This window comes from Balaenoptera acutorostrata, chromosome 15, assembly GCF_949987535.1.
Source record: "Balaenoptera acutorostrata chromosome 15, mBalAcu1.1, whole genome shotgun sequence".
Taxonomy (NCBI): domain Eukaryota; kingdom Metazoa; phylum Chordata; class Mammalia; order Artiodactyla; family Balaenopteridae; genus Balaenoptera; species Balaenoptera acutorostrata.
Genome location: NC_080078.1, coordinates 79,560,700 through 79,797,268, shown reverse-complemented (window position 1 = coordinate 79,797,268; position 236,569 = coordinate 79,560,700). Strand labels below are relative to the sequence as shown.

The 236,569-nt window shown below is 48.2% G+C and overlaps 1 protein-coding gene and 2 long non-coding RNA genes across 8 annotated transcripts; 1 reads left to right on the top strand and 2 right to left on the bottom strand.

Moving 5' to 3' along the window:
* Positions 1 to 4,523: 4,523 nt before the first annotated feature.
* Positions 4,524 to 163,577, top strand: NFATC2 (nuclear factor of activated T cells 2). Of its 5 annotated transcripts, XM_057528867.1 has the most exons (11): positions 20,207 to 20,351; positions 37,531 to 38,542; positions 42,871 to 43,042; positions 83,572 to 83,774; positions 84,725 to 84,897; positions 98,522 to 98,662; positions 115,438 to 115,493; positions 116,172 to 116,298; positions 118,517 to 119,206; positions 151,407 to 151,494; positions 159,074 to 163,577. In XM_057528867.1, exons 1-10 carry the CDS (start codon positions 20,222 to 20,224, stop codon positions 151,448 to 151,450), a joined length of 2,748 nt encoding a protein of 915 aa, XP_057384850.1. In that variant the 5' UTR covers positions 20,207 to 20,221; the 3' UTR covers positions 151,451 to 151,494; positions 159,074 to 163,577. The 5 variants fall into 5 exon arrangements, with proteins under 5 accessions (XP_057384851.1, XP_028023100.2, XP_057384852.1 ...); XM_057528868.1 differs by lacking the exons at positions 20,207 to 20,351; positions 151,407 to 151,494 and adding an exon at positions 4,524 to 5,058; XM_028167299.2 differs by lacking the exons at positions 20,207 to 20,351; positions 151,407 to 151,494 and adding an exon at positions 4,526 to 5,058 and having other exon boundaries at positions 38,045 to 38,542.
* Positions 139,809 to 185,559, bottom strand: LOC130704854 (uncharacterized). Of its 2 annotated transcripts, XR_009005351.1 has the most exons (6): positions 176,621 to 180,353; positions 175,311 to 176,154; positions 154,532 to 154,638; positions 152,355 to 152,582; positions 151,688 to 151,923; positions 139,809 to 141,683 (listed from the first exon to the last, which is right to left on the bottom strand). It is a non-coding gene; the product is annotated as an uncharacterized LOC130704854 (long non-coding RNA). The 2 variants fall into 2 exon arrangements; XR_009005352.1 differs by lacking the exons at positions 175,311 to 176,154; positions 176,621 to 180,353 and adding an exon at positions 185,348 to 185,559.
* A 322-nt stretch (positions 185,560 to 185,881) lies between these two features.
* Positions 185,882 to 231,712, bottom strand: LOC130704855 (uncharacterized). Its single transcript, XR_009005353.1, has 4 exons — positions 231,456 to 231,712; positions 201,126 to 201,248; positions 187,327 to 187,638; positions 185,882 to 186,335 (listed from the first exon to the last, which is right to left on the bottom strand). It is a non-coding gene; the product is annotated as an uncharacterized LOC130704855 (long non-coding RNA).
* Between the last annotated feature and the right edge of the window lie 4,857 nt (positions 231,713 to 236,569).

Below are 236,569 nucleotides of genomic sequence, written 5' to 3'. Positions count from 1 at the left end.
GTTCCTCACCATGTGATCTCTCCAAAGTGCTGCTTGAGTGTCCTCACAACCTGGCAGCTGGCTGCCCCCAGAGTGAGTGATCCAAGACAGAAAGGCAGAAGCCACACTTCTTTTATAACCTAGCCTCAGTAGTCACAGGCTGCCATTTTGTCAATGTCCTACTGTCACACAGGGTGGGAGGGCCTGGACAAGAACAAGAATACCCAGGTGGGCACCACTGGGACCTTCTTAGAGGCTGGCTATGACAGCCATGGTGAGGTATCTGGATTGTATTCTAAGAGGGATGGGAAATCTCTGAAATGGTATCTTTGATTGATCTGGGTACTTGTAAAACTGCTGTAAGTAGTGGCAAGATGATAGTAATTTTAGTACAATTATTGAGTGCTTCCTTTATACCAGGCACTGCGCTTAGTGTTTCATTAGACACAATGTCATCACATCCTCATGTCTCCCTAAGACGTTGGTATAGCTCCATTTTACAGATGAGGAAGCTTGCAACCTCCCCAAAGAAGTGCTATCCAAGGCAAGCCCTCCTCCCACTGGAGGCCAGTAGAATTACCCAAGTAAAGAGAGAAGAGCGGGGATAGGAGGAGAGACGAAGCAGCCTGCTGGAAGGCCCTGTAGCGAGGAAGGACACAGATGATTGGGGGCTCTGAGTACTTCTGGAGTTCAAAGGTGTCAGAGGTGAGCGATGAGGCTGGAAGGGGTAGGGTAAATTTGATAGGTCTTAGTAGGCCACATATGGGATTCTGGACTTTATGCTGAAGGTAATTATAATCCAGTGGAGCAACTGAGTTGACACTTGAGAGCCAGCGTTGCCTGGTGGGTCGGAACCCGGGCTCTAGAGTCAGGTGGTTGGGGTTCTAATCCCATCTCTGCCACCTACTGGCTGTGCAACCTAGAGCAAGTTGCATAACCTCTCTGTGCTGCAGTTTCTTCCTCTGTAAAATGATAATCCTAGGATTGTTCAGAGGAGTCAATGAGTTCATACCTGCCCCACAGCAAGTACTCAGTAACTGGTCGTGTGATAAGAGATCAGTAACCCTCACCATTCTGGTTCTCATACATCTGGGTCTGTCCCACTTTCTGTGTTTGAGACACGTGGGAGTCCAGACCAATTCTAACTGCTGTCTACCTTCCAGCCATAAAGGGGTTGGCGGTCACGGTGACCGACAGGTGAGGATGGCACTTGGGCTATAAACGCAGTGAGAGGACCAGTGGGTGCTCTCCTTGAAGCTGCCCAAGTCCTCTTAAATATTCCTGGTGTTGAATCAGTTGTCTGGGTAGCACCAGTAAGTGATGTCTCAGCAGAAATACCTGCGTTTCTTATTTGGGAGGCTGTTGGAGGGAAGAGATTCTAATAAAAGGCTTCCCCGGTGATTCAAGGTCTCCTTCAGCCCAGATGTCTTGCAGTCTCCCTGGACCTTTCTCCCCATGGCCACCTGGACGCCTTCTATTTGCTTTGATTCAGCTTCTCTTTTGCTTTTTCCTCATACGCTGGCACGTTCCCACCCCAGCTGAGAGCTTCTATTTTGGGGAGTTTTCGTGGATAATTTTGTGGGCGGAAGCTCTCCCCCCCCACGGAGCATCCCTTAAAAAAAGGGAGAGTGCTCGAGAGAAGTGAAAAACAGTGGGTGGTTCAGTTCAAAAGGACAAAATATTTCTTGCCCTGGCACTGGGAGAGGAAAGAAATTGTCTGAGGAACCGAAGAGCAGCTAAACTAAGAAGCTGAAAGCTGCAGCCCATAAGGGCAAATTAGGTGACTCAGCTGCCACTCCCCCGGCTTCACTCCTTGTAGTATTAATGTGCTTTAAAAGGGAAAAATGCTTAACTGTGACAAAGAGTGGGCTCTATAAAAATGGAGCTAATGCTTATTCTACCCAGTTCCAAAAGGCGTCCCCCTCTCGGCACCTGTGGAGATCGGGACTCGCCTCCGAGGCCTGAGCCTGGGTGGGACTGAGTCTAAAATTATCCCCGATAATGAGTCTGGCAGAGGAGGGCCCAGCGTGCTCGTTTCCTGCCTCGCTTCTGGCCTCCAAGACCTCGGCTCCCGGGGAGGCCTCTGGGAGGCAGGGGCTGTGGTGCCAAGAACATGGGCTTTGTGGCCAAACAGAGTTGGGTTCCGATCTGGACTGACTGTGTGGACATCAACTCACGGAGTCTCGGTTTGCTCATCTGTAAACAGGGCTCCCAGCATCAAGCTCAGTGGGATGGTGAAATGGACTAGATGTTGCAAAAAGGCTGCTTCATGCCCTGGATGCAGCCGAGTTTAATAAAGGGCAGCCTGGAGTTGAAGGGCATGGATTGCAAGGTCGAGCAGTCTTAATCCTGGCTTAATGGCCACTCAATCCTTGAGTGTAGGAAGGCTTAAAGTATTGGGGCGGCCAAAAATTTCGTTCGGGGTTTTCCGGAAGATCTTATGGAAAAACCTGAATGAACTTTTTGGCCAACCCTATACACACACACATATATACATTTTAAGCGTTTACCATATACCTTCATGTCCTTAGCACCACGTCCCGACATCAACCCTTAGGAAGGCACTAATAGTGTCCCCATTTTACAGAGTGGGTAAGTGACCCCATGGCAGAGCCAGGCATCTGAGTCTAGAGCCTGCACTTTGTCCTGCCTCTCAGGTTGCCTAAGCCCCCGTTGCCCTACAGAACTTTCTACAGTGATGGAAATGTTCTCTTCTGTGCTGTCCAACTTGGTAGCCACTAGCCACATGTGGCTTTTGAGCACTTGAAATGTGGCTCATGCATCAAAGAACGGGCTTTTAGCTTTTACTTAATTGTTAATTAAATTTCAAGAGCCACACGTGGCTAGTGGCTACTCTAGCACACAGTGCTGGGCTAAGCCCTCCCAGTGTCAATGTATTACTTGGCAGGGGGTCAAGGGACAGGAATTGATCGAGGACCCTACCTCAGGGCCTGGCACATAGTAGGTGCTGAGTTAGGAGTTGCTGTTCAGAGCACTGCTATGTATGTTGGCTGTCTTCAGAGACGAAGGTTTGTAGGTTTGCCTGCCGCGTGGATCACTGCGAAAGGAAGTTGAGTGCTGAGTTTCATTTGTGCCCAAGACTTTCCTGGTTTTAAAACTGGAAGTCCTGCATCCTGGGAACCACCTCAATCCCGGGCACACCAGGACGGTTGGTCACCCTGTTCTTGCCTCAGATGATGGGATGCAGAGTCTTCAGGGGCTGGGGCTTCCTCAGTAGGGTTCCTTGAAAAGAATCTCTTCCATGGCCTTCCAGGCTGCACGTGAGTATCTGCCACGGAAACCAGCAGGCAAGCCTTCTGCCTTCTCTGTGCCTTGGTTTCTCTTTTGCAAAGTGGGGGAGAACGCTCCCCAGCTTCTAGGGTGGCTGCAAGGTGTTTGAGGTAAGGTAGCATGGTAGGTGGGCAGATATGGCTGCTCTTTGGGGGAACAGTGTTACTCAAGTTGGAGGCCGCCCTGGCTGAAGCGGGCTTTGAAGTGAGGTGGGTGGGCTGGGGGGCTTTGTGGGACCGCGTCTCCAGCAGGAGTGGTCATGCCTGAGAGCCCAGCGAGGCTCTTATGGGTCAAGGTGTGGAATACAGAGTGGTCCCCCGGATGAAGCCAGCTCCTCTCAATGCTTCTTCAAGTTCAAGTCTGTCTGTGAGAAAGTGGGGAGGGGCTAATGAGTCACCAGCCTTGGTGCGACCCACAGTTTTATCAGAGCCCACAACAGCATCTGAAAGGGCCATTTTCAAAGCTGGCTTTATCTGGGGGCCCCCGATTCCCCACCCTGCACGGGGGGTGAAGAGGCAAATCCAGGCTACGTTCAGAAAAAGCGTTTTGACAGCAGGACCTCCCCACCGACCTTCCGGGGTCTGTGGCCTGTTGACGGGAGACACGCGTGGCATCCCCTGGACCTTCTTCTGGAGGCTGTGCAAAGTTCATGACATCCCTTCCCTTTATTTTCCTGTTTATTCAGAGCATGAGTAAACACATGGGTTGCCTGGTTTCCGCGTCTCTGTGGCCATTTCATTATTGCTGGAGCCTCTGAGCATCACTGGAAACCTTGGGTTTTCTAAATGAATCTAAAAATAGACCTCTTTGAAAAAAAAAATCTTGGAGAGTTGACATAAGGCACCGTTATTTATTTCTTTTCCCTCCTCCCCCTCCCCCCGCCTTCTCCCCCGTCCCTCCTCCTCCCCATCAGCCCTGAGCACAAAAAAATCTGGGCAGCCAGAGGCCCCGAGGGACTGGGAAGGGCCCCTGGGTCAGTGTCCGGGGGTCTCGACCACCTGGGGTGTTGATTTGAGCCCTGGGCGGCTTTCTCGGAGAGATGCCCGCTTGGAAAACGGGGTGGGGGTCGGGGGGGTCGGGGGGGTGCTTGGGAGTCTTGGGCATGATTTATGCGAAGCTGCAGCGTGCTAGGGAGGCGGCGGCTGGAGCAATCCTTGCAAACAGCCTCCTGGAGCTCCTGCAAGGCCGACTTGGACACTCCCACGCCCCCACCCCCTTCTCCTCGCCGTCGCCCGCATCGCTCCCTCTCCCTGACTTTTCTCCCGAACAATCAGGGACTTGTGCTGGCGGCCGAGGGAGCCACGGAGCTGGCTGGCCGCGGAGGAGGCGACGTCATGGATTCCTGAGTGTGAAGTTTGCAGGAAAGCCCTTAGTTTTGGAGATGGACGGGATCCAGTGGTTTCCATGGCGCTGGATAAACAGGAGGAAACAGTGAGGGAATCCCGTTATTTTACTGCATTGAAAGCCTATAAACACGGAGCGCGGGGAAGGAAGTCGCGTTCCCTCTCGAGTAAGCCGGAGCGCCGAGCCGCGCCGACTCCGCCGCGCCGGGAGCCGGGAGCCTGGAGGCGGGAGGCGCGCAGCTCCCGGGCCGCTCGCAGGCTCCTCGGCCAGGGCAGCCCCGCGAGCATGCTTTAGAGAGGACGGCGCCCCCTTGGCTCCTGGTCTACCCAAACAGACCCCTCTCACCCCGCGCGCCGAAACCCCATCCCCTCCAGATGCAGAGAGAGGCTGCGTTCAGACTGGGGCACTGCCATCCCCTCCGCATCATGGGGTCTGTGGACCAAGGTAACTGACTCCCCCTCTATTCCGGACGCTTCCTCCTCCCACCTCTCAGTCCTTTCCCTTCTGCTCTCTTCCCCGGGCAGCGCTTTCAGCTCCTGGCTGAGGTCGCGGGGAGGCCCGGGGACTCCGGTTTCCCAGGGCGCACAGGTAGCGTGGCCGGGAGGAGAGGCTCCCTCTCCCTGGCCAAGGAGGGGAGACCGGGCAGCCGACTTCAGACCACTTCCCGCGGGGGCAGCGAAGTGTCCCAAGGCGGGATTCCCCAGGCCAGTCTGTCAAAAGGATTGTCCCCTCCATGGGACACCGGGAGGGATTCTCGCTCCTAACCGCGGGCTGCTTAACTATTTCCGCGCTGGGCTTTTGACAGCGGATGCCGTTCAGCTGTGTTATTATTATCACCATCATTTTATCATCATCATTATTTAGCTTTCTTTTTCTTTTAGGAGAACAGGCTTGGCATTTTACTATTTCGTAAATCTAGTAATGAAGACTTTGCTTTTTAACAGAGCAGCAGATGCTCTGGGACATTTAAACAATTTTCTTTCCCGTTTTTTGATGTGTCTCATGGATACAGTCCTCCAGCTCCCCCTTTAAAGTGCAATGTACCATCAGTTTGTTTTGCGATCCGATTACACTCTATTTTCCGTGTTTCTGTCTCTTTTTCCCTCCTCCTGGAGTTCGTCCTGGAATCATACTACTTGGATATTACGGGAGGGGCTTAACGTATACAAATATGATATGAAAATATCCCATCTGGCTGGGATTGTGGAGGCGTTTAGGCTGTACACTAATGAATCTGACTTTAAAAGTGGAAACCAGGCGATGTGATGTGTTTTTCAGAGGCCAGCCCTGCAAATAGTGGGGGGCACTGCCCGGAGGGCAGGGCTGCAAGAGTTAAATGAAATAAATATGCGTAGGAGGAGTTAGCTTCGTGTCATAAAATCAGAGTTGAATGTAGGTTTTGTGCTCTGCGTGGCTGATTAAAGTTCTGGGGTGGGGGGGAGAAATGACAATTTCAGTAAATAAACCTAAGGGGCTTTTTTTGAAAACCGGAGTGGGACCAAATGCCTCGGGTTAGGTAGATGGTGCGCTTTGCCACAGCGGACCTCAGTGACATATATTTTTAGTTGAGTTGCACTTTTGAAAGCAAGACCCTGCCAGCGCTTTGAACGTTTTAACTGGTACCAGTTTATCCTGTTCTCTGCTAGTGGTTAAGCCTATGACATAATGGCCAAAAAATGTTACTAATATTGCATCACCTGTAAAAGGGATGCTCTGAGACAGGCGACAGACATATTAAGGACGCGAATTGCTTTTTATTGCCGTATATACTGAAACACAGTATTTGATGTTATGATGGTGGGGGTGGGAGGACAGACTAACGCCAAATTTAGGTCAGTTCGGAAGGAGAGAGTGAGAGCCGGGAAGAGGAATTGGACGTCTGTTTTACTGTGTGATCTCACACAAGCTTCACATTTTGTTGACGCTGCTACACCTCTGCTCCAGGTTTGTGAACTTGGTCCTCTCTCAAGGTGGAGTGTGTGTATTCTGTGTGTGCATGTGCATCGCCTAACCTCCCCAGCCCACGCTCATGTGTGGAGGGATTGTGAGAACGTGCGTGCCAGTTTGTGTGTCCACATGTGGGAGACAGGGCACCGCATTGTTCCCGGCAAACGACGCTTGGCATGCCAGAGCAACTGGGCACACAGAATGCAACTCCAGGCATCAAAGGCAGCTGGAGTGAGAGGCACTTCGACCGTGCCCTGCATTGGGGCCTCCTGAGGGAAACCCAAACGGCCCTTCAAACTCAAACACCACCACGAGTGTAGGGGCAGATCTGAGGGTGCATGCAGTTGGGTGGGGTCATTAAATAGCAAATAGAAATATTTGCATGGTAAGAAAATACTGACCTTGCTGTGCAGTTTTGGGTCAAGGCCCTGGGAAAAACTGAAGATCTGAAAGAGGTGTGTTCAGTTTTATCTGAAGTGGGATGATGGAAAATATTTCAGGAATAAACAAACCCAGGGTGAGCTCTGCTCACTCCCAGACCCGAACTCCCTGCCTTCTGCCTGGGTTAGAATTTCTGCTTAGCTGCATTGCAGCTGTGTGATCTTAGGTGAGTGACTTAACCTCTCTGGGCCTCAGTTTCCACATCTGTAAAATGGAGCCAATAATAATGTCTCCCTTAACAGAGATAGTGAGAGTCAGTGAGGTAGCGCACGTAAAGCATCTAAAATGCTGCCGTGCTTATAGTCAAGGCTGGATAAACATTAGCTGCAATTCCTGTTGAAAATGCAAAACAGTAACTTGTATTGATATAGAAACTGGATTTCACGGCGAAAATTCTTTGAAGAGATGCAGTACTTTAAACCTCTCATCAAGGGACTTTATAACTTATTGGAGCTTCACAGTGACACAGATTGGGCTAAGATTATGGCTTGTGAAGCCTCCATTTCCTCACCTGCAAAAGGGAATAGTGATGACCTCACAGGGGTGTCATGAGCATCGTATGAAATCATGCACATAAAACACTTACCTCTGGGCTTAACGTGCAGTTAATACACACTGGATGTTATTATTTTCTGACAGTTGAGGACAATGAGAGCCAGCGTCGCCCATGGTCACACAGTAAGTTCGTAGCACAATGCCTGGCACACGGTAAGGGCTCTATTGCCTTCCACAGGGGTGAGAGCAGCCATATTATGAGTATTGACTGGAAGCGGCAGGGCAAAGTGTTTTGCAAGTATCAAGTCTTTTAATTGTCAGGGCCACTGTACACCACAAGTGCTGTGATCAGTGTCTCCTTTGCAGAGGAGTGGAGTGAGGCACAGAGAGGGGCAGTAACTGGCTGAGTGCTACCTAGCAGGGAAGTGGTGGAGACTGTAATTCGAACCCAGGCCCTTGGCCACATGCTGTGCTGTCTCTGGAACTTACTAATGTTGTCATAATTTTTTATCACATCATTTGACAGATGAGGAAACTGAGGCAGACCAGAGCCTTGTCCTGGGCTTTTTTGCCAACACCGTGTTGTTCCTTGACATATCCTGGGAGAGAAGGAAGTGGGGGAGGATGTGGAGGGTATGAGCATCATTTAGAGACGGGGAAACTGAGGCAGCCACTGATTTGTCCCAAGCAGAGGGTGAGTCAGGGAGAACTCCTTGCCTTGCCTCAGGGAAATGAAAGCACAGTGTTTCCATTTCCACTAGAGGAAGAAAATTCCCCATATGGCCAGGAGGCTGTAAAGCCAGCTCTACTTTCTGTCCACGCAGAACTGAGACCCCGTCCAAGGGCCCCTCCTCCTGGCTGAGCCCCTCCCTGGCTACCCAGATGGCCCCTCCACCAGCAAGGCCTTCCGGGTCTCTCCTTCTCTTCCCAGAACTTCAGGGAGAATCACTTACTTTCCCAGATGCTCCTCCGACTGCCTTTATTAAGACTTTCCTTAGCTGGATTGTAAGCCTCCTGAGGACAGGGCCAGGTCTCCGGTTTCTGTGAATCTCCAGTGGATCCCAGGTAATGTTTCTACACCCAAGACGTCAACAGCTTGAGATCTGAGTGAGAGGTTCAAATCTTGGCTCTGCCACTTGTTGGCTGCATGACCTCATGCAAGTAACTTCACTCTCCTGTGCCTCAGTTTCCCCACATATAAAAAAAGTGATAGTAATATTGTCTGGAATATTGGTTAATATATTGAACAACTGAGTATCAACCAATCAGCACAGCAGGAGCAGGGTCCCAAGAGACTCCCCTGCTGGGCCAGGCTTTAACCCTTTATTTGCTGAATTGTAGAGAGGGTCTCAAGGCAGCAGGGACCCTTGAGGCGGGGGATGACAGCCATCATTTACCAATCTATGGAGAGTTTCAATCTTTTAGTAAACAATATGAACCTCAAAGTACCCACTTAATTACTAAGTGCTGTTATTATTACTGGACGATTCATTAATTCAATATTTATCCCCCCCCCCCACACAAAAAAATCCAACCTAAAAAAACCAATTACCAAGTGCCTCCCACACGTATTCTCATTGGCTGGCTCTCACTTACTACACCCATGAGTGATTATTTCACTTCTTAACCTGGAAGAAGCCAGGCAGGTTCCTATTTTTGTTCCTTTGCTAGAACAGGAATTTGAGACTCCGACTGCCCAGACTAGAGAGGAGGCCTCCTCTGGGCTCCCCGGGCCTCCGCCCTGGCACTGCCCCGCCCTGTACTCATCACACTGGTGGTCGTTGTTCATGCCCTGTCTCTGTCTTCCTCCAGACTTGAACTCTGGGAACCAGAAACCACAACTGTCTTATTCACCCTTGTGGCCCCAGTGCCTGGAACAGTGCCTGATACCTAGTAGGTGCTCAGTACTTTTTTTGTTCAATGGATGGAGGAATGAATGAATGAGGCACAGTAGGGGTGATCTGACCTGTTAAGGCCACAGAATTAAGACTTAAACTCTGGGGACTTCCCTGGCGGTCCAGTGGTTAAGGCTTTGCCTTCCAACGCAGGGGCTGTGGGCTTGATCCCTGGTCGGGGAGTTAAGATCCCACGTGCCAAAAAACCAAAAAACATAAAACAGAAGCAATATTGTAACAAATTCAATATAGACTTTAAAAATGGTCCACATGAAAAAAAATTATAAAAAACAAGACAAACTCCGAAGCACTGTGCCGTCTTTCTGGCTCACTGGCTTCTGCTTCCTTTTGACAATGACAGTGGTTTTGACTTCCATGTTTTCCCACCAAGGGCTGGTGACCTAGGCGGGCTTCGTGCTGGGTCACCTACCAGGCACACGCTCTCATGTTGTTCTCTGGAATGAGTCAGCCCCGAACAACAAAAACAGCAGCCAACACTTACTGAGTGCCACCTGTGTGTCAGGCCCCATCCCCAGAGCTTCCCACGGGCCGCCTCGCTGGTTCTCAGCCAGCCAGTGAGCACCCCATCTTGCACAGGGATGGGTAGCCACTGCCCCAGGGTCACATCGCTAATTGCAAAGCTTGGAACCAATCGCACTGCACCACGTTGATCCCTGTTAGGCTGAATAATCATAGCCAGAAGGGGGTCTGTTTTCCCTACCAGACACGTACTGTAGGGCCAAGCACTTTACAGAAATGATCTCAGTGAATTCTCACAAAATAACCTGAGAGGTTGGTACAGAATATGATCCTCCCATTTCAAGAGGAGGAGACCAAGACAGGGCGTGGTCAAGGCATTTAGAGGACAGAGCTGATGCCGAAAGCTCAGCATTTAAGGGCCGCACGGGCCTATCTCTCCTGCTTCCTGCAGCAGGATCACCCGGCCAGACGGTGAGCTGGAGAGAGGGGCTGTAGCCCCTCCAGGAGCCCGCCCTCCACAGAGTTTGCAGTGGGAGTTCCTCCTGCCTTCCACCTTGCCTTTCTGGGCCACTCAGGAGCTCCTGGCGGCCCCCATCCCTTCCCTTTCCGGTTGGGACATGCCAACAGAGACTCATTTCCTCAAAGCCTCTCTCAGTGGCCAAAGCCCCGCCGGGTGCTTCTTTGGCCCGAAGCTCCAGCGCTCCCATTTCCGGTGCTGTCAGAGCCAGTCCGCGCCAGTCCGCTTACTCCTTGGCACGGTCCACTTCTTCCCTCTGCCTCAGCCCTGCCAGTCTTTCCGCCCGGGGTCCCCGCTCCCTTTTCTCACATCTTTCTTCAAGGCCCACCTCATTCCCATCTCCTCTTAGACGCCCCCTTGACCATTCAATTCATTTTCATCGTTTTGAGCATCTACTATGCGCCAGTAAGCCTCCAAGATGCTGGGGATAAAGTGAACAAGACTGCTGGTGTCTACCCTCACCAGGCAAACATCAAGGGAATAAACCAGGAATATCCAAGATAGTGTGGAGTGGTGTTAAGTGCCAGAGACCAAAACAGGGGAACAGGGCTGCGAATGACTCAGTATATACGGGTGTGTAGTGCGTGGGTGTATGAGTTTCCTGTGGCTGCCATCACAAATTACCACAAACTGGGTGGCTTAAAACAACAGAGATCTACTCTCTCATAGTTTCAGAGACAAAATGTGTGAAATCAAGGTGTCAGTGGGCCATGTTCTCTCTGAAGGCTCTAGGGCAGGATCCTTCTGTGTCTCTTTTAGCTCCTCGTGGCCCTTGGTGGTCCTCGGCGTTCCTTGGCTTCTATCTGCATCCCGCTACTCTCCGCCCTTGTCTTCACATGGCCTTCTTCCTGTGTGTACATGTGTTCTGTCCTCTTCTTGTAAGGACAACAGTCATTGGATTAGAGCCGTTAGCCCTAAGGACTTCATCTGAACTTGATCATATCTGCAAAGACCCTCTTGCCAAATAAGATCACAGTCACAAGTACCTGAGGTTAGGGCTTGAACATATTTTGGGAGAGGGAAATCGTTCAACACACAATAGTAGGGATTGCTAGTTCACACTGGATGGTCCCCTCCTCTCTAAAGAGATGTCTTATTCATTGACCTCTGAATGGTGAGGGATCTGCCTGTACGGGATCTGGGGAACAAGCATCCCAGGCGGAAGGAACAGAGAGCCCGGAGGCCTTGAGGAGAGACATGTGCTTGGGGTAGTCAATGAACAGCAAGACCAGTATGGCAGGAACAGAAAGGGGGGAGAGGGGAAGTGTGATAGGAGACAGATCAAGGAAGCAAGCCAGAGCAGGACCCAGCAGGATCTTGTGAGCTGTTTGAAGTTCATTCTCATGGTAATGGGGATGGGGAGGCTTTGGGGAAATTTGAAGCAGCAGAGGGTGTGAGCTCATTAACCTTTTCGTAGGATCATACTGACAGACCTTTACGTGGAGAATGTCCTTTAGCCAGGTAAGAGTGGATGCTTAGGATACAGGTGGGAGGCTATGGTGGCTACAGGTGGTGGCCTGGGCAGGAGATGACAGGGGCTGGGACCAGTGTGGGGAGGAGGAAGTGGGGAGCAGTTGGTACTTCCCTGTCTGTAGAGTGTTCTCCTTTTTGGTTCTCAAACTGTGTTCCCTTGAGCCCTGGGGTTCTGCAGGGATGGTCCCTGTCTTTGGCACCTGAGGGTAGATGCTATTAATTTTGTGAATGATATGAACTGCTTCCAATGGGTCTTCCTCTTGGCCCAGCCTGGATTCCCCACGCCAGCTCCTCTTTCCCTCTCTGCTATCACTGGGAGTTATAAGACTTTTCGCAGCGTTTCATCTTGGTCCAAAAATGTCCCTTAGTGCATCCACCCTTAGCTAATAACCCAGAAACAGTGTGACTCAGTAATGAGTATCAGACTGGTGTGGGACAAAACCACTTCCGTGGTGGCATGTGTGACTTCAAAAGTAACATCACAACCTACTCCGTGCCTTAGTTTCTTTAACTGAACAGCGGGGGTGATAGTAGTCTTTACACATGGCGGGTGCTTCGAGGTTTGGAGATCATGGCTGTGATGCTCTCAGTGTATATAAAGTGGTCAGTTCCTGTTAGCTGCCATTTACACTATTATTTTATTGTTTTAAATTCAAGTTGTTACTTTCCTTCAGCCTACTAACCTTCAAGTGTCCTTCCTGATTGGGATAAATCCATTTCCTACCAAATCTTTGGGGTCTTTTCTGGATGACCTAGTTCAATCACTCAACCAATGAGTTCAGAGGGGTTTGTGGAGGACCTGCTATTGCAAGACACTGGCTAGGTGGTGTGGAGAATATCCAAGATATATAAGAAGCTCTCATTTGCATTTGAAAGTCAGATAAAGATGGTTTTTTTTCAAAGTCGGATAAAGAGACAATTGTGTGTGAAGCCATTTACATGCAAAGGAACTAAAAGTTTCCATGAAGTCTAGTGACTGTGCTGATAGAGGAATTTAAGAGAGAGAGGGCAAGAGCCGATGCCATGTGCTTTCTGGGGGGCGTGGGAGGGTGGGAGATGCTCTGGGGCGTGATTGTGCTGGAGGGAGGCTGGTGGAGGGTGGCCTGGAGATCCCCGAAGTCAGCTTGCTTGTCTGCGCCACTCCCTGACTTCAAAGATTATGAAATCGACACAGATGTTCGAGTCTGCAAGACCAGGGCAGGAGAGAGGATGGAGATGAGCGTCACGATACTGGGGGTGCGGTCATCTAGGAAGACAGCCTGGGTGACAGAAGGGTGATGGCGGAGAGAGGGAAAGGGTGGATGGTTGAGAAATAGTTGTGGGGCTGGGCAAAGACTAACCAATGCTCCATCCCCTAACTAATCCACCCTCTGCTGCCTGCCATTAAGGCTCTGATGCAGTAGAAGACGAAGCTCCCCCGGCAGAGGGATGGCAGCACCTCCTGTTTAATAAAAGGCAAGGACGGTAGTTTAAGGGCTAGGTGAGTGTTCTGATCGTGCTCTCCTGTTAAATATCAGTTCTATGAGGCAGAGGGGAACGTGCTACGAGGCAAGGAATGAAGAGGACAAACAAAGCCAGGACAAAGTAGGTGAGCAGGGCCTAGGGAGAAGGAGTCAAGAGCCTGGAGACCAAGGTCTCGAGCTCACATGCTCACGGGGACGGACAGGGGCAGCTGGGTGGGGCAGTGGTGACCTGAGAGCTGTAGGATTGTCTGAAGGAGGCAGCCTCTACTCAACCCCAGATGACGGATCCACCTGGGAATCCAGACCCTGCGTATTGTGGCCTGATCTTCCCATTTTTGGGGAGACACTGGACACTTGGATTTTTAAATGAAACCTCTCAAAAAACTGTTAGTTCAGATTAAAAAAAAAAAAAAACTACGGGCAAGGCCAAACATACTACGCCTGCAGGATGGGTTTGGCCGAGCTACTGCAGACCTGTGACCACCGACTGCTGCCTGATGTGGCATCTTTTTACAGTCCACACCTTGATTTGGGTTCTGGCTTTTAGGAGATCCCTGCTTTCCTAGAGCTTTTACCCTCAGTGCCTGCCCCGGGGGGGCCGCCAATTTCAACAAACTGCCTTCAGCTACAGTTGCCTCCTGGAAATTAGTTATCTCACAGCAGAGAAGTCCTGTTCAGGTTTTAAAAGATGATGTCGATCATGGATTGGAGTGAAAGTCAAGTTTGAAACTGTCTTGTTGTTCCCCCAATTCGTAAGGAGCTCATTCCCGGAAAATGGCTTTGTGGGGAGACAACGTGGAAGGGGGTGCTGAAAAACTCAAGTGATCAAAATGAATAATATTTTCATGTAATATTTTAGAAATCAGAATTGATGCAAAACATCCAAGATGAACCAAAAATAGAACTAAAAATTTTAAATAAAGACGGGATCAGTATTACTCGTCTTCCCTTGCTTCAGGGTCCAGTACGACTCTGCACAGCACTATTACTGATTCTGTCTTTATTCGAAATGTAACGATTTGCTCACCATGGATTTTTTTTTGCTTTAATTTTGATTTTTAAAAAACATTTCATGAAAACATAATATGTTCAATTATTGAGGTTTTTGGTGCCCTCTTAAATTTTGCCTCACTCACCTCACTCTGGTTCCAGCCCTGGTGGAGTCAAATGCATCCATCTATAAATTAAAATATTAGCGACTAGGGTGGTAATCCCAGGATGTGTTTAAATTGAGGGGAGATCGCGTTTTGGAATCTGGTAAAGAAAATTCCTACTTTTCGGATTAAACACGTTTCAGTGCCTACTTATAGTCAGGCTTTTACTGCGATGGGGGTTGTCAGGATGTGGGGTTTGGAATGAGTAAAAGATGAACATGTGAATAAAACATGCTGCAGAGATAAGGGCTATGAGGAACATAAAGCAGGATCAAGGGACAGAGGAGGCCAGGGGATGCTGTTTTTATGGGGATGGTCATGGAAGCTGACATTTGAGCTGAGGAATGAACAAAGCAAGGAAGTGACAAATATCAGTGGGAATAGTAGGTGCAAAGGCCCTGGGGTGGGGTCGTGCTTGGCATTTTCAAGGACGATCAGGGTGGCAGAAGGGAGTCAGAAAAGGGAAAATGGCAAGAGATGATACCCAAAGGGAGCCGGGGCGGGGGTGGTTTATCTAGGCCCTTGTAGGCCAAGGTGCTTGTGTTTAATTCTCAACTTAACGGGAAGCCATGGGAGGTTTATTGGATGTATATTTTGAAAGGATCCCTTTTGCTGCTCCATGTAAGGGCCAATGTGGAAGGGAGGAGGGAGAAGGGAGACCAGGGAGGAGGCTATCATACTCGTCCGAGTGAGAGATGGTGGGGGGCTAGGATTGCTGGGGTGGGAGGAAGAACAGTGAAGTCGATGAAAAACGGTGGGATTTGGGTTACGTTTTGAGGGTTTTTGACTTGCCGAGGGTTTGCATGTGGGTGTGAGCAGACGCGAGGAATAAAGGACTTACTCCTTGGTTTTCGGTGGGGGAATGGGATGAATGGGAGGGTGATATTTGAGCTGGGAACAGTGGGAGAGGAGCGGTTTCGGAGGATAATAGGGTTGGTTTGGACACGTGTATTTTGAGGGGCCTGTTGGATGCCCAGATGGAGATGCTGGGTGGACAGTGGGATATGTGAGCCCAGATTTCAGGGGAGGGGTCCAGGCTGAGGCTAAAAATGAGCTTTATACCAGAAGGGGGAAAGGAGGGCAGAGCTCTGCATGGGGGCGGGGTCCTTCCAGGGCCAACTTGAAGGGGCATCAGGACTCAGAGCCACCTGGGGTGGGGTGGGAGGGCCCCAGAGGGTGGTACACCTCAGGTATTTGTATTCACGTGCAATCAGATTATGCTGCCTTCTAAGAGGTAGCCTAGAAGAGGAAAAGAGATAACTCAAGGATGAGAGTATGCATATCTTTCATGTGGTTCCACTGTTTTCTATCTCAACTGCCCTCACCATAGTTCATGCCCCATTTTCTCTTGCCTGGATGACTGTATGAACCTCCTAATTGGGCTTCCTGCTTCAATACTCGCCCCCTGCAGTTTCTTCTCCACGCAGAACCCAGAGCAACCGCTTAAAACCCCAAATATGATCTTGTCATGTATGTGCCTAATACACTTGAGTCATTCCTTGTTGGTCTGAGGTCCAAAATTCTCCACACGGGCCCTCGGGCCCCACTCACCCCCCAGCCTTACCTCACACCATCTTCTTGTCTGTTCCTGAGCACCTGTCACTCCAGTCTTTTTTCAGTTCTTCCAATACGTCCTACTTCCTCCTGCCTCAGGGCCTTTGCACATACTTTCCCATCTGGCTGTTCTTCCCCTCACTGTTCTCTGGCTAACTTCTACTCAACCTTCTGTTCTCAGCTTCAATATCACCTCCCCAGGGAAGCCTTCCCTGAATTCCCTGTCAACATCAGGTTTCCTTGATATAAGCTCTGTGGCATCTTTCCTTTCACGGCACTTACCTCAGTTTGTAATTGTACACTAGAGTAAATGCTTTTGAATGGAGCTGAATTCCTGGGCCAGGGTCAGATGTGTGCTAGGAGTTTCAAACTCTCAGTGGCCTCACGAGCTTCACATTGCACTTTTATTGGGGAACCCAGAGAAAAACTAAAAGGCTAGGGCCTCCGCGAGGAGGCCAGTGGCAGGGCAGAGGGAAGGTTGACAGAGCTGCACTGTCAAGGCCTCCATCCCACCCCCCACCTTCCTGCTGTGGCCTCTGAATGCATAAAGGTCATGTATTCTGCCCCTAGCCCTTGCTTCGAACAGCACAAATTATTTATTTTGGAAATGAAAATATGCCTTCCCCCACACCCAAGCCGCACCCTTCAAAGTGGCCTTTAGAGAAGAAAACGCTCTCACTTCCCACTGCTCTAGCAGAAACTTTGTTATGGGTCAGGGCCTAGTTTGAACCCCTTCCCTTAAAGAACTCTGATTTGGTGCAGATCCTAGAAACTTTAAAAATATATCCACTGTTCAGAGGAACAACTTAGACAATTAGAGTATTATTTAGAATGTCCTGAACCATTCTCATAAGGCTGAAGTTTTTGTAGCAGTTTATCAGTTGTAAAGTGATTTTTACCTTTATTATCTCATCCTATTATTGGGTATCTCAAGAGGATATCAGTTGGGGGTAAGAATTTAGATTCTTGCCCAAACAGTTGGGTGGCCAGAGGAAGCCTCAGGGAGGAGGGCCCTTAAAGAGAAATATAAGGATCTTATATACACAAGGACAGTCAAACTCTTTTATCCATCCATCCATCCATCTACTCTCCATCCATCCATCCACTTATCCATCCATCCATCCATCCACTTATCCATCCATCCATCCATCTACTTATCCATCCATCCATTCATCCATTTATCCATCCATCCATCCATCCACTTATCCATCCATCCATTCATCCATTCATCCATCCATCCATCCATTCATCCATCTATCCATCCATTCATCCATTCATCCATTTATCCATCCATCCATCCATTCATCCATTTATCCATCCATCCATCATCCATCCATCCACTCATCTATCCATTCATTTATCCATCTGCATATCCACACATCCATTGTACATAAAGCTGTGAGTGAGCCACTCATGGCCCCTGCCCTAATGGGTCTCGTAGGCTAGTTGAGATAAAATTCTCCAGTTGGCCAAGCCTGGATCATTTGTTCACTTCTTTGCCAGGGGAGTATGGGACAGCTGGGTTGATAATTTTACCAAGATTGTATCAAGAGTAGTTTCCCAAAGGAACACACTGGGGTGTTGTTATCAGAAGAAGTGGGGAATGATGCCAGGGAGGCGAAATCAATAGATGTCCACTAGATTAGAGGCATTTAATCATCATGGATGGAGGGATGAACAGGGACACTTGAGGATGACACCAGCCTTTCTCCTTTTCTGTATCACAAGGACTGGTTGGTTCCTTTGTTTATCCCTGACCAAGTTTCAGGGTTTGGATTCTGAGTCCTGTCATAGGGACCCAAGAGCATCCCTCTCCTTCTAGATACTTGGCTATAAGTGTCACAGCCTGGGTCACCTCCTCTCCTCGACCTAAATTTATCAGCCACCCCTAAGATGCTTGTTGGATACACCCAGTATACGTATGCTTATGCTTAGGAAACAAAGAAGAGGATTTGTTTATGTTCTGACAACCAGAAAGTGCTTCCCAAGACTCTGAAAGTTCATAAATCTTGAGCCAGGCCCAGGACCCTGGAATGGAGTTTGTGTCTAAACTAGTGATTCTCACCTCGGGCCACACATTGGAAGCATCTGGGGAGCTTTTACACAGTACTGATGCCTGGGCCTCAAACATTCTGATTATAACTGGCCCCTCCTGGGGCCCAGCCATCTGAAGTGTTTTAACAGCTCTCCAGGTGAGTCAAATGTGTAGCTTGGGTTAAGAGCCACTGGTCTAAGTGCAATTTGGAAAGCCCTATTCATTGCTGTGTCTCTTTGCTAACAGGATAGAAACATGATGAGGGTAGAGACCATGTCCTGCTGATGGCTGCATCCCCAAGATCTGTAGTGGTGCCAGGTACCTAGCAGGTGCCCAGTAAAGATTTGTGGAATGAATGATGATTGACAGCTTCACACAAACCCCTTAACGGAGCAGAGATGGCTCCGCCTGAAGAGTGCATCTTCTCTATACTTCTGGCACGTGGGGAAGGCTTAGAGTCAGTCCCCTTCTGAGATCAAGCTGTGGTTCTCAGGGACTCCTTGAACCTCTCCCACCTACTTTTCTGATCCAGCGATTCTCAACACTCGCTGCCCTTTAGATTCATCTGAGGTCATTAAAAAAAAAAAAAAAACAACAACAACAGCTTTGGGTGTTCCAGTTCAGTGGGTTTGGATTGAAACGTGGAAACAGGCTTTTTTTTTTTAAAGTGTCTCAGGTGATGCTAACGTGTCGCTAACGTGCCATAAGGGTTGAGGCCACTGCTGTCATCTCACCGTTTTTCCCTCCGTGAGTCTGTTTTCTGACTTTAGCTAACTTGGTCCGAGACCCCTGAAAGTGTTTCATGGGGGGTGGTAGTAGGTTCTTATGTACTGTTCCCCGAATGTACCTGTTCATAACATTCACCTTGGGTGCATGCTTAAAAATACACAACCCTGAGCCTTTACTCCAGACTTAGGGTTTCAGAAGCTCCAGTGAGGGGCCTGGGAATCTGTGTTTTTAACAAGCATCCAGGCGTACTTGTCACCTGCCAACCTCTCCACCTGCACTGCCCTCCTTCCTGGTCTCCCACACGAGAACACCTTCTGGCTCTTACTTTCTTTTGGTTCCCACCGCCGGAACACTCTTCCCCCAGATCTTCCCATCAGTCTGGTTCAACCAAATGCTACCTTCCCAGAGAGGCCCTACCTGACCACCGAAGTGACCAAAGCCTCCTCAACCCCCAGCCTTTACCCTATATCTCTGGTGAGTTCTCTCCTGACACCCTACGGGGATGATCTTTGCTCCCCTGTTTATCTCCTTCATGACTCTTCCCCCACCAGAAACTGAGCCCCAGCAGTGTCTGGTTCATGCTGGGTCCCCGGCACCTGGCCCATGTCAGGTGGCCAACAGGTATAGATGTAAAGGTGGGACTTGCGCTCTGAGAGTATCTCTGATTCTTTCCCAGGTCCTGGGAATTGAGTTCAGGGGCACGCAGGTGACTGATGTAGGTGAAAATCATGCCACAGCTGTGGGCAGAGAGGCACCTGGAGACACGAGTCTGCACGAGAAGGGCGTGGGTGCACTCCCTCCCCCCATCCCCCCCCCCCCCGCCCCCTTAGATTAGAAAAGAGGAAAAAGGTTGGGATCAGCCGGTCCTAGAGGGCAAACGACAAGAGGCTTTCTCATCCGGATCCTGGGTCCGGCAGGGGCGCAGAGCTCACCGCGGGGAGGGTAGAAGCAGCGGCCGCACCAGAGTGCCTGGCGGTGGCCCCGGCCGGTTGCTACGCGCGGTGCCCGGGTAGTGCGGCCAGGGCCAGGGGGCGGCCTCCTTCCTCCTGGGCCCGCCCGCCACTCCTCCCCTCCCTTCCCCCCTCCCTCCCCAGGTCCCTGGGTGGCGGCCCCGCCCCCGCCGACCCGGCCGCGCTGTCCCCGCCTCCCCTCTCCCCTCCCCGGGCTGCAACAGGTGCCTCCCGGAGCAGGAAGCCCGCGCCGCTGCCGCCGCCGCTCAGCTCCCGCGGGAGCGTCCAGGACCCACTGCGCCAGGCGCGCCGTCCCCGGACCCGGCGTGCGTTCCCACGAGGGCAGTGACCCCGCCGCTCCACCCGCCTCTCCGCCCCGCTTCCTGCCTCCTTCGCCACCCCCGACGAGGGCCCAGGAGACAGCCGAGCCTGCCCTCGCCCCCCGCCCGCCGCCCTCCCGCCGCTCTGCGCGCCATGGACGCCCAGGAGCCGCAGCCCGACCCCGACGGCGGGGACGCCCCGGGCCACGAGCCTGGAGGCAGCCCCCAAGACGAGTTCGACTTCTCCATCCTCTTCGATTATGACTATTTGAATCCTATCGAAGGTCGGTGGAGGCTCGCCCCGGCCTGGCCTCCGAGCCCGGGCTGGGGCTTGGGCCTGGGCAGTGGACACAGGGCCCCTTTTTGCCCCACGTGTCACACTTACTGGGGGCCCTGGAGCGGGGGGGGGGTGCCTCTCCCCCCGGCTGAGAGGGAGGGCGCGAGGCGTCAGGGACTGCAGCCGCCTTTAGGGGGCGCTAGGCTCACTGCCGGGTAGGGCGTCGGTTTCCAGTTACTTCTCCCTGATTGTCACTGATAGCAAAGCAAAAGGTGGCAGGGGTCGCAGCTGGCCTCTTGCCTGCTGCTGGTCGTCAGAGGGCAGCGGAAGCTACTGGTTTGCCTTTGGAGGGCGGAGATGAGGAAGCCAAAGCATGGAGTTCGTGGGAAGGGGCTGGTGCAAACAGAGGGCAGGTGAAGCAGATCCTCCCACCTCCGCGCACCAGCGCGTGCGAGCCCGTCGTTGGGGACTTTGTGTTGACACTAAGGAAGAGGTTGTCTGTATCTAATGCTGGAGGGTGGTTTGACTTCATCTTAGGCGGCTGGCCCATTTCCTCCCTCGGGTCTGCCGCTGTGTTTGCACATCACCCCGCATGGCTCAGTGTGAGCTTTATTAAGGGATCCCCCACCCCGCGGTCATCATGGCTGTGGGCAGTTGCGGGGAGCCGACCTGTGGATTCAGGAAGATGCAGGCTGTTCCTGCCTCAGCGACCTGTCGGTCGGTGCCTTCAAGTGCCCTCTACGCTGGGGACCGGGGATTTCCCCAGGCTGGGCCGTCATTTCACGTGTTTAACAGGAGCCTTGCTCAGAAGGAGAAGGTCGCACACCCAACCTCACTGTATTTTTCTGGTTAGCAGGTTGTCTTGGAAAAAAAAAAACAACCCAACCAGGCTTCCTGATTTTGACAGCCTAGCCCAGCCAATGCTTATTGAAGCCTCTGGGGCAGGCCTGGTGGTAACTTCCAGATGCACTTGGGCTTGGCTGCATTAGGGAAAGCAGGAAGGGGTTGTGCTGGCTGCTGTGTGTAGGAGGCCTTTTCCGGACTCTCCAAGGCTTGCTGTTTCCCAGAGATGCTGGGTTAGGCAGAGAAGTTTTAACTTTCCTTCCACAGCGTCTTCAGGTGAAACTCCTTAGGGGAGGGGCTTGCTTTGACTTCGGAGATGACCTTCACTCGGATACCAAGTGAAGATGGTAATTCGTAATTATTCTCTATTTCGGCTGGAGGTGGAAATAATTATCCAGCCAAAGAGACCAGTCTTCTTGAGTTGCAATCCGGAGGCCATCCTTTGCTTTGAAAAGATACGGTTAAGAATCTGCAAACGATCCCTCTAGCATCAGTGGTCTTGCTGTTTGTTAAGATTAAACTCATGTTTTGCAGGGAACTAATACTTACACCCCTCCCAGATTCACAATCAACGAATTTTTTTTTTTCCTGCAGTGGGGGGAGATTTCCGGGGAAATAGTTTCCAAGCCAAATCCGATGGGAGGTGCTTTTTATAGTTTTTCTTGGCAAGGGGTGCTTGGTGGCTGCCAGATGGGTGTCTAAGTGACCACAGTGAAGGCCCCACAATCTACTTCTTAAAAATAAACTTTATTTTTTGGAACAGTTTTAGATTTACAGAAAAGTTGTAAAGATAGTACAGCGAGTTCTCATATACACAGCACCGCACCAAGCTCCCTATATGATGAACATCTTACATTAGTAGATACATTTGTTATAATTAATGAGCCAATATTACGATACAGTATTATGAACCTAAGTCCATACTTTATTCACATTCAGACTGTCATTTTTTTTTTTTTTTATGAGCTTGACAGTTTTGAGGAGTACGGATCAAGTACATTGTAGAATGTCCCTTCAATGGGGCTCTTATGTTTTTCTTATGGTTAGACAGGGCTATGGGTTTTGGGGGAGGGAGACCACAGAGGTAAAGTGACCATTTCCATCACATCATATCAAGGGTACCTATTATCAGCATGATTTATCACTATTGATGATGGCCTTGATCACCTGGCTGAGGTAGCCTTTGGCAGGTTCCTCCACTGTAAGGTTACTCCTTTCCGAACTGTGCTCTTTGGAAAGAGGTCACTGTGTGCAGCCCCACTTAAGGAGTGAGGCATTATGCTCTGAAATCTGTAAAATAATGACCCCTTGCTGGGAAGCTGGCAGCACAGAAACATCATGGCTCAGGAAGAGAAGGGATGTCGTGAGCCTTGAGAGGCTAAAGCGAGCTGTACCAGATGTGGGTCTGGCTCACCCAAATGTTAATAGCAGTCCCCTCTCTCTTCTTCCACATGATGGACCTCCCCAAGGGCCAACACTAGCCCTTATCTTGCTATTGGGCTTTGTCCCAGGTGACAATATGTTGGTGATGCACATGAGGTGTTCTCCTTAACTCTGGGCATGGGCTTGGCAAAAAACCAAGGAGGGAAGAGGACTGCCTATGGGACAGATGTTGTCAGAAATTGGTGTCGGCACTTAGGGAATTTGGGGGAAGTCGGGTGCTCATTTTATGGAGCTTGAACATGTGGCAGATGTTTATTAGCTCATGTAGTACCCCTCCAACCCTAGCAGGTAGGCACTGTTGTCACCCTCGTTTTACAGAGGAGGATGCAAAGGCACAGAGAGGTGAAGGAATTTTCCCAAGAAAGCAGGGCTGGTAAATGGCAGAGCTGAAATAGGAACCTGGTGGTCCTGCTCCAGAGCCTGTTTTCTGTTCTGCATTCCCTCTCTTGATGAGAGACACATGTAAAGCAGTTTGTTAGGGGCCTGGTACCATGCAAGACTGGAATTTAAAACATTTACCAGCAGAGTGATCTTGGAAAAGTCATTTAACCTCTCTGGACCTCTGTCTGCTCAGCTGTCACATGACTGAAATGATAGTACTCACCTCATAGTGTTGTTTGCCTTGAATGGCTTAACCCATTTAAATCAGTTAACACAGAATGTGATTTCTTACTAGCTTTTTATTAAAGCCTTGATTTTGTTAACAGAGGTGTTCAGTAATGTGAGTCATTATTCATTTACTCATCCGTCTAACTATTGAGCACCTATGGTGTTAGATCCTGGGGATATAATAGGAAATGAGACTCAGTCCCTGCCCTCAATGAGTTCGAGCCTCTAATTGTTTTCTCTCGTCTAATTGCATTGACTAGTACCTCCAGTAGCATCTACATGGTAGTGGAAAGTAGGCATCTGTGCTTTGTTCCTGACCCCAGCAGGAGTGCCTTCAGTGTTGGCTTTGGAATCGAGGCATATGTATTTAATTACGTTAAGGAAGTATTCATCCATTTCTATTTTCATGAGAGTTTTGATTAAGAATGGGAGTTGAGTTACGCCGTAGATGTTTTAGCATCTATGGAAAAATATGATTTTATTCTTCTAAGATCACGTGTATTAATAGATTTCCTAATATTGAAATATTCCTGGTATCAACCCCACTTGCTCACTGTGTAGTATTTTCTTATGGTGATGGGGCCGGCATCTACTGGATAATGTTCAAGATTTCTTTTAGCAGTATGTATGAGTGATATTTGTCTGTAATGTCCTTTTTGGTATGCTGTTAGGTTAGGTTTAAATTTCTTTCCTTCTCTATGTTCAGGAACAGCATGTGTATTATTGGGACTATCCAGTTTCTACAGTTGTGATAGAATTCCTCTGTGAAGCCATCTAGATCTGGTACCTTTTCATGGGGGTGGTTCTGCGATAGCTTTCTTGATTGTGTCTATGAGAATCGGTCTGTTTACGTTTTCTATTTCTACTGGAGTCAATTTTGGTAAACTTTATCTTTCTAAGACATTTATTTCACCTATCTGGATTTTCAGATTTATTTGCCTAGAGGCATTCAAAGTAAACGCTTATTTTTTTCTACTGAGGGAGAGAGCTAAGTACGTAGTAATATTGATAGAAAGAATGGGGACAGGGCTATGGGAGTCCTGACCAGTGCTAAGTGCTACTGAGCCCACCTTGGAGGGGAGAGGTGTGCTGGCTGTTAGCAGACAGATCAGAAGTTTAATTTCTGTGTGTGTGCTTGTGAATTCAATGCATTCTTACTTCTCCCAACTTGTAATACACTGGGAGAGACGGGTTGGTCCCGGGAATACCCGGTCACCTCCAGAGGTGCCAGATCTCCTCTGGGCTGTGTTGGGACCGACATGTTGGGAGTGCTCACTTCTAGTCTACCTCAGTGGGTCTGGTGTGTCCCTCCTCCGATTCCTGGTAAGCCGATGCACGTGGCGTTAACTTTGACCTTTCAGAAAGGAAAATGGACTCCTGGTCATTGCTTGTAAAGTTTATTCTGGTGATCCTTAAACTTTTCGGGTCACAGCCCTTTGAAAGGCTGATAAAAGCCCCAGATCCCATACGCTGTAGGAGCACACTGCACATGTGCACACTCTCATGCACTGCTCCCCCCCCCCCGACAAATCCCCACCCCAACCAGCATCCCCTCTGCCCCCAGCGCACCTTTTATACCATTTCCAAGTAGAGTCACAGGCCCTGCTGGAGCCCTAACGTCCCCTGCACTTCGACTCAGGGCCACCTGCTCTCAACCCATTCACAGGGCACAATTTAAACCTCATTCTTTCAGCAAACACTCACTGAATGCTGGTTTTGTGCCAGGCCCTGTAGGGGTACAGAGACGAATGAGATGTGGTCCTGCCCTTGCCTGGCCCCCAGGCCAATGTGGGACACAGCCTGGTAAACAAATTGGGACAAATGAGGTGCTGGGATATAGTATCATGGGTTTTTTTTGGTGCTTACTAAAAATAGAGCTCTACCCTAAGCAAGCAGTTCGCTGAACACATGTGACATTCAGAGACGTTGCCGTCTGTGTCGAGTTAAGGACAGGCCTTAATAAGCCTGCTTTGTACAAATAGTGTCTCCAGGTGCAGCTGGAAAGGTGAAATGAGGGCTGAATTGAGCGGCGGCCTTGTCAAGGGAGTCAGAAGAACTAGGGAGAAAGTTGCCTTAATCACGCTTTACTATCGCACACATGCCATCCCAGCTTCCAAATTAAAGGCCTTCTGTTCTTAAGGTGGCCTTAGCTTTTGATCGGGAGTAGAGGTTCTTAAAATCTTAAAGCTGTGTTATTTGAGTTGGTTCCCAAGGCTTTTTAGTCCTGTACGGTGATGGGGTTGAATAAATTGGAAAAATGCAGCATTGGTGGCCAGTGGTCCTCAATCCTGGCTACACGCTGGACTGTTCCAGCCGTACCCAGGACTGGTGAAGTCAGACTCCTTGGGGGTCAGTTAACTTTTGCTGAGAGTCATTGAGCGGTACATAGCAGGGCAGGCCTCGAACCCAGGCAGTTAGGATCCCAGGTCTCTGCCCTCAGCACTACAGCTCAGCCAGTATCTCACTGACTCCAGCTTTCCTGGGTCCCCTGTACGCCAGCATGGGGTGCATTCACCTCATATATTTTGATATTTATATACTTATCAATTGTATGTTCACTGCTGTCCTAATGGGATTATACTCATAAAACATGCAACAAAAATCAAAGTGGGAAAGGACAGAATATAAACGGGAGTTCTGCTGTTCCTGTATTTCTTTCTACATCCCAGTGGATTGTCGTGCATGCCTCCTGGGGTACATGTTCCCCCCAACTCCAGGGGCCATTGGCTCAGCAAGTCAGAGCACCAGATCTGAAATCAGGAAATCCTGGCTTGAAATTCTGACTTAGCTGTCTCCTACCTGCGTGACCTTGGCCAAGCAAAAGTACCTGGCATTAGCAAGCATGCAATAAATCGTTGCCAAATAAATGGATGAAAAGTTGCATAATTCCTTATTAGTGGTATGCCTCAGGGCAGGTGATTTCGATCCTCTGCGCTTGTGTTTTCTCATCTGTGAAATGGGGGTGGTGATGGCAGGTTCCCACGAGGCAGTGTGATTAAGCGCGGGCAGCAGGGCTGTGTGAGTGTCAGGTGGCAGTGGTGGTGGGCTCTGAGATGTCTTCTGGCTCGCCTGACTTCTTGACAGCATTGGTTCTTTGGAGGAGAGAGTCTTTGCCTTGGCCTTTGATGAATCCTGAGTCTTAAGAGAAGATGCTCTTTGGAGAGGAGCCACTGGCCGTTGGGCTTCAGTCGGCATCACAGCAAGTTATCTAACTTACGTACGATCAGTTCTGACTCATCGGGCCCCTGCCTCAGCCCCAGAACTTGGCCAGCTGCAAAAGCTTTCTCAGTTGACCTGACTCGCAGGTTGCAAGGTTCCCTGCGGCTGCCTCTGTGAGAGGCAGGGCCTCCCCAGGTGTCCTGCCCTGGCCCCCCCAGGACCCCCTGAGCCAGGGCCAGGAAGAGGCAGCCTTGGAAAGTGCAGCGTGATGGATGCCTTGTGGCTTCCCCCCACGAAGGGACTTCCTCTTTCCTCTCTGCCCAGCACAGGAAATAGCCACGGGGCTCCGCAGAGCTCCAGCCAAACTCGGCTTCCCTGCGCTGGTGCGAGGTTCGGTTTTTGCCGATGGTTCCCAAACTGAGCTCAGGGAAGAAGGCAAGACTCGGCCCTGAGGCTCTTCCTGGGATGCGTCAGGGGCTGTCAGCTTTCCTACCTGGAGCAGAGCCCCACATGGGTTCCCCCAAAGCAAGAGGAACTGCCTTTGACTTTTTCCTGAACTTTTATTACGAACTTTTCCAAAAATATGGAAAAGTAGAGACAGTGGTATAGTTAACTCCCGTGTTCCCATGCGCCCAGCTTCAACAATCATCAACATAAGGCCGATCTTATTTCATCTCTGCCTCAATGTATTCTCTGCATCTCCACTCCTGCTTACTTTATGTCACATTCCAGGTGGCATAATATTTTATTAATAAATAGTATGTAGCTCAAGAATAAGGGCTCTTGAAAAAAAAATCAAATACCATTATCAAACCTGAAAAGGAATAATACTTAATTTCAAATGTCCAGTGTTTAAATTTCCTGCTTGTCTCACAAGGGTCTTTTTATGGTTAATTTGTTTGAACCAAGATCCTCACATTGTAATTGGTTGACATGGCCATTTATGTCTCTTTTATTTTATAAAAATCCCCATCAGTCTGTTTTCTTGCCGTTTATTTGTTGAAGAAGCAGGGTCATTTTTCCTGTGCTGGTCTCCACGTGATGGATTTTGCCAGTGGCATCCCTGTGGTGGTTTGTAAACGTGTTCCTTTGTCCCTTGCATCTCCTACGGACTGGCATTTAGATCTAAAGTCCTGTGCCTTGGACTTTTAGTGCTTTTTTTCCTCTGCAAGAGAAATATATCAAAGGTAGACGGGAAGCTACAGGAAGAGCAGAGAGATTGCTTTTCCCGAGTTGGCATTTGGGGACCCTCCATGCGTCCTAATCTGAGGTTTTGGGAAAGAGCATTTTCTCACCTGGACCTGTTTTAGTTAATACGACGTATTTCTAAAAGCCAGTCCTTCTGTGTGAATTTTAATTGAGCCACGCCTGAGTGAGCTGTCTGAAGTAAGAAAGTTGCCTGCAAAGCTCAGGATTTATAAAGGTCCTTATCAAAACAAAACCTGCTTGGGTGTGCTGAAAAAGGGTGACCGTTAGACGAGGAGGTGGGGAACGCTTTAAGTCTGCAGTGCCTGCGAAAGTCATTGTAAAGACTTCAGAAAGGGGCTGTTTACCTGTGTGATCCTAAGAAGGTGGGATGAGGGTCTGAAATCCGCAACGGCTTACATCGCCTCCGTTGCCAAGGAGAAAGGAGGAATGTCATTAATGACCGGGCTTGGCAGGGGCCACGATGGATGAAGGGTGCCCGCCCTCGGGGAACACGGCACCAAAGTGAAAGCTCCTGGGGACGAGTGTAAATAAAGCACCCATCTGTCAATCAGGTATTAATTTTAAGTCTCTGCCCCTGGCCAAGGGTTATGGGGCCCCACTGTCTTCAAGGGGAAGTTTCCACTTGGATTTCAAGTTGCCTGAAGGAAAGGTGGAAATCAGCTTCGCAGGCCGTGACAGGGGTTGTAGGACTCCATAAAGGGTACAGCTCTTTGAGGGGCTGGCGTAAAGGTGAGGGGGCCTTTGCTGAGTGAGTTAGAGGAAGGAAAGCAAGGAAGGTGGCCGTGCCCCCTCCCATGTCCCCTTGTGCAGGGCTTTGACGGAGAGGCGGGGGTAGCCACGCAAGCCCTGTTTCTGAGGGAGGATTATCTGAGGTCTACTTCTGGCTAATTCTTCTGACCAGATCTTTCCTTTTCCTTTTGGCGAGGAAGTCGCTCTCTGTTGAGCCCTGCGTGACAAATGCGGAGAGACTGTCTTTTCTTAGAGACGGATCTCCCTGAAGCACAAGTTCAATCTCAAATGGCTGTCTTCTTGAAAAAACGGAGGCAGTATGGCAGGGTGACCAGACAAGTAAAGTCTGATGTCATCATTTGATGGACTATTACACAGAGATGCAAAAGACACTGCAGCTGCATACGACATGGTTAAATCTCAGACATAAGGTTGAGGAAAACGGTGACATGCACATCTCGTACGGTTTTATTTATACGATGGTCAAAGCAGGCAAACCCAGGCTATAGTGAGAGAAGGCAGGCGAGCGGGTCCCCTGAATGAGGGTTATTGGCTGGGGGGGGCCACCAGAGAACCCTCTGGCGGGATGGAAACATTCTATATCTTGATTGGTGGGTACACGGTGCATACATTTGTAAAAAGGCACGAGGTGTGCTTCTAATATCTGTGCATTTGACTGCATTTAAATGATGTCTCAGTTTGAACCCCAGCTCTGCCCCTGATTGTTTTTGTGACTTTGAGTGAATCCTCGCGGCCCTGAGTCTCAGGGCCCCCCTCTGTAACACAGAGGAGTTGATGGTTCCTGCTTCCCAGGGTGCTTGTAAACCCCAGAGAGAGAGGTAATACACGGGAAAGCTCGAGGCGCAGTGAACGAATAAAAATAAGAAGGTCTTTGAACTTCTTAAAAGCACGAGGGCCCCATGGAATGACTTGCAACCGGTTCTTTCTATCCCAATTTGAGGACAGAGGTGAGGTCTCATGTCTGCCAGATGCCTGGGCCCTGCTGCCCCCATCCAAAAGCTGACCTTGAGGCACATGGGTTGCAGATTCCATACATGTCTCTGCTTCTCTCCAAAAGGAATACGTGTCAGCCTGCGGGTGCGTGTGTTTTTGCAGACAGCCACGCCAGTAGCCAGTCTGTAAGGCTCGGTGCTTGCAAATTGTCCCGGGTCCTGGATCCTGTGTCCCAGGCGCCTGGCCTCATGGCAGGCTGCCTGGGAGGCAGGACCGAGCCCTCCTTGCTGCCCTGTCTGGTGAAGGCAGACAGCTGCCTTAGCTGGGCAAGGTCAGCAAAGAGCATAGCGTTCAAGGTGGCTTTTTCTAGTGGTTCCACATTGACGAGACAGGATGGTAAACTGCCTCTCTTCCCTTTCTGGCATTTCTGGACCTGACTTATCTGGATGGAATTTCTCACCTCTCATGCCCTGCTTCTGTGTATGTCATCTCTGAGTGATGGGTGTGACAACCTGATTCTCCGTCATTATTAATACACACGATCCATTGATTGGGAATCCAGTTACTGTTTGGCGTTTGTGCGTGGTGGGGGCAGTAGGGGCATGGGGGGCCCTTTGGAAAGTTTGCTAAGTGCTGAATTTATTACTTGAAGCGCAACCTGTAACTTTTCAAAGAAGGTCTTTCCTATAGGTGGTGCAAGCTGCCAGATGAAAAATCCATCCACCTTTTGCTCCTCTTGGCATTTCCTGCAGCCCCTGACACAGAGGAGGTTATGAGAGGAGTGGGATGGAGGGAGGCGGGATTCCTTCCCTCCACCTTCCCCCCTGTCCTCTGGCTGCACATGTACGGTGCCAGGTTGTGGCATCCTAATGCTGCCGTGGCAACAGACTGTGACGTCTCAAACCCAGCGCCCGGAACTCACACCACCTTGGGGTGTGAGCTCATTGAGCGGTGGGTCTATCACCTCAGACAGGGATGGACCGCAGCTCTGGGGCCCTGCTGCCAGCCTGAGGGGCGTCTGGCCTCCGGACCGTGCCCTGGCTTCTCTCCTCCAAGTCGTTCAAGCCTGAGAGCACCGGTTCGTGCAGTCCCTTTCCCCTTCCCCCTTCCCCAAAGGACAGATGCCTCATGTAGGTTCCTTAGCTGGGTTTCTATTTTGGTCATTCTATTCTGCTTCCTGAAAATTCCACCCGCCTGTAGTTCTAGGCAGAGAAGATGTTCTCTTGCTGTTCCTTTTTTCAAAAGCGATCTGTTGGCTGGTGAGTTGGCGCTGGCGGCTGTCTCAGACTTGGCCGTGTGTCCTTAAGGGTGAGCAACATGCCCGCCAGAGGCTCCAAGAGGGCAGGCACTGGCAGAGAGCTCCTTGTGGCCTGAGTGGGATTTTTAAATAATCGTTGACTCAATCCTGGGGCAAATGGAGGGATTGTGAGTATTCCAGAAGAAAGGAATCCGTGTCTTTAGTTGTCTAGGGCAGCCTACCTCATGATGGGACTCCAGAGCAGTTCCTATTCTGGGGACACCTCATTTCTGTGTGTTGGAGTTAAGGTATCACCATCCAGGAAATATCCCCTTTCATGTGTTATGGGGGTGGAGGAGCTGGGTGGGCTGCCTGAGACTGAATCTGGCTCTGCCACTTAGAAGCTGTGTGACCTTGGGCAAATTAATCACCCTCTCTGAGCCTCACGTTCCCCATTTATAAAATGAGGAAACTCTATCACCTGCTTCGTAGGTCTTTCGTAAGACAAACATTAGTATATGCTAAATGCATACATAGTGGTTCTTGGTATAAAGTATATGGTAGAGATGTGTTAGCGAGAATCATTTTTGTTACTGCAACTAGCTCACTGTGTCACTAACATTTTAGTAAGATTTAGTTGATCAGCTCCCAGGTACCCGAGAAGAGGGAGTACAAATCATGGAGCGGAGGGGGTGTTCAGGCATTCTTTACTTACTCCACATATTTTCTGAAGGCTAGCAGAAAAAGAGAATTCCCAAAGTGCTGACCAGTCCATTTTATTTTTATAAAAATTTTTTCCGTTTTTCTTCTTTAATGCTTTTGAAGGCACTTGGGGGCCAGTGTGTGTCACACTTTATCAAGTTGTAAAATAAGGCAATGAAAGCAGAGCAAGGGGAGAATTTTCACTTAGAAGATCGTTCTTTCCATAATGATAATACGAGTATACTGGAAGGCCCTATTTACTGAGTGTTTATTTTGTGTGTTTTGGGCTTCATGTGGATAAGGTGAAACATCAGGTGGGTATTGTCACCAACCTCAGCAACTGTTATACACGAGGACTCAGAGGTCCCCCAGGTCACACAGCCGGGCAGGGGAGGGGGAGGGGTGAGCCGTGGAGCTGGGGGCCCCTAGCACTGTGTATGGACCGAGACCCGGCCCTCAGTGCAGACGCCTTGCTAGGGCGGGGCTGGAGTGGCCTCCGCAGCAATCTTGTCTTGTGGTTTTTGGAGAGTGGCCAGAGATCTCCCCAAATATTCATGGGGCCTATATGTTGGGGTGAGCACCTGGGAACTTGAGGAACGAAGGGCGATGATATTTCGACTTTCAGATGTCTGCTGCAGAAACGATTTACCTGCTAGGGCTGACGGGGAGCAGATGTCTCATTTCGGAATCAGTTCAGGTTTGACTCGTGGATGGATACTCCCAACATTCTTTGGGGCCTCGGCTGCGTGCAGGGCCCGGAACCGTGGGGCCTAGAGCAGTGGTTCCCGGCTGCGGGTGATTCTGCCTCGCAGGAGAAATTCGGCAATGTCTGGAGGTGCTTCTGGTTGTTACAACTGAGAGAGGGGAGGGGGTGCTCCTGGCCTCTAGTGGGTAGAGGCCAGGGGTGCTGCTGAACGTCCTGCAGCCTCACAGCAAAGAAGTCTGTAGCCCCCAGTGTCAGTAGTTCTGAGGCTGAGAACCCCTGGCCTCAGGTCTGCTGGGTTCAAGCTGTGAGACCTCGGGCAAGTTAATTCACCTCTTTGTGCCTCAGTTAACCCATCTATAAAAGGAGAGTAAACAGTGCCCGTCTCATAGGTTGTGAGAATTAAATAATTTACTACAGGTAATGTGTTTACAGCAGAGCCTGGCATATAAATTCTCAGCACATGTTAGCTGCTGTTGCTGCTGCTGCCGCTGTTGTTATTATGATCAGCCTTTATCGGCCTTCAGAAAGCTCACTGTCTAGTAGGGAGACAGACAAGTGAATCTATACTTGATAGGCTTCACTACACGACTCTTTAGGTTCTGGCAACACTACAGAGTCTGTAGTGTCTGATCCAGCCTAGGGAGGGCTTTTAGGAAGAGGTGGCCCAAGTGAAATCTTGATGGACAAATAGTGGCTTGCTAGGAAAAGTGAGGACAGGAGGTATGGAAGGGTGTTCTGGGCATGGGGAACAGCATGTGCAAAAGCATGGAGGCACAGAGGACTGAGCGCAGCAACCTCTGAATCCCTCATCTCTGCCTCCACCTTCTGCCTCTTTCGGAATCCTAATGCCTCGAGTGTGGGCTGGGTACCTCACACGGCAAGTGGGATGGTCTCATGGGCCGCCCCAATGAGTACATTGCATATGCGGGTCATCCCCTTGGCAGGGCGCCTTCTCTTGAGTCAGGAGTGAGGCCTCCATCAGTTGCTACTGTGTCTTTAACGCCTTTCTTTCTGACACTTGCCGTTTCCTCCCCCCCCCACCCCACTTCCAGATTTAAAAAAGGCAGACTTTCTGGGGTCGTGGAAATGTCCTACGTCATGATTGTGGTAGTGACAAGGGTGTAGAACATCTGGCAAAACTCACTGAACTCTGCACTCAAAATCTGTATGTATAAATGATACCTTATTTAAATAAAGAGCGTCAAGGAGGAAAAAAAGTGGGCCTCAGGCTCAGAGCCTTTGGCTAGCAACAGTGTCTTGCTTGAATTTAGTAACTTTTATTTTGATTGTAGTTTTACCCTACCTTCTATTTATGGAGGTGACACTGATTTTCCATTTGTGGCATGGGTGTAAAGTTTCCGTAAAAAAAAAAAAAAGAAAGTAATATGCGAACGAATTTAAATAGAAATATTAAGTGAATAATATTCACTGGTGGTACATGAATATAGCAAAGATCATGCAACTGGTAAGAAAAGCAAGCTTTTTGGAAACCCTTCTGAGAGAATCTGGTACTTCTGAGATGAAATGAACTTGGCCCAGTGCTGTGTGGGCACAGTGAGGGAGCTATCTGCAAGGGTGGCAGTTGTTTACGGAGAAATAGTGAAGAATCCTAGCTACTTAAAGAAATATTTTAATCATGAGCCTTTTGTCTGTGAGAATTACTGTCAAATACCCAGGGAAATGAGAATTAAATGATTATAAATTACCTCCATTACTTGCTTGTGGGTAAGCTTTCAAACTCTTGGGGAGAGAAAAGAAAAAGAAACTCTGCTGCTTGGATTAATTAAAACCAATGTAAATGCTTTAAATGCTTTTGCTCAGCAAACTGGCCTTTCTCTTTTTCATTGCTGCCCCGGAGTGTTAGTGATGTGTGTTTTTATGGCAAAAAGTTTCTGTGACTTTCACAGCAGCCCCGAGGGGGTGTTTCTGATAAGATGTAATGCAGTTTTTCTGATAAGGCTGGAATTTTTGCTAAGAGGCTTTCTGTGTTTTGTTTTGCTGGTTCGCAGGGCAATGGATTATCTGAATGTTGTCGGACATGGATTTGACCTGGATCTCTTCCTAGATTAAAAATCTATGCTCTGTTACCTGCCAGGAAGGCAGTGTGTGTGTGTGTGTGTGTGTGTGTGTGTGTGTGTGTGTGTGTGTGTGTGTGTGTGTGTGTGTGTGTGTGCGTGCGCGCGCGCGCAGGCACAAGTTTATATTGAACTGCAGCTTTACAAGAACCCTAGACCCTACAGACTCTAGTTAGAAAAATGAAAGGATGTCAGAGCCAGAAGCAGCCAAGGAGACTGATCTGGTTTAACGCCGTCTGGTTACAAATGAGGAGGTTGAGACCTAGAGTGGGTGGGGGACTTTTCCAAGGTCACACAACTAGTTAGTGGCAGAGTAGGACTAGAACGCAATTTCCTGCTTCCTAAACCAGGTGTCATTGCTATGTATCATGTTATGTCACTGCCCCCCGCCCCCTTAAAATAAATAAAATAAAAACATGTGCCTTTTGGAAATTATCTTTCTATTCCTCAATGTAGTACAGAAATCAGAGTCTCCTTTCTGCCTCTGCCCCTAATTACTTAGTTCTTCTCCCTGGAGGAAATCACTGTTACCTGTAACTTCCAGGGAAAGCCTGTGTACCCATAAGCATTGTGTGTGTGTACGTGTGTGTGTGTGTACACACTCACCCTCTGTTTCTATCCTATGCATACTGTGTGCATCTTTAACAATATCTTGTGGTCATTCTATATCAATGTAAAAAGAACGTTTTCAACCCTTTTTGTAACTGTATTGTATCTCACTATGTGAATGACAGAATTTAACCCATCTCCAGCTGATGGACAGTAGGTTGCTTCCAGTCTTTGGGGATTATAAACAGGGCTGGACTGACTAAACTTATGCATACCTGGTTTTGCGCATGTGCTGGATAAATTTCTAAAAGTGACATTGCTTGGTTCCAAGTATACGTGCGTTTGGAATTTAGATAGATATTACCAAATCACCCTCTCTTAAGGTGATGTCTTTCTACCTTTTGGTTTGGATGTTAGCATCTTTGAGGAGTAGTTTAAATATTTCATGCTTTATTCAGCAGACCGACAGATATTTTTGGAGGGCCTGCTTTGTGGCAGGTCCTGTCCAGTCGTTAGGAATACAGTGGGGGGTGGGGTGGGGTGGTGAGAGAGTCCTCATGGAATTGACTGATTGGTGGAGGTGGGGCTGGGAGTTGGGGGAGAGGCAGATGATAAACAAGTAACCAGAGAATTACTGAATTAGAATTGTGAGAAGTGCAGTGGAGCAGAGCAGGGAAGTGTGAGTGGGGTCTGATCTCATCAAGAAGGTCAGAAGGACTTCTGAGAGCACATGACACTTTAGCCAAGCTTCAGCGAAGGAGCGGTTTTAGTTACGAAGAGGGCTGGGTGGGGGAGGAGTTGTTGAGCAGAGGGAACAGCAAGTGCAAAGGTCCTGAGGCAGAAAGGAGCTTGGCATTTTCTGAGAATGACAGCCAGTTTGGCTGCAGTCCGGAGAGAGAGGAGAGGGGGAGAGGGTAGAGAGAGGCAAGGCTAGAGGGGCAGGCAGAGGCTCAACCGGGCTGACCTAGTTGAGGTTGTTTATCTTGATCCTAGGAGCTGTGGAAAGCCATTTCTGGGCTCTCACCTGGGGTGGGGCACCACCTGAACCCTATGAGATCAGCTCAGCTAAACCAGATAGCACTTACCCCAGGATGGCCCAGAAAGGGCACCGAGGAAGTGGAGGATCACCTGTGTGCACCAACCAGCTCTGCTGTTATAGTGCAAAAGCCGGCCACAGGCTATGTGTAAACAAATAGGAGCGGCTTTGTTCCAATAAAACTTTACTTACACACGCAATCTGTGGGCCAGCTTTGGTCCAGGGGCTGTAGTTTGCCTGCCCCTGATCTAGCAGCATGCGATTCTCTAAACAGATAATATCTGATGTGATGTGAGCTGCTAACAGGTGTCAGTGGAGAAAAGACGGCAGGGAAATGGGGTGGAGAATGACACAGGGGTGGGGATGGAGATGATCCTTTTGATGGGCCTGTGTAAGGAGCTGCTGACCGAGCAGGCATGTGAAGGAATTAAGGGAAGCAGCCAGGTGAAGATCTTGGGGGGAGAGTTTCTAGGGAGAGGGAGCTCCACACCAGGAGCTGCTTGAAGAATCGTGAGGATGTCAGCAGGGCTGGTGCTGAGTCAGCTTGGGGAAAAGTGGGGAGGGTGGGAGTAGTGAGACAGGCCAGGGCCAGGGGACGAGTGTGTTAAGGACTGTCCTGGGGACATCTAGGGAAGCCTTTAAAGTGGGTTTCACTTTACAATGGACATTTCAATAGACGGCTGCGTGGAGAACAGACCATAGAGGGTGAGTGTAGAAATGGGGAGACCAGGGAGGAGGTGACGGCAACAGTCCAAGTGGAAGAGGGTGGCGGGAGGTGGTGACACATGAATTTGGTTCACGTTTTAATAGATCGGTCAGGCTTTGCTGATGGATTGGATGTAAGGGCATGAGAGAAGAGTCGAGGCTGACCCAAGTAACGACAGAGAGGGTGGAGGGGCCTCTGTTGAGCTGGGGAGCTTGCAGGAGGAGCGGGGTGTGGGATGGTGGGAACAAATAGCTAGTTCCCTCACTAATCTCACTCTCCAGCCACGGGTTCTTTCAATGTGGCAGCAGAAGCCTGAGCTAGGTGGCCACGATTAAAGAAAAAAATTAGATCATTCTGTATCCACTGATTTTACTAGTTTGGGAGGCTCTATAGCTATGGCTCTGTCTTTTGGGGGCCAAGTAGCTTTTCTGGGGGATTTCTAATCCTGTTCATTCTGTATTTGGGTGAATCTCTTCCCCTCCCTGGACCTCAGTTTCCTCATCTGTAAAATGGCACAAGATGAGATAGGGCTCAGGAGTCCTGGTTGTAAATTAAGTCACTTTTTTACATGTGGGCATAAACATTTGGGATTTGAACCCAGAGCTTCATGGTCTCCGGAGCTGCTGCGGCCTCCCCCTGCATCTTGTAGCTGTATCACACAGGTAGAAAGAGCAGATGGGCCTAGGTCAGTGTTTTTCAAACTGTGGGTCATGACCCACTGGTGGGACAGGAAATCTGTTTAATGAGTTATGACCAGAATTTAAACAAAATAACCCCAGACAGGAGGATAGATAAGAGTGCATCATACGTAGCAGGGTAAGTATTGTTTTGGGAAGCTTTTGTTTCAGTTGCCAGTGAATATGATGGTGTGAACTGAATTGTGAAATAAAATCACATTTCTTTTAAGGGTTGCACTGAAACAAAAGTTTGGAAGCCGTTAGCCCAGCCAGCCATCCAGGTCTCTGGCTGCTGCTGCACGGCTTGGACCAGCTGTGCTTGTGCACCTGCACTAAAATCCTTCCGCTTTGATCTCTCCGTTCAAGGAATCTGGGATGAAGTGGCCTCACTTTCCTTCTGTGAGGGAAGGAGTTTCTAGCTCTGGGGTTTGGTGTGGTGGGGATTAAAAATAAAAAATAACAGGAGACAAAACCCAATCTGTGATTGCTCTGCATCCGGAGTTGTGTTTTAGAGGCTTAAAAAGACCCCTCCCTCCCCCCTTCTCTTTCCAGAAGAACCGAATGCACATAAGGTCGCCAGCCCACCCTCCGGACTCGCATACCCCGATGATGTCCTGGACTATGGCCTCAAGCCATACAGCCCCCTAGCCAGTCTCTCTGGCGAGCCCCCCCGCCGGTTGGGAGAGCCGGATAGGGTAGGGCCCCAGAACTTTCTGTGCCCTGCCAAGCCAGCGGGGGCCTCGGGCCTGAGCCCTCGGATCGAGATCACTCCATCCCACGAACTGATGCAGGCAGGGGGGCCCTTCCGCGTGAGAGACACTGGCCTCCTGGTGGAGCAGCCGCCCCTGCCGGGGGTGGGCGCCAGCCCGAGGTTCACGCTGCCCGTGCCCGGCTTCGAGGGCTACCGCGAGCCGCTTTGCTTGAGCCCCGCTAGCAGCGGCTCCTCTGCCAGCTTCATTTCCGACACCTTCTCCCCCTACACCTCGCCCTGCGTCTCGCCCAATAACGGCGGGCCCGACGACCTGTGTCCCCAGTTTCAAAACATCCCTGCTCATTATTCCCCCAGAACCTCGCCAATAATGTCACCTCGAACCGGCCTCGCTGAGGACAGCTGCCTGGGCCGCCACTCGCCCGTGCCCCGTCCGGCCTCCCGCTCCTCGTCGCCTGGTACCAAGCGGAGGCATTCGTGCGCTGGGGCCTTGGTTGCCCCGCTGCCCGGAGCCTCACCCCAGCGCTCGCGGAGCCCCTCGCCGCAGCCCCGGGACGACGGCGCCCCTGCCGGGTACCCCCCCGCGGCTGGCTCTGCCGTCCTCATGGATGCCCTGAACAGCCTCGCTGCCGACTCGCCCTGTGGGATCCCCACCAAGATGTGGAAGACCAGCCCCGACCCGTCGCCGGTGTCCACCGCCCCGTCCAAGGCTGGCCTGCCCCGCCACATCTACCCGGCCGTGGAGTTCCTGGGGCCCTGCGAGCAGGAGGAGAGGAGGAACTCAGCCCCCGAGTCCATTTTGCTGGTGCCACCAACTTGGCCCAAGCAGCTGGTGCCCGCCATTCCCATCTGCAGGTGAGTCAGGCTTTGAAAACGATTTATTCCAGGGTCCAGTTTTAAGAGAAGGTTTTCTGGTTATGAGCATGGGATTCAGAGTTGGCTAGACTGGTCTTAAATCCTGGCTCTCCATTTACTGGCTGCCAGACCTTGAAAAGGAAGTTAAATTCTCTGGGAAAACAAAACAAAACAAAACTCTGAGCTGCAGTTTTCCCATCTGTAAAATGGGTGTGTTCCTGACGTACTGGGTGGTTGTTAGGAGGATGCAGTCATCGGATGCATGTGATTGCTCATATGACACTGAGCTCATTCATGCATTCGCTAATTTAACAAGTATTTATCAAACACCTACTATGTGCCAGGCACTGTTACAGGTGTTGGGGAGACAGTGTGAACAAAATGGGAAAAAAAATTCTGCCTTCGTGGAGCTGACGTTCTAGTAAGCTCAAAGCAAACCTGAACACGTGGAATTTGCTATCTTATTATAAGAGGAATTGATGTTTGTTGGCATCTGCTATGTGCCTCAGTATTGCAATCAGTGATATGGAGGCCTTCAAAAAATGTGGGAGCCATAATCCTCAAGGAGCTTAAAATCTTGGCAAGCTGAAGAGATGCGTGAATAGCAGTATGTAGGCTTGGAGTCTCCAGGGATGGATCTGAGTCCTGGCTCTGCCACTCACTGGCTGTGTGATCATGGGCATGTCTGCTGCTGCCATCCTGCTGTGCCCATGACAGACATCACTAATCATGCAGGGCCCTCTTTCTCATTGAGCACCTTTTGGATGCCGTGCCCAGGGCAGACATTGCTAATCAATCAGGACCTTCATTCTCATTGAGCACCTTTCTGGGCCTTGGTTCATTTCCTGTGAGATGAGGATAATAATAGTACCTACCGCATGGTTTTTTTGTTTGTTTGTTTTTTTAAGGATTAGGTGAGATAATATATATCAAACTCTTAGCATAGGACCTACATAGGTAAGAGCTCATGAAAGAGACAGCTGTTACTGTTATCGGGGAATCTTATCCTTATAGAGGAAGCACTTTGTTGCTTCCTCACTGATGAGCCGTGTGCTAGGAGATTGAGTCCCCAATAGCTGTTAGAGTGATGATAGTGACAATAATAATCACCAACATTTCAGGATGCTAGCTGTGTGCCAGGCACACTTCTGAGTACTCTCTCTGGATTATTTCATGTTATTCTCACATAAACCTGGTTTGGTTATATATTTATCTTCATTTTGATAATAAGGAAAATGAGGTACACAGATTAGGAGCAGAGATTATTTTATCTGCTTTATTAGGTGAAGAATCTAAGCTTTATGCTATTCCCATTATCCCAATGGTTTTCAAAGTGTTATTTGCTTTTAGCAAATGGAAGCCTCTTCTTTTCAAATAAAATGTTGAATGCCAAAATAGGTAATGTAGAGCTGTTTTGATTGATGGGGGGTTGAGAGTAGCCTAGGGCCGTGTCCACTGGGCCTGGCTTCCCCACGCCCACCTGCCCCCAACCCCGACCGAAATGGACTGAATGGAGCTTCTGGTCTGATGTTTCCTCCAAAGCAGGTTCTGAGAACACTAGTGCCATCATAGGTCAGTCAGTCCCTTAAGGAAAGGAGTTTCTGGGTTTAATAGAGTTTAATAGACACCTTTGTGTAGGGACCGCTCCCTGCTGTGGACAGAATGTGTGGTGATTTCAAAGGCCATCTGACCACGGAGTTCTGAGACTAAAGTTTCCTGGAACCACCTTAGGAATGCTGATCAAGATCAACGCCTGGTGCAGGTTGAGAAACTGGGGCTCAGAGAGGTGAAGTGATACACCCATCAGCACCCAGCTAGTTCATGACCAAGTTGGAAATCAGAATTCGAGATTCCTGACACCTTGTTATTTCTGGTCAACTCCTTGATCAGTCTCCAAAACATGACTTATTTGGGAGTGAGGAGGAACATTAATATAAAATACGATTGTGAGGCATTTATCTGAGACTTTACTGTATATAAAATCCTTCCCTCTCCATTACGTGGCTTGATCTGAGAGGTTCTGATGAGTTAGAATCCTTTAGTCCCTAGCAAGTGCCAATCTGTGCCAGCCAGTGAGATATTTGCAAGAATTTTCTATTCGATTGAGAAGATAGAGTATTCAAAGAAGTCTCACGATGATATTTATCTCAGGGAGTGTGGATAACTCAGCAGAGGGCTGGAATTCAAATGCAGGATGTCAGACTGGCTCCAGTGGTCTGAGTCTTAAGATTATATTTTGGTTGTCAAACACCTATTCCAGAACCAAACAAAATTAGAAGTTGATACTTAGGGATATTCCATTGAATCTTCTACTCACTAAATGTTTTGATTCATACAGGGGTGGAGTGATTTTTTAATGAACCTTATTTTGCTAACTTTAGACAATTTTAACTTGCATACATGAGAATAAGAGTATTTAACACATATGGCACCTTGGATGTAGACAGAAGCTTGAAGGCATCTTGGAACTGTAACTAAGGTAGAAATAAAGGCACTTTAGACACCTGAGACTTCAGAGTTAAAGGGGCTTCAGGAGGCAATGTGGTTATAAAGAAGGGCTGGAGATATGCTTGCATAGTGAGGATGGAATTGTAAGTTGGATTGTATGTTCAAGTTCGGCTCTGGCACTGATGGTGTTTGTGGGGCTTCTGCCCCCCTCCACTCTCCCCTTGGAATTGCTGTAAGAGAGAAGGGATAGAATTGGCCTCCCTGCAAATGTTTAATTAAGTCCAGTTGATAATGTTAGCTTCTAGCAGTTTTGGGCTTAGCAGGAAAGACTGTCCTGATTAGATTAATGTTTTCTCCTGCATGTGAAAAATCAGGACATAGTGACACAAATCCATGCATTTGCAACTTCAAAGCTACTTTGAACATACGGGTGTTCTTTGAAGTAAAACTGCTTGTTCATTCATCCATTTATCCTTCCATTCATTCGTCCGCCCACCCACTGAATATTCACTGACGACCTAGCAAACCTCAGGCATTGCTCTAGACTCATTCCATCAATGAGGTATTTTCTTGGGCCTATTTTAAATAAATTAATAAGATAAGAGACAGTGTAGAGATGTGGAAGGAGCACTGGACCGGGAGTGAAGAGACTTAAGTTGGAGCCTTGGCTGTGTCTTGCTCTGTGATCTTGGGAAAATGTCTTTAGGTTCTCTTGGGCTCTGAGTGAATGGTCTAGATAGATTGTCAAGACTTCATTCACCTCTTCAATGACCTAATTCTAACCTCATATCAAGTACCTGATGTGTGTGCTGGGTAGGGTTGAGACTGTATAATAAAATGAAACTTAACGTAATGCCCTCAAAGAGTTTACAAATTCAGATGCCAAAGCATACATATCCGATACCATTAATACTGTAGTCAGATCGTCTGCAGGAAGTAACTATTTATTTGAAATATACATTATATTACATGAAAAAATAATTATAGCTAATAGTTATTGAGCAGTTATTGTGCTTAAGCTCTTTATATGATCTCAGTATCCCCATTTCACAGTTGAAGGAGACTAAGGCCTAGGGAGATAGAGGCATTTGCTCTAAGTCACACAGGTAGGTAGAGGTGGAGCTGGGACTTGTACTTGGGTGTGTAACTCCAGTCATGCTCTTGACCTTTACTCCTCATTTAATTGTAGGAAGTCTGAGTGGTTTGGCTCATCCATACCAAAACCAGACACCTCTCTGTGGTTAGATGTTCTACACTTGACCCAAGAAGTAATGATTGTGACTGGGAATGGCCTCTCCCTAAATTTACTTTTATTTGAGACATCAGACGTAGAAATAAGAGCTAGAAAAACTCTCAGATGTCATCTAGTCCATTTGTGGTTACAGGATACTGAGGATAAGAAAGATGAAGTTGCATACCTAACGTCACATGGCAAGTTAGTGACACAGTGGGGCCCCTGATTTCTATTTCAGTGTTCCTTCTCCCACACTTACTCCTTTGGAAAGGGAAAACATCCTGGCTAAGGGATGTTCTTTAGAGGTGAGAGGTGATATTCTTCAAAATTTCCAGAGGAAAATAAGCTACAGTGGTTCAGAACATGCTAGAACAATCATATTATGAACTTAGCTTCATAAACTGAGATGTCAGTCATTCTGTCTTCATCAAGATGGAAGAGAAAACAAAGAAAGAGAATGAAAAAGATCTCTACCTTGTGAAGAGCCCTACCTATCATGTCTGAGAAATGTGTGCCTCCCAACAGCCAACATTTTATCATATGCCCATTGGACATGATTTTCAGAAAAGGGACCATTTATGTTTATTGTACAGATTGACGGGATATGATTTATTGTACACATGACTGATTCTGTTTCCTCCTTCAGCATCCCAGTGACTGCATCCCTCCCTCCACTTGAGTGGCCACTCTCCCACCAGTCAGGCTCCTATGAGCTGAGGATCGAGGTGCAGCCCAAGCCACATCACCGAGCTCACTACGAGACAGAAGGCAGCCGAGGGGCTGTCAAAGCTCCGACCGGCGGCCACCCTGTGGTTCAGGTATGGCCTTGAGTTCTCTTCCTTTTGCGTCCTCATTTATCACTGGGTGATTTACTTCTGCTCAGCTACTGCTTGGTGCTTATTAGGTTGAGGTATGTGTCTTAGCCTCTTATTCCTCTGAGGGATGGGAAATTTGAGACTGAGTATCAGAAGCTAATCCAGCTACTCAGAAGCCATAGACAAAAGTCTTACTGAGCTGGATAAGGATAGAAATGATATTCATGCTCAAGCTTCTTCTTCCTTCTCTTTCTGATTGAGAGACCACTAGAATTTTGCAGAGGTTTCTCTATTGAAGGTTTCTGAAGCCATCATTTTGTGTTTAAATTTCAGATGAGAGTCCATTGAGGAAAATCAATATATTGAAAACTGGGGAAAAGTTAAAACTACGCAGAGTCAAATACCTAAAATAACTATTATTAGCATTTTGATATATTTCCTGTTGCCTTTTTTTCTATTCATAAACATGGCAATGTCTATCACTGTACATTTTTATACTTGATGTTATAGTAGTTTGTACTTTGATTTTTTTTCACTTTACATTATACTCTGAGCATTTCCTCCTGGTTTTTCCTTAAGCATTATCTTTTATGTCTGTGGCTTTTGATTTAACCTCAGATTTTTTTTTCAAAATAAGTGGAGAACTGTTTTTTTTCTCCAACATATTGAGTTGAAATATTCTTGATTGTATAGTCTGGTTAACCAGGAATTGCTGACTGGTGCCCACCAACCAACTCAATTAACCAGCCCTTTAATACATTTAAATTAATTTAACTCTTTTAAATTTGCCTTAAAGTAAAAGTATTCTATGATAAGAATCTGATGGTGCATCAAAACCCTTTAGAGTAGTTGTTAAAAATGCAGATTCTTGAGCATCCACTGAAACTACATGACACAAGTACAATTCAGACAAAAAACAAACATACAAACCCCTAACCCTAAAATCTTCACAGGTAGCTTTGAGTGTATATACCTGGTTAAGGACTTTAATGATAATATTAAGAACTTATAAATCCTGGCAGTTGCTTTTTCTAAATCTAACATCACAGCCTTTTGGGGATTTTGTTTGCATTCGTTGCTTCTTTTCATTTACCACAAGTCACATTTTACTATTTCTTTGCATGTCTAGTAATTGTTGACTGTATACTGACATTGTGATGATGACGTGTACTGGACATTGTAGAGACTCTTGATTTTGTTATCTTCCTCTAAAGGTAGTTCAGTTACTGGCTGATCACATTGAACTTTTATAGGCTTGATTTTACCCTTTGTTAAGGTAGACCTGTGGAAAGCCCAGGGTGTTCCCCATGCCCTTCAGGTTCATGGGGTTAGCCATCAAATTCCTTCTTTTGTGGATCTAGTTGAGGCTAGGTTTTAGACCATGTTAGGGCAGGTCTAAAGTAGCCCTTACTCTAAGGCATGACCTTACTCTTAAGGCCTAGTCTTTTTGGATGCTTTGTGGGGAGGTCACTCCTCTCTGGTGGGCTGGAATTCCAATACTCCAGCCCTGCTCAACCTCTAGTCTCTCTGTTTCCCTTTTTACCCCATAGCTGCCTCTCTCTGATAAACTCTGCACTTTCTTTCCCTGTGCTTACACAGCCCAGCCCTTGGCCAAGGACTTGGGGAGCTCCCCTAGCACCTTCCTCCTCTCTGATGCTTTACCCACAGATCCTAGCTGCTTCTACAGCCTGGGACTCTGAACTCTGTCTCCCCAACTGAGCAGGACCACTGTGTTCTGCTTGAACTCCACTCCCTGCATGTGGGAGGGAAACTGTCCCCAGGCAGAGAGCTGCAGTGAACATGGGCTCACCTCCTATGTTTCCTTTCTCTCATGGACCACAGTCTTACGCTGCCTGCTGTCTAGTGCCTGAAAGCAATTGACTTATCAACTTTTGTCCTATTTTATAGTTGTTTATGGTGGTAGGGCTGGTCTGGTACTATTTACTCTGTCATGCTTGAAAACTGATTTTTGGAAAAGAAAGTCTTCATATCATTATCCATCGATCAAGGCTTATCTGCTCTAGGGTGGGAACCTCTTGGCCTGGAGGTGGTGTTAGTGTGTGCTGGAGTCAAAGTCTTTGGTTGTAACAGAGAGAGAAACTCATTCAAAGCAGATTAGAAAAAGGGGATTATATGGGGAGGCTACTGGGGTAACATATCATCAGGTCAGGAGATTCAGCTCAAGAAGAACCTGGACTCATGGTCATGAGTCCAAGATTTATTTCTTTGCTCAGTCAATCCATTCAACAAGTGGATTTATTCTGCAAGTATTTGTTGACCACCTACCTTTTGCCATATACTGTGCTTGATGCCGAGATACAATGAAGACTGAAAGAGAAGCGGTGGTTAGCTTCCCTATGGAGCTCATGATCTAGGGGGTATAAAGTTATTGACTAATATAATCATGCAAGGGCTTCCCTGGTGGCGCAGTGGTTGAGAATCTGCCTGCCAATGCAGGGGACACGGGTTCGAGCCCTGGTCTGGGAAGATCCCACATGCCGCGGAGCAACTAGGCCCGTGAGCCACAACTACTGAGCCTGCGCGTCTGGAGCCTGTGCTCCGCAACAAGAGAGGCCGCGATAGTGAGAGGCCCGCGCACAGCGATGAAGAGTGGCCCCCGCTTGCCGCAACTAGAGAAAGCCCTCGCACAGAAGCGAAAACCCAACACAGCCAAAAATAAATAAATAAATTAATTAAAAAAATAATCATGCAAATGATAAAATTACAAATTGTGGCAAGTGGCAGGAAGGAAACGTGCACGAGGCTCTAGGTGTGTAAAATGGAGGAGCCAGTGTAGAGGGAGGAAGAGTTCCCTGTTAACATTTCCTTGAAGAAGAGACGGGGGTGGAGGATGGTGCATAGAGGGAACAGTATGTGCAAATGCTTAGAGGCCAAAGGAAGCAAACTGTGTCAGTGGACCTTGAGGAAGCCAGTGGAACCAGACTATGAAGGGCCAGAGGGAGAGAGGAGGGGGCCCGAGCGGGCAGGGCCCGAGTAGCCATGGGGGAGAGGTTGGCTTTTACCCTGAGATGGGAAAAGCAGGAAAGAAACAAGGAGAAGCTTTAGGAGGCTCTGTCCATGGTGTCTGTCCTTTCAGAGCTATGTGGTATCTTTGTTCTCTGATTATCCAACAAACATTTGTTGAGCACTGCTATGTACCAGGCATGGTTCTAGATTCTGGGATGTGGTATGAACGAACCAGCCAGAAACCCTCACTGTCATGAACTTACAGTTCAGCAAGATGATGCTAATAATAGTTAACACTTAGTGAGCATTGACCGCATGTCAGACCCTATTCCAAGTGCCGTCTGTGTTAACTTATCTAATCCTCAAAAAAGCCCTAAGAAGCAGTTACAGTTCGGTCAAGGAGATGTCCAGGAACTTGTTCAAGATCATAGCTCTTGAATGGTGGACTCAGGATTTGGATTCAGGTGTCTGGCTTTGCCTGTTACACAGCTTTCCTTGTCTTCCACATCGCTCTGCAGAACAGCTTTCCCTGCCGCCTCATTCTCACCAGGCAGGGAAGTCCTGGTGGAGAAATGCCCACCAGGCCCTCCTGCCTATCGATTTTCTATGCTGTCCGTGTTCTAGCCCCTCACCAGCTCGTTGGAGCCCAAGTCCTGACCCTCAGGGAGATTCTAATTGGCCCTGGGGTGGGGAAGGGTGCCACCCCCAGTCCAGTTAGCTTGGCCGGAGAGGTCAGACCATGTGTAGTGCAAGGCTCTGCTCACCCGTTCATCAGGGGCTGGGGCCATGGAAAGTTCCAGAGAAGGGAATGGGCTGGACATGCAGTTCCGAGGATGCCCACTACGCTATGCTTGATGTTCACGCCCCTCCTTCCAACAGCTCCCCAGGATCCGCCCCTCTTCTTGTTCGTAACTTTGAAAACTCAACGTATGACTTAAAAATCTGTAGCCATATCCTCAAAAGACACAAAGTGTCATGGACATATATACACTACCAAATGTAAAATAGATAGCTAGTGGGAAGCAGCCGCATAGCACAGGGAGATCAGCTTGGTGCTTTGTGACCACCTAGAGGGGTGGGATAGGGAGGATGGGAGGGAGGGAGATGCAAGAGGGAAGAGATGTGGGGACATATGTAGATGTATAACTGATTCACTTTGTTATAAAGCAGAAACTAACACACCATTGTAAAGTAATTATACTTTAATAAAAATGTTTTAAAAAAAAAGACACAAAGTGAAGTCTTTAAAAAAAAATCATTTGAATAGATTGGGTTCTCTTCAAAACGAGATGTGCTAACCCCTGATTTTTAACATAGGAAGTCAGTTTTTTAAAAACTTCTTTGAAAAATGAAGAGGAGAGGGGACTTTAAGAAGACAAGGGCTCTTAACCTTTAAGTAGGTGCGAAAACCCCTTTCGAAATCTGGAGGGTTGCCCTTTCATTCCCAGAAGAGCAGCGAAGCCCTGTTTTGTACCTTGCCTAGATGCTTCTGCTGGTTTCTTTCTTGATCTCTGTCTCTCTCCTTATCTCTCCATCTGTTTCTATTTCTGTACTGTACCATGGCTCACTTTTCCCCCTCTCGATGATTGGTCCTCACCTTTCTCTTTTTTATTTGCCACACTATAAAACTTCACTTTTTTTTTTTGCATGCCTAGTGGTTTTATGCTCCTCTTTATATGAAAATAAAATGAGTACATGACCATTTCATTCTCTTTCTTTACATGTAAAATTTCATATCTTAAGCATATGCCGTGTTCAGCTGTTTTTCTTTCTTTTTTCTTTCCTCTCTCTTGAATGTCACTTGATCTTGGAAGAAAGTTTGTTCCAAACCTTAAATGCTTTTCAGATCTCATGACTCATTCATTCGGTGAACATTTTGTCAAGGGCTTGCTCTGTGCCAGGCACTGTGCTAGGCGCCAGTAATGTAATGATGGGTGAGATGGACACAGTTCCTGCCGTGATGTAGCTCAAGGGGCACCAGATATGCCAAGTAGACCAGGATGGTTGGTGTGACCGTTGCTGAGATGTGGGTGTGTCAGGGAGGCCAGATGAGGGCCATCTGGGATGACACCTGGACTCCAAGGTAGGACGTGACAGCTGATTAGGAGTTCATCTGTTGGATTCACAACTTGGGGCGGGAGGTGGTGGTAAGTGCTTTGACAAAACAAACCGTGCCAAGAAAGTACTACTTGGATGACCTGCTTTAGAGGGAGGGAGGATCCCTCTGAGGTGGTGACTTACCAGCTGGGGCCTGGAGCAGATGATCGAGCCAGCAAAGACAGGAATGTTGCCCTTCCTCTCTCTGTCTCTGTCTCTTTTGGTGGTGGCGGGAGCGTGTTCCACGCACAAGGCACGGCACACACGGAGGTCCTGAGGCTGGGAAGAACTTGGTGTGTCTGAGGAGCCGAAGGAGGGCCAGTGCCACTTGAGTTTAGCTTGGAGGGTGATGGTTGGCAGGACTCATAAGCCAAGATGAGGAACTAGGGTTTTATTTCAGGGCAAGGGGAAGGGAGTGCCGAGTTTTGAGCAGGGGAGGAAGATGATTCTGATTTAATGTTTTTGGGATCACTTGGGCTTCCCTCTAAGGAGTGGGCTTCTCTACGGGAAGAAGCAGGGAGGGGAATTTGATAGGCTGTGGCAGTGCCGGCTGGAAGGTCAAGGTGGTGAGGACTGGGAGGTGGCATTGGGAGGGGAGGGGATGGATTCCAAGGTGTGAGCTTCGGGACTTGGTGCTGGCTTAGGTGTGTGGGGGGGTGAAGGAGTGCCTCGGTAGAGGGTGGTGTCATATGCCACGTGGGAAGACCTGGGGAGGCATTTTCCTAGGGGAAGATTACGAGTTCAGTTTGGGGAAGGGCTTGTGGGGCATCCAAGCAATGACGGCAAGTAGGCAGTTGGGTATATGAGTCTGGAGCTCAGAAGCAGAGTCATAGACTTTCTAACGCTCAGGCCATCACTACAGGGCTTAGTGCATATCCACTTGTAAGGATTTATTTCCCATACCCTCAATAACAAGCTGCATCTCTCTAGAAGGAGTGGACTAAGGAGAGAACCAAAGAAGTGAGTGCAGAAACAAGATTACAAACTGAGTGCTCGTGGGAGCCAGACGATGGAAGGAAATGACTGCCTTGGCCAAGCAGGGAGCAATAGGGAGTGGTGGGGAGTAGAGCACAGCACAGTATGTACCTTCTCTGAAGGAGGCAGCTGGTACTCAGCCCCCCTCGGTTATGCCATGTGGGAACCAAAGTTGCCAGGTTTCACAGTTTTTATTAAGGGGAGCTAGGAATCTGAATTTTTATGTATAATTTCTGATTTTTATATTTTGGCTACTAAATCAAAATTTGAGTTAGATTTAGCTCAAGGCAAATATCCTCAAGTTCATAGCCTCTGGGGGTTAATAAGGACTGTGCTACGTTAAGGGTTATCAGTAGAAAGGGAAGTAGGAAAGAGGCTATGTTTATACGATTTCTAAGAATTGTCCAGTTAGGGAAGGAGCTCTGTTCGCAGCCAGACCCTGGACATTTCTCCTATAAAGCTCTAAATCCCGTGGAACTAGAGCAAGTTTATGGTTTTTTCTGAGGAGCCTGGGAATCTTAGTTCTTTGACGTGACTTTGACCTGTAGGGATCAGAGAAAGGGAACCACTTGATTCACCTTGAAAGAGCCACATGCCTTTTGGTGGAACCCTGCCATCATCTCCTCGTTCTGTTTCAGGATAGGAAGCAGTGGTCCTTTGGTGGACAAAACTGCCATTCAAAGGCAGCTTTGCAAGGTTGGGCTTTAAGCGTTTCCATAGCTCTTCAGCTTATGGGATCTCATAATACCCCAGCTGAGAGTTGCCTGTATAATGCCACTGTCATTTAATCCTTTCCCTGGCTGCTTCCAGACCCTTTAACCATAATCCTGCATAGAAATTCCCGGTAGAGGACACCTCATTATTTTCCTCATCCATCTTTGTGCTGGGGTTTTCAATAAACGTTATTCTTACCACTCTCTGGGACATGTTTTCAACTGAAAGAAGGATTGGAAAGCCATCCTTTTCGTTATAAAGTAGTCAAAATATGAGATTGTTTAACCACAGTACACACCTCCAAAGACAATACTCCTGATTCTTTCAAACAGATGTTCAGACATATGGAAAAAACATGGGCAGTTCCTTTAGGAGAAATTCCTTGCAGATGCAGAAACCTGATCTCGATTTCATCCTGGGGAACAGTAATGAGCTTTGCAGAGAGAAGAGTGGGGGGCCGGGGCGCACCTGTCCAGGTTACCGCCTTCCCATCCTGGAGGAGGCTAGTAAAGTCTCCGAGCTTTCATCTCGTAAAACAGATTACGGGACAGTGATTTTCATCCTGTTGGATTTTGGCTTTTGTACTCTCTGCGACTCACTTTAAATTATATCTAAGACAGGGGAGAAAGAAGCCAGATGGGGTTTCCTCCTGACCGGGCGAAACTGGAGTCGTGACAGAGAGCCGCGCTTCTCTGGCAATTGGCTGGGCGTGTTGGCTTCCATTGACTAATAAAATTTTGTGCTCGGTGAGGCTGGTTCCATGAAACAGGAAGCAGGTCTTGCTGATGCTAATTTGTCTTGATCAGGGCTGCTGCGTTTGCTTAGCACTACAGAGGTTCGATGAGACCTTCTGGAGAAGGAAAGGAGAAGACGAGTGAAACAGTGATCCTCAAGCTTCAGAGGAGGAGCACGTGGTCTGAGGTCATCAGGGATGCATTTTGCTCATTCATTCGTTTGCTCGAATTATTCACCCAGCGCCTTCTAGGTGCTCGGCACTCTTCCAGGCGCTGGGAATGCAGCCGTGAACAAAACAGACAGAAATTCCTGCCCCCGTGGCGCTGACGTTCTGGCTGCAGTGAGATAAACAATAAATCTAATAAATAGGAAAATTCAGTAGTACGTTGGAAGGTGATAAGTACTATGGGAAAAACTGCCAGGGCGAGGGGAATTGGGTGTGGTCAGATAGGCCTTCCTGAGAAGGTAGCATTTGAGCCAAGGGGGAGCTGAAGGACTAAAGGGTCCAGGTTTCTGGGGATGAGTGCTCACGGCGGCCTGGCCAGCCGGGGCCACGCTGGGTGCGGTCTGGGAGCAGAGAGGGGGCCTGCGTGAGAAAGGCAGGCTGAGTCAGGGCAGAGCAGGAGGGGGGAGAGGCCCGGAGGAAAGAGGATGGGCACACTTGGGCCTTGGACATTGAATACTTTCACTTGCAGGAAGGCGGGAGCCGGGAAGACCGGGTCTGACCTAGGTTTCAGCAAGATCCCTCTGGCTGCCTTGCTGATGAGGACAGGCTGCGAGGGGGGGGCTGGGGGAAGGAGCACAGAGATGGGCTAGGAGCTGCTGCAGTGGTCCAGGCGAGACAGGACTGTGGCTGGACCAGGACTGGGGAGTGGAGGGCATGAGAAATGGTTGGACTCTGGGTATATTCTGAAAGTCAAGCAAACTGGATTTTTTGAGAGATCAGTTATGGGCGGGAGGCACGTGGGTGGTTGTAGTCTTGGCGGAGGCCGGAGTACCCAGGGTTGAGCAGCCCTGCCCATCACACTGAGATTCTCCTGTTTTCAGAGGGAAGACATCTAGGGCTGGCTTGACCCAGCCTTTTCCTTTAAAGGTGAGGATGGGGTGGGGAGGGGATGCTGAGGCCGACTTCAGGAGGACCCATCCTCACTACCCTCTCTTTGTCTATACCAGTCTCTTGATGATAACACTGGCCATTAATTAAAACATCTTTTAAAAGGGTACAGTCCAAACCAAGTGCATCTGTGGGCCAGATGTAGCCCTGGCGTGTGACCTTGGCTGAGGCTGGAGTGGTCACGGAGGCCTTGTAAAAGCGTGGAGATGGGTGCTGGCCTCCAGGGGTGAGCCAGGTGCAGAAGAGAGGGTGTCGGGGGGGGGGCGGAGCCTGTACAGGTACAGGTGTGGAGGGATGAGGAGGTGCAGGGTTGGATGGTGCTGTGTGCTAACACGTCTGCATGTCAGAAACACACCGAGGGAAGCAAGAGGTGCTTTCAGCTCACATGAGAATATAAATTATCATGAATGAGTGTCAAACATTGCCCCTCGCCGCCCCCAGTGTAAGCAGAAAACAGAAAATTTCCAGAATCTTGGAGGAATAATTGTTCCAAAAAGAGAGATTAAGTCTGAGGCTTGCAGTGTGTCTGGCAACCAGTGGGAACATAGAGAGGAAACTTCATTTGTTCTATAAACAAATTTTTGGATTCCTCTTACACGCCAGGCACTGTGATGTAACAATGACACAGGTACGCTTACCCAGCATCTACCGTGTACTTTCCTTAGAGGGACCTACTTAATCTTTGCAGCGATGCTATGGAGTGCAGGTGGTAGAATTACTCTCATTTTACAGACAAGGAAATTGGGGCACAGAGAGGTTAAGCAACTTGGCTGATGTCACCCAGCTGGTGAGCAGTGGCTTTGATTTAGACATAGGAGGTTTAAAGCCAGAGCCCACACTGAACCATCAATCTGTGCTGCCTTTTTTAAAATTTTTATTTATTTATTTATTTATTTTTGGCTGTGTTAGGTCTTCGTTTCTGTGCGAGGGCTTTCTCTAGTTGCGGCGAGCGGGGGCCACTCTTCATCGCGGCGCGCGGGCCTCTCACTATCGCCGCCTCTCTTGTTGCGGAGCACAGGCTCCAGACGCGCAGGCTCAGTAGTTGTGGCTCACGGGCCTAGTTGCTCCGCGGCATGTGGGATCTTCCCAGACCAGGGCTCGAACCCGTGTCCCCTGCATTGGCAGGCAGACTCTCAACCACTGCGCCACCAGGGAAGCCCTGTGCTGCCTTTTGGTAGCAGAAAGAGCAGGTTGTTTGGAGCAAGGCAGTCCTAGCATTCATTAGCTTTGGGACTCTGGGTAACTGTCTGGGCTGCAGCTTCTTCACTTAGAAAGTAGGAAAGACCTACATCTTTCAGATTTTTTGTTTTGTTTTGTTAAGAGTTGTTAGGATTCTAAGCAAAAGTGCCCCACATGATCTTGGGTACAAAGTAGGCTTTTTATTTTTTTTTTAAGATTTTTTGTTGTTGTTGATGTGAACTATTTTTTTTTTTTTAAGGATTTTCTTTTTAATTAATTAATTAATTAATTTTTGTCTGTATTGGGTCTTCGGTTCGTGCGAGGGCTTTCTCCAGTTGCGGCAAGCGGGGGCCACTCTTCATCGCGGTGCGGGGACCGCTCTTCATCGCGGTGCGCGGGCCTTTCTCCATCGCGGCCCCTCCCGTTGCGGGGCACAGGCTCCAGACGCGCAGGCTCAGCAATCGTGGCTCACGGGCCCAGCTGCTCCGTGGCATGTGGGATCTTCCCAGACCAGGGCTCGAACCCGTGTCCCCTGCATTAGCAGGCAGATTCTCAACCACTGCGCCACCAGGGAAGCCCCGATGTGAACTATTTTTAAAGTCTTTATTGAATTTGTTACAATATTGCTTCTGTTTTACATTTTGGTTTTTTTGGCCCCATGGCATGTGGGATCTTAGCTCCCCAACCAGGGATCGAACCCACACCCACTGCATTGGAAGGCGAAGTCTTAACCACTGGACCACCAGAGAAGTCCCACAAAGTGGTCTTTTAATCTGCTGATGTTCTTTGGTTGAGAGAGAAAGATTGACATGGATCTGGGGTATTTTAAGCTCTGATAGCCTAAGATTAGATCCTGGTGTCTGTTCAGGTTTTTTTCTGGTTGAGTTAACCACATCTGAGACTAACTTAGGGTACTTTATTTACACATTGAGGGTTGTTTATTTACACATCGTTTGTTACATACGTGTTACTATTTCATCCTTGCAACTACTCAGTGAGTTGGTGCTATTATTCCCCCTGTACAGATGGATAAAGAGGCAGGGGGGAAGCTAATGTCACTTACCTAAAGTCAGGCAGCCAGTAAGCACTGGAGCCCTGACTTTGGCTTTTAGCTTCTGGCTTCTCATCTTTCCACGCACCTATTCATTCATCTATCACCTGCTCCCAGCCGGCTCTGCATCAAGCCCCAGCACAGAGAGCTCCAGCCGGGGCTTAACCTGAGGGCAAGACGGGACAGGGCTCATGAAAGGCTGCTCTGTAGCATCTTTGGGCAGCACCCGGCTGGTGGTGTGATTTGAGCCCTGGACCCAGCGCTGGGCATCCAGGTCCCATAGTGGCCTTCACTTTCTTCACTGAGGGACCTCGGGAGAAACAAAGACTGTCTCTGGTCCTGTGAGAAAGGAGGCATCTGCTAGAGGTGGATTGTAAGTACCTGCTAGCTCCAACATGCCCCGGGAGAGAGGGGAGGTGATGGCTTCTCACACGGGCCCTGTTCCCTCTGTGAGAGCAGCAGAGCCATTCTCTGCATCCTGGGAGACAGCGTGGAGGTAAAAGCTGCTTGATCTGAGCTTCCTGGAAAACTGTGGGCTGACTCTACCCATAATTGCATCTGTTTATTGAGCACTTACTGTGTGACAAGCACGTCACGTGGAGTGGCTCAGGCAGGCTTGCTGCCCCTGCTCTGTGAATGAGGCTCAGAGGTGTTGCGTGCCTTCCCCAGGGGGCACGTGGTCACTAGTGACCCTGACCAAGCTTCCCCTGTGTGCCAGTTGCAGGAGGTCATGGTGCTATTATTAACCCCATTTACAGGTGAGGAAACTGAGGCTTAAGGTCACACCACTCAGCAGAGGGGGCAATTCCTAGGGTCTTTGCAAAGATAAAAGACTTAAGACGGGAAAGTGCGTAGAACGGGGCCTGGCTTGCACCAAGCACTCCCTGTATGCGTGTTGTCACTATTCCCTGTTATTGTTTATTTTCCTCCGCACCATCCTGTTAGGATTAAAAAGAGGGAGCCTTTGTTCTCACGTGGAAGTTTGGATTTCATGCTGTCATCCCGGAGCTGGGATGGGCATGAGCTAGATAATGATGATAGAATGATACGAGTGCCCATAATTTACTGACACGTGCCCTGGATGACGTCAGAGGACTCGCTCAGGGTCATGTAGCCCACACGTGGTGAAGCTGAATTTAAAAGCCCAGCTGTTGGCCTCCTTGGCCAAACTGTTTCCCCTGCTGTGTATGGTCCTCAGACCCACTACCTAGGGGTGGCTGATTCTGAACATTCTGACACAGGTTTGAAAAAGTTTGTGTGGATGTATATGTACATATATATATATATATATATATACACAGACTTGCATACATAGATTATATATTTTTTATATAAACAGATACATATATATGTAAATATACACATGCATAGACACTATATATATATGTGTGTATCTGTGCATAAGATACACACATATATATGTAATTTTTATTCAATTATTTTTCTTGTCTTAGTGTGTATTCATTGTTTAAAAAATACAGAAAAATATAAGAAACCAAACAGCACCCTTTGTCACCTGGAGAGAACTAGTGTCATTGCTTCAGCGTTTTCCTTTCAGTCTTTTCCTCACGCTTGCACACTTAAGCTCATAGTACCCAGCTCCTGCCCCCCCTTCCTTAGTTGAGTCTGTATCAGGTTATTTTCATGACATTAGGGGGAAAATAGCATTTACCAAGCTCCAAGTAAGGTTGGGAATTGCTTTTTGTGCCTTCCATGTATAAATGGATATAATACTACCTTGATTTCCAGGCAGTACTTGGAGGCACAGAGAGGTTTAGTAACTTACCTAAGGTCACACAGGAAGTGGGTGAGCCATGAATTGACCTAGAGCATCTAGCTCCAAAGCCTGCACACTTAACTAGTTCGGCCACAAAGAAGAAGTAGAAATCTTTGATGATCCTAAGATAATTTTCCAGGTTGTGCCTAGGGGCTTCTGTTGTTGCTTAGGTATTTTGAAAAATTCAGGAAATAAATCTAGTCTATTTGAGCATCACGGCAAATTCTTCCCTTGTCAGGGTGCTCAGGCTCATGCCGTCCATTGCTGTCTCCCTGCTCCCCTCTCCTCCACCTGCCTTCCTTCTCTCCCAGGGTTTGGCCACAGCAGCCAGCAGGCCCCTCCCAGGTGCAGAACAATAGCCGGCCTGCGGGGCTGTGCGGCCTGGTGGGGGGCATGGACTGCGGGCCTCTGTGGACACTCCCGATCATGTCCTGGTATGAGGCCTGGAGCCTAAGAGCCCAGGGAGGCCAGTGTAGCCTGCACTTGGGCTCTGAGACCTCAGCGTCTCCAGAGGGTTTGGCTCCCAAATGCAAACCATGATCCCACCTGTGCTGAGCTGGTCACGGGACCTACCTGGCCATCCTTGTCCTTCAGCTTGAGTTGTTCTTACCACACTAGTGGTGTGACTGTGAACAAGGATCATCTGACCTCCTGGGGCCTCAAGGTCCCCAACGGCAAATTGGACAGAAAGTTACTTCTCTTTTAGGATCTAGGAGACGAGCATGTGTGTAAAAGACAGTGCTAAGTGCAGGCTGCTCTGGTTTCTTTTACAGTTTAACTTTGGGGAAGGAAATGCATTCACATGATGCAGAATTTGAAAGATACAAGAGATGCACAGGGCAAGACCGGACTCCCTCCTCATACGCCGGCGGCCACCTCCTCTCCCTGAGGCCCCAGCGTCACCAGTTTCTTGAGTGTCCTTCAAGAGAGGGTTTGTGTCTGTCCTTGTGGTTGGATCCATTGTTGTCATCGCCATCATCATGGGCATCATCATGGGCAGAATGCCCCGCACACTTAAAATTCCCTATAAATGATCAAAGCAGTTATTACTGTGGAGCTTAAAAAGGCATCACATTGTGATTTTCCAAATAGGAAGTGAAGCTGAGTTGATCTTCTTGGCATCATTTATTTAACCAAATTGACCTCTCCCCTTGAAGCTTAGGTTTCTGTTGAAGGAATCCCATCTTCCTAATTTGACATTTATTATAAAACTGTAAATACTGATCTAATGAATACAATTTTTGGAAACTGCCTCAAGTAAATGTTTGTTATGCCTTGGCTTTACCTGATCCCGGGCGTAATGATGTAAAATAATCCATCAGCATACACTGGCTGTATCCCCCGTCTATGCCTATATGCTTTCTCTCTCCATCAGAAAATGATACACTGAAGATAAAAGCAATGGATTGTATCAGCAAGGGCAGGATGCCATGGTTACAAAGTAGCAGGAAGAGTGTGGAGTAGGATTGAGTGGTTTTCTGCTTATCTCTTATTTATTCAACAAATACTGATTGTGCTTCCACCACATGCCAGGCCCTGTGCTGGGTGCTCCCCACTCGTTTGGTCCACAGGCTAGCAGCACAGACCTCCCCTGGGGGCTTGTTCAAAGTGCAGAATCCCAGGCTTCACAGTCTGCCAAGTCGGAATCTGCCTTTTACAAGATGCCTTGGTGATTTGTGTGCATATTGGAGTCTGGAGCACATTATTCTAGGACAGGGGTCAACAAACTATGCCATCCAAGTCCGGCCCGCCACCTGCCTTTCTAAATAAAGTTTTATTGGAACAAAGCCATGCCATTTATTTACATATTGTCATAAATATGTAAATTTGTAAATATGTAAAAAGGTGGCTGCCTTTGTGCTATGTTGGCAGAGTTGAGTCCTTGCGACAGACACTATGTGGCCTGCAAAGCCTAAAATGTTTACTGTCTCGTCCATTATGGGAAAAGTTTGCTGACTGGAGATGGAGATAGAATAGTGAACAGAACAGACAAAATCCCATGTTCTCACGGAGCTGGTGTTCGGGTGGAGGGAGATATACAACAAACCAGTAAACCTAGCGTTGGTAAAAAGCAATAAGAAGAAAAATAAGGCAGGATGGGAGGATGGAAGATGATTGTGAGGTGGTGAGGATGCTATTTAGGGAAGAACTTTCTGAAGAGATGACATTTAACCAGAATTTTGAGTGCAGTGAGAGAGTAAGCTGTGTCACTGTCTTGAGGGAAAGTGCTGTAGGAGAGGGAATAGCTAATGCAGAGGCATTGAGGCGGGAGCTTTCTTGGTGTGCTTTTTGGACATCACTTCAGAGGTGGGTTCTGATTAGGAGTTAGGTATTGACAGTGAACATGGTTTTTTTTTTCTCACATGACCTTTGCTGTGGCATTTCAGTGCCTTTTATATGACCATGGAATGTAGACAGAGGTCCCCGACTCGCAGCCCAGGGAAGTCTTCTATGTGTCATTGGGTACAGTTGCACAGGCAGTGCACTGCACAAGAGCACTGCATATCATGAGGGCACCATTCACATTTGCATATTTATCAAGACAGTGTTCTGACACATGCCTTCTAAGGGTGCAGAGGAAGACGTGTCTTCTCCTAATTTGTACAAAAGTGCCAGGCATCTTAGCAGTGGCCCTGGTGGTATAATTCTTAAAAAGAGAAAAAATCTGAGTGTGAATGTCTTTAGGTTAGGGACATTCGTCTGTCTTTGCACTGGTTGCTCAGTTCATTTACATTACCAGGCCCTTTAAGCCATTTGAATTTAACTCTTGATGGCAAGAAAGGCATTTCTGCTAGTCTAAAAGACATCCCTACTCAATTATTTTCTTTCTTGCAGATGGGGTTTTTGTTGTTTTCTCCTTCCTACCCTCTAACCAACCAGACTGGCTGGGACAGCGCGGGGAGCCTTGTCAGCTCCCACCTCTGCCTTTGCCTGGCTGTGCAACCTCAGCCCACACACTTCTCCCTGCGTTGTGGGAGCCTCAGATCCAAAACAAGGGGGTAGTGCTCCGTAAGCTCCTTCCCACCACTAACCTTACACGATTCTGTGTCTCAGATTAATAGATATCACCTGAGTAGAGGTGCCTGCGTTTAGCTCTGTTCACTTTGAGGTGGGAGTTCCAGCTTCTCTCCACCTTGGCCTGCCTTTGCTTGCATCATTTCCTACCTCCAGGGTTGACTCATTCATGGACTTGAAGCTGGCTTGTTTAGAGTTTGGGGATGATTGAGCTAGAAGGAGACTTAGAAATCATCTAGCTGAATGACTGGTGTGTCAGATTCATGCCATTTTACTGAGGGCTTTGGTTAGTATCTTACTGAGGGCTTCAGCTACCATTTTATTGAGGGCCTCAGTTACTGTTTTACTGAGGGCCAGACTTTTTGCTAAGCCAATGTCTGATTCAATCTCACGCTGAGGACTTGAGGTAGGTACCATCATCATTGGTTTGCATTTATCAGATGGAGGCTCAGAGAGATGATGTGAATTATAAAGATTACACAGTGACTAAATTATGTGAATTATAAAGATTACACACTGACTAAATTGGCAGAGCCACCACTCAGACTGTTAAAAGCAGAGGTTAGGAATGTATTTTTTATCAAGCATGTACAACATTCCAGACATTAAGTACCAGTTTGCATTACCCATAGTTACCCTATGAATTGGGTCCTGTTATAATGAGAAAACTGAGCCCCCAAGAAATGTGTGGCTTGCTCAGGGTAAGGCTTATGCAGGTAGTAAGTGGAACCATTTCAGATTTCTGATCTTTTTCTCCTTCTCACACACTTCTCTTTGCTTTGTGAACTTTTATGTGCATCCTGTTTACCTGTTGGCATCTGTTACAGGTCTGTGTATCTGTGCCAGGGAGGGTGGTGCTGATACTTTGGTGGTCCCTGGCTAAACCATATCTTACCACCTTCCCTCTGCTTCCTGGGGCTGAGCTGTCATCTTCCCTTGTCTGGGGAGACAGCTATAGCTTCCTAACTGGTTTCCCTAGCTCCACTTGTGCCCCTTGCCCAGTCTGCTCCCCACACAGCAGCCAGAGGATCTGTTTGAGATGTGAATGGCTCCACAGCACTCCCTTGTTCTGAATCCTCCTGTGTCTCCCCTCTCACCCAGGACACACAGACTCCTTACCGTGGACTGCAAGGCCCTGTGTCATCTGGTCCCTGCCTGCCTCTCTGCTCTGCCTCACTCACTCCACTTTCACTCTACTGGCCTCTCACTGTTCTTCAAACTCTCCAAGCAGGCTCCTGCCTAAGGGCCTTTGCACTTGCTATTCACATTCCCAGATATCCACACAGCCCTCTTCTCTGCTTCACTCAAGTCTCTCTTTAATTGTCACTGCAAGGAAGCTTTCCCTGATTCTTCTATCAAAATAGCTACCCCTTGCTCTGCCATCCCCTCCCTTTTTACTTACGGTGTTTTTTTTCATAGCCTGATATATTCTTCCTTCCTCCCCTCCTTCCATCCCTTCCTCCCTCCCGCTTATCCCCCCATCAGCCCTCCATTACTGCTCCATCCCAGTCCCAAGCACAACGCCTGTCACTTAGAGGCACTTAATCTGTGCATGAGCGTTGGCTAAGTGAGTGTCACCGCTGTTCCTTGGAGGTGTTAGTGAGCCCCGGTTTGCCTTGGCCTCTTGGATGAACAGTGCCCAGGGAGTTGGGGTGACGGGTGTGCTGACACGGGCGGCCCCTCGGTGGCTTTCCTGTGCTAAAGGAAATGAAGGAAGGAAGTACAACAATTAAGAAGGACCAATTCAGAGCACTGGGACATGCCCAGGCTTCCGCGGCCCCTCATCTCTTTGCCCAACGTGACTTGGCCTTGCCTGCGGCAAACAGAAGTCGTGACTTGATGGAATGGGCACAAGTTAGTTTTATAATGATTAAGAAGAAGAAAAAAAAACCCTTAGTTTTCACTTTCCTTTTTTAATCAAGAAGTATGCCGTGGGTGTTTCCTTGTGGTTTTCAGTCAAAGAGAGGATTGTTGTTGAGCTCCGAGTTCCCCTGGGGGCTGCAGCTTTGCGTGTGTCTAACTTTAACTTTGAACTCATGCTTTTAGGGCTGCGCTGGGATCGGGGGTCCTGGGGTCCTGCCCTGAACAAGGCAACAGGCTTGTTTATTGTGTCCCAAGTGCCCTGTCCACACAGGCCGCCTCCCAGATCTCAGCCCATCTTCTTCCTGTTCCGATATACCCTCCACAGCCCGTCCTGCCCCTGGAGCAACGGGGAGGAGGGCCCAGTGGGTGGAAGGAGCTGCAAGAACTGCGCTCGGAGTGGATGCCAGTGGCGGGGGGAGGGGGGTATCCGAACGTGGGCTCCTGTGCGGGGGTTAAAGGTGGTTTCGTGCTCAGCCGGGCATCTCTACCAAGGGCTGGTTGTACAGAAACAGGATCACACCGAGTTCAGACGGTGCCCCCAAAGCAGCTGCCAAGTGTGTATCTAGAGACCCCACGTACTCTTGCTCTTTCTTCTACACCCGTGTGCCCTGCTCCCACGCATTCTTTTCTCGTGTGTTTATTTTTTGGTGGATGTGTTATTTTTCTTGACAGGGGAGCAGAAGAATTGGCTCCTTGACTTTGAATCCCTGGTTGGGGATGAGGTCAGGGGGGCCCGTCGCTGCCCTCTCCTTGGGCCGAGGCACAACCTTGGAAAGTGCATCTCCAGGTGGCAGGCGGACTTTGGGAGGCTGTGACTCGCTGGGGACGTGGGTGCGAGTCCTGCCTTGTGGTCAGACCTGCGTCCCCTCTCAGGGCCAGGATGGGAGTGACGTTTTTCAGTGGGAAGCTTTGCGTCACCTCTTGCGCGCATCTGCCACGCCCCGGCTGAGCTGCTGAGAACAAGGTACACCAGGATGCAGTGCCCCTGGATGGCACCCTAACACCCGCCCCCAGAGCCTTCCAGGGGTATCTAGGAGGTCAGGTTGGGCAGCAACCCTTCTTCAGTCAGCAAATATTTACCATGTGTCAGCTGTGCACCCTGGATGGAGAGAGAAATCGATCAGTCCCTGCCTTCGGGGAGCGCTCAGTCTACTGAGATAGGGAGAACTGGATATGGGAATAATTGAGGTCACGAGGGAGGCAGTTGAACAAAGAGGTTAATAGGAGGCGGTAATGGAGTCAGATGGCCTGGGTTAGAATCCTGACTCTGCCACTTACTGGCTTGGCTGTGTGACATTGGGCAAGTTACTTAACCTCTCTGTGGCTATAGGATGATGATGGTACTTGAAAAAGAGATGACGACTGTAAAGCATTAAGCAGAGCGCCTGGTAAAATGAGTCCCATAAATGTTAGTTTTTGTTTGTTTGTTTGTTTTTGTAACTGAGATAAGGGTAAAGTCTATAAGGGATGTGATAGAGGGAGGGGATGGTGAAGGTCTGGGTTCAGCAGATCACTCTGCCTCAGAGAATCTGGGGCAGCTTCTGGGAGGAGGTGACATTTGATTGGGGTGTTGAGAGATGTGAAGGAAGAATGTTCCAGGCTTCAGGAACAGCCTGGTAAGCGTGCAGAGCTGACAGCACACTGTCTAAGAGCTCGAGGCCTGAGTCTGTCCACAGATGGTTTTAGCAGCTCAGGGCTTCAAACAACAGTTGACATTAGTTACCAGCATTTATAGATTAGGAGATTTCTCATAAAAAGTTGGATTTCTGGCTGATGTTAATAATCAGAAGATCTGGCAACACTGGGCCCGCATCCTGCACGGTAACAGTGGTCAGGAGCTGGGGGCTGCCCTCCCTTTACACCAGGGCTGGAGTCCCAGATCCCCCCAGTTCTAACCAGGCCCAATTTGCTCGTTCAAGTCCTTACCTGGTTCCTCTGGGCACCTTGTTGGTGATCCTGGACAGGGATTTGTTACCTGTTTTGGGAAATGTTTGGAGAAATGAACCCAGGTTTCACTGACTTTAATGTCTAAGCATTTACCCAAAGTCATTTTTCTTAAATATAGAAGTGAGACTTTGAATTACAAAGTTGACCTTCCCTTTCTCACATTACTGTCCTTCATTTCAGTAGAAGGAGGTAGGTGGGGGTCTGTTCTGATCCACAGATTTTTCACAGGGAAGAAGGAGGGATAATTGAGACCTGAATTAAATTCCTCTTCAGGTGACACGCTGGGGTGTCGACCTGGCCAGCGGGGTTGATTTGAGCTGCTGCACCTGGGAGTGGGGATGGGTGTGTTTGTCATGGGGCTTCGAGCTCAGAAAGTAATGGAATTGAACCCCACGGATTGAGAACAGGGAGCTAGTTTGCTTCTCTCGGCCCCTCAAAATTCCACACTTGCTAAAAAAATGAGGGCTGCAGATTTTATCTGCATTCTGCCAGTCGGCAGAGGAAATCCCAGCTCAGAACTGGATGAGGCTGAACCCCAGACAGGACACATATGGTACTGACACAGCGCTCAGTTTCATCTCGGACATTTGAGATGGAATTTGTCTCTCCTCTCCCCTGAAATGATGGAGAAGCCGCATTCTCTTTGAGCTGAGTATTAGGGTCACACTCAAATCCCGTTCAAAAAAGGAGGCTTTGGGGTAGCTGGGATTCTAGCCCCACAGACTTGGGTGGAGGCTTACTTTGCCCATCTGGAGGTCAGCTCTGACAACCCAGTGACCGTCAGGTGGCTGGGTGTCCATTTAGGTCCCAGGCTGGCCTCCTTTCCAAGTGTGGGTGACTTGCAGGCGGCAGGCACACCCGTCTGCTGTCACGTTCGGTACAATAAGTGGCCGTCCTCTCCGTCACCATCTCTCTCCGTTAAAAGAGGACTTCAGAGTTTGGGCAACCACCCAGGCCTCGCTAATCCTTAAGGAGTTAGAGTGAGCGTTTCCTTCTTACAACAAACTTCATTTCCCTTTCCTTCCAAAAGTCCTTCTTGGCAAACTGTGGCTTCTCGGCCTCTCACCTCCCTGCCGTGGGAGGTGAGACTCTCTCCCTCGCTGTGAGGTGACCGGGGCAGTGGTGCCTCACTGCTGCCAGCCAGGTTCCAGCCCCTCACACCCCACAGGTCCCGAGTCTCAGGACTCGGATGCGGCCGTGTTCAACTCTTGGCCGGGGTAGGCTGCCCACGGAACGAACAGAGATCTGAAAACGGCAGCAAAGGAAAGGGCTTTGGGGCATGAAATAACAAACCTCTTACGAGTGAAGTGTAAGAGAATCACTGATGTGTGCTGTGTTTCCACTTGAAAGTAAAAGGATGATTTTTAAACAAAGAGGAAATAGGAGGAGCAGGTGTAGCAGAAAAGCAACGGGCTGGGGAAGCCTCTGGACTTGCTTTTCGTTCCCAGTTGTAACCCTTCCGAGCTGGGCGCCTTAGGCAGCTCACTTAGCCTCTCTGAGCTATCGTCTGGAGGCGCAGTGCCTGATTCCGGGCTTGGCATGCGCAGCAGCGTGGGCCCCGCCCTTCTTCTCTCTTCTAAGGAGACTAATGAGCCAAATTAATGAATGATGACACTGAGCTACCTTAGAGGAAGGTTTGAAATTAATGATGACGATGGTGCTGGTGATGATGGTAACTCTGACATTTATTGAGCACTTACTATGTGCCTGGTGCCGTTCTAAGCTCTTTACATGTATTATTTAATCCTCATGGCAGTGAGGCCACACGAGGTGGGTACCTGTTATTATCCCCCTTGTACAGATGGGGGCCAGTGTTCTGACCAATCTTAGATCTGAGACACAGACGGGGCCTGAGAAAGCTGGTGGTCAGAGCCACCATGTCCCGGGCCAGGCTCTTTGCTCGGTGTTTCTGCTCATCCCAGTGGGAGAGCGTCATGCCCGGGGCCCTGGTGCTGACACTGGCACAGACGAGGGAGCCGTGTGTGGACCGAGCTGGACTCTGTCCTGCCTCTGCTCCCTGGCCTGTCGGGGGATCAGCACAGCTGGGTCTTTCTGGGGCACTGGGCCAGGGCGCTGTTTCTGCAGAGCTGCCTCAGGTGGAGGAGCTGGCTTGTGTCCATAGCCTGGCAAATGAGAATCACAGAAGGGGAGGATCTCTCCCCGATGGAGGATAGTAGATTCACCATGTCCTTCTGGGGCCATTCACCCTGTGAGTGGGAAGGTGAGCAGAATGGCCTGTAAGACCAGAACGATTTCTCTGGTACGTCATTGATTTCACATCATGCAGTTGTGACATGATGCCACCAAACCTCATTCCGTGTCCACAACAGCCCCTTGAAAATCAAATGAAGATGATGGATAACGTTTATTGAGCACTTACTATGTGCTGGCACTGTTTTAAGAGTTGCATATGTAATAACTCATTTCCTTCTCATGAGCCTATGACATAGGTAGGCGCTGTTTCCATTTTACACACGTAGAAGCATTTTTGGAGGGTCTGAGTGCTTGTCCAAGGTCACCAGCCAGTGAGTTCAACAGCTGAGACTTGAGCTTGGGTCGGCCAGCTCCCAACCGCATTCCCCCCACCAAGTCCACATCCCTGGCTTCTACTGCTTTGAAATCTCTTCTTCTGGTTTCCTGATGACAAAACCAGGGCCCAGAAGGTTTGGGTGACTTTGCAAATGTCACATGGCTAACCAGAGGCCCAGGCTTGCAGGTCAGTATCCTGTCCTCTTGGAGATGCGGGCCCCAAGCCGAGGACGCCAGCACCAGTGCTGCAATTGCGTGTGCGCGCGGACACGGCGGTGACCGGAGGACGCAGGGCGACATGAAAGGAACATGCTTGGCCTTGACAGGGGCGCAGCCCCGGCACTCACTGGAGGCAGTTAAAAGGAAAGCTCCCGATAAGGAGACGCTTTATCACGCCTCTTGACAGGCTGCGTTTCCTCCCTGCTGCTACGTGAGCCTTAAACCTCTAACAAGCCCCTGGCGTGGAGCTCCGCCGCCTCCCGCTCCCACCGCGGGCTCCAGCGGCGGGGGAGGCCATTAGCGGTGGGAGTGGGCCCGGGGGTGGGTGGGTGCCAACCCTTTGAAACCATCCAGGGGGGCCCCACGCCGCCCTTATCTTGGCCTGTTGGTGTTTCCGGACCGGAAAAGGGAAGCGCAAAGAGGAAAGGCTTTCTCCTGCGACTTTTGTATTTGGCTCACATTAAGTGAGGCCGGGGCCGGGGTTTTGTTGTTTGTTTTCCCACTTTTCAACGCGAGGATGATGGATGATCCTTGGCGTTGCCAACGGCCGGTTCTCTGGGGGTGGCACGCCACACGCCCGGCCACACTCACGCACACCTGCTCCCGGCAGCAGTGCAGTCTCCCCTGTGGCTTTGGGACAAGCCCGGGCTTGCCAGGTCCGAGCAGGGTCCTCTGGCCGCCCTCCCCGCCCCCTGGGTTAGCCCCACGGAGCCCTGGCGAGAGCATGGCCCCGCCAGGGTGTGGAGGGTTACGAATTCATTCACTCCCGGGCCCCCGCAGCCAGCGGCCTTGTCTAGACAGGAAGATGTGTGTGATTGGATTGAAAGACCAGGCTCTAGCTCCTGCTGGGGTGAGAAGGAGCCTGGAGCATCGGGGCCAGGGATACGGCCGCCCCAGAGGAGCCCAGGCTGGTGTACGCAGGGGCGTTTGTGGCGCGGCGGGGGGTGGGATGGGGGGGGCGCAGGAGACTGGAGGGGGCGCAGGAGACTGGAGGAGGAGCAGCAGGGAGATGAGGGGAGGCCGAGTGGAGAGGGGGCCAGACTGCAGAGAGATCTTTACGCTTTTCACGGAGCGTGGGCTGGGGGCAAGTGTGTGTACGCTCTCCATCAGTGGGGGAAGAGAGAGAAATGGACAGACAGATACATGAGCGGATGTGCACGAGAACAGACGTGTGTAGAGACCCGCGTGTACCCAGGGGTGTGGCCCTGCCAGTTTGTACTGGCTCGTGGGAACCGATTGTTAAATTTTCAGGAGTTCTGCTACATTTTCCTATCATCTGCGCCCCTGAGGTTATTTACATCCATTGTCTCCGTACAGGGGAAATAGTCTGTATGGTCCGCCATTGTACATCTCTTTCCAAATCCGGTGACATTGCATTGGTAGACTGGAATCAGCTATGGTGGGAGTATTTACACCACGGAAATTGGCAAACATTACTGTGGAGAACTGGTTGTTAAACACTTAGCCCACCCTGGAGACCCTGCAGTTGCACACACAGAACACGTAAGACAGACAGGCAAGCAGCTGCCTGGAAGATGGTCACTTTTGGTTTCAGGAAAATGCATCGAAGTTTTATACATTGGTGGATTTTCTTTTTCCACTTCCTTCTCTGCACAAAGGACCCCTCTGCTAGCACACGGGCAGGGCAGTGGTACTTTTTCTTTTTGTAGAGCTTCTCGGCTCCTTGAGCAAAAGGTTTCCTGAGCCTCTCCTGTGTCTGCGTGCGGACCCAGGTAGTTTTTTAACAAGTCCCTTGGTGATCGCCTGGCTCCCAACCCTGGCTCTGCTCTTCCCCTAGCACTGCCTGTGACAGACTTATGTGTCAGTCAGTGTTCTTCAAACTGGGGTTTCCTGGGGTTCCCTGGTCGATGAATTCTGTGGTACTTAGCATTTTAAAAAACATTTATAATTATTTTCTTGGCACTGGTATTTTATTGTGTATTTGTGTGCACCTTTGATTGCTGACTGATGATCCTGGGTTCCTATTTGTGGTAGTGACATAAAGTTTATTTAATTAATTCATTTATTTATGTTCTTTAAAATTTTAATTATGGCAGATTTCACACATACATAAAATTAGAGAGAATGGTGCAGTGAACTTGCTATATACCCATCACTCAACAGCTATCAACATTTTGCCGGCATTGTTTATGGAAGATTTTTGAAGAGGGTTATTATTTATCCAAATATTTCTAGTAGCTTTAACTTGAATTTATTGATTTTTTAAACTCTTAAAATTGAGATATAGTTGATGTACAATATTATATAAGGTACAGGTGTACAACATAGTGATTCACAATTTTTAAAGTTTATACTCCACTTATAGTTATTATAAAATATTGGCTCTTTTCCCTGTGTTGTACAATATATCCTTGTACTTATTTATTTTATACATAATAGTTTGTATAACTATTTATGGTATACATATAGTATACATTATATAAATATTTGTATTTATATATTATGTAAAAAATGTAAAATTTATTTTAAAATAAGTTTCTATAAGTAGATATACAAGTTACCTTTTAAAGAGAAAGTTTCAGTAACTAATGGTTCAGTAAAAGCTCAGGAACATGGCTAGAGAATGATCGAGGTTTGGGGACATTGTGTGGCCGCTTGTGGGTGTGCCGTCTCCTCCATTCTGAGTCAACAGGAGCAGAATATCATACCGGGGTCAGGAGAATGGGCCCTGGAGCCCGACCTGCCTGCTTGGAACCCTGACTTCTCCCTTCCTGGCTGTGTGACTTTGAACAAATTGCCTAACCTCTCTGTGCCTCAATTTCCTCTTATGTAAAATAATAGTATCTACCTCAGAAGGTTGCCATGAGGACTGAATGAGTTGATAGATATTGGCACTTAGAACAATGCCCAATATTTAGCAAGCAATAATGCTCAATACATTATTAGCTGCTACTGTCATTACTGTTATTATTATGATTAATTATAGCATCCCCCTGTTATACAGATTTTCCCTAGTGTGGCTTTTTTTTTGTGAATAGAGAGTGCTCAACAAATATTTGTTGACTTGAATTTTAAATTTTTAGAAAGCTGCCAGGCCTGGCACCTTTCTACCAGGAAAAAGCAATTCGGAAACCAGACAGAAAGTAAGCAGCAATTTTATTTCTAGCGAACACTATCGTCACCCCTGCATGTGTCAGACAGCCTTTCTAGACACTCATTCCAATTATGCATAAGAGGTAGAGCAGACTGACTTGGGTGTCGTTGCCTGAAATGTTTCTGAGCAGTTGGATCTTTGACTCTTTGTGTATGGCAGTTTCTTTCAGATTCACATTCAGTACTGGCTCTTAAGAGAAATCATTTTTTATGAAGCCTTTTGTAAAGCAGACTTGTGCACCAATACATCTACTCTTTGAATCTTGAGTCTTTTTTTTTTCAATTGAAGCTCACCTAAGCATGGTCATCTTATTCCCATTGAGATGCAGTTGAGGGGACGTGAAGGTATGGAGGAAATGATGGGATGGGTGATGGGATGATGGGTCTTTCAGTTAGGTTTAGTTGCATCTATCAGACACCCAAAATGACAGTTGCTTTAAACACTCAAAAGCTTATTTTCTTATGGGGAGACTCTAGAGATGGGTCATCTGAAGTACTATGAAGTTATCAGGAATCCAGGCCCCTCCTCTCTTCCTGTCCCGCTCAGGGTCACCTAATAGTCCAAAATGATTGCTGGAGCCACTGCCATCACATCCATATTCCAAGCAGTATAACTCCAAGGAAGAAAGAAGACAGGGCAAAAGGGGCCCACTCCCCATCTGGGTTAGCTTCGTCTCAGGAACCTTTCTGCAAGTCCTCTCCACACTTTTGCCTACATCTCGTTGACTCAAACCTAGTAACGTGGCTATGTTCATCTGCAAAGGGGCTGGGAAGTGTGGACTCTCAGCTGGACTCGTTGCCACCTAAGATAACTGGGATCCTGTTACTAAGGAAAGGAAGATGGGTAACGGATAGAGAGCAAGTGGTCTCTGCTACAACAGGTAACCTTGAAGAAAGATATTGAAACAGTTTTTATAATACAGTTTTAAAGTTTTGAGAGCTGTGGTCCTTCATTTATTACCTGATTTTCCATAGCCTGTGGTCTAGAGAGGTGAATATTAAACTTGAAGATGTAGCAGGGTTTTAGGAGAGGTCCATGGAAGATGCCAGCTGATGAGAGGGCAAGAAAGGTCTCCTATGATGGATGGTCCCTGGGGACCTTTGAGATTCTCTTTTGAGGGCATGTCTGTACCCAAAAGTCAAAAACCTCCAGCCTTCCCTCCTGCTAGTCTGGTCTGTCTCAGTGCTGAGTTTCCAGCACCTAGAACTCTGCGTGGCGCATTGTAGGCACTTTATCTGTAGTCAGTAAAAGGGTAAGTGAATCTGAGCCTTGGTTTCCTTATCTTGAAAATCCAGATGAGCACGCTGGTCCACTGGTCCTTCTGGCCTTCATAGATGGAGCATATTCTAAGGAGCCATGGAGGTGTCAGGGGCCAAGGGCCTTGAAAGTCAGTGCTTGCAAGACTAGCCAAAGTGTGGCTATTATTACTTTTTAATAAGTTGTTTTTCTTATAACAAAGGTTATAAGTGAAGGAGAAAAATGAGGTGTTCATTCCAATGAGGAAACAGACGTTGAACAGGTTAAATCATAAGTTGGGTCGTTTCAGATTGTGATGACGTGTGTTCCGGGGAAAGAGTGGGTAATAGGAGAGAATACCTGGAGAGGTGGTTTACTTTATATTGGCATTGTCAGGGGATTCCTCTCCAGACGTGGGTTCATTTAAGTTGATGTTTGAATGACAGTAAGCAATCAGTCAGATGAGAACCAGAGAAAGAGCCTTCCCTATAGAGCGAACAGCATGTGCAAAGGCCCTGAGGCAGGAGAGCTTGGGTGTCTGAGGACTGGCAAGGAGGCCTGTGTGGCTGCCTGTAGTGGACGAGGGAAGGAGCCGGAGGAGTTAAAGCTGGAGAGAGAGGAAGGAATTGGGTGATGCAGGACCTTGCGGGGCATGGAATTTGAACTTTATTCTTTATGCACCGGGAAACCATTGGTGGGTTTTAAGTAGAGCAGTGATGTGATCTGATTTGCTTTAAAAAGATCCCTCTGGCTGCTTGTAGAGAGTGTATTTAGGATGGTGAGGTAGGAGGAGGGCAAGAGAAAGGCAGGGAGATTATCAAGGGGGTGGGTACAGTGGTCTGGGCAAGAGATGGTGGTGTTGGGACCCAGGGAAGGTGGAAGAGAAGGTGAGAGATTGAAGGATTAGAGGTGCCCTTTGAAGATTCTGCCAACTGCACTTTCTGATGGACTGCGGATAGGGTTCCAATACAGATTTTCTGCAGAAAAAGGCCCTTCCCCACAAATGTCAGTGTAATTGAAGAGTGGTCCTAAGTGGGGTGATTTTTGTCCCTCAGAGGGCGTTTGACAATGTCCAGAGACATTTTTGGTCAACACAACTGGGTTGGGCGGGGGAGCAGTTTACTGGCATCTTGTGGGTAGAGACCAGAGACCCTGCTAAACACCCTACAATGCACAGGACAGGCCCCCACAGAGAATGAGCTGGCCCCCAAATCAACCTTAGGCAATAGTGCTGAGGCTGAAAAATCCTGATTCACTAGTTTGGTTTTTGTTTTTTTTACCCCGCATCTTAAACAAATTGTGAGATAATGATAATCCCAGGTGTCACCATCCATCCAGAGAGGCACCCGATTCTTCACCCAAGGGTTGTGTGGTCATTGTTGTGAGAACAGCTTTCAGCTTAGCGACCCTTCCCTGAGAGGCCCTCTGCTCAATGAATGAATAAATGAATAAATGAATGAGTGAATGAGCACGGAGCTGCCTCCAGAAAGAGGTGAGTCAGGTCAGATCGGCCCACATGCTTCCATCATGTTATGAAAGCCGGCCCCGAGCGGCTCCGCACAAGAACGGGCTCCTTGTTCCTGGATGATGCGATTTGCTGCTCTGCCAAAGGGGCCCCGCCTCTCCCCAGGTCACCGACAGAGGCCTGTCTCCGCGCCGTCTAGCCTGTGCACGGTACAAAAGTTATGCAGAGCCCTCCAAAAACCCACCCTTTGAAACGAAAGAAATTGGATATTAAAATCCCAAAATAGAGTGCGGAAAGGTACACATCACGTCTGCCTTCTCCTTTTTTTCCCCTTTGTGGCAAAAGTGACTCAGAATTTTTGGTCTGGATCCAGAGAGACCTGCGTGGCCTTTGGTGGGGGTGGGGGGAGGTGTGTCATTTGATTGGGAATAACTCACCTTTTTAATGCCTTGACTGGCTCAGCTGGCTGTCTTGCATTTCACAAGTCCTGGCTTTTCCCACTCCACCATCTCTGGGTTCTTTTTCAGCTTTTGGCCCAAGGGAAAGAGGAAGGGCCAAAGTTTATGCCTCGCCCAGATGACCCTGTCTTTGGTGGAACATTTATGTGAGGCTGAGCTGCAGCTTCTTTGTGATGTTTTATCAAAGTGTTCAGAGGGGCTGCTGTTGGAGCCGGCTGTGGGATTCTCGTCCCAGCATCCTTGGGTGTTCACACTGCCATGTTGGGTACCACTGGTCAGGGTCAGATAGGTGCACAAGGTTTTCATGAGCTGCCTTCAGTCCTCAATTGCTCCCTCCAGGGGGACTCAGTTTCTCCCCCTTCCCTTCTTCTCCCAGAGACCAGGTCCCATGCAGACATCAGGCACTTTGTTCCTCAATATCAGGTTGGTGCCCTGAGCGAGAGACTCGTGGAAAAATGTTTTTGAAGCATAGTCTCTCTTGTTGTCTGGTCTTTGGGTGAACACACAGGTGGCAGAGGACATTGCCTATGCCTCACCTTTCCTCACCATCTCCAAGAGGCTGCCGAGTCACTGTACTTTTGACTCAGTCTCTCCCTGTGTCCATTCCTAAATGCTGCTAGAGAAGAGATTGTACACTTCATTTTTCCAGCCTGAGCTTGTCTCCTCTTTGACTTCCAATGGAATTAGCCTGGTATAATATGTCTCTTTCATGGTGAGACACATTCCTGCAGACTGGCTCAAGTGGTAGTGAATTCATGCAGACTCCAAACATGGGGATTCTCTTCTAGACATGAATAAGCCTCCTTTCTCAGGGTCACTGCAGGATGAATCACTTGGCAGTATGTTGAGCCACATAGGAACCTGAAAATTAATCTGTTCATTTATTTACTCAGCAAATATTTACTGAACATCTGCTATATGCCAGGTACTATTCAAGGTGCTGGGATGTGGTGATGAATAAGCTTTCATTCTAGCAGGGGGTGGGGTGGGGAGGACAGACAATCAGCGATGAGCAAATGTATAAGATAACGCTTCTCAAAGGAAATTAGCAGGAATGATGGAGCGACAGTGGGGAGGCTGTGCTTTAGCCAGGCTGCTCAAAGAAGGCCCTGAATTTAAGCTAAGACCTAAAGAATCAGGGGATTACCAGCCATGGGAAGACCTGAGGGAAGAGTGTTCTAGGCTGGGGGAGTGCAAGTGCGAAGGCCCTGTGGTAGGAGCGAACTCAGCCTGTTTAAGGAGCAGCAAGGGGGCCCGTGTGGCTGGACCAGGGTCGGGGAGATGAAGTTGTTGACATGGGCAAGGGCCAGATCATGCAGGGTTTTGTAGACTGTGATGAGGCATTTGGATTTTCTAAATGCACCTGAGGATTATCACATGTTAGAGCTTGAAAGATAACCTTCAAGATGATTTCTTCCAAGAACTTAGACCAGAAGGAGGAATTTCATTGTCCAAAGTCACCAGCCATAGGTGAAAGAATAGTCGTGAAAGTTGATATTTATTGAATGCTTGCAACATGCTTTGTGTGTCACTCACTTGATCCTCCCAGCAACCCAGTGAGAGTACGTTGTCATTAGTCCCATATACAGATGAAGAAACTGAGGCCCAGAGAGGTAAACTAACTTCCCTACCATGACAGAGTCAGTGCCCATGCCAGGATGTAACCCCAGATGGTCTGGCTTCTCCAGGGTTCATGCTCTTAATCTCAGTGTTACCTTGGTTCTACCCAAGGCATGGGACAGAGTGAAGATGTGAAAAGTACTCGTTTGGCTTCTTAAAGCAACAAAAAACCAAAACTCCTTCCAAAGGTCCACCCCGAGAAGGCTCGCATATTTCAGTCCAGCACTTCCAGACTCATCTCCTATATGACTCAGTCACTCCTTGGCCTGGAGAGATAGTTGGTCAGGATGGGGGTGCTGGTGGGGAGCTGTGGCGGAGCTGACGTTTCTGTTGAGTGGACCACAAGCAGGGGGCTGAGAGTGCAGTGGGGCAGGTGGGACCAGAGAAGGGAAAGGTGGTGTCTCCAGGAGGGAGGGGGCAAAGTGATCCAGTTTCTTTGTTCAAAGACCCCTGGGGGGCGGTGCTGTGGGGAGAGGAGAATGGGGTGCAGCATTGGGTCCTGAATCCCATTAGGCTAATGTGCCTGCCTCTGATCTCGCCACTCTGTTTTCTATGGCTTCCTTGGGGTTTCAAATGTGGACATGGTAATTGGAAACAAATTTAGCATGTTTCAGGCCATCAAGACTCTCTCTTCAGTCATCGTGCTTGCTCTGCGGTAGATATGTCTGTTTTTAATTTCCAGTGATGTGAGAAATATAGAATGACTTGATTCTTAATTTAGAATACTGAGAGAGACTGACTTGTTTTGTTTTCGAGCCCGTGCAAAGTGTCTCATTCTCTTTTTATGGCTCACCATGTGATTTTTAAAATGTGGCCCTATGGAAGCGGGCAGGCGCAAGATAGGGGTAGGGGGTGTTAAGGGTACAAACTACTACGTATAAAATAAATAAGCTACAAGGATATATTGTACAACACAGGGAATAGAGCCAATATTTTATAATGACTATAAATGGAATACAACCTTTAAAAATTGTGAATCACTATGTTGTACACTTGAAACTTGAATATTATACATCAACTCTATCTCAATTTAAATAAAAAAGAAAATACAATAATAAAATAGAATGTGACGCTAGCAGAGAGGCGTCTGGTCACAGAGGTGTCCCTGCGAGGCTGAAGACATATCCGGCCAGCGGGATCCCCGCTTGGGTGAGAAAGCAGACATGGGGCTCCTCTTCCATCACACGCTGGAGATGCTGTCGCCTCTTCTTGGAGCAGGGCAGTCCCGGTGTCCGTCGTCCAACCAGCCGAGTTGGACAGAGTTCGCTGTGGGCCTGGAAGCTAGTTGCCTGGCTCCAGCGTGGGCAGCGTAACCGCCCTTTGTCATGGGGGAGGGGAGGGTCTGGAGGGATGATAGCCACTCAGACCCCTCTGGTGGGGCTCCCCTCCCTCCTAGGGTCGCTCACGTGTTGGGCACCTGCGTGATGTTCTAGGCACTGCAGATGCCTCTGTGAGCCGGGCAGGTAAGCGGCTGATGCTCTAGTCGGGGAGGGACCGGAGAAGGGAAAAAAATCAAATAAATATATCACGCAGCGTCAGGCTATGATAAATGGCTGTTGCAGCATAAAGCGGGGTGGGTAGGTGAAGAGTGAGATGGGCGTGGGGTGCCACGTTGGGATGAGTGGTCGGGGAAGGGCTCTCTGATAAGGGTCGTTTGGGGAGAGGTTTGGGCGACGCGGAGGATGGGCCCTGGGAGGATGGGGGATGAGCTCACCAAGCAGAGGGAACTCTACGTGCTGAGACCCTGAGGCTGGAGCGTGCCTGGTGTGCCCGGCTTGTCTGAGGACGAGGCCCGTGTGGCTGCAGTGGAGGGAGCGGGCAGGGAGGGCTGGAGAGGGAGGACAGGGGTCCGATCGTATAGGATCTTCTGAGTCACATTGAAGACATTGGCTTTTTGATCCGAAAAAGATGTTTGCTGTGGCGGGGTGGGCGGGGGCAGGGGTTGAGCAGAGGAGCCACAAGATCTAATGCACAGTCTTAAAGATCATTCTAGCTGCTGCGTGCAGAAGATCACGTGGAGGGGGAGGAGAAGGGGTGGGCAAGGATGGAAGCAGGGAGACCCTGGAAGGAGGTTACTGCAATGGTCCAGGCGAGAGTTGATGGTAGCTCAGACCCTAGTGGTGGTAATCGGGCTTGTGAGAAGCAGATTCTCGCTGGATTTCAAACGTTGAGCCACCAAGACTTGCTGCTCCCCTGGATGTGGTGTGCGGTTTGCTCCTCTGTTGGTGTGGGCCCCTGCTGGCACCTCTGCCTGCCTCTTCCTTTGCTGAAGGCCTCCACCTTGGACTCCTGCTCCTGACCTCTCTGTGGGTGGGTCCTGGGTCTTTACTTTTCTCACAGGATGGGATGGGACGTTGCACGTGCATTTGTACCTTCATCGCTTTAGTTTACCTTCTTTGTGGCCTTTAAAAGAAATGTCAAGGTTTACAAAGAGAAAAGCAGAGGGGGGGGCTCTCTTTCTTTGAATGAATATTTTGGCTTTATTTTTTATGTTATACATTCATTTGAGTTGAATTGTAACCAATATATTGGGTTTAGGGGAGCTACAACCGTGGAGTCATGGGACAACAGAGCTCCTTACGGGGAATGATCAAAGTCCAGTGGGCATTTTAAACTAAGACCTGATTTCTTTTCTACTTTTATTTTGGACACACACACACACACACACACACACACACACCCCTTCTCCACCTTAAAAACACAGATATATTTGTTCTCATGGTTATGGTGTATTTTGGAGATTATTCTATATTGCTATATAAAAAGCTTCCTTAGGGTGCCCCATGTGGTTGCCCAGAGTGTGCACTGCACAACTCCAGGGGTTGCCATTCATATTCACTGTCATGCTGGTCCCTAGCATACTCATTCTTTCTTTCTTTTTAATAACAGTATTATACTCTATAATATCCCAATACTGATTTAACCAGTACTCTTCTCATGGACCTTTAGGTCATTTCCAATATTTTGCTATTTTAAAGAGCGCTGCATTGAATAACCTTGTCATTAGTTTTTCTCTGCACATCTACCAGGGCATCCATGGGATAACCCACTTACTAGTAGTGGAATTACTACAGCAAAGGGAGTGTACATTTGTAATTTTGAAAGATAACTGCAAAATTGTCTACGACAGATTTGGGCACACCCTGTTTCTGTGGGCTCTGCTCTTGGGTTTACATATTTCAACCGGGTCACGTTTTACCTGGTTGGCACCCTTGTTCTGTCTTTTGCATCAGTCGCACATAGTGCAGATGAAGGAAATATTCCTCCTGGCGTCAGACCTGGGTTCAAATCCCTGCACTGCTGCTTGCTTGGTTGGGGACCTCATGTCTCTGAGCCTCCGATTCCTCTTCTGTAAAAGGGCAGTTGAATTGTTGAGGGAACTTTAGGAGGATGGAAAGGGGACAGGCACGCCACAATTAATTGGGCACCTAATTATATCTTGCAATTATGAGAAATATAACAAAGAAGACTATTACTGGGACGCCCCGCCTTGTCCGGGGAGCAAGGAAAGACTTTTTTTGGGAAATAGTATTTGAGTCACATTCTGCAGTATGACTAGGAATTACCTAGGGCAGAGGTGGTGGAGAGGGTGACGGGGGGATTGTTTCTGAAAGATCAGACACAGGGAGCCCCTGGTAAGGGGGTCGGGGTGTGATGGGAGGTGGGGTCAGATCGCACATGGTGGTGTAGTCAGTGGGAGCTGGGAGTTTATAAAAGGTCATTCTGGCCACAGGGTAGAAAGTCATGGATGGGGACTGGAGGGGATGCAGGGAAACTCTTTAGGAGAGAAATAGTCGTAGTTTGGACTAGGGTGGAAGTGATGGATGGGGAAATGGTGATGGATTTGAGTGCACTTTAGGGAATCAAATTGACAGGACTCTCAGGTGGATCCAATATGGAGGTGAGGCAGAGGGAGTTATCGTGAATTAGGATTTTTAATGATGTTATTAATATGTGCTCATTAGATGGATATGTAATGCTGGTGGCATCACTGAAATAAGAGTAAAATCATGGAGTAGTTTTCCTGGTGTGTGTGTGTGTGTGTGTGTGTGTGAGAGAGAGAGAGAGAGAGAGAGAGATGGGAGTGGGCTTGGGGTAGCAGCTATGTTCTGCAATTTTTGCATCCAAAAATAAAAGCAGAATTTGAGATCCACGTGTATTTGTAAAAAACTTTCTCCCTGCGTGCTGTGTGGCAGTTGGGAATTACAATAAAACATCCCCATGGGCTTTTCCCTTCTTTCACAGTGTAATATTTGAGGACGATACCAATTTCCTAATATTCCAAATTCAACAAAAAAATGCTACTTAACATTGTTAAAGTTTGATTTTAGTAAAATTCAAAACAGTTTCCTTGGCCCGTTGCCATTTTGAAAATCAATCCCACATTTCAGATTTGATGGCCGCCTCATCCATCTGAGAGTATTTAAAAACTCTGAACAGAGTTGATAGAAAAATTGTTTTCAAGGAAGTGTCATTTATGAGTTCTCATTGCAACATTATATAATGGGGAATGTTTGAACAACCTAAATGCCCAACTGTAGAGGTTAAGCTGTGAGTCCAAACATAGGATGGAAGCAAGGGATGCAGGGGAGGGCAAAATTTAAGGTAGCACTCACTTTCAGGTACTCAGATAACATTTGCACAGCCCTGAGAGCTGGTGCCTCCTTAAATCATGTGCCCGGGCACCTCACTTGCCTTGTGCCAGTCTAAGCCCAGGGAGATACTATGCAGTTATTTGAGGTTGTCCCAGTGAACAACATTTAATGACAAAGGGCAATGGTCACATTATATTGTTAAGTGGAAACAGTATCTGGAATAGAATCCCAGATATGTTTCTCTAAGTGCCTAGAAGGAGAGTCTGGAAGGATGTACACTAAAATGCTTATTTATTTTGAGAGAGTATTTTCTGTATAATATATATATTTTTATATTGTCTATTTTTGCTGCAATGAATGATGAACCCTTATTACTTTTATAACAAGACGAAGGGAAAGCAAGTATCAACATGTACCGATGCCCTTTTACCTGTGCATCAGGACAGTTCAGTTGCTGCTAAGAGGGGGCAGAGCTTGAATTTGGGGGCGGGGGTGGTTCTGATGAGCTTTCTCTGGGAAACGGTGGGTCTCTGAGATGTGGAGACCATTTCAAGTCTGGGTTCCTTTGGCTGAGCTGGTGGGATGGACCTGCCTGTCGTAATATACATAGTCCAGCATCTGGGAGCGTCAGGAGGCAGCTGCGACACAGGGGAAGCAAATCTGCCCACATCCCTGAGCTTCCACTTGATGGCTTTGGAGCTTAGGGTCACGAGCAAGTCACTTAACCCCGCTGAGCCTTGGCTTTCTCACCCAAAAAAAGGGATCACCTTGCTTTTCCGTCTGTGTGTTGCTGTGCAGATTAAATCAGCTCTGACACCCCCTAGCTGTGCAGCAGACCCTCATGATGTACCCTAGAAGCACCCCTTCTTCCTGGAATCTTGTAGACTGCTTGGGAAATTTTCCGCAAAAAGCAGAAGACTTTTGCTCTCACCCTGGCTGCAGGAAGTAGAGCCTCTTCTGCTTTGGAGGTTGGCTGACCTTGAGCTTCTAGGTTCCAGTGGGTGGGCAGGCGGGAGTCTGCTATGGCTGGGAGGCCACCCTGCTTGCCATGCTCCTGAGATGACCTTATCTTTGAAGAAGCCTGGAAAGAGGCCTCGAGACCCTCGAAAGAGGTTGGCCTCTAAAATGGGGGCAGCGGGGCGTTTGAGACCTTGAGGGCAGGTCATGCCATCCCAAGGCATCAAGTTCTGTTTGCAAGACCCAAATCACTCAGTTTTTGGAGAAGCAAGTAAATAGCCATATGGTCTTATCAAACCTCCGGAGAGCTGGCAAGGCTCCTCCAGAATGCACACGCCCTGGGCATCTTCTACCACCTTCAGGGAAGGGGAGGGTGGGGATGGGAAGGGAAGTGTTTCTTCCACGCTAGATGGTGTGCTTTCTTCCCCCACCCTCCTCCTCCCAGCCCTCCACGTCAGGGGCTCTATAGCTGCCCACAGAGACGATGGAATGAGTGCCTGGGTTTCACCACACATGAGGATGTTTTGGGTTGTTTTTCACATTGTGAGTCTTTCACATTCATTCTTCGCTTCTCCATTCAGTTCTGTCCTATCACCTCCATGTTTTGATTTGCATCATCCTCCGATGACAAGGAGAATTCTCGTTTCATGGGTACCTCCTGTGTGCTGGGCTTTGGGGCCCTATAAAGGTCATTTTCTTTAGCCTTCAAAGAGCCCTGGGCAGTGGGAAGTGATGTGCCTGTTTTATAGGAGCAAATGGAGGCTCAGAGAGGTGGAGTCACTGCTCTGAGGTCACACAGCAGCTGTTAAGAAGCAGGGCCTGGACTGAGAGCTGGGTACGTCTGACCAAACGTGAAATCCTTTCTCCTTCCTGCTCTACCACAGCCTCTGACAGCAGAGACCTGTCTCACGTGGGAGGGGGCGCTCACGAGGGTGAGGTGGGTTCCGTCTGCTCACGTGGCATCAGCTAGTCCAGCTCAACCAGGGGCTGCTCCGGGACACACAAAGTTCCTGCTTAAAGAAGTGGGTTCTTCTCTTGAGGGGCAACGTTGTTTGTCTTGGTTGCCGTTGCCTGTTTCTCTGGCTCCCTCCATCTCCCTTCCTCCTCCCCTGCCCCCACCCCTTCTTGTTCAGCAGGAAGAGCACTCTTGATCTTATAATTTAGCACTTGCTCATGTTTCCTTTGAGGACCTAATCTGCACTTTCTGAGCTGTAGTTGTAGATCAGAGAGCAGTTGTGGATCTATCAGATGCCAAGGGCACAGACAGTGCGCTGGGAATGGACTTAGAGCCTGAAGGCCCAGAGTCCGCATCCTGGCCCTGCCCTGTACTAACAGTGTCCACTGGGGCGAGTTGCCAGGACTTTGCCGGCCTCAGTTTTCTCATCTATAAAATGGGCCCCTCCTACCTAGAATTGTTGTGATACATGTAAAACGTTGAGTGTGGTGCTTGGCCTGGGGACAGTGTACACTTAGCTGCTGCCTGGTTGTTGATGGTGTCTATTGATTCCACATGCTTATTGATCACACTGAACAAAACAAACATGCTTCCTCCTACCATGGACTTCCTGTTGAAGTGGAAAAGAGAGATACTAAGCAAATTAACAACTAACAAGAAAATTTCAGATGGTAACGAAGTAACTATTCCTGCAGCATGTTAGTGAATGTTTAACATCCACTTCTCTAGAAAAAAAGAGCCCCGATTTGTAGCATTTGCCAATTTTTGTGGTGCAGATATTCTCATCGTGGCTGATTTCAGGCTATCAAAGTAATGTCCAATGGCTCTTAAAATTCCTGAAAATTTAACCAACTGCAAGGCTGAAATAGCTGGCTCCGGCACTGGGTGTATGTAACTAATGTGGTTTGGGAAAGACCTGAAGATCTGAGAGCTAAGTGTACCAGTGGAAGAGTATGCCAGCAGAGAAGATGGCTGTGCAAAGGCCCTGAGGTCGGAGAGAGCTTGGTGTGCTCAGGGAACAGAAGGATGGCTGGTGCTGGCAGGAGCCTAATGGGGTGGAAGGGCTGGAAGACAGAGGCTGGGCTGTTGGGAGCCTCATAGACCATGGTACCAAGTGTTTGGATTTTATTCTCCGGCCACAGGAAGTCTTTGGAGGGTTGTAAGCAGGGGGACGTCTGGGTCTGCTTTGCATTTTTTAAAGATCAGAGGGCTATTCTGTTAAAGACCAGCAAGAGGTCAGTTAGGGAGCGGTGGTGGTCACTCCAGGGAGAGGCAGTAGTGGCTTGGGCTAGTGTGCCATCAGGGGAGGGGACTAGAGGTGGCTGGGCTCCTCTGGGATGTGACGGATTTTATCCCCAGGTGTTCTGTGGCTGTTTACCCTGAGTGCATGCAGCCTGCAATTTCTGCTCTTAGAACCCCGGGAAGGAGGAAGGAACCTCAGACCATTAGGGTCACTATCTATCCTACCTACTCTCCTCTTTGATTCTGAGTGATACCGTGTTTACCACCTCCTGATAAATCCAGGACAGGAGGTGAGGAAAGATATTTATCTTGGGTCCAAATGCAAGGCAAGAACAACAAAAACAGAATCTGTCCTCAAAGCTGCCCTTCCTCCTTTGATTTTTGTCCAGAACAGTACCCTGTTCTTCAATTTGCATAGGGGAGAAAGATAAGAGACTGACTTCATTTCTACCTTTGCCCCAGGGTGCCTCTCGGGTGTGTATCAGATGCTTATGTAAATGTTGTAGGTGTCAGCCTGGCAGGTTCTGAAGAAGGTTGCCGTCTGGCTCTGCTCCACCCTTAGCTCGCCTCTTGGTCCAGTGTTTAGAGGGGCACAAGAGAACACCATCTTTCTGGACCAGCATCGTCTGAAAGAACTTTTCTCAATGATGGAAACGTCCTGTATCTGTGCCGTTCATTATGGCAACAGTCATCTGTGGCTACTGAGCACTTGAAAGGTGTGGCTCGTGTGACTGAGAAACTGACCTTTCAATTAAATTTTTGTATTACTTGCTATATTGGACAATGCAGTTCTAGACCATGTGTGATTATCTATTGCCCTGGAGCCTTTGGTTCTGGGCATTTGACTGGAGATCCTACTGAAATTTTGTAGAACTCTGTGGAAGGGTGGGGTCTCAGTGAGTTGTCACTTGTCATAACCCCGCCTTCCGCCCAATTTGCAGAGGAAGGAGCAGAGGTGCAGAGGATTACACGATTTGCCCAGCATTTCTCAGCTGGGGAGTGGCAAGACAGGAACCCACCTTCTAACTCTTAGCTCAACATCCTTTTTTCTTTTCTTATGTATAATTTTCAAAACCAATGTTAAATTCCACAAGTTTCCAGGCAGCTCTTCTGCCTATAACTCTGTGGATGAAGTTAAATTCCTCTTTGATCACCTTCTCAACCTTGATCTCCTCCTCCGTCCCTAGAAGTGATCATGGTGTGGTCAGTCTGGAGCGCATCCTTCCACACCTTTTCCTATTGCATTTACATGAGTATAAATGAATGGATCGAAACATTCAGCATTAAAAAAAAATAAGTTGTATTCTGCTATCCATATTTTTTTTTTATGAATTGCTTTTCTTTTTTAACAGTATGTCTTAGATCTTCTGGGTGAAGTTCATAGATCTCTACCATACTGTTTTTTTAACTGTTGTAGTCTTTCATAGCCTGGACATGTATTACTCATAAGCCTAATGGATGAAACTAATTATTCTGTTCATGTTAGTAAACATTTTTGTGCATATCTCCTGCATGCACAGCATTTCATCTGGTGTCCATACTGAGAAGTAGATTTATTAGGTCATAGGGAATATGTATTTTTAATATTAATAGCTGCTACTCCAAAAATAGTTATACCAGTTTATGTTCCTATCAGCTATGGGAGAGTGTCTGTGTCCTCACAGCCTCCAAAACACTTGATATTATCAAATATCTACATGGGTGCCCATCTAATGGGCAAAAAATGATATCTCATAGTTGTTTAATTTGTATTTTCCTGTTTACAAGGCAAGTTGAACATCTTTTCTATGCTAATGGTCATTTGTTTTTCTGTGAATTGCCTGTTCAAATCTCTTGTCCAATTTTCTGTTGGAAAATTCATTATTAATTCATTCAGCAAATATGTACTACTACTACTAGAATGCCTACTGTGTGCCAAGCATTAGTCTAGGTGCTAGGGATTCTGTGGCAAGTTAAATAAATAGACATCCCTGCCCTCAATGAGGTGATAGTCTAGTTGTAGGAGAAAGACCTAAGCAAAAGGAATTGAGAAAATATATAGTATATTTTATGGGATTAAAAAGAAGGGAAAGGAGCTAGGGACAGCCATGGGGGTAGGACTCGATTTTAAATAGGATGGCCAGGAATCTTGTCCTTTACTTATTCACTTGTAGGCATTCTTTATGTATTATATGTATTAATCCTTTGCATGTTATATGTTATACATATTTTCTTCCAGTCTTTAATTTTCTATCAGTTTAGATGACGGTACTTTTGTCTTGCTCTTTCTTTTTTCAAACCATAAAATCTAACTTGTTAATTGGAATATAGTCATATAAAAACTGAAAGTTCCTTCTTTCTAGGCAACCCATTGTCAAGAGCTCTGGTTTATCTTTTCCAATTATTTTCTATTCTCACTGCCACCCCCTGACCCCCGATCACCAATTAAGCATAGTTTCTGGCTGTTTCTCCATAAATGCAATTCTGATCTGTCACACTCTTTCTCAGGGCTGCTTAATATTCCATTTTAGAGAGGATCCCTATAATTTATCCAAGCACTCCCCTCTGGCCGGACATGCAAGTTGCTTCCAGTTCTCCATGACTCTAGACATTGCAGCAATTCTGCTCCTCATGAGCTTCTTTGATGTTTTTGTTTGTTGGACTACAGCCACCATACCCTGTATGTTAATGGTGCTGTAATAATTTGGTTTTGTTTTCTCCCCCTCAGCTCCATGGCTACATGGAAAACAAGCCGCTGGGGCTTCAGATCTTCATTGGGACGGCCGACGAGCGGATCCTTAAGCCCCATGCCTTCTACCAGGTACACCGGATCACGGGGAAAACCGTCACCACCACCAGCTACGAGAAGATCGTGGGCAACACCAAAGTCCTGGAGATTCCGCTGGAGCCAAAAAACAACATGAGGGCAACGTAAGGGCTGGGGGCTGAGGGCAGTGGGTCTTCATGGGGAAGTGACTGGGGCCAAGTGGCAGGGATTTGGGAGAAGGGTGGAGTTGATGGAAGCAACCATAGACGGTGGTTCCCAATTTGTGAAGGACCCAAAGAGGTTTCTGTTTTAAAAGTTTCCATTTGAAAAGTTCTAGACCTAGATGTTTTTCATGTGTATTGAGAGGAAGAATACTTATGTATCTTTGGATTATGTTGCTTGGGATGAGGCTAAATTTATTTACATTTATAAATTTATTTGACTTAAAATTATTAAACAACTATGCAGATAGGTGTAACCTCACAGAGCTGATATGCATATGGCTAAAATGTGGGAAAAATTTCCCCCCCTGTGTTGGAGTTTAAAAAACTTTATTACAGAATAATCTCAAACATGAAAACTGTAAGAATTGTACAAAGAACCCCTGTTACACTGTTCGCTCAGATTTACCAATTGTTAACATTTTCCACATTTGCTTTATTACTGTTTTTCTCCCCCTCTCTTTATTTTTTCCTGAAGCAGTTGTGAGTTAGTTGCAGACATCATGCCTTTTTACTTTTAAATGCTTAAGCATGCATTTCCTAAGAACAAGCATGCTCTCTTACATGACCACGGTACATTTATCAAATTCAAGGTATTTAATGTCCATATTACTACTCTTACTATTGCATAGTCCATAATCAATTTTTCCCAGTTGCGTATTTGAGTTTTTCAGGTACTTTTGAGAGTAGAAAAGTAAGCAAGCCGAATCTCCCTAGAGAGGTAATTTCCACTGGGGGATTTTGCTAATTACTTTGTGTTTTACCCCCATTTTGGTTTAAATTCCTGGCTGAAAAATTTATCCGTGTATTGCAATCCCCTGCCCCCCTTGTGGGTGACCTTTCCTGCTCCCCGAGATGGTCAGTTGTCAGTGGGGTTCTTGACTTTCCGGCAGCATTGACTGTGCGGGGATCCTGAAGCTTCGGAATGCGGACATTGAGCTGCGGAAAGGCGAGACGGACATCGGGAGGAAGAACACGCGGGTGAGGCTGGTGTTCCGGGTGCACATTCCAGAGTCCAGCGGAAGGATCGTCTCCTTGCAGACAGCATCTAACCCCATCGAGTGCTGTAAGTTGGGTTCTGGGCAGGGTCGGTTTTTGACAAGTGCACTGTATGTGACCCTGGGCAGTGTAGCCTGGGCAAGGTACCCAGCAAGAATGTGTGACCCACAGGGGTCAGCGGTAGCCCAAGATGACCAAAGGGGCGAGAGACAGAGCACATTTCAGGGTTTCTCTCTGCTTCTATTTACTTGTGGAGGGTTTACTGTCAAAAATAATATGGCTGATAAGTAGCCTACAGCTTGGTTTAGAAGATTTGAAATGTATAAGTGTTGTGCTGGTCTCAAAAAGGGTAGATGCAGTTGGAGCGAGTTCACTGTACTTAGTGGCCTCTTTTTTCTTTAGATTTATTTGTTTGTTTGGTTGCGCCGGGTCTTAGTTGCGGCAGGCGGGCTCCTTAGTTGTGGCATGCGAACTCCCAGTTGCAGCATGCATGTGGGATCTAGTTCCCCGACCAGGGATCGAACCCGGGCCCCTTGCATTGGGAGCGCAGAGTCCCATCAACTGTGCCACCAGGGAAGTCCCTTTTTCCTCTTCTCTTCTTTCAGTAGAATAATAATAACATCACGGTGGCTCTCGCTTACTGCACTGACTCCACTGGTCACTAGGCTAAGTGCTCAGTGTGTAGTACTCTTTAAATACTCACAGCAGTCCTTGGCAGTAGCTGGTGTCATGATGCCCATTTTAGAGAAGAGGAGGGAGAGAGACGAGGGGTGGTGTAACTTGTCTCAGCAGGGCTGGGATTTGAGCAGGAGCTTTGGCACGGAGGAGCCACACGTCCCCATCACCCTCAGCCCATCCCAGGGTGTTTACTGAGAATCTGCTCAGTGTCTGGTGCTGTGCTGGGGGCCTGCAGATGAGCAAGATGTCTTCTCTGTCCTTAGTGAACTTACGGTCTGGTGTAAGCTAACCCACACAAAGATGCAGAAGATTTTCAGAATCCAGTAAGGAGTGGCCAAGATCTGCTGTTTGGAAGGTCTCTGAGCAGAGACCTGGCCCAGCTCCATTAGGCTTCAAAAGAAGAAATCACTTTGAGATCATTCTTAGGTACTTTGGGCAAGTTTGTTGTTGGATTTTGTAGTTAGATGTGACAAAGCTTATTGTCTGCTCAGCTTTTGAGAGTTTAGAAGTCATTTTTAAAAGCATAAAGAAAGAAGTAAGCATTGTTCCAGAAACAAAAGCTGTTTTTATTAGTTTTCAAAAGTCTCGTTCTTCTAATATTTTTGTGCTCTTACAATAATGTTCCATATTCAGTTATGTTTCAGGGTTTTTTTTTCCCCTTTTTACTGGACATTTTACCATAATTAGATGTCACAAAATCAGCTGCCTGCAGAGACCAGGGAGGTCGTGGACATAAGTGGAGTGGGTTGGGTGGGTAGTAGTGGTAGAGGCTGGGGACCAGGGTGGCACATTCCCCACCTAAATGAGTTGCTGTTACCCAAATCCAGCCAGTGTTTCTATGAGGGAGTGTCGACTCAGTGTGGCCAAATCTGATTTTTTTTTAAGATAAACCAATAATCTCCTGATTTTTAAAAAAGCAACAACAAAGTCGAAATCCTCTGTAGGTCAGCTGAGAACTGCACGTGGCTTGGATTCATCAGAGGTAGTCTTAATCAGACACTAATGAGGAAAGGGAAAGTATGAATATTTTATGCAGAAAGCATTGAGGAAGACTGGCCTTCAGCCAGCAAGAGGAGAGGGTGGACCCTCTTTGGTAGAGAAGCCAGAACCTGGTCTTGATTGGTCTTTGGAAAAGGATGAAGGAGGCCTGTGATCTCTTCCAGGCTGGTGAGTCAGGATGGGGATCAGGCTGAATGTGGTGGTGAGTTTGTGCTCTGAAGTTAGAGGAGGAAGACCCAACAGCAGACAACAAGGGAAAACAAGTGTTTGAAAAACATTGTCGCAGAAACAGAGGAGGAATTCCCCTCCTCTGCCCAGCAGACCCCACCCCTGCCCCCCAAGTGCTAGTCGTGGTGACTGCCCCACCCTGGTCTTGGTTTTGAACATCTCAAGACATTTGGGGAAGGAAACTCAGGCTCTTCCTCAGTGATTTGGGGGATTTTGAGAAGATAAGGTCTTGCCTTTCTGGCAAATGACTCAGTCTCCAGGATGGGGCTGTGGTTTGTAGCAAGGTGGGGATCAGGAGGCCTCAGGAGGGACCATTTATAGGAGCTCCTGTTCCTCTCCATCTTTGGGCCCTTCAAGTCATTCTATCTCCTGTCAATCTGAGACTTTAAGGATCATCACTGGCTGCATGCACCTCCAGCAAGATCCTCAGGGTGTTAAAAGTTGATTGAACTTTGAACATAGCAGTTTTTTGTTTTTGGTTTTCCTATTCTTATGAAAAAGTGTTTGGCTGATTCAACTACTGTGCTTTGACAGATAAGGAAACTGAGACTTTCTTGGTAAGGTGATTTCTTGTTAAGGTGATTTACTCATTTTTACTCGGTAGGTAGCAGAGGCAGAGTCTCCAACTTTCTAGTTCTGTGAAATAGCTTCTTTTGGTTTCTACGACACCAACCTTTCTGGCAATATCAAGTGGAGCTACCGATGGGCCACTTTCCCTCTCACAGAGGGAAGGCAGAGCCTTCTGTCATTTTGATCTCCTTCTTTGTTCTGTTTTCCTGGATCAGTGCCTGGCAGTTCCATAAATATTTATGGACTAATTGAATTACTGTTTGATCCTTAGGGAGGTATTCAATATTTGTTGACAAATTAGTCTGTGACATATATCAACACAGTATGTGTACAATAAATATTTGTTGACTAATTGACTTCATGTACACCCCTTGGGGAAGGTAGGTTGGTAAGAAAAACACTCCGTGGGCTGGTGCTTATTTGCAAGGCTAACTTATTTACTTTGGAGATGTCTTTTATGTGACGTCTCAGGGATCAAGGGTGAGTTCTCAGAATCTAGTAGAAAAGTCTTGAACAAGCTACTGGAGGCCACTCTTTGGAAAGTGGAGCTACTTGCTAGAAAGGCAGATTTCTTCTATTTATTTATAGGCCAGTGTGCCCAAGGTCAAATCGCACTTGTGCACAGAGGGACACCCCATGTTTCTAGTTTTCTATTTCCAGCGGATCTTCAGTGTTGCCAGGGAGGTCCTTTGAGTTCCCTCCCCTATTCTCAGCAGAGACTCTTTCGAACCTTCTCTGGTCTCCCAAGCTCTGGAGGCTGCCCCACCCTCCTCCCACTTGTAGGAGAACGTGGAAGAGGTCAGAAGGGAACACCCTCGTCTTGCCCAACAGAGACCCTACACCCGGTCACCGCTGTGGGCAGCCTTTCCTCGTCTGGGACCCTTGAAATGGGACGGTTCTCCTTAACTCCTGGGCTCCTCAGAGCTCAGCTTCAACTCCAAGTTCCCTTGTGGTGGTGGAGCCCTCGCTTCCCTCTTTTGCGAGTTCCCAGGGCTGGCGAAGCCAATTACCACCACCTGGGAGCCTTCCAGCAACAGAAATTGATTCTCCCACAGATCTGAAAGCCAGAAGCCCGAAATCAAGGTGTCATCAGGACTGGTTCCTTCTTGGAGGCTCTGAGGGAGAGTGTGTTCCAGGCCCCTCTCCTCCGGTGGTGGCCGGCGATCACCAGCATGCCTTGGCTTGTGGACACATCACTCCAATCTCTACCTCCATCTTCACGTGGCCTTCTCTGTGTGCCCTTTTTTGTCTCTTCTAAGGACACTCTCATGGGGTTTAGGACCCCCCAATCCAGGATGATTTCATCTTCATCCTTATTCACATCATTGAAGACCCTGTTTCCAAATGAGGTCACATTCTGAGGTTCTGGGTGGGCAGGAAGTCTTGATGGGGGCTCATTTCAACCCACTACACCTCCTCAGCTGCATTTCTCGACTTCAGTCTTCTCTGTGCTCCTCAATTCCCAAATCCACTGGCATCTTCCTCTGGCTTCTAGGCTTTTGCCTATGCTGTCACCTACATCCAGAACAATCTTAGCTGCATGTTGGAATCACCTGGGGACTTCTAAGAAAAAATATGATGCCTGAGTCCCACCCCAGAAACTCTGATTTAGTTGGTCTGCGTTGAGGCCTGAACCCGGAGACTTTCAGAGGTGCCTAGTGATTCTGACATGAGGCAAATTTAGAGACCTACTGCCGGGGGGGTGGGGTGCCCACACCCTTCAGTTGCTTAGTTAACCCCTCCTTATCCAAGGCCCCTGTTTAGATGGCCCCTTGAGGAGGAAGCTTGCCCTCACCCCACAGGGTATGGGGTCCCCTCTCTGTGCACTGACACCCAATTTACTTATCAGTCTCTCTTAGGTAAGGTTAGGGACCAGTGGGTGTTAGCCAGGGCCTGGCACATAGCAACTGTCTCTAGAATGTTTGTTGAAAAAAATGAAAGTGTGAAAACAAGTGTCCCCAGGCCGCCCAGCAGGAGAGAGAGGCAGCCATGAGACAGAGTGGATGTGTCCCCACGGGCAGATGTCTTCTCCCGTGAGAACTTTCCTTGGGTTTTCTCCTTGCCCCGCAAAGGGGCCTCTCTGTTCATCACATTTCAGGAAACACCTAAAGCAATTTCCAGCCCTGCCCGCTCAGAGCACAGAGTGTAAATTCACTTTGCTCGTTTTGCAGGAATTGGGGGCATGGGTATGAGGTGTGGACTAGAAAATGGCTTTTCTCACATGGTGTTTTTAGTCTCTGCCTTTTCATGACATAAATGTGTTTTACCAAGGTATAATTAAGATACACTAAACTGCACAGACCGTAAATCTTCTGTTCAGTGGTTTTGACAATTGTATACACCAGTGTGACCACCACTCAAAACAAGATACAGGGCGTTTTCTTTCGCTCCTGAAAGTTTCCTCCTACCCCTCAGCCAATGCCCCCTCCCCAGCCCCATACACAGGCAACCACTGTTCGGATTTCTATAACCATAGATGAGCTTTCCCCATTCTAGAACTTCATGTAATGGAATAGTACAGTATGGACTCTTTTGTGTCTGGTTTGTTTTACTTAGCATGATGTTTTGGAGATCCATCACTGTTATTGCGTGATTTGGTGGTTCATTCTTTTTTTTTTATTGCTGAACAGTATTCAATTGTATGAATATAACGATTGTTTATTTACCACTGATAGACATTTGGGTTGTTTCTGGGGTTTGGGGATCATGAATAAGGCTGCTATGAACGTTCCCCTTCAAGGCCTTTGTGGACAGATGCTTTCATTTCTTTTGGGTAAATACCCAGCAATGGAATTGCTGGGTCACGGGGTAAAAAAAAAAAACGTACGTTCCAATTTATGTATTTTCCAAATCGTTTTACACTCTGTACAAGAGTGTCTGAGAATTCTACTTGCTCACTAATATTTGGCTTTGTCAGTCTTTCTAATTGTAGCCATTACAGTGAGTAAAATGGTATCTCATTGTGCATAACCCATAATTTGCATTTCCCTAAAGACTAATGATACTGAGCCCTAATCTGTGTGCTTATTGGCTATCCTGTGTCTTCTTTGGTGAAGTGTTTGTTCAGAGCTTTTGCCCATTTTTTATTGGGTTACTCATATTTTTATTGTTAATACACAGTAGTTCTTTTTGCATTGGGTATGAACCTGTTGTCAGATTTATGTATTATGAATATTTTCCCCCAGTCTGTGGCTTGCCTATTTATTTTCTCAATTGTGTCTTATTAAGAGCATCAATATTTTATTTTGATGAAGTCTAATTTATTATTTTCTTTTCTTTGGGGATTATTACTCATTATATTCTCCCAAGAAATCTCCGCCTATCTGAAGATAGCAGACATCTTCTCTTCTGTTTTCTTCTAGAAGCTTTTTGATTCTGGCTTTTAGGTTTAGGGATACAAACCATATCAGGTTAATTTTTGTGTATGGTGTGAGATAGGGTCCAGTTCCATTGTTTTCCATATGGAAATTCAGTTGTTTCATATGCCTTTTTCTGAAAGCGAGAGCTTAGACAACCGAAGACTGTTCCCTCCCTCACCACCTCCCCTTTACTCCTCCACTTCACTCTCCTAAGTCTGACGTGGAAGATGGGTGATCACACAGCAGTGCTTTATGGAAATCCTTAGAATTAGTGAGATCAGGCAGGCAAATTGATTTTGCTTTGCTTCATAAATCAGAGATGCTCTCTTGCCCATCTGCTCCTTCCAGAAGCCAAAACGACCCACATAATTCTTATAGGCCGCTTAACATTATTCTTTTAATTAAAAATATATTTGGAGTGCATTATATAGTACTAGGAACTGGGGATCCAGCAGTGAACAAACCAAAGTCGTGGCCATCATGGAGGTCACATTCTAGTGGGGAAACCCCACAGTCAACAAGCAGGCAGAGACATCATTTCAAACAGAGCTAACTGTCATGACGAAAATAACAAGGATCATGTGTTGGTGACTTGGGGGTGGGGGAGCAGCAACCTTAGTCATTCTGATCAGGGAAGACCTCTCTGAAGAGATGGCGTGTTAACCTGGACCTGAGTGATGGGGGAGCATGGCCCAGCTGGAGGGGAGAGCAGGTGCAAAGCCCTAAGGCAGGGATAAGCTTGGCATCGTCAGGGAACAGAAAGGCAGCCGGGGAGGCTGTGTGCAGTGACAGGGGTAGGGAGAGGTGTAGGAGGTGAGGTCTGAGAGGAAGCAGGGGACTTTGGATTTTATACTAGGTGAAACGGGAAGCCTTGAGTTCTACATAAGGGACTGGCATGATGTGATTTATATTTTAAAACTTGTTTAGCACAGTGCCTGGCACATAGTAGATGCTAATAAATACTTGAAGACCAAATGAAGGAAGGAAGGACATGAGGGGGACATGGGGGGGAAGAGGTAAAGGACAAGGAACTATTATCAGTCACCTACTGTATGTCGAGCACTTTCTCTGTTGCTGCTAAATCATTGTGAGGACACCAGGAACTCAGCATCTGTTCCAATTTTATAGATGGGAAAACTGAAGCACAGAGAGGTTAAACTAATTGCCTATGGTCACACAGCTAGTAAGGGGCCAAGCCAACTGTGATGACCATGTCCTGCTGGATCCCAGGACACAAAGGTTGAGCTACATCACGAGTGACGGATTAATTTGGGCCAGAACCCCAAAGGGTGACGTCATCTCATATAAACTGGAGACCAGCTCAGCGACCCTTAGGGAACTGTGGGCACCCTCCCACCACTCTGCAATGGATTGTCTCCCTCGAGACCCTGTAGCAGTAAATCTTGGGTGAAATTTGGGCACTGGGCAGAGGGCAGGTAGGCCAGGACTTTGTCTGCCCCGGCTCTCTAAGGTGTCTTTTAAGCAATGACTAAGGGACCACATTCAGAAACATAAGAAAACCAACATGATGGGAAGAAGCAGGGTTAGGGTGATGGTTAGGACTGTGGGTCTGGGTTCACATCCTGCCTCTGCCACTTACTAGCTGCTTAGTCCCGGGGAAGTTACCTAGCATGCTGTGCCTCAGTTTTCTTGTACCTATCTCAGTAGAGTAGAATAACCCCAATGCCTCTCTTCTGGTATGTCTCATACTTTCCCACTTGCAGCCCTCCCTGTAGCTCTGCAGAGCAGACGTTACATACCTCTGGTTGCCACTCTGTCACTGCCGAGAGCCCACAGTCCAGGCAGCAGTAGGTGTGGGAGTTTAACAAACACTAATTGTTTCAGGTGAGCTGGCAGCAAGCCGCATGCCCTGCTGCTTAGAGGAGCTTAGATGATTATCTGTCTGGTGCTGTGGGTTGGCTGGGTGGCGATTACAGGAAAGCTGGGTTTTGGGGGAGCCCAGGATTGGGGTGGCTTCTCCACTGATTGATATGGTTACCTGACCCTGCGATTATGGCCTTTTACTGAGCTAGTTTGGCGGGGCTGGGGAGGCAAAACTCCCCTTTATTGAAGAGCTGCCAAGTGCCATCTGCCCCCAACTGTCACGTCTATTAACTTGTTTCTACCCTCATCGTAGCCTGGGAAGACTCAAAGACTCTGAGCTTCTATCTAGCGGGCTGAGGTTCAGAAGGGCTGATTTGCGAGTCACGTGGCTGGCAAGGGAAGGGGCAAGAGCTGGGGGTTAAAACCCATGTCCTCTGTCTGGGCTGCCTGGGTCCCCCAGTGACCAGGGAGCTCATTAGTCAAATGGAGATTCGTGGAGTCCCCTGGAAGGGTCTTGGTTACTGGAGATATGTGGGAATATTCTGCGGGGGCTCCTTGTTAATATATTGGAATGGAGAAGAATAAGAGCCCCTCCTATGGACCCAGCACTGTGGGGGTTGGACGAGAGGTACCAGTCTTTCAGGGCCGGTGTTTGTGCTCCTTTTTCCGTATGAGGAAGCCGAGACCCTCTGAGGTCAGAACTGGCAGGTGGTCTCACGCACTGCGGACCCCCTGCATTTGCAGACACTGCACCCCAGTCCCGTGCCGTGAATGCTGACAGGTCCCTCCCAGAGGTGAACCCCATACTCAGGGAGAATTGGGTTCCTCTGTCCCAGCCTCCCGCTTCCCAGGGGAGACCCATCAGTGGCCAAGGCGGGGTCTGAGGGAGCCTGAGGGGCCAGTCTGCCGGCCCTGCTCCCGGCCCTTCCCAGGCGAGGCCTGAGTCAGCACCATGTTCTGGGCCAGGCCCGGCTCAGCTGGGCCAGGCTCACAGCCAAGGACAGGGCCTGATGTACAGACAGGAAGGGTTTACAGCAGCTGGGATCGGGGGGGGGGGGTGGGGGTGGTGGTCAGTGCTTGGGCCAGAGTGAGACTGAAGGGGGCGCTCTTCCTGGTCCGGGCTGGCTGGCGGCTTTCCCAGTGGGTCCTTCTCCATTTTACTAAAAAGGGGTCCCTCTGGGTAGGGGAATCGCACAGTCTGGATTCAAGTTCTGCCTGTCCGCCTTACATAGCTGTGAGCGCTCAGGCATGTGACTTCTCCTTTGGGAGACTCAGCGCCCTCACCTCCAAAATGGGAATCATTCCTGCTTGTGGTCTCATGAAGTTTAGCAATAAAAATAAACATAACAGACATTCATTGAGCCCTGATGAGGTGCCACACACTTCCTGTGCATTAGCTCATTTAATCTGCAAACCGCTCTCGGAGGTTGGCCCTATGATGAGTCCCATTTTATAGATGAGAAAACAGAGGCACAGAGAGATTAAATGACTTGCCCAAGGTCCCAAAGCTTGGATGTCACCGAGCTGGGCTTCGAACTCAGGCTTTCACGTGGCAGCATCCTTACTTTGACACATGACCGTAAATTGCTTCTTCATGTGTGTGCTTTATAATATAAACAAAAACATATATAAAAAGTGCTGGAATCCAAGGCACTCTCTATGGCAGCTGTAATTATTTGCTGTTATTAGCAGAACCCACCCACTCTGCACAACCAAATTTACCTGACCAGCTTCTCCCGCCTCTCTCCTGAGGTTCTTGGGTAGATCGTCATTCTTGGCCAGGCAGCCCTGTGACAGGGCAAATTGCAGACAGTCCCCTGTCCAGGCTGACCTGGAGGACCCCGCCTGGTGTGAATTTCCCTCTCTGAGCCTTTACCTCCGGCTGTGCTCCCAATCAGCCACTGTTGCTAGTGAAAGTAAACACGCAAACTGGCTAAACCAACAGCGCCCTGTTGATTCAGAGCTCATAAAACATAGGAGCCCCAAGCCACTTTATCACGTGCCAGAATCCAGGGGCAGGAGGGAAGCCTGAGGAAGTCTCCTGGCTTCGAGGGCCACCTTGATGCTTAAGCCAGAGCTGAGGGTCTAGCCTCCACCCACAGGTGAGACCTGGGCCATGGGCTTGGCTTTAAGCTGGCGGCCCCGTTTGGTTAGAACACTGCAGGGTTTGGGGTTTGGAGGGTCTGGAATCTCCAGTGGTTGAAGAGCCGAATGGGACTCAGTGGGGACGGCTGCGGGTGGTGGTTCAGGCCTGGGGGGCCCCAGTGGGCTTGTGGAGAGCTCTCCCATAGGTCCTGGACCGTGTCACCCCAATTAGTAGCCCTAGGTGTTGGAGGCTGCATCAGAGAGAGAGAAGGAAGTGGACCCCAGGAGGGTAGTTTTGGTTGCTGTTTGCCTGTCTTCAGTTCCTCTTTCAGAGGCTAATTGGATTCATTTGCTTTGCCTCTGGGCTCTCTGAGGATGCGGGGGGCCTCCCCTGGAGGAGGTCTCCTTGTCCTCAGGTGGCATCTTAAGTGAGAGACCTGGCTCTCAAACAGAATGTGTGTAACAAGTCACCTGGAAAGATTGTTTAAATGCAAATGTCCAGTCTCCTCTAGGAGATTCTGGGGCCGGGGGTTGGGGGTGTGGCCTGGGGAGCTGCATTTTTATTAAGCGCCTCCCCCAACCAGGTGATTCGGCTGCAGGTGACCTGGGAAGCTCGCTTTGAAAAATGCTGGGATTCAGGGCCAAGAAACCTGGGTTTTGGGTCAGGATCCACCAAGAACAGCAGTGAAGAGAGCAGTACTGTGTGTAAACACGTGGACACGGTCCGTACTTATTTGGTGAAATAGCTAAGACAAGACAACAGTGGTTCCCGGCGCTGAGCACAGGGCAGCTGCTCAAGGAGCTACAGCTCTTCGTGTCGTTCGCCATACTGGCCGGTATTTATTGAGCCAAGTACACTTTCTGTGAATTCTCCCGTTTAACCCTCACAACAGCCTGTGAGATGGGTCTGCTAACAGCCCCATTTTTCAGATGGGAAAAGTGAGGTTTAGAGCTGGGAAGCCCTGTGCAGGGATCACCTGGTGGGGACTTGAGCTGGAACTGAGGACCCTCCAACACGACAGCCTCACCCAGGCAGGAGCTGCCTCTCCATGAAGCCGAGTTCTGAGCTTCTGTCTTTCTGTCTGTAAAATGGTAGAATTAGGGCCAGGGGGGTCATTATTGTTTCAACTCCCCAGCTGATTCTAATGTGTAGCCAGCACTAAGCAGTTCTTCTCAGACTTGATAGCTCGTAAGAATCACCTGGATTCCTTGTTAAGCTGCAGATGTGGGTTCAATAGGTCTGGGGTGGGGCACGAGGTTCTGCACCTCTAATAATACCGCCCCCCCCCTTCCCTTGATGCTGATGTGCTCGGCCCACCCTTCGCGTTGCAAGACTGGAGTCCAGATAAAAGCTTACAGGAAGCCGGACTGGACTCTTTAAATTTTCATTAGAAAAGATAGTTTTCCTTCAGTAAGGAGAAGGAGCAGGAAATGCAGATTTGGCAAAGGGAGAATCAGTTAGTTGCTTGAAACTGTGAGGCTGTGGAGGGAGAAGCAATGAGTTTGCTTCAGGAAATAGCCGAGTTGTGTTCACAGCAATGCACAGTGATTCACAGAGCAGCCGTCCGGCCCAGCCTCCCGCCCACTGCTGAGCACTCATGGCCACGTCCAGTCCCCGGCCTCGCTGGCTGTGAGCCCTTGGCCGGCTTGCCCAGGAGCCATGACTCAGGCTTTCCACCTGCAAAATGGGAGGGATGGCTCTTGCCGCCTCCCCACCCATCCCTGGGACCAAAAGCCCCCACTGGCCCCCCAAACGCATCAAAGGCAGATCTCAAAAGCCAGGACCTGCTCTTCTAGGCGGTGTGACTGCTGCTTTCACTGCTAATAAATCCCCATTGGTGGCAGCTCAATTAGGAAGTCATACAAAACTCCTCTATTGAAAGAAAGGCTTAATAACCTGGCCCATGTGGGAGAAATTAGCAGCTTCTGCAGAGAGGCCTTTTTAATATGTACTCTTAACTGGCAGCCCCTTAGAACCGCGCTGGCTGGTGGGGCCCTGGGAACAGAGAGCCTGGGCTGAGCCTGGGATGGGAAGATACCGGCAGGGGCATCACTGAGAGTCATCCGGCTGCATTTTCAATGTAAAGTGTCTGGGAGCGTCTGGTCCACAGCAGACTCCTTAAATGTCACCAAGTATATGGCTGCTCCTGAAGGGACTGGTTTCAACGTGGCTCCGGGGCCGAAGGGAGGGGATGCTGGACCTGGAGGCCCAGGCCAGCCAGGAGGACAGGGTTAGGTTTGCGCCTCGGGCCTCACGTGGCTGCGTCCCCGGCTCCCGGATGGGGAGGTCCGCAGGCCCCTGGCACGGAAAGGGCTGGCCCTCTGCCCAGTTCTTGGGCTCTGGGAGGAACGCCAGGAGCTCAGGCTGACTCACCCAGGGAGGGCCGGCCTCTTCGGCCCACGCTGCCAAGGCGAGGCCGAGGAGATGGTCCCTCATGCTGGATGGGACCCATTTCTCACCCTGCCCAGGAAAGGCATCTGGAGAGGGTCTTCATTCTTTCCTGCAGCCCACCTTCAGAAGAACTGGTTGGCTGGAGAGGCTAGGAGATGGGGCTCTGGAGCTGGACAAACCAGTTCTGGAGGGGTCAAATCTAAGCGTCACCACATCTGACTTCTCCTAGGCTTTAGTTTGCTCCCCGAAGGTGAATAATTTTAGTACTTCTTTCCTTAGAAGGTTACTATGAGCATTCAAGTATGTCATTGTGGGTAAACACTCAACCTGTGCCATTCCTCACTGTAGATACAGATGAAGATGTAGTTGCAGATATGTAGAGATATCGAGATATATATGTGTGTCAAGATATATTGAGACACATCTGTATCCATACATATCTCCATCCATCCATCCATCAACCCTTCCTCCCTCCCTCCCTCTCTCTCTCTTTCTTTCCTCCCTTCCTCCCTTCCTTCCATCTATCAATACTTGCATCCATCCATCTCAAGCATCCCCTGCTAAGTCCTAGGAACTGTCCCCAGCCCTGGGCTCACAGCATGCACAAAGCAACGCTCCTCCCTCCTGGGCTCACGTTCTCGCGGGGAAGAGACGAAAGACAAATGAACCAATAAAGCTACATGTAGTGTGTCTGAAAGTGGAAAGTTCTTTGGAAATGATTAAGCAGGATAAAGCAGGATAAAGGGGAAAGAGGGAGAGACACAGCCAGACAGATGGAGAGAGGGTGGGTACTGCTGTTTTAACTCTGAGGGGGAGAGTGGAAGGGTAGGGGTAAGGAAGCTGCTCTGAGGAGGTGACATCTGAGGAGAAACCTGCAAGAAGTGAGGAAGGCAGCCATGCGGGTCATCAGGGAAGAACCTTCCAGAGAGAAGGACTTGAAAGGGCAGACATTGAAAGATAGGAGCATGCTATGTATGTTTGAGAGATGGTGAGAACATTCTAGAAGTGTGACTGGAGCAGAGTGAGCAAGGGGGAGTTCTAGGAAGTGTGGTCAGAGAAGTGATGGGGGCAAATCATGTTCAGGATGGCAAACGAATTCCAAGGCCAAGGCATCTAAACCTTTAGGAATCAGGTCCTAAAGTTTACAACCGTGAGCCCTTCGTGTGTTGCTGACATCAAGTGCAGGAGAAGAGAGTACATTCTAGCAAAGGAAATCTCTTACAAAAAAGTTGATTTGCCCATCCTTTTATGAAAAAAAAAAAATCAAATTCTTACTCTCCTTTCCTCCCTAAAAGGAGAACAGGCATCTGTCTCTTGATTCATGAAAATGAAACGTGTTGTTAGGAGAAAATTAGCCCAAATTACTTGGGGCATTTTGACAAGAACATAACATTTGCATAGTCACTGGTTGCCAGGGGTGAGGCTTCCACGTTTGCAATGACAACAAGTGGCAAAGGTGGGCAGAGTGCATTGTGTCCCGTTCCCGTGAAATCACTGGACGACTCTGCATGGGCGTCTCCTGTCATCACAGTGTCTTCTTTTTCTCTCGCCCGCAGCCCAGCGATCCGCCCATGAGCTGCCCATGGTGGAAAGACAAGACATCGACAGCTGCCTGGTCTATGGGGGCCAGCAGATGATTCTCACGGGACAGAACTTCACGGCCGAGTCCAAAGTCGTGTTTACCGAGAAGACCACAGGTCAGGGGGCCTTCTGAGCACCATACAAAAGTGACCATCTTTTTCTTTCCAGTGGCATTGATTTGGGGGATAGATCCCATTGTGTAGAGTTTCCTATCCTGCTCTCCTTACCATGAGAAATTTCCCTTGTCTCCAGTGATCGTGATATCGACACGGTTCACCATGGCATGAGTGTGTTATAATGTATTTTAACTCATCCTGGCTTGTTTTTTTGGATGATAAAGTTTTGCCCACCCCTAACTTTTTTAAAAAAATTATATTTTCACATCAGGAGACATTCTTTTCAGTTTTTTACTACTGTCAAGAAGGGAGGGCTAGCAACACAATGATTAATCGTGCATGCTCTGGCCCTGGATATCCTGGGTTCAGATCCTGCCTTTGCTACTTGCTTGCTCTGTGATCTTAGGCAAATTACCTGACCTTTCTGTGCCTCCATTTCTTTATGTATAGAACGATAATAGCAAGAGTTATAGCCCCATAGGGCTGTCACGAGGGTTAAATGAGTTAATACATGTCAGGTAATTATAATGACACCAGGTATATTGTAAGTCAACAAATATTGGCTGCTCATATTTTTATTATAAATAGTACTGCAGTTCATCTTGTTATACTTGTAGGATTAATTGATCTTCTTATACATGAATCTCCACGTGTATCTTTTTTGTTTAGTTAGGGTTTATTCCAGAGTGCAATTTTGGATAGTCATTCCGAGAGCTTTAAATATTGATCTTCTTATACATGAATCTCCACATGTATCTTTTTTGTTTATTTAGGGTTTATTCCAGAGTGCAATTTTGGATAGTCATTTCGAGAGCTTTAAATACCTATTGCTTCTAGAATTCAAATTACCTTCCAGAAATATACAAATTGGAAACGTCCACCAGTACTGTGTCAGTGATGGTTTCACCCCATCCCAGAAGTGCCTTGTTTTTTAATTTAAAAACATATTTGCTGAATTGGTACTTTTTTGACTTGGCACTCCTTTGCTATGAGAGGTTTAATGTTTCTGTTTATTGGGCCTGTGTATTCTTTCTTATATGGACCGTCTGTTAATGTGATTACCAATGAAGACATGGTAGAAAGACAGTGAACAAAAGTAGGAAAAATGTCAGGTTATATAATTTATTTGATAGTTATGGTTGCTAGGCTGAGTTTTTTTTTTTTTTTTCTTCCTATGACATGATTTCCAGTTAATTCAAAGGGGTGTTTGTCTGTTTGTTTACTGCCCTGAGGATGAGCCACAGGCTATCACGGGCAGGTTGTCCACTTGTGGGGATTTTGCGCTGCATGAGGGCAACTCCTCTGGGGGCTGCCATGCAAACTGGATGCATCCTGGAGCTGTGTGTTACTAAACTTCTGATGGGAGGAAGCGGAGTGTCTTGGAGAAGGGGTGCTTCTTCCCAATTCACACAAAGCCTCCTCTTGGGATGGGCTGGCCCTGTGACTAGGGTGTGACAACTGCTTCCTTACACTTTGGAAGCATGATAGAAGGCAGATGGTTTTAAAGAGGTTTGATGAAGCCATTGCCAAAACAAAAACAAAAACAAAAACGGGCATTAAGTAAGGCTGTGGCAGTGGGGAGACGGACAGGTGGCTTTGAGTGGTTCAGAAGGCACGTGGTCAGTCCCTGCGGGTTTGAGGGGCTGTGGTGGTGCCGTGAGGGGAGAGGAACGCAGATGTGTAAGTGGGTGCATTGCATCTGTCATATGGTTGTCCAGTACTTTATTTAACCATTCTCCCTTTATTGGATATTAGGCTGCTTCCAACTCTGTGCTATTGTAAGTAACTCAGTGATGAACATCCTCTACATTCCTTTGGTCAGCTAGGTAGGGACTCATGTTCTCCAGCCAGTCTGCTTGTGTTCAAAGCCCAGGTCTACTACTTTCTAGCTGGGGGACCTTGGGCAAGGTACTTAACCTCTCTGGGCAACAGTTTCCTTCTCTGTATAAAGAGAATGGTGGCAGTTCTACCTCATAGGGTGGTCACACGATTAAGAGTTCATAAATGCTTGGTACAGTTGTCCCTCAGTATCTGCAAGAGATTGGTGCCAGGATCCCCGTGGATACCAGACTCTGCAAATGCTCAAGTCCTTTGTATACAGTGGTGTAGTATTTGCATAGAACCTATGCACATCCTCTCATATACTTTAAATCACTCTAGATTACTTATAAGACCTAATACCAGGTAAATGCTATGTAAATAGTTGCCAGTGAATGGCAAATTCAAGTTTTGCTTTTTGGAACTTTCTGGAATTTTTTTTTTGGAATATTTTTACCTGTGGTTGGTTGAATCCATGGATGTGGAACCTGTGGATTCAGAGGGCCAACTGTATATAGTAAGTGCTTGATATGTATTAGCTAATGCTGTTTGTTATTGTTATTTCCTAGGGTTGAGGCTTACATGTGGTGTAGTGGATTCAAGGGGCATGCACATTTTTAAGCGTCTTGATACAGTTTGGAGGAGACTTTGTCAGGCGGTGGAACAGCAGTCTCGTGGCAAGAAGTTACTAGGCTCTCATGAGACAGACAGCAAACCTGTGTGGCTGGAGTAGAGGCTGGTTATCACCAGGAAGTGCTTTGATGAGCACGCGAAGCCCAGAGCAGAGAGGTCTTCTGATGCCAGGTAGAGACACAGCTTTGGTTTAGTCTGCATGTGAGTAAGGTAATAGGGAGTCATGGCGGGTTCTTGAGCAGGAGAGTGGCATGAAATGTAAATGGCCAAGTAAACATTACCTGACGGATCTTCAGGACCAGGAAATCATCCTGCTGGCCTTCTGCTGACTTTCACAAGAAGTGTATGGCTTCAAGGCACCTTATTGGCAGAGGGGAAATGCTAGTAATATACCGACATCTTGTCCTCTGTGTCCAGGTTGGCAGTCTCCTTGAGGGGCTGCTGGAAGTGTGCAGGGATGGCTTGGAGGCCAGGTGCTACCAAGTTCCGTGTGGAGTTAGGAGCCAGACAGCTTTAAACTGTCTAGGGAGCTTGTGAGGCTACTTGTGAGGCTACTCAAGCGCCTCCAATAGGTATTTGCTGGCTGGCTGGCTGGCTGGCTGGATGGATGGAAGGCATTTACTCTCTAGCTTTCCTTCTCTTGGTTTCAGAAGAAATTTCGGTTTACCTCTTGAAGGGAGGAAAACCCACAGTCTGTTTCAACTTTGAAAAATTGCATGTTAATAAGAAGAGGAATGATAATAGTTTTCTCTGATTGAACGCTGTCTGTGGGCGGGCCCTTTGCCTGCTGCTTTCTGCATCTTGTCTCATCTAACTGGACACCGCGGGAGGCAGGTGGCTAAGCCTGGAGAAGTTAGGGGACTCACCTGCAGATAATACAGCGTCGTTCTGTTGTTCAGTTTCCCTGGACCTCAGATTCCAGTGAGCGAGTTAATAACAGTCTTTCCCTCCCAGAGTTTAAATGCATAAGCAAGCAGTGGGCACTCAGCACATCGGGCGTGCTTGTGGAGTGTTCGTTGTTATTTTTACGGTTTCTCCAGAATTCTCATTGCTTAGGCCATAGACATCGTTTACTGGACCCACACTGCCCCAGTGCGGGCCTGGCAGGCAGACTTTGGGAGGCTGTAAGCTGCAGTGGTTACCAGCATAGCTCTGAGGTCAGACGGCCTGGGTTCGAACCCATGATCTACATTTGGTAGCTTTGTCATCCTGGGTAAGTCATGTCACCTCTCTGAGCCAATATTTCCTCTTTTGTAAAATACAGATGATTGACTTCACTTGAGAGACAAGAAGATTAAATGAGATGATACAGATTAGGCTCTTTGCATAGAGCTTGGCACATTATAGATGCTCATTAAATGTCAGCCTTTATTATTATCATCATCATCATCATTATATCTTGGCTGTGGAAGGACAAGGATGGGTACGATTTTATCTCATGGAACCAAGAGACGTTGAAAAACACGAATAAGTAATAATAAACTATGTGCCAGGCCTTGTTCTAAGCACTTTATATGTATTAACAATCTGATTCCTCATGGCAGCCCTACAAGATAGCTATTTTCTGATGAGAAACTGAACACAGAGAGGTTAAATAACTTACCGAAGATCACACAGCTGGTAAATAGCAGTGCTGGGTTGGCCCCTAGGAAGCCTGGCTCTAGCATCTGTATCCTTGATCATTCAGCTTTTCTACTTTGAAAAAGCTCAGAACCAGGTTAATTTGTCTGAAGATCCTTTAGCTTCTCTGAGCCACTGACTTGAACCATTTTGTGGTGAGATAGACTCTTGAATTCTGCAGCAAGTCACTGAGGCCAGGTAGGTCCATTTAGGACTGTGGCGTGTCTAATGTAAAAGAACCTGGGGTGAATACGGTTCCTGGATCGATGCCAACAGACAAGCCGGGGTGTCTGAGGTGTCCCCGGGCCCTCAGAGAAGTGGTGGGCTTCTCTGGTGGGCTGTCTGGCTCCGGGTGGCTCTGACAGACAGAGGGGGGAATTGCCTTGTGTTTGCAGGAAGCCAGTCCTGCTCTTTTGACCCCAAGAACTTGCCTCCCAGCCCAGGACTGCCTTCTGCAGGGGGAATCCCTGTTGCTCAACTTCTTTTTTCCAAAACGCAGCCCCGTTCCCATCTCCATGGACAGTTTGGCCAGCAGGGCCGCTGCGAGGTGGGGCGGAGTGGAACAGTTGAAGTTTTCCAAGGAAGGGGAACCCCAGCTGGTTCTCACATTAAGGAAAGGTGGACAGCCTCCTGGGCTAATCTTAGCCCCCATGTTGGCTCATCGGCACCACCAGCTCCAAAGTTCTTTTTATAGCCGTCGACTGAAATGGAATTGGCAGTTTCCACTCCAGCAGGATGACAAATTGGAGGACGGTGGAAAAACAGTAGGAGAGGGGTAGCGTGGTGTTTCTTAAGTTAGAAAAGCTCGATGTTTTGGAAAATGGCATCTTATTTATAGCAGCAGTAATAATAATGATTATTATATTGTTTTTATTACCATTTTTAATCATTTGCATGACTTCCAAGAGCCCGTATGTGCTGGCCCTTGCCCATCTCTCTGATTTCAGCTTTTTTGACTTGCCCTCTTGCTCCTTTGGCTGTAGCTACACCGTCTTCATTCTGTCCTCAAACACCCCACACTCCTTTCTGTCACAGGACCTTTGCTTTTGCTGTTTCCTCATGGGTTGTGGCCTCCTGCTCCTACAAGTCTCAGCTCAGGGTGACTTTCTTAAGGAGCCCCTTCTTGACCAACTGCTCTGAAGTTGTTCAACCTCCGCCACAGCCCTGTCCCTCTTTGTCCCATTGCCCTGCCCTGTTTTCCCAGTAGTACTTAGCTCTACTGGAATTATCTTGTCTCTGATGTCTCCCACGTCAGAGTTCCTTGAGGACGGGGACTTGGTGTTTGCTGCTGTATGTGCAGCATCTAGAACAGCCCCTGGCACTTAGTAGGTTCTTATACATATTGTTGAATGAATGTGTCCTCTCCTTTTTTTTTTTTTTAACAACTTTTTTTTTTTTAAACAAGGCTTGTCAACTTAGCCTTTTTTTTTTTTAAATTAATTAATTTATTTATTTATGGCTGTGTTGGGTCTTCGTTTCTGTGCGAGGGCTTTCTCTAGTTGTGGCAAGCGGGGGCCACTCTTCATCGTGGTGCGCAGGCCTCTCACTATCGCGGCCTCTCCCATTGAGGAGCACAGGCTCCAGACGCGCAGGCTCAGTAGGTGTGGCTCACGGGCCCACTTGCTCCGCGGCATGTGGGATCTTCCCAGACCAGGGCTCGAACCCGTGTCCCCTGCATTGGCAGGCAGACTCTCAACCACTGCACCACCAGGGAAGCCCTGTCCTCTCCTTTAATAGTCACACTGGCCCCGAGAGGCAGGTGCATTACCCCCATTTTACAGATGAGACAACTGAGGCTCACAGAGGTCAAGCCATGGGCCCCAGGTCAGCTCACAGCAGGTAACAGAGCTGGAATCCCAGGCAACATTTATCATCAATCCCCAAGGAATCTCTCTAGTCACATCCAAGAGGACAAAGAGGAACCCAGCAGAACGATCAGCATCTTTACTATTTACCATTTTCAATAATTGCTGAAAAGCCTTTATATATTCTGTGAAATTTAAAAAATGTGTAACCTTCTAGGCGAAGGTCACGCCGGGAAGTCCAGGCTGTTCCTGACTTCAGCTGGTAACGCTGGCGCCCGGCCACCCAGGCCTCAGGCGGAGTCGGGGGTCCCAGCAAAACATTGCAAAACAGGAAAAAATCTAAGGACACAAAAATAAAAGTGATGTGGCAGCGGAAACCGGGTTGCCATGGCTTTGAGCGACTCGCTGCGCCTGGGTGGGATCCAATGTTTTGGAAGGTTCCTCCACATGACACAGGGTTTTGGAATTTTTCAGCTGGTAAATCTTTCTTAATTCAGGCCCCCGGCCCCAGCCAAGTAGCTCCCTGGCTCTCTGTGTCCCGCGGGGGCGTAGGTTGGAAACTTGCCCGCGTCGGATTACTCAGCTTTGAAACTTAAATTGTTTGAAGAGAACTTGTGTTTTGTTTTGTTGGACGATTTTTTGGACCACTCTGATGGCAGAGGCTCCAATCACCTGTTGAGAGGGCAAATTGATTTTTTAGAAAGGAGGCGTGGGTGGTGGAATTCCCTCTTTCCCACTGAGTCATCATATCCTAATGTGAGTCATTTTATGACTTGGAGGTTCCCAAAGGTTGTATTTTGAGCTTTGTTTAATAAATACAAATGCATATGCTTAAAATAAAATTTTTTTGCTAAATTAAGTACTTTTCCATGAATTAGTGCCCTGGAAACATTGGAACTCGCTTAGAGAAGACACCTCCTCTTCCCACCTGTTTTTCTCCGTGGGTTGGGCTTCACCCGGTCTGGTGTCTTCTGAAAAAATTGACCTGGTCTGGGAGTCTCTCTGCCTTGGTCTTCCCTCTGGGAAAGGTCAGACTCCAAGCTGGGCTTGCCCATGACTAAGGCCCTGTAGACCTTTGCCCTTGGTGACTCACGTCCACGGTGTCACTGGCCCCCAGAGCTGGAGCCCACCCCTTACACACAGCTGGCTGGGACACAGAGCTTTCCTCCAAAGACAGAGGCCAGATCGCCACTCGGGAGCCCCACTGGAGATAGAGAAAATGGTCTTATTTTCAGAGGGCTGAAAAGTCCTCTTGCATGCGAGAACAGACTTTGGAGTGAAAGGATCCTGCTGTTTAAAGGCCTGAAAAAGAGGACACAGAGAAATGTTTTCTAATTAACTCGGGTCCTAGTGTTTCCACCATCAGAAATTATTCTTGGCACCAACAGACGTTCTGTAATTTGCAATTAGCAGGCTGGAATTTCCACCTCCGTCAAGAAAATCATGATATCTTTTATTAATGAATGGTCTGACACCCTCTTGTGTTTTTTTTTTTTCCCCCTTACAGTTGTGGTTGCATACCTTTTTTTTAAAGTAAAAATTGTATGTATTTAAGGAGTCAGCAGGCTGGATTTTGGATCATCCAGCAGATTTGGCTTGAAGCCTGGATAGGCCTCATATTATGTGCTTTGGGACTTAGTTTCCCCATCTCTAAAATGGTGTTGGTGGTATTTCAGCAATAAAAGGAGATCAAGGATCTGAAAGTGTCGGGCCATAGGAGGTGTCCAGAAAATGTCAGCTGACCCTCCATGTGTCCTCTGGGAGCTCAGTTTACTTAACAGAGGGCGGGGAAGGCAGGCCTGTGTTGGTTTCTTATCTGGGAGAAGAGTCCTTCCTGGCACGGGTGGGTCTCTCCCCTCCTCTCAACCCCGAGCCTTTAGACTCCTGCTGTCACACCCGATACAGTGGAGGGAACATGACTAATGGCCCGCCCCCTGCCCCCATCTTACAGATGGGAAGCCAACTCACCGAGGGAGATTGGCAGACTTCCTTGAGGTGACAGGGCACGTCAGAGGAAGGCGGGGTCCCAAACTCCCACTTCCCGGTTCCCAGGGTGACTGTGTGAGCTGGTGTGGGACATCTAGAGATGACATCCCATCGCTGAGAAGAGGTGCCCCTGGAGGCATGAAAGATGAGCTGAAATCCGGCCTCTATGTAAATGACCTGTTAATGCTCTTTTAGCCTCACTCCTCTGCTCACTCAGCCCCCAGGACTTCCATAGTTGCTCCCAGATGTTTATTAAACCCCTACTGTGTGCAGGTTCTGTGCCAGGCACTGGGGGCATATGACATACGAGATCCCTGCCCTCAGCGGGTGGATAGTCTCAAACTTGTTTATAAGCAGGTCACTTTGAGACAGGGCGAGTGCTGTGAAGACGGGGAAACCAGTCCTAGGAGCAAGAGCAAAGGGGCTGGAAGTTAAGGGAAAAATATAGGATGCTAAGTTAATTTTGAATCTCAAGCAGTGCATTTCTTTAGTATGAGTATGTCCTGTGCAGTGGCACAGAGCTTGGGACAAACTGGTAGTTAAAATCATTTTCTGAAATTCAAATTTAACTGAACGGTCTGTATTTTTATTTATTAAATCTGGCAACCATGGACAGTGCAGTCAGGGAGGGCTTCCCTGAAGAGGTGGCTTTGAGCAGAGCCCTAAAGGCGGGAAAGAGGGAGCCATGTGGATGGTCAGAAGAGTGTCCAGGGCAGAAGGAACTGCCCTGTGCCAGGGTCTCAGCATGGGGATGAGCTTGGGGTGTTTGGGGAACTGAAAGCAGACCCAGGCGGCTGGTGCAGGGTGAGAGTGAGTGGGAGTGTGACACCAGTCAAGCCTGGAGAGGTCGCCGGGGAGGGGGGGCAGTCAGGTCATGCTGGGCCATGTAGGCGTGGCGAGGAGTTTGGATTTCATTCCAAAAGCGAGTAGCTCTTGGAAGCTTTTAAGCAGGGAGGGGGTGTCATGATCTCATTTACATTTTTAAGGTTGCTCTGGCAATCTGGATAGAGAATGGTCTTTGGGGGTTGGGGTGCGGGGACAGGTGGAAGCTGGGAGGTGACTGAGCAGCCGCTGCAGTTGTGCAGGTGGGGGACAGGGCAGGTAAGCCCACCAGGAAGTGGCGGGGCAGGAGGAGAGGGGGAGGTGTGGGAATCAAGGCACTCCTCTCCAGCTCTCAGGAAATACGCAGGGGCAGTGGTACCATTTCGGGTGGGTGAAATCCTAACTAAGGGGCCACTCCCGATCCCCCCATCTGCTGGGCTCGTTAAGCCCGTGCGTCCAGGAAGCATGGGTTTTTCTGCTACTTAGCAGTCGTAAAGAGCAGACTGAAATGACTTCAACCCTCTTCATTTAGCTAATTTTTAAAAGCAGGGCCAGGCCTGGGAAGCGTCACACACGGTTTCCTAACCCAAGCAGACACTTTGATTTCCTCTCCGTTTGCCTCGAGCCCAGTGGCACGCTCACGGCCCCACTGAGGACGGATTTGCTTTCCTCCTCCTGAAAGCGTGCGCGTTTCTACTGTGAGTGCTGACATGAGCCTGTTGCTGACACGAGGCTGACTGCTAAGACTCCAGCCCGGATACAACGCCAGCCCTGCTGCTTCCTGCTGCTTTGCTCCATCGTAGGGTTCAAGAGCTGCCTGCAAAGAGAATCCACTCAACGAACCCAAGTATAGGGGCCATCCATCCACAGACGCACTGGCTATTGAGGCATGTTCCCCTGGCACTGCGGCCAAGTTAAAACAAAGGCTGTGGTGTTACTTGGGCCATGCGCTTCCTCCCACCCCATTTTTTTTTCTCTTGCAGAGTCTCGCTAAGTCTTCTCTAGACCCAACCTCTTTGCCCAAAGAAATTGGCTCTTTTCTCTTTGCCTCTGAGTAAAGACTTGGAAGAGCCTATTTTGTGCTGGCTGCCAGCCCGTGTTAATTTAGGACAGGGGAAGTTTGCCCGAACATCTGCTTGAAAGACCGAAGTCCTTTATTTCATCTCAGCCAGAGCAGGAGAAGCAGACTTGGTCTTCTTGAGCCTCTTCTGTTCTGGGCAGGTTTTCCAAGTCCCAGACCTGGGGTAGGGATCGGGAGGTGGATTATCTAGAACTCGGGCTGAGTGGCTCTGGTTGAGTTTGATTCCTTGTCTGCATCTGTACTCCAGGCTCATTCCTTCTCAGTCCGTTCCCAGAAAGGACTCTTCAACAAGGGTTCGGTGATTCCTCTTTGTGGGGTCTTTTTGCTGGAGAGGCCAGTGGTCAGGCATTTCCTGAGCTCTGGCTGTGGGCTGAGCACTGGGGAATCTGAGGTCAGTTTGTATATTTAGTCCACCATTGTTTATTGAGCATCTATTAAGGGCCAGACACGTAGTGCTGGGGAGAAAGCCGAGAACAAGACTGCCATGTGGCCCTGCTCTCCGGGAGCCCTCAGCCTAGCAGGAGAGAGAGATGGAAAACCAGTGGGCCGATAAAATGATGTCAGAGAGTGGAAGGTAGGAGAAGAAAATGACAGAGGATGGGGGGACCTCCCTGAGCCGGACCTGAAGGATGGGGAGGAACTGGTCCTGGTGAGGTGTGGAGAAGGGCAGGCATGGTTGTTGGAGGGATAGAGGAGGCCAGTGTGTCCGGAGCTGAGTCGGGGGTCAGAGGCTGAGGAAGGAGGCAGTGTCCCCATCCCAGCAGAGGTGAGGAACCTTCAATCCATTTCTCTTTTGAGCTCCAGTGGGACCCAGGGCCCTGCCTCCTTGTCTGGGGGCCACTGAGGGCAAGAGGGCATGTGTGGCTTGCGTCAAGGCCCCAGCAGCCTGCAGGGGGCCTGCTGTGCTGTAGGAGCTTAATCCACACTGGGGGTCCATGCCCATCCTCCCTCTAAGATCGTGGCCCCAGGGGGCTCCTGGGAGACAGACAAATCAACAAGCAGTTGCAATATACTTTTTTTTTTTTTAATGTGATGATCCATTTATTTATTTGTTTGTTTGTTTGTTTATTTATTTATTTATGGCTGTGTTGGGTCTTCGTTTCTGTGCGAGGGCTTTCTCTAGTTGCGGCAAGGGGGGCCACTCTTCATCGCGGTGCGCGGGCCTCTCACTATCGCGGCCTCTCTTGTTGCGGAGCACAAGCTCCAGACGCGCAGGCTCAGTAGTTGTGGCTCACGGGCCTAGTTGCTCCGTGGCATGTGGGATCTTCCCAGACCAGGGCTCGAACCCATGTCCCCTGCATTGGCAGGCAGACTGTCAACCACTGCACCACCAGGGAAGCCCCCAATATACTTTTTTCTTAAGAGAAAAACTTTATTTTAAAAATGCACATCAATTAAAATCACCCATAATTCTACCATGTTTCTTGAATCATGTGAAGGAAGACGTGAAGGTCTCACCTCATCCATCCAGTCCCAGGCGTGGGGTTGTGACTGTCCAGGCAGCTCGGGGCACAGGTTCCTTAAGCATAAGCAGAGATGTTTATAGACTCACAAAGTGACGTCATGCCTCATGTACTAGTCTGCTACACTTTAAAACTTCTGCTTTTAGGACTTCCCTGGTTAAGAATCTTCCCAAGGATTAAGAATCTGCCTGCCAGTGCAGGGGACATGGGTTCAGTCCCTGGTCCGGGAAGATCCCACATGCTGCGGAGCAACTAAGCCCGTGCGCCACAACTACTGAAGCCCGCTTGCCCTAGGGCTGGTGAGCCACAACTACTGAGCCCACGTGCCGCAACTACTGAAGCCTGCATGCCTAGAGCCTGTGCTCCACAACAGGAGAAGCCACCGCAATGAGAAGCCCGCGCACTGCAACAAAGAGTAGCCCCTGCTCACTGCAACTAGAGAAAGCCCACGTGCAGCAACGAAGACCCAATGCAGCCAAAAAAAAAAGAAATAAGAAAAAAAAATTCTGCTTTTTAATATAGCAGGGATGCATTTCTAGGTCAGAAAACATGACCGTCCTTATTTGAATATATTTCTATACCTGATATTCCATACCAAGTATGGATGGCCCATGATCGATTCAGTCTGTCCCCTATCAATACTTTCTATGGCCAATTTATTTATTTGCAATGAGAAGTGTAATGCAAAGAACTGAAACGAGAAGCTGTGATACCCACCAGAATACTGGGGTCAAGATGGCCAGCCAATTCTTTCTCCTTAAAGTTGGACCTATGTGAGATACCAAATTCTAAAATAATAATAGTGATAACAGTGCTCACTATGGGCTGGGCATTTTGCTAAGGATTTTACGTATAATTTCTATTTGAATTCTTATCACAGCTCTTTGAAGTCAAGAAATTAAGTTTATTGTCTGACCTATGAGGAAATTGAGGCACAGAGAGGTTAAGATACCATTCAAGGGCCACACAGCAAGTAAATGGCAGTGATGGGACTTGAACCCAGACAGAGTAACATCAGGCTGAGAGAGTCCTGCCAGCATTTACTGTGAATTCCACTGCCTCCTGGAAGCTCCATTCAGAGGATGGGATTAGTATGTTCTCTTGCTGAAACCCAGGACCTATGAGCTGGGATTTCATGTGGGGTGGGGGAATGGAAGAAGATCCCAGGAAAATGGCCTTGAGGTATTTTGTAAGCCGCGTGCTCCCCTTAGAGACCAGCCCCCTTGGTGTGTCTTCCATATGCTATGTAACATCAAGGACACAACGGCAGCTTTCACTTCCCGTTGAGGGCTTGTTTGTTCAGAACGGAGTGCAGAGACCACGGGAGATGCACAGCCAGGCTAGATGCCTGAAGCTGCCCTTGGGGCTATTAAAAAGTTGAGATAATGGTGTAAACACCCATTTTTGAAAGGAAAGAAACTCAGGCACCATGCCACCTGTCTCCTGTAACAGACATTGTCCTTTTGTAAATTCCCTCCAGCCCATGCCTGCAGGCAAATGTATTTATAACTGCAATCAGAGAATGTTTTTTATTATTTTCTGATTGAAAAATGCTTGTGTTTTTTTTCAGTCGTGGAACAAATGCAAAAAATGATAAAGGAGCCAATATTTATATCATCTGTTGCTGCTAGCCCTGCTGCTAATGCTTGCCAATGTCTGTTGAATGTTTATACTCTGTCTGGGTCTCTTCTCTTGGAATGAACCTGTGATGTATAGGTGCTGTGATTATCCCTGTATTTTGGATAAGAGATAAAGAGAGGTAAAGCATCTTATCCCAGTTCACACAGCTAATTGGGGGCAACACAAGGAGGGATTCAAAGCTGGGTCTGTCTGCTCCGGAGTTTGGGGTATGTAGGATAAAATGGAGAGTGTTCTGGTGACCCATAGAGGGGAAGTCTGTTCTGGCCACGGAACACGCCCGAGAAGGCTGGGGGCTACAGTAAATGTGTCGCTGGGGGACGCTGGGGTGAGTAGGCATTTCCTCCTAAACCCCACGGGCTGCTTTCCTGGGCTGACATCTGGAGCTTGGGGTGTGGCCGCCGGGCTGCCAGGCTGGAGCTCGAGGGATGGCGCTGGGAGGGCTTCTCAGCGAGCGGGTGGAGGGACGACCCTCTGCAGCCCACGCTGGGAGCCCTGTGTCGATGCATCGGGGCCCTTTCTGGGCCGCGTGCTGGCTGAGGGCCTCCTGGGCACGTGGTTCTGGTTTTGAAGCAAAGAGAAGGTCAGGTCCTTGGAGCAAGGGGCCTGTGGTCCCGGAGGAAGGGAAGTGAGTTTTCCTGTCCTGACAGATAGGAAAGGGCCGGGGGTCTTTGTATTTTTTTTGGGGGGGGGGGGGAGCGGTATACAGCAGCAGAGTGGGACGCTGCCTGAGATGATACTGGGCGGTGGCTTCTTCTGGCCAAAATGTCGTACAGTCCTGAGAAAACCTCGGGCACATCCCAGTGGAGGGCCTTTCTGCAGAACCCTGACCAGTTCCCCTCGTCACGGTGTGGGGAGAGGTACCTGTCTCTCAAAGGTCCACTAAGGTAGGGCCTGGAAAGTGGGTGGGAGACGTGCGGGCCAGGGCAGGGGCTGTGGTGAAGGGGCGCCTGCAGCGCCGTCCGGAGAGGCCGCCGTGGTCCAGTTCCTGTCAGGGGTGCCCAGAACGGCCAGATCATCTGAATTTTCTTTTTTTTTTTTTTTTCAGGAGCAAAAACTTCATTTTCTGGTGAAATCTCATTTTGAAATGGCAGCAGCTAATTAAAAAGCCGCTAAGCCACTCTCTATAGGCCACAAAACAAGCCAGAGCTCTGGGGTGAGGCCAATTGGCTTTTAAAAAAAGTAGTAGGTGGGGTGAGAATGGTGCCCCAAGAGGCTGGAATGGAGGCAGGAGCAAGGTGGGGCAGGGCCTTCAAGGCCGCCGTGAGATTTTAGATGGTATTTCTGGAGGCACAGGGGAAGCAGGGAAAGGTTTGAGAAGATGTGCGTGAACCTACGCGGTGGATGCGATATAAAAAGATCGTCCCTATGTAGGACCTTTCTCCAGCCTCCCAGGAAGCTGGCATCTTCTCTCTGCTTAGTAACCTTGAGCTTCTTTCCTTGAAAGCATTCCCTTTGTTATTGGACTGTGCCAGTTGTTGGTTTAATAACTGTCTACCGCATGTCTTTGGACAGCCCCCCTTCCTTCTCTGGGCCTCAGTTTCCCTATCTGATGGTGTTGGGCTGGCTAATTTTTAAGGCTACTGTCTAGCACCTGTACCCTAGAATTCTATGGCTGTTGCTGGGTGGAGTTTTGTGTATTATGTATGCTCGCCGGAGATGGAGACAAGTGTGAAATTTGGGGAGAAGGGCTCCTTAGACCAGGGGAAGGGACTTTGAGGACTCTCCTCATGGTGACACCCTTTTCATCGCACTGTTATTTTGTATTTTTTATGCTTCATCTCCCACTTATTGGCGTGAGTCAAGGAAGAGAGCTGGGTGGCAGCTTTATGGACCCAGCTTAATACTTCCCAATCACGTTTCTGGGTACTTCTCTCTCTCTCCTTCCAGTTTTGAGACATGAAAATGGTCCTTTCTTTTCTAAGTGAGTGACGCTCATACATGGTAATGAACCAAACCCAAAGAGCCATGGTACCATCAATGGCAGAACTCAATTCAGCCACTGAGAGGCTAGGGCGAGGGTGACACACCAGACATCGACATGCTGTTCATTTCCTCAATTAATTTATTACTTGATCTTCTGACTTAGAGCTTGCACTGCAGTTAGTGAATAAAGACGTGGTTTTTTGATGAGGACCCGTGCCTAGCTCGTACCACCACCTGAGAGGGGGACACGTGTCTCTGTTGGATGACCTTTGACCTGTCTTTGATAAAGAAACGAGGATTTTCTCTGAAGAGTTCTGTCCCGGGCTTTACACACTGGAAATACCCTATCTTGATGACTCAACTTCAAATTCCTTGACATCTATCCGTCTATCCTTTCTTGCTTCCTTCTGAGCAGTGGCTGGTGTCAGCTCCTGGCTTTATCCTGGCCCCATCAGCAGCCTTTGGAGCCGCTGACACTTTCGTATGCTCTAGACGTGAGATGTTTACTAGGCACCTACAGTATGTCGGGTGTTGGGGAGACCGTGACAGCTATAACTTGGTCCTTCCCTCAGGGATCTCACACCATAGTGAGAGTCAGTACACTAGCCATGTTTTCCTCTTCCCTTTGGACATAAACCTGTATCTTCCTTAGTCCTTTCAGGGATTGCACTGAATAGAACCGTAAGGCCAAGACTTGCAGACTGACTTGTTGGAGAAGGCTCCAACTGGCTCAGTGCTTGTTCTTTCTTCAGATCATCTAGATTGCATTAGCTCTGGTAGCAGTCACAAGACCTTTTATTAGTTATTATTTTGGGAAGTATGTCCTATACAAGTTCAAATAATGCTTAGAAACCAGATTTCTTTGGGTGAACCTTAAGAGCCGAGACTGTACGGGTTCAAATCTAACCTATCACAGAGGCTGCTAATACTGCTTACCAAGAGGCGGGATGCTTTGGCTAAATGTCGGGACATGATACATACCCAGCCCACCTTGGAGAGTTAATGCTGCACCTGAGCAGATTAAAGGCTCTGAGAAATCCTGCAGTAAAGAAACCCACTTGACTCTGACTCCGCCTTTTCCAAATTCTTACTAGCTGGTAGAACTTGCTTTCCTTTCTCATAAACCCATTTAATATTCTTCAGAGCGAGTGTTCCACAAAACACCCTGGAAACACTTGTGGAAATGATTTGTTTCAGCCGAAAACTGCCACTGGCCGATGTAGGTGGTCAGCAAAAAAAAATCTATTATTTGCAAATGCAGAGTTTTGTTTGGCCCAATTTGTTGGCCCCGAACTGGGGAACCAGTGCCCTGCTCCAGGGGAGGAGGGTTTACCCCTGAGCAAACCTCTCAGCGCCTGTTGTAATGAGTCACATGAGAGCCAGGCTCTCTGCTGACTGAAAGGTGAAGGGTGGGTGCCTGTGTTTCCACTCACTCCAAGGCCTCACGAGCCAGGACATTGTTTAAGCCTCTTTAGGACAGAATATGTGAGCCACCTGTGTTCTCAGACAATGAAGAAGTCATGTCTGGGACAGCCAGGGATCTGTAATGGGGCCCCTGTGACAGTCTTGGCATATGCAGAGTGTTTTGGAAATAGTCTTTGGTTGAACGAAGCGTATTAGAAAGTAAAGCGTATAACAATACTTGTTTTTTTTTTAAAGAAAGGAAGATATGTAGACATTCAAATATAGAGAAAAAAGATAACGGTATTGGGATGACGGGCAATTTCTATTTTTTCCCGTATCTTGTATTGTTGCCCAGTTTTCTCTTGTCAAGGTGCCTTCTCTTTGCAAAAAGAAATATGCGTTTATAGAAATAAAAATACATATATGTACATATATGCATACATAATGCAAACGCGCAGGTGTACTTTACTGAAATAATCTAACACGTAAGCCAAGATACATATAAGTTGGTGAGTTTTTGTCTTAAAATCTCGGTTGCTAATAGTTCCTTCAAAGTCTGTCATTTTTAAATTTTTCCAGATGGGCAGCAGATTTGGGAGATGGAGGCCACGGTGGATAAAGACAAGAGCCAGCCTGTAAGCACCCAGACATGATGACCAGACACCCTGTGCTCCCCTCCCCACCTCCCTCGTGCTCTCTTTCCCTCTTTTTTCCCCTTCCTTCATCAAAGTCCCAGTGCTTTGGACCTAAAAGGCACTCAGTGGGTATTGAATTGATGAATGAATTACACGTTTATTGAGCACCACGCCCTTTTGATTTGTAGCAGTGACATCTTCATATACCTTGATAGAGTAAGTGGTAAGTCTTCCTTCGCTGCGGCTGAAAAGTCAACTTCCCCTTAATTAGAATTTTGCCTGTAAATGTACGGAACGTGTCACGAGTCCTTTTACTTTTATTTATTTCTTTATTTTTATTGAAGTATAATTGATTTACAATATTGTGTTTGTTTCAGTTGTACAACAAAGTGATTCGGTCATGTATATGTATATATCAATATTCTTTTTTTAAAAATTCTTTTCCGTTATAGGTTATTACAAGATACTGAATATAGTTCCCTGTGCTATACAGTAATTCCTTGTTGTTTATCTGTTTTATACTGAATATATGGTACTGTGCATCTGTTAATCCCATGCTCCCAATTTATCCCTCCCCACCACGAGGCCTTCTAGATGGGCTGGCTCACTGTGCTTAGGACCTTGGATGGCAATTTAGATGTGGTTGCAGTTAAATTATTGACAACTCCTTTCTTTCAGAACATGCTTTTTGTTGAGATCCCTGAGTATCGGAACAAGCACATTCGGACATCCGTGAAGGTGAACTTCTACGTCATCAACGGGAAAAGAAAACGAAGTCAGCCTCAGCACTTTACCTACCACCCAGGTAAGAAGTTCTCTCCGAAGGCCCCCTGTGCGTGGAGAGGCAGCATCGGCATCTGGGTGAGGATGCACGCGATCTGCTGGGTGACCTAGGGCAGGTGACTCAACCTCTCTGAGCCTCAGTTTCCTCATCTGTCACGTGGCATCTTCCTTATAAGAGTTATATAAATCAAATGCACGTAAAGTGCTTAGGATGGCGCACATCAACAATATTAACTATTGTTGTTATTAATATTTTCTTGCGAGGGCAGAATAATAATGGGGCACATGTAGACTTGTTCACCAGAAGGTGGCAAAGCTGATGACTCCTATCCCTGTTTTAGATTTGATCACAATAGGGGTAGAAGGTGAATGTGCCCTAAAATGTGGAATCTTAGGGACCCTACAGCAGGTGGTCACCCGGTGGCCAAATGGAGTTGCTGGGCAGATAACCAGGCCAGGAGGCCTCATTCTCACAAAGCACTACAGTCCTAAGAAGGGCGACGAGAGCCATTTTGCATTCATTCATTTGTCCAGAAAATATCTGAGTGCCAGGCACTGTTTTAGCTTGGAGACACAAGAGTGAACACAACAAAAATCCCTGCCCTCCTGGAGCCGATGTTCTAACAGGGAATTCAGATGAAAGATAATACTGACGGAAGGGGATTCAGATATTAAGTAATGTGGATATTACTGATATGTTGGGTTGTGGTTAGGGCTGCAGAAAGAGGCTACAAACTTCCCAAGGCTGAGACAGGCCTGCCAGCAGCCTTTCCAGGAAACCTACCATCTGAGAATGTCAGCCAGGGTGTAATTTCCATCCTGTGACAGTTTCACGTGGAGCCTCTGGGCTGCCGGCAGCACAAAAGTGAGGGCCTGGCTTGGGTGGGGTGCGTGCGCCCACAGGTTTGTGTGGCACCGTGAGGGTTCCATTGTCCCACGACTGGTGTTCCGTGCCGTGAGTGGCAAAGGCCTAATGGGACCCAGAACTGGGGGAGAATCTCTGGGAGGGCTCTAGACCGCAGTTCAACGATCCTTTGTAACATGGAGGTTTTCAATTATGTGGCACGTGCTGTCGCCCCTCCTGTGTGGCGATGAGGCCTCCCTGGGTCTGGGCATCAGCAGTCACCTGCCTGAACTTGGCTCGAGTGAGAACTCGAGGCCCGGGTACCTGGAGACGGTCTTTGAGTGGCTTCCTGAGAAGTTGGAGTCAAAGCTGCGTTTTTGCTGTAGATGCTGAAACTCCTTTGCCCCCTCCAGCCCCCAGCATTTGGGAGCCCCCGCCCCCCACCCCCAATTTGATTACGGTCCTGTCACCAATTCATTTACTCCAGTGAAAAGAAAACTGATTCCTCAGTTCCTGGGCCTGGTGGTGCTTCGGTAAATGATGTCGGAGAAGTTCGAATTCTGGTGACCGTCCTGGGTGGGGAGAGGGGAACGGTGACTTCACCAACACTCACAGTAGTAATAGTGACAGTAGCAACAACAGCAAGCATTGAGCACTTACTGTATGCAGTCACTGTACATACATGCACACATATCTCATTTAATCTTGCCCACAACCCCATGGGGTAGGTATGATTGTTCCTGCCAGCTAACAGATGGGGAAACTGAGGCCCAAGCCAGCAGGCCTCATTCCCCCAAAGTACTACAAAACTAAGGAGGCTGACAGTCACCGTTTGGTCATTCCTTTGTCCAGAAAATATCTGAGTGCTGATTAAGTGCCAGGTACGGTTTTAGGTGCTGCAGATCCAGCACTGAAAAAAAATCCCCCCTTTGAGAAGCTGACATTCTAGTGGGGGGTTTCAGATAATAAGTGAGCACGTAAAGTGCACAGATACTTCAGCTGGTGGTGAGTATGATGAAGGACAGCAAGCAGGGGAGGGGGGCTGGAGCTGCTAGAGCAGGAGGAGGAGGCGGAGGCATAATTTTACATCAAGCATTCTTCCCCGAGCTCTCCCCCTGGGCAAAAAGGCTGCACAAGGGCTGACACAGACCCACCAGCCACTTTTGCACTGTCAGAAAGACCTATGGTTCAAGATCATCACCCAGGGTAAAATTTCTAACCGAAGACAATTGCACAGGGAGCCTCTTGCCCAAGGCTAATAAGTGACAGAGCCTAGATCTTTGATCCCACCCTTGTGGACTCCTAAGGCCGTGTTCCTAACCGCTGTCTGCTAATCCTCTGCGCACCCCTGTGGCACTAAGAATGGTGCACCCCGTGTGCTTTTCTCTTCTCTCAGTCCCAGCCATCAAGACGGAGCCCACCGATGAATACGACCCCACCTTGATCTGCAGCCCTGCCCACGGGGGCCTGGGGAGCCAGCCTTACTACCCACAGCACCCAATGGTGGCCGAGTCCCCCTCCTGCCTCGTGGCCACCATGGCTCCCTGCCAGCAATTCCGCTCAGGGCTCTCATCCCCCGACGCCCGCTACCAGCAGCAGAACCCAGCGGCCGTCCTCTACCAGCGGAGCAAGAGCCTGAGCCCCAGCCTGCTGGGCTACCAGCAGCCGGCCCTCATGGCCGCCCCCCTGTCCCTCGCGGATGCCCACCGCTCTGTGCTAGTGCACGCTGGCTCCCAGGGCCAGAGCTCGGCCCTGCTCCACTCCAGTCCAGCCAACCAGCAGGCCTCACCGGTGATCCACTACTCGCCCACCAACCAGCAGCTGCGCTGCGGAAGCCACCAGGAGTTCCAGCACATCGTGTACTGCGAGAACTTCGCGCCCGGCACCACCAGGCCCGGCCCACCCCCTGTCAGTCAAGGTCAGAGGCTGAGCCCGGGCTCCTACCCCACGGTCATTCAGCAGCAGAATGCCACAAGCCAAAGAGCCGCCAAAAACGGACCTCCAGTCAGTGACCAAAAGGAAGTATTACCCGCGGGCGTGACAATTAAACAGGAGCAGAACTTGGACCAGACCTACTTGGATGACGGTAAGATGCTTGTTTTTCTCACTACCCGTGAGTTCGGTGCCCTGAAGCATCTCCCCAGCAAGTTTACTGTGTGGCCTGGGGATCTTCCTTCACCTGTTTGGGCCTCAGTGTCCCCTTCTTTAATTTAAGGGAGTTGAATAAGATAACCTTTAAGGCCTCACCCAACACTGTGCGTGAATCACCTCCAAGCAGGAGTTCTGGGGTGGGTGGTAGGAGTTTTAGTTGCTCCCCTACAACCATTGCAACAGAAAGAGCAAATGAGGGCACTTACGGCCCTAGGAGTGTCCCCTGGGTCACGAACTGGGTCAGTTTAACTGCTTCCACTCTTTCCACTTGCCAAATTTAGACCAAGGATAGGGAAACAGAAAGGAAGGAAAGCTAACCTTTTATTCCCGGAAAGAAAAAAAAAATCCCACTTTATAGCCCTCTTTTGTGTGTTTGGGGGAGGGGGATGGGGCCGGGGGAAGGAGAAATCTCGTTGAAAAGTGGCTCTCTCGGAAGGGAGCATGAATGGGGGCTTGCGGGCAGGCTGCGGGCATATCTCTGCCCTGTGCCAGTGGAACAGAGCCGCGCATTGATGGGAGGGAAGCAGCGGGCTTCCATTGTGGTGAGCCCAGCTGATGGGGTGGCTGGACCAATGAAAAGAGGCAGAGGCAGCTTTGTGTGTCTGTAGGCGCCTGAGTCTGTTGGCGGGGGCCCAGCTGGAGGGTAGTCTTGTTGGAGTGGCCATGTGTGTGACATTGGTCTGTGATCGCAGGGAGGAAGGGCCAGTTGTGTTGGCAGGACCCACCTGGGGTCAGCCAGGTGCGGGTGAAGGACAGAGAGGGCGGGGCAGGCAGAGCAGCCTTCCCCTGGGGGCGCCAGAAGAAAGAAGACAGGTGGTTTGAATTTCTGAATGGGAGAAGGAAAGCCTATACCGCTGGCGGCCATCCACAGCTCCGGCCTCGCACTTTACCGGCAGTAGCATCTGATATACCCTGAAACCTCAATTATTTAGGAAAATGTCCTCTCAGGAACCCAGCCAAGAAGTAGGAAGTAAGGCAGAAAACTTCAAAATAGCCACCGTAGTTATCACAAAGACCAGGTGCTAGATATCAGACACTCCAGTGGCAGGAATCCTTTGGTGCTCACTCGGAGACTATTGACTTTTCCTTTATGCAAAGTTTTGACGATCCGGGTTACCTGGGGGTTCGGTGACTTCTTGTAGTTTCCGTGTCCTCTCTCTAGTAAAACAGTCTTTCAAAAACTTCCCCCAAATGCATCCAGCAAAGATGCTTAGAGTCACTTAGTATAGGGTCAGACTGCCCCACGTGCCTTACAGGGCTGACCTCAAGGTATTGCTGAGTTAATAATTGATCTGTCTAGTCCTGAATAATCAAACACAGGTTGAGTTCGGGGCACCTGTGCTCTATTTTAAAAGAGAGACCAAGGTGTCATCCACTTTTGAACAATTTACACCCAAAATGGTGAAGATAAAGTTTTGGTGCTTACCTGAAAGGGGGTTATCATGTAGAAAATTCAACTAATGCAGAATGCCTTACCCGAGTGAGAGGGTAAATGAAACGGGGCTGTAACTGGACCTCTCTCCACATGTGCGCTCAGGGGCTAGATCAGGGCAGAGGTGCTTCATAAATAAATGATGCCAGAGCAAGGACTGGAACTTTCCCCCGTGGACTCTCTGTCCGGCGCTGGTTTAGTCTCTAGAGTGAGAAATGTGCCAGCCCCTCCCACTCACCCTGTCCCTCATCCCACATTGTAGACCAGTGGTGAGCGTCTCGGGTAGAGAATGGGAGTCCGTCCGTGCTTCTCCGTGATGCATCAGATTCCAAGTGGGGCCTCACATGGTCATGAGTAACCTTTAAGTATCTGTGGTAGCCCCAGACAGAAGTTTGTGTTACAGAGAAAGCAGCTGAGAATGGAGACCCTTTGGGGCCTCCTAAGTGTCTTTCTGAACACAGGCAGGTTCAAGGTCGTGGTGAGGGTGACCTCCCAGAGGGTCAGTAACACGAGTCAGCTCTAAGGCTGTCTCTGAGAACCAAGATAGTGAAATTGCTTCTCCTGGTGGAGCCTTTTCTTAAGTACATTCTCCATAAGCCCAGTTCCCTGGGATTTTAGGAGGTATTCTCTGAAATGAGGGTTCTGTGGCTGAGAAAGCAAAAAATACTTGATAAAACCAAGTTTTTAAAAACCTTGTTTACTGTAGGACTTCTCAGAGCCTTTACTGAGCTAGTGGACATTATCAATCTCTAAAACGAGGGGGAGGTAGCACCTGCCAAAATTACTTGATCACCCTCACAACTCCAGGGCGTGCTGTTCACATTGTATTTGATTGTACTCTGTGTGAACAGGGGCCCTTGGAGTTATACAGCGTGGCAGGCCTGGGACCCCTCTCCCCTGATGTGCGGGAGAAATAACATGAAGGAATCTCAGAGTTCAGAACCAGCACTGCCCCGTCCCATGTGCTGTATTCAGTCTTCTCAATTTGGGGGCTTCACGTTCCGGGGGCCAGAGCATGACAGGGCAGGAGAATAATCTCCACCCGTGTGGTCCCCAAAAGGCAGCAATGTGGCTGCTGGTTAGATGTTCCGTGCTTGACTGGAATTGTCCCCAAGGCTCTGCCCAGCCCAGGTCCCTCTGCTGGGGAGGTGCTCGTGTGGCCTGTTGGCCAGTGGTGAGCCCCGAACTGCACCACCGCTGTAGCCGCCAGGAAGAGGGGTGCAGCATCGTCTCCTAACTGCTGGGGTTTCAGATCCCTCTCACAGACGCCGTCTGGCCTGTGCACTCACGAAACATTCTCAGACTCCACTGTTGGCTTTGTGAATGTGGGATTCAGACTTCTCAGCTCTTTGGCATTTCTTTCTGACAGGTAAACTGGAAATCCCTGGGTCATTTCTCTAGTCTGTTTGGGAGGCATCCTAGGTCGTTTTCCATCCCTTTCGTCAATTCCCCAAAGGAGGTCTCCCCACAAAATACAGCTCTGGCTGCCCAAACTCCAGCGGAACGTGCTTCCCAGGTGGGGGCTATTTCTCACCTGCCATTCATTTGCCTTTTGGGATTTTTGGCAAACTAGACTTTCCTTGGAAACTTTGTGAGAGCTGGGCTTAAGTGCTTTGAGGGTCAAAGGAAGGTTCTGCAGCTGGAAAGAGAAGAGTCACCAGAGGATATGGGTCCAAATGCAAACACATCATCTTAGAAGTGGACCACGCTGCTCACCTGTGATCCCGGGAAGCCCCAGTGTTTGGTTATCTTTCCCCGACCCTTTGCTAACGACAGAGCGATCCGTTGTCTGGTCTGGGCGTCCCACCTGGCCCCACCTCTCTTCCTCCCCAGCTGCATTCCTGCACACAGACGCCGCCGGCTGCCTTGGCCCCCTTTCTTCTTGGAACTCCAAAATGCAGCTTCTGCTTTCTCCACTCCAAAGACTTGAGACGTTTTCCAAAAGTCTCTTTTTGAGCTAACAAGATAAGTGATATTTCAGGGCAAAATAATACCCTCACTCCTCTCCTCGTGTTCCTCTGCCCGCCCCAACTCAGGCGGCACTCTTCCGAAATGCATGCTTTGCACACACACACTCACTGTTTTTTTCTCTGTCCCCTTGTCTCCTCTGTAACCAGTTTCTTGTTCTAAAGCCCCAGGTCGTACCTGGCGAATAGCCTCGGCTCCTAGCAGCAGCCCGACCCTGTGAACTGGGAGCCCTCCTCTCCATCCCTCCTTCACCAGCCTCCCTCCCTCTCACCCAGAGGCAGCAACTGGTTGCCTTTTCTGGGCCAGGCACCCTTCTGGGACTAAGGGGTGCGCTGGTGAGCGAGTCAAAAGTCCTTGCTCTCGTGGGGTGTTTTTTTGGGTAAACGAGGCAGATGTTAGCCTGTAAGGTAATAAACCAGCTTATTTCAGATGGTGATAAAAAGCCATGAGGGAAAGCACACAAGGTCAGGAGCCGGAGTGTCGCTGGGTGGAGGTGGTGTTGGCCCCCTGAGACTGAGTGCACAGCGAGGCCGGCTCTGAGGGAGCTGGGCTTCGGGGAAGATCGGAGGGAAGGGTGTTTAGGGGAGCGGGAACGGCAGGCGGCAGAGGCTGTGAGGTCAGAGGCTGGGCTAGTGTCGGTGGGTGTCTGGCAGCAGGGCAGCGCGATTCGATTTACCTTCTGAAGAGATCACTGGCTGCATTTGGAAAATGGACAGTAGGGAGGCAGAGGTGGAAAACAAAGGGTTTACTTGGCTTTAGACACACCCAGATACTGGACTGTGAATCCTGCGGCGGGAATGTTGGGGGCGGGGCAGGGGAGGCACATTTAAAAAGGTTGCCTTGTGCCTCTGTCCACTAGTGCGGTTATTGGAAACCTAACTGGAAGAGCCAAAATGTGATGAGTTCACAAGGAATTCTGATCCCCTCCCCTGCCTAGAACTAAAGGGCGGCTCCACCTGCTACCGCCCAGGGCGCCTGCTTGGAGCAGGTAGGGAGTGTTTGTGCTGTGCTGGGATGGGGCGGAGTGGGGGGCAGGCAGGCCAGAGAGGCATTGGGGAGCTGGGACTCGGAGGGCACTCCTGCCGGCTGCCTCAGGTGACACGTTCTCAAAAGAGCTGGGGGTTCTCAGGTCATCAGGCCATCTCACCGTGGGCTCTGGGGTAGTGAGCCGACGCCGGCAGCCTCGAGACTCAGCCACGGACAAGCACACCCAGGGACAGGGGTGAGGCCTGGGACTGAAAGGAGAGCCTCCATCCCTTTCTGGAAATGTCTTAGGGAGAAGGATGAGGTCTCAGTGATTGGCCAGAGCCTCTGCCAGTGGCTTGTAAGGATGGCAGCCAGGGGTGTGTGTGTGTGTGTGTGTGTGTGTGTGTGTGTGTGTACATGTAGGAAGAGCACAAACCAGTTTGTTTTTCAATCTGCTTTCCTATTCTTCATACTTGAAAATCATTTATTGAAATACACTGAATAAATCTGAATATTTCTATATATTTAAATATTGAAATATAGGCACACTCAGAAATCAATAGTGTATTCTGCATTTCACCAGGTGGACCACCCAGGTAATTACCACCCAGACCATGCATGACATGGAATCTTGTTAGCACCCCAGGAGCACCCCGACATGTAATCTTCTGCCTTCTCCACAAAGGTGGCCATTATCCTGCTTTCTAACCCCAGAGGTTCAATTTGCCTTCGTGTAGAAACAGAATTCACACAGCTGTGCCCTTTTGTGTCTGGCTTCCTTCTGTCAACCACTAGCTTGTGAGATCCGGCAATATTGTTGGCTGTAGTTGAGGTTCATTCATTTTGTTGTCATGGATTATTCCACTGGGGAAACATTCTACAATCTCTGTGTCCATGTTCCTGTTGATAGACATTGGGGTTGTTTCCAATTTTATGAAGAAGCCTTCCATGAGCACTCGTGAACTCTTCTTTTGCTGCCCACACAGAAGGTCAGGAGTTTAAAACCCTTAAAACCCTTACCAGATGGTTTTCCAAAGTGGTTGTACCAGTTTATACACCCACAGCAGTGCAGGGGGTTGTACAAAGTGGTTTTAAGTTTAGTTCACTTTATATCTTCTCACCTTGGGACCTGCCCTCAGTTCTAATGAAGGTGCCTAGTTATGGGGGTTCCAGGCTGCAGACCCAGGGGGCTGCGAGCTGTTTGGGTATCAGCTGCTCTGACCCCTGCTTGGACCAGTTACTTAAACTCTCTGGGCCTCTACTTTCTTACCCATGAAAACTACACCTCCTGTTCAGATACTCAAACTGTCAAGCATGCATTAAGATCTGCACTTGGAAATAAGGCTCCTAAAAGACGTTCAACGATTAATATTCGCTCCATTAATAGTAATGGTGATGATTGTAATAACCTTGCTTCCCTTGAAGTTTCTTGTGGTGCCTTTTCCAGCCTTGCCTTTATTTTGGACACTTGAATACTTTGACCTTTTTTGTTAGATGGGAATACTCCCCGTGGAAAAAAGGTAGGGAAAAGCCCCAGAGAACGCACTGATCTGTGGCTCACAGAGGCTGCCTTTCAGGCCACAGAGAAGTGGAGGGTACACGTGCTGTTCACCTCGGGGCCCAGACATGGCCCAATTTCAATTCCCTGCTGCGTGCTCTCTTCCGCCCCGGGAGTGAACACGGCAGGTTGGAGTGAACCCCAAACTCGCCCATGGAGGTTAGGCAGCCGCCAAGAGCTTTCCCTTGACTCTTGGAAGCCACGCGGGTGCCCCGGGAGGAGCTGGCCACACCTTGTGCATTTCTCCGTGGAGGTGGTTTCCTGGGGCTGCCAGGCGGTGGAGCCAAAGGTGCCGCCCCACCGCATAAAATGTGTGCAGGGTAGTGGCCTGCCCGCAGGCATTCTCCTTCCTCGGTTGGGTCTAGTTTGAATCTTCCCCTTGCCTTGTTCCCGGTTCTCAGGACTTACTTGCCATGTCTCTGTAAGACATGTTGAATGGAGCTTTGAATATCAGCGTTCGTACTTACCTGTGACCTTGGGCAAGTGACTAGCCTTGCTGTGCCTCGGTTTCCCCATCCACAGAATGGACATAATCCCAGCTCTTCCCTCATGAGGCTGTGGTGAGACTGTATTGAGTTAATGAGCATCATACTTTTAGAACAGGGCTTGGCCCAAAGGACTCCCCGATAAACGTTAGCTGCTATTTTTCTTTGTGAATTTAATTGACTTCTTGTAGGACATGGTTCAAATTTTTTACAGTATATCTGCATAGGAGAATAGAAAATTGGCTATTCTGGTCTTTGGCGATGAGGACCACTTGCCTGTATGCCCTGTCTCTTCCATGTGGGCCAAAGTAGGGGACAAAGCCCCCAGGGCACTGGCTCAAGGTTTCCTTCCCAAGCTTCTTTCAGGGACCTCGGGACATTTACCTGCACAAGGGGACGATGCCCTGGGCCCAGGGACAGCTGGGAAGTCCAGTTAGCATGTCCCCTGCTATGCATCCTCGGTGGAGCATAGCAGGGCCCAACCGCAGGCCCAAGTTTTGCTAGTTGGGCCATTGGCAGAAGGTCCCAGGGTGTCCTTTTCAAAAGCTCTTTACCCAGAGGCTGGATGGGCCAGAGTGTGAGAACAGGCCAGGGAAGAATGGACAGAGGGACGCACCCTCCAATGTGCAGGAAGTGGGAAAGGAATCGAGGGTGGAAGAGCCATCTGTGACTGGCGTGGCTTTGTTCAGCAGGTCAGGGATCTTTAACTGGGGCCGGTCCATGCCTCCGGCAAAGCCTGTGACAAAGCAGCTCCTGTTTGGAGAGGCGTGCAAAGCCCACGGACAGCCCGGCTGCTGCTGACAACGGCCATGTGCCTGGCCGCCGTATTGGCCCAGGAGAGCTCGGCTTCTGGCAGCCACCCTGGCGGCGGTGGTGCTGGTGGAGGGTGACATGCAGGGATTCTCTATTCTGATGAGAACCAAGCAGAATGGTTGCTTGGCTTACGGCACCGTGGAGAGCCTGATTCAGGTGTTGTAGTGTAGGGCTGTGCGGGGCACCAGAAACTGCCGGAAACCACCAATGCCAAGTTTAATTCACACGGCCGCCTTTAGTGGGCACCAGTAGAGTCCAGGCTTCTGTTGAGGGCTTTGGTCAGCATTCTTTTTAAAGATCACGTAAAAATATCTGTGTTTTATAGAGGCACTATGTTCACATGCTTGAAAAAACAAAACAATATAAAAAGATATCCAGCAAAGTCTTACTCCCATTTTTGCTCTGCTCCCTGACACTAGTTTTCTCGAGCCTTCTAGAGTAGTATTTCTTAGCCTTTTGATCACTATTGCCACCCTTTCTACTCAGGCTTCTTTTTAGATAATTTTTTCCTAATTGCCACCCCCATGAACTGTCAATCCCATAGATGCACTGTATACCTGTTTAGGTACTGGGGGCCTTTGCAGGGCCACAAACCATTGTAATAGAACCAACTTTCACCCCTTTGGGGTGGTATCATCCCCGTTGGGAATGCATGTTAGAGTTTCTGTATGTAATCGTGAGCACATGCAAACATATCTTCTTCTTTTCCCCTTTTATTCTACAAGAGGTAGTAAAATATACACACAGGTCCCCTGTGGATGGGGAATTGGGTATCTCTGGCCACCACAAGCAGCACTTATACATATCTGTCACTCAGTGAATGGGCGGGTACGTCAGGGGACCGTTCTCTGGAATGGGATGTCTGGTCCGAGGGTCCAGCCTCGATTCAGGGCCTGCTGGGTGCAGAGTTTCTGGAGTTATCCTGCCTGGCTTTCAGTCTGGCCTCACCACTTCACTCTTTTGTGACCTCAGGTAAGCCACTTATGATAATGGCCCCCAGTTCTGAGGGTTATTGCATGCATGGAAATGGGAGCATCCTTTGTAAGGAAAGCAATTTGACCAGTACCCGGTGTGCATGGTGGGTGCTCCAGTAGTTGTTCATATACTTTTCTGCCACCACCACTACCACCAATATCACCGTCATCATCATCAATTCTGGGCCATTGCTATAGTCTGAATGTTTGTGTCTCCCACAGCTTGTATGTTGAAGCCTATCCCCCAATGTGATGGTATTAGGAAGTGGGGCCTTTGGGAGACGCTTAGGTCCTGAGGATGGAGCCCCCTGAATGGGATTAGTGCCCTTATAAGAGAGACCCCACTAAGCTCCCTAGTTCCCTTCCACCATGTGAGGTTATGCTGAGAAAGCAGCCATCAATGAAGAAGCGGGCCATATCTGCCAGCATTTTAATCTTGGACTTCTCAGCCTCTGAAACTGTGAGAAACAAATGTTTGTTGTTTATAAGCCATCAAGTGGCTTTTTTGTTATAGCCTCCTAACTAGACTAAGACAGTCGGCAGGTAGTAGGGGCAGAGCTGGGCTTTGGAGAAGAGCCCTGAGGCTGACTCTTAGCTTTTGTCCTTATTACCCTGCTGGGCTACTTCTTGTTAATTCAGCAAAGGATATTTAGAGTCTCACTGGAAAATGCCAAAGTCCAGAAAACTGCTTGCCTAGAGACAAGCCCACAAATTTTGCAGGAGCTCCTGATTGAAGATCACTTCACTGAGCCAGTAGAAGGTCTGCATCCCTCTCCCAGGAGAATAAACCTCATGTAGGTGTCTGTTCCAGGGGCATCTTTATTTTGCCCCTCTTGATGTTTCCCCACCTTCTAAGAACCTCAGATTTCTAGCTGTGACACTTAGCTGTCCTTTCATCCCAAATCATGTGTACTTTGTGTTGCTGGCTTATGTAAATATAAGGAACCACCTTCCAGCTGCCTCCAGACCCAGAAATGCTCAGCCATCTTTGTGAAATTCTGCAAAGCAGCTGTTTTCAAAGGAATGTGTTCTTGCATTTCGAGGTCAGAAGCTACCAAACCACAAGACAGTCCGTTCTCAGACTTGCTGTCCACTCAGCCCGTATTCCAGAGTAGCCTCTGACCCACAAAGAGCAGCCAGGACCCAAGAAAGAGGACCAAGGAGACATTATTTGGTGTCATCCGACGGCCCCAGAGTCAGCCACCAAACCCCAGCTTTTAAGGATTTGGAGTCGTTTGGACTGTGTTTATTTTCCACTTCCAAAATGAGGTTATTGTCTGGGGGAAACAAGTAAATATCCTGGGGAAGGAATAAGGTGATCAGTTAAGATGTATGCGGAGGTCAGCATCCTTTTTTTCCAAGGCCCTTCTAGACTTTCATTCTTATTAGCACAGCCTGCAGAAGTGCTGGGACTTACTTCCCCGCTTAGTGGATGTGCCGGACATGCTGGAAACATGGCTTGTTTCAGGATGCTGCGGCAACTGGGTGATTATTGTGAACGCCATTCCGTGCAGGACTGTACTTGTGATGGGCCTTCACTCGTCCCAGGCCATCACCTAACATAATCCAGAATGTGTGTATTAAAAAATGCGTAACTCCCCAATATCAGCTCGAGCTGTAATTTGTTTCTCTCTAGAGAAGTTAGAACTTGAAAAGCAATTTACTTATTTGAGGCTATGAATTAGATGGGGGGGGGCAGTTAATCAAATCTTATTTTAATACTGAATTTCTTCCTGTACTCCCTACCTTCTCCTCCATCAATAAACCCATTTCAGATAAATAGTAAAGTTTATTTTCCTGAAAAAAAAAAAAAACTTTAATGAAATAGCCCTAGTTTTATTCCCCTCTGTAGAGTTGAGATTTGGGTGCATTTTGTCTTTTGTTGCCCCCGAGTATAGTTCTGGATTCTTTTTTTGCCCTGGACCTATTCAACTTTATTTTAGCACCATTTTCTTTTACTTTTCATCCGAGAAGGGCTTTGTTCTTGGGAAATGATGAAACCATTTCTCTGGCCCTTCTCCACTGCATTCCTGACACCTCTTTAATTTGTTATTGACCCTGGGATCTGGCTAGCTGAGACTGTGACTCTCAAGGCAGGACTGGGGCCTGTTTTGCCCATCTACGATGTCCACAGTCTCTCTCTAGGCGAAGTCAAAGGCAAACCGAGGGTCGAATTTGAAGAGAGAGTCTGTTCAGGTCCTCAGCAACCAATCCTGCCACTTTCAGGTGTCAGGATGACATTGGCCTCATTCCTTTCAACTGCCATGAAATCAGATCTCCGGCCAGGCAAGTGAAGCAGAGTGCGCCGTGGTCGTTTTACAATGAGAGCCGAGTATCCCAACTCGATTTTGTGGCGGGCTTGTCTGCTGCAAGCGGTTTGGACTTAAGTCCCAGGCGTTCTGCAAACCAACAAATGGGTTTCAGCTGAAGCCTGTTAGTTCCACCATCCCGGGAAAGTTGAAAGGCCACTCCCTGGTTGTTAGTTTCCAAAACTCTGGACAGGGTGCTGTTCTGTTGCATAAGCCGACGACGTGGGGAACGCCTTTGAAATGTTCCGCAGCCGGTTCTTATAGATTTCTGGAAGTCGATGCTGTCTTTTGAATTCTCAGCTTTATTGGAAGCCTAAAAAAGAATTGACCCAAAATTGATGAATGCACCCTTTCCACTTCTTACAGATGGATTGAGTTGTGGTCTGCTTCAGGACTTGGCATGGGGGCGGCCAACTAGTGTTCCATGGGCTACATTGAGCCTGCAGATATTTTGTTTGGCCCACACAGTATTTTAAAAAATATTTGGATTAGATGCCAACGTTTAAAAACCAGGAGATTGCACATAAAAATACAGATTTCCGGCTTTCCTTGGAAAATCCGAGCATCTGGCCACCCTGGGCCCCATGTTCTGCACGGCGGCTACCTGGAGTCAAAGTCAAGGCTGGTCCTGAGTAGAGACCACCTCCTTTATTCAGACAGAGCGTGTACTTGACCATGGTGCCCCCCTCCCCCTCTGTCTCCTGAAGATGGATGGAGTGTCCATTGTTACTTACCAGCACGCTGGTACTGTTGTTCCCCTCATACTTGGCCGACCTCACTCAGCCAAGGTTTCCATCCAGACCCGTTCGGCATTTGCATTTGTTAGCACTCTTCTGGAAGTGCCACTTATGTCTGTGGCCACCTAACCCAGCACCTGGCGCACAGTGGGCACTCTGGAGGTGTCAGCTCCCTCTTTCTTCCCTCTCCCTCCTTGTGGCCGGGGGTAAGATTTAAAAACACCTTTTTGGATGAAATGCTGTAAATATATATAAATATAGAGTAGCACAGTGTACCCACTTACCCACCGCTCGGCTCCAGCTGTGGTCAACTCATGGCCAGTCGGGTTTCTTCTACACCTCTGTCTTCTACCGTCTCTATTTCACAATAATAGTTTGAAGCAAATCCTACACATCAAAAATCCTAGATACCAAAACCATATCATTTTGTGTGTAAATATTCAGTATGTATCTCTAAAAGAAAAATTTTCTGAAAATACTCATAACACACATGAAACTTAATGAAAATTCCTTAAAATCATGAAATATCTGGTGTTTAAACTTCCAGTCTTCTCACACATAACATAAAGGTTTCCTCCTTCTTTGTTCTGTTTTTATTATTTTATACTTTGAATCAGGATTCAGACCAGGCCCACACACTGCACGTGGATGCCTTGGGGTCTAAGACTGTTGTCATTCCAGAGGTTCCCCCTCTAGATTAAATAATAGAACCCTTTTTTGGTTTTATCATCATCATTATTATTATTTTGCAATTTATTTGTTGCAAAAACCAGATTGTTCGTCCTATAAAATTTCTCACAGTCTGGTTTTTACCAATTATGTCCCCATGGTGAGCTTTAGCATGTTCCTCTGTCCTCCGTATTTCCTGTAAATTGGCAGTCAATTCTAGTGGTTTCATGGATTCAGGTTTAATTGTTTTGGGCAAGACTGCTTCATAGGTGGGCGCATCTTTCTGTCAGGAAGCACGTGCCGTCAGGCTGTCCCCTTCTTGGTGATGTTACCAGCTACTGATGGTCAGTGCCGAAACTCCATTAATTCAGTGGTGCATTGATTGCAAAATGGCGATATTCTGTTCTAATTCTGTCTTCCCTTCCTCTTCTGTTAGCTGGAAAACTTCTATAAAGAGAAACTTTCCTTCATCAACAATGGTAGGATTCATATAGGAAAAGCAAGATGAATGCTTGATTCTTTCCCTTTATTTACCAGTTTTTAAAATAATGGGTTGGTTCATTAACATCGTCCAGTGGTGATCAATTAAGGAGGTTTTTTTTTGGGTACCGTTATGAACTCATAGATTTAAGCATAACTGATGTTTTAAGATTTTAATGGGCTTTTTTGCTTGTTCCTTTTGTCTTTGTCATTTGATGGATCTAAATAATATGACTTTCTCTCCTTTTTTCACCTGGCTTAGCAATATGCTCAGATATTTTGAGACATCAGGAAGGAAAGAACCCTATACGTAGACTAAGGGTTGTGTTCCTTACATGTGTGAAGGGGAAATCATAAAATAGCTCTTGAGTGCCATCTGGCTCAGATATCCCTCGCAGCATTGACGAGTCTTTAACCGTGGTTTAAGAATAGAGTTTGCAGGGCAGGGGAAAGTTATGTATTGATGAGGATGTAGAGGGCACCCAAAGTAACAGCAGCTTAAACAAGATAGATGATTTATTTCTCATGTAACAGCACAGGCATAAGCAGTCCAGGGCTGGTATACTGGTCCCATGGTGCCAGGACTAGGCTCTTTCTGTCTTATCACCCTGCCATTCTTAGGGTGGTACCCTCATCTGCACTGTCCAAATGGCTCCTGGATGCAGGAGAGGGTGGAGGAAAAGAGGAAGAAAGGCATGCCCCTTCTCTTTAAGGGTATAACCTGGAAATCTCATATATCCCTGTATCTGATACCTCATTGGCCAGAACTTTGTCATGTGACCACAGTGAGCTGCAAGGGAGGCTGGGAAATGTAGTTTTTATATTTACCCAACCATGTGCAGAGCTAATAAAGTCTATTAACTATGGAAGACAGGATGAATGGGTTCTGGGTCTCTGCACAAGAAGCATGATCATAATGGGAAAATAGCTCCAAAAGGAGGTTGGATATTTTGTATTGTTTAATATTCTTAGGAGTTTCTTCATCTATTCCACAAATATTTATTGAATGCTTCCTATGTGCCAAGTGCAATTTTAGGTCCTGGGGACACAGAAATGCATTAAACAGGTCCCTGCTTTCATGAAGCTTACCTCCTAGTTAGGGAACCAAACAAACAGCTAAATAAATATGTAGTTGTCTCTCTGCATTTACAGGGAATTAGTCCCAGGATCCCCTGCAGATACCAAAATCCATGGGTGCTCAAGTCTCTTATATAAAATTGTGTAGTGTTTGCATATAACCTACATGTATCCTTTTGTATACTTTAAATGATCTCCAGATTAATTGTAATACCTGATACAAGGTAAATGCTATGTAAACAGTTGCCAAGCTTTTGGAACTGTCTGGAAATTTTTTTCCAAACATTTCAGTCCACGGTTGGTTGAATCTGTGGATGTGGTTATAGTCTATGAAGAAAGTCTAAAACAGAAGAGGGAAGAGCCCTTACATGTCCAGTTATTGCTGATTCTCCCCATGGGAGGAAGAATTGCCACCAGTTAACCACCAGTCGGAAAGGTTTAGTGCCTGATTCTAATGGAAACAACAGCTATATAATGTTGAGTGTTGACTATAAAGGCCGGTTTCATAGACTGGAGAATTCTTGGCTCTCTCTGGGTGTGAGAAGCCACTAGGAACTTCTTTCTTGCTGTGTTCAGTGTATTCCCTGCTGAGCGCCTGGGACAGTGGCTTCAGGGTCAGAAGATGTTGATGAGTAGCTGTTATCAAAGGAAGCTTGACTTGGAGCCCCACTTCGCTTCCTTGCTTGTGGCCTTGGGTGAGGCATGTGTGAAAAGCAATTTGTAGACTGTCATGTGCCCCACAGATACTGGGGAGGGCCTCTTTTGGCATGGGGTTGGCAGGCCGCTGCCTCAGGAAACTGCCAGGAGGCATCTCGTTTGGGCATTTGCTTTCTTGGTTTGCCTTTAATCTACTGGTGCCCATTCATTCATTCCTTCTTTGAATGGATATTCACTGGGTACCTACTGTCTTCTGGGCTTTGTGCCAGGGGCTGGGACACAGCAGTGAGTGCAATGGACAGAGGCCCTCGCCTCGTCTGACCAAGTCTCTAGGGGAGATGTCAATCAATGAGTAATGCGAATTTCAGATGGGGTTCAGTCCTCTGATTAAAACAAACAGATGAAGGTAGGGGAGGGCATAACTTCTGACCCGGCCGTCAGGGCCAGCCTCTTAGAGGAGGCGACCTTGAGCTGAGACATGAAGGAGGAGGTGGGGAAAGGGAATCCCAGGCAAAGGGAACAGCATGTCTAAGTGCTGGTTTGTGTGGAGGACAGAAAGAGGTCTGGGGTCGTTGAGATTCATGCCCAGGAGATGAGATTTTGAGGGCAGGCCAGACCACGGAGGGCCTCAGAGGCCACGGCGAGAGGTTTGGATTTGATTCCTGGAGGGAAGGGAAGCTGCTGGCAGGTGGAAGGTTGCCGTTTGGGGGGTGTGTTGGCCAGGCTGGCAAGTACAGGAAATAATCATAACAATAATCCCTCCCCCTTAATGAGCACCTTTGGAAGGCAGAGACTAATTATCATCTCCGAATCAAGGCTGTGAGACCAGGCTGAGTAGCGAGGCAGTGATTTGTCTCGGGTCACGGAGCTCGAGGCCCAGGGAATCAGCTGTTGGAGGCATGTGTGTGAGAGAATGATCTAGATTCAATTCATAAACAGAATGGAGCATTTATCTTGGGCCTTTCACTCCGTGCATCTGATGAGACGTCAGAAAATTGCTTTCCCTCCATACCCGCTGATCTGACTGCTTCCTGGACACCACTGCACGGACACCCTGCAGGAATGCCCGACTCAGCCGGTGCTAAAGTGCTCTCATACCCGACCCTCCTCTGTTCCTATCTCTCCTCCCCTACCTGTCCTGAGGAATTTGGGGTGTGGCCTTAGGCGAGTGACTTAATGTCTGTGACCTCAGTTTCCCCATCTGTAAAATGGGGCTAATAGCAGTGCTTCAGGTTTAAATGAAGTGATATATGAAAGTGCGTGTAGCAGGGTCAGTCACATGGCAGGTGCTCCCTAGAGTAACTGTCAGCTTCATCATCTTCCTCTGTCCAGGGTGGTGGAAATGTCTTAGTCTCTGCATTTGGGACGTGCCAACCCTTCTTTAACATCTTCTCACCACTTCCGGGTCAAGGCCATCTGCTCAGGCCCCACAGTGAGCCTCGTCAGGGACGTTGGCCCGGGCCCTCCGGACACCCTGCTGTGTGTGGGGCGTGGGAGGTCGACTGTAGTCTTGTTCGTACCAGCAGACGGCTGGTACTCAGGAAGCAACCTGAGTATCTATTAATAAGAGTCAGCCACACAAGGGGGTACTGAGCAGCTGGGGATAGGAGTAGAAGCGGGGGACCTTTTCCTGTTTGTATGTTTATGCTTTGGGATTCTTTTCGCCTTTGCCATATGCATGTATTTACTTTAAAAAAAAATTAAGAGGAAAAAAAAGATTAAAGGAAGGGATACATTTCAGGTCCTAGCAATGACCCTAGAAGCTAATATAAAAAAATGGGGACTTAGAAATAGGAAGCTTTTAGTTCCGGTTAGGGGCTCGTCTCCCACCATTTGGATGCGTAATCGTCCTTGTGCACCCCTCTGGGCTTTGAGTGGAGGAGGACACACAGCTGCGCTGAGATTTTCTTGCCTCTGGACCTGCGCCCACGCCGTAACCTCCGCCTGGAATGTCCCACCCCTCCCGCTGGTGCCTTCTGAAATCTGAGCAGCGTTTGGAGGCTCTGACAAGCTCTCTTCTCCCTGCAGCCGTAGGGTTTTTCTCTTCCTCTGAGTACTGCAGCCACACCTGGTCCCTTGCAGTTGCTGTTTATTCCATGTTCCTTTCAGGTGCTCTTGTGTATTCCCCACCCCCCACCTCAAGTCCAAGTCTCCGGGTGGTAAGGACTGATGTCTCTGACTAGTCTGTACCCCGGCTGCCCCTGGGCTGACTTTGCACATAGTAAGCCCTTAATAACATGTTCTAATGTCGCCTTTGTGCAATCTAGCCCAGCTCCCTGCACATAAGATGCTCACCATATATTTGTGGAACTGCATGAATATCCCAGAATGAAATGGAGATCATATACTGCCTGGGTTTTTTGTTTGTTTGTTGTTTTGTTTTTTTAATTTATTTTATTTATTATTTTTGGCTGCGTTGGGTCTTCGTTGCTACTCGTCGTTGCGCTGCGCAGGCTTCTCATTGCAGTGCCTTCTCTTGTTGCGGAGCACGGGTTCTAGGCATGTGGGCTCAGTAGTTGTGGCTCGCGGGCTCTAGAGCGCAGGCTCAGTAGTTGTGGCGCACGGGCTTAGTTGCTCCGTGGCATGTGGGATCTTCCCGGACCAGGGCTCGAACCCGTGTCTCCTGCATTGGCAGGCAGATTCTTAACCACTGCGCCACCAGGGAAGCTCACTGCCTGGGTTTTAAATGATTGAAAACTATTCATCATAAAACCACAACAATAATACTTCTTTTTAATAATAATAGCAGCTAATACTTTGATGTCATTTATTGCATACCAGGCACTCTTCTAAGACATCATTATATTAACATATTTAATCTTCACAACAGCCCCATGAGGCAAGGACTATAATTATTCCCGTTTTATAAATGAGGAACCTAGTCCAGAGAGGTTAAGTAACTGGCCCAAGGTCACACAGCCAGTGAGTAAGTATGTAGATGTTCCTTATCTAGGTTTTTGGGGAGGAAGGATGCCATGCATTTCTTTGGGAGTTCAGGAGTACAAATACAAAAAAACCCTGGAGCAGCTGCTGGCAAGGTGTGACAGCATATAAAACCTGGGGAGACGACCTGTGTCCTGGTCCTAGAATCAGGCCTCACGACAGCTTTGGAACCAAGGGCTGTGAGCTTTTCAAAAGGCCTGAAGAAAAGTTTGAGAGACTTAGGGGGTTGGAGTGGAGGAATAAACTCCATCCGAAAAGGGAAGCATAGAATTGCAGTGACAAATGTTCAGTGAACTGCCTGTAAACATAAGATGTCAGCCAGTCACCTTCAACCTTTGCAGCAATATTTAAATTGTATTTATTGTGAGCAGTGGGGGCATTTTACTCGCTTGGCATCATAGGGCCAGCCTGGAGTTTTCAAAAGTAACAGTGCTGGGGCCCTCGAATGTCCCGCTGGTTCTCTGTGGGGTGGCAGCCAGGAAGGCACAGGGAACAGCGCGGGAAGGCTCCCGCGGGCCCCCGGTCTGCCCCTCGACGCCACGCTCTCCTGGCCTCAGACTGCCCCGTGGACTTGAGTCCCAGAGGCAGAGTCCGAAGACCAGGCCGGGGCAGGCCTTCAAAAATGTGCTGGCTGCTGGGCCCACTAGAAAATCCATTTCTTGCTTCCAGCCAGCAGCCCTGCCCAGTCCCGGGCCATCCTGGGGTTGTTGTGACAGCAAAACCAAGTGCCATGGAAACGATTGTGCAACCCCGGGCTGCCTGGAGAGCAGGGCAGCTGCTCTCAGCTGGGTCGGTGCAGCTTCGATCTGCCCTCCTCCCATTCCCCTTGGTATCCTGTTGTGCTTGGCCTGGGCTGCCTTTGGACTCAGAAGCGCTTCTTTTGCAGGGAGACCCGCGAGCTCGCTCCCCCTTTTCGCGCCAAGAGGCAGCCCAGCTGGCTCTCACGCCCCGATTCTGGCTGCCGCCATCCAGCCCCTGCTCCTCCCGAAGGTGCGTCCCCGTGGGCCCAGCTGGCGGCCGGGGACTCCCGGGAGTGGGCATCTGAGCTGGCCTGGGGCTTCCCTCTGTAAACACAGTGTTTGCATCCCAGGCCTGGTCAGGGCTCTCCCGGCCAGTGGGGCCTCCCTCTGGTTCCAGGCGTTTCTGGGGGCCGAAAACAGAAACCAGCCCTGTGTTTTCCAGGCTGCCAGGCTTCTGAGAAATTCATGCCTCAGCCCAGAAATTCCCTGCTCCCGCTCACCCCCGGCCCCTTTCAGAGAAGAGGGTACCTGCTCCCCACAGGCTGGCTTCCTGTCTCTTCTGATGAAGGGGAAGTTTCTGGGGAAGATCTTTGGCCCCATTCGCAGTGGCCCATCTCTCTGGTCACGGGACCCTCTCCCACCCCAGTCCCGCAGCTGTTTGATGTCAGAGCGCAGGTCGTGGGGACCCTGCCGTGGGCTCTTGCCACCTGACTGTGGCCAGGATCACCCTGGAAAGAGTTTCCTAAATTCAGACTCTAGATCACAGCCCTGGGGCAACTGCTGTCCTGAGGGAGCTGCTAGGCGTTCGGGGGTTCCCTCTGTGGGGCTAATGTTGGGGGCCGGCAGGAAGGAAAGCAATCCATTGAAAGTAATTCCTGCTGAAATAGGAGTGACTGATAACGTTAGGGCCCCCTCCTGTGGGTGCCTCCAATTCCCACGGGGGCTCATTCATGCTGATGGGTCTCTCAGGGAGAAATGGGCTGGGATGTTTTCACGCAGAGGTTGCCACCTCTAGTTTCTGTGTTGGAAGGTTTGGCATCCTGACCCAAAGTCTTGCAATTTAGTCAGTTCTACTCCACACTTTTGCTGAGTACCTACCTACTATGTGCCAGGCAGAGAACAAGTCAAAGGGCATTGATGTGCTAACTCGCACTGTGGTCTGTAATATGGCCACGTGTTGTGTGTGTGTGTGTGTGTGTGTGTGTGTGTTTGCGGGCACGTGCCCAAAATCAGGCATGCAAAGGAACAGCCCAAGAGCTAGAATGGGTAGCAGAAGAAATAAGTTGGCTCCATCAGGTCCTCCTTGGACTTCAACGGTTAACTCTGATCATTTTAGGTCTGAACAAAAAGCTTCTGTCTTTACCATTAAACCAACGTTTCTTGGCGAGGCAGGAAGGCAGGGTAGAGGGGTTTTGAGTTTGTGCCCTGGAATCCCACCTGCATTTAAATCCTGGCTCGGCCACCTGCTGGCTGTGTCACTCTGAGCAATTCCCTTCAGCTCTCTGAGTCTTGGTTTACTGGACTGCAAAATGGGGATAATAATAATACCACCTACTCAGGGGACCTTGTGAACACTGAATGGTTAATGCATGTAGATTTCTTAGACCAGAACCTGGCACAGAGCAAGTGCTCAGAAAGTGCCAGCCTCCCGCACGATTTCTTTTTTTTTTTTTTCCTGAATGAATCAAACCGTTTCTTTCCGATTTGTGCTATAGGAATTATCCAAAGTTCCTTCTCCCCTACTATCAATACCAAGACAGACCATCTTGTGGATTCCATTCAACTGTGTGGTCAGTCCCCACGCAGCACGATTTCTTGACACCTGAGGCCAGCCAGGTCAATTGACAGGTGCTGGGTGAATGAGGGGCGGTCCCTGCCCTGTGGCTCTTACAGTCTCATGGGGAAGAAGGATAATAAATACAACAGAGAAATGTGTTTCAGATGGTGAGACTTGCTATGAAGGAGAGAAACAGGTGCTGTGAAAGGAGACCTTGGACAGGGTCTCTCAGAGGAGGTGACCTTCTCCTGCCCCAAGTGTGCCAGAAGGCCCCCTCCCCCAGTCCCCACGGGGCACGCTGCTGTCATTCCCCAGCCTAGTTCTTGTGTGGTAGGCACAAGGTCGTCTGTCTCGGTTTGTCTGCCTTCCCTCCATTTCCTTCCCCACCTCCTTCCTTCCTTCCTTCTCCCTCCCTCCCTCCCCCCTCCCCAGTTCCTTCCTTCTCTGTCCCGTCTCCCGCCCTCCTCTCTCCCTCCCTCCCTCCCTCCTTCTCTCTCCCTTTCTTCCTTCTTTCCTTCCCTCCTTTCTTTAACTGCCAAATGACTTTCATTAAATATACATAAGATATAAAAAAAAATAACAATACAAATACCATGTACCTACCCCGAGTTTAAAGAAAAAGAATATAACCATTACCTTTGCACTCTTCTGCCTTCTAAAAACATTTTTCATTTGCAAATCTTTCAGTTATGTTTCTCTACAAGAGCACTCGTTAAAAATTTTTCTCTGATTTTCATTCTCACAGTGAAACTAATTCTTTTTTGGGGGCTAATTTTTAAAAATTAAAGTACAGGTCATTTACAATGTTGTATTAGTTTCAGGTATATGACAAAGTGATTTAATTACACATATATGTGTGTATGTATGTGTATATATATATATATATATATATATATATATACACACACAGATATATATATATTCCTTTTTTAGATTCTTTTCCGTTATAGGTTATTGCAAGATAGTGAATAATATAGGTCCCTGTGCTATACAGTAAATCCTTATTGTTTATCTACTTTATATATAGTAGTGTGTTAAAATAATTCTTTAATATCAAACTCAATGCTCAAATTTTCAGCTGCCTCATACATGGCCTAATTTTTTTTCCCACAGTTCATCTTGACTCTGGATCCAAGGCAGGCCCACACAGTGTGGTTGTTTGAAATGTATTTTCCGTTTCTTTCATCTGTGCAGGCCCCCTTTATCTTTTTCCCCTTTGCCATCTTTGCATTGAAGAAGCCAGGTGGTTTGCATGTAGGCTGGGTTTCGCTGATTGCAGCCCCGAGGTCGTCGCTTTGTCCTCAGCATTTCCCGTAAATCAGTAGTGAGATGGGTGGCTGGATCAGATTGAGTTTGATGTTTTGGGTGAGGCTCCCTCACACGTGGTATGTTCCTCCATCAGAGGTGTCTGGGGTCTGTCTCTGTTCTGCAATGTTCTCAGCCGTGATGCTCCACGCCTGGACTGAGCGCGGAATTTTGAGTGTATTTTCTTCCCTCCCACCTTAGACGAATTGCTATCCTCAATTTTGTGTTTGTCACTCTCCTTTTTTTAAAAAAATAGTTTTACCACTTGTTTGATTCTCTAAACAACACACTGAGTTTTGCATGCTTGTGAACTTTACATAAATGCAGTCATTCTGTAAGTAGTTTTCTGCAACTTGCCTCTTCCTTCAACATTACGTTCTTGGTATTCATAGGTTGTCATTTTTGTAGCTGTAATTCTTTCTTTTCCTCTGCCGTGTAATAGTCCATTGTAGAGCTCATTTATCCTTTCTGCTGATGGTGGACATTTGGTCATTTCCAGGTTTTTTTCCCTATGCTGGTACAAACAGTGCTTTCCAGAATGTTCTTTCTCTGCACACAGAGGCGCTTCTGTCGGGTTGTACTTACAAGTAGAATTGCTTGGTCACTGGGCGTACACATCTGCCACGTCAGTAGACAATACCAAATTGTCTTCCAAAGCGGTTGTACCAGTTTATACTCCCATCAGCAACACAGAAGTAAGTACATGGCTCTACATCCTCCCAACGTTTGAAACTGTAAGATTGCTAAAGTGTTTGCAAAACTCCTGTGGGTGAGGTGGTATCTTTCAATGAATAGAAACTTTTAATGTCGTTAAATTTATTTTTGGAAAGGTTTGAGCTTTTTGAGTGTCATTTGGGACGGTGCTACCGAAAATGTGTCATCGGACTGGCCACATCCGTGTCACGTGGAAGCTCGTTAGAAATGCAGATTCTCAGGCCCTGCCCACCCCAGATCTGCTGAATCAGAAACGCTAGGGTTGGGCCCAGCAACCTGAGCTTTTATGAGCCCTCCAGTGATTCGGATGCTTCTCTGAAGCACTGGTTTAGGAAATCCCTTTCTACCCCTATGTCATAAAGAGAGCTTCTCCTGTATCATCTTCCCAACATGTTACAGTTTTATCTTTCACACTTAAGTTTGTAATCCACCTGGATTTGACTTTTGTGTCCAGTATGAAGTAAATTTCTAATTTCATCGTTTTCTGTGTGGATAAGTTGTGGCCCCAGACCATCTATTGAGAAGTCCGTCCTTTCCCCACGGGCCTGTAATCCATCCATGTTGTAAATATCGTTTCCATGTAAGTGCAGGCCCCTTCGTGCTCTCTCGGCTTTGTTCTGTAGGAGAGTTTGTCCCCAGTTCTTCATTACAGCCGCTTTGTAGATGTTCTGGACGGCTGGTAGCTTTAGTCCCCAGCCCGTTGTTCCCCAGAAGTGTCTTTGCTTTTCTGCAGACACGTTGGAGAGTCAGTCTGTCAGGCTCCACAGCATGGCATTGAATCTTTCTGTCAACTTTAGATCGTTGAATCCTTTGCTCAAATGGGGGAAAATGGACATTGTACAGTATTGAGTGTTTGTGGGGTCCTTCTAAAACCTGCTCAAGGCCATCTTTTATAACAGAAGTAAAGCTAGAGCCACTTCTCACAGGGGCTTGCTGTCATTCTGGCCACCAGCCCTGCCGCATGGGCTGGGCTGGGCTGTGTCTCACAAGCTCATCACGGTGGTCCCTAAACCCACCGCCCCCCTCGAAGCTCAGTGGCCTCAGTGGACACATCCTCAGGGTTGAGATGACAGAGGGCTATAGTTGGAAAGGCTGACCCACCCATCTCTAAGTGTCTCCAGTTTCCTGAGGATATGCTACTCTTAAAACCTGCCTCCTGCTAAGGTCTTTTCATGGGCAATTTCTAGCCACATCCCAGTTGGCGTATGAAATGGGCTCAGGATAGAGATGTTCACAAATGGAGAAACAGTTTCTCCTCCTTGAAGCTGGACTGAGTGGAAAACAAAGGTTGAGGGTTCCAGATTCCACAGTCTTGTCTTGAGCCCATTTGCAGCATGGTTTAGTACGCCAGCTGTGTACCACCCTCGGTGCTAGGTGCTCTGTGGGTGGTGTGGGCCTTGTGGAACTTTGGAGCCAGGATTTCACCAGTCAGATAAGGAGCCAGGCAGGGGACAGCATGATCCAAAACTCAGAAGACCTGGCTTCTCCCTTATGACAGCAAAGCATGATTTCTCTCGGAATCTGCTCTACTGAGACAGATGTTACAATACCCCACATTTGGCCATGATGAGGTCAACACTGGGGACACTGAAGGGAACACAAAGGCTCAAAGTTCCTGCCCTCTTTGAGCTCACAGTCTAAACATAAACGATAACACCAGCTAGAATAAGTGCTATGGAAAAAGGTAAAGCAGGGTGGAGGGGAATAGAGAGTGGTGTGTGGCATGGGGGGCCTGCTGTTCCATAAGGGAAGCATCCCAGAGGAGGTGACATTTGAGCAGAGATCTTGCTGATAGAGCCTTGCAAATATCTAAGGAAAGAGCACCCTTGGTAGAGGTAATAGCAAGTGCAAAGGCCCTGGGGTGGAAGTATACTTGGCGCATTCAGAGTGTAGAAGGAAGGCTGGGGGTACTAGAGGAGAGTGAGGAAGAGAAATGCATCCTCTTTGATCTCAAAGGAATGGCCTTTCCCAAGGCCAAGTGGGGTCCCTGGGTCCCAGCAGTGGGTTGGTGCTGGCTGGTGAAAGTCCATCCAAATGCAATTCTGACTAGGAAGCCAGCGGGTGTCCAGCTGCGGATAGTTACAGACAGAGGCAGCCACTCACCTGTGTCACCTTCTGGGATAACCTGGATTTCCCCATCAGATAGGCCCCTGACTGTGGAGGCTAAGATGGTTATACTTTCTTTGGAGAGAGGGTGCCTTATATGCCATCAGAGCCCGAAGCCAGAATCAGATTGACACCACAGGAAGGCTTGGTTTCCTTAGATCTAGAAACACAGCTTGCTGGTGGTTTTGTGAGGCGTGAGCTTCAACTTTCCTCTTCTGCAGGAGAATACTGCCAACAGAAGCAAGCTGGGACGGCTCTAGTCACAACTGGGAAGCTGCTGTCTCTCTCTGAACCCCAGGCCTTGGCTCTACTTTAAGTCTTATGAAAATCTAGCACCATCTCACCTTTTAGATATGTACCCCGGACTTGGCATCGTGGTCCCAAAGGGGCCAAGTCACTCTTTGCTTCTTAAATCTCATCCCCCAGATTAACTAGAGTAAACATATATGTTAGCTCGCCCCCATTTTTCCTTGAATACTATATGGGTGACTTCTACTGGGTAACCCTGATAAAAGTTGGGGTCTCCCAAGGACCAGTCTTTGTTCAGAGTTGCACTCAAAGAAGCAAATTCTGACTGCCAGGTGATAATTACAAAAGAATTCCCGTCTTCAATAGCTTGAGCCAGACTGGGTAGGTTTGAATCCTGGCTCTGCGACTTAGTAGCTGTATAAGCTGGGTATGTTCCTTAATCTCTCTGTGCCTCAGTTTCATCCTCTGTAAAATGGGGACAGTTAATACCTACTCTGTGGGATTACTGTGAGGATTAAATATATGTGAAGTGCTTTGTAGAAAGTGCTATATAAATTAATAAAATAATAGTAATTATTATTCTACTACATGTATCAGGAGGTCTCATCTACAACTAACAGAACAGCTGGCCAGCAACCTTCCTACTAGGGTTTCAGACCAGCTCCTGGAGACCGTCAAAAACCAGACTCAACTGGGCAAATTCTGGTTAAATCCAAATCAATTTGGAGTTTGCGTTTCATTCATTCATTCAACCATCTCTCCAGGAAAATTAACTGAGTACCTACTATGTACTGGGCTCTGTCCTGGGTGCTGGGGTCATGGCAGTGAATGAGAGAAGAGGTCCCTGCCTTCATGGGGTGATAACAACCCAATGAGGGGTTGATGTTTCCATGTCTTTTTTTTTTTTTTTTTTAATTTATTTATTTATTTTTGGCTGTGCTGGGTCTTCGTTTCTGTGCGAGGGCTTTCTCTAGTTGTGGCGACCGGGGGCCACTCTTCATCGCGGTGCGCGGGCCTCTCACTATTGTGGCCTCTCTTGTTGCGGAGCACAGGCTCCAGACGCGCAGGCTCAGTCGTTGTGGCTCACGGGCCCAGTTGCTCCGTGGCACGTGGGATCTTCCCAGACCAGGGCTCGAACCCGTGTCCCCTGCATTGGCGGGTGGATTCTCAACCACTGCACCACCAGGGAAGCCCTGTTTCCATGTCTTGAGCTTCAAGATACAGGGTCCTTATAGCCTGAGCCATGCTAACTGTCCCCCCCCCAAAAACCAGGATCCATCACCATGGTAACCACGTGCAAGGGAAAGGCGGGGTTCACCCTGATCCAGCTAATGCTAGGCTTCTGTGAACACTGGTGTGTGCCCACAGAACTGTCGGTGGCCATAAATGAGATGACATATGTGAAAGCTGCGGTCCTGCATAGAAGGTGCCGCTAGATGTTGCGTCATCGGCCCGTGCACACGTGGTCCTTTAGAACGTGTGGAGATGAACGTGGCCGCCTGCCACCCCCCCTCCCCGCAAGGTCTTTCCGAGTGGCCAGGCTCCCCTGTCAATGCCTGGGGAGCAGCTCAGGCACCGCGCGCTCTCGGCCTTGATGGAGTCGTGTTGCACGTGGATTTGGAGTTCTGCCTTGTGAAGTCTGATGTGAGTGGAGGGTGGGCCTGGGGGTGGATGCTGGCACGAAGGCCCCAGGAAGCTGTGCTGGGAGGTGGGGCCTGTCTCCCGTTGCTGGACCAGAGCAGGATGAGAGCGTCTCCCTGGGGGCTGGCTCAGGGCAGGGGACCCCCTCCCACCCCTCAGGGCTTGGCGCCTTCTTGGCTGCAGCTCATCTGCCCTCCTCCCAGTTAGCACCTAGGCTTCTTACTCGAAACGGGAGCCTCAGAACTGCCATGTTTACTCATCCTGAGAGCTGAGGACAGTTTGGGACGAGGTGCAGCATTTTTCTCGTAAGCCCCAAGGTCTTGCTGGTAAGATGTCGGCTGCTGGGGGCCGTGCGGGCCTGCTGCCAGGGCTGGCTTCCGGAGGCCTCTGGTTTGCAGAACGTTGGTGACTCAGAGGCTGTTGTGTGTGTCACTAGCCCAGTGCAGCCAGCACACCGTGTGGGGTGGCCTGGGAGGGGGCCCCCCCCTTGGCAGGATGTAAAAATGCACCTCTAGGAGCCGGGCTGACCTCAGACCCACCCACTCTGAAAATTCAGAAATAGCTTCCAAGGTGAAAGTGCTTTGGTGAGAGAAGGTGGCCTGGTCACCAGTCAATTCAGTGTGTTAACCAAATGTTCTCTGTGGGGTGGACTAATACGTACTAACAATGTTAATAGGAACAGCTGCTAACATGGGGTTTTTTTTTTGTTAACTTGGCATCGTTCCAACTGTATGCATTGCCCAACGTCTTTCTGGGATGCACATTATTATTCCCATTTTACAGATGAGGAAACTGAGGCCCAAGAAGTGAAACGATTGACTCACATTCCATTAGTGAATGTGGGGTACTTACAACGTGTCGGACACTGTTTACAGCACCTGTCATGTGTCTACTCATTGATTCCCTCTAAAGTTGTTAAGAACCGTCATTGCCCACTTTTTGCAGGGCAGGTTCAGAGGGGGTCAGGGCTTGCCTCAAATCCATGGCAGGGCATGGCAGGCTGGACTTGGACCCCAGCAGTCTGGCTCCCACCTGTGTGTTTCCCTGTGGCTCTGCCCTGGTGTGAGCCCCTCACTGCTGTGCTCAGCCCCTGCACTGGGCCATCTGTGGCCACCACCCTCAGATACTTACCACCTTACCAGACACAGAAAGGCTGAATTTGTGAGGTCAGTGGAGGGCAGGGAAGGGAGAAGGAGCTGTTGGCCAGAGGATCCCGGGCAGCAATTGAGGCTGGATGGCGGCAGAGAAGTGGGATTCGGATGCACAGTAGGGAGAAGGGGGCTTTGCCGGCACAGAGCCACATGGCATGAAGGTGTGTGTGTGTTTAGGGGTGTGGAGGACACTGGGGCCACAGAAGCGCCTGCTCCTTGTTCAAACCCTGCCTCGGAGTGTGACCTGGGGCAAATCACTTAACCTCGGTTGCTTCGCCAGCAGATGCCTGCCCTGTGAGCACACCTTGAGATATTAGAGAGGAACGGTCTTGGGTAGAGCAGCGCTTACAGGACTGTCTTCGCTCAGGCCGCCATAACAGAATTCCACTGACCGGGTGGCTTACACAGCAGAAGTTATCCTCTCATAGTTCTGGAAGCCAGAAGTCTGAGATCAGGGTGCCCGTACGATCGGGTGTTGGTGAGCCTGCATGCCTTCTCGCTGGGCCTAGTGAGTGAGCAAACAAGCTCTCTGGTCTTTCTTCTTACAGGGCACTGATCCCATCCTGAGGGCCTCATCCTCATGGTCTCATCTAACCCAAATCACCTCCCAAAGGCCCACCTCCAAATACCATCACACTGGGGGTTAGGGCTTCAACATGGCCATTTGTGGGACACAGTTCAGTCCACAGCAAGGACTGTACAGGTGAAGGTTTGATCGAGCTGGGTGAGTCAGAAGTTAGGGTTCTGTCTGCATGTCCTGGGAGAGTTAAGGTATCTTAGGGGACACCTGGTGTAATGTCACATACACATAGTCCTTGCTGGTCACTCCAGGCAGCCTTTGAGTTGGCCATCTGTGCCAGGCCTGGGCCTGTGAATCTCACTTGGAGAAATTTAGGACTGGGTCTGGTCCCGGCTTGAACCTGGTGGAATTTCTTTCCAGGCAGATAGTGACTTCTTGGGCCTGGAAGGGGGTGGGCTGGGGAGCCCAGGGGTCCCAGGTTTATCTTGCCGTCACTCAGGCACTTGGCCCTGCACCGTCGTCCTCCGTCTCCCTCTGCAGGCTGGTGTGGGTGGGCTATCAGGTGGGTCCTGTAGTTAGGGCTTGCCGAGTGCACATGGGGACGGTCTGCAGGTCAGTCAGTTCTCACACCAGACTGGGCTGAGGGACTCGAGAGGGAGACAGATGTGATTGAAATCTTTTGGGGGAAAATTTCAGGACAAAATGCCTAAGACTGATGGCAGCGTGAAGTGGGTGGGGCTGCCTCCTTACGGCACGTGGGCTTACGTCGGGCTTTGGAAACATGTGGATGTATGTACGGGTACCCTTCTTGATTGCGGGGAGGGGAGTGGTGGTGCTGTGCTGTGAGCTGGTCGTGACACGTGGGAGGACATAGAATGATCTGGAAGGTGAATTTATGGAAGGGTGAGGTGCAGACTAGGCTAGAAGATTCAATCAATATCCAGCGAATCTGTTCCAAGTAGCAGGGGCTGTGCTGGTTTTCAAAGGAAAGTTCGCGTGAGGCAGGCCTGGGGTTTTGGACCTCTTCTCAAAGGCCTCGAGGAACTTTTGTGAGATTCTGTGACATGAGGAAAGTAGCTCAGGATGGAGATGTTTCTTCCTGCTCCGCGCTTCCCCCTCCTAACCCACCTGGCGTGTCTGACCCGCCTTCAGTTCTCTCTGCTGCATAGGCAAGGCTAAGGAAACGCAAATGTCTTAACAGAAATGTTTGGTTAATTCCTCCAACCTCCAAAGAGAAAGATGGCTTCCCAAACAATTAGGTATTTATTTTATCATCTCATTTGTGGTTGCAGGCTGAGCTGAGCTGTGGGTTTGGATCGCTGTTTCTTTCCCGAATCTCAACTGGATGTAGTAAAACAAGTGCTTTTCTTTTTGCTTCTGTTTTATTTTTGAAAGGCAGCAGCTCATTTTGCAGTGCTTGCTTTGTGGCCGAGGCCGTGATGAAGCTTCAGGAGGACCAGGAGGCAAGCCGTGGTTTGTTTAGAATGCTTTCCTGCCTGCGGTTGCTACCTTAGCAGCCGTGTGGTTGTGTGATAGGAGAGGTGCCTCGTAGCTGCATGTAATCGGAAGAAATTCTGCTGAATTGGAGAAAAGGACCGGGCAGAGCAGCTCAGCTCAACTCAGGTCTGAGTTCATACAGTTGGCTAGTCCTTCCTTGCAGGGCAGCTTAGCGTAGAGAAAGTCTGAGTTGTTTCTCCCTAGCTTGTAAGTTGACGTGTAACCATGGAAAAAGCGGAGGATGGAGAAGATGGTAGCGCGTTCTATACAGGTTGGGAGGGACCGCAGTGTTTTCATGAAAGAACCATTAAACTGAACGTACCTTAGACCTGTCTAACCCCTATGATGCAGATGCACACAGGTTTTCTCCTCTGACGCCGTCCCATTTAGAGGTGTGCCTGTGCTCTCAGGAGGGTGGAAGCTAGTTGTAGAATTTGTCAGGGTGACAGATTGAGTCTGTATTTTCGTACTTTATCTGTTGACACCTTGCACTTTCGTGTTAATTATCCGTGTTGATTAATCAGTGAACCATTTCCAATCCATATCCTAAACCGTCACCTAATCCATGAGACTAGCAGGACAATTCACCGATTTATGGCGAGGATTGTAAAAATGTACCATCACTATATAGGTCTTCAGCAGTAGCCTCATAAAAGACCACAACAATGGGGCAGTGATTCTGTGACCAGAGGCCTCTCTCCCTGTCTTTGGGCGGGTTTCTAGGTGTCACCTAGGTAACATCATAATTCGAGATGCTGCCTTCTCTCTCGATGTCTACCTCCACATTACTAACAGCTGATCAATGGAACAGACTTCTTCTTTAAACATGTAGGGAAATAGCATTGTATTCTTGGTTAGTGGCAGAGGATTGGATTGGACTGGTCTGTCTCCTTCCACATCTTCTCTCTCATTCTTCCGTCTTCTCTACGGGTCTGTCTTGCAGAGTTAGTAAACATCTGCCCACGAATAAGCCAGCTACATCATCTCCTTCAATCCTCACAGCAGTCTCTCGAGGGAGGTATTCTGATCCCCGTTTTGTGGGGAAACTGAGGCTCAGAGAGAGGTCGTGAGACTTACACGGGTGTATTGACAGAGTGCTTTTGTGTCGAGCCCTTCTGATGCAAAACTGCATTTTTAACTCAGCCCCCAGGGCAGCTTGATGATCTTACACATGTGGAAGCCCTGACCTGGGACTAGCACCCACTGAGCTGGGGCCGTTCCTGGAAGGGTCACTCCATCTTTCTCTGCCTCAGTGACTTGACCTGAGAAATGGGCATCATAGCCCCAACCCCCAGAGATGACTGTGAGGATTAAATAAGGCACGTGAACAGCCCCCTACAGAACGGGGCAGCTCGGGGTGGGGTAAAGGTCTCAGTTGAATTTAAAACAGGCCCTTCCTCTGGCTCCTGGTACCTGCCTCCCACCAGGAAATAATAGACGATTAAAGTGTCTGCTTCGTGACTAAACAGGAAGCTGCACCTCAAAAGTCTGCAGACAAACCTATCAGTTTGATGCTTTATAAACTCTCTGAACTCTTGACAAGGGGTTGGGCGTGGAGCTAGAGCAGGCGTGGGCTTCCCGGGGAACGGCCCCTACTATGAAAAGCCTGGTGCCTGGGGTTCCTCCTCGATTCAAAGGTGCTGCTCCAAGGGTGTGACCTTGGACACGTACATGGCACCTGGTCCCCAGAAGTGCTAGTTGAATGCGTACAGAGGGATAAAGTGCAAACATCTTGGCCATTTTAGCACCTTGGAACTATTTTTTCCAGTGCAGTGAGGTGATTGATAGAGGCTGTTTGTTAGTTTCTGGATGTTATTTTGAGGGTAAATCCAGAAGCATTTGCATATGGAGGGGATGTGGGCTGTGACCAAGATTGACCTGAACAACCGGAAGAGGGGAGTGTGCGTTTCCTATGATGGGACGAGTGGAGGGCGGGGCAGGGCGGCGATGATTGTGACGATCAGGAGATTGGTTTTGACCGTGTTAAGTTTGAGAGGCCCAGCTGGTAGTTTGATAGCTAAGTCTGAAGTTCAGGGGTGAGGTCCAGGCTGAAAACATTAATTATTTGGCCACTGTCAGGATAGAGGCTTTTTTTTTTTTTTTAAGGCCCTGAGGGAGTGGTCAGACAATCCTCTGCTCTTGGGTTTGGAACCAGCCCGTGTGTAGTAGAGACAGGCAAGTGTGATGAGGGAGCTGCCTTCGGGCCACGGGCACCTGGATTTGCCAGTGGGCCTTTTTGCTTCGAGATGGCCTGAAATGCATGGTCCAAACTGTGTTCAGAGCCACTACTGAGGAGGTGATTATTTTGTCCTGGGCGGCAGCAGCCCGTGACTAACCCCATCCAGCCCCAATCAAACCAACCCTATTGGAGCCCAACAGGTGGGAGTCTAGGCCTGCAAGTGAAGAACTGCAGAAAAGATCTCATTATTGAGTGTTCTCTGCCTTGAAGATGAGAGTTCAGAGAGCTTATGCCTTTTGAGAGACTATCCTGGTTTACCTAAGGATGCAAGTATAGCGACATCTAGCAAAAGGTGTGATTACTCCCTGCAAGAAATTAATCCCAGAAAATATTTCTACATCAAGCACTCAAAACAGACTCTGGCCTTCTAATTTGGCCATTGAAAAGGGATTGAGAAAACAAGTGTTTAGAATGCTGTAGGCATTATACAGCTATAGCACAGGGTTATTTAAAATTGAAGAGAAAATGTGATATAATTGAATGCCTGTAAAATATATAGCTCCTGTCTCCTTTTCTAAGTGCCTTCAAGTGCTCTGACTGCGCAGGGGCTATAAAAATAGTAACTTGCCAACCAGAGAAAAACAGGAAGAAAGTGTACAGTCTTATGAATTTGCATGCTCACTGAGGTTGTATCACTCATAAGAAGGAAGCAGGGGTCAAATGAGGGAGAATTACATTTGAGTAGCTCCATCATGAAATTCTGATTTCCTGATCTGCTCTGCCACAGATGCCAGTGTTATTTTATCTCCTTAGTTGGCCATGATTTGAAACTGCATGACATGCCAGCAACTGAGCCATTTTGTCTTGCTTTAAAAAAAAAAAAAAAAAACCCAAACCACCATAATCTTGCTGATGAACTTTGATTTCAGAGATCCCTATTTCTTTGTACAAAGGCCCTCATTCTCAGTGATTATTACCCTGGTTTGAGGTTAATTCTGGCACAAATGTTAAGACGATATAGAATTGGGGCTTAAACTACAGCCAGAGGGTTGAGTTCTATCCTGGGTTCTCAGTGGCCCTGGGTGAGGAGCTACTCATTAAATGGATGATATTAGCATGAGTTGGAAGCATGAGGTCGAAGGTGATTTTTTTTTTCTTCTCAAAAATGGTTTTGCAAATCTTTTTCAGAGCTGATAGACACACACCTTAGCTGGATACAAAACATATTATGAAACAGAATGACTGTGATCTTTGATCCAAGAAATCAAAGTTAAAGGTAATTGATATCTTCTGCCTTTCCTTTTGTTTTCCAGCTGTGTGTTTCCTTAACTTGAATTTTTTTTTTTTTTTTTTTTTTTTGAGTAAAAGAAAACTTTACAACCTGAAGGCCCTCTCTGATTTTCCAACATTTCCTACTCTTAAGGGCTAGACCCCAGCACTCTGTAAGGGGGAACCTCCAGGGGACATACCTGAGATTCTCGGAGGCTGGAGGTCGGGGTGGGGAGTAGGGGTGGCAATGAGGCTCTGGGGATCTGCATGCTCTCCCAGTGGCCCCATCACCCTCTTCCAGGGAGAAGGAAGGCAGCAGCGCCAGGTGCCAGCCTGTGGCAGCTCTGCTTCTGCCCTGAGCCAGCTCCCTTTTGGTTTTGTACACTTTGCTTGGTGTTTCCAGTTAAGGAAGGCTCTCCGTCAACGGCAGGGCAGTCTGCATTGGGGAAGGAGAGAGGGGGCGGGTGGATCAGGAACCTCTGGAAGTGCCCTGTGCTTAGGTAATTTCCAGTCTTGATCTCATCAACTCAAAGCTCCACACACACCCCACCCCCCAGGGGCCTTCTTGTGCACTTTCGAAGGGGTTAACCATCCCCCTCGCCCCGTGCTTTCTGGATGCGAAACCAGGCTCTGGACCTGGGCTAGAGCTGGGTGTGGTTTTCCCACTGAGCTCAGTGGAGCCCCTCGCCTTAGCTGTAGATCCCCTCCATCGACTTTGGGTTCTGGGCCTGCGCAGAAGAGCCTGGGACCCAATGGGTTCTGGGCCTGCGCAGAAGAGCCTGGGACCCAATGCAGACCTGACTGTGCAGGGAGCAGGAGGCTCTGGGGGTAGAGAGCCCACGTGGGACGGTGAGGATGTCGCTTTACCTTTCTGTGCCTCAGCTGTTCAGATGCCGCTGCTGTTATTTCATTCTCTGCACAATGATTGGAATCAGGTAGCACATGCAGTGCCCAGCATCAGTATTGCTGGCTTACGTGCCTCCTGCTGTCCCGCTGGGCCTTGGCTTTTGGATGGTCTGTCTGTTGGTGAAAGTGGCTTTGCTACATCACAGGCCAGACCCAGAGTCCTCTGCAGCATCACAATGATGGCTCACTCTGAAAACCCAGTTAGAACAACCATCAGCTTTCACGTCCATCAGCACACACAGCGGAGGGAGCTGACATCCCAAACCTGGTTTCCCAGAGGGTGGGGCCTGCTGAGAAGTACCGAAACTTCCCCACAGCAGCATGAACCTTAGCAGGGGGAGGGTTTCCCTGGCCCATTCTCCACCAGTGACTCTCAGACACCATCAACAGGCAAAAGGCAACAGGAACATTCAGCGAAACTTGGCTGGATACCCACCATGAGCCAGAGTCCCTCCCGAGAACTTTGCATCCGGGGAATCAGGATGACAAGACAGGATGACAAAAATGCAGCTGAAATATCAGCGCTGAGACTCAGCCACTTAGTCAAAGGGCCTTTTTAATGAGCTTCTTCCCTCCCTGATGTTAGGATTGGCAACGCTCTGACCTTGCAGGGGCCTGGGAACTCTGGCAAGCTGGCTCTGATCTGCCTGGCCTCAGAGGGGATTTACCATCATGTAACGCTTCAGCCCCCACCCACAGCTTTGGGCGACAGGCCGATCAAGGCGTTTTTGTCCTTTTCACTGAGCCGCTAAAGTCTGGCCCTTCTAGAAAGCTCTTCTTCAGTTCCCAAGTGCCCCCAGAGCATGTGGGGATGGCTGGGAGGGGAGAAAAGCCTGGGGAGTTGCTTAGCAAGTGAAAGCATTGTGATACCCAAGTCAGAGGGGAAGCCAAGGCCAATGGCCACCTTTCCTTCTTAGCTCCTTTCCACGTGCTTGTGGGGAAGAGAGGCCTGGTGCTCAGGGCACAAGAGTTTCAGCCCTGGATTTCACTCTTGGCCTTCAGAGTAGCTTTCCCTGAAAGCAGTTAGGACAGAAGGTAGAAGCATCCAGAGAGCACTTCACATGCTTTCTGGTTCAGCCACGCTAGTGTCTAGACACCTCTTGCCCCGGCACAGGTCCCAGGCCTGACCGGAGCAAGGCAGCACAGGAGAAGGGCGGCGGGTGGGACTTGCGCCTGTGTTAACTCTCAGATTCTTTCTTTTGGCCCCCAGAACACTGCCTCCCTGGTTCAGGAGCGACTCTCTGGCCGACTCCAGGCTCTCGAGGGCCCTCACACAGTCTAACCAGATTTCAGAAAACAAGCTTGAGGTTTGGGAGAGAAATAAGATGGGGCCCGTCCTCTCCTTCCTGTTGCTTCTTTCTCAGGGGATTAAGTTCCAAAGTCAGCAGTTATAGAAAGCCTAGAATAGTCAAAATGCCCTGGAAAGTCTTAAATTGCACCTCAAGTCTATCTGTGTGGGTTTCTGTGTGTAATCCTGAGTGGCCATTCTTCTGCAAACTGAACCTTGGGGACCTCCGAGCTCGGCTAAAAGAAAGAAGTCAGCACGCAGGTGTCCGGGCCCGCAAGTGAACCAGAAAATTCCTGGGGCAGAGTGGGATGCTAGCAGAAATCAGTTTTAAGAAATTTACCACTAATCAACCCAGAGTTGTTGGATGAACAATAATAGTAAGAGGCACTGGCTTTCCCCAGACTGCCATCCCCGAAAAGTAGGGGAAGAAAACACACTTTGCTTTCTTTTTCTTCTTTGCCATTGGCGTATATACTAGAGGCTGGCAAACCATGTCTCAGGCCAAATGCGGCCCCTGGCCTGTTTTGTTAAAGTTTTATTGGCACACAGCCATGCCCATTTGCTCACATATTGTCTGTGGCTGCTTTCAATGTTTAAAAAAAAAAAAGCGGAGTTGAGTAAGGGGCTATATAGCTCACAAAGCTGAAAATATTTTTATCTGGCCCTTTATAGAAAAAGTTTGTTGACCCCTGGTATATTCTCTCTTTATGTCTGTAGCCATTTTAATTAGAATTGTTATTGATTGGTAACACCTCTTTATACATGACTGACCTTTGTCATGTATACTAAATATACCTCAGATTTCTTTTTTGGAGTTTTGAAGAAAAATGTATAATTTTTACATACTTACATGCGTCTGTCTTTTCTTTCTGTCTGGTTTCAGCCTTAGGTGTCAGGCTTAGAAATCACCCTGAGGCTGTAGCCATGTTCAACATCTGTTTTCATCACGGTGTCTCTCTGTAAGGGTAACAAAAGGTCGGGGGTGCTTGTGGCAGACTGAACACCACTGGCCTCAATTCTGTTCCGAGAAAGTGATGCTCCCCGACCACCTTAACCACTCAGCACACAGCCTTCTCTGCTCATTAACTTCGCAGAGGCTGCTCTGGCCTTTTCCCTGACACACAAAAGACGCTGAGGATTCCGGGGCCCCAGGAGAAAGGTGATGGCTAGCGAACCTCATAGCACAATCTCTTTACCTACATGGTGGAGCCATATAAGGTACAGGTTAATAAAATGGGGCTATGGGTTCAAATCCTAATCCCTCCCCTTCACCTGCTTTGCCAAGTGACTGCCTGTCTCTCTTTCTCCATCTATAAAACGAGGATGACTGTATTACTAGGTTTGTTGTGAGAAGTAACTCAGTGCTTGGTTCAGTGCCTGGCACATTGTTAGCCCTGAAAACATGTGAATGGCTTATATTCTTTTGTGGAGAAAAAGCTCCAGGCAAACAACAGACTAAAAACCCGTTTGTCAATTGGATAACAGAAAAATCAGCTTCCCTAAACTAAGTGACCTAGGCTGATGGTGTGGGGGTCCTCGTGGTGGGCTAAGATGCATGCATTAGGCACCTGCTGTATGCATGCTGCTATGCCTGGTACAGTGGGCATACAAGCGACTCAAATAACATGGCACAGGCAGGGCAAGCAAAGCATTTTGAGAACTCAGTGTTTGCTTCTGGAGGGAGTCAGGACCCCATGTAGGAATGTGAGAAGGCTTCCGGGAAAAGGTGATACTCAGGAAAGGCGGCAGGAGGGAAGGCAGGATTTGGACAAGAGAGGAACCATTTGGCAAACTGCCCATGGCCCGATTTGGGAAGAAGTGGGAGAAGAGGTACAGAAATTGGCATAGGATAGATGCTCAAAACATTTATCGGATGAATGAAATACTGATGGCAGTGACCTAGAAGGGCGGGTTTCAACACTCAGACCTGAGAGTCAGACCTGGGGCCAAATCCCAGAGCAGACAGTGTGACCTGAGGCTACTTAGTCCCTTGCTAAGCTTCTGCTTACTCAGTAATACATGTTATTGAGCGCTTCCTATGTACCAAGGCACTCTTCAAGAGCCAGGGATACGGTGGGGGAACAAGAAAACTAAAGCACTAGAACAGTGAACTGCCAGAAACCAGTATATGAAGGAGATAAGGAGACCAAGCAGAACTGGGGGGCGGCGGGGGGCACTGCGGACTGTCCCCAGAGCCTGGGACCGACGAGACTGTTTGAGCAGAGCCTCGAATGAAGTGAGGAAGAAAAGCATTAGAAGCGGCGAGGGGACCAGCAAGGGCAGAGGCTTGGAGGCATGAGTGCGGCCTGGGGAGCACGTAGAACGGAAGCCAGTGTGGTTGGCTGCAGGGGGGGAGGGGGGAGGGGGAGGGGGAGGGCAGTAGGAGGCGAGGTCACAGCGGGAACCAGATCAGGGGCAAGACAAGCCCAGAGCAGGGTTTCTGGATAAAGGAGACCTTAAGCACGTAGTGGGCCAGAGCGAGGAAGTGAGACTGAAGGTGTGACAGAGAGGAGGTAACAGGGCTGAGCGGGCAGACGACCTTTCCTTACCAGGGAGAGGTTCCACGGTGACATCGGGAAGTTGATTCAAAGAAAGGGCAGCACGATGCCCCCTTTTCCCTTCCACCCAAAGACGCGAGGCTGCAGAGGAGGGACCTCTCGAGTCGGGGTGAAGTGATCGGGGGGAGACCCTTCCGGGGAACTTGGAGCCCGCCTTTGCAGACCCATGTGTCTGCACTGCCGTGGCCGCCACCCAGCTGGCGCTTCTGCGCTAGAGCTTTCTCCTCCTCCACGGCCAGGGGCACGCGCTCTGAGGCTTCAGAAAGAAAAGGTTCCTCTCCCCCAGAGAGGTTGCAGCGGGCGCGCGTGGGCCTCGCTTTGGGGCCCGACTGGGCGGCCGGCCGCCTCCCTACCCCGACCGCGAGGGGCTCCGATGCAGAGCGTTCCCCGAGTTTTCTAGATTCGACTGTGGCTTTCAGAAAGCCAGGGTGGTTTCCATCCAAAGGGAGGGGGAAGCTAGACCGTCTCCCACCTCCCAGCCCCTAACCTGGCCCCGAGCTCCGAGAAGGGAAACGACCCTTTGGTGAGGGCGGTGCTGCCAGCGGCTCTGCCCAGCAGTTATTTTTAGAAAGCCGAGGCCGTGGAACGTTTCCACTGAGGATCGACTCCTCTCGTTTCCTAGGTTGAGAAAACAGGAAACCCTTCAGAATCCGGGCTTTGAAAAGCTTCGCGTGAAGCCGCACCGACCCCACCTCCCCCCGCCCCATGCTTTCACTCCTGCCCGGCTATCCTCACTGAGGCCCCCCGGCCGCCCAGCCCTGCACACTCCCCAGAGGCCGGGGCTGCAGAGGCGAGGGGTCCTGCTTCCTCCAGCTCCGGTTCGGGGCCCCTGGGAGGCAGCTGGTATCTGCTACACAGTCAGGGCCCAGTGAGAGCTGGTTAGCCGAACACACGAATTCATCCCCGGAGTTCCCATCAGTGGATCCACTCCCACACTTTGCAGCCAGTTGTTACTCTGATACATACATTCTCATCCATTAACATCCAGAGATACTGTGTCGTGTGCTCGTACATATATACATATGCACATACCTCTCTCTGAACCAACATCTGCTCTACGCCGCAGACTGTGATAATTTTCTCACTGTGTCATCTCATCTAAGCTCCTCAACAACTGTAGAAGGAAGGTCATATTTTTATACACAGTTTACAGATGGGGAAACTGAGGCACAGAGCAGTTACATCACTAGGGCGAGTTTCAGCAAGCAAGGAGGCAGCAGAGGTGGGATTCCAGCTCCGGCCCCCTGGCTCTAGAACCTGAACTCTCGAGCTCCCCTTGCACCTGCTTTCAGCACACATCTGAAGAGCAGTGAGCGACGCCTGATGGGTTTTCTGCCACAAAACAGAGCCCACTGGTGTAAAGCACTGGGTTTAGAGTCCAACACAAAGCGTGGGGTATCACTACCCGTCACACAACTGACAGCTACACAACACTGGTCACCTGGCCTCCTGCTAGGAGCTTGTATATATGTCAATACCCAGCATCCTGACAACAGCCCCAAAAGGTACACGCGATGATGATTCTCACTCTACAAATGAGAAAACCGAGGCACAGAGGGGTAAAGTCACACAGCCCGTGTAGTGAGGGAGCCGGGAGTCAACCTAGCTTATCCAGCTCCAGAGCAGTGTGTTTCTGTTCTCTTCTTCTTCTGGGAGTTGCAGACTTATCCAAGCAGGGGTTTTGCAGGGGAAAGCACCCTGGACCTAGGAGAGCTCGGGGTGGAGGGACCCTGAGCACATCCACAGTTAACCCTCACTGCTCCTCTTCCATCTCCGTAACTTTAGGATAAGACTGAGATGAGAAAACAGAGGCGGCGGCTGCGGGAAGAGTTTAGTGCCAGCACCAGGAGAGGGGAGATTCATCTGCCTTTTATGGGACCCCAGAGGGGTCTGCCTCCTTTTCTGCTCCCGGGCCCAGTCCAAACAATCCAGCTGTAAAACCGAAAGTGCACACACACACACTTGAGGGCAGGTGCACACCCCTGCCTGCTGTCTGGGCTGCCTTTGAAGGCAACTTTTCCCCAAGAACATTGAAGGAAGCCTTTTTGCAAGAGCCACTGTTCTAAGACCTTACTGCCTTGATCCTAGGACCTGGTGCCTCAGATAAGTGGCCAGAATGGGAGAGCAGAGCGAGCTCCTTGATGCCACTGGCCGGCACTGCATTCTTGGTTCCCTGCTAAATTCCATGCAGCTTTCTGGGGCAGGGGGTAATGGAATACTCCAGAGCCCCTTGAGGACACTTGGTACTTGAGAAGACTCAGAGTGTGATCCTTCACCAGTGAGGAGGGGTAAGGGGGGCGTGGAATTCCTGGTTGTGCTGAAAGGGATGAAGATTATGTTCACATGGATGGCTAGGCTTTGTGGTGGTCCCACCCACTCTCTTTTCAAAGGCCCCTCTTGAGAGTCGTAAGTTTTGTGGGTCAAGGAACTGTGTTTTAGTCATGGAGTGGGTATTTTCTGGATGTTGTAATAACAGACAGAGTTTGGTATACGGTAGAGCACCTCAAGTGCATTCAATAACAAGAAGGAGAAAGTGTTCCTTAAATCATGCCCTGTGGCCCAGCTCCATTTACTGCCACAGCAATTTTTAAAAGTTACCATTTGGGCAATTTTCACTAACAAACCCATATCACAAAATAGCATCATGGGGGGTGCGGAGGAGTCATGATGTGGGAAGGCATTCCTATGTTAAAGATTGTCAAATGTGTTACTGCAAAGAACAAAAACATGTTTTAAAAAACAGCCCGGTTGTATTCGGTTCTAGAAAGCTAACCTGATCCCTGTTTTGGGTGCCCTCTCACTCGCCCTTACCCTCTCTCTCTTTTCTTTCATAGTTAATGAAATTATCAGGAAGGAGTTTTCAGGACCTCCTGCCCGAAATCAGACGTAGAAGAAGCCATTAGCAAGACGCCATCCACACTGCTAACCCCGGAGCCTCCCACCGTCCTCCCCGGTATCCACCCCACCCGGAGGCTGAGCACGGGACCATGTACCGGCCGAAAGCAAACCCTCCACTCCGGAGCTCGCCTCCTCTCTCTGTGCATTCTGAGTCTTGTTCTAAATCCCAAAGAGCATCTCGGTTGACTTTCAGGTGTCCCATCCAAATCTTAAGTGCCTGCTGACCCCAAATACATCCTGAACCAGACCACCCGCTGGAATGCGCCTGAGAGCTGAGAGCCTGCAGCCGGGGACTCGGGGGACGGAAGATGGGGATGCAGTTAAACCCCAGCCCTTAGCCTTCACTTTTTTGGGTCACAGATACAGCTCTTGTCCCTTTTGAAGGAAAGGAGTTCTCCAACAGAGCCACCAAAGGAACGTGACCCAGCTTACAGGCTGAAGACAAACAAAGAAGCCGGCTCATCTTCCCTAGGGATTGCCCGTCCATACCAGGGATGGGCCACAGCTCAAGCTTGATTTTTAAATGTTCTGCTTCTGAATCAAGAACAGTCTGGCTCATACAAGATCACCTGTTAAAACTTCTCAGCGTTATGACGTGTACACTTTTTTTTCTTCTCTGCTTTCAAAAAGCTGGCCAGAGGCTGGGGCGGGGGGGCCCTCTTGGCTAGCTGCCCTTCCCCCCGGCAGCACGCGCTCACGGGCTAGAGGAGGTCACCCAGGCTGCCGGGTGAGCCCGCATCCGCCTCAGCCGGACAAGCTTCGCGGCTTTTTGATGTTCCCGCTTTCTTTCCTCTAACAGCCCAAGTGCTTTTCCAGAAAGTATAGTAGTTAAGAAGAATCTCAAGCATGTGCATTGAATTTTGAGAAGGAATGGCAGAAGGGCTAAAGCAGCCAAAAAAAAAAAAAAAAGAAAAAAGTGCAGGTATTTTTGTTAAGTAAAACGGTTGCAAAGTATGGCAGCTGGTAGGCCTAAGTGCTTCGGTGGGTGGGCGCCCCCATGATAGAGGAAAAAGGCTGAATTCCCTCTCTGGCCTAGACTCAAAGTGGGATACTCAAGCTCACAATTTGGCCCCAAAGTTCATTGGTTATTTTTAACTGAACTCATTGAAACCCGCCCCCCGCCCCAGTCCCCAAGACGCCTCTGCATTAGCTGCTTCATCCAGCACAAATGTGATCTGAATAGAAGCAGATCCTCTCCCACCCAGCCCTTCGTTTGAATGCGCTCCGCTCAGACCACTCGTATGGAGTGTGCAACTTAGCCCTGAGTGTTTTTCTCTCCTCTGAGTGCACCCACGGTCTGCCAAAGTCTTCCTCCTTTGGGGCAATTTTTGCAAACAAATAAAACCTTCCAAGTTCTTGGCAGGTGAGCTTTTAATCACACAGATGTGTTTGTTTACATTCATTGCAGACACCCCAGGACAAACTGGGGATTCCTTTTCAGCCATTTAATTGCTTCCCTGTAATCAAACACAGAGTGTAAATATTCCTGGCACTCTTCAAAAGGCTGTACTCAGACCTTCCGCCTAGCAGAGTTGATTGAAAAAATCACTCTACGAAGAGAATCGTGGCAGTTAAGGGCCCACTGTGGGTTTTCTAAGTCCTGGCTTTGTCATCAGAACCTTTCTGAGAGCTGGGCCAGGAACTCCAGACCTGTGACCCTGGCCTGGTGTGTTTGGGGCTCCAGAGAGAGGACAGAATGCAGCACATGTCTGTACCCTTTTGGTCAGGACCTAGCATTTCTTCCCTCCCACCCCCCCCCAAGGACAGGGGACTTTTCCACCCACCCCAAGCAGAGTTTAGCAAAATTCTTTTCAACAAACAGAATGCCAATAAGAAGTTGACCGCCATCGCAAAGCTTCTGGGATGCAAAATTCTTTCTCATTAATAAAGAGTTCCTTATCCAAGCAGCTTTACCTAAAGAACTTTCTCTCCAGCAATATTGACTTCACGGGGGAAGGGTTCAAGCGTTTGGTGAGCGATTTGTTCTCACTTGACCTGGCTGGGAGCCATTTTTTGCACATGAGGGAATTTGGCCTTTCCTCAGTTATCTGAATGTTTTACCCAAGTGCCTTCCTGCTATTGTAGCAGTCGCTCAGCTGCATTGTGCATGGGGTGAAAAAGGACTAATGCGTTTTCCATCACTATTCTAACCATGTTAGTGCAAAGGGCCTCCTAGTAGTTCAAATTCCTGTATTAGATGTACGTGTGTGTGTGTATAAGACACTCACAAACTCTTTTTCTAAGACATCCTAGCTGGGTATTATAGGAAGCACTTTCATAAACAACTATACCAAATAGCAAAGGAAAGAAACAAAAGCATTAGTTTTGAGACATAAACAGGCAAGAGAATGTGTAGTAAGACTCGACAGCAGTCAAGAAAGTTTTGTCAGTTACAGATGCCAGGAGGAAGTTTTGCCAAGAGTAAACTGCTCATGAAATATTTTCAGTACGGGAAGAGGCAATAGGTCCTCGAAGAGAAAGAAAAAGGATGTCTAAACTGTCAAGATGGGTGTGTTGCACGTGTGTTAGAAGGATCTGTTAGGTGAAGGTTTGTACTTGCTACAACCAAGGCAATGTAAATATATAGCACTTCCAACAGCAGTCTGCCCTGTTGCTGAATGTAGTATATTTCCAAAGTTTGAGTCTTCCTGTATTGTACAAAAATACTGCTGCTTGATAATATATAATAGCAACCCAAATTAATGAGTATGGTATTAAATTTTATTTTCTTATCTGTATTTTTATGCTTTTTATCTGTCCTCAAGATATCGCATCCTTGTTGGAATTAGAAAATATTTATAAGTGGTCAGAAATCTTTTTCAAGTGTCTCTTTTTACATATACATTGAGGATTTTTTCCCCCTAAGGATGTATTCTTGAAGATTTGTTAATCATTCCACGAAAAAAAAAAACCCAAAACAAAAGCCCACCTCAGAGGCTGTTAGTCACCTGTCTGCTAGAAGAAACCATCTCCAGAGAAAGGAGGGGGAACGGCTCTGTGGAAGAAGGAAGCACCTATTTGTTGCTTGAGGATGCTGCTGACTTCAGCTCTGAGCCTCCGTCTTGTCACTAAGAACTGGAAAAGTGTTTAGATCCCTCCAATTAGGGACCTAGTAGGTGATTTTGATGTAACAAAACTGCCTGTGTTGTAAAATGGGGAGTCTAAAAAAGACGCAGGAGTAATGGAGAGTTCCTAGAACAGAAGTGCAGGCTAATGTTTACAGAGCTAACTGAATCCTGGTAGATAAACCCCCGTACACATTACCCAAAGGACATCCAGAGTTTTCCAGCAAAGACACAGACTAGACAAATCAAGTCGATTCCTTCTAAGAACTGGGAAGCACTGATGTAGCCTTTCTTGTTTACATCCAGTGGCCAAGCCGTCCCTCTCAGGAAGCCAGCCTTGGCCAGTGCGGGAGCTGTCATGTGTAGACAGATCGGAAGCTGATGTGTTCTCATTTCTCACTCTGGACTAAAGGGGAGGCTTGAGTTTATTTTCACGTCAAACCCTTTCCAAGACCTTCTTATTTGTTCAGAATTGAAAGAATGTCAGGGGTCTGGTTAACAACTTTGTTTGCTTTACGTTTACAAGTGGCACAGGGGTTGTGACATTCTTGACGAGTTGGGGTAAACCTTCCTGAACTCACTTTTGGAGGGCCAGGCCCTTAGCAGCTACCCAACATATCTTAACCTTGGGTCTCCCAAGCTTGGGTCTCAGGCATTAAATCTCATGGAGCCAAACCAGCCAATGCAAGTGGTTTTCCTGCATTCCAACTAAATGCTTAAGAAAAAGAAGCATCACATGAAACTGATCATAAACATCAATTTCTCTCAGCTTTCATGAGTGCCTTGAGTTATAGCCAACATCACTGTCTTAACTCAGTTTGTTTAGAAACAAACTTTTCTGGTGATTGTTGAGCTAGCGGTGGCTCTGTAAGCCAGCCCTTCTGAAAGTGAACTGGCGTGTTGGGTGCTGGCAGAAAGGTTTAACACCCTGCCTTTATGCAGCTGTTGGCCAATGAGAATAAACTCCACCTGCCTAGTTCAGGCTTTGGATGCAAATGATGCTGTTCTATTAGCAGGTGCTTTCAGCACTCTGATTGGCCCGAACGGATGGATGCTGTGGTTGGGACAAGCTTAGCATCCTGACACACCTTGTCAAAGAACCTCACTCACCCCTGTTGCCTCTACAGCCCTCAGAGGGGAGAAAATGTTGAGAATGCCCTCGCTAATTCTCCAACAAATAGAAGTCTCTCCCACAGGGTGGTACTGGAAGGCTTAGGTTTTGAAAATCTTGACTGTTAAAAGGAGTTTGAATACATCACATTCCTATGCAAAACATTTTTAACCTTCAGTTTAATGTAGTTTATTTTTGCTATATGTAAAGTATTTTTATACGGCTTGTATCATGATAGTTTAGCAATAAAACAGTTGAAAGCAATGGCTACTTTGGGCTTATCTTTTCTTCTCTAGAGATGCTGTTCAAATACCCCTTTACATTTTTAGTTCGTACATCAAGGACCATTTTTTGTGTGCACATCCACGTGTGGGTTTACCGCTCCTCTCAGCCCTATGAGGTCGGCACTATCCATTTTACATCTAACCTCTGATATTTGCATCTTACATCAGAAGCCCAAGGTGACAGAGTCATGAGCTCAACCTGGATTTGTCTGATTCTCTCTCTGCTCCCTCCACTGCAGCTCTGCTATAATCTGTGTCTCTAGACCTCTTTAGAAGTAGCATCCAGGTAAACAGATTTATAATGTCCACCTTGGGTCTGCTTGCAGAGGGTCACAGAGCATTTACAGGGAACTGGGCTGAGCAAAACAGTCACTTGCAGAGCAAAACAGTCACTTGCAGAGCAAAACAGTCTTCTGCTTGAATATCTTACAAAATTCCAATGTTCCCTCCAAATTATCTTTTACCATCAAACCCACAAACAGAATTAGATATTATAAATACTAGAATTTTCCAGCTGGCTTCCTCCTTATAACAGCTTTTTCTCCTTATAGCTAAAGCATCTACGAGGTTTGGAAAAAATTTCTATTTAAAGTCTTAACGTAATACGGTTCAAATGTCATCCCACTCTTCAGCGCTACCCTTAAACCCTAGGGAAGCAAGGTCTCAGCCCCAGGCCCTGTATTTCAGGGACCACTTCACCCCACCATAACTCTACACTGAGGATACTTCTTGGGGATTTCCCAAGCCCCTTTCCAGTGCCTGGAACCAGTACCATGTGGGGTAGGGTGTCGCAAGCATATCAGGGTCCTGCATGAGTTCTGGCTTGAGATGCCCCTGGTCCCCCTCAGATGGGGCCAGCTCATTCCCATTTATTTCCTTTGGGGCACAAGGTCAACAGGACACAAGATGCCCCAAAGAGCTCCAGGACCTGCACCTATAGGGTCCCAGCCAGTTGCCAGAAGAGCTTCCTGGTGAGCAGATTGCTCTTAATGGCCAGCACAGGCTTTTTATTTTTTGTGGGATCGGGTGAGATTGGGCCACCAGAATGGTGCTGAAACGTTGATTTGAGGATGACTCAAATCGCTTATAAAGACAGGAGCCCCACAAAAAATATTCCCCCAGGCCCGCCTGCCCACCCACCCACCCACCCTAGGGGCAACTGTGCCCCTCAAGATTTTTCGCTGTAGCTGTATACAACCAGTTCTCTTCAAATTCACTCACTTTCTGAAAACCGTATGTTGCTTTTCCCAAATAGAACCCAGAATCATCTTAAGCAGAAAACAAAATACAAATACAAAACTATACAGATAAAACTCTATAGTCATTTAAAAAAATAAGCCTGTGTCCTACATTTGTGTGAGCTACACTTGGTACATACCACACAATTCAGCCTGGGCCTCAGTTTCCCCAGATGTAAAATGAAGATAATAGTCCCCACCTCACAGTCGGTACGTGCTTAATAAATGTTAGCCATCAATACAACCTCCCATCATTTAACTAATAGATTTAAGATTCACCCAAGGCTGGACCTCATTTTCCCAATATCTGGAAGGAAGCATTCAGAGCTTTGACAATAGGTCTTGAATTTTTCTAACTAGATAAGTAACTAACTAATTAACTAGCTACCTAATTAGTTAACTAGAGAGTTAAAGCCCAAACTCGAGCTTATCCAGTTTTCACATCCTGAATTGAAAAGGAAACACACACTGGGGCGTCCAGCCTCTCCTTCTTGGGGAGACTTTGCAAGTCTGTCAATGTCCCTTCCTACCTGCAGCAGCATGGCGTACTTTTGTACCAAGGAGCAGATATATAACACCGGCTTAGTAACAAGTGGGAAATTAAGAAATTACAAGACTTCCAGGAGCAAACAAAACGCTGACTCCTACACAGGCTTTTCAGGTTCATAAATGGAAGGGAAACCGGTTTCTTGGCAAGAGCAGGTTGAATATGAAATAATCCCGTGAAAGAGGCACAGACCACAGGGACCATTAAGAAATGAAAGCCAAGTCATTTCTTTTGTTTGAGGAGCTCTGGGAGCTGTGATAAGCTGCACCCAGCTTTCTCCAAAAAGGGCTTCCACTCTTAAACTGTCTCGGCCTTCACCCTCCCAGTAAAATTCAGAAGTCCAGCTTGGTAAATGGCCCAATGCAGAGTTATCACCAAAGAGATGGAAACCCCTGCCCAATCCCAGGATTTCCAGGAATTCTTGGTTTACTAGAAATTTTAAACTCAAATTTTGCACTGAACTCCAGACACAAAGCACTATGACAGGACTTCCCTGGTGGCACAGTGGTTGGGAATCTGCCTGCCAATGCAGGAGACACGGGTTCGAGCCCTGGTCCGGGAGGATCCCACGTGCTGCAGAGCAGCTAAGCCCATGCTCTGCAGCAAGGGGAACCACTGCAATGAGAAGCCTGCCCGCAACTAGAGAAAAGAAAGCCCACGTGCAGCAAGGAAGACCCAACGCAGCCAAAAATAAATAAATAAATGTATATTAAAAAGTAAGAAAAGCACTATGACAATTGGATCTTAACTTTTTTTTTTTTTTTTTAAGCGGGGAGGGAGCAGCTCAGGGCTTTCTATGAGCTACTGATGGGGCTTCCCAAGAAAGACCCCCAGATCACATGGCTGCTGATCAAGAGCCCTCTGTAATTAACACCATCAGGACAGCTCTTGAGGAAAAGCATTCATAGGACGATCTTGGCACCAGATTTTAAGTACACCTTCTCATGCACACTCCAGACTCATGCACCTGCCTGTGTGACGTCTCCACTCTGATAACCAGGAGGCATCTCTAGCTCAACATGCTCCCCGATCTTCCTAATTCCCAATCTCCTCTTCCCACCCACAACCCTCTAGTACACCCTTGTCCTACCCATCGGTTTATGGCAATACCATCTAAGCAGCTGCATAGTCAAAAACCCGGGAGCGACCCTGGCTCCCTCACTGTCCCCGGGCCCCACACATCAGCAACGTTTGGTGGATCCATCTCTGAAATCACACCTTTTTGCTTCACGCCCATTGGACCACCTTTATCTTCTGTCTGGACGACAGAGCGGCCCCTTGACTGCCCTGGTTCACGCCTACCCTCACTGGCCGCACAGTGGGCAGAACATACCACACCCGCTCTTAAAGCGTTCCAATAACCTCCCTTTGCATTTACTTTTTTTTTTTCCTCCAAATTTATCAAAGTATGATCGACAAAGTGTGTATATTTAAGATATACAATGTAGTATCTTGATATATGTTAAAAATTATGAAGTGGTTACCAAAATTAAGCTCTTTAATGCATACATCACCTCACACAGTTACCTTTTTTTGGTGGTGAGGACATTTGAGATCTACACTCTTAGCAAGTTTCAAGTATACACTTTTATTAACTCTAGTCACCATGACGTACATTCAGCTTCCAAAACTTATTGATCTCAGAAGTTAAAGTTTGCCCCCTTTGACAGAATCTCCCTGATTTCACAACCCCCATCCACGGTAACCACTAGTTTACTCTGTTACAGTAAGTCCCCTACATACGAATGAGTTCCATTCTGAGAGCGCATTCGTAAGTCCAATTTGTTCGTAAGTCCAACAAAGTTAGCCTAGGTACCCAACTAACACAATCGGCTATATTGTACTGTATTGTAATAGGTTTATAATACTTTTCACACAAATAATACATAAAAAACAAAAAATAAAACATTTTTAATCTTACAGTACAGCACCTTGAAAAGTACAGTAGTACAATACAACAGCTGATACTTCTTAGCAGTACCGGCTACATCACTGCTGCTTTCACGTTTGCTTCCGGACATCCTGGGCTTATAACAGCTTTTTCTCCTTATAGCTAAAGGACATCCGGACATCCTGGGCTTGAAATAAATATACTGTACTACTGTACTGTATACAATAAAGTACACAAAAGCACAACTACCTGTAGAGGATGCACGCACGTGAAAATGTACGCCAGACACGTGAACTAACTTAATGTGACGACATGTGAATGCATGTTCGCATCTTTGAAAGTTCGCAACTTGAAGGTTCATATGTAGGGGACTTACTGGACTATGAGTTCAACTTTTTTCAATTCCACATTTAAGTGGGATCATACGGTATTTGTCTCTCTCTGTCTGGTGTATTTCACTTAGCATAATGCCCTCCAGTTTCATCTGTGTTGTCTCAAACAGCAGGATGTCCTTCTTATGGCTGAATAATATTCCATTTTGTGTGTGTGTGTGTGTGTGTGTGTGTACATATATATGTGCCACATCTTCTTTATTCATTCACCCATTGACAGGTACTTAGGTTGCTTCCATATCTTGACTATTGTGAATAATGCTGCATTGAATGTGGGAGTACAGATCTCTTCGAGATCCTGTTTTCAATTCCTTTGGATATATACCCAAAAGTGGGATAGTTGGACCATGTGGTAGTTTAATTTTTTGAGGAACCTCCATACTGTTTTCCATAGTGGCTGTACCAATTTACATTCCCATCAACAGTGTATAACGGTTCCCTTTTCTTTTTTCTTTTTTTAGGGGTTTCCTTTTCTCTACATCCTCACCAACACTTACTTTGACTTTTTGATAATGGCAATCCTAACAGCTGTGAGGTGATATCCCATTGTGGTTTTCATTTGCATTTCCCTGATGATGCTGAGCATTTTTTCATATACCTGTTGGCCATTTGTATGTCTTCTTTGGAAAATTCAGGTCCTTTGCCCATTTTAATTAGACTGGTTTTGTTTGTTTGTTTGTTTTTTGCTATTGGGTTGTATGAGTTCCTTATATATTTTGAATATTAAACCCTTACGGAATATATGACTTGCAAATATTTTCTCCCATTCTGTAGGTTGCCTTTTCATTTTATTGATGGTTTCCTTTGCTGTGTATAAGCTTCTTAGTTTGATGTAGTCCCACTTATTGATTTTTGCTTTTTTTTTTTTTTTTTTGGCTTGTGCATTTGGTACCAAATTCAGGAAATCATTACCAAGACTAGTGTCAAAAAGGTTTTCCCCCATGTTTTCTTCTAGGAGTCTCATGGTTTCGGGTCTTACATTCAAGTCTTTAAGACATTTTGGGTTGATTTTTGTGTATGGTGTGAGATAAGGGTCCATTTTATTCTTTTGCATGTACCTATCCAGTTTTCCCAACACTACGATTTATTGAAGAGACTACTTTTTCCCCATTGTGTAATCTTAGTGAATTTGAAGATTAGTTGACTGTATATGCATGGGTTTATTCTGGGCTCTCTATTCTGTTCCATTAATCTGTGTGTCTCTTTTTATGCCAATACCATACCATTTTATTACTATAGCTTTGTAATGTAATTTGAAATCACAGAGTGTGATGCTTCCAGCTTTGTTCTTCTTGCTCAAGATGGCTTTGGCTATGTGGGGTTTTTTGTAGTTAAATACAAATTTTAGGGGGAAAAAAATCCGGTTTCTCTGAAAAATGTCATTGGAATTTTGATAGGGTTTACATTGAATCTGTAGATCACTTTATGTAGTATAGACATTTAAACAATATTAATTCTTCAAATCCTTGAGCATGGGATATCTTTCTATTTATTTGTGTCTTCAGTTTCTCTTATCAATGTTTTATAATTTTCAGCGTATAGATCTTTACACTCCTTGGTTAAATTTATTCGTAAGTATCTTCTTTAATTTTTATTTTTTAATGCTACTGTAAATGAGATCATTTTGTTTTTTGGATGGTTGATTGTTAGTATATAGAAACACAACTGATTTTGTTAATTTTGTATCCTACGACTTTACTGAATTCATTACCCTAACAGATTTGTTGGTAGTCTTCAGAGCTTTCTAAATAGATCATTTCATATGCAAAGCAGGCAATTATACTTCTTCCTTTCTGAATTAGATGCCATTTCTTTTTCTTGCCTAATTATTCTGGCTAGGAACTCTAGTACTGTGTCGAAGAGAAGTGGTGAGAGTGAAATCCTTGGCTTGTTCCTAACTTAAGAGGAAAACCTTTTAATTGTTGAGTATGATGTTAGCTGTAGGCTTGACACATGTGGCCTTTAACATGTTGAGGTACATTCTTTATATACTTAAGTTGAGAGTTTTTAATCATGAAAGGATCTCAAATTTTGTCAAATGCTTTTTGTGTATATATTGAGATAATTATATAAAATTTTTACCTTTCATCTTGTTAAAGTGGTATATCACATTTATTGATTTGCGTATGTTGAAACATCCTTGCATCCCGGGGATAAATCCCACTTGACCATGGTGTATAATCCTTTTAATGTGTTATAGAATTTGGTTTGCTAGTATGTTGTTGAGGATTTTTGCATCTACGTTCATCAGGAACATTGGCCTGCAGTCTCCTTGTAGTGTCCTTGTCTGGCTTTTGTATCAGGGTAATGCTGACCTCATAAAATGAGTTTATAAATATTCCGTTCCACAATTTTTTTGGAAGAGCTTGAGAAGGATTGGCATTAATTCTTCTTTAAATGTTTGGTAGAGTTCACCAGTGAAGCCATCTGGTCCTAGGCTTTTCTTTGTTGGGAGATTTTTGATTACTGATTCAATCTCCTTACTAGTAATCAGTCTTTTCAGATTTTCTCTTCCTTCACAATTGTTTTAGCAGGTTGTAAGTTTCTAGGAATTTCTTCTAGGTTATCCAATATGTTGGTGTATAACTGTTCACAGTAGTCCTTTATATTTCTATAGAATCAGCTTTATATTTCTATAGAATCATCCTCTATTTTCAGATGATATAATATACAAAACTCTAAAGATTCCACCAAAAAGCTATTAGAACAGATTCAGTAAAGTTGTAGGATACAAAAATCAATAAACAAAAATCAGTTGCATTTCTATATACTAACAAACTCTCTGAAAGAGAAATTAATCCCATTTATAATAAAGAGGAATAGATTTAACTAAGAAGGTGAAAGATCTGTATACTGAAAACTGTAAGCTATTGATGAAAGAAACTGAAGATGACACAAATATATGGAAAGATATCCTGTGTCCATTCCACTCAAAGCAATCTGCAGATTCAATGCAAACCCTATCAAGAGTTCCAATGGTATTTTTCCACAGTGATAGAATAAACAATCCTAAAATTTATATAGAACCACAAAAGACCCCAGATAACCAAAGCAATCTTGAGCAAGAAGAACAAAGCCAGAGGCCTCACACTTCCTGATTTTAAATTACATTACAAAGCCATAGTAATAAAAAAAAATATCGTACTGACATAAAAACAGACACAGATCAATGGAACAGGATAGAGTGATGCTCAACATCACTAATCATCAGGGAAATGCAAATCAAAATCACAATGGGATATCACTTCATACCTGTTAGGATGGCCATTATCAAAAAGTCAAAGACATTAGGTATTGGTCAGGATGTGTAGAAAAGGGAACGTTTATACACTGTTGGTGGGAATGTAAATTGGTAAAATCACTATGGAAAACAGTATGAAGGTTTCTCAAAAAAATTAAAGATTGGATTGGAAGAGTTAATATTGTTAAAATACTACCCAAAGAAATCTACAGATTTAATGTGATCCCTATCAAATTATCCATGACATTTTTCACAGAACAAGAACAAATAATCCTAAAATTTATATGGAGCCATAGAAGACCCAGAATTGCCAAAGCAATCCTGAGGAAAGAGAACAAAGCAGGAGGCATAACCCTCCCAGACTTCAGACAATTCTACAAAGCTACAGCGATCAAAATGGCATGGTATTGGCACAAAAACAGACATATGGATCAATGGAACAGAATAGAGAGCCCAGAAATAAACCCACACACCTACGGTAAATTAATCTTCAACAAAGGAGGCAAGAATATACAAATGGGAAAAAGAGTCTCTTTAGCAAGGGGTGTTGGGAAAGTTGGACAGCTGCATGTAAATCAATGAACTTAGAACACACCCTCATACCATACACAAAAATAAACTCAAAATGGCTGAAAGACTTAAACATAAGACATGACATCATAAAACTCCTAGAAGAGAACATAGGCAAAATGTTCTCTGACATAAATCATACCAATGTTTTCTTAGATCAGTCTCCCAAGGCAACAGAAATAAAAGCAAAAATAAACAAATGGGACCTAATCAAGCTTACAAGCTTTTGCACAGCAAAGGAAACCACAAACAAAATGAAAAAACAACCTACAGAATGGAAGAAAATATCTGCAAATGATGCGACTGACAAGGGATTAATCTCCAAAATATACAAACAGTTCATACAACTCAACAACAACAAAAAACAAACCCAACTGAAAAATGGGCAGAACTAGACATTTTTCCAAAGAAACCATACAGATGACCAATAGGCAGATGAAAAAATGCTCAACAGCACTAATTATCAGAGAAATGCAAATCAAAACTACAATGAGGTACCATCTCACCCTGGTCAGAATGGCTATCATCAAAAAAATCTACATAAATACTGGAGAGGATGTGGAGAAAAGGGAACCCTCCTACACTGTTGGTGGGAATGTAAGTTGGTACAATCACTATGGAAAACAGTATGGATCTTCCTCAAGAAACTAAAAATAGAGTTGCCATATGATCCAGCAATCCTATTCCTAGGCATATATCCAGAAAAACTATAATTCAAAAAGATACATGCACCCCTATGTTCATAGCGGCATTATTTGCAATTGCCAAGACACGGAAACAACCTAAATGTCCACCAACAGATGAATAAAGAAGATGTGGTACATATAAACAATGGAGTATTACTGAGTCATAAAAAAGAACGAAATAATGCCATCTGCAGCAACACGGATGCACTTAGAGATTATCATACTAAGTCAGAAAGAGAAAGACAAATACCATATGGTATCACTTATATGTGGAATCTAAAATATGACACAAATGAACTTATCTACAAAACAGAAGCAGACTCACAGACACAGAGAACAGACTTGTGGTTGCCAAGAGGGAGGGTGCCAGAGGGATGGAGTGGGAGTTTGGGGTTAGCAGATGCAAACTATTATATACAGAATGGATAAACAACAAGGTCCTACTGTATAGCACAGGGAACTATATTCAATATCCTGTGATAAACCATAATGGAAAAGAATATGAAAAAGAATGTGTGCGTGTGTGTGTGTGTGTGTGTGTGTGTGTGTGTGTGTGTATATATATATATATATATAAAACGGAATCACTTTGCTGTACAGAAGAAATTAACACAACATTGTAAATCAACTGTACTTCAATAAAAAAAAATTAAATATAGAAACTACCATATGATCCAGTCATCCCACTTTTGGGTATATATCCAAAGGAAATAAAAACAGGATCCCAAAGATAGATCTGCACTCCCATGTTCCCTACTGTGGCATTATTCACAATAGCCAGATAGGGAAACAATCTAAGTATCTGTCAATGGATAAAGAAGATGTGGTAGGTATATGTATAAACACACACACACACGTGTATGTATACAAACATATATGTATATATACATATACACACAATGAAGTATCATTCAGCCATGAGAAAGAAAGATATCCTGCTGTTTGTGACGACAACAGATTAAACTAAAGGACATTATGTTAAGTGAAATACACCAGACACAGAGACACAAATACTGCATGGTCTCACTTATATGTGGAATCTAGGAAAGAACATAAAGTCAAACTCATAGAAACAGAAAAAAGTGGTTTCTGGGGCCTGGGCAAAATATGGAGAGGTTGGTAAAAGGGTACAAAGTTTCAGCTGTAAGATAAATAAGTTCTGAGGATCTGATGTAGAACATGGTGACTGTAATTGATATTGCTATTGTGTAACTGAAATTTGCTAACAGTACAATTTGAAGGTTTTCACACTCAGAAAAAGATCAATAGGTGAAGTAATGGATGTGTTAATTAATTAGATGGGGGAATCCTTTCACAGTTTTTATCATCTCATCATGATGTACACTTTAAATACCTTACAACTTCATTTGTCACACCTCAATAAAGCTGAAAAAAAAATCAATGTTCTGTGGGGGAATGATGGTAGAAGCCTCCTATTCTGCCATCTTGCTGGTATCACTTTAATTTCAAAAAAACAGGCAGTTTAGTCACTCAGGTCGGAGACAGTGCAAGAGCCTCAGTAACCTGCCAGCCACAGGACTGAGACCTTCCCTTTGCATTTAGAATGATCCAGATTTCTGTCAAGACTTTCGACGATCTTCCCTGCCTACCACTTCTCCAGACTCAGCTCTGTTCCTCCATGTCAGCCTCTCTTCTGTTCCTCGCCTAATCCTAACCCTGTCCCACCTCTGCCTCAGTTTTCCCAAGACTTGAAACGCTCTGACCCCTGAGGCTCATGGAACTGTTCTCCCTCATCCCTCAGGTCCCCAAATCAAACCTCTCATCCAAAGAAGACCTCCCTGACAACGTGGAATGTGGGATCTACCTCCACCCTGCCCACAAATACACCCACCACGACACATACAGGATTCTCCTGTTTGCAGAACCGTTTGCTGGTTTACAATCTGTCTCTTACACCTGTAAATTCCATGTGAGCATAGATAGTCTTTGTTCGGGTTCAATGCCATATGCCCAGACCCTGCCCTCAGTAGGCCCTCTGGAACTATGTGCTGAATGAACAAACGTGTCCAAGTTTCACACATGCAAGTGACATTGGGAACAATGGATTCATCCGGAATGCATGGAAAATTAATCCTTTCCTAATATTTAACACATTTTTAAAACCTAAACATCTGACTCAAGAGAAACCTTTCTTCTGTCCCATCTGGCTCAGTTCATTCGCTTCTAATTACACATCTGTGGGCTCCAGGCTGGCTTCTAGAAAGAACCAGTTCCCTTGGCTGCAGACAGCAATAAAGACCATCACTCCCTCCGATCCCGAGCCTGCCAGGCTCTTATCTGCCTTCTGGCTTCCTGCCGTCACCCGTGGCCCTCCCGCCTGTTAAATACTGGCTGCTGTGGCTCAACGGCTCCGGCTCCTCGGGGACAGGTGAGCGCAGGGCGGCCGGCCAGCTGCCGTTTACAAGCCGAATGTGCACCGCGACCTCCCCGGGGAGTCTGGCGAGGTAACGGGAACCTGCGGCAGGCGAGGCGCTCCTGCTCAAAGAGTTATACTGTTGACGCGTTTTGGCGGCGGCTCTCCTCCATCTGGTCCTCCCAGACACACCTGCAGCCCCGCTGCTCCCGAGCCAAGCGTCTCATTTAGCCTCCACGTGATGCAAAGGAGCCAGGGCACCCGGGGGGCACTGCCGCCCCCCAAGCTGGGCCTTGCAGAGCCCTTCCGACGTCCACGCTGTGCGCACCCCTGCTGCCCCGACGGGGACCCACGCTCTCAGAGCAGGTCCGTGCCCCTCTGAGGGTCGGGAAGCGGGGCTCCCAGACGCCGCCGCTTCCCATCACCCAGCGCCCACGTCCTCACCCTCAGGGCTAATCGTTTTGCTCTTTCTCCCTGTTGGTGTCAGGCTCTCCAGCAGTCCCGCTTCTCGCACTCACTAGCCGCTCGGAAGCTCTGCAAGCCCACCTTCTGCCCCCCACCCCGCAACTCCCAAAGCACAGTCGCTGCTCCTTTGCCCTCCACATCTCACGGCCCACCGTAAACAAAACCCCACGTTCTCAGTTTTTTCCTCCCGAGTGTGCCTGGTGTTTTTGCTCTGAAACCCACCACCCTCCTGAGGCCCCCGCTTCCCTCGCAGAGGTCTATGGTACGTTATCACAAACATAGTGGTTTAAGGTGATTCAAGTTCATTACCTTACGGTTCTGGAGGTCAGGAATCCAAAATGGTCTCGCTGGGCTAAACTCAAGGTGTCCGCAGGGCCGTGTCCCTTCCGGAGGCTGGAGGGGAGAATCCGCTTCCTGGCCGGTGGGCCTCCCTCCATCTTCCAAGCCAGCAACGGCATCACCCCGACCGCTGCCCCCCGGAAGCCGCATACTCCTGCGTCTGAGTCTCCGGTCTCCCTCTTATAGGGACGCTTGTGATTACATTGGGCCCACCTGGATAATCCAGGCTACTCTTTCCATCTCGAGATTAGTAATCACACCTGCCAAGTCCCCGCTGCCGTGTAAGGTAACATACGCACAAGTGCCAGGGATGAGTGGACATCTTTGGGGGGCCGTTGTCCTGCCCGCTATGCCCCTCAGAGGGGCTGCCTATCTCCCACAGCCCTTATATCACTGGGCTCCGGGATAGGTGTCCTCCTTACTGTTTTCTGCCACTTCTAGACTCTTCTCCACCTGGCCATTGTCTTCATTTCTTGGTGACTTTAGCTCCTGGGTCCGGGCACTTTCTTCAGCTGTACCTCCTTTTTAAAAAAAATTTTGGCCGCACCCCGCAGCATGTGGGCTCTTAGTTCCCCGACCAGAGATCCAACCCACGCCCCCTGTATTGGAAGGCGGAGTCTTAACCACTGGACCTCCAGGGAAGTCCCTGTACCCCTGTCTCAATTTTCAGCAATTTCATGTTCCTTAAGGAATCCTTTTCCCTTCCCGACCTCTCAATTTCTTAAATTCTTCTGGTCCTGTGACACTTGTCCTCCTCCTTTGGCCATTCTACCCTAGGGCAGTGGTTCCCAAACCTTCATGCATATCAGAAAGCCTGTGGGGAGAGGCGGGAGTTTGTGAGAACACAAATCGCTGGCTCCACCCCTGGAGATTCTGACTCAGTAGGTCTGGGGTGGGGCCAGAGAACCTGCATTTCCCGGCGAGGTCCCAGGTGATGCCTGCTCCTAGGACAGCACTGAGGACCACGGCCGGAGACCTTGAAATCACCAATCACTGTAGCCCCTCCCCCATCATCTCAGTCTCAAGCACCCCCTTGTTGACACTGGCTTCTCTCCAGCACCTGACTCTAATAATCCCACATCCCACCTGCCACCTATAATCCTTTTGCCCTTTGACCCTTTTTTTCACTCGTCTTTCTCTTGATGTGCTCCCTCCTCCCCTTTCCCAGCTTAAATCCCACGGTGAAGCATCATCCACCCACCCAAGCTGGTTAAATCCAATGCTCAGTTTCCTCTGTGCCCGTGAACTTGGCTACAGAAAAACATAAACGCACTGCATACCCGTGACCGCCAATGATGCATGGGCTTCCATCACTGCCTGGGCACCAGAGTCCATTTCTCCTTGTCCTCCACTCTTGACTCTCCTGGATGACTCGTTCACATCTTCTCTCTCTCCTTAAACTCCCAGCGCCTCCTCCCGCCGCTCTCCCTCTCTTCTCCCGGCCTTGCTTCCTATTTCGGGAGGAACATGGAAGCAGGTGGAAAGAGCTGCCATGAGCTCCTACCACCGCACCTGCCCCACCAGCATCAGGGCCCCTGTGCTCGCTTGGCTTTGCCTCGTGATACTTCAAAAACCGTCCTGTTCCTACCTTAGACCACCCCCCTCCGTTCCCTCTCACCTTCTCAAGACATTGCCCAGCCTCCTTCTCTACTAGATAATTCCGATCAGAATACAAACATGCAATTATTTCCCCTACCTTAAAAATAATTGTGTTGGGGGCTTCCCTTGTGGCGCAGTGGTTGAGAATCTGCCTGCTAATGCAGGGGACACGGGTTCAAGCCCTGGTCTGGGAAGATCCCACATGCCGCAGAGCAACTAGGCCTGTGAGCCACAACTACTGAGCCTGCGCATCTGGAGCCTGTGCTCCGCAACAAGAGAGACCGCGATAGTGAGAGGCCCGCGCACCGCGATGAAGAGTGGCCCCCGCTTGCCGCAACTAGAGAAAGCCCTCGCACAGAAACGAAGACCCAACACAGCCAAAAATAAATAAATAAATAAATAAACTAAAAAAAATAATAATTGTGTTAGCATACAGTATTTGTTTTTCTCTTTCTGACTTACTTCACTCTGTATGACAGACTCTAGGTCCATCCACCTCACTACAAATAACTCAATTTCGTTTCTTTCTATGGCTGAGGAATATTCCATTGTATATATGTGCCACATCTTCTTTATCCATTCATCTGTCGATGGACATTTAGGTTGCTTCCATGTCCTGGCTATTGTAAATAGAGCTGCAATGAACATTGTGGTACGTGACTCTTTTTGAATTATGGTTTTCTCAGGGTATATGCACAGTAGTGGGATTGCTGGGTCGTATGGTAGTTCTATTTTTAGTTTTTTAAGGAACCTCCATACTGTTCTCCATAGTGGCTGTATCAATTTACATTCCCACCAACAGTGCAAGAGGGTTCCCTTTTCACCACACCCTTTCCAGCATTTATTGTTTTTAGATTTTTTGATAATGGCCATTCTATATGGAATCTAAAAAAAAAAAATGGTACTGATGAATGTAGTTTCAGGGCAGGAATAAAGAGGTTGACATAGAGAATGGACTTGAGGATATGGGGTGGGAGGGAGAAGCTAGGGCGAAGTGAGAGTAGCATCGACATATATACACTGCCGAACGTAAAACAGTTGGCTGGTAGGGAGCAGCCGCATAGCACAGGGAGATCAGCTCGGTGCTTTGCGACCACCTAGAGGGGTGGGATAGGGAGGGTGGGAGGGAGACTCAAGAGGGAGGAGATATGGGGACATGTGTATGCATATGGCTGATTAGCTTTGTTGTGCAACAGAAACTAACACAGTATTGTGAAGCAATTATACTCCAATAAAGATGTTAAAAAAAATAATTGTGGATCCTACAATTCCCCTTCAACTATTGTCTTATTTCCCTGTTTTCCTTTACAGCAAAACTCCTTGAAATACGGCATGTATCCACTCTCTCCCCTACCATTCTCTCTTGAACTCCTTCCCATCAGCTTCCACACCCACTGACACCACCTTGTCAAAGTCACCAGCGACCCCAGGTTGTTGTTAAATCAGCAGTCAATTGTCCATGGTCATCTCACAGGACTGGTCAGCAGAATCGGCGGTTAAACCCGATACGCTTCTTTCATGTGGCTTCCACTGGGTCTTCTTCTTTTCCACCGGCTTCTCCTTACCATCTATTGCTGGTTCCCCATCATCTCCCCAATACTGGGATACCCCCAGGCTCAGCCCTTGGACCTGTTTTCTATCTGCACCTGTTTCCTTGGTGATCTCAACCAATTGCATGGTTTTAAATACCATCTACGTGCCTAGGACTCCCACATTTATATCTCCTGCCTGGACCCTTCTCCTGAATTCCAGACTCAATTATCCACCTGCCTACTTGACAAACTCCATTTGGAACTCAAGGTGGCTTCTGGCTTCAGACAGTGAGGAAATGAGGGCCTCAGTTAACAGCCCAGGGAGAACTGAATCCTGCCAACAGCCGCTGACTTTGCCTGGAAGTGGGTCCTACCCAGTCGTGCCTTGAGCAGACTCTGGCCTCTGCCGCTTCCTTGATCACAGCCCCGTGAGTAACCCCAAGCACAGGGCCCCAGTTAAGCGGCTCCTGCCTTCCCAACTCACAGGGACTGTGAGATACTAAACGGGTGTTGTTTTCAGTTGCTAAGTTTTGAGGTAGTCTGTTATACAGCTACAAGCAACTAATACACACAGAGAGGTCAAGTAACCAGCCCGAGGTCACACAGCTTGTTGGAAGGGAGTCAGGATCCAAACCCAGTCTGTCCCCTAGAGCTTGTGTTTTTAAACTTCAAAGAATACCACCTCTCAAAATATTCTGCATCTTGAGTTATGATGGGCATTTCCACCAGCATCTCCACAGAGGAGATGGACACTTGTGAGCCCCGTTCCTAACAGGTTGATGGGGCTCTTCCACCCATTCACTCAGCTGCCAGATGTTGGTTCTGAGGCTCCAATCGGACCGCATCACTCGTAGATTTAAAGCCCCATGATGACCTGCCCATCCCTGCACCGCCCAGAGCCAGTGCCCACGTGCTTGCTGCACACACCTCCTGCTTCCAGCCCACAGGCCTCCCCGCACAGGTTCCTTCCTCCCAGATGGCCATCCCACCCCCGTTTTGGGATTCTGGAGGAGCCTCTTCCCACCCACTTGGCACCTTGGTCAACCCCTCCCCTTTATCTTCACTTCCCCCTCTCCTGGCTCCCAACCATCAGCATTTAAACAAGCCAGGTGTCCCCTGCCTAAATAAACCAGAAATAAAGATGGAAAAAGCCATCACCGCCACGGCCACCTCCAGCCACTGGCCTGGCTCCTCCGTACTTCCCGGCCAAGGAAAGAGCCGTTCACGCGTCTTGTCCCGGCTTCCTCTACTGCTCACCCCCCCGCCGCTGCTCTGCAGCTTCTGCCCCCGGCACACGGCCGCAATCGAGGCCACTGGGGCCCTCCTCCAGCTGAACCAAATGGGTTCTTCTCGAGTCTTCCCTTCCTGGGCTTCTCTGCAGCGTTCGGCCCTGTTGAGTGCTCTCCACCTCGTGAGCCTCTTCCTTTGCTCTTGGCTTTCTGGGCACCCGTGCCCCGGTCTCCCTGCTTCCGCCCATCAGCTCCTCGTCCTTTGCAGCCCAAACGGAGGCTCCCCAGGCATCGGCCCCAGGTCCTCTTGTCTTCTCCTCCATGGGGAACCCACCCTGAGATGAACAATGCCCACATTCATTAGCTACAGCTCAGACATTCCCTCACCCACTGACACCCCATGCAGATGGACCTTGGGCCCGTCACACTGTCACACCCAGGACGGAACTCATCACCTCCCCACAGGCCTGCAAAAAGTTGTTCTCCTCCTGTAAACCCCTCTCTGAAGATGACATCTCCATCAACCCTGTTGCCAAACCTAGAATCCCAGGATTCAGCCTCCGTGCCCCTCCCGCTCACCAGCCTCACATGGCAAACTGGGCACACCTCCACCATCCTCCATCTTCATATCCCGCTGTTTTGTTTTTGATCTAGTTCCTATTATGTGATCTCTCCCCAACTGTCCTTCTTCCCCATGAGAAGTCGGCTCCCTGAGGGCAGGGCCCAGTCTGTCCAGTCCACACCTGTGCCTGCAGCACCAAGAGGGGCCAGGCATACGGCAGGCACTCCAATATTGGATGAGTGAAGGGATACAGTTTGCAGTCAGTTTTCTCTGGAATCCTTGGCTGCAGCCTGCCTTCTAAGATGCTCTTCCACTGCAACCTGCATGGCCTGGGGGTGATGGTCTGAGAGGGATGGGGGATGTCTGCGGAGACGCAAACTTTCTCCTGCACTTGACTCAACCAGAAGCCCAGGTTAGAACTAAATCACTCCTTTGGTATCCAGCCTGGAGCAAAGGAGAGAGAGAATCCACTGCAGCAGGAGGAAGGCAGGGCCAGCAAAGGAGGCATCCTGGGCGTGGTCAGCTGAATAGTGGTCCCCAAAGATGTCCACATCCTATCCCTGGGACCTGGGAATATGTCACCTTACAAGGCAAAAGGGATTTTGCAGCTGTGATGAAGAACCTTGAGATTGGGAGGTTACCCTGAATTATCCAGGTGGACCCACTGTAGTCACAGAGTTCCTTATAGGAGGGAGGCAGGAGGGTCAGACTCAGAAGACGTGATGACAGAAGCAGAGGTCAGAATGGTGTGAGCCCAGGAACAAGGGCAGCTTCTAGAAGCTGGAAAAGGCAAACAGATTCTGCTCTAGAGCCTCCAGAAGGAACCAGCCCTGCTGACATCTTGATTTTAGGACTACTGACCTCCAGAAATGTAATAAATTTGTGTTGTAAGCCAGTTAAGTTTGTGGTGACTTGTTGTGGCAACAATGGGAAACGAATACAAATAGTACCTACTCTTGCCTAACTACCTACCAGGTGGGTGCTGGCCACTTCAACGGCCACTTCCTTGGTTATGGACTGAAAACTCAAGTTAAAATCCTAGCCGCCAATGTGATGGTATTAGGAGGTGCCTAATTAGGGGTAATTAGGTCTTGAGGGTGGAACCCTCATGGATGGAATTAGTGCACTTACATAAGAGGCTCCAGAGAGCTCTCTTTCCACCCCGTGAGAACGCAGGGAGAAGTGGATGGTCTGCAATCCAGAAGAGGGCCCTCACCAGGACCTGCCCATGCTGGCATTCTGGGCTCAGACTCCCAGCCTCTGGAACTGTGAGAAATAAGTTTCTGTTGTTTACAAGCCCTCCAGTCTATGGTACTTTGTTATAGCAGCCCCAACGGATGGAGACAGCTATCCATGGTATTCTGCAAAGCAGGCCCTCTTGTCTGCATTTTATCCATCAGGAATCAGAGGCTCTGAGAGGTGATGTGACTTGCCCAGGGCCGTGTGGCTGGTTGAAGCTGCACTGCTTCTCCAGGGCACCTCCACCTGTTTGGGCTTCAGTTTCTCCATTTGTCTCATGAATTGATTTGAGTAGATCAGCCCATCCACCAAACACAAGCTTTGTTGAGTTGTTAGTAGAAGTTCTGGGGGGAAGACTTGGAGGAAGAAGGTTTATGCTACAACATCTTTGGAAGTGCTGAGTGGCAGTTAGAAAGCCTTTCTTGCTTTTTGCTGCAGGCCTTCTCAGAGCCTCTCAGAGATAAGAGTACTGTGACTGTTTGAAAGGTGGACAGTGTACACAGCATTTCCTAACCGACTGACCCATGGGACCATTTTGGACAGAACATTGCTCGGGACTAATCTGGGGGACATCCCGCTCTGAAATGCGGACCTAGATGATCTTGATGGTCTCTTCTCATTTACAAAGGGCCAGGGTTCTACTAGATTTAACCCCCTGTCAGCAGGTCTGAGACTGATCTTCATTCTGCCATGTTCTGCTCCTGAGAGGGAGGCCCGGGTCGAGGCTGCCATAACGCAGCCCTCCTGTGAGTTTCCCATCACTGCACGAACAAACTGCCACAAACTTATGCCTTAAGACAACAGAGAGTTATCACCTTACAGTTTGGGAGCTCAGAAGTCTCTGGGCTACAATCAATGTGTTGGCAGGGCTGCATTCCTTCTGGAAACTCCAGGGTTCTTCTGCCTTTTCCAGCTTCTGGTGGCCACTCACATTCCGCGGCTCACGGCCCCTTCCTCCGTCTTCAGCGCCAGCAGTGGCAGGTCCAGCCTCTCTCGCTGCCTCCCTCTTCCACTTTTAAGGGCTCTTGTGGTTCCACTGGACCCACCTGGATCCCCCAGGCTAGTCTCCTGATCGTAAGGTCAGCCAATTAGCAAGATTAATTCCATCTGCAACCTTAATCCCCCTCTCAAGGTAGCATCCATTCCCAGGTTCCAGGGATGAGGGCGTGGATGTCTTTGAGGGGCCGTTACTCTGCTTCCCTCAAGTCCTTTGCTCGACCCTGAATTCAGCAGAGTAATGACTCTCATTCCTGTGCTGGTTATGGTCTCACCACAGCTCTCAGAGCGGCGGGTTCCCGTCACCCCACCGGACAGGAAACCGAGGTGTGAAGTCACCTGCCGAGGCCACCCAGCGAAAAGCAGTCAAGCTGGGACTCATGCCCACCATCCACCCGTGTGCCCTTGCTCTTGGCCACCGTGGGTGAGGGTCTGTCACCCACCATGGACCAGCTCCGCTCCCCCCACAGTGAGAGCCCCCAGCTGCTTCACGCAGAACAGCGGACACGCCCTAGGCCCCACGCATCGCTTACACAGACCAGTGGCCCCCTGTTCCTGAGCCTCAGGGTCTTCCTCTCTGACCTGGGCCTCCCCGCCTGGTGTGTGGAAGGATCCAATGTGCAGAGGCCCCGCTCAGGCCCCGCTGGCCGAGTCTGTGTGGCTGTCCTCGAGGGCTGGTGGAGGGGCCGTTCTCCTGACTGTGTTACAAAGCCGACAACCGGGGACGTGAACTTGCATCTGCTGAGTGCCTGGGCCAGGTGCTCACACAAGGGCTTGATGCATCCAAAGCCACCTAGAGACTTCTAGCAGCATCACCCTCACTGCACAGCCAGGGAAGCTGAGGCCCAGATAACTGGGTTAGAGCTCCCATTCCCTCACGCGTGCACTCAACGATATTTACGTATGCATGTATGTATGTGCGTATGTATGTATGTTTCATTGTTGACGTTGTTGTTTTCGTTTTGGTTTGGTTTTGGCCTCACGGCACGTGGGATCTTAGTTCCCCGAGCAGGGTTCAAACCCACGGCCCCTGCACTGGAAGCGCGGCATCTCAACCACTGGACCACCAGGGAAGTCCCTCAACAATATTTATCGATGTTGAATATGTGTCCTGCATAAGGCAGGGGAGAGCTCATATTCCAGCTGGAGACAGACTGTGAACAGTAAACACAGAAGGGATGGAGTGCCAGGGAAGTGGGAAGTGGTAGAGGTCAGGGAATGGGGGCTGGAGTAGGCAGCGGGGTGGGAGCTGGAAGGGAGGCTGGTGGTGTGACGGTGAGTGTCAGCGTGTGCCTGGCACCCCACTAAGCCCATTCCAGGACTCGTGTCACTGGAATCACGTCTAGAAATAACAGTCACCCTGCAGGGCAGGTCTCTCCTTGTTTTTCAGGCGAGGTGGGAGGTTCCATGAGGACCCCTGCTGATGAGCACACAGCATGAAGTGGCAGATTTAGGGTCTGAACCCAGGACTGTGTGCGCCCCATGCAGATGTACCCATACCCCCTGCCCCCAGAGTGGACCACAAGGCCACACCATGGGGGGGTGCCGCCCATAAGTCTCGGATCTTTGGGGTCACAGTGCTACATCAAAACACAGCCAGGGGCTATCCTGGTTCCCCCAGCAAGAGAGGAGGAGGAGCAGATGCCCCCTATGATGGGTGGGGGAGAACCGGTCAAGGAGATCTGTTTTGAGGGTCTAAAAACCTGAACCTGGCCATGAACACTAGTGCGGAAACGCACGTCTTCTCCCTGTGAATATCATGAGCCTTAGAAATCCAACTTCCTTCCCCCGTCAGGCTGGAGGGGGGTGAACTCCTGGCAGCTGGAACCCCAAAGTGCCCCCTAAGTGGGTACAGCTGTCAGCTTCCACTTTTAGAAACATTCACGTGTTACCGTGACATTAAATGCTTTCCTTCCTAATAAGCATTTCCCCCCCAGACATCTGAATGTGAAAAGATATATCCTCTGGGCCCAGCCAGGGCAAAGTCTGTGCAGAAATTTCCCTTGATGTGCTCTGTGGTGACCTAAATGGGAAGGAAATCTGAAAAAGAGGGGGATATACGTAGAGCTGATGCACTTTGCTGCACAGCAGAAACTAACACAACACTGTAAAGCAGCTATACGCCAATAAAAATTAAAAAAAAAAAAAAAAAAAAAGAAATCTCCCTTGATGCTGACACCGAGGCACATTCTAAGGCGAGGAGCGTCTCCCGGCCTCTGCAAGACGAGACAGGGGCTCTCGGTGGAGCCCTACTGCCCCCTAGAGGGACGGATCCCGGAGGCCCAGGTGGGAGGAGATGCCTGCGGGCCCGGGGCTCTCCATGGGCCTCCTACAAGTGCCCCGGCCTCTCTGCCCCTTCTCACCCCAGGACCACCTTTAGCCTGACCTCCATCCATCTGCCAAGTCAACACGACGTAGGAGACCCCTGGCTCCGCTGGCCGGTCCCAAAGTTCCAAGGACTCAGCTTGCTCTGCCCAAAATAGTGGCCAACATCCCCTGGTACCTCTGCCAGGCCTTTATGAGGATTTTCAAGCCCCAAACCCTAAAGAGAATAGGTGTCCCAGGCCCCCAACCTGATTCGAACAAGCCCCAAGTCAAGCTGTAAAATAAGAGTAAGGAACTCCAAGACGTTTCAGAGTTTCGCATGATGACTAATTTTAGGTCCTTTTTTGTTTGTTTGGTTTTTAAAATAAATATTCCTCAATTATTAACAAAATTTTTTGGTGCATGGCTCTGGCTGTGTGCCAATAATGTTAACATTTAAGTATTCTTTTAGAAGGATTAGCTATGGCTTATGAAGCAATTACTAGGAACTCTGCAGCTGTGAAGGCTCCCCATGGGTTTACTCACCCAGTCCTCAGGATGGTTCCAGGAGACTGTGTTTTTGCCGTCACCACTTTATACACGAGGAAACTGAGGCAGAGAGGGGTAAAGCAACTGGCCAAGATCACACAGCCAGGAAGTGAGAGGGAGGTTCCAACCTGGTCCTTCTCAGCATCCAGGGTCCAGCTTATGTGTCACATCTCCTGCAAAGCCTTCCCTGACCTCCCTGGTTGGAGCTGGTCCACCCTGACCCACCCCCAACCCTGCTGGTCTTGGCCCCCCCCCCCTGCTTTCTTTTGTAGTTCTACCTGCTGTGAGCAATGGTGTAACTGCTTCTGTTGGGTCTACCTCCCTCCACTGCAAAGTCAGCTCCCAGAGGGCAGGAACTGGATCTGTTTCCATTGCTTCAGTCTCCCCAGGACCCAGCACTGAGCCTGGAACACGGCAGATGTTCCCTCAATATATGGGGAAGGAGGGAAGGGAGAGAGGGAAGGAGGGAGGGAAGGAGAGAGGGAGGAAGGAAGGAAGGAAGGAAGGAAGGAAGGAAGGAAGAAGGAAGGAAGGAAGGAAGGAGGGAAGGAAGGAAGGAAGGAAGGAAGGAAGGAAGGAAGGAAGGAGCGAGCCCAGTTTCCATCCTCAGGAAGCTCCCACTTAATGGGGGGAAATAGGCCTTATTGGCTGTAGTAGGTTGAATGGTGTCCCCCACCCAAATATCCACCAGGACCCTGTGAATGTTACCTTATTTGGGAAAAGGGTCCTTGGCATTGTTAATGATCTTGAGATCATCCTGGATTTTCTGGGTGGGGGGCTAAGTCCAATGACAAGTGTCCTTATAAGAGGAGGAAAAGGCCACGTAAAGATGGGGGCAGAGGTTGGGGTTCTCAGGCTACAAGCCAAGGAACACCCAGAGCCACCAGAAACCGGAAAAAGCAGTGAAGGATTCCTCCCTAGCTAGAACATTTGGAGGGAGTGTGGCCCTTCTGACACCTTGATTTTGGACTTCTGGCCTTCAGGTCTGTAAGAGAACAAATTTTGGTTGTTTTAGGCCACTTGGTTTGTGGCAATTTGTTACAGCAGCCCCGGGAAACCAACACATTGGCCACCCATGGATGGTTCATCAGTATTCAAACACCCCACAGAAGGGCTCACAAGATGCAGGCACTAGGGGCCCATCAAAGGAGCTGCTCTCACAGAGGAGTGGCCAGCTCAGCCCTCCAGGCCTTTGGGGCACTTGCCTCTCCCCCCGGCAGGGATGCCAGACGCCAGGCCTCTATTGCAGTATCAGTCGTCGTTGCTACTATGATCAGACCTTCACAGTATTTTCTCACCCACCTTTTGGATTTCCTAGAATTCCCTTTTCCCTCGGCTCACACCCCTGCCACACGGAGCGACCTCTTCCTCGCAGGTGCTTAACTCACCTGAACACACAAGGTGCCCGCTTCCCTCCTGCGCTGGTCCTCCCCTCCCACCCGGCTCAACGCCAAAGCCGCCTCCCGCTGGGAGCTTTCCAGAACGCCCTGGTTGGAGGTGATTTCTCCCACTCCGTTTCTCCTAGCCTGTCTCTTCCAACAGCCTGTGGACTTGGGGAAGTGAATGCTTCATGCCCACCTGTCTCCGCCTACCGGCTGGCACAGCGGGGAGGCGTAGCCGTTAATGAGAGCCATGTCCTCGGTCAGCCACAGCTTTCTGCTGCCCTCCACCTGGGTGCAGCCAAACTCCTGCTTCCCCTTCCTGTCAACACCGACCTTGGACCCCCCTCACGCCCTGCTCACCACCTCTGGCCACCCGCTCCCACCTAGCTGGCTCATAGCTTCTCCCTCAGGGCCAAGCAGGCTTTGCCTCGGGGCTTCGTGTTCCTAAAGAGACCCCTGGTCTACCCACCCTGACCTCCCAGCTCCTGAGCAGTACCTGACAATGTCACTCAGACCGCAAACCCAAGCGGTACCTGCCTGACAGGATGCTGCGAGAATGGGTAACTCCCTTAGAACAGCATGGGCCGTACGTACGTAATAAGGACTCAGTAATATCAGCCAGTGTCACGTGATGACGGCCACGATGATGACAGTCACCACTATCACTCCGAGCTGGCCCCATGTCCATGCAGGTATCCGGGGGTCTGACGGGGGACGGCATCCCAACTTTGACTCAGGCCAGTGATACCCCCGAGAGCCGTGTGGGAAGGCCCTGGTCCTGGCCTTCGTCCACTGCGTCCTTTCTCATTCTGAGTCAGTTTCTGTGGTGCTGTCAGATGCTTTCAAAATGATGCGAGCGTACTTCTGAGGTCAACTTCTAATCAAAAACGACTTCTAGACGGTGCCCTGGTTTAAAAAGAAAGAAAGAAGAAATGGAGTGAGTCATCATCCAAACCATTTGAATGAAACAAAGACACAACAAACCCTCTGCTTTCCTCTTGCGCCAGAACAGATTACCTCAGTCCTGCAGAGCCCAGCTGGAGGGAATTAAAGGCGATCTCCGGTTCCCCAGATAGGAAGGCAGCACAGCAGACCCGCCATGACTCACGGCGAGAACCACAGGGATGTAGCTGCTTGGGGCAGAGTCTGGAGCCCTTGGAGGGGCCTGCAGCCAGGGCAGCGACTCTGGAGGGGGCTCTGGGGGCCTGACACTGATGGGTGGAGGAGCCAGGAGGCCAAGGGACTGCAGACCCAGGGAGCAGTCAAGGGGTGAGTGTGAAGAGACCCCAACATTGCAGGGGCTGCCACCCCACAATATCTTCCAGGGAGCTGGAGGACGCTGCCAGACCTAAGCAGGGTTTCACAAATGTGCTAAATGCCCCCGATGATGATTTGAGTTGCAGTGTCAGCAGTTCCTCTTCTAGATTTTCCCAGAGCCCACCAACCAACACACTCGCCCTCCGGGGGAAGGGCGAACACAGCCATTTCCCAGGATTCTTGGTCTCCCTTTTGGAATGTTGTGTCTGCCAAGGTTCTGAGCTTGGAAGACTTTGCCAGACAAACTTTTCCCAGGAGTGGGAGGGAGATTTAACTGGACAGAACTGAGGGGATGGGCTGAGCCGGCGGTTAGAGGTGGGCTCCAGACCCTCCACCCTGACTGTTATTCCAAAATGGGTAACTTCTGCTCAGAGTTGTCAAGATGACTCACCGCAGTTAGAAAATGAATTTTTTTTGGAAAATTGAACTCGTTTCTAAAATGATAGCAGTAACACATGCACATGATAAAATATTTTTTTCAATAATAAAGTATTAGCTGCAAACATGAAGACACATGTAGTATCTCAGGATATAAATATGTGAGGGGGAAAAAAAGTAAAGCATAACACAAAAAATCTTCTTCCACCAGAGTACTTGAGTACTTCCCCAGGGGTGTCAGTTCTTGGCTTGGGTTTTCTAGTTTTTCTGATCATAGAGTTTACCTTTAACAGTGTGTCTACTTCTACTTCTTGATTTATCAACCTTAGACTGTATTGAACAATTCCTTCCTTTGAAAGATAAGGAAAATAGTGTAGTTACTCTGACTTGTCTGTTGTTACCCTTTCCCTCTTATGTATGTTAGTTATATTATTTTTACTTCGTGGACCCTGAGGTCAGTATGTCTGTATTCAAATCCCACCTCTGCCACTTTTTGCTGTGTAACTTTGAGCAAGTTACTTAACCTCTCTGTGTTCCAGTTTCCTTTTCAGTAAAAAGGGGGATAATGATAGTTTCTGCTTCATAAAGTCGTCATGCAGATTAAAAGCGTTAATTCACACTAAGTGCTTAGAACAGTGCCTGCTATATAATGTCTCAATGTGTTACTATTATTTCTCATAATTCTGCTCTAGAATTTAGAACTAAATCTTCTTTGAATTGTCAATAGCCTGACTCTAAAAACTGAAAACTAATAAACAGCACTGACAACATCACCAGGTAAACAATATTCATTAAGTGTGAATGAACCCATGCAGAAGGAAATATGATTCCGAGTCACTGAAACTTTACCACTCAAAGGAGAATCTTCCAAGTGTCAGGTATAACACATAGTATTTTAGTTTCTTTCTAGTATTCTTTGCCTCTTCTGTACAGTTGTCAACTGCCACTTTTTTTTTTTTTTTTTTTTTTTTTTTAATGAGGATCTTGAATCAGATGCGTATGTTTTTGATTGATTGATTGATTGATTGATTTTGGCTGTGTTGGGTCTTCGTTTCTGTGCGAGGGCTTTCTCCAGTTGTGGCAAGCGGGGGCCACTCTTCATCGCGATGCGCGGGCCTCTCACCGCCGCGGCCTCTCTCGCCGCGGAGCACAGGCTCCAGACGCGCAGGCTCAGCAGTTGTGGCTCACGGGCCCAGCCGCTCCGCGGCATGTGGGATCTTCCCAGGCCAGGGCTCGAACCCGTGTCCCCTGCATTAGCAGGCAGACTCTCAACCACTGCGCCACCAGGGAAGCCCTCAACTGCCACTTTTCAATAATGTATATGCCATCCTCTTTCTTAGATTCTTTTTCAGGAGGTTGACATAAATCCTTGGGCAATGTTTTCAAATAGAGTACATGAACTGTGAATTTTTAAATTCTTCGATGTCTAAGAATATCTTTATTTTGTTTAGTTATATAAGGAACCCTTATATAAAGGGTTCAATCAAAAGATTGAAACTCTTTTACCCTCAGAACATGGAAGACATATCCTCATCATCTTCTGGCATCCGAGTAGATGACAAATCTGGTGTTAATCTGATTTTCAATCTGTGGTAGTTCACCACTTTAAAAATTATTATTTCCAAAAGTCTGTAGAGTAGCCCCTTTATTCTTTTTTTTTTTAAATTTTATTTATTTATTTTTGGCTGCGTTGGGTCTTTGTTGCTGCATGTGGGCTTTCTCTAGTTGCAGCGAGCGGGGGCTACTCTTCCTTGCGGTGTGAGGGTTTCTCATTGTGGTGGCTTCTCCTGTTGCGGAGCATGGGCTTTAGGTGCGTGGGCTTCAGTAGTTGTGGCTCGCGGGCTCTAGAGCGCAGGTTCAGTAGTTGTGGTGCACGGGCTTAGTTGCTCCGCGGCATGTGGGATCTTCCTGGACCAGGACTCGAACCTGTGTCCCCTGCATTGGCAGGCAGATTCTTAACCACTGCACCACCAGGGAAGCCCTTTTTTTTTTAATAATTAAAAAAAATATTTTATTTATTTATTTGGTTGTGCCAGGTCTTAGTTGCGGCAGGCAGGCTCCTTAGTTGTGGCACATGTCCTCCTTAGTTGCGGCTTGCCAGCTCCTTAGTTGTGGCATGCGAACTCTTAGTTGCAGCATGCATGTGGGATCTAGTTTGCTGACCAGGGATTGGCCCCGGGCCCCCTGCATTGGCAGCATGGAGTCTTAACCACTGTGCCACCAGGAAAGTCCCGCCTCTTTATTCTTAATGTTTTAAAATTTCCCCTGAGGTCTATAGGTATGCATTGTGAATGGAACCAGGTGAAGCGTGTAATCTGAGGACTCAAGCCTTTCCTGGAGTGCAGGGAAATGTTCCTCTCATTTCTTTTATTACTTCCTCCCTTCCAGTCTCTCTCTTCTTTTGAAATTCCCATTTCATAGCATCTGGAACGCCTGGATTTATCCTCTTTGTCTCAACTTTTCTCTTACATTTTCCAGCTTCGTTTCTTTACATTCTGGGAGATTTCTTCAATTCTGTCCTCCAGATCACTAACTTTATCATTGGCCATGTCTTATTTCTCAGCCCACTCATTGAAACTTTCAAATGTAATCCTATTTCTCATTTTCAAGCCTGATTCCTTCTTCTCTGACTATTCCATTTTCACAACAACCTGTTCTCATCAGTGCACTGTCTCTTGAATCCTCCTGAAGATACAAAGTAGAATGAAAATGATTTTTCTTCTCCCTGGATTCTCTATGTTTATTCCAGAGTGAAGTGTTCCATTTATCCACTTTGATCCTTCCCTTTTTTAAAAAATGTTTTTTTAATTTATTTATTTTTGGCTGTGTTAAGTCTTCATTGCTGCGTGAGGGCCTTCTCTAGTTGTGGTGAGCAGGGGCTACTCTTCTCATTGCGGTGGCTTCTCTTGTGGCAGAGCAAGGGCTCTGGGTGTGTGGACTTCAGTGGCTGTGGCACATGGGCTCAGTAGTTGTAGCTCGTGGGCTCTAGAGCGCAGGCTCAGTAATTGTGGCACACGGGCTTCAGTAGTTGTGGCACGTGGGCTCTAGAGCACAGGCTCAGTAGTTGTGGTGCACGGGCTTAGTTGCTCCGCGGCATGTGGGATCTTCCCAGACCAGGGCTCGAACCCATGTCCCCTGCATTGACAGGTAGATTCTTAAGCACTGTGCCACCAGGAAAGCCCTGATCTTTCCCTTCTGTAATGTTTGTTTTCTCCATATCTCCTGAGAGCCCTTAAATGTTGTTTTGCGTTTACAAATAAAGGATCAAGTTGGTTAATGACTAAGAAGCATGGGTTTCTTCTGCAACTATATATGCTTTCCTTCCCCAAGGGGCCTCTCCTTGGGATGGTGGGATAAGCCATGGGCTGTGTATATGTGGGCAGAGCACACCTACCAGCGAGCCCCACTATAATGTACAAGGGCAGAGAGCAAACAGTCAGGCCAGGGAGACCCCAAATTGCCAAAGGAAAGAGGATTAAACAAACAAGGGGTTTGCTTTTCTCTGCTAGAAGGAAGTCTGCAGTAGGCAGTCCACAGGTGGTAGGGCTCAGTGTTATCAGCAAGGACCCAGGCTCCCCCTGGATACCCCTTTGTCATGCTTGACAGATGCTTCTGCACCTGCAGAAACTCCTGAGCTTCTGGTAGGAAGAGGAAGAGCAGAGAAGCAAGAAGGGAGGGTACTTCTATCGGGAAGCTGAAAGCTGTTCCCGATATCCCCAGATTTCTGCTCACATTCATGGTCTCAAGGGAGACTGGGAGATCGAACTTTTTAGCCAAGTGCTTTGTGATCTTGACCAAAGCAGGGTTCCTCTTAGGAAAGAGGAATGAGACTAGAAACTGACTAAGCTATTAACTGTGAGTGTGATGGGTATTTCTGTATCTTCCCACCTGGGAGGAGCTGCTTATTCTCCCCTCCAGCCCCACGTCTGTGACAGGGATCTCCGTTTTCTCTCCTCTCTCAGCCCTATGGCAGAATTGCTATTTGTCTCCTAACATTAACATTCTCCTTCCTTTTTAGTACGAGGACTCCCATTTTTACTGGGCACGTGGCCACCTAGAACGACCATATTTCTCAACCCTCCTTGCAGCTGTGTGGCCAAGTTCCAGTCAATGGGATGGTGGTGAAAGTCAAGGCTCCAACTTCTGGGTCTGTCCCTAAAAGGAAGAGGGTGTGTGCTCTCCCCTCCCCCCATTTCCTATTGGCTAGTCTGCAGGTGTGGTGGAGAGTTACCTGGAACACCCCTAGGGATGGCAGAGCATCAGGTCAGAGAGAATGAGGACCTGATAGAAAGAAAGAAAACGAGAGATAGAGAGCTAGAGGAGGGGAGGAGAGAGAGAGAAAAAAAAAGATATTAATCTTGCTTTAACCCTTGTTATTTGAGCCTTTGTTGCATATCTTAGAAAATGACAATCCAAACAGCCACCTTAAAGATGGCTTCTCAGGCCCATTTTTTCCCTTAAATCACTATCACTGGTTGTGGAAGCAGAATAATGGCCCCCTAAACGTGTCCACATGCTAATCCCCAGAACCCGTGAATGTTTCCTTCCATGGCAAAAGGGGCTTCAAAGATGCCATTAAGTTAACGATTTTGAGATGAGAAGATTATCCTGGATTAATCACAAGGGTCCTTATAAGAGGGAGACAGGAGGGTTGGAGTCAGAGAGGGAGATGTGATGACAGAGAGATTTGAAGATGCTCCTCGCTTTGAAGATGGAGGGAAGAGCCACAAGCCAAGAAGGCAGGAGGCTTCTGGAGGCTGGACAGGCAAGGGAATGGAGCATTGCCCTCAAGAAGGAACTTGGCCTCGACTTCAGGATTTCTGAACTGCAGAACAGTAAGATCCTTAATCTACGTTGTTTTAAGCCATTAAGTTTGTGGTAATTTGTTACAGTGGCCATAGGAAACCAACACACTAGTTAAGGACACTGTCCATAAGAAAATAAAAGTAGCCATTTGTAGTGTTTCATCCAACACTCATAACGAAAATTCATAAGCAAATGAGATTTGTACACTACTCATTTAATCTTCACAACCCTGCCAAGGAACTACTCCTATCTCCCCTATTTGACAGATGAGGCAGTTGAGGCTCAGAGAGGTTATGTAAATCATCTAAGGTCACACAGCTAGTTAGTAGCAGAGTCAGGATATGTTCCTATGTGTTGTGCTCCTGCCTCCATCTTCAAAAAACTTAGGTTCAGAAGAGAACAGTACAGGGTGAAACCCATGACCTGTGGGTCAAGCTGGGAAGTAATGATTTGTCAGGACATCCTTCTAACCTCCTAAGCCTCCCTCTTCTAGTTAAAAAGAGTCTTTGCTCTGCTGACGTTTGGCAGCTCAGAGACCCCTCATTTGCAGCTGCCCATGAGCACACTGCAGCCTCTTCCCTCTGTTTGGGAGAACAGCTCTCCTGCGATGACAGAGGCATGAGTCACGGGTGCTGATGGGGACCGGGGGCCAGGGGACCCTCAAGAGCAGCCGTGCTCAGGAAGCTGTGGGGGGGCCCTCTGCGAAATCTGAGAGGCTCCCCACCCCATTTCAACACACCCTGGGGACCCTTTGGGCATCTCCCCATCAAGGCTACTTACAAAGGAGTTGGAGGGTTACCCAGCCCGTGAGTGAGGGAATCCTTGGGTCCCTTGCATATTTCATTTTTCTGTTTCTTTACCTGCAGTGACACCTCTCTCAAGGCCCAGCGCTGCCGCTACCTGGGTGTCCGCTCAGGGGCAGACCCCCTTCCCTCTCTATCTGTATCCCCCTCTCTATCGTGTCTGACATGGGAGGTAGGTGATTAGAATGCATCATGTCAGAGGTCCCTGTGCCTCCTGTTGGCCCCAGGTACCCAGAGGTTCTCACTGATCCCAGGCGAAGCATGTCTTAGTTCATACTCAATGTCATAAACCTTTGTACCCTCATCTTTAAGAGACCCTACCTTGCCCAGAAATAAACCCACACACCTATGGTCAATTAACCTGTGACACAGGAGGCAGGAATATACAGTGGAGAAAAGACAGTCTCCTCAATAAGGGGTGCTGGGAAACTGCACAGCTACAGGTAAGAGAATGCAGTTAGAACACTCCCTAACACCATAGACAAAAATAAACTCAAAGTGGATTAAAGACCTAGATGTCAGACCAATACTATAAAACTCCTAGAGGAAAACATAGGCAGAACACTCTGACATAAATTGCAGCAATATCTTTTCAGATCCATCTCCTAAAGTAATGGGAATAAAAACAAAGACAAACAAGTGGGACCTAATTAAGCTTAAAAGCTTTTGCACAGCAAAGGAAACCATAAACAAAACGAAAAGACAACTTACAGAATGGGAGAAAATATTTGCAAACGATGCGACCGATAAGGCATTAATTTTTAAAATATACGAACAGCTCATACAACTCAATATCAAAAAACAAACAACCCAATCAAAAAATGGGCAGAAGACCTAAATAGACATTTCTCCAAGAAGACATACGGATGGAAAACAGGCACATGAAAAAATGCTCAACATCGCTAATTATTAGAGAAATGCAAATCAAAACTACAATGAGATATAACCTCACTCTGGTCGGAACAGCCATCGTTAAAAAGTCTACAAATAATAAATGCTGGAGAGGGTGTGGAGAAAAAGGAACCCTCCTACACTGATGGTGGGAATGTAAATTGGTGTAGCCACTATGGAGGTTCCTTAAAAAACTAAAAATAGAGTTACCATATGATCCTGCAATCCTTCTCCTGGGCATATATCTGGAAAAGACAAAAACTTTACTTCAAAAAGATATATGCACCCCAATGTTCACTACAGCACTATTTACCATAGCCAAGACATGGAAGCAACCTTAATGTCCATCAACAGATGAATGGCTAACGATGTGGGACATAGACACAATGGAAGACTACTCAGCCATTAAAAAGACTGAAATAATGCCCTTTGCAGCAACATGGATGGACCTAGAGATTGTCATGCTAAGTGAAGTAAGTCAGAAAGAGAAAGACAAATACCATGTGATATCACTTGTATGTGGAATCTAAAATATGACACAAATGAACTTACCTACAAAACAGAAACAGACTCACAGACAGAGAACAGACTTGTGGTTACCAAGGCAGGGGTGGTGGGGCAGGGGGGATGGAGGGGGAGTGTGGGCTTAGCAGGTGCAAACCATTCCATACAGAATGGATGAACAACAAGGTCCTACTGTATAGCATAGGGAACTGTATTCAATATTCTGTAAAAAACCGTAATGAAAAAGAATATATATGTGCAACTGAATCACTTTGCTATACAGCAGAAACGAACACAACGTTGTAAATCAACTATACTTCAATAAAATAATTTTTTTTTAAAAAGAATTTTTAATCTATCAGCACAACCAGCTTACCCCTTTTCTTTCCCCTTTGTAACAATAACATTATATTTCTAGACCATATAGCTGCTGAAGGTGTAGCTTATTCGGGATGGCCATTATCCATCTTCTGGATTTTAGCTGAGCCCAGCTAAAATCCAGAAGTGCCATTATCCAGGAAGAAGGAGAAAATCAATTTGGGGGACAAACAGCAGTTTCTGACACACTGACATTTAAAAATCGGGACATTTTAGGTTCTGGGGCACCTTGATTATAAGTAAAACTAACATGCATGGAGTACCTCTATGTGCCCTCCTTGCATCAGCCATACGAAGGAGGTGCTCCAGAGACGGGGGGCCGGCATTCAAACTAGCCCCTAGGGAAGGCAAAGCCAAGCTCCTTCCCCTACTCTGTCTGTGTGCTGGATGGCCACCCTGGAGAAAGCTTCAGAATAGCCCAGTGAGTAAATGTCACAGCCCCACCCCCTAGAGGGTGACATCATCCCACCGTCTGGAGCAGTGTTTTCTGCTCTCAATTCCTTTCCTCCTGATCCTTGAGGGCCCTCCAGGCACAAGGCTTCCTTCCAGAGTATGGTTGCTCCCATCTGGTCCTGGGGGGCCGGGAGGGGCACCATGGAAGGTGCTTGAGGGTACCGTTGGCACCACACCTCCCTCAGGCCCTGGAAAGGCCACCTGGCCACCTGTTGCCCTGGCTCCCCAGTCCTGCTAGCCCCAGAAGCCAAGGAGCCTTGCGGGGAAGCTGAGCTGGCAATGGTGAGGCTGTCCCTACGGGAGGGTGCTGGGCCCCCCCCAGGGCCACAGCTCCTGGCTGCTCTGACACTGCAGTGTCTGCCTTCCACCTCCCAGAGGGTCATAAATATCGCTCCCGGAGATTAGCTGGGCCCCACGCTCCCGTCTGCAGCCTCTCCAAGGGGCGCGAGGAAGGACTGAGTCATGGCCCCCAGCTCTTTCTAAATTGGAATTAAAATGAAAAAATAAATAACAGAGGGAAAGGGCCTGATTGTTTTTAAGAGCAGAAGAATGAGCTTTCTTTGTGCTTGTACGTCTCCAGGAGGACCCCGGAGAGTGAGCTCAGAGCAGCCGCTCCCCCTCCCCAAACTTCACCTTCAGGGTGAAGGTGAAGTTTGGGGAGCCAAAGAAAATATTGTGATAAAGTCTAAGTTACTGCTGATGCCTGCGGGGCCACTTGATTAAGTGAATTGAGTGCAAACAAATCTCCCAGCTCCTTCCTCTCTGCAAATGTTGGTGGGGGGAGGCCAGGCCTGGGCTCAGAGCCAACCCCTCGAGGGCCAAGCCCTGCTCGGCACCCTTGAGCATTTCTCCTCTTGTTTCTTTCTCCAGAGTACAGGGGACTCACTAAACAACCTGTGGGACCCAGTGCAAAGTGAAAACGCAGGGCCCTGGTTCGAACAGCAGGAAAAAAAGTGCTGCTACAGGTACTAAAGGTACTAAAATATGAAGTTTTTTCCCTTTCTTCTGCGGTCTCTCTCTCTCGACTTATTACGGTGTTTTTTATTTGCCACTTAATGTCCTAAGTACAGGGAAACATTTCAATTTTAAACTATTATATTCAATTATATTAAACTCATATGATACTAAATTCATGAATGGCATGCATTTTTGCCATTATTTTTATGTGGCACAATCCCAATACTAAATACAAATAGAAGAGCATTTAACCTGTAAGCAGAATCACCAAAATTACACAACTTCTATTTCCTAGCTCATGTATGCACGTGTACCAGAGGAGTGGAAACACCGCACAAAATGAACTCAACTGTTTTACAGTTGACCCCTGAACAACATGGGCTTGAATTGCGCAGGTCCACTTATTGGAGGACTTTTTTCATTAAACAAAAACCCCCAAAACAAAAAAACCCACACGATCCCCGGTTGGTTGAATCCATGGATGCAGAACCAAGGATAGAAGGGCTGATAGAACGGATCCATCAGTCACAGTCACATCTTGGATGGATCCATCCAAAATCCATCAGTGGATTTTGGGAACCACAGCAGGTCCTGGAACCAGTGCACCCCCGATACTGAGGGGCGAGGGTCTTTCACTTCTTGGCACATTCTACAGCCACTCTCCACCTTCCACTTACTGGTGCGTAAGGAAGGACTGACGGGCGAAGAAACTGTAGGTTTCATACCGTCTTCCCCTTTCCTTCCAAGTCATCATTTTCAGTGTAAATGGTTGACTAATACAAGGAAGGAACACGCGTAAGGAGGGGTTGCTTGGTCGTTCGTGTTTCTTTCTGCCTTTGCCTTCTTTCTGCATTGAAAGCAAGTTCTGGTTCTGGCAGAAAGCCCTTTCTCTTGGGGCTGACGGCGCCCCCAGTACGGCTCAGTTATGTAGGTAACACACTTGCCCTGGACTTGCTTTGAGTCTCACTGACCTGCCGCGTGTGGTGGGTACCCGGGGATTCTGATGTCACCGGGAACAGCGAACATGTACGGAATGCAACAGCGCTGTGTATGCGGCGCGCGTCTCCTCCGGGCACGTACACGCACGTTTCTTGTCCCATCGGACTTCAGGTAAAAAATACAAGTTCAAGGACAACTTTATTAGGAATTTTAAGATGACGAACGTGCCAAGTGCAGGGCCTATCTGAGCACGAGGCCTTGTGCAAGAGCACAAGCTGCACAGCCATGAAGCTGAGAACACGTTTATTTTTCTGACTCTCAACATACGTATGTTGTGGGCAAATTAAGAAGCACAGTCAAGCAAAATGTGAATGGACAATTATCTCCTAGAGATAACGACCATTAACACTGGTCATATAACTTTCTGGATGTTTCTCGAGGCCTGTGACACCAGATAACTTATGGAAACCCTCCAATGAATTCTCCAATGGCTTCCCTTCTGCCTAGACCGCAGCACACGCCCCCTGCAGGCCAGCCAGCCCAGCACTGGCCCGCCTTCCACCCCCTGCTCTGTCCCTCCCTCACTCTGCCCCAGGCACTGGGCCTCTTTCTGAGAACAAAGCCTTCTTGCTTTTGCACCTGCTGTTGCCTCCACCTAGGATCCCGTCCTCAGCTCCTACGTGACTGCCTCTTCAGCCTTCAGGTCCCAGATCCGCTGTCACCTCCTCTGAGAGCCCTGCTCTGACCACAAAGGGCCTCCCGGTCATTCTTCATGAAAGGTCAGACCAGTAACTCCCACCAGGGCTACGCTTGGTACTGACGGGGGTCAGATTGAGTTTCTGAGCCAATCACGATGGGGGTTAGATGTTTACCATTGGCTTAGGCTGGGTGGGCAACTACTGCCTCTGGGCCACATTTGGCCCACTGGCTTTGTGAGTAAAGTTTTATTGGAACACAGCCAAGCTTATTTATGTGTCATCTGCAGCTGCTTTCCTGTCACAACATCAGAGTTGATTAGTTGTGACACTGTGTGGCCTGCGAAGCCTTAAATATTTACTATCTGGTCCTTTATTGAATATGTTTGCCGACACCTGGGTTCAATTAAGTAGAGTTTTCTGCTGGATCTAGGGGTTGGGGTCAGCTTCCCCGGAGTCTCACGGATGCATCAGAAAGGATCAATACCTAAAAAAAGTGGGGTTGGCAAGAAGAAAGGGGGGGGGGTGAAAGCTGAGTGATCAACCACCAGTTTCAGTAAAGACACGCGTACAGTAAACATAAAGTGTGTTCCCCTTTATGGCAGTGCTGTGATTTATTTAGTAAATCTTATAAGAAGTGATATCTAGATGGCCTCTAAATTTTTGTCATTACAAATACTACTATGATGTACGTCCGTACGCATACATCCCTCGAACCCTGCCCGCTTTTTCTTACCTAGATGGGTGGTCGCAGTAATGGGCCTGAGCTGTTCTCCTGTGGTACCAACCTCCGTCATCTTCCAGGGTGGGTGGGGAGATCAGAGTCTGGCCTCATCCTCCAAGGTGAGTAGGAGGATACCTGTTGAGGTGACCGGCCGCATGGAAGGCTGATGTCAGTGGAGGGGCTCCGTGGGGGTCACTGCAGCCTCACATCGCACTTGGAAGGCTGGCTTTCTTGCTGCCCTTTTATCCCAAGGAAATGGAGGCTCAGAGATGCACAGTCACTCACTCAAGGTCACACAGCCCATCAGTGGCTGAGCAGGGAATCAGAGTCGAGGCGTCCTGTACTATGTGGTAGTACTGGGGAGCTGGGGAAGGCCACTGCATTGCTGGACTGGCCTGTGAGGCTCTGGGATGATTATAGAGGGTTAAAAACACCCCAAACGCAAACCCCCTCTTACACCCGCTGGACGCTGCTGTGAACTTTTCAACCAAAACCCAAGCTTTCTGCCCTGTACTTGGAGATTAAACCACAAGCACGCCTCTCCAGGGAGGAGCAACACGCCAGCCCAAATTGCTAAGGTACTCAAGAATGGGACGGAGATGTTCTACACGGGGCGGTAGAGCGGAGGAATTGGGGGTGCATCCAAAGGCTCTGGGATGGGAGACAGACAGCCAGGCCCCAAAGACAGAGGGTGCCCCTTCCCAAGGCAGTCGGGGCCTGCTGATGGCCTTTTTCTGGCGCCTCCTGGTGGGGAGACTGTTGAATGATGGGTCCTGGCAAAACCGCTTCGACCAGTGCCTCAGTTTCCCTCTTTTATTATAAATCCACTTAAAATATTTGGGGCACTCCCCCAAGTACCCAGAGATCTGTGCTGGGGACTCAGCACCACCCACACTGGTGCTTGCCAAATTCAAGCCATCCCAGCCGGTCCTTGGGATTTGGGCCACGTCTGAGTACCCGCTCCACTATTATATAGATAGATAGATAGACAGATAGATAAATAGATGTGTGTGTGTATTTAAGTTGATTAATTTTTTCACTTACATAAATGTACTTTAAAGGAAGCTTAAAATCATTACTATTGATAATAAATTAGTCCCATTTGTCATAGAAAGAAGGCAAACATGAAAGTGCATAACCATTTTCTTAAACATGTCCATTAATGCAACACCTGACTGTCCCTGGTGCCACCAGGGCCACGTGTCCACCTTTCGGGATCCATGACTTGGCACACGCAGTGCTTCCGAGGCCACACAGATACGTGGACCCTGAGCCCGAACTCGCTCGCATCTCCCAAATGCCCTCCAGTGGCCCCAGTTTCCTCCTAGCACCTGCCCAGATTCTTTTCACTTGGCCTCACCTCCGCCATCCACCAGCCGCAAGCCTGGAGTGCCAGATTTCATGGAGATTTTCTCCACCCCTAGGGGAGGTTTTTCCAGAAGTGAAGCCACGGTCATCAGCAGCATGTGGTATGAATTAGGAGGAGCTGAGCAATCTGCCAGCCTCCTTTCTAACCCCGCCCCATCACCTGGAGCTGGAAACCCTTACCTCTCTGGTCCGGCAGCCAGACAGGCCGGTTGCCCCACGTGCACCTCCGCTCAGGTGTCCTTCTCCAGCAGCATCTGTCCCATGTTCTCTCTCCCTGGCTTTCAACACTCCCACAGCACCACACTGCAAACAGAACCAGGCTCTAAACTCATCCAGAAATGGAGGGAACTTTAAGCCTGGCCCTGATCTGTCTTTCCAGAAATTTCTTCCACTACTACTCACCCAGAGGAAGGTTGCTTGGGGGTTTTGAGGGGAGGGATAGGTCAGGGTACACAAGGGTCTAAAGACAAATGCAGGCAGACCTATGCCCCTTCTTCACTCCTGCCTCAGCCCATGCAGAGGAAACTGTGCCCTTTCTGAAGAAACGTTTCCAGAACTCTCCTTCCTAAGGGAATAGGAGTGACACCCAACTGGTGGTAGAAAAATAGCTGAGTATTTATTGGGACTCTCCATCCCCCAGCCCCTTCCTCCCTCTCCCTTGCGGGTAAGCCTGCAGTGGCCAGTTCTGCCTGTGTCTGGGTGGACCCCTGAAATTCAGTACGGGCAGTAGTAGAAAGAAGCCTGACCGTGGCCACACACCCAAGGCCCGTTTTCCAACTTCCATCATGAATTGCTGTTGTTGTTTCTCCTACGTTCAACAGACTGTGATTGACTGAACCTCAGGATCCGTTCCCCTTCGCTTCCACAGTAACTGAAGGTTTTCACTGTGTACTGGGTTGCCCAGAATAATGACGACATTTCCCATCCGCCCCTGTGTTTAGTGTGGTCGCATGATTAATTCGGCCTTCTCCTGTGAATTAAAGGGGCACCCCCAACTTCCGGATAGTAACTTGCACTGGAAGGGGACCTGCCTTTCCTCCAGCTGGCTTTACCAGAATAAGGCTGGGGTTTTGGTCCCTAACTGCCTTTGTGTCTCTATCTCATCAGGCTCAGGGCTTGAGGGGAAGAGTGTTTCAAATTGCAACAATGAATACTATCATGATCCACTGTGAGTAGCTACCACCCAATGAGGTAGGCAGTCTCTACTCAGCCTAATAATAATAGTATCACCATCACATTGATAGTGACTTATTGCTTACTCCCTTCCAATCCATGAACACAGCCCATGCATGATTTGGTTTAGTCCCGAGAGGCTGGTTTTATTAACTCCATAGGAAACTAAGGCTCAGAGAGGTTAAGTAACTTGGCCAAGGTCACACAGCTAGCAAGGTTCAACTCAAGATTATCTGTGAGGCCAATGCTCTTAACGACACTATTTTGCCTACCCCAAATAGCAACCGCTACCATTTTTTGCATGCTCGCTTTATGCCAAGGGCTCAATAAAGCCCTTTACATATATTAATTAATAATCCTCCAGCATATCTACAAGGCAGACATTCTCCCCCTGACCCCCCCCCCCCCCCGCCCTTTACAGATGAGGACACAGCTATGGAGAGGTGAGGAAATGGTGTCTCCTGCTCTAAGAAGAGGTGTGCATCTCCCAAGGGGCAGCTCTTGCCTGCTCATGAACCTCCCAACAAGCTGACCTCTGAATCCAACTGGCATTCCCCACCCTCCACCCCCAAGGCCATGGCTTACTTATGAGGCCACAGAGGAATGACCGCATTTCTCAACTTCCTGAACCCACAGGCCACACCCCCAGAAGCAGAGGCTGTTGCCTTTGTGAAGAGTAGTCAGGCTGGGTAAGGGAACAGCTCCATAATTTCCAGCTTGGCAATGGTCCCTGGGATGGCCTCCTGGCCCTCACTCTCTCTCACTGAATCCCAAATTCCATAACAAACCAGGGTCTGGGCCCTGAGGCTGGTTATCTAGTTCAGGTGTCTGCAAACTACTGCCCAAGGGCCAAATCTGGCCTTGTTTTTGTACCACACAGGAGCTGAGAATGGTTTTCACATTTTTAAGTGGTGGGGAAAAAATTTAAAAAAGAATAATAGTTCATGATGTGAAAATTATATGGATTTTTGGCTGCCTCTAACCATAGAATGTGGCAGAAGTGACACAGAGTGACTTCTGAGGCCATGCAGCTTCTGTAGTTTTCTTTTGGGACATGTACCTTTGAAGCCCTGAGCTGCCATGTAAGAAACCCAGCCACCCTAAAGTCACCACACTTGACATACCATGAAGAGAGATCACCCAGAGATAGAGAGAGCTGCCTGGGGAGCCCCAGCTGTTTGAACCCACAGCCAGCATCAGCATCTGCATCAGCATCTTCATCAGCATCAGCTTCTTCATCAGCATCTTCATCAGCATCAGCATCTTCATCAGCATCAGCATCAGCATCTGCATCAGCATCAGCATCTGCATCAGCATCTGCATCAGCATCAGCATCTGCATCGTCATCAGCATCAGCATCTGCATCAGCATCTGCATCAGCATCTGCATCAGCATCTTCATCAGCATCAGCATCAGCATCTGCATCAGCATCTGCATCTTCATCAGCATCTTCACCAGCATCAGCATCAGCATCTTCATCAGCATCAGCATCTTCATCAGCATCAGCATCTGCATCAGCATCAGCATCTTCATCAGCATCAGCATCTGCATCAGCATCTGCATCAGCATCGGCATCTTCATCAGCATCAGCATCTGCATCGGCATCTTCATCAGCATCAGCATCTGCATCTTCATCAGCATCAGCATCTGCATCTGCATCTGCATCTTCATCAGCATCTTCATCAGCATCAGCATCAGCATCAGCATCAGCATCAGCATCTTCATCAGCATCAGCATCAGCATCTGCATCTTCATCAGCATCAGCATCAGCATCTGCATCTGCATCTGCATCTTCATCAGCATCTTCATCAGCATCAGCATCAGCATCTGCATCTTCATCAGCATCAGCATCTGCATCTACATCAGCATCAGCATCTTCATCAGCATCAGCATCTGCATCAGCATCAGCATCTGCATCTTCAGCAGCATCTGCATCAGCATCAGCACCAACTGTGAGTCAGTGAGACTTCAGGGATTTCCGATGCCAGCTTTCCTGCAAGCCACCCTAGCTGACACCATGTAAAGCAAAGACAAGCTGTCCCCGCTGAGCCCTGCCTAGCTTGCAGATTTATGAGATTAGTGAATAAATAAAGGCTGTTTTTTAAGCCCCCAAAGGTTAAGTGGCATGTTCAAGGTCATCGCCAGCTTGTAAGTGACAGAATTCCACCTCTGTTCAACTCCAGAGCCTCTCTGCCCTTTGCAGTGTGAGGATGTGTTCAAAGAGCTTAGCCCAATAAAGGGGCTCACACTTTGACAAACTCGCATCAGAATCATGTGGGGATCTTGCTAAAAACGTGGATTTCTAAGTCCTAACCCAGACCTAGTGAATCAGAACCTCAATGTTATGCATTTTAATAAGTGGCCCGGGAGGGTCTTCACCACAGTAACAGTTCCCACCCATCAGTCTAAGATGCAGAAGGGAATGCAGTCACCAAACACCAGCTAACTGACTTCAAGGACTGCTTCCCAGTGGCCAGCTGTGGACCAGGTGCTGCTCTGACCCCTGGGGAGTCATAAAAGAAAACAACACATAAAGAGCAAAACAAAGAAATGAAAGATAAAATGACATAAAAACAGAGAAAGCCCCCAACCTCGTGCAAATTTCAGTTTAGGGCAAGTATGAGCCTTGGTGTTAGGGAAATAGATGACAGAAAGCAAGCAAAGAATAAGATTATTCCAGAGAGTATTAAGTGCTGGGAAGGAAATCAGGCGGGATGACGGGGCACAGTGGAAGGCAGGGGCCGTTTCAGACAGCGGAGGAGGGAGGAGGTCAGGGGAAAAGGTTCCAAGTGTGACAGCAAGGGTCAGGCATGCTGGGCACTTGACGTACATCACTCCATTTGATGCTCATGGCTTCCCTGCACAGGATTTATTAGGGTTCCCACCCTCCACCCGCTTTTACACAAACCTCCTTCTAGAGTCTCCATCTCAATCAGTGGCAAATCCACCTTTCCCATTGGTATGAGTGTCCCGTGGCTGCTAAAACAAAGTACCACAACCTAGGTGGCTAGAACGACGGAAATTTATTCTCCCCCAGTTCTGGAGGTCGGAAGTCAGACGTCAAAGTGTCCACAGGGTTGATTCCTTCTGGAGGCTCTGAGGGCACATCCAGCCCGTCCTGCCCCTCTAACTTCTGGTGGCTGCCCGGCCATCCTTGGCGTTCCTTGACTTGCAGATGCATCACTCCATCTCTGCCCCCGTCTTCCCATGCCCTTCTCCTCTGTGTGTCTCTGTGTCCTCTCCTTTTCTTACAAAGACATCTGTCATTGGATTGAGGGTCCACCTTAATCCAGGATCATCTCATCTTGAGATCCTTAACTTAATTACCTCTGCAAAGACCCTTTTCCCAAATAAGGTCACCTTCACTGGTTCAAGGGGTTGGAACTCAGGCACAGCCTTTGGGGGGGCACTACTGAACCCACGACACAGTTTCTCAGGTCAAAACATTTGGGGTCACTCTCGATGGTGACTCTCTCTCTTATAACCCACCTCCAAGCCATCAGCCAAACCTACTGGTCCCAGCTTCAAAATATACCCTGAATATCTTCCTCACACCCCCCCCCCCGCCCCGTTTTCCTCTCATCCCCTCCCACCTGGACTCTCGTGGCCGCCTCCTCTGGGCTCCCTGCCCCCTCCCTGATGCCCCACGCTCAACATAATAGCAGAAGGGCTCTGTCAAAATCCGGCCAATCAAGTCCTTGCTCTGCTCAAAACTTCGCAGTAGCTTCTCATCTAAATAAGAGTACAGCGAAGGTCCCAGTGAAGTTCCAGAAGGCCCAGGTCTCCCCGCATCACTCCCCCCCACATCCTCCTCTTGCTCCAGCCGTGCTGGCCCCCTCGCTGCTCCCGAATAACAGCTGTGCTTCTGCTCAGGGCTTCCTTCTTGCTGTTTCCTCTGCCTGGATCGCTCTTTCTGGAAACATTTCTCAAACATTTTCTTCTCTCTTCCGCGTCAAGTCTTTGTTTAAATAGCCTCAGCTCAGTGACACCAAATTTAACCAGAAATCTGGACAGGGGAAGGCCCGGTCCAAACCTCCAACACTCTTAAGAGGAGCACTGCTGCGAGCATGTGTGGAGTGCAGGAGAAGAGGGTCCAGGTGGCCAGTGCACCCACCATCCTCCTGCACACAGCTTGGTGGAGTGGCATTTCCTTCTCGTCTTTTGGTTCGGCCTGGAACGGTATTTGCATAATCCCGTGAGATTTCTGTTTCTTGTTTTTCATCTTTAGAATCAACCTTTTGTTTTCTTTTGCTTTTCATGATGGGAGGTAAATTTTATAAACCTCAGCCTGGCAATCCTGATGTATATGTAAGTATTTCTCATACTCAATCCCACTCCGCAAACTTGGGGGAGGTCTAGGTGCCAGGTACTGGACAACACACTTGATGGGGATTATCTCCTTCAGCTCTCAGAAAGCCCCAAATACTGCAGATGTGCAGACAAACTAGAGAGGTCAGGGGGCCTGTTCAAAGTCATAAAGTTGCCACATGTCACAGCTGGGATTTGCCCAAGCTTTTGACATCAGAGCACATGCTCTTAACTATTAAGCTACATCCTCTGTTCCCTTTAAGCCAGATTATCTCAGCCTCAATGCTACTGATATTCTGGGCCAGATAATGCTTTGCTGTGGGGGCCTGTGCTCTACTCTGTAGGGTGTTTGGCACCATCCCTGGCCTCTACCCTTTAGATGCCAAGAACACACCCTGTGACAATGGAAAATGTCTCCAGATATTGCTAAACTTCCCCGGGGGGCAAAATCGCCCTGGTTGAGAACCTCTGCTTTAACCCAAGTTCTCCCCTCTGGTCTTTGAGTCCCAGTGATTCCCGATCAACTCCACTGTCTACCCCTCCCCACCACGGCCATCCCACTGGGCTCCCCATGAAGGAGATCCCACTTCCTCTGAGCTCCACCCCGCCACCCTATAGCCAATCTCTAGGATTCTAGAAAGAGCTGATGGGGCATTAAGAATAAGAGAAGGAAGGTAAAACAGATAGCAGAAGAGCCAATACGTTGGCAATGCCACCTTGGGGGAGATAAAGAAACCCGAAGCAGAGCCTTGAAATACTTTTCTATTGGAGTAGGTGGGGTAGAGTCAAGTAGATTGTGAAAGAGGGGGGCAGATTCTCAGCTAGAGAGATCATGGCTGCCTCTGGGGCACAGGAGTGGAGACATACTCCTGAGAACAGAAGGAGATTGCTCCTTTCATTTTGCTGAGCCAAATTTACCTAGGATCAATAAGTCACTCCTATCTCCAGATCTGGAAGAAGGGAGTTTGTCCCAGGTAATGAAGACTTAGGGTCAATGAATGATGGAGGAAGCACCAGGGGACTCCTTGGTCCCCAGCACTGTTCTGGGTGATCAGAACTCCAGTTCTCCTGGGCTGATCTAGTCATACTACATCACTGATGGTAACAGAGACTGCTGATTGTCAGCCAATGTCCAAAGACTACATTTCTTAGCATCCCATGCAGCTAGATATGACCACATGACTATGACTTGACCAAGGAGACACAAAAATAACTTGGGTGGGGTTATTACCAGGAAGGTTCTGTAGAAGGGAGGGTGTGAGGGCCTTTTGGCTCTTCAGTTTCTTCTGGCTGCTGTCCTAGAAGGTAGATGTGAAGCCTGGAACTGAAGCAGCCACTTTGAATCATAAGATGACCTTGAAGTTGGTGGCCACATGCTGAAGATGGCAGAACAGAAAGACAGTCATCTGGATCTCTGATATTTTTATAAGAGAATAATAAACTTTGATCTTATTTAAGGCATAACATATTGGGGGGGGGGCGTTCCGTTATATTTAGTGAAACCTAATCCTAACAGATATAATTGGTTATAGATGGAAATCTGAAGTTGGACTCATCCTGTGAACTTTTTTTTACAAATGCAGCCCTGCACATTTGAGATTGTTTAGACTTTACAGAAACTCAAAGCTCCCTGTTTTAATGGCATATCTTGGGACAAGGAGCAAGAAAGGGAACAGGACTGGTATTGCTGTGTAGACAGTGCTAATTACAGCAATTGTAAGTGACAAACAAAAGTGGTTTCTTGGCTGGGGGTGAGGATGGGGATGGGAATGGGAGGAGGGTAGAAGGTGGGGATGAGCTGGAAATGTATTCCACGGATGGGGATAAAACGTGTGTTTATGTGATTAGCAGAATTAGATGCGGGTCAGTGGCCAGAGCTGGAGTTTGTAAATAGCCTTTTGAGCAGTCGCACATTTTTTCTGGTTTGATCAAAATGAAACATCATTAGAAACAGCTCCATTGTCAATTGTCGTCTCTGCCAGAGCCTTGGGAGGTGCCCTCCGGTCACGTCAGGCTGGATGTAATTGGCTTTGAAGTTTGTATATGCGAAGTGCTTTGAGGATTGCAGGCTAACAGAACTTTGGCAGAGGAAGAAATTTTGAGAGTCCATTTACCAATATGGGTTCAGCCTTAACTACAAAAACATCAAGCAGTCATAAAATGCAGCCTTTGCTGAATGAACCTGAAAACAGGTTCAAGTGGGGTAAGCTCTCAGCCATCTAGAAGGAGTGAAGTCACCTTAAGATGCAATGGCTGGGAACCAGATTGTCCTAGGCCTGTGGGCCAGTGGGGTTAGACTAGCCAGCTTCAAATCCCTGCTCGATCATTTAGCAGCCACTGTCACCCTAGCCAAGTCACTTCACCTCTCTGTGCCTCAGTGTCCCCATCTATAAAATGGGGACAATATTAGAAGCTAGCACATATTGATAAAGTGCTTAGAACGATGCCTGGTTCATAGATGTGCAATATACCTGAACTAATATTACTACTATTATTATTATTCCACAGTTTCTATTCCAAGTTAGCCCTCCTGAAAAGAGTTGTTTTTTTAAATTGCATGATGTTTAGTTTGTACGCTTTTATTATATTTATTCCATTAACAATTGAACAAGGAGACAGTTCAGAGTCATTTCTATTTCTTGTTCTTATTTTAAAGCAGATAACACTGGAAGAAGTTTAAAAACAGCAAATACAAATGGATTTAAATTTTTAAAACAACCCAGCAAAATAGTTGCAGGCATGTCCAAATCTCTCGCTTAAAAAAGAAATAGGTCAGATTTCACCCTGAGTTTACTTTATGATTAAACTGGTTTCATGAGTTTGTTCCCAAATTTAGGTGAGTTTTATGTGGAGAAAGGAGATCCACGGAACTTTTGCTCTACGGAAAGGCCAGGAGGTCATTCCAGGCAAGAGGCGATGGGGCGGGTGTGATGTCCAGTTGATATCAGGAAGCATTTGGCACTGGGGAGATTGCTGGGCCCAGCTGTGCGCTATCCTTCCTGAAGCCTTCTGTCTTTCATGGGAATGCCCACCACACTGACATCTGCTCACCAAAAAAGAGAGCTGGCTGACAGTTAACCCCACACTCGGTTAAGTCGGGAAGAATTGGGGACTTCAGCCTTTGGGTTTTATGCTCAATCAGATGGTATCGATGGCATCTGTGGTTTGGGCTGTTACCTTTTGTAACAGCACCCTGATTTGCTTTGGGGGGACACCTCCCCTCTGTTCTCAATCTAGACTGTATGGGTGGAGTTGCTCCTATTCCAGACCAGAGGGCAGGCACATGACCCAGGCCTGGCCAATCAAAACACCACATACCCACGGCTGCAGGGATTGGTTCAGGAATGGACACCTGACCCAGGATGGGCCAATCGCAGTTGGCCCCAAGATTTTTGCTGGAACTATTGCGAAAGAGATGCTCTCTTTCAGCTGAGGTTCCTCAACCTGTTGAATGTGAGTCCAGAGTTGTTGGTGGGGATGGAGTGGGGAGGTTAAGCCCGTGTTTGGGAAGTACTTGCCTGAGGATATAGCCAAAATAGAGGAAACGAGATCAAGGGAGAGAGATTCCTGGAAACACTGCATCCTGAATCCTGCCATGCCCTGACTTTTCTGTTACATGAGCTAATGCATTTCCTTTTTTGGCTTAAGTCCATTTCAACTGATTTCCTCTTACTTTGACCAAAAGGCTCTTGACTCACCTAAGTGGAGAACTGAGACCTTAGGCCATAGTTCCCCCTTGGGAAGCAGACACAGATAAGAAGAAAAAGTTGGCAGTGGAAGAAGAGGAAACCTTACTAGGAGGTCAGAAGCCAGCTGGGGACCTGTGTAAGCTACCAGGGTGCCAGGACATGAAAAAATGGTCACCACGGATGTTTGTCATGACGCCCCTGAAGGGCCATCGGTAGACACAGAGCTGCATTTGTGCCCTCCCCAGTGGTGACACGGACTACACTCAATCATGCTCCTTTCCTCTCCAAGTCCTTTCGTCACCATCCTTCTCATACCAGCTGGAGGGCCTATTACACTGTTCTGGGCACTTGTAACCAATGACAGCTGCCAAAGGTGAAGGGCAGAGATGGAACCAAGGAGTCAGAGCAAAGACTGTTACAGTCGACCCATGGCAAAGGGGAGGAATGAATGAATGAATGAATGTCACTAACATTTATTGAGCATTTACTGTGGGCAAGGAATATTCCAAGCCCTTTATACATATCCTCTCATTTGATCCCCACAATTCTACCAGGTGGGTCCTATGATAATCCCCGCTTTACAGATGAAAAAACTGAGGCACGGAGAGATGACCTTGCCCAAGGGCACATAGTTAACCAACAGCAGAGTCTTAATCACTGCGGAATCAGTGAAAACTCACTGAGCCCTACTCCATGCCAAGCACTGTGCCAAGTACAAGGGAAACAACTGTGTGTGAAAACACACATAGACCCTGTTCACACAGCAGTTTTCATCATCTGAAATTATCTTAGGAAATATAATAATTTGTATACCAGTTTCTTATCCGTCTTCTCCATCAGAATGTTTGTTCCATGAGGGGAAGAACCTCACTGGTCTCATTCACAGTCTTACCTGCAGGGCTGAATGGGACCCGGCGTACAGTAGGCACTCAGAATTTGTTCAACAAACAAGTAGCTCTAGAGCAGAGTTTCTCAATGTCATTACTGCTGACATGTGGGGCTGGGACATTCCCCGTGGTGGCAGCTGCTCTGTGCATTGTGGGGTGTTTAGCAGTATCCCTGGTCTCCACCCTCTAAATGACAGTAGCACCCCTCTCCACTCCATCCCCCATGGTTGTAACCACCACAAATGTCTTTGGACATTGCCAAATGTTCCTGGGAAGGCGAAATTCTTCATCTGGAGAGTTAGAATGACTGCACAGATGACACGCACAATCAGGAACTTAACGTCGGAGGGACTGACATAACACATATCTGACACACAGGGTAGTTGGTACCTACATCAAGCTCCTGAACCATCTGTTACGTGAGCAAGCACGATTGGGTCTGAAAGCTAAGAAATGACTTGAGCCACAAGTATGTCGCAATTCCCCGTTAGCCCTCGAAACCCTGAAATCTATACATCTGTAGTGGCGAGACGGAACGTTCAGACCCTGAATGATGTCAAGATGCAAGTGGGCCCAAACTTAATCGTTCCAAGAGGTATCCTATTTCAGAGGTTCTGCTGGTTTGAGGAGAGGCCGTTTCTCAGGAGGGTGCCACTTGCAGATGGCAGCAAAAACATAATGTCATTTGCCTTTGCCACAACTGGCAAAAGTGAGTTTTCATCGGGAGGGTTCTCACTTCCTCTGAGTGGCTTGTTTCTTCCCAGTGATAGAAGTGGAGAAAAAAAATTCCAAAAGTGAACACCTCTCTTGGTGCCCCTGCAGCACCCCAGGTTGTTCCTTCTCCGGGGTTCTAATATAATACAAATAAATAAGATACAAGGATGTAATGTACAGCCCAGGGAACAAAGCCAATATTCTATAATAACTTTAAATGAAGCATAATCTATAAAAATATCGAATCACTATGTTGTACACCTGAAACTAATGTAACACTGTAAATCAACTACACTTCAAGAAAATCACATATGTAATATATAAATCATATACTACATATAAATTATGTGTGTGTCTTGTTTTTTTCCAGGTGTTTGTAGCCATTATCTCATTTAATTTTTACAACAGCTCTACTAGGTAGGAGTTACTACCCCTACTTTATTGATGACTAAGACTGAGGCATACAGAGGCTAAGTGACCTGCCCAGGGTCACCTGTAATATTCTCTATCACCAAACACAGCACCACCATCCACCAGGTCACTCTGACCAAAATAGTGTCCCTTGATGTTCCCATTTCCCTCCACCCATGCATCCAATCCATGGGCAGGTACCATGGGCTCTCCTTCCAATAGATGCCCCAGATCTGGTCACGGGTCTCCCCTACCCCAACGGCCAGCTTGGTCCAGGCCATCCCTGGCCTGCAGGCCTGCGTCAGCCTCCCCCTCTGCTCCTGCTCCTTATTTCCAGCCCCAGTGTCCAGGCCATCCTCACTGGGCGGCAATCAGCCCACGGAAGTGCCAGCCAAGGCTCCCATGGGCCCGAGGACCAGTCCAGGCTCAGAGTGGAGGCCAGGAGGCCTCGGCTATGTGCCCTGAGCTCTCCTCCCAAGATTCTTCTTTGCATTCAGTTCCCTTGACCACGCCTCCCGTACATTTATTGAGCACCTACTGCATGCCCACTCTTCACATTCCCAGCACTGGGGATACGGTGGTGGGTGAACAGGTGAAGTTCCTCCCCTCATGGAATGGACATTTGTGGCCTGCTCTCTAATCCAGCCATTCTCTCTTCCTTCTGGGCCCCTGCACAGCTGGTCGCCATGCCCAGAACGACCTCCCACCCTCCCTTTCTTTCCTTCTGACACACGGCTAATTCCTGCCCCTCTGTAGAGGTCATCTGTTGCTGCATAACAAATTTCCCCAACAACAGAGTAACTTAAAACAACAACATTTTAAATCTCAGGCTTCTAGGGGTCAGGAATCAGATGCTGCTGAACTGGGTCCTCTGGCGCTGGGTCATCCCAAGGCCTGACTGAGTAGGCCCCTCGTTTGCTGGCATGACTGTGGCAGAATTCAGCTCCTCGTGGGGTGTTGGACTGAGGGTCTCAGGTCCTCACAAGCCATTGGCCAGAAGTCTTCCTTCGCTCCTCACTATGTGGGCCTCTCCACGGCACATGCAACAACACGGCAGCTGGCAGAGTGAGCGGGCAAGAGGGCGAGAGGGAGTGCCAGTGGGATGGAAGTCAGAGTTCAGAACCTAATCCTGGAAGTGACATTCCATCATTTTGCCACATTAAAAAAATTTTTTTTTGATGTGGACCATTCTTAAAGTCTTTATTGAATTTGTTACAATATTGCTTCTGTTTTGTGTTTTGGTTTTTTGGCCGCGAGGCATGTGGGATCTTAGCTCCCCGACCAGGGATCGAACCCGCAACCCCTGCATTGGAAGGCAAAGTCTTAACCACTGGACCGCCAGGGAAGTCCCCATTTTGCCACATTTTATTCTCTGGAATCAAGTCACCAGGTCTAGGCCACACACGAGGAGGGGGTGACACAAGGATGTGAATAGACAAGGTGGGCAGGGATCACTAGGGGCCATGGCAGAAGCTGTCTACCACACCTTCTTTCAGCATTAAATGTCAGTGCCTCCTCCTCAGAGGCCTTCTCTGATTCCTGGGTTAGGAGCCCCTTCTTTGAGCTCATACAACTCAGGAATCCCCGCATGATACTTAATACATTACTATGTGTGAGCCCTGTTAATGAGCCCCTTTACCTTACCAGACTGGGGGTTCCTGAAGGACAGAAACTCTATCTTATCAGTTTATTCTTTGTTGTATTCCCAGCCCTGTCCACTCTGAGCACACAGCTGGGCTCAGTGTTTTTTTAAACCAAATGTTTCTTCACTAGTTGAAAAGTAGTGACATATATCAGTTCATATTCATTATTTCACAGATGCGTATAACATTAGACTAGACAGAACTTAAAACAAGAATAATCCTTACAGGCCATCTAACAGTGAGTATCTGATTTATTTTATTTTGTAACAGAATTCTGTCTGAATTCAAATTCCTGCCCCCTCCTCACATGGGCTGTGGAAACTTGGACCCATCCACCCATTTCCTCATCTGTATAATGGCGATAATAGTTGACTTTCATTAGATATACAGATAGCCAACAGGCACACGAAAAGATGCTCAACAGTGTTAATTATTAGAGAAATGCAAATCAAAACTACAATGAGGTATCACCTCACATCAGTCAGAATGGCCATCATTAACAAAATATACAAATACCAAATGCTGGAAAGGGTGTGGAGAAAGGGGACCCTCCTACACTGTTGGTGGGAATGTAAATTGGTGCAGCCACTATGAAGAACAGCATGGAAGTTCCTCAAAAAACTAAAAACAGAGTTGCCATATGATCCAGCAATCCCACTCCTGGGCATATATCTGGACAAAACTATAATTCAAAAAGATATATACACCCCTATGTTCATGGCAGCACTATTTACAATAGCCAAGACATGGAAACAACCTAAAAGTCCATCAACAGATGAATGGATAAAGATGTGGTACATACATACAATGGAATACTACTCAGCCATTAAAAAGAATGAAATAATGCCATTTGCAGCAACATGGATGGACTTAGAGATTATCATACTAAGTGAAGTAAGTCAGAAAGAGAAAGACAAATACCATATGATATCTCTTATATGTGGAATCTAAAATATGACACAAATGAACTTACCTACAACAGAAACAGACTCACATAGAGAACAGACTTGTGGTTTCCCCAAGGGCTGGGGGAGGGATGGATTGGGAGTTTGAGATTAGCAGATGCAAACTATTATATACAGAATGGATAAACAACAAAGTCCTACTGCAGAGCACAGGGAACTATATTCAATATCCTGTGATAAACCATAACGGAAAAGAATATGAAAAAGAATGTATGTATGTATACAACTGAATCACTTTGCTGTACAGCAGAAATTAACACAACATTGTAAATCAACTACAGTTCGATAAAATAAATTTTAAAAAATAGTTGACATTCATTGAGCACCTACTATGTGCCAGGTATATACTTTATGTACATAATCTCACTTAATCTGCTAAACCACCTGACGAGGTAGATAATACTGCTGCTACTCTCATTTTAGAACAAAGACAAATGAGGTGCAGAGAGATGCAGTCACTTGTCTAAGTTGAAAGAGGCAAGGATTCAAATCTAGGCTACCTGGGTCCAGAGCCCACCTAATGCATCAGGTTATTGTAAGGGTTCAAAGTGATTATGTGCATGCAGTTTTAGCTCAGTGACCAGCATAAGGCAAACACCCAATAAATGTTGCCTTATACGTTTAACTTCAGCTCAATGTAACAGAAACTGAAATACAGCTTTTAAAATGTGAGCTTCATTCCTTTCACGGAGAGGGCAGGACAGGGCTGGTACAGCAATGCTGTAATACCATTAATACCCCAGGCTCCTGATCAACCATCTCACACAAGCTTTCATGTTCAATGATGAATCATGGTCCAAAGTGGCTCAGAGCTCCAGCCATTCCACTGCAGTTCCAAGCAGGAAAAAGCAGACAAACGGAGGAAGGACCAAAAGGGCTCACCTTCCAGTGAGTGAATAAACTCTTTATTAAGAGCCTTTATTAAAAGCCCCATCTGCTGACTTCAGCTTATATCTCACTGGCTACCTACACTATAAGCAGGGCTGGGATTGGCGTCCTTTAGCTAGACACAATGCCACACTAAATAAAACTGAGGTTTTGTTAGTGAAGAAGGGAAAAATAGATAGTGAGTAGGCAACTAAGAGTGTACCTTGTATACTTTACATTATTAGTACAAATAAACAAGGGGAGGCCTGTTTATTTATACTATTAAGCAGAAGTCCCACATATAAGAACGGGTTGCTTGCATTGAAGTGGGGAGGGGGGGTTCCCTCAGCTCCCTCCATGCCCCTCACTGTGACTTTGAATTAACTGGCGAGGTCCCCAGGAGGGCCACACAGTGTGAAAACTCCCTCTTAACCTTGGTGTTTTCACTTCTCTGCACCTCTGTTTCATCACTTGGAAAATGGGAATGATAAAGGCACAACTCCATAAGACTGGGATGAGGACTGAATGTGACCAAACAATGTACATCTTGGTCCAATACCTGGCACTCGGTCCACATAATGCTGCTATTCTAACCTGGAGAGAGAGAAAGCAGCAAAGCCTAACTTCTGGGCCTGGGACTTCTCAAAAAGTGCTCTCTTGGCTTTTTTTTTTTTTTTTTTTTTAAACTAATGTACTGAATCCCACTTGGTTGGCAGGAGGCCACGGGCGAATCTGGGGCAGCACAAAACACAGCAGAGTGCCAGGGTGTACCCCACCGCAGTATTTTTCCACAGACTCTGCCCAGTTTGCCCTGGCTCCCAGTGGGAGCTGTGGTCCCCGCAGAACAGCGCGTCCTAGGCAGACCGAGTGGTGCTGCCCCGCAGTGACTCATGCCTGTCTGTGGGGAGCCAACGCCAAAGCTGGCACGCCCCACTGCCAAGTGGGCCTCGGCTGGTCCTGCTTCCCCCTCGGGCTGGAGCTGCCCCAAGCTTCTTTGCTGATCCTCAGCACCTTGGGCCCAACCCGGATTCCACCCTGATGGGTCATTTATGGCCTGTGCTCAATCCAGGGCCTGAAACATGCACACTTAACTTCCCACAACACGGATTCAACAGACCCCAATTCAGACAAAGAGCACCACGAAGTGTAGTGATTCCTCAGGGGAACAGACAGAGCCCCCTCTTCTTCCCTCCCCACCCAAATTCCAGCTGTTATTAAGACCACAGATTTGAGGACCTGGGTTTGATTCCTGGCTCTGTCACGACTTGACTGTGTGGTCTGAAGTAAATAATATAACCGCCGTGGGCCTCAGTTTCTTCATCTGGCAAATGGGGATCATCCCATTTGGTGAGGATCGAAGGAAGCAATGCATGGGAAGGGTCATGCCTGGCGCTGAGACATACCCAAGGTCACAAGCCACTATCATCTCAGCACAGAGCTTTCCATGCCTCACAGTCAGGCCCCTTGTCATCTCTCTGACCTCATCTTTACCATCTTCCCCGCTTCACCTGGTCCAGCCACATCAGCCTCTTTGCTGATCCTCTGACACACTCAAGCTCCGGCCTCAGGGCCTTTGCACCTGCTGATCCCACTGCCTGGAAGACTTTTCCACACAGTTAAATCCTTCAACTCTTTTCAGTCCTTAATCAACCATCAACTTCATAGTGAGGCCTTCCCTGCCTACCTTACCTAAAAGTGCAATTCCCTCCACCCCACCAGTCCCATTCCCTGCTTTATTTTTCTCCATAGCACTTAACCTTAATCTGGCATTATTTGGGGCTTCGTCTGTCTCTCTCTATGTATTAGTTATCTATTGCTGCATAACAAATTACTCCCAAACTTAATGGCTTAAAACAACAAACACTGATTATCTTAGAGTTTTTGTGGGTCAGGAATGTGGGAGCAGCTTAGCTGGGTGGTTCTGGCCCAGGGTCTCTCCTAAGGTTGCAGTCAAGATGTCACTGGGGCCGTGGTTTAATTCAGAGGCTTGACTGGGGCCGGAGGGTCTGTTTCCAAGATGGCTCCCTCACATGCCTGTGGGTGGGAGGCCTCAGTTCATCACCTTGTGGACCTTGCCACACTGGGCTGCTTCAGCATCCTTACAACATGGCAGCTGGGTTCCCTCAGAGTGAGGGATTCAGGAGAGAGCATGATGGAAGGTACCGTGTCTTCACAAGCTTACCTCAGAAGTCACCTCCATCACCCCTTTATATTTGTGTGTGTGTGTGTGTGACATCAGTCATCCCTATCCAGGATGGAAGGGGACCACGTAAGGGTGTGAACACCGGGAGGCAAGGAGCACTGGGGCCATCCTGGAGGCTGGCTACCACAGCTCAGAAGCATGTAAATATCATGAGAGCAGGACCATATCTGTTTTGTTCACTGCTGTGTCTTCAGTTTCTAGAACAATGCTTGGCACATAATACATTCTTAATCCATTTTGTTGGATGATTGACCGAATGAATGGATGAATGGGACCAGGTGGAACTCAGCCAAAGCAGAACATACAGACTGCTCTGAGGAGAGGTGGAGCTTGGCTCTCCAACAAGTCCTTCCCCTGGGCAGCCTGTGAAGGACGCCAACCATTCGCTACAACTTCGGAATCATGGGGAAATAAAAGAAAAAGCAACAGCTTCTGAACACAAAGCCACTCTCTCATAGTACTCCCACAATGTTCCAATATGCAGGAGAGACATAAGGCTGTGTTGTAAAGGGCGCTGGGTTAGATGTTAGAAGGTCAGGCATCAAGTCCTGGCTTAGATACTTAATTGATAAACCACCGAAGTTTAGTTTGTTATTTTTAAATGGGAGTAACTGCACCTATTCTGCCTATTACCCAGGGATATGTTTCATTTATTCATTCATGCTCATCACTTAATCATCACCCTGGACTTCATGGATTCACAGTTTAGTGAGAGACTCAGATGGGTTGGTACATTCTGAAGACAGTACCACACACTCTTATGTGCCTTGATAAATTCAGATTGTGCTAAATTTTGTGTACATCATCTGTCTGCAGTAGATATTTTTAATCCCCATTTTACAAGTGAAGCAATGCGGTTTCAGAGAGGTTAAGTAACTTGTTCTAAGTCATACAGCCAGTAATTCTAAAACACAGAATCTAGGTTTTCTGACCTCCAAGCCTTTCCTATGACACCAGAATTTTTTCATAAAAGTTTTAAATGTCTACATTTAAACTGACAGTTGGGAGTGACATTTCTAATAAAAGCCCCAATCAATTCACTCACCGCCATTTACTTTTTGATGTAATAACTGTGGTGGATTCGGATTGTGTCAACTCAGCGAAGTCGGAATTCCCAGAATTCCTTCCCCTGCATAGTTGCTGGTTAGCATGGGCCACAGGAGACATTTAAGGCAAGATCTGGAAGGTAGAAGTGGAGAAGTAGAGCTACAGTTTTTACGCCTGGAGGGTGGGAGCCGCGGGCGCTGCTGTAGCTGCTTTTCTGCGGGCGGAGCTGGGTGGCCTGGGGCAGCAGCAAGCCCGCGGCCTCCGGCGCCTGAGCCGCTTCTTTCAGCTTCTCCAAATCCTGGGCAGATGCCTGTTTGGTTCCGTGATGAAGAATACCACCTCCTCCTGCGGGTCCCTTGGGTGGGGCGACTCGTCTGTCCTTGTGGCTTCCTCCTCGTCCTCAGCCGCTCCCAATTCTCATCCATCCTTCTTTTGTGGCGGCCACCTGCTGACACCCAGCCTCATGTTCAAAGAAACAGGTTCACATATGCTGTTGAACCAGCTCTCACATTTACATAAGGTCAAACTCCCAGGATAAATCCCTCCAGTTGATTTTCTTTCTCTGACCAAACCCTTATCCCATAATTGGAGGCTAATTCTCATTTCATATACCTTAAAATAGAAAAATCTAAGCCTATTTTCACAGCTCCACTGTTTTCGAATACCTATATCTAAAATCTATGAGCATGTAAGGAATACCCACATGTGCTACACATCATGGTTAAAAGCTCTGCTTGAAATTTTCAAGAAAGACACTCAAGACAACTGGCAGGTCTGTCTGGAGAGGGGCAGAGGGGCTGGATTGCGAGGGAATCCCCTTGCCTGTGACCCAGACTCCTCTCCCAATTCACTAGGTGGTTTTTCCCTGGGGCCCTGGACTTGGCTGTGGCTTTGAGGGCAGGAACACCTCCGAGCTGGCTGCCGGAGCACGCAGACCGGACCATCTAGTGGAAAATCCTCGTGCCAGCTTGAGCCTGTATTGTAAGCATGCGGCTAGACTGAAGGGAAGTGCCCACTCACTGGAAAGTAATGTGTCTTGTTGGACAATGCCAGCGGGTACTATTTGATGTTCATAAACTTTTCCAGACTCTCAGAGCAGAAGATGAGCAACCTCACTTTTACAACCACTAATAGTACATTCCTAAGCTTGTACGTGTGTGCATACATATATGCATGAAAAGGACTGAATTGAGTATAAATCACAGAAGATGAAAGCTCATTTTTCACCTCATCCATGATTCAGCTTCCATCAGCCTCAAGGAGAAAATAATCATTAACAAATAACTCCCCATTTATACAAAGAAAGAGATAGCAATTCGAAAATGTGCTGATGAGCCTCTATTTTATTTAAAGGAGAAAAGGACAATTAGCAAATCCATGGAGGAATGAGATTTCAGTTAACCAAAAAGAGGAAAGAACATTTTATGAACATTTTCTTTCAGTCATGAAATTTAATTAATTAAAAATTATTCATTTAGTTATTCTATTTTAAAAGGTGGAAAGACTGACCTCAACTGTTTATCCCAGGGGTCAGCCCATGGCTGGCTGGCTGTTTTTATAAATAAAGTTTTATTGAAAGACAACCATGCTCATTCTTTCACTTATTGTCTATGGCTGCTTCCATGTTACCAGAGCAGTGTTCATCGGTTAGAACAGAGCTAAAATATTTATTATATAATCTTTTAATAAAAGTTTGCTAACCTCTGGTTTATTCTATAATCTTTGTGACCAGTAAGGTACCCAAATACTTCCTGATTGCTTTCATGTTTTCAGTAAATAAATTGAGCTTCATTGGCAGGAAATCTAACACCTCCTCTGGGCTTCTTACTTCCTCACCACTCCCACTGTCCAAGAACTCTGGGATTTACTTGGTTCAAAGGGGGCCAGCCCTGCCTCCAAACTGGTGAGTCTGAACCATCCACTACATGCATTGATTCTCCTTGCCACTAGGGGTCACTGTTGAACATGGGATATGTACATCCATCCTGGCTCTCCTAGTGATCAGCCATTGATCCCAGACCGATTGTACTAGGATTGCTGGGGCCTGAAGGGATCCCAGCTTACCTACCTGCCCTGTCGGAAGCAGCCCTCCCCAAAGCTCATTTGGGCTCTCAAACTTTGGCCAGGTGCTCCTGTCTTGTTGATGACGTCCCATGTGGGTTTCTTGTCCTTCCTAGTCAGTAGGTGTTAGGTGGGAGCTTCAGAGCCCACTCGGATGGGCTTTGCTGACTTCATATCTCGAGGAGCAATGGTTGGGTATCTGAGTCTCTTCCTTCCCTAGAGACCCTGGCTCCATGTGCAAAGTAATCCAGTCCCCCTCACCCCCACCACCAAGAACTAGGTCTTTATGGCGAGAAGCCTGCCTTTGTCAGGTCACAGAAATTCCTTTATAGCCACCCTCAAGCAATGGGTGTCTACTGGTCCCCTGTTGACATGAACTTAGAAAGACCAATTCTTTCCTGAACAAAGATGGTTTACTGTGAGGTGACCTGAGGAGAGGTGTGGGCAGGTTCAGGGAACTTATTACAAATCAAAGGAGGTGATAATCACAAACCCACTCAGCTAAGCCTTTGCTCACACCTGCCAGGCTCTTCCCTGTTTTTGGCAGCTTCTGAGATGACCCCAGTGATCTCCACTTTCTGGCCTTCATGTCCTGGAGTGATCCCCTCCCCTTGAGTAACTTGTGTCTAACCAACAGAATACCTCAGTGTTGGGGGATATGTCCCAACTGTGATTAAGTCCGACTTCAATCATGCTGGCAGACTCTCCCTTGCTGGCTGTGATGAAGCAAGGCTAGGGAGGCTTATGTGGCCAACAGCCAGCTCACGCTGTGGGCTTCACTACGGAGAGGGCAATGTGATAAGGAACCAAGAGGGCTCCCCCCAGAAGCCAGTGAGGGGCTGAGGCTCTGAATCCTGCCAACAAACACATGAGGGAGCTTGGAAGTAGATCTGTCCCCAGTCGAGCCTTCAGAGGAGACCCCAGCCCTGGCTGACACTGACTGCATCCTTTTGAGATGCTGAAGCAGCGGATCCAGCCAAGCTGCGCCTGGATTCCTGACCCACTGAAACTGAGATCGTTTTAACTGGGTGTTGTTTAAAGCCACTAAGTTTGTGGTCATCTGTTATGCAGCAATAATTAACAGACCCATCTCCAGACCACACAGGCACCAAACACATGAAAAGCTGTTAGGCTTTATAACTGTATCTACCTTTTAAGAGTTCTACATTTTTCAGTAAAGAGTGGCATGCAAGTAAAAATATTTCCCAGAAAAATAAAAAGCATGACCTAAACAGTTAAATATTTGGGATTGCCTGACGGTGAATGTCTAAGCAGAGTAACACATGGCTCACTCTTCCTCCTCGGTCCAGATGCTGAGTGGTGTTATAGATCAAATGTTTGTGTCCCCCCAAAATTCGTATGTTGAAATCCTAACCCCTAATGCGATGGTATTAGGAGGTGGGGCCTTTGGGAAGTGATTAGGTCAGGAGGGTAGAGCCCTCATGATGGGATTCATGCCCTTATAAAAGAGGCCCCAGAGAGCTCCCTTCCCCCTTTCATCACAGTGAGAAGATGGCCATCTATGAACCAGGAAGCAGGACCTCACTAGACACCAAATCTGCCAGTGCCTTGGTCTTGGACTTCCCAGCCTCCAGAACTGTGAGAAATGAAGTTCTGTTGTCTGTAAGCCACCCAGCCTATGGTGTTTTGTTGTAGCAGCCCGAATGGACTAAGACAGTCCCTCATGCAACCAAAGCTTTTTAAAGCTAACACTTACTGCAGGCATACCATGAGCCAGGCATGGGGCTATATGCATTAGCTGTATTATTTCAATAGATCCACCCCAAATCGCTTGTAAGGTGGTACTATTAGCTCTAGTTTTCACATACGGAAACAGACTCAGAGAGGCTGTCTGACTTGCTCAGGCTCACACAGCGAGCGGGGAAGGAGTAAGGCTGGGATTTAAACCTAAGCAGTCAGATTCCAAAGCCTTCCCTCTTCACACTTCTCTCCTGCCACAGGTACATTTCATAAAATATCACCTCCCCTGAGGGGCAAAACCATGATTCCAGTTTCTTCACGGTATCCACCTCCCCGCCCCGCCCCCTGCCAGTTTCCCCAACCCAAGGCAAGCACAGCTGTATCTGCCCCTGGTGCCCTGGGTTCCAGCTCACAGCGCCACAATTTCTTCTCCGATTGTGTATTACATGTTCAACACTCACTCACACATTTGTCCTCTCTTTATGGAGCATCTACTATGCCAGGCTTTGTTCCAGGCACGAGGACACGCTAGTGAACAAGACAGACAAAAATCCCCACCTTCATAGAGCTGACGTTTTAGTGGGGGAGACAGACCATCAGTAAATTATCCAATACATGGCATCATGCCAGGTAACTACAAAGGCTCTGGCGGGGGAGAACAGGGTAAGAGAGATGGAATAAAATTATGGGGATAGTATTTTAGATAGAGTGATCACAGAGGGCTTCCTTGAGGTGGTGACAACTGGGCAGAGACCTGAGACCAACATTTCAGGCAGAGGGCACAGCCTGTGCAAACACCTTGAGGTATGGTGCTGGGAAGGAGCCTGAGGAATCTGAGAAACAGCAGGGGGCGGATATCAGGGCTGAGGGGTGCAGAAGGCAGGCAGGAGGGTGCTAGGCAGGGCCCACATTATGTAGGGCCATGTGGGAGTTAGGATTTTATTCTTTGCTCTTATGTAATGATAGCTCTTTGTCTGGGGGTCTTGCTACTCTCCCCACCCCTGGTCAGTGAGAAGGACATGGGTCCCTTTAATCCGGCCCAGGACCCCCCTTTGGCCCGAGGGCAGGCTCTGCTGTCACCCTACAGAGCAACCACAGCGTGAGACAGCAGACTTGGAGAGAGGACAGGAGGTGGTGGAAAAAGTGACTCAGCGCCACTCCTGACAGGGGCCCCTCTCACTGCCATATCTGCTCTCTGTGTAACTGCGGAAAGCCCACACTCCTCCGGGGACGCAGGCCTGCCCCCAGCACGGGGGCCTCATCCTTCCCTTCCCCGCACGCTACAAGCCAGGGAAAGCTCACCACCGCCCACCCTTCACCCGGGCCAGGTTCCCCATGGCGTGAATATTCTAGACCCAGAGCGTTAAGGCCCCACCAACGCCACACGGACATCGCCCAGATCGCTTCCGTGGCAGCTCCCCCCCGGCTCCTCTTGGTCGGCCACCCCCAGAGCTCCGTGTACTTGGGGCTCGAGAAATGTTTACTTTTGCATCTGCGAGTTCACAAGGCAATTATCGGTAACTGAATCCACAGCCCAGGAAATCTGACTTCATCGGGACACCGAAACCCAGGAAGGGAGACACTTTTGGGCCCTGGGCTGACCACAGACACCGCGGAGGGGAGTTCTGCACCGTGGCATCAGGTGACATCACCACGGCTTGTGTCCGAGACGTGACGTAAGGGCAACCCCCGAGGACACCAGACCCAGCATGTCTGTGAGAGGTTCCTCTCCGTCTGCCCACCAAAACCCCGGTCGCTTCTATTTCTGGCAACAAGGGAAGATGGATTTGATGGTTGTGGGAAGGAATTAGCTGTTAACGGACTTGCCATAAACAAAGATTGATTTCCAATTCTATGGATTTTTGAGTGGAGGGGGTTTAAGGTGAAAGATTTATAAATTTATAAAATACGTCTAACAGGGTTTGGTGGAGCCATCGCTAGCACCCTAGAAGAGCATGTAACCAACGAAACACCAGAAAAATTTCCACACCCCTCTGAGCAAACAGTATTTCAACTCTGTTCTTTAAACACACACACACACACACACACACACACACACACACACACATACACACACACAGCCAGTTCCTCTGAAACCTTTCTGAAAGGTTTAAAGGTTTAAACCTTTCAGCAGAGCCACAAAAGCTAAGGCACAGCTTAGCTAAAAGTCTGAAATCTTCAAGTTTATTTCGTGGGCACTTCCATTTCCTAAGATATGAAATAAATCGGCAAGGATTTCGAGGTCCTAACTGGTCCAAAAGGGACAAAAGGGCCTAAAGCAGCTTGGAAGTGAAGGCGGTATTGTGCAGCAGGGCAGCACCAGGGTGCGGAACCAGAGCCCTGGGTTCGAATCCTGCCTCAGCCCCTTTCTATTCGGGTCACGCTGGGCAGGTTCCATCTTATTTCCTTCTGGAAAATGGAGATAACAACGTTTAGCTTTTCACGTGTGTTTCGGGGAGGACTGAATAGTGCTCTGTGTGTAGATGGATTCAGTAAAGTGTAGGGATTGTGAGGATTACACATCAGCTCACGCAAAGAAGAGCTTTAATCTGCTCCCACTTCCTCTAACTCATGGCTCAGAGTGCACTGTCCCAACGTCCAGACCCTGGAGACTTTGGGCCTGAGAGGTGGTGTCTGCAGGGGCAGCTCTGAACTCCAGAGTCTCAGGCTCGAGTTCAAGTTTCTTACTCGTGGTGTGTCCTGCAGCAATAGCCTCGCCTCTCTGAGCCTCGGTTTCCTCATCTGTCACATGGTGGGGGTAACTTTCACTCTGGCCAGTGAATGCTGTGAGGTTCTAACATGCTATTTCTTACTAAAGTGTGAAATCAGGCCTCAGGTGGGTAAGAAAGCCAGTGCAGGAATTTGTCCCAATAAGTCCTTGTAGGGGCTCCAGATTGGCCCCCACGACCAGCTCTGACCCCGTGGCAGCGAGTCGGGCTGAGCGATGGCAGCCCTGATAATACAGTGGAGTTGAGCTCGGGTCTCTCTGCAGACAGAACTACAGGAAAGCTGGCCTTTAGAAGATGCTTCCAAGCCATGACAGCCCATTTGCACGTCTTATATGAGATGTCAGATATTCCAAGTGGCTTCTATTCCCTCCCCTTTCCCCGCCCCCTTGAAGGCTTCAACCTCAGCACTACAGGCATTTGGACCGGATCATCCTTGGCTGGGAGGCTGGCCTGTGCACGGTAGGATGTTCAGCTGCATCCCTGGCCTCCAGCCACTAGATGCCATCAGCACCTCCTGAATCGTAACAAACAAGCCCATAGTTGCCTTTACATTTATAGAACATACGCTCCTGTACATAAATGATACACGTTATTGCTTTTCATGCTTCAAACTTCATATGAATAAACTTTATATACAAAAATAAAATACCATGCTTTTGGGCTTCCCTGGTAGCGCAGTAGTTGAGAATCTGCCTGCCAATGCAGGGGACACGGGTTCGAGCCCTGGTCTGGGAAGATCCCACATGCCGCGGAGCAACTGGGCCCGTGAGCCACAGCTACTGAGCCTGCGCGTCTGGAGCCTGTGCTCCGGAACAAGAGAGGCCACGATAGTGAGAGGCCCGCTCACCGCGATGAAGAGTGGCCCCCGCTTGCCACAACTAGAGAAAGCCCTCGCGCAGAAATGAAGACCCAACACAGCCAAAAAAAAAAAAAAAAAAAAAAATACTATGCTTTTGTCATTCTAAAATGATGTTTTGAGATTTGTCCATGTTAATAAACGTAGCTGTACTTCGTTTTCACTGCAAACATGGCACAAGGCATTTCTCTGTCCTCCTGTTGATGGACACTTGGATAGCTTCCTACATTTCTCTATTACACGTGTGTACACACAATGCTGAGATGAATATCCTTGAGCATGGCTCCTGTACATGGAGTGAGTTTTTCCACGGTATGTAGGGGTGGAGCTGGCGTTTCATAGGATATGTGTGTATACAATTTTATTCTCCACAGCAGTTGTATAAGAGTCGTAGACATTTTAAAGTGAAGAGAGTTTCATGAGCCTTCTGTCCAAAAGTCACAAACTCTCAGCCTATGGAGCCGGAAAAGTCTGCATAATAGTTGAATAATTAGTGCTAATATTCACAAATGGGAAGATTTCACACAAAATCTAGATTCATAGCTTTCTGTGAAAAATTGAAAAGGTTGGCAATTCTGGGCCCAGAGGGCTGCAGTGTTGCTTCTTGAGGCAGAAGGGAAGGGAAGAAATACCCCTGCTTTTCTCTCCCTCCTGCAGGGCCTCCCATTGGCCAAACCCAGCTGCTACAGGAGCCTGCAGGGGTCAGCCCTGCACTGGGTAACCTCATCCTCTTTCTGTGCCTCTTACACACTGCACGTCTCTTCTTTTTATTTTTTTAAATTAATTAATTAATTATTTTTGCTTGCGTTGGGTCTTTGCTGCTGAGCGCGGGCTTTTCTCTAGTTGCGGCGAGCAGGCTGCTACTGTTCGTTGTGGTGCACGGGCTTCTCATTGCGGTGGCTTCTCTTGTTGCGGAGCACGGGCTCTAGGTGCGCAGGCTTCAGTAGTTGTGGCTCGCGGGCTCAGTAGTTGTGGCGCGTGGGCTCTAGAGTGCAGGCTCAGTAGTTGTGGCGCACGGGCTTAGCTGCTCCGCGGCATGTGGGATCTTCCCAGACCAGGACTTGAACCCGTGTCCCTTGCACTGGCAGGCGGATTCTTAACTACTGTACCACCAGGGAAGCCCCAGCCTCTTCTACTTGATTTCGAGCTTCTTGAGAGTAGGCAGACGTTATTGGTCATCTCTATGCCTATAGGACCCGGCTGATAGCCTGGCCGCAGCAGGAGTTAGGTCAACTTGTTAATGGATGAGACATTAGGCCACTGGAAGGAACGTGACAATGACCCTTAACCAGCCCTTCACCTGTGCTAGGCACTTCATGAAAATGTCGAATTGCAAAGATAGGAAGAGTAAACATGTTAGGTTTACATACTGTCTCCATCCTAACTCTTTAACTCTGCCATTGAATAGTGAAAGCAGTCACAATTTACAAGTAAATGAATGGGCGTGGCTGCGTTGCAATAAAACTTTACTTACAAAAACAGGCAGGGGGCCAGATTTGGTTCACGGGCTCTGGTTTGCAGCCCCCTGATGTGGATCATGATGTAATCGGCGCCACCTGGGGTTGTGTTTTCCCAGCTGTTTGTGGGGACCCTAGAAGTCAGGCCAGCAGAAGAGAGTGCTGAGTTGCTCTGTGCTAAAGTACAGAGGAATTCAGAAGAGAAAATTGCAAAGAGGAGAATGGGGGAAAGAGGGAACACAGCGGGACAGCACAGGTGGAAAGAGGAGGCAGAACTGGGAGAGTGGCCGAGAGCCTTTTTCAGGTGAGGGAGGTCCAGCCCTGAAGTGTCAGTTGTCTTTGGTCCCTGAGATGTGAGTCCCTCCACTGATCCAGACCTTCTGCCCTGCTCCCAAATGCCTTTTGAGAGTGGTTTGTATGTCTGTGTGAAAGTTAACCAAGAATTCGGTGTTCCCTCCGGTCGATGTGACCTGAAACAGCAAGCGGCAGGATGAGCAAGAAGGTGAGACCACCCTAAGCGGAGCACTGTCAGCGAGGCTGGAGACCGTGGGCCTCAGGAAGTCGGCACAGGTGGAGACAGGCCTTCCCCAAGGAAGGGGGACCTTCCCCAAGCTGTGGAGTGGGGCTGGAAACAGGCTTTCTAGATCCTGTTAGGAGTGAGTTCACCTGTACAAATCTCAGGAAACCTTACCCCTGTTTACGATGACCGCTTCTCCCCCTCTCCCTACAAAGGACTTTTAGGATCGCCCACCGTTGTCCTACATCCCCTTTTTGGCCCAATCCACGGGCTGTGTTTCCAACTGCTCACTGAACTGGTAGCCTTTTCCCAGGACCCTTTCTCTGAGCCACGGGTGGTGGGATCCGCAGCCCTGCCCTACGTTCCCAACCTCTGCGCTGATCTTCTAGAAACCCCAACGCCCCATGTGTTTCCTATGTTACACCACGACCCCGAGGTCAGGGCTGGCACGCTCGTGTCCCCGAGTCCCAAGCGCCAGGCAGATCCCCAGCGCTCAGGGACCCACTCTCAACGTCAGCTGAACAAACCCCACTTTCTCCTCCAGCTGCCTGGGGAGGGGGCCATTATCAACCTGACCACAAAGTGGAAGACTCAGAAGTTCAAAGAGGTTAACCCAAAGTCACACAGCCCCAAAGGGGCAGAAATTGAAACCAAATCCAAAGCCCAAACTCCTCCCATTATTGCCCAAACAGGTGGAAATTCAAAGTCATTTCTTCTGATTTTGGAATGAGCTTCGGTGCATCCTTTGAATGAGGGCTGGGGGCTCGAGAATAACCTCAACCCAAGCTCTGAGGCCAGGTGGTCCAGAATTCAACTTGGGGAGGTGAGAGGTTTCCTTATCCTCATACTCTCCCCTCTACCTGGCCCCAGGATGCCCCCGCCCAGAGGACCTCGTTTGTCTGCAGCGGAAGTGGCCTTGCTTCTCCAAGAACTGTTAAGATAACGGATGCTGTGTTATTTCTGTTCGAATCCAGCACCTGGGTCGACACAATTCAGCTACTTGGTGCCTTTTATAGAGTGGGGAGAAGGGCTGGAGGGCAACTTGGCCTGGGCCATTTAGTCATAGAATTCCCCACCTTAGACTTCTGACATTGTCTGTAACTTAGATGAGTAATCATTGAACTTTATTTGAAAAGCGTTACTGTATTAAACATAAAAACTTAAACTCTACCACAATCTTCACATCCCTTTTAGCTTTAAATCTTTTAAAAGTTTTAAATGGCTCTTGCCGTCCTCAACCTCTGAGAGATCCTGGTTAGGTGTCAAAATCAAGATGTTTCCAGAGTTAAACAAAAGACAGTTTATGCAAGATCCAAGCTCATCACAAGTCAGTTAGGGCACAGACAAGACTTTGTGACAAGCATTCCTAATCAGTTCCATCCCACCCCCCTCCAAAAGTCTTGAAAGAGTAAACAAGACATCAAAACAATACGAAACAGAGGCTCTGTGACTTCTTTGGGTCCCAACCCCTTTGCCTGTTTCATGGCTGTTCTGGGCCTCTCTCCAGGGAAATGTGCAGAGATGCACACGGCATTTCATATCCAATCCCAGGGATTCCCAAACTCCATCCATGGACGACTTTAAGTCCCCCAGAAGCCTCAGACAAGGCTTTTTGAACAAGCAAGTTAAAAATAATAAGGAAATGTAATTCAGGATCCATGTGATGGTCCCCCAGTGGTAATAGTTGGGCTGTAGTCTGTTGGCCCCAAAGCCACTGGCTGGAAGTACAGCCTCTGTGTGAGACAGATGTGGGTCCAATTCCTGTCCCTATGATATTGGGCAAATGACACCATTCTTCAAACGGAAGCACGAATGGGATCAACCTCACAGAGCAGTCAAAAGGATTGAGTTAATGTCTGTAAGGTGAATGGAGGGTATACCCTAAGTGCCCCATAACTGTTAGCTCTCACCAGCATCATTGGTGCCCTTCCCCTTCCAGGGTCTGCGAGCCGAGGGATCCCAACTCCGGCCTCCAGCTCTGGGCCCCTGGGGAGGATGCTGGGCTCACCTCTTAGCCACTAGAGGGAGCACTTGCCTTTCCTAACACGGCCAGACCCCTGACTCCGGGACCCGGAAACTTCCCGTCCAACTACAGCCCGGGACGGGGTGGCGGTGGAAGTGGGGGGATGTCCCCCTCCTGGCCGTTTCCCCCCACTTTGGACAGGCCTCTAATTTACAACTGAGTACCCTGGCCTGAGATTTCTTCTCTGCTAGAGTCAAGGGCTGGTCCTCTCTTCCTTCTCGCCCTTAGCATCCTGATTTGTCACAGTGGCTCCACGTGCCCAGCCTGTGTGATAAACCACGACGGGCTGGGGCCATTTGCCTCACTGGACACTTTGTCTCCCAGCCTGCCTCACAGCTGGGATGCCCGCCTGACTCGGTTCTGGTCAAGGGCATAAATGCGGGAGCTCGCTGGGCCTTCTGGAAAAGGCTCTGCTTCCTGTCTGCTTTACAGGCATCCTTTGGGCCTCAGATGCTGGCAGCCGTGGTGGCCACTTTCAGACTGCGAGGTGGCCAAGCAGAGAGACGGCCTGGGCCCACCTCCGGACTTCCCATGCCTCCTAGAGAGGCTCTCACACCCATCGGCCCTTCTCACCCTCCCATGGTTGCCCCCTGCTCTGAGGATAAAATCCAAACGGAGGCCACTGGGCCCTTCCCCGACCTGGTCTCCTGACCCTTTCCTTCCTTCCTTCCGTCCTGCCACACCAGCCTTGTTTTGTGTTGCTCTGCAGCGCAAAGTCCATTCCTCCCTCAGGACATTTGCACTTGCTAATTCCTCCGTCTGGGAAGTTCTTCACCCAAATTGCCAATGGCTGGCTCTCGCCAGTCAGGCCTCAGCTCAGAGGTTCCCTCCCCAGAGGCAAGTTCCCTGCCCTCCTGCTTCGCCACACGCCTTGTTCAATCTCTTCAGAGCACAAAGCACTGCAATTGCCTTGTTTATTTATGGGGCACCTGCTTGCTGACCCTCCTCCCGAGGAGAACCTGGAGGGCACAGTGTGTGGCACAGAGCAGGGACACAAATCATACTCAACGAGTGAACGAATGTATTTTCTTTTTGCTAGATTTCCTTTGAGCAGGTTTCTGTTCATTGCAATTATAAAATTCTCGACCAAGATAATTGGCAGCAAAATTAACCCAAAACAAACCACCAAACAAATGCTGCTCTGGATGCAGTAGGCTGAGGGCTCTTCTCTCTCCTTCCCAACCTCTTTCCTTCCCTCCAGCGCACCCACCATCCCCATCTCCCCCCCACTCCCCCCAGACACCATGCGTTGGCCTTACCTTTGATGTCCTTCCTGGCACCGACACTCCCCTCCCGGGGAGGAGCCTTCCATTGCATTACGCTGCGAGCAGCATCTCTCCCTCAGATGGTCAGCGAAATGCAGGAATGGATGGCTGCCCACGTGCCCCCTTGGCTCACAGGTGAACCTTGACTCCCCCAGCCGATGGCTTCTGGAAAAGCAGATAAACAGTGAACTTTGGCAGAGCTGAGACGTGTCAAAGGGCATGCTTTTAAAAGGGAAGGCTCACAGAGGAAATGTGAATCATGGCCCCCATCACCCAGTTGTGTAAATTCAGGATTTGCTCACTGGGGTTTCTGTGAAAACTCAAGCTAGCCATCGCATTCACAAATAGCCCTGAGTAGCCAATGACCATCTCCCTTCCCTGCACCGTGACTAAAAGGCCTGGCCCTGCAGTCACACAAACCTGGGTGTGAGAACCAGTACAACCATGAGTCAGCCGTGTGATGTCTGGCCAATCACTTAACTTCTCTGTGCCTGTGTTTCCTCAATCTGAAAGTGGACGTAACAATTGGAGCTACTTGATGGACTCAGAGGGAAGACAATACGATCGCATGTGTAAGGAGGGCACATCTTGAATGCAATAAATGTTCTGTTTCACGGGGGTCAGAAGAGGCTAGACCGTCAGAGCAGGAGCCCGTGCGGCTGTGTGGAATCTGTGCCCCTAGCTGTTACTACTAGGCATCCGGGCTCCAATGGGCACCTAAGTTCCTCTCTTACAAGCTTGGCAATTCACTGGTTTACTTTCTGCCCTCAGACCACACGCACGTGTGCAGTCAACAGACATCTACTGAGCACCCTCTAGGGGCTAGCCCCAGCTCTGTCAAGTGCAGCAGGACAAAGCAGTTACAAGATCTGAATGCTAGCTAGCTCCATCGCTCGCAGCTGTGTGACCTTAGGGAGACACCCACCCTTCTCTGTGCCTTTGTTTCTTCACCTTTAAAATGGGGATAATAATAGTACCTATCTCATGGGGGCGTTATAAGGATTGAGTTGCTGTATACACAGGACTTACAACAATGCTTGGGACACGGTGAGTGCCATCTAAGTATTCCTTATCCATGGCTGTTTGTAAAGCGTGCTTGACTTTCCTGAGGGCTACACAGGAAGGCCTTTGAGGAGACCTAAGCTCCTTGAGAGCTGAATCAGCACCACTTCAAATCCACTGAGCACTCTTTCTCTGCCCACATGCTTTGAATCAAGGGTTGATAAGTGTTTTCTTCAAGGTCTAGACAGTAAATCATTTAGGCTTTGCAGGCCAGAGGCAAAATTGAGGCCACTATGTAGGTACTTACATAACGGTTTAAAATGTAACCGTTTAAAAATGAGGGTGACTGAAGCATTCTTAGGTCATGGACCTTGGAAAGAGCAACAGGCAGGGGGACAGAGTTGGTCTACAGACTGGTTTTTTGAAACCTGCTTTTTATCATTCAATCCCTACAACACCACAAAGTGAGCAAGTACTATTATTATTCCCACTTTAAGAGGTGGAAACATTGTCTCAGAGAGGTTGAGTGAGTTTCCCAAGGCCACACAGCCGGTAGATACAAAGGCAGGATTGGCAGCCAGCACTGTGTGACTCCGGAGCCCCTGGGGTTAAACACTATCTATGCCTTTGGTGCTACGTCAGCACCACAGCTGACCTTCCACCTCCACCATCTGAGACCCATCATCCCAGAAGAGCTGCTTACTTCCTCTCTGAAGGTTCAAAGCGATTCTTATTACTACACAAGGGTAGTGGCTCAGACGAGCACAAAGGTACAAAAGCGAATCACGAATCACGCCGTATGGACACAGCAGGGTTTTCATCTATTCCCCAGCTGATGGAATCTGGGGCTATGGGCTGTCACTTTATTGCTTCCCAGCACCAAACCCGCTCCTCTTTGCCCGGCTCTGTGACACTGCAGCTGGACCCTGTCAACATTTCTCCTTTGCAGGCTGGCCTGATGCTAGGCTTCATCGGTAGAGGGAGCTGGAGGGGCAACGCGATCCACAGTAAGAGAGAAGGACTTCTCATCCTGGTTCCAGGTCTTGTGATGGTTTTGTGGCCTGGATGCCAGCAGATGCACGTGCAGGTCAGTTGCACTCGCCCAGCAGCTCTCTGGCCCACACGCCTTGCAGCAAGTTTCCAGACCATCCGGCAGGACGGTCTCACCTGCACCCCCTGGCGGCTGCATGTCCCCTGCGGCAGCTGCACCCTCTCCCCCTAGGAGAGGTCTGACTCTCTGCCTGGGGGTAGGGGAACCTCTGCTGTGTTCCTGCTGCTTTCCCTTTTCACGCTCCCTCAGCCCCTACTTGCTGCTTCCTGGACTTGCCATTTCTATATCCTTTAAAACCCTCTTTTACCCCTTCAGTAGTGAACTGCCTTTTCCTAGTTAATGCTCAGATTACTGGTGTTGATGAAAAATGAATCAGTCGCTTTAAGAAAGAAATGAAAAATTTTATCCGAGTCCAATTTGAGGATTATAACCCGGAAACAGCATCTCAGAAAGCTCCAAGAACTGTTCTGCCCATTAGAAATCAAGGCACAGTTATATAAAGTTTTTGAGACAGAGGGCTGTACATTAAATGACATATTATTGACAGTTGACACAATCCAGATCTAAGCGTCTTCGTGGCCCCTTACAAGATCAAGAAGGAATGTTATCTTTTAAGGAGTTGTCTTGTTGATGCTAGAACACTGCTCTTTATGGCTGAGCAGGTATTTCTGCTGATGGGGGAGGTGTGGTCCATGCATAATGCAGACACACAATGCACCATAGGGGGGAGAGAGAAGAACAAAGGGCAAGGAAAATGTTTTATGTTTAAATTTTTCTTGTCTTGCCATAAAACAGGAATTTTATTTCACACTGGTGTGGCTTCTGTCTCCTGACTGGACCCTGACAATTAGAGGTTGTTTCCATTTGAGGGCTATTATGAGTAAAGCTATTATAAACATTTGGATACAGGTCTTTGTGAGGATGTATATTTTCATTTCTCTGGGGTAAACACCAAGGAGTTGAATTGCTGGGGCATAGAGTAAGTGTATGTTTAACTTCATGAGAAACTGCCAAAAAGCTTTTCTCCACATCCTCGCCGACACTTGGTAATGTCACTCTTCGTACCCATGAAATACTATCTAGTGATGAAAAGGAAGGAAATGATGATTCAAGCAACAACATGGATAAATCTCAAAAATGGGTTGCGCAAAAGAAGCCAGGTGCAAACGATTGCATACCATTACGTTTCTGTTTACACGAAGTTTTAGAATGGGCAACAGTAACCTATAATGACAGAAATCAGACCAGTGGTTGTCTAAGGTGGGGAAGGGGCAGGAGGCTGACTGCAAAGGGACATGAGGGGCTTTTGGGGTGATGGAAATGTCCTTTATCTTGATTTACGGGTGGTTGTTATATTTGTCAAAATTCATTTAACTGCACATTACAAATATGCATTTTATTGTATGTAAAATTATATTTCAGTAAAGTAGATCTTTTAAAAAAGGATGTCCTGGGCTTCCCTGGTGGCGCAGTGGTTGAGAATCTGCCTGCCAATGCAGGGGACATGGGTTTGAGCCCTGGTCTGGGAAGATCCCACATGCCACGGAGCGACTGGGCCCGTGAGCCACAATTGCTGAGCCTGTGCGTCTGGAGCCTGTGCTCCGCAACAAGAGAGGCCGCGATAGTGAGAGGCCTGCGCACCGCGATGAAGAGTGGCCCCCACTTGCCGCAACTGGAATGAAGACCCAACACAGCCATAAATATAAAATAAATAAATAAATAAAGTTCATGTTAAAATATTAAAAAAAAAGGATGTCCTGTTCAGGCGTGGATGCTGGGCAGTGGGCTAGGTTCATCCAGCAGCCAGGTGGAATGGTCCCAGGTGCATTATTCAAATCCATACTTCAAACAGGTGACAATGGGTCATGACCGTTCAGGATTGGACAAAGCATGACAGCAGGTGAATTCCACGTTTCTGATGTATATACTGGAAAGTATGGGGGGTTCTTCATGTCTGAAGAAACTGATACAAGAAAAATGACCTTTAAGAAGATTCCACTTAAAACTTGGATCTAAATTTCATAGTAAGTAACAACAACAAATGCTATGCTTTTTTTTTGAAATATGCGATATAAAATTAAGAAAACTGTTTAAAAACCTTTAAAAATTTTAAGTTATAATTAAAGCTATGTGTTAAATTCTTAGAGTGAACAACAGAACAGTATTTTATCTTGGAGTAATTTCCCAAGAGACAAAATTTTTTCTAGCACAACACAAACAACATCTTTTACTCAAGATTTGATTTTTAAATCGTGTTATGAAAAGGGTCATTTCAAGGCTGGACTGATTTTCCCAAAGGATACTCTTAAACTTTGGCAATTCTTGTTTGAAGCAGTTAATCCTGTTATTATTTTTTTCAATTTTTCTCTCCTTTGATTTTATTTTTAAATTTTATTTAATTTTATTTTTTTGGAATTTTTGAATTTTATTTTATTTTATTTTTATACAGCAGGTTCTTATTAGTCATCAATTTTATACACATCAGTGTATACATGTCAATCCCAATCGCCCAATTCATCACACCACCACCCTGCCGCTTTCCCCTCTTGGTGTCCATACATTGGTTTTCTATATCTGTGTCTCAATTTCTGCCCTGCAAACTGGTTCATCTGTACCATTTTTCTAGGTTCCACATATATGCATTAATATATGATATTTGTTTTTCTCTTTCTGACCTACTTCACTCTGTATCACAGTCTCTAGATCCATCCACGTCTCAACAAATGACCCAATTTCGTTCCTTTTTATGGCTGAGTAATATTCCATTGTATATAGGTACCACATCTTCTTTGTCCATTTGTCTGTCGATGGGCACTTAGGTTGCTTCCATGACCTGGCTATTGTAAATAGGGCTGCAATGAACATTGGGGTGCATGTGTCTTTTTGAATTATGGTTTTCTCTGGGTATATGCCCAGCAGTGGGATTGCTGAGTCATATGGTAATTCTATTTTTAGTTCTTTACGGAACCTCCATACTGTTCTCCATAGTGGCTGTATCAATTTACATTCCCACCAACAGTGCAAGAGGGTTCCCTTTTCTCCACACCCTCTCCAG

Excerpts from the sequence above, each read along its gene's own strand:
- NFATC2 (XM_057528866.1), top strand. The coding sequence starts at position 20,222 with ATGGACGCCCAGGAGCCGCAGCCCGACCCCGACGGCGGGGACGCCCCG. Across the intron at positions 83,775-84,724 it reads AAAAACAACATGAGGGCAAC|CATTGACTGTGCGGGGATCC; the intron begins GTAAGGGCTGGG and ends ACTTTCCGGCAG. Across the intron at positions 116,299-118,516 it reads GCACTTTACCTACCACCCAG|TCCCAGCCATCAAGACGGAG; the intron begins GTAAGAAGTTCT and ends CTCTTCTCTCAG.